This window comes from Ambystoma mexicanum, chromosome 4p (genome assembly GCF_040938575.1).
Source record: "Ambystoma mexicanum isolate Mex_15411 chromosome 4p, UKY_AmexF1_1, whole genome shotgun sequence".
Lineage (NCBI taxonomy): Eukaryota > Metazoa > Chordata > Amphibia > Caudata > Ambystomatidae > Ambystoma > Ambystoma mexicanum.
The window spans coordinates 89399578-89687935 of NC_090927.1; the positions used below are offsets into that span (position 1 = coordinate 89399578).

A 288358-nucleotide genomic window follows, 5' to 3' on the forward strand; every position below is an offset into this window, starting at 1 on the left:
GGAAATGACTTAGCTGATCAGCTGGCCAAAACCGGGGCCATCCAAGGGGATCTAATCGAAATAGAGTCCCTGTTGGGGGAAATCCAGGTCACTGCTATCACTAGGTCCCAGACAAATGCTCACAACTACCTTTCAATTGCACAATGGAGCAAGGAGACCCCTGATGCTGATTTGATTACAGCTCAGAAGGGGGATCCAATTATTGGTAAGTTTTACCAACACCTTGAGGACCCTGAGAACTTTCCCCTGACGGATACCGATTACATTGGGAAAGAGGACCTAAGAGTGTTGATGAAATGTCCAAAAATGTTCCGAATCCAAGACGGTTTGCTGGTAAGAAATCCAAAGCTGGCCACGATCAGTGGGTGGTTCCTACCTCATTCCGAAGCCTGATGTTAAGTCACGCCCATGATGCGGCCACCGCCGGTCATAGGGGGTTTCACACAACACTGGAAATCTTAAGAGAGGTTGCATACTGGCCACACATGGGGCAGGACATTGACCAATACTTGAAGGGGTGTCTTGTGTGTGCACAATTTCAGCCATCATCCCTTACGCACCGTGCACCCCTCCAAAAGAGGGGGATGACACTGCCATGGTCAGATTTGCAAATCGACTTTGTAGGCCCCGTGATTCGCTCTGCTAGGGGGAATAAGTACATGTTGACTGTGACATGCTTGTTTACCAAGTGGGTGGAATGTCTCCCAGCCCCAAATTGCAAGGCAGAAACTGCAGCTGCCCTGATGATTAACCACATCGTTTCCCGTTTTGGTCTACCTTAAAGGATTGAGTCAGACAGAGGTAGCCACTTCACCAGTGAAGTAATGACAAAGATGTGGGAGATACTGGGGGTCAAGAGAAAGCTACACATTGCTTACAGGCCAGCTTCTTCTGGGGCAGTAGAGAGATATAACCGAACCATTGTGAGCATACTAAAAAAGTTTGTGGCAGATTCTGGGCGAAGTTGGGATATCCGATTACCTCTGGTCCTAATGGCCATCAGATCTACCCCTTCATCTGCAACCAAAATGTCACCATTTGAGTTGATGACTGGGCGCAAGATGGTGCTCCCTCAGCATTTGCTCTACAGGACCCAAGAGCAGACACTGATAAATGCCTCCACAACTCATGAGCATGTGGAGAATTTAAGGAAACACCTTCAACATGCTTTTGCTTATACTCAGCGGAATCTAGAAAGATCAGCTGATAGCATGAAGACCCACTATGACCTGAAGACTTCCAGGAAGGAATATCAGGTGGGGGACCGGGTCTATCTATACAATTTCCAAAGGAACCAGGCCAAACAGCGAAAAGTTTTGCCTACATGGAAGGGACCCTTTGAGATTATAGACAAAATCTCCCCTGTGGCCTACAAGATCCGCATCCCCAAAGGCGGTTTGGCAGAGGGGGAAGACAAGTGGGTCCACATAAACCAGTTGAAGTGTTGCCATCCCAGGCACACTCTGCAACAACTGGAGGAATCCTTTGGAATCCTAGAGGGTACTGTCTCAGATTAATTCAGTTCTAACTTAAAATATCCTACATATCGCCTATCAAATTCTGAGTTTCTCAATGTGGGTGTTTTCGTTTTTTGAATGCAAAAAGAAATGTGCATGTTCATATGTTATGACTATAAATTTATATGCCACCCCACTATATCAATGGTGGGGGAAAAATGTCTATGAATAGGTATTGCCGCTCTTCCTTTGTCGTCCTAGGAGAAAGAAAACCTCGAGACTGGCCAAGGAGGACGATCCGGAGACCGGGAGCAGAGACGCGGGGGGCCCAGGGTACCGCCCAATATTCCCATCAGGACCGGCGAGGAGAACCGATCGATCAGTACTGGATGGAGGAAAAGATGCTGAACTGTGCCATTTGCAGAATTGGAAGAAGATTATGCGGACAGACCAGTGCGTGGGTCAAAACCCTTGTGCACCCGACTCCCCATCGACTCAAATTCAAAGGGCAGTCACGTGGGGGGATCTGTTGGGTGTCCTGACCCACGTTTGAGCTATCATGCTGCAACATTTGGTGCTGTGGGCTTAGAAAATCCAAGATGGCCAAAAAGCCCACAAGTGCGCCAGAATCCAGGAGAACCACGCAGTTTGTGCGCACACCAAAATGGTTACCTCACTTGCCACCCACACAGTAGCCTGAAACCATTGGGAATGGCAATGCTGATTGCCAAGAGAAACCTAGAATTGTGGGGAATTCATTTTCTTACATCCCAAAAATGGGTGCATTACCAGTACTCACCACTATCAGAAAGCCGGCGTTTTATAACAACACCAGACTTTTTTTGTGTAAAACTGAATAAATGAACCCAAAGCAGGCCAAAGAAAGACTTACTGAGAGGTGGATCCAACGTAAAGTTATATTCTGAAGTGACTTGAAGGTTTATAACAAGACTGGCTGAGCTGTGGATTTCAGCAGTTTAAGTAAATTTGGACTGAAAGACACTAAAAATCTAAATGTTTAAAAGAAATGAGTGACCTACTTTTGAGTGTCACATAGGTTGCAATTGTTTAAATGTCATAGTTTTAAACTTAGAATCAGCATTCTAGCTGCATATGTAAAAATGGTTAGTTTTATTTGAATGCAGAAAACTGGGTAACTAAAAGTGACATTAGCTGGGGCCTGGCTTAAGGAACTGGATTCTGCTTGACAACTTCCCCCCAATTGGAGTGAAACTGGATCCACAGCAGTTCCCAGGCCTAGCTGCCTTTTGCTGTTCCCACCAAAAGGGATATGACACTTCTCTGATTGAATTACCAAGGGACTGCTAGAGACTAAACATAGGACCCAGGCAGAGGGTTTATTGAAGTGGCCATAAATGGCTTCCTCTTGAACAATGGGCCTTCCAGGGCCCAGGCAGATGGTTTATTGCAGGGGTCATAAAAATGGCTTCCTCTTGGCAGAAACTGGGAGGGGGAGAAACTGGAGACAGAGGCTGAGCTTGAAGAAAGTGGAAAGACTGGTTTCTGTACCATGTGACCTGAAAAGACACACCCCTGTAGCCAGAATATGGTCTTAGAAAAAGATGAATAACTCATAGTACGGACTTGTCATAATTATTTAAATGATACCATAATTCTTGTGATTTTTCTGCCCACATTTTAAGAGGTTTTTAGAACCGGTGGCATGATCTGGGGGCAAACTAGCAGTTAAGAGGGTATTACTTCAAGTAATGTCCATACTCCTTGCGCACATGTGTATAAATTTGGGGTAATGTCCGATATTACGAAACCAGTTAAAAAGTGCAAATGTTGCCATTTCTGAATGCAAGCTCCCAGGAAGAGCAGATTTGGACAGGGTATACCTCCTGTGATATGTGATGGGTGCATGTAATTTTAAACAAATGTGTACCTGTGCAAATATGTCTTTTGGGTCAAAATATAGATTGTGTGTAAACTGACCAGGGGAAGATCCTCTGACCCATAAAACCTACAGCATCACTCTGACTCACAGTTCCTTCCCCAATCATGGGAGAGGGAAGAATTGGGCCAATGGGCAGTTGAGAGAGGGGCTGGCTAGTGATGCTGCACACACACCCACTTTCAAAACACATAAAAGCAGACAGTCAGGACAGATAGGGACCTTCAATTCCATTTGCTGCGGGACCTCTGCCGGGAAAATCCATACTTTACCTCCATCAACCTCCAGAGAGCCAACATAGAAACTTCAATCTATCCACCTTCAGAGACCAAGACTTTACTTCAGAATTTGTAGCAGAGAGGTCAACTACAAGCTAAATCCCTCTTTAGCAGGCCTCAAATCATTGCCATTATCACAGCCAGGCGAGCTGTTTGAATTCTTTGCAAGAACTCTTGCCATTTGCCAGAGAGCAGTGTTGTATCCAGAGAGAGACCAGCTGAACCGGAGACCGCTGTATCCGGACCCACAGACCTGATCAGAACCAGAGACCCAGACCAGACCAGCAGAGTAGAGCTGACCCCGACGCTGTGCGCAGAGACCGTCCATGGCGAGTGAAGAAAACCTGACCAGATCTGTGGCGAGGCCCATTTATTTCAAAAATATATTGTGAGTACCTAGCAGAACTGTGCAGAACCAATCTCTTAGTTAAAATAATATAATTCAATCTATTTTAATCTAAGTAGAACTGCCTCCTAACTCCTCTGAAAGCTGGGAATCTTGGCTTTTCAACGAACTTAGAACCGCATTCCTACCCCCTATACTATTGCCGCAATCGCGAAAAACGCACTCGCGAATTTTACCGCGATTTGCAAATTTCTCCACGTGTGAAAACAGCAGCTTCCTTGCTTTCCTTGCTAAAAATTCGTTTGCCTCTTAAGAACCATCCCTGAATCATTGCTAGAGTGAGCCTGGACTAATATTAACTTGATACCACTCACCCTGAACCTCTAGAGGGAATTAAAAGCATTTTAGCATATTTTTCACTTCATTGCCAGCACATATAAAAGTATTTTGGGCCTGTGTTTCAAACTTCTGTAGTCTAAGCTTGCTGGGGTGAACTGAATTACATTTGATTGCATTTCTGAGAACTGTGTGCTTTCCTTCCATTTCCTTGCATTGCATAAAAGGGGGGGTGAATTGTCCAAGAAAGTGATTACATTGTCTTTTGCTGAAATCCTATCAAGTTATTTTCTGTACTGCATTTAATTCCACATTGCATCCATTTGAAACCATCAAAGTATTGTTGCTATCTTATCCATCCTATAACCACTCATCATTGATTATAAAGAAGTGTGCTAGTGCCAGATTCTCCGTTGTTAATCTTTATCATATCAGATTAAGTGTGATATTCAATTATTAATTATTATAAAGTGTGAAATATATATCTATTGTTTAAATTATCAAATAAACCTTTTATACTTGCAAAACAGAACTACTTCTTGGCTCAGTGGGGTCAGGGGGATTCCAAGAGAGCGGTGTTATATAGGGGTAGTCATCCAGAATGCATGAACTGGACATAAGGATATATCAATAAGGGTTTTCATTCAGTATTCTAGACTAGGCGTTGACTTAGCTGTAGTGTTGAATTGAATCCTCTTACACACCATGGCTACCGCCCAACTCGGAATAACCCCCCATGACTGGGTTTCTATTAAAGGGGATCCTTCTAAAAACCATTTGTGTCCCGAAACGTCCTTCTTACTGCAGCTCCCAAATAACAAGATTTTGGTTTTCGCTGGGTTAATTTCTAGGCCATTCTCCCTCATGTACTCCAGCAGTGCATTCAAAGATCGTTGGAGTCCAATAGGGGTTTGGTCAAGAAGAACAAGATCGTCAGCGAATAGTAGTCTACCAATCTTGTGTACCTAATTTCGAGGGAAAAGCATTCACACCATCCAAAACGATGGGTAGGTCAGACAAAATCAGGTTAAAAAGGGTCGGGGCAAGTGGTTACCCTTGTTTCAATCTCTTTTTTGTGGCAATTGGGTCAGACAAGAGCCCTTGTGCATTAAGCCTGATTTTGACGTTAGTATCTGAGTTTAGCGCTCTAATAGCAGCTAACAGGTGCTCAGGACAGCTCCACTCCTCAATTTTTCTCCACAGCATTTCCGTGTCTACACTGTCGAATGCTGCCTTATTTGAGTCCCTTTTTCCATTGCTTTGTCCCTCAAGCTATTTAAGAGAAACAAGTTCAAATCTGTCCACATGCCCTTTGTAAATCCTGTTTGTCTAGGGTCAGCTCTGTCAGCAGTTGCTATGTATTTTTGTAATTGAGTTAGCAGAACCCCCAAAGATCTTCCCCAACACATCTAAAAGGGCGATAGAGGGGTAGTTTTCAGGATCCGCCCTGTCGCCTCCCTTGTGGATCGGGACAATCACTGCAGACTTCCATGATTCTGGAATGGTCTCAAACCTTGTGATATTTTAAAATAGGGGCTACATGAAGGCCGCCCATTCTTCAGGCGCTTCTTTTATCATCATGTTTGTGACGCCGTCCGGTACAGGAGCCCTGGATCTACTTGCCTTGTGGATAAGTGTCAGCAAGTTGCCCTCATCAAAGTTTAAGGACCAACCCCCCTTTTGTTTGTGGATAGCCAAGGGTGCCCCTTCCCTTTTTATCAAAGGATTTATCCTCCGTCACTGTGTTTGACACTGCCATCATTCTCCCGGTTCCCAATTTAGCTCTGTGGTCTTCTACCCAGTTCATGAATTTTGGCTTTCTCATTGCGATCGATTTGTTTATGACTTTCCCTTTCTTACGTTTCAAGGCTCCATGGAAAGAGAAACTGCCCACCCAAAGCACCATGTGCAGAGCATGAGGACGCAGCAAACACTATGCACGCGTATGTCGGTCATCAGGACCACCGCAACGTGCTCAATCTCAAACAGCTCAATAGCAACCACCGCAATCACACCCCAAGAAGAAGAAACAAGTGGGCACACAGCTAGTGGTGACTGGAGACAAGTACACCAAGGATGAATCGAGGGATGAACTCAACGGTGTAGTGACAGCAGTTGAGACAGGACACACTAGGAAGAAAGGCAAGATTCACCTTGTTTCGGTTTTAGAACAAGGCGGCAATATATCAAAGAAAAAGAGGAGACCCAAGTGTCTCATACACATACAAGGTCAGGAAATCGTGATGGCGGTCAATAACGGTGCATCCCTAAGTGAGGCGCCAGTCGAAACATTTAAGTGGATGCAACCTCAGCCGGCACTCAAACGCACAGAGACTTTCTTGTTCGCGTATGGGTGCAAAACACTGTTACCTGTTGTGGGACAGTTCCAAACAAAGCTAAGCAGAGGGGATAAAGTAATCAGGTCTAAGGTATACATTGTGAATGCAGGAGTCGAGTGCCTATTCATCTGGGAGTCAGCAGAAGAACTGTGACTAATCAAATTCGTCTGCGATGTCTCAGACTCCACAGACATTAGCGACTTACCTACAAAACTCTCTGGCTTCTTACAGGGCATTAGGTGCCTGAAAGGTAAACTTATCAAGATACACATTGACTCTACAGTGAGCAGTGCTGCACAGAGGACTCCGCTCCACATGCAAGATCGTGTTGCAAAGGAGTTACACGAACTGAAGAAGGCAGACATTCTAGAACCAGTACCAGGTCCAACCTCATGGGTGTCGACTATGGCCATCACTAAAAAGCCAAAGCAATCTGGGAAAGTGCGATTCTGCATTGACGTGCGACTACCTAATGCAGCCATTAGACGAGAATGGCACATTACCCCCACTTTGGACGAAATTGTGACAGACCTCACAGGGTCCCGATTCTTTTCGAAACAAGACCTCAATGTTGGATATCACCAGTTGAAGTGACACTGTGATTCAAGATACATCACAACATTTTCGACACATCTAGGCCTGAGACGGTATAAAAGATTGTGCTTCGGAATATCCTCTGCAGCAGAAGTATTGTAGCAAGTAATCCAAGAAGTTATCCAAGGGATACCCCGAGTACTGAACATCAGTGATGACATGGTACTCGACAGATTGGAAAGGGCTGGACTTACTGTTCACAGAAAAAGTGTGAATTCCTGAAGGAAGAAATTACCTATTTTGGATACTTATTCAACAGCAATGGTGTGGCCGCTCACCCTTTCAAGGTGGCAGATATTAGAGGAGCCTCTCCTCCCAGCACACCAGCGGAGGTGCGCAGCTTTCTAGGAATGGCGGCGTACTGCAGCAGATTTATCCAGAATCTAGCAACCATCCCAGAACCATTGATGCAGCTGACCAAGGCCAACACCACATGGGACTGGAACACCCGCTGTCAAGGCGCCTTCAGACAAATCAAGACATCACTATCGGCGTACACTACCATGGTGTACTATGATGCCACGCTACAAACAAAACTATTTGTGGACGCCAGCCCTGTCAGACTGGGAGCCATACTGGTCCAGCCGTCATACACAGGAGAGATCAGGCCAATCGCATATGCATCACAAGCTTTGACACCAACGGAACAGCAATACTCACACATAGAGACGGAGGCCATCACAGTCCTATGGGGCTGCAGACATTTTCACCTGTACCTATATGGGCGAAAATTCAAGGCGTACACTGATCACAAGCCTCTACTGCCCATATTCACGGGGTCTTCCCCGCACCGGCCTGCCAGAATCGGAAAATGGTTGCTGCACCTCCAACAATATGACTTTGAATTTTTGGATCAAGCGGGGGCAGGCAACCCAGCGCACTTCCTGTGCAGACGCCCAAGAGCAGCAACAACACGTGTGGTAAAGGAATCAAGGGAGACCGAGGAACACATTTGCCAAATTGTCAGCACAATGAAACCCAAGGCCGTCAGCATTGACGACATCCTAGATGCAACTCAAGACGAACCCTGCTATGACATTGTTAAGGACGCAGTACTGGCAGGAGAGTGGAAGTCATTTCTCTGAAACGGCCACAATCGCAGAGCTGCAGCCAGGGATTTCCTCACAGGGATATTCCCAGTTCGTCAAGAACTATCAGTTACAAATGAGGGGCTGATCCCAAGAGGCACACGCATCCTCATCCCCGCCAGCTTATTGGACTGCTTCGTCATGCAGGCACACAAAGGTCACCAGGGGATAGTCAGAACAAAGGCCAGGAAGGAACTGACCAAATACATGGACGACCTGCATATCCACCACTACCACATCACTCCTAGGTGGCCACAAGCCAATTGACACGTGGACCATTTTATGAGAACCATAAACAAGGTGTTACGCATATCAAAAACTCAGATCAGCCCTTCGAGAGCTGGTGTATGGGACAATGCTAAATTCGTCAATACCGCACCACCACAGTAGGATGTTGATGAAGCTGGACACGGAACAAACTCATTCTAAGCGGGTGGCAGCCAACGAACACATGAGCGCAAAGTGACAGGCAAAAGTAGCAATCTATATGCAGAAAGCAGAGTGTGACACACCCTACTAGACGGTCGCTCTCTCTCATGTACCTCTATAGAGGTTACTTATGGTTGGTGAAAAAAATGTTTTTATATGTTTAAGCAACTTGAAAAATAAAAGTAAATCCAAGTTCTGTGCTTTCTTTGCATGAAAGTAGTTATATCTTAAATCTGAAGCTGATATATAGTCCCAGTACTTCTTAAGTTTACTACTGCCTGGAAGATAGGAAACAACCCAACTAGGTTGATGTCGTAATGAGAGCTTTAATTATATGCCAATGCATTTTGGAGAACATCTCCTTCGTCAGGGCTGTGCAAGTCACAAGGTGAGGGACCATGTGTTGGTATTGAGAAATGCAACAAAGTTAAAGCTGTCGACCCGCTTTGACTTTACACCCTGGATAGTGGTCCGGAGAGAAGGAACTATGGTAACAACTAGCCAGGGACAGGAGACCATCTTGAGAAATGCTTTGCCTGACAACATCCAGGCACTATTTCTACCAGCCACTGCAAGCCAACTCGGCCAGAAGCTATTTATTTAAACAGTCTGGTTTTGAACAGTTTTCTAAAGGTCAGGTGGTGTTCCTACTTTCGAGGGGGGTCTGGGCAACTCGTTCCAAGCCCGGGCTGCCAGGACTGGGAAAGCACAACCTTTTCCTCTTGCTCTTCTTATACGGTCAACTTGTAGGTGTTCGGCCTTTGAAGATCTAAGATCCTTATTTGGTCAGTAAATGTTCCCCCTTTCCTTGAGGTACTTGTGGTTCAAGCGAGCCCCAAAGGACCTGTGGACAGAAGATCAGAACCAGCCACAAAGGGGGAGTGAAGATGCGCCATCTACCTCAAGGCAACATCACGAGAGTGAAGGTGAGTGTGGCCAGTCAGACGATGAGGAGACGCCCCCCAGCCCGAAGGGTGAGCAGGAAGAGGAAGAGACTGCAGAGCCCATGCCTCGCCAGCGCTACAGTGGGTATGACCTGAGGGTGAACTCGTGGGTCCCGGGTAAGTTGAGAGACTATGTATGCTAATGGAGACTCTGTCTGTTGGGACTAGAAAAAAGAAGATTAATGCAGGTAGTTTATAGTTAGCACAAGTTTTGTTATTTGGGAAAAAAGAGTAATGTTATGTATGCGTCACGTCACCGCGGAAGTCGGGATGTGACGTGTCAATAAAGAACCCGGGTAGCCAGAAACCCAGCAGTTCGGGGCTAACTGCACAACTGGTGTGATTCGTCTCATTAACACTGCACGACCAGGCACACGGCTTACAGCTATGGCGCAGTACAGTCCCACAAACAACAGGTGGCTCCTGCAGTAGAATACAACACATTTCATAATGATCACCTGAATTACTATTGCCCCAGCAACAGAGTCTGTGAAGCTGATGGGAAGTGTTGTGACTCACAAAGATGCAGCAGAAAATGTACACATGCACCGCAACACACCCTGACGCCCAACCCAAGCCGCGCTCACTGCACCTTAATTACAGCTCCTGTTGATCAGCTGTAATGTAGCCATGTTGTAACCTGCCCCTAGTGTGGGATCCTATTAAGCTCTGGTGTACAGCATTCTGCTGCTTCTCATAAACAGGTCAGCACTCCAGAAAAAGGTAATGAATGTGCAAACAGTGGCACATGACAGATTTCCCAGAGCACAGGGGAAGACCAGATGGGCTGCAAACCACCAAGGAATGTGCTGCCACCAAACCTGTGCAATATCCACTTGAATGCCAGCTTCAGAAGTAATTTTCAAACCCCATGGGGCAGGGTCACCAGCACCATGTGGCATCAGGACGCAGAGTGATCTGTAGACCTGCCCACAATCACTCACTCAAACTAATGACAGGCGGATCTTAGGCATTGAAAGTTCTTGGTGAGTGAGGCAGAGTGTGTGTGTGCGATGGCACATGGTTTGAAGGCAGTGAAATGAAAATGTCCAAACTAGAAGTTGCTACCCATGACGGTTCAGCAGTACCCTCCCATATAATCTTCACTATCAGGCAGATGCCCATGACGGTTCAGCAATACCCTCCCATATCATCTTCTCTATCAGACAGATGAATATGACGGCTCAGCAATACCCGCTCATATCACACTCACTATCAGGCAGATACCCATGATGATTCAGCAATACCCTCCCGTATCACACTCACTATCAGCAGATACCCATGATGGTTCAGCAATACCCTCCCATATCATTTTCACTATCAGGCAGATGCCCATGATGGTTCAGCAGTACCCTCCCATATCATCATCACTATCAGGTAGATGCCCATGACGGTTCAGCAATACTCTCCCATATCACACTCACTATCAGGCAGATACCCATGCCTGTTCAGCAATACCCTCCCATATCATCTTCTCTTTCAGGCAGATGCCCATGACGGTTCAGCAATACCTTCCCATGTCACCTTCACTATCAGGCAAATACCCACGACGGTTCAGCAATACCCTCCCATATCATCCGCATTATCCTGTCTCGGGAGGATAGCTAAGCTGCAACGTGCTTGCCTTGGAAGAAAGACGACACGGAACAACACAGGTTCGATCTGGGTCTGCGCTTAGAAACATCTGGGTATTAAGCGCATTATAAATAACCAATCATATCATATCATATCAGGCAGATGACGGTTCATCAATACCACCCCCATATCATCCTCACTATCAGGCAGGTGCCCATGATGGGTCAGCAATACCCCCTGTGATGAATCAGTAATGATTCCTCCCGGAAACCTGTCCTTCTTATGTGGATCTGCGTGATTTGTCTGTCACGCAAAAGTCTGCGACGGAAAAGATTGCATGAGAAATGTGTGAACCACAAAAGGTTTGCACATTTTCCATGCATACATGCATTCAAAACCCCTACATACCCACACCCCCACCCACACCCACAACATACCCCCAACATACCCACAACACTCCTCCACCCACACCCTCAACACACCCCCAACCACACCTCCAACATAAACAAACCCTACTTAACTTTTTTACACGCTGAGTCCCTGCGGCGCCAGTTCCCTTTCATTTCCGTGATCGGGAAGCAGCGCTGCAGGGTCATTTTCTTTTTTTCAGGAGCTGCAGGGGTGTCCCCTGCAACCCCTGCTCACTATACCACACAGTATAGTGAGTGGGGTGTTGCGGGGGACACACCCGCAGCCCCTGTTTTTTTTGTTGTTTTTTTTTCGTGTGTACTGTGGGGTTGTCCCGTGCAACACCCCGCTCACTATACCACACAGTATAGTGAGCAGTGTGTTGCTTTACTTTATACTTGCCTTCAATGCTACTACCAAAGGTTCAAACCTTTGGTGTTCAAACCTTTGGTGGTAGCATTTTTCTGACTTTTTGTACTGTCAGATCTTTTTTTCAGTCCGATCATATAATTCCTTCTTATGTGGCCAGAGAAAGGCAGACATTTCCTGATCCTGACCCTGGGGGTGATGTACTGAGGGAGGATCACATGGTGGGGGGAACAGGCCAGGAAGATTGGGAAACCCCCCTGTATAACTTTTCCCGCAATCTCACACTTTTGATGGCTGTTTGCCAAACAGCAGACGTTAAAAGAGCGAACTTTGTTGTTGAGGACTACATGTCCCATAATTCCATCAGTACGGGGATGAGGAAGAGGACTGAAGGGGTATGACGTAGCAGTAGTTCAGGCAATGAAGCCTAACAGCTCAGGCCTGAAGCAATCTGGGAGGCATAAAATGCATAAAAGGCCACCTCAAGTGCAGGCAATGAGAAGGAGATGGAACTGTGATCGGAGTGCGTGCAGTAGTAGCAGAGGCAGAAAGAAGAAGACACAATGGGCCTCATTACGACCCAGGCGGTAAGTTACCGCCTGGGCCGTGACTTTACCACCATGGCGTAAACTACGTTTACGCCATGGTGGTTGGCGGACTTACCGCCCCATTCCGAGGTCGGCGGGGCGGTAAGTCCCCAATCCCCATTTACCCTTCCCCATTCCCATTTTTGCCCCATAGGGCATAATGGGAGTGGGGAAGGCGTTAATTACGCCACCGTAAATTACGGTGGCGTAATTAACTCCATGGTCCCTTAGCGCCATGGATTTTAACACCTGCTAAAAGCAGGTGTTAAAAGCGCCATGGCGCTAAGGGACCTCGTAGTTGGCGGTAAGGGGTCGGCGCAGCTAACGCTGGCGTTAACCCCTTACCGCCAGGGTCGTAATGAGGCCCAATGTTGGCGATGCAGACAGATGTGGGAGAACCAAAGGGACGCCGGAGATTTGATACAGCAGATTTCACCAGCTTGTTCTGTGAGGGTCCTGTTCCCCCAAACTCTGAGTTGCAGAGGCTGCACAGTGGAAGGCTTGCAGGAAGGCTGCCCTTCCCAATGTGAGCCTGATTGTGAAGATTGCTGTGCCGGTAGAGTGTCGGAGACCGAGGCGCGAAGCTGTCGTAAAGCCATGGGTCTCTGGAATGAAAGGGGTTCCTTTGTCAAGTGGCCGGACCGGAGGCACCTTCGGCGAGGAAGGGTGGGGGTCCCTGTGAAGCCAGAAGCAGTAGAACTTGTACCTGAAGTTGTGGAAGTTGGGCAACCCGCAGAACAAGGATTACAGAAGCCAGTGAGTCAAACCTGACGTTGTGATTCCTTGCGCAAGCACTGCTGGCAAATGTATCCCATCCTATCTTCATTCGCATATAAACAGAAGAGAGCTGAAGTTGTTTGTTTAACACTTAACAATGGGGCAATGAGAAAGTAGCACTCCCGTACGATAAGTAATTTCTCTTTTCAATTCCGTGAAGAGCAAATGCTGCAGAAAGCCATTGTTGAATACTTTAAACATTGTAAAGGAAAGAGTGATCTTTATATCTTTATTCATGTGACCATTAAGTGCTTATAAAAGAAGAAAAGGTTTTAAACATTGTATGTACAGTTGAGGGAGAGCAAGCATTGCCCAAGCCAAGAGTGTTCCCCTATTAAGCTGGAAAGCAGCTTTCCTTAAAGCCAGAAAACCCTCCAAACAAGACTATAGGGGTCATTACGACCCTGGAGGTAGCCATGCCACTATTTGTGGCATGGATACCCCCATTCCGGGTACCGGGTACCGGGTCCGGGTTCCTGGAATGGGGAAATACTGGGCCATTCCGACTTTGGAGGGCCCGGTATTTCCCCATTCCAGGAACCCATCCCCATTCCCATTCGAGCCCCCATAGGGCTGAATGGGAATGGGGAGCATGCTAACAACGGGCCCGTTAATGACGGGCCCGTTTTTAGCATGCTGGTATGCTCGCGGGACCCGCTAAGGTCCCGCGAGCAAACCTCGTAATGCGGCAGTAGGGGGTTAACAGGGCTGGCAGCTATACCGACCCGTTAACCCCGAGCCGCCAGGGTCGTAATGACTCCCTATGAGCCCAATAGAAGTTTACCCTTGCCTGAGATACAAGTTTGCAAGCATTACCTGGAGCCAAGAGAGTGGCACCAAGGCTTCTGGGTAATTATTTGGGCTAACAGTTGGCGGAGAGATTAAGGCAAAGTTGGGGAAGGGAAACTTGCTGCTCATGAATATCATTTGAAGTTGACACAGTCTATATTGCCAAAGACTTCAAGTAACAGAGAGGAATGGGTCATACAGGCAAACTTAAGTTGTTGGTGTGGCAGACAGACAAGAGAGGTTTCTCTGCAGAAGGCCCAGCAGTATTGGGGTGGGATAATCAGCACAAATTGAGCATTCGACTGGAACCCAGCACCGATCACCAGGTATTATTGGTCTCAGAGGAGGAGCGTTAAACTTGTGAAAGGAATTTCCTGCCCGATTTTCCACTGTCCCAGGGAAGATAAAGAACTCTGTACCGTGACTGTCTCTGAAGCCCGACTGAGGTGTCCTCAAAATATGATTTTGCTTGAGAAAGCATTTAAATTGTGTGTATGCCGCATTATCCAAAATCTATAGGATAAATGGAACATTAGTGATAGGGAGGAAGCTATCTGTCACAAAAGTGTCAAAATTCTCCTCCTTCAGGAGGGGGGAAATCCAGGCATCCTTGAGTGGAGGGGGACCAGAGCCTTCAGAGAAGGAGAGATTAACAAGTTTCATAACCCAGGGGCACAATACATCAAAGCACTTAGTAAAAAGGCTAGATGGAGAAACGTCCCCCCGGCAAGAGGTAGGTTTCATGTGTGAGACCAACGGGGTGAAAAAGGTTTGGTACAGGGAGGGAATGCAAAGATGGGCGATTCAGTGATAGTCGATGAAGCCGATTCTCCAGGAACCACGGGAGAATATCTGGACTTAAGAGAGCTCCTTAACACATAATTGCATTTTGCTGCGCAATTATCTTGTTGGTGAAGGAGGTGGGAATCGATTGACACCAGTCATCAGTTTTAATAGGGCCATGTGCAAGACAAGGTTTGGTCTTAAATTCATCAAGTATAGCAAAAAGCTCCTTGGAGCTAGACTTGGCTTGACAGATCCTCGCATTGTGAGTTGCAGATTTAGCTTCTATAATGGCTGCCTAATATTGCATGGTAAGTGTAATGAAGATGCGACGGAGGCAGGTAAGCTTGAAATGTTGGTTTATTAAGTACATAAGTTAGAAAAGAAGACCCCACATCTCATGAGCTCACTTCCCTTCAGCCTTCCCTTCAGCTCTCTCTGAACCAACCGTCCCTCCTCGAACCATAACAAGAAACCTCACCAACATTCTATTACATCATAATGCATTGCTTTTAACATGTGAAGAACTCCTCCCTTAAGAGGAAACAACATAACACATCTTCCCCTTTCCCTTTTTTTTGTTTTTTTATATGTATCATCAGGTTAGTTCACTTTTCATAAAACTGGTTTTGGACAAACTGCCATGAATGCCTCAGTTACTATCTCCAGGATTCTCTCCTGGGTGTTGCCCACACATGACTCTCAAGTATGGCCTCTCTTCACCGAAGCAACTCTATTTTTATTCCACACTTGCCCACCAGTAACTCGCACTGCCCCTTTCATCACTGCCACCACTCTGACAGGATCAGAATAAAGAGGTTCACCTTTCCTCCTTATCACTCCTCTCTTTATCCTAACCCAGTCACCACATTCCACCCGCAACTCCTTCTTTCCTCTCTTCAAATTCTCACGTCTGACCCATTCTGATTTCTTCCTCACTAATGATCTTCTCACTTCGTCCACAACAAGATCGGTCTCCCTACATCTTCCTAGCCATGGCGGACAAGCTATAGAGTATGGCTTCCTTCCCCTCATGAGTTCAAACGGGCATAGACCCGTCGTAGAATGTGGTGCCATTCTCAAAGCCCACATCCTATTCTGTATCAATGCTACTTTATCTAAACCACATTCTTCTCCCATACGCACACTCTCCATCACACACCTATTCATCCTCTCAACCACACCATTTGACTCGGGATGATATAATGAGGTCCTTTTATGACCAACCCCACACTTCCTCAAATAGTTAGAAAATCTTTCTCCAATAAATTGGGGACCATTGTCAGTCAATACAGTTTCAGGCAAACCCTCACTCGCGAAAATCTCCTGTAGAACCTTTATCATACACTCACTCGGATCTCCCTCACTATCTTAAAGTCTACCCATCTGGAAAATAGATCCACCACCAAAACAATATATTTACCACGGGCATAACCAAGTTCCACGGGACCAAGTATGTCCATGGCAATATCACACCATATCCTGGACGGAAGACCGACGTCCACTAACGGTTGTTTTCTGGCCACCACTCCCTTTCCACTCTTAACACAAAACTGGCAACTTGCCAGGCAAGTCTCCACCTCCTTATCAAAACCCGGCCACCAATAATCTTCTCTTAGTACACCTTTGGTCTTGGTTATTCCTATATGACCGCTATGTGCCAGATCAATCACTTTCTTCCTTAATCCTTTCGGGACTACCGCCCTACCCCATCTGAACAAAATATTATCACTAACGGATAATTCATCCTTCACCTCCCAATATGGCTTCATTTCTTCCGCCAACTCCACTTTATTGGGCCAAGCTGTAGATTCAACATAAGTAATCACCCTCCTTATGATATTGTCTCTCTCCACTTCGTCCAACCACTCCTGCTTGGACACAATACCATCCGTGTTGACAAACACTAGCTCCATCTCCTCACTCTCCGTACTTTCGGTACCTGCCACTCTTATTCTAGATAAACTGTCCGCCAAAACATTCTCCCTACCGGGTATGACCTCCATCCTAAAACAATGTGTTTGCATCCTGGTAACCCAGCCTGCCACTCTCCGAGAAACTTTGTCCAGGCCTTTATTTTCAAAAATTGCTTTTAGGGGTTTATGATCAGTTCGTATCACAAACTCCACTCCCCACACAAAATTTTTGAATCGTTCCAGTGCCCAAAAACAAGCAAGTGCCTCCTTCTCTAAAACAGAATATCTCAACTCCGCTCCCTTGAGTCCCCTTGAAGCATGGGCAATCACCTCTTCGGAACCATCTTCCTGCTTCTGGGACAACACAGCTCCCAGTCCACTATCACTCGCGTCTACTGTGATTATGGTTAGCTTCCTAGTATCAAAACATCCTAATGGACTAGCCATGTTTATTTCTTCCTTTATCCTGTTAAACTCCATGTCACACTGGGAATTCCACACAAAATCGGCTCCCTTCTTAAGAATCTTTCTCATCTCTTGTACCTTATCAGCGTAGTTTATCACAAATTTGTGGTAAAATTCCGTCATCCCAAGGAAAGAGCGTAGCTCATTCTTGCTTTTCGGTTTCTCAATACTCTTAATAGAGTTCACCATATCTTCCTTGGGCTTAACTCCATCTCCCGACACTTCGTGTCCCAGATAATCCACTTTTGCCTCCGCAAACTTACACTTCTCACCTCTCAAAGTAACACCTCTTTCCTCAAATATCCTCAAAACCTTCCGTAGATTCCTGTCATGCTCTTCCATTGTGACACCACTCACCAACACATCATCCTGAAAACAGAACACTCCCTTGATACCCTTCAACAACCGATCCATGATCTTCTGAAACACAGATGAAGCGGACGCCAATCCAAACGGCATCCTTCTGAATTGAAAAACACCTTCATGCGTCACAAAAGCAGTAAATTTCCTGCATTCCTCCACCAATTCGACCTGATGATAAGCTGACGTCATGTCTAACTTAGAAAAATAACTTCTACCCCCCACCATGGTCAATAGTTCACTCATGTTCGGTAGTGGGTGTCTGTCCACTAGCACACACTTATTCAATTCGCGCATATCAATACACAACCTTATGTCCCCTGAACTTTTCTTCACAATTACCACCGGGGATACCCATTCAACTCCCCCAGCTCTCTCAATCACCCCTGACTCCAATAGCTTCTGCAGTTCCTTTTTCACATTCTCCCTTAAAGAAAAAGGCACTGGTCTGAGCTTTGCAACGACAGGTATACTGCCCTTTTTTAACGTTATTTGATGTTGAAACCCTCTTATCCTTCCCAACTTCTCATTGAACACTTTCCCAAAACATGACATATATCTGTTGTGACCCATAGACACCTCGGATATTTGCAATACTTGCTCTGGGTGATTGGGATCGAGTCTGATCCCTAAATTCTTTTGCTCTCTCCATCCTAATAGAGATTGCCCCTTCTTGGTAACATACACTTTGCCTTCACAACTACGCCCCTTAAACTCAAATTTACTCCATATATAACCTACTAAATCAATCCGATCTTGGTTATACCCTCCTGGATTTATATCAGGTTCTAACAACTCAGATACTACTCCTCTCATTTCGCACTCAAAGACAGCCCTGGATATTAACGTTATTTTTGACCCCGAATCAGCCATCATTGATACTTCACAACCATTCACTGTCACCACAGTATATGGTCGTTCACAATCATCAGGCTCCCCACCATTTGTAACTACATTAACAGTATTCACAATAACATTCTGTAATGGCAGCACAACTTCCTCTTCAGATGATCTCCCCTCTTCTTCCTCGTTCACATATAGTACTCTTCGTTGGCCTGACTGTCCAAATTGGTAGTTCTTGCAGCATGATGCTAAATGCCCTCTCCTTTTGCATTTTGAGCATGTACTTTTTCGCCCTGGACATACAACAGAGGACGCAAAGTGTGTTGCACTGGCACAACGATAACATAGCCTTTCCTCCTTCCTATATTCCTTTTTCTCATATCTCTGCATCGACTCTTGATTCTTCCTCTCTTCGGTATTACTCCTCCCTGTCACCCTGTTCTTTCCTCTCCTTTTGTTCTTCCCCTCGGCCACAGATAATACCTCCGGCTTATTTTCTTTGGGTTCCCCTCCTTCAGATTTGGAAAGTTTGGCCACACATGCTAAGGAATGCTCCACACGTTTTGCTAGATCCAATACTTCATCTAAACTCGGTTCATCCTTTAACCACAGTTCCTCTCTTATCTTATTTGACCGACAATGTGTCATGAATTGATCACGAATATGTTCATCGAAATTTCCTTGGAACTTGCATGTAAGAGCCAGATGACGCAACGCAGTTACATAATCCTCAACAGATTCACCTTGGGCTTGTGTGCGCATCCGGAAATTGTACCTCTCCAAGATCGTGCTCCTCTTTGGATTAAAATGCTTATCAAGTCTCACCAATGCAGACTCGAACTCATTTAATTCATCCCCACTTCCCTCATTTGGCAGTTGAGGTAAAGTTTCAAAAATTCTTTGGCCCTCGAAGCCCAAAAAATGCAACAACAATGCTACCTTCCTCTCAGCAGAATAGGCCGTTCCGCCAGCTGCTTTCATGTAGTGCAGAAAACCCTTGCGCCATTGTGGCCACGCAATCCTCGCCGTCCCTGGGGCAGACATAAAAATGGGAGGACCCGATATCCCTGGCAGAGCTGCCATGTCCACTGCCAACCGAAATGTCACTTGCTGTGCGCGTGTTCTATTTTACTTGCACCAGGCGCAACTGGCCACAGTTGGCTTTGAGCGCTTCCAATGTCCCTTTTAGGAGTCTCCCCTTTTATCCTTCCAGTTACTCTATTGATGCCTTGGCCCAGGATCAAGTTGTTCGGTAAACTGGTGCCTTTTTACAGTTTATTATGCTCTTCCATTTAGTGGAATACGGTAATCCTGTTTACCTTTCCCTCCATTAGGTATTATACGGTACTACGTTGAAAATTCGCTTCCTGCAACTTACTTCAAACTGCCGGCCCCAACCACGACACACCTTAGCTAGAGGCACCTACCAGAGTTCGGAAGAGTGGCCCCAGATGAGGGCTGGAGTAACCAAAGTACACTTACTTCTGTCTTGTTGGAGATCTCGACGTATCCCGAACTCCAAAGAGCGGCCACTTGACACCCCAAGAGAGCGGAGCAGCCAGCACACAGGCTTCCCCACGGGCCGCTCAACGCTGCGTAGTAGCAAAGCCGCCCTACCGGACTTGCTCCTGGTGCCGTAAGAGCTCTTCGCGGAGGGCCCCTGCACGGGTGGAAGCGCCTACACGGTGGCCTCTCGACGCTTCAGGAAAGCGGAGCGGCCAGCTCGTAGCCTCCCACTCGGGCCGCTCAACGCTGTCTGGAAGCGGAGCAGCCCTCCCACTTATCGTACGCCGAGGAATTCCGACGCTGCAGCCCCTGCACGAGTGGCGGCGTTCACGAGTCCCGCTGGCGTCCACAGTTACTCCCGACAGCTGGACACACTGACTCGCATGGGGCATCCAGCGAATTAAACGGTCCGGTCTTCTTCGCTCTTGTGTCGTGGATAGTGTTGCCTTCCGGAGCCGGAAATGAAAGGGCCAGTTCATAGGAGCCTGCTAAATGCTTGATCACGCGTACTTCAGCTGGGGTCTTCTCTTCACCTGCCATCCATGGCATTTCATCCCATCCTCGTCGCCATTGTAATGAAGATGCGACGGAGGCAGGTAAGCTTGAAATGTTGGTTTATCAAGTACATAAGTTAGAAAAGAAGACCCCACATCTCATGAGCTCACTTCCCTTCAGCCTTCCCTTCAGCTCTCTCTGAACCAACCGTCCCTCCTCGAACCATAACAAGAAACCTCACCAACATTCTATTACATCATAATGCATTGCTTTTAACATGTGAAGAACTCCTCCCTTAAGAGGAAACAACATAACAGTAAGGCCTTTATAATTAGCCAAAGTGAGAGGGGATGGGTTGGAATGCCATTGACGTTCAGCGGATCATTTCTCCTGTCGAAGAAGGAGAATATTCTCATTGAACCAATTTTTCTTAACAGTTTCACTTTGAACTTGGCGAGATCTGATAGGAGCGAGGGCGTTGATAGCACCTTCAAGTGTGGTAATGAGGTGGCTAGCCAGGTTAACATAAGATCTCAATATCGACAACGGTCAGAGAGTGGGATAAAACCCAAACAAGGGTATGGCCAGCAGAGTATGGGGGGGCCTGAAGAATGCTGCATAAAACCAATATCCCCAATTGTTAGGCAGTAGACATGTCAGTCGGGATGCCAGCCCAATAGTTAAAGTCACCTAAGACCAAAACAGGAGTGTTGCTCCTGGTAATTTTATTACGGATGCAAATGAACTACTATTCAAAGAGAGAAAGCACCCTGTGGGGATGATGAATAATAATGATGGTGACAGACGTCTTATCGGAAAAAGTAAGCTTCATGATGACGCATTCCAATCGTCTGGGGCTTCATGTGGAACTAGGTGACAGTGAAGAGTATTTCTGACAAAGACAGCTACTCCGCCCACAGGTCCATCATTTCGATCGGCGCGAAACAGAAGGCAGTTATCTGGAATAGCAAGAACAGCCTCAGAGGAAATGGCACCATTAAGCCAGGACTCAGTAATGACAAAAAATCTAGGGAGGAGACCATGATTAGATCTTCCACCTCCACTCCATGGGCTCAAAGGGAGCGCATGTTCAACAAGCCAAACTTTAGCAGAGGTGCAGGAGTGAACTTCACAAAACCAGCGGGAGTCTCTGTGAGAGTAGGGGGGCAGGCAAAGAAGGCACACTAATATTGTGAGTAAGAGCAGAAACATGGACTACACCATGAGCAGGAGATGAGATAATGGGGTGTACGTCAGGCAGGGAGGAAGTAGGTGGCGATATAAAATTATTCAAGGAGGGATGCAGCGCTGCCCAACATGGAGGAGTGGCACATATGGGAACAGTCACCATGTTGCACCTTTAAACTTTACGATTATTTTGGATACGCTTAACTAGGTCAGCATGAGACATGCTGCTCAATGTGAAAACAAGACAGGCGTACTTACAGCAAGAGGAAGCTATTCCTCTGCAATTTTGCAGATGACTTTCAGCTCACTTTGGAGATCAGTGGGGACCATGAAGAGGACCAGCTAATGCTGAACTCAGTGTATCAGGCCATTAAGTGCTGGATGTCAACCAATTGGCTCTGCCTGACTGCGACAAAGACCAAACTTATGCTGTTCGGTCCTCTGCAAGCCAGAGATAGATTGGGTCAGGTGTATGCTAGCTTTGAAATTGATGGAAGTCAGATTATGGTAGTACATAAGGTAAAGACCCTAGGTACCTATTTAGAAGACATCCTACACAGCGACGCCCATGTGGCAGCCATCACCAAAAGCACCAACTATCACCTCAAGGTGCTACATCAAGTTGCCCCATTAGTGTCGGTAGGAAATCGTGTTAGAGCGGTTTATCCTCCCTCGTTTAGACTATTGTAATGCCCTGTTGAGGGGCGCCAATAGGACAGATATTCAAGGACTGCAAAAGATTCAAAATGCTGCGATCCGTTTTATATACCAGATGAAGCGTTCAGAACCACCTTCGCCGGCACGGAAGAAACTGCACTGGCTGCCTGTATCGGCACGGATTCAGTTCAACATGCTATCCATTTGCCATAAATCCATCTTCGGAAATGTCCCAGTTTACCTGAAAGACAGATTAAATGTCTACCAACCTAGAAGAAACCTGCGATGATCCGAGGCCTGGCTGCTGGAAGTTAACCGCGTTAAGCGAGCCCGTTGGATACGGCCGCACGTTTCATGTGCAGGCAGCACAGGCATGGAACGCCCTGCCTTCACAGCTATGCAAAACGGAAAATCACCTTTCTTTTAGAAAGCAGCTGAAAACTGCCTTATTCCTGAACAATGAATGAAATTACTGTCCTATCTTAGGCTCCCTCTTCTTTATCTTATGGTGCCTGGATGCCCTCGGGCTTTGGCGCGTTATAAATATACTAACATAACATAGTAAATCTAGTGACTGAAGACTGCACAGACCCGCACCGGACCCAAACTGGCACAAACCTGGCTCGTTTGCACCAGACTCGGTCACGCCTGTGGCCAAATTAAGTAGTTCAAAGAACTATAGAGTACGCTGGGAACTGTGGTTCCTACGCGCTCAGTGCATGCAGAAGCTTACAGGAGCTCTGGTTTAAATCGCACTTAGGTATGAATAAAAGGAGGATCGATAAAACAAAGCTAAGTAAGCAAGTAGTTTTAAAAGCAGTAAAAAAAATAAAGACAAGCTGCAATAACAATTCAAGTAGCACACACACAATAAAATCAGGTAAAAACTAGGAGCACACAAGAGAAGCCAAAAGCATGCCATTGACGCATACACATTACATGCCGAACATCCCGACTCTGATATTACGCCACAGAATGGTGGAACATACACCAGCTGCTACGTGTATACCTGGACCACTCCGACTATGTCAACATAAACAACACAATACAAGACAGACACTGCAATCATAGGACAAACACATCACACCGCGACGCATACCAAGAGACAAACATACCGAATGCACACAGCGAACTGACAACACATGTGACAACATCAATACCTCATGGCTCCCCAATCAGCAAACAAGGTGACAGTCACAACACCTGCAAACTCACCCAACTGATCCAGTACACATGGAACACATGCGGAAAAAATTGTGGTCCTAGAGTATACACAAGTTGGACTGCAGCGTCTATTAACTGCTCTTTCTGAATATGCTATAATAAATGAGTTGAAAATAAATCCAAACAAATAAAAATCATTATATTTAAGCATCTGCTAAGAAAACTAAAACCTTTTTTATGGCAATTGGATAAATCACCTATTTTTATCTCCAAAGAATAAACCTATTTGGGGTAGTCAACTTTCTGCTTTTCCAACCAAAGCCCATCTGCTCTCAACCATTGATCTTAAAATCATGAATTTAGGCTCCCAAATGAAGAGGATCTACTTGCAATATTGCACGTTTTCCATTCTTTCTGTCATGAAATTTTATATCAGAAACATAGTCCCGATTATTATCTATGGTTTAGAATCTAACTTCCAGGCTTTCGAGATTGATTGGGAAAAAGTCAAAGCTAAAATCTGGCGAAGGACCCTTGCACTGCCCAATTGTTTGCCTATTGCCTGCATAAGATATGAGATGGGTATTATGTCATTGTTAGCATGGATGGAGTGGACGTACAGGTTAATTTTAGATCCTTCCAAATCATCTTTATATGAGGAGCTGAACGTTTCTATGTGTAATCCGAATAATTTGTTTCTCAGCAAATTGAGACTAAAATGTTATCATGACATGTTATCTGACGCAGATACCTCCATTGACATCCTGCTACAAAATCCTTTAAAAGTAAAGGAAGGAATGAAACATATGGATTGGATTAGGACAGTAGGGAAAATGAGAACAGCTAACCTATCTTCGTCTCTCACCCTAACAGACAAACCTAGGTCCTTCCTACCAATATACTAAAGAAATTCCATGACCCTTCTGTGCAGACACCTTAACTTGAGACTTAGATTAAACCTTCTACCAACACTGGATATCCAGCACATTAGAGATAAAGAAAAACACCCAAGGAATCTATGTGACAGGTGTGATGAAATGGAAATTTAGTCAGCCACTCATCTTTTGTCTGAATGTACAGGGACATTGAACCAGAGAGCTGAAAGATTTTTGAGATTTATACATGATGCTCAGTCATTGGACCCTCAAATATTTTGGCAAAGACTTTCATCGGGATTTCCTTACAGATGAGGTGGTAACTCTCCTCAAAGAACTGAATCTGATTGGAAAAGGGGAGATGGATCTGGGTGACATCTGAAAAGCAATGGAGACCTTTATTGATTGTTTTCTAGTGGTCTTCTCTTTTTTTTATCTATTTTGTTTTGTTTTGTTTTACTTTGTTTCTTTTTTCATTGGCTATATTTTCCCTTTTTCCCTGGCATTTTTTGCGTAACTTTCGCCATTCTAAACTCCTTCTTTTTCTGTGTAAGTTGTAAATTATTGTTTAATTAACTCTTTTTCTTGTAAATGCCCAGTTTTATGAATATGTGTAAACAGTGAAAGTTTTTTTAAATGTCTTTGGCTAGTACACAATAAAAAAGAAAAGTACACATGGAACACAGCACAACACAAAATGACGCACAGACCCCAATCAGTAAATTCCCTATACCTACACCTAGATTGTACTCAAGAAGAAATAAATACCATCACTCCTATGGGGTTGTGGTGTCCAGCAAGATGGAAGCTGCAAAGAAGCTCTGGTGCAAGTTGAACTTCAAAGCTCATCCAGAGCCACCAAACCTGCATGCCTGGACTGCGCACCACGCAGAGACAGTGACACTTACACTGGCTCACGGATGAAGTCAATACGTTGGCACCGATTAACGTACCTGGCAGGACATTTTTAAAAAGTGGGTGGATGGGAAGTGCAGGCTGAAACTGAAGTACAAGCAGTTCAATGTGGCCCAAGCTCTCGGAGGAGAACCACCAGGCCCTGTGCTACAACTGACTCCCAGGGAAGAGAAGACCCTGACAGGCCCCTGCAAGTGCCCAGTATGTGATCTCCGCCTCATCTGCCAATACGCCCTGTTCATGATTATTATGGCATGCCTATTGATCCGCCGGAGTGTGTGCCACATGCATGTTCTCACAACACCCGATGCAAGATAACGTTGTCTCACAACTCTGGCCCTCCATCCCACAGACCTATCAGATCTTCAGGAAAACTATTGATTGGGTGCAGGATGTTCCATTGGGGTTTCATTCAATAAGAATTAAGTTTTTGTATTTTATTTTATTTATATAGCCGCTAACGCCGAAGCGCTTCACAAGGTTTAAAGAGGTACAACAAATGACATGACCAATACACAAATCAGTTTGAGACCCGATACTCCTTCAGGCCTGCTGTACAAAGGGAAAGAGACGATAGAGACCCGATAGAAAGGGAGGGGCAGTTCAGTGCTTTGGGGAAAAAAGGAGCAGAAACAAGGGGCTGCACAGGATGGACGTGAGCCAACAAGGAGAAAGAGAGCCTGAGAGAGCAGAGGATGCGATGGAGAGTAGAAAGAAACCAAGGAGGAAGGATAAGGGGGTGCAAGACCATGGAGACATTTAAATACCAGTCATAGTAAGGAGAATAGGAGTCAGGGTTCAAAAGAGAGCCATCTAAGGGAGTTCAAAGCCGTGGAGATGGACACAATGGGAGAAAGGGTGAAAAGGACGCCAATAGAGGAGTGGTAGATCAAACGAAAGGTGCACAGTATTAGCCGGAAACCAGGCATTAGACCTGAACAGAAAAGAGATGAGAAAAGATTAAGCCGGAAACCAGGCATTAGACCTGAACAGAAAAGAGATGAGAAAAGATTAAGGACGAGATGAGGAGTTGGGAAGCATGGAAGGTTAGAAACTGGCCGGCTTTAGGGATGTTAAATTGATGATATCAGCAAGAATGAGAGATGGAGGGGATGTGAAACATAAATGAGAGGAAAGAGTACAACATGAATGAATGATTTATCTCAGGAATATTCATGTTGGTGACCCTGAAACCCTGTCCCGGTTGCGAACCTCGAGGACCAGAGTTGTATATCCTTGATTTTAAGAGATCATGAGGTCGGCCATCCTGGTGGTGCTGATCAGTTTCCAATAACATCACCCACAGGGATCTGTCATCATGCACTGAAGAAAGGGATCTCCATTGACTCTTCGACACCAACAGTCTATACTCCAACACCATCCCAGTAAGATAGCTCAGCGAGTGCAGAGCTCACTGCTGTGCCCTGTGTGTGACAGCATGTCACAGGTTCAATCCTGGCAACGCCAACTCAGCCTTCAATCCGTCGGAGGTTGCTAAACGAGTACCAGCTTGGGTTGGGTCATAAGAACTAGATACAAACTTTTTCTATGTACAGTGCTTTGGAGAAAATGCTATATAGACAACAAATTATTACTATCAACTCAGAGATCCAACTCAAAACGATCTTCTAACAAAGGAACAAGGTGGGGTCTACTCCGGCTCCCACCTTGAAACAGAGAATTAACTGTGAGCAATTATTTCTCAGAATTTCAATTTACAAAGTATTCTTGCTACCTATGCGATCTAATTCATTAATGTTATTCTATTTCGGTGTTTTGTACAGCGAAGATTACAGCAGAGAGCTGCTTCAGTGCTTTGTGGAGGTAAAGGGTTGTGGGCTAGGCATCCGGGGAGTAAGGACAGACAGTGGTAGGGTGCACTGAAGGGGTGTGGGCTAGGGATCCAGGGAGTAAGGGCAGGCAGTGGTAGGGTGCACTGTAAGGGTGTGGGCTAGGGAGCCGGGGAGTAAGGGCAGGCAGTGGTGGGGTGCACTGTAGGGGCGTGGGCTACGGGTCCGGGGAGTAAGGACAGGCAGTGGTAGGGTGCACTGTAGGGGCATGGGCTAGGGATCCTGGGAGTAAGGACAGGCAGTGGTAGGGTGCACTGTAGGGGTGTGGGCTAGGGATCTGGGGAGTAAGGGAAGGCAGTGGAAGGGTGCACTGTGGGGACTTGGGCTAGGGAGCCGGGGAGTAAGGGCAGGCAGTGGTAGGGTGCACTGTAGGGGCGAAGGCTAGGGATTCGGGGAGTAAGGGCAGGCAGTGGTAGGGTGCACTGTAAGGGCATGGCTAGGGATCCGGGGAGCAAGGACAGGCAGTGGTAGGGTGCACGGTAGGGGCACGGGCTAGGGATCCAGGGAGTAAGGGCAGGCAGTGATAGGGTGTACTGTAAGGGCGTGGGCTAGGGATCCGGAGAGAAGGGACAGGCAGTGGTAGGGTGAACTGTAGGGGCGTGGGCTAGAGATCCGGGGAGCAAGGACAGGCAGTGGTAGGGTGCACTGTAGGGGCGCGGTCTAGGGAGCCGGGGAGTAAGGGCAGGCAGTGGTAGGGTGCACTGTAGGGGCATGGGCGAGGGATCCAGGAAGTAGGGACAGGCAGTGGTAGGGTGCACTGCATTCACAGCAGGTCAGGGGCCACATCCTTGAACGCCCAGTAATGATTCTCCTAGTCATTGTAAATCAGTCTCAGCATGAGGTCAAGTTGGGAAAGATGTCAGGCACAGGAAGCCTGGAATTCTCCCTATTCAATGCAACGTTGTAGGATTTTTGTACTTTCTAAGATTAAAACAAATGCTTCTCCGTTTATATGATCACACAGCCGTTCCCTTCAAGCCTTACTTGCAGATATTTACAGGGCTTACACATGTACAATGATTCCAACATTTTCAGCTGTCAAGTGAGCAATTGCAGAATTTTGCATGTTTTTATGTATAAGTCAAGTCACTGTGCACAACGGGACGTGGCATGTCAATAAAGAGCACAGGAAGCCAGAAACCTTGCAGTTCGGCGCTAACTACGCAACTGGTGTGACGTGGCTCTTTTTCACTGCGTCACCATGCCAACGGCCTACAGCTATGGCGCAGCACAGTCGCACACACTGCAGGGGGCCCTGCAGTAGAATACAACTCTGGCAACAAGGTGCGACCTGAACCACACACGCAAGCACAGTTTTTCTATGTGTGAGGAATACATGCACATTTTTTGGCAAACACGCTGTATAGTGCAGCGTTCCAATGGCAGGAGCACATGCAGGCAGGTGCAATCAATCTGTTTTGAACCCTGAAAACCACCACATTCAAGCTGGGACATATCATCCAAGACTGGAACGCTCCCTTGGGACACAGCACTACCACAGATATCTACCAGGCGAGAGGGAGTGGCCCCATATAGTGCAGAGGGACACCATACCAGGGGATAAACACAAAGGAAAACATAACCACAGGCTTCTCAACACCCAGATCAGGTACACCAACAAGGATAGCAGCATCACTGACCTTTCCTGACCCAACACCATGCAATCATGGCAGTGCCACAGTAGCAATGGGACAGTTTGATCCCTACACAGACCCCTCATCGGTAGGACCGGGATTAATGATCTGGATACAGAAATTTGAAATGGCAATGGTATGTAAGGACATAATGACACAGAGGAAGATGAGGTCTCATCTACTACTAAGTGTGATGCCAGTCGAACACTCAAGCACACAGACAGTTTGTTGTTTGAGTATGGGTGCAAAACACTGTTACCTGTTGTGGGACAGTTCCGAACAATGCTGAACAGAGGGGACAAAGTAATCAGGTCTAAGGTATACATTGTGAATGCAGGAATCGAGTGCCTACTGATATGTGAGTCGGCAGAAGAATTGGGACTAATCAAATTCATCTGCTACGTCTCCGACTCCACAGACATCAGCGACTTACTTACAAAACACCCTGGCCGCTTACAGGGCATAGGGTGCTCAAAAGGTAAACTTATCAAGTTAAACATTGACTCTACAGTGTAACCGAGAGAAGTGTGGCACAGAAGGACACCGCTCAACCTCCACAAACTGGAGAAGGCAGAAATCATAGAACCAGTAGCGGGTCCAACCTCATGGGTGTCCCCCATGGTCTTCACTAAAAAGCCAAAACAACCTGGGAATGTGTGAATCTGCATTGACATGCGACTACCTAATGCAGCCATTAGAAGAGAACGGCACATTACCCCCACTTTGGATGAAATTGTGACAGACCTCACAGGGTCCTGATTCTTCTCGAAACAAGACCTCAATGCTGGATATCACCAGGTGAAGCTGCACTGTGATTTAAGGTACATCACAACATTTTCGAAACATCTAGGCCTGGGACAGTATAAAAGATTGTGCTTCGGAATATCCTCTGAAGCAGAAGTATTGTAGCAAGTAATCCAAGAAGTCATCCAAAGGATACCTGAAGTACTAAACGTCAGTGATGACATCCTCGTACATGCCAGCAAAAAAGAGGAACACCTACGCAGACTGGAAATGGTACTCGACAGGTTGGAAAGCGCTGGACTTACCATTCACGGAAAAAGTGTGAATTTATGAAGGAAGAAATTACCTATTTTGGATACTTATTCAACAGCAATCGTGTATCCGCTGACTCTCTCAAGGTGGCAGATAGCAAAGGAGCCTCTCCTCCCAACACACTGACGGAGGTGCGCTGCAGCTTCCTAGGAATGGTGACATACAGCGGCATATTTATAAACAATCTGGCAACCATCCAGGACCATTGATGCAGCTGATCAAGGCCAACACCAAGTGGGACTGGAACACCCGCTGTCAAGGCGTCTTTGAACAAATCAAGACATCACTATTGGCGTACACTACCATGATGTACTATGATGCCATGCTATAAACAAAACTATTTGTGGACACCAGCCCTTTCAGACTGGGAGCCATCCTGGTCCAGACATCATACACAGGAGAGATAAGGCCAATCACGTGTGCATCACGAGCTTTGACACCAATGGAACAGCCATACTCAAACATAGAGAAGGAGGCCATCGCAGTCCTATGGGGTTGCAGACATTTTCACATGTACCTATATGGGCGAATATTCAAGGCGTACACTGGTCACAAGCCTCTACTGCCCATATTCACAAGGTCTTCCCCGCACCCGCCAGGCCAAATCGGAAAATGGTTGCTGCACTTCCAACAATATGACTGTAAATTGGTGTCTCAAGCAAGGGCTGACAACCTGGCACACTCCCTGTACAGACACCCAAGAGCAGCAACACCACGCGAGGTAAAGGAATCAAGGGAGACTGAGGAACACATCTGCCAAATTGTCAGCACAATGAAACCGAAGCATTGACGACATCCTAGAGGCAACTCAAGATGACTCCTGCTGTGACATTGTAAAGAATGCAGTACTAGCAGGAGAGTGGAAGTCATTTCTCCGAAACGGCCACAATCGCACAGCTGCAGCCAGGGCTTTCCTCACAGGGATATTCCCAGTGCTTCAAGAACTATCAGTTACAAATGAGGGGCTGACCCCAAGAGGCACACACATCCTCATCCCCGCCAGCTTACAGGAACGCTTCGTCATGCTGGCACACGAAGGTCACCAGGGGATAGTCAGAACAAAGGCCAGAATACAACACAGGGTGTGGCTCCTCAAATTGACGAGAAAGTAGAAAGTACCATCTCCTCCATCCACCCATGCCAAGTGACCGGGGCAACCCCGAGACCGGAACCAATACGGTCCGCGAAAAGAGGCACAGCACAGTGGGAAGCAATAAGCATCATTTTCGGCACAGTACAAGAGGGTACATACCTGTTGGTGGCCATAGACAATTACTCAAGATACCATGAGGTGGAAATAATATCGTCAACAGCAGCAGACACAGTAATCCCAGCTCTGGTAAAGATGTTCGCCACAAATGGACTACCAAAATACATCAACAGCGACAATGGCCCGCCTTTCCAAGGGAAGGAACTGACCAAATACATGGATGACCTGCACATCCGCCACCACCACATCACTCCTAGGTAGACACAAGCAAATGGATACGTGGAACGTTTTATGAGAACCATACACCAGGTGTTACACATATCAAAAGCTCAGAACAGCCCTTGGAGAGTTGACCTATATCGGTTCCTTCAGAACTACCGGGTGGCCCCACACAGCTCAACAGAGCCGTTATACGAGACAATACTAAATTTATCAATACCGCACCACCACAGTAGGATGGTGATGGAAATGGACACGGAACACACTCATGCTAAGCGAGGGGCAGCCAACGAACACATGAGCGCAAAACGACAGGCAAAAGTATCAAGTCACAAGGTGGGGGACCATGTGCTGTATTGAGAAATGCAACAAAGTCAAAGCTGTCGACATGCTATGACCTCACACCCTGGAGAGTGGTCCGGAGAGAAGGAACCATGGTAACAGCTAGCTGGGGACAGGAGACCATCACGAGAAATGCTTTGTTATGTTATGTTAGAATATTTCGAAAGCACCAAAAGCCTGAAGGCTTCCAGGCGCTATTCTTACCAGCGACTGTAAGCCAACTCGGCCAGAAGCAATTTATTTAAACAGTCTGGTTTTCAACAGATTTCTAAAGGTCAGGTGGTATTCCTCCTTTCGAAGGGTCTCCGGCAACTCATCCCAAGCCCGGGCTGCCAGGACTGGGAAAGCGAAACCTTTTCCCTGTGCTCTTCTTATACGGTCAACTTGTAGGCAACCAGACTTTGAAGATCTAAGATTATGGGTTCTGACTGAATCCAAATCGATCTCAGGGATCAGCGTGTGGCATATGGGATACTTGGTATGTGCATGAGAGCCCAACCTCCCCAAAAATGCGCAATAGAAATAAGAGTCTGTCCTCTCTGCAATCCTGATTGCTATGCAGGGACTATGTGGTACATCACACCGTACTTTTGGGTGCAAATGCACTGCCACTGGGAAAAGGGGCAGCGGGCAACTCTATCTGGTCAAAGTCAGCATGGAGAGGATAGGTGCATGGACGCTGGGGTGTGTAAATGCCACCCTTGCTAATAAGCCTACAGCCACAGAGAGGGAATTCATGGGGAAATTGCTTTGTTGCAGGGTTATTGAAGTTTTTTCATAACAAAGTGGAAGGAGTGGTTATTTAAGTTTTCTTTTTCTTTTTCTGTGCTGTGTTTTCTTATGTTTCATGATGCACTCTGATGGCCTGAAGGACGAATAAAATGATTGATGATGCGAAAAACATTGTAGAGGTATCTTTTTCAGCATATTACATTTTCAAACTATTGCTGATCCGAAATAATATGTTGCTCTTCGAAGTATGCCATGTATAAATTGGCTATGTTGGGGGCGAAGCCTGCCCCCATCACGGTGTATTTGGTTTGTAGGTGCCAATTATTGCCAAACGTGAAGATGTTTTACCCACTGCTGTTCTAAGCAATTTGATGAGTGAATGAGTTGGTACTTCATGGGGTGGTATTAGATGGCTGAGCATCTGCTCTGTTACTTCCAGTGCCTGTTCTTGGGGGATGTTTGTGCAGAGAGCTGATAAGGTAAAGGATAATTAAGCAGCACACAGAGCACAGCACTACAGCTGCTAGCTCACATTACAACTGACACAATCTTCAAACAAAAACCATTTCAGGAGTGGAATTAAAGGATGACACAAGTGAAGACTACAGATTTACCATATCTTCCCCCTTAAATAAAAACAAAAAGAAACACGAAAATGTAAAGAAGAGCTGAAAGGAGAAAGGAGAAAAGAACCAAAAAGTAAGGAACAAAGGGAAAACAATAACAATAGTACATAACAATTGCAAAAATGGTGCATAATGATTGAAACAGAGCATTGTTAAGCAAAAATAGAATCAGGATTCTCCACCTCATCAACCTTGCACAAAATCCTACAAGTGACCCACCCGGAGGCCTTCTCAACCTTGTGCTTGTTCTGGTCACCCCACTTCCTCCTGTGCATGTTCTTGTCACGCCGCCCAACCCGGGTTTGTTCCAGCCCACTTAACTGATGTGGCGTGCCACGCCTTGGAGGGGTTACCCCCGCTTTCGCCTGGGGGGTACGGGGCGGTCCTGGGTACCGGTTGCTCCTGGATCTTCGGGATGCTTGGTCTCGCGCGTATGCGGTCGGCCGCTCCGGTTCCCGCGCTCTTCCGGGTTCCCGGGCGTGCTGTTCCGCGCATGCGCGACCGACCCCTTCCCGCTTTCCGCGCATGCGCGGTACACGATGCTCTCGGCTCCCGGCCGGTTTGCGGCCCAAGCCTCGCTTTGGGCCTCCCAGCACCTGGGAAACAGCACGGCTTGCGTTCCAAGCCTCCCGGGTGTGGGAGGCCCTACTTAAGGAGCCCGGCGGTTTGATCAAACCGCGTCTCATCGTGGTCTGACCGGATCGTTGTTTTGCTCCTGCCTTGACCTGAGTTCCGCTCTGTCCTGCCTGGTCTTTCCAGTCCCTTCTGTATAGACCTGCCCTTCCTTGCCCGGGTAGGGGGTCTCCCTGGTTCCCTTCTCCTTGCTCCCTTCCTGCTGGGGTGGTCCCCCCTTCTCAGTTGTTCTCTGTTCTTCCTCTGGGTTCTTGGTCCTCCTTGGTTCCCTTGCCTTCCCGCCTTCCCTTGCATTCTGCTGCCTCCTGGATTCCTGCTCCTGGATTCGACTCGCAACTCTTCTTGCTCCAGTTGTCTGCAGAGAACCTCTAGCCAAAGACTAGCAGGCTCCCCCTGTCAGTGCTTGCACTGTCCTGATGCCACATTAATCAGGGGTGAGCTAACCTGTGGCATCGGGAGCTGGTTCACCTCCAGTCCAGTATCCATTTGGACGGGTGTTGGGCTGGTTCCTTGTGTCACTCTCACATCACCACAGAACTTCTGGCATTCTGGCATCGTCTACTAAGCCAACTTCCGGACGAACAGGTACGCTGCGCCCTAGTGACGCCATCTTTAACAGATTGAGACGCCAGGCTTCAGGCTCTTCGGAATCGAAGATGGATGAGGACACCAGTCTTCGTGATGAGATGCAGGCCTTACGTGCTGAGATGATTGCACTCCGCCAGGAGAACCAAACCCTACGCCAGATGGTAACCCAGAGCTCAAATGTTGTTCCTCCACCTGAGAGCGCTATGGCACACACCACTCCCATCAAGTTCGATGGAGACCCCAGACGTGTGGGGGAATTCTGCAACCATTGCCGGATACATTTCCTGTATCGTTCAGCCCACTTCAATAACAATAAAGCCAAGATTGGATATATTTTGGGCAATTTGTCTGGCAACGCTCTTGCTTGGGTGACACCGCTTGTGGTTTCTAGCAGTCCCATTCTCGGCGATTTTGTGGCCTTTGAAAAGGCATTTCTGGAAGTATTTCAGTCCCCCAATCTGGCTTCAGCAGCACAGAACCAGTTAATGGATTTAAAACAAGCCAACACAGACATAATCTCTTATATAGGCCGTTTTCGCCAACTAGCAACTGATTCCCAATGGCCTGAGATAACACAGAAGACCTTGTTTCGCCGTGGGTTAAGAGAAGAGTACAAGGACGAGCTGTTACACATTCCTGAACCCGAAGATCTACAGAAGCTCATTGAACAGGTGCTAAAGATTGATCAGAGATTGGCTGAGAGAAGAGGCGAAAGGCGCCGTTTTGAGAAATCGGACCTCAGACCTCCAATTCCGCCTGCTGGGACACCAGTGTCCTCGAACACCACTCAGGAACCTATGCAGCTAGGCGCCGTAAGGGGCCCTTTGTCTGAGGAAGAAAAGAAGCGGAGGAGAAGCCAACGCCTATGTTTGTACTGCGGAGCCGCAGGTCATTTTCTGGGTACTTGTCCTCTACGACCAATCAAGAAAGGGGGAAACTAGGTGACCTGTCGTGCTCCGGAAAGGCCCCGACAGGTCTGATTAAACCACCAGTCCTTTCCTGCCCTGAATCTGTGTTTCCACCCATGTTGCCTGCAGTCCTAATGATTCTGAAGGTCAGTCTCAAGTGGCTGAATAAGACAGTCGAGATCCATGGGTTGTTGGATTGTGGGGCCTATGGGAACTAAATCGATGAGCGCTTTGCCATCAACAATGTCATACCATTGCTTACCAAAGAAGAAGCGATTCCAGTAGAAGTCATTGATGGAACCCCATTGGCTTCTGGCCCCATACGACTACATACTGTGGGTATGTTGTTACGCATCAAAGGACATGAAGAGAGAATCGCGCTGGATGTTATAAGGACACCTTCATATCAAGTGGTCTTGGGGCTACCTTGGCTTCAGCGACACAACCCCACAATAAACTGGGAGACACGTACTCTGGAGTCCACCTCCTCTTTTTGCCTTCAAGAATGCTGTAGCCCTAACACGTCCTCAGAGACGTCCGTCTCGACAGCCTTAGTCCCAGGTAGAGAATCATCTGGTTTGTGTTCCTTGTCTATGATACCGTCTGAATATGCTGACTTGATGTCAGTATTCTCCGAACCAAGGGACATCGCACTGCCGCCTCACAGGCCTTTTGACTGCTCCGTAGACTTGGTTTCCGGAGCCGTGATGCCACATGGAAAGGTGTATGCCCTCACCCAGTCTGAAAAACAGGTCCTCCAGGATTATCTCGATGATTCCATCAAGAAAGGATACATCGTTCCTTCCAAGTCACCTGCAGGTTTCCCATTGTTTTTTGTGAAGAAAAAGGAAGGCTCTTTACGGCCTTGTATTGACTACCGCCAACTGAACGACATCACCCTTAAAGACAGGTACCCGTTACCATTGATCCGGAATATCATGGAGTCCTTACGTTCAGCCAGGGTCTTTACTTAATTAGACCTCCGCGGAGCCTATCATCTCGTCAGAATCAAGGAGGGAGATGAATGGAAGACGGCTTTCAAGACACCTTTCGGGCACTATGAATACAGGGTAATGCCCTTCGGGCTGTGTAACGCCCCGGCTGTCTTCCAACGGTTTATGGACTATGTTTTCAGCGACTTAATTGGCATCTCTGTTTGGGTGTATTTAGATGACATCTTGATCTACTCCGACAACCGAGAGGAACACATCTCCCACGTTCGTGTAGTTCTCCAACGATTGTTACAACATCATCTGTTTGCCAAGGCTGAGAAATGTTCCTTTCATCGGGATGAGATGGAATTCCTGGGATATGTAATCACTGGTACAGGAATTAGCATGGATTCCGGTAAGGTCCGGGCTATTCAGAACTGGAAACAACCACAGGACGTGAGATCACTTCAGCGATTTCTGGGATTCGCAAACTTTTATCGGCGTTTCATTCCGCAATTTTCACGTCTCACAGCTCCATTGACGCGTCTGACCAGTGTGAAGATACCCTACCTCTGGGATACTGAGGCATCAGTGGCGTTCGATGACTTGAAGTCTGCATTCTGTACTGCACCTGTACTTTGTCACCCCAATGATGAGATGCCTTACATCGTCGAAGCCGATGCTTCCAGCTTTGCTGTTGGCACAGTCCTGTTGCAGAAACATCCCTCTACGGGTGACGAACATCCTGTGGCCTATTACTCACGCAAACTCTCTCCTTGCGAACAGAACTACTCAGTCATAGAAAGAGAGCTATTGGCAATCAAGACAGCATTTGAGGAATGGAGGCATCATTTGCTTGGTGGTCGCTTTTCAGTAGAAGTCCGCACCGACCACCGCAACCTGCAGTACTTGCGATCTTTGCAGTGTCATACTGCCCGTCAAGCTCAATGGGCCTTTTTTTTCTCCCACTACGATTTCAACATCACGTACATTCCTAGTGCCCGGAACTTAAAAGCTGATGCTTTATCCCGCTCCTTGGAAAGAGAGGTGGAGGAGGTCAACCAACCCATTCCATTGATTTCGCCCAAGCACTTTCTTCTCACGATCTCTCCCCATTTGCAGAAGATCTTCCAAGAGACTCAGACAGACCCAGACCGCACCAATCTACTGAAACGTCCACAAATCACAGAACGTGAAGGTTTTCTTTTCTTCCTACACCGGTTGTACATAGCATCGAGATCTCTTCGCTTGGACATTCTCCATGGGTTCCATGATTCGCAAGTAGGAGGTCATCGTGGCATCAAGGCGACCCAGGAGTTGATTGCCGGGCAGTTCTGGTGGCCGGGTTGGGCTAAGGAAACCAAACTATATGTGGAGAGCTGGCCAGTTTGCGCCCAGACCAAGACGCCCAGGAGAAGACCTTTGGGGTTGCTCAGACCCACTGAACTACCACCCTATCCCTGGCATACCATAGCCACTGATTTCATCGTCGAGCTTCCACCATCAGAGGGACAAACCTGCATCATGGTAGTGGCGGATTGTTTCACTAAGTCTGCGCATTTCATTCCCTTTTCCAGGATTCCTACTTCCTCTCAAATGGCTTTGGCTTTTCTGCATCACATCTACGTTTACATGGGTTACCAGAGAAGATCATTTTGGATCGTGGGTCTCAGTTCCTCTCCTCCTTTTGGCGTCAGTTGTGCAGCCACCTTGGAATACACAGAGCTCTGAGTTCGGGTTATCACCCGCAAACTAATGGGCAGACTGAAAGAACGAATCAGACCTTGGAGCAATACTTACGTTGCTACACTAACGCCACCCAATCCAACTGGATGAAGTACCTGGATTTGGCGGAAGTTTCCTACAACAATGCAACCCACGCGGCCACTGGTGTCAGTCCTTATATTTGCTCTACCGGACAGCATCCTAAGCTGTTTCCCTTTTGTCCTGTGCCACCCAGTGCCGTCCCATCGGCTGACCAGATGATCCACGTTATCCAGAAGCAGCATGATTTGGCTCGGAGTGCCCTGGCAGATGCTCAACAGCGCATGAGGGAGCAGGCTAACCGGGGAAGGACCATTGAACCCAGATTTCAGGTGGGAGATCAGGTTTGGTTGTCGTCCAAGAACTTACCTGTACGTAATCTGCCCACTAAACTGGCACCTCGGTTTTTTTGGGCCTTTCAAGATTTCCAAGTGCATATCTGCAGTAGCTTTTCGATTGGTATTGCCCCAATCTTGGTGGGTACACCCAGTCTTTCACGTTTCCCTGTTAAAACCCTTTGTGCAAGACACGTTTGGACGTTCCAGCCCACGTCCAGCCTCAATCCAGCTTCAGGGGGTTCCGGAATTCGAAGTGCAGGAGATATGTGACTCCCGGATTCGTCGAGGTGTGCTCCAGTTTCTGGTAGATTGGAAGGGTTATCCTGCTTGTGACCGTACCTGGGAACCGCACGGTTTCGTGCATGCACCTCGCCTTGTCCGTGACTTTTTTCTCCGGTTTCCTTGGAAGCCTGGGGCCCTGGGTCTTTCTGGGAGGGGGCATGGTGTCACGCCGCCCAACCCGGGCTTGTTCCAGCCCACTTACTTGATGCGGCGTGCCACGCCTTGGAGGGTTTACCCCCGCTTTCGCCTGGGGGGTACGGGGCGGTCCTGGGTACGGGTTGCTCCTGGATCTTCGGGACGCTTGGTCTCGCGCGTATGCGGTCGGCCGCTCCGGTTCCCGCGCTCTTCTGGGTTCCCGGGGCGTGCCGACCCCTTCCCACTTTCCGCGCATGCGCGGTACACGATGCTCTCGGCTCCCGGCCGGTTTGCGGCCCAAGCCTCGCTTTGGGCCTCCCAGCACCTGGGAAACAGCACGGCTTGCGTTCCAAGCCTCCCGGGTGTGGGAGGCCCTACTTAAGGAGCCCGGCGGTTTGATCAAGCCGCGTCTCATCGTGGTCTGACCGGATCGTTGTTTTGCTCCTGCCTTGACCTGAGTTCCGCTCTGTCCTGCCTGGTCTTTCCAGTCCCTTCTGTATAGACCTGCCCTTCCTTGCCCGGGTAGGGGGTCTCCCTGGTTCCCTTCTCCTTGCTCCCTTCCTGCTGGGGTGGTTCCCCCCTTCTCAGTTGTTCTCTGTTCTTCCTCTGGGTTCTTGGTCCTCCTTGGTTCCCTTGCCTTCCCGCCTTCCCTTGCATTCTGCTGCCTCCTGGATTCCTGCTCCTGGATTCGACTCACAACTCTTCTTGCTCCAGTTGTCTGCAGAGAACTTCTAGCCAAAGACTATAAGGCTCCCCCTGTCAGTGCTTCCACTGTCCTGATGCCACATTAATCAGGGGTGAGCTAACCTGTGGCATCGGGAGCTGGTTCACCTCCATTCCAGTTTCCATTTGGACGGGAGTTGCGCTGGTTCCTTGTGTCACTCTCACATCACCACAGAACTTCTGGCGTTCTGGCATCATCTACTAAGCCAACTTCCGGACGAACAGGTACGCTGTGCCCTAGTGACGCCATCTTTAACAGTTCTGGCCACACCACTTTCCCCAACATCGCTTCCCTCCACAACATCATTCCTCACAGTAATTCCTTTATAAGAAGCCAGTCTGCCCTTGGACCACACCTCTCCTCCTTTCACGATCGCTACTCCACCTATCACCGCAGTAATCTTTTTGGGGCCCAAAAACTTGCTTTCAAGTCACTTCAGTCCCAACCTGGATTATTTTTCTCCAATTTTAATAATCTTTATTGAATTTAAGCATGAAATAGCAATACATAGTAATGAATCAATTACACACTCATATGAAGAAACAACTGAATAATCTGTTGAACATAAGCGATTTGAGGCACTTTTTCGGACCAGGATGTCTGGATGTGGAATAAGATGGAGAGTGGTCGATAAATCGCCAAGAGGGGGGAATGTAGAGGAGGAGCCAAGTACCCCTACTCCACCTGCCCGCCTACTTTATCTGAGAAGTACGAACCAAAGTATGTGACATATACTACACCAATCAGAAGGCAAGAAGAAGAGCAACGACTCTGTGCAGTACCCATAAGAATGCCTATACCTAAGAGAATATGGGAAATAAAGTATCCATTAAGGAAGCCATACCTACATCCAAGACAATATGATGGTCATTTGAATGCGATTCCTGATGAAACAAAGATACTAAATGACCAGGATGAATGGTGACGTCATACGAAACCGAACTGATTGCAGAGATAGAAGATAATCAGACCTGGGAGGCAGACGATTCATGAAGAATGAAGTAGTACTAAGGATAAGTGACATTTTGGGATCAAGATGAAGACACTTATGCCACAAACGTGATAAAGAAATTAGTTAGTTTAAACGTGTACAGATGCAATGAAATGCAAGCCGCAAAGCAATCATGAAGCTAGCATAAAGCTTGTAGTAAATAAATCGCGGCAAGCGCCAACATATACATATATACCTCATAGATACATATGGATTGAATAAAGAATGAAGGTTCCACTATGTATATAGCAGTCTTAAACAACAAGGAAGGCTTCGAATTCAGTGTCGCAGTTACAAAAGCAATTGAATTAAACGGAATCCATTTCAGCTAAAGAGTTGGATGAGCCAAAGAGCCAAGGTTTTACCAGAACTAAAATTGGCTGACATTAGATACAATTAACTTGAAAGAAAAGAAGCTCCTGTTCAAGAAGGTCAAGTATAAACAAAGACGTCAAAAGACTATTGGAAAATACACTTAAATGCACGAGAAAGGCTCAATTCATGGTGTCCAGTCAAGAAAATTGGACGCATGAGGAGATCACACTTACACACAGAAGCCAGACAGTACCCATACTCCTTATAAAATCCCAGAGAACAGTACAAACTCAAGGCTAACATCCGACACTTATTGACACTGAAACGTTGAGGTGATGATGGAGTGTCCTTTAAATTGGTGGGAAGCTGGTATCAAGACAAGCTCACCCGCACCTGGTTGTTCAGTCTGCATGAGGCTCACGTAGGTGGAAAGTTATTTTCAGGGGTTAGTAGCCAGCCAATTGTAGAGGACCACGTAGTTGGGGGTCCCATAGTTGTGTAGCCAAGGGACGTCATACATTTAGTGACGTTCATAGTGGCCATTTTGAAGGGTGGCCTAGTTGCCCACCTTTTGTTGATTATCCAATTATTTCTCTGTTACTCTATACAGATATTACACCCATACTTAGTAGTTCACTTAGAGCCAATCCCATGTCCTGATAGGTTTTAGAAGTTTGCCACGTAGGATGACGTTGGTAATGATACAGGTCTACACATCAGTAGTGACACATTTGATCTATAAAAAAGATTTTTTTTCTTAAATGAGTTGAGAGTTGAGTATCGAGCGATTGCTGATGTTCGTTGTTCTCCCTGTTTTACTTACTTACATTAAAACAGACAAACCTTTTGCCAAGCTATTTGTGTCGTCTGAATTATTGATGTTTGATTAAAATCTGCATCCCCATCCATCTCAAGGGTATTGCTATTCATCCTAAAGGGTTGGAAGTCCCCAGTTCAAATGGGTAAGTATGTCATCTTTATTGGTTAAGCATATTCGTATAACAGTACTAAGACCCCAGAGGCGTTAGCAGAGCCAGCAGGAGGTGACAGTTTGTGCCAGCATAAGTGACAATTGATGACCATCATGCCACATTATGTCATAGCCTCGGGTACAGGAGGTGAGACAATGATGTTTGCCTCGCGCACGCGAGGCGCATGCTGAGGATACAACAGTTAATCATAAATGCCCGGAACATAGCTCATGTGAGGGCTGTTTCCTATAATGTTTTAATGTTGCAAGCAAAGTATAAAAGGTGCACACCTTTTCAACCTGAAAAGCTGTTAACTATTCCCTGCCGACTCCACACTCTCCTTCTCTCCTCACATATCGGACGTCTCTAAGAAGTCACAAATGCCATATCATATCATGATATCATATCATCATATCACAGGAGTACAGTCCTAAGAAATGTCTCTGGAATCCCTATCAAACTTTCCTGAGGTCTTGTGGGCAAGAGTTTTGCCCCTGGTTCTAAAGACGATAGTTCGGGTCCAGGTTTCACGCTCTGGCATCGTTTAAAGCTGTCTGAAAGCACTAAAATTATTGAAGGGTGCACATGGCTCCCCTACAACCCCCTGAAGGCTGAGATCCGGGGAAATCCGGCTCAATGCCAGGCCAGCACTGACTGTGAACATGTCCAAAGAGAGAGTAAGAGAGCCAGATACATTGGTGAATCTGTGCATTGAGAGAGAGCATGCTGGTGGGCAAAAGAAAGCTGGGGCGAGGGAGGGATCTAACTGTGCCCACAGTGGCACGTGGCATGCCTGTGCTCCCAAATTAAGGAAAAGGAAGAAAACCGGTTTCGAAAGAGGAACGTTTCCACAGTATTGCACCACCAGCTCAGAGGGCTGCAGGCTGTGTGTGCACGTGTGAAAGGCTGTTGGCTGCTGTACAGAGTGCTCATCTCTCTTGGGATATAAACAGGTGCGGAGGCACAGGCAGGCGTCCAGACGAAGCTCCAGACAGTGCCATGAAGACAGCAGGCAGCGCCCCTCTACACCTGACCCTCCTTGCCCTCTGCACAGGGCTGAGCCTGGCGGTGGCTGATTGTGGAGGTACTGGAAACAGCAGTTTCAGCCGCTTGGCTCTCCTCTTTTCATGACTTTTTGCAGTTTGCTCTTGTTCAGAAATGACGTGTGTGTAGTTTGCTGAGAGTAGGCGAGCATTGTGTAGTTTGCTGAAAGAGGGTGAGCCTGGTGTAGTTTGCTGAGAGGTGAGCCTTGTGTAGTTTACTGAGAGAGGGTGAGCCTTGTGTAGTTTGCTGAGAGGTGAGCCTTGTGTAGTTTGCTGAGAGAGGGTGAGCCTTGTGTAGTTTGCTGAGAGAGGGTGAGCCTTGTGTAGTTTGCTGAGAGGTGAGCCTTGTGTGGTTTGCTGAGAGGTGAGCCTTGTGTAGTTTGCTGAGAGATGGTGAGCCTTGTGTAGTTTGCTGAGAGAGGGTGAGCCTTGTGTACTTTGCTGAGAGGTGAGCCTTGTGTAGTTTGCTGAGAGAGGATGAGCCTTGTGTAGTTTGCTGAGAGAGGGTGAGCCTTGTGTAGTTTGCTGAGAGAAGGCGAGCTTGTGTAGTTTTCTGATAGAGGGTGAGCCTTGTGTAGTTTGCTGAGAGAAGGCGAGCTTGTGTAGTTTGCTGAGAGAGGGTGAACCTTGTGTAGTTTGCTGAGAGAGGGTGAGCCTTGTGTAGTTTGCTGAGAGAAGGCAAGCTTGTGTAGTTTGCTGAGAGAGGGTGAGCCTTGTGTAGTTTGCTGAGAGAGGGTGAGCTTTGTGTAGTTTGCTGAGAGAAGGCGAGCTTGTGTAGTTTGCTGAGAGAGGGTGAGCCTTGTGTAGTTTGCTGAGAGAGGGTGAGCCTTGTGTAGTTTGCTGAGAGAGGGTGAGCCTTGTGTAGTTTGCTCAGAGAAGGCGAGCTTGTGTAGTTTGCTGATAGAGGGTGAGCCTTGTGTAGTTTGCTGATAGAGGGTGAGCCTTGTGTAGTTTGCTGATAGAGGGTGAGCCTTGTGTAGTTTGCAGAGAGAGGGTGAGCCATGTGTAGTTTGCTGAGAGAAGGCGAGCTTGTGTAGTTTGTTGATAGAGGGTGAGCCTTGTGTAGTTTTCTGATAGAGTGTGAGCCTTGTGTAGTTTGCTGATAGAGGGTGAGCCTTGTGTAGTTTGCTGAGAGAGGGTAAGCCATGTGTAGTTTGCTGAGAGAAGGTGAGCTTGTGTAGTTTGCTGAGAGGGTGAGCCTTGTGTAGTTTGCTGATAGAGGGTGAGCCTTGTGTAGTGTGCTGATAGAAGGTGAGCCTTGTGTAGTTTGCTGAGAGAAGGCGAGCTTGTGTAGTTTGCTGATAGAGGGTGAGCCTTGTGTAGTTTGCTGATAGAGGGTGAGCCTTGTGTAGTTTGCTGAGAGAAGGCGAGCTTGTGTAGTTTGCTGATAGAGGGTGAGCCTTGTGTAGTTTGCTGATAGAGGGTGAGCCTTGTGTAGTTTGCAGAGAGAGGGTGAACCATGTGTAGTTTGCTGAGAGAAGGCGAGCTTGTGTAGTTTGCTGATAGAGGGTGAGCCTTGTGTAGTTTGCTGATAGAGGGTGAGCCTTGTGTAGTGTGCTGATAGAGGGTGAGCCTTGCGTAGTTTGCTGAGAGAGGGTGAGCCATGTGTAGTTTGCTGAGAGAAGGTGAGCTTGTGTAGTTTGCTGATAGAGGGTGAGCCTCGTGTAGTTTGCTGATAGAGGGTGAGCCTTGTGTAGTGTGCTGATAGAGGATGAGCCTTGTGTAGTTTGCTGAGAGAAGGCGAGCTTGTGTAGTTTGCTGATAGAGGGTGAGCCTTGTGTAGTTTGCTGATAGAGGGTGAGCCTTGTGTAGTGTGCTGATAGAGGGTGAGCCTTGCGTAGTTTGCTGAGAGAGGGTGAGCCATGTGTAGTTTGCTGAGAGAAGGTGAGCTTGTGTAGTTTGCTGATAGAGGGTGAGCCTCGTGTAGTTTGCTGATAGAGGGTGAGCCTTGTGTAGTGTGCTGATAGAGGGTGAGCCTTGTGTAGTTTGCTGAGAGAAGGCGAGCTTGTGTAGTTTGCTGATAGAGGGTGAGCCTTGTGTAGTTTGCTGATAGAGGGTGAGCCTTGTGTAGTTTGCTGATAGAGGGTGAGCCTTGTGTAGTTTGCTGAGAGAGGGTGAGCCATGTGTAGTTTGCTGAGAAAAGGCGAGCTTGTGTAGTTTGCTGATAGAGGGTGAGCCTTGTGTAGTTTGCTGAGAGAGGGTGAGCCATGTGTAGTTTGCTGAGAGAAGGCGAGCTTGTGTAGTTTGCTGAGAGAGGGTGAGCCTTGTGTAGTTTGCTGAGAGAGGGTGAGCCTTGTGTAGTTTGCTGAGAGAGGGTGAGCCTTGTGTAGTTTGCTCAGAGAAGGCGAGCTTGTGTAGTTTGCTGATAGAGGGTGAGCCTTGTGTAGTTTGCTGATAGAGGGTGAGCCTTGTGTAGTTTGCTGATAGAGGGTGAGCCTTGTGTAGTTTGCAGAGAGAGGGTGAGCCATGTGTAGTTTGCTGAGAGAAGGCGAGCTTGTGTAGTTTGCTGATAGAGGGTGAGCCTTGTGTAGTTTTCTGATAGAGTGTGAGCCTTGTGTAGTTTGCTGATAGAGGGTGAGCCTTGTGTAGTTTGCTGAGAGAGGGTGAGCCATGTGTAGTTTGCTGAGAGAAGGCGAGCTTGTGTAGTTTGCTTTGAGAGGGTGAGCCTTGTGTAGTTTGCTGATAGAGGGTGAGCCTTGTGTAGTGTGCTGATAGAAGGTGAGCCTTGTGTAGTTTGCTGAGAGAAGGCGAGCTTGTGTAGTTTGCTGATAGAGGGTGAGCCTTGTGTAGTTTGCTGATAGAGGGTGAGCCTTGTGTAGTTTGCTGAGAGAAGGCGAGCTTGTGTAGTTTGCTGATAGAGGGTGAGCCTTGTGTAGTTTGCTGATAGAGGGTGAGCCTTGTGTAGTTTGCAGAGAGAGGGTGAGCCATGTGTAGTTTGCTGAGAGAAGGCGAGCTTGTGTAGTTTGCTGATAGAGGGTGAGCCTTGTGTAGTTTGCTGATAGAGGGTGAGCCTTGTGTAGTGTGCTGATAGAGGGTGAGCCTTGCGTAGTTTGCTGAGAGAGGGTGAGACATGTGTAGTTTGCTGAGAGAAGGTGAGCTTGTGTAGTTTGCTGATAGAGGGTGAGCCTCGTGTAGTTTGCTGATAGAGGGTGAGCCTTGTGTAGTGTGCTGATAGAGGGTGAGCCTTGTGTAGTTTGCTGAGAGAAGGCGAGCTTGTGTAGTTTGCTGATAGAGGGTGAGCCTTGTGTAGTTTGCTGATAGAGGGTGAGCCTTGTGTAGTTTGCTGATAGAGGGTGAGCCTTGTGTAGTTTGCTGAGAGAGGGTGAGCCATGTGTAGTTTGCTGAGAAAAGGCGAGCTTGTGTAGTTTGCTGATAGAGGGTGAGCCTTGTGTAGTTTGCTGAGAGAGGGTGAGCCATGTGTAGTTTGCTGAGAGAAGGCGAGCTTGTGTAGTTTGCTGATAGAGGGTGAGCCTTGTGTAGTTTGCTGATAGAGGGTGAGCCTTGTGTAGTGTGCTGATAGAGGGTGAGCCTTGTGTAGTTTGCTGAGAGAAGGCGAGGTTGTGTAGTTTGCTGAGAGAAGGCGAGCTTGTGTAGTTTGCTGAGAGAGGCCTTGTTTAGTTTGCTGATAGAGGGCGAGCCTTGTGTAGTTTGCTGAGAGAGGGTGAGCCATGTGTAGTTTGCTGAGAGAAGGCGAGCTTGTGTAATTTGCTGATAGAGGGTGAGCCTTGTGTAGTTTGCTGATAGAGGGTGAGCCTTGTGTAGTTTGCTGATAGAGGGTGAGCCTTGTGTAGTTTGCTGAGAGAAGGCGAGCTTGTGTAGTTTGCTGAGAGAAGGCGAGCTTGTGTAGTTTGCTGATAGAAGAGGGTGAGCCTTGTGTAGTTTGCTGAGAGAAGGCGAGCTTGTGTAGTTTGCTGATAGAGGGTGAGCCTTGTGTAGTTTGCTGATAGAGGGTGAGCCTTGTGTAGTTTGCTGAGAGAAGGCGAGCTTGTGTAGTTTGCTGAGAGAAGGCGAGCCTTGTGTAGTTTTCAGGGCATGTCTGGCAGTTGCACTCACAGATCTCTCTTGACTTTCCATAGTGAAGTGATATAATATGCCATTTATAACGCGCCTACACAAACGTGTTTCAAGGCGTAAAAGTGGCATAGTTTATGGCGGGCAGAGCCCCTCTTCTTTGCCCTGGCTCTTTGTGCTTCAGGCCCTGGCAATTCAATAGGCAGCCATTGGCACCGGATGCTTTTAGAGAATTGGCCACACTTTACATGCCACGATTGATGGCAAATCATGTCTGCTTGGGCACGCTCTGGCAGAATATGCAGGCCAGGGCGCCTCATGGCGCTATATGAAACATTAAGACATGTTTTCACATTACATCTTTTACAGGAGGCTGCAACCTTTGGTACACCAGATGGACTACACATCTCATCAGCCTTAGCTAGCATACAGCGAGGCATCATGGGAGTCGTAGTCCAAAACTTCTGGTGAGCCACAGGATGCAGACCCTCTCTTAAAGTTCATGCACTGGAAATGTGGGAGCATGGGGGGGCCTTGAGGACAATGTAAGTTCACAGGTTCCCTTTGGGTCGCATACTGGTTCTGTAATGTAGTATTCTCCATTTTTTAGGGTCACCTAGGGTGCACTGGAAGAGCAGAGCACCAATGAGCTTCGCGGGGGCCTGCAGGTTGTTCGCTCTCACAGGTGGGCTGTCACATGACTTCTCGCTTGTAAATGGAACACGTATCATGCAGCTGCAATAGGTTATTACAGAGGTGGAGTGATAGCTCAATGCCCCCTCCCCCCACTGCTCTATCTTTTGCAATGACCTTGAGAGGTGGTTATTGCCTGAAAGAGGGGGACGAGCATTTTGTAACAAAGGAGGGCTAATGGGGAGCATGAAAAGAGGGAAGAATAATGTAACCAGCATTGGCAATGCCAATAGTTGTGGCCTTTGTGTTTTCCTTGGCAGAAGAGGGTAAGATAATAAAGGGCACCTGGTGTCCCAGTAACCCATTGAAGGCCCCCCCCCTGAAGCCTGGAAGCTGATTGCTAGTGTAGACGTGACGGGGATGGGGGGGGCACAGGCAACTTGGCATCAGTGCCACGCCTTCACACCTGCGGCAGCCAAGGGCAGAGGAACAGAACAGGATGCGCTGCAGTGCCGCTGGGCATGGCAAGATGGAACACGGCCAAGGCAAGGTCCTGCTGCTAAAACACACACTCGGTTCACACACCACCTGCCTGCATTATTCTCAAGCTATCGTGCGGAATTGGGCAGAACCAACACTGCAACTGAACTTCCTCCACCAAACCCGTTATCCGCTCACAGTCATCACGAAGATATGTCCCGCGGCGGCAGGGCCGGTCTTTGCATCAGGCCGTGCAGGCGGCTGGCTGACGAGCCAGGCTCTAGGGGGCGCCTGTCTGTCCAACTCCTCCAAAAGGGCTCCAACACCACCATCCTGCATGATGCTGCAGTGCTGCAGTGCTGCATCATTTCATTGCATTGTGCTAAAGTTAAGTACACTGCGTAACTACCTACAAAGTGCTACTCGAAAGCAGACTCAGTGTGAAAAGCCAGGCTAGCGGTGCAACTGGGTCTCCATGGCATTTGTATGATCCAAGTGAAAAGCAACACGTATGCGCTGCAGTCAGCGGGTGATTGTTTAGCTGGCTGGGCTTTCCAGTCAGATCATACTTCGACCGGACATTCTAAAGAGATTAGTCGCCATTGGGCTCGGAGGATCCAGGCCCAGGCACAGGAACACCAGGTCCAGTCAGGGCAGCACTCAGGAGGAGGCCAAGTCCGTCCAGTCAGGGCAGGACTCAGGAGGAGGCCAAGTCCGTCCAGTCAGGGCAGGACTCAGGAGGAGGCCAAGTCCGTCCAGTCAGGGCAGGACTCAGGAGGAGGCCAAGTACGTCCAGTCAGGGCAGGACTCAGGAGGAGGCCCTGACGTCCAGTCAGGGCCACACAGGCCGGCTCGACCAGTGAAGGCAGCAAACAGAAGAGGCAGGATACTAGGACACTCCAGGACTCCTGCCACGCAGGCTGGCTCAGCTTAAGAGCAAGAGCTCTGACCACAAGGCTGCCCTCTAAAGTCCTCTATTGTCAAAAGGATCCAAGACTCCTTCCAGAGGTGGCCAGCAGCCACTCTCCCCACTCCAGGTCTCTGCCTGAAGTAGGGAAACCAATGCCAGACTAATAAGGTGAGGAGGAGAGGACTTCCATGGATAGGTATGGGGGAAGGCAGAATCGCCACAAAGAGGGACAGGGATTGTAATTGAACAAGCAGGCAGGCAGGCAGGGAATGGGAACCCTGTATGCTTCTTGACTCCTTCGTTTAGGGTACACTGGAGTCAGGTGTCATGTTGCATGAGCCATGAGTGGCTTCTTGCCTTTTAAAATCCCTCCCCATATCATTGGTATCATCAGTCATATGTGCCACTGCTTTATGTTCCACCCATTCCCACACAGACCTAAGACATCCCTTCAGAGCGAAGATCAGAATCATGAACTGTCTATGAAATTTTCTGCTTCCCTTTCTGAGCAGAGCAAAGAAGCATGGCCCTTTGACTATCACTTGGAATCTGGAACTCTATACACAGTCATTTCATCTGGTATTGCCGTGTGCACTCTCACTGTGCCCTAAATCAAAGTGCCCACGAGGAGCAGGCTTTCATTGGATACTTCAGGAGTGTGAGACACACAGGATCACTACCCTCTGAGGAACTGAAGTAGCAGTACACTACGGGTGCTGCTGCAGAGTGGCGCGCCACCGGTGGGTCTTCTTATCATGGCCGGCAGGAGGGCTCCTTAGCAGGCCCTGCCGGTGCCCGCGACAGTCCCTTCTCTCCACCAGTCCCTCAGACTTCTCTGGTGCTCTCTCAGCCTTCTTTGTTGTCAGGACCTGTCTTCTGTGACCTGGCCTTACAGTTCCTCCTACTGCTGTGTAGACCCCACACTAATGATTAGAACAGCAAGGGCAAGGCCCGGGTTGTCCACTACCTTGGCTCAATATGGCCACGGGTTCCACTCTACATTATAGGAGCAACGTCATTATTTATTTAATTTATTTATTTTGACATTTGTATTGCGCACCTAACCCGGAGACATCTAGGCGCTTTTGCTTAAGGGGGATGGTTACAGTGGTAGCTTGCATTAATATTCAGTTGTAGAGGTATCTTGAATGAGTCACAGCCATTGGTTACATTCAGTTTCAGACACACATTAGACTAAGGTCATATGGGTTTGCGTGCATGCTTTGTAGAGCCACACCTCATGGTACAAGGTGCTACATCACATATGCAGTAACAGTAGGTAAAGAGCGACATACGTTGGGGTGGGTGCACAATTTGGAGAGCCACGCCTCATGTTATGGGGAGCTACACCAAATATGCAGTTACAGGTAGGTAAAGAGAGACATAGGTTGGGGTGCACAATTTTGGAAAGCCTTGCCTCATGTTATGGGGAGCTACATCATACATGCCGTTACAGGTGGGTAGGGAACAACATAATGCAATGGTAAGCTAAAATGGGAAGTTCAGCATTAAAGCAATCAGCACAGCCAGGCAAAAAGGCAAAAACGTGAGGTGCGTTTTCCCAAAGTACATACTTTCAAAGCGGCAGACAGGCAGGACTGAAAACGATTTTCGTACGACACCAGAGAGGCCATGGGAGTTGCATCATGGTGCTCCAGTAGATGGTGAAGTGTCATAATATTTCTTTGAGTCAGTGGGTAAAGTCAGACGACAGAGTCACAGTGGAGCATTGGGCCCTTCCAGGGTTGTCAGCTTAGTGGGTTGTGAGGAATGGAGTTCAAAAAGGGGCTGGGAAGGCCACAGCTCTCACCTGATAGTACGATCTGTGAACAGACAAACTGGCAGAGCGTATTTTGTAGAGAAATAAACTTTGTAGGCATATAGACTGAAGGGACCAAGAAGTGGAGCCCAGGGCACATCCAAGCATGGACAGGGACAGACAGGGCCTTAGAAAGTGGGCCTTTGAGGGGAGGACCAGCTACAGCCTGCAGGTCCACCATAGGCCAGATACACAGTGTAGTAGCCAGTGACAAGGTGGGTGGAGGTCCACAGGAGCCTCCTGTTGTAAGGAAAACACGGTGGCTATCATTCACTACCACAAGGCTGGCAAATCAACGGATCATTGCTGTGGCTCACCCCCACGGGCAGTGTGCTCGTGCAAAGGAGAGTGGATGCGTGGAAAAGATGAAACATAGAAGAATAAAAATAAACAGAATGCGGTTTCGTAGTTTTTTTTATCAATTTGAAGGGATTCGGTTTTCATTAACCCTTATTCTGTAATTGCTCTGATCCTCCCACCTTGTGTGTGGGGGGCGGGGTATGGGCATCACCTGCGCCATTCGGCGTCATGTCGGGACTCAGGCAATGGAGAGAGCCCCAGGGGCTCCAAGGAAGGAGGAAAACATTTGGTTGGAAAACATTTCTTAACGTGTTACTGATATATATGGCTCTTGCTCCCCTGCTTACCCCATAATGTGTGCACTTGTCCCATTTGCACCCGATGAGTCCAGTGAGTCCTGACATCACCTGCATTTCTAATGTTGGTGATGCAGGAATTCATACCATTTAGAAAAGGGACACTTTAGCTCATCTGAGGGACTCCCATTTGGGAGCTTTCCAGTGCTTTGTAAGGAAGGGTACTATGTTTTGTGAAACTCAAACGTGGCACGTCGCAGCATCTTCACATTAATTGCCCACCCCTTGACAGATGCTCCAACTCCCGGACCGCATTAAATGAAGACATGGCCATGCCCTGGTCACTCTGCATCCAGCCTGAGTTGCACACCCACCTCCTCCTTTGCCTTATAAGACCCCAATATCCGATGCTGCCCTTTTTTGAGACCCGCAACACGCTTTTGCCAATTTTCAACACTGGGTAGATGCCGGGCCTTCTCAAGTGTAGCCCCGGAGATATGGAACTCATCCGCTGCAGGTATTAGCTGTGCATTAAGGCACTCATCGACTGCACCCCACTGCAAGGATTCCTTTCTGGAAGACTCCTCCCCTTTCATAACTTCCAGGGTACAGTTTCTTTTAACACTTCCCTAATGTCTCTGTTGATGCTTGCATACAGCAACGCAACAACCACTTTACTGGGGTGTTTTTACTTAAAAAGTAATAATACATTTTTTAAATTCTTTAAATTTTTATTGGTATTTTCAAGATCGCAAACATCAAACAATCCCCCTTCCTTTGATCTAATTTTCAATAAAGTAACATACAAAGGTTCATTTGGGATGAGTAGGTATATTTGGGGGGCAGACTACATCTGTGGTCCACTCTGACAGATTTTCATTATTTTTAGGGTAAACCCAGAATTGGCAGAGGAATCTGGAAGGTTCCCATGCTGTCTTCTTTGAACAGTAGAAAGATATGCTTAGACCACATCGTTGCCCAGCCAGCTGTCATCAGTACTAAGGGCAACTGTGTGCAAACATGGCGGCCATCTTTGCAAAGAACACCTGTGGACTGAGACTGATTATTTCAGGGGAATTGTGCAGAGTGGACCCCTTGCTCCATGACCCGCCCATTTCCCCCGCCCCTAGAGCAGGAGTGTCCCACTCCAGGACTTGAGGGCGGGAATAATGTTGGATTTTCAGGATACCTGTCAGGTTCTCAATCTTGCGCAGGGGTAGCACGTACACCTACCTCCCCGTTGGGTCTTGGCACCTGGCTAGGTAGACAACACAGGCCACCGCGACCCGCCGGGGAAAGAGGGTTAGGATCTGTTGAATTGGATAGGTAGGGGGTAGTTAGGGCAACGGGGTAAAGGGGAGGAAGGGTAGGAAAGGGTTATGGATAAGAAGGGATTTAGGAAAGGTCCGCCTTGATGTGTTCCGCCTGGGGCTCCTGAGATCGACGGTACTCCGCCCATGCACGCTTCCACACTCCTAACTAACTTGCCCCAAAACACTGTGACATAAAAGCAAGGTTCACCAACAGCATTTAGGACTTAACACCATAGGAAAAACGTTATGGACACGCTACAGCTTCTGACATCGATTTGGTAGTTCATCACTACCAAACCACAAGGTTAGCATTATCATTAGCACCCAACACCTTTAGAAATAACCAAAGGAGCACTTAGCTTTGTTTGATGATACCGGGTTGCGTGCCATGCGACTGCCAGAGTTCTTGCCGTTAGACTACGGCGGCGCAGAGGGTTCAGGCTGCTGATACAGCGGGATGCCGCTACAAGGGAATCAGAAACAAGAATGAGCTCGGGTCGCGGACTGGGCCCATCACATTGCACACACACGCTGATGAGTTCCCCCAAGAATCAACAAGGGCCGTGTTGCTTCACACGGCAACGAAATGGTTTAAGATGGGTTACGATTCGCCCCAAGAATCTACAAAGACCGTGTTGCTTCACACAGCGACGAAATGGTTAAGCCGGAACTTTCCTCAGTCCGGCGCTCGCATTGGCTTAGAAAGTTGTGGGGGCTTTTCCCACAACGCTGCATGCACTACTGTCTTGTTCTGTGAACAAACGGTTTGCAAATAGCAAGGGAAATGCACTTATCTTGCCGGAGGCGTGGGGCCTGCAGAGATCACAGGCGGGGAATGGCCCCGCGGGTCGCAGCCTGCAGGAGCCCTCAGCCTACACATCCTCTCCAGTCCGTGTCTGTTAGCGCAAGCGAGGATCCGTGCGCTCGTCGCGGGCATGCGCGGACCGTCGGGCGTTGTCCTGTGTAGTTCTTCTGCTCGCGAGCACGCGAGCTTGCTGGGACTTGTAGTTCCGGCTACCGGATGGCGTTTTCTGCCATCCGCAGCCAGTGTTCTGCAACGTGGACACAACAGTGTTTTAAAATATGGTAGTTTATGGCTCCTACAAGACCCAATCCCCACACTGGACACAGCTGAGGCTGTGGTGGTTCTGACAGTACTCCCCCTCCCAACAGGTCCTGCTTTTGCAGGATTGTTTCTATGAAACAAGCGTACTAGTCGGGGTGCATGAACATTTAACGCTGGTTCCCACGAGCGTTCTTCGGGCCAATAACCCAACCAGTCCACCAGATAATACAATTGTCCCAGACGAAAGTGAATCTAAAATCGCCTTCACCTCGAACTCAGGAACCCCATTCACAGTTATCGGGGGAGGTCTTTTGGAACGTATGGACACCGGGGCGGGTTTGAGTAGTGCCACATGGAACACAGGGTGGATTTTCATTTGTGTTGGTAAGGTGAGACGGACTGCTAATGGATTAATGACTTTTTCTACAGGGAACGGGCCTACAAACCTGGGTTGGAACTTGCGTGGGCCTATCAAATGCAGGTTATGCGTGTTTAACCATACCTTGTCCCCGACCCTATATGTTGGAGCGGGTTCCCTGTGTATATCTGCATATTTCTTATAGGAAGCTTTAGCCATGTCCAGATTGATTACTATACCACGCCAGACATTCTCTAAATGTGTTTTGAGCTGGGTCACAGCAGGTACATCAATATTGGGCAAATGAGGCACCGGTTGGAAACGGGGATGAAAACCATAGGTCCCATAAAAAGGTGTCACCTTAGTTGAACTATGTTCAGCGTTATTATACGCTAGTTCCGCCAGCCAAAGAACATCCGCCCACGTGGATTCATTATTGTATGTCATGCAGCGGATGTACTGTCCTAAGGTCTGGTTCACCCTTTCTGTTTGCCCGTCTGTTTCAGGGTGATAACTTGTGGATAATTTCAACTGCATGCCAACAGTGGCACAAAAGGCCTGCCAGAAGCGTGAAGTGAACTGCGCTCCTTGATCCGAAACAACATGTAATGGTATGCCATGTAAGCGGACAATATTTTGAAGGAAAAGGTGAACCAAAGCCTGAGCCGTAGGGATTCCTTTGCAGGGTATGAAATGAGCCAATTTGGTCAAAGAATCCACTATTACTAGTATAGTGGTGTATCCTTGACTTAATGGCAGGTCCACTATGAAATCTAATGATATGGTGTGCCAGGGTACTGGTGGAGTGGGTAAAGGGTGTAAGTGTCCAGCTGGTTTTCGATGGTCTGCTTTGTTCCTCAAACAACATTCACATGTACGTATATATTGTTGAACATCTTGGTTGAGACCTGGCCACCAAAAATGTCGAGTTAACAATTCACTAGTTTTGGCATTGCCGGGGTGCCCCACAAAAGGAGAATCGTGACACCACTTGATGGCGTGTTGACGGATAACTGGTGTGGGTAGATATAAGGCTGTTCCAAAAAAGGGTAACCCATCCTTTACGGTTTTCTTCTTGCTTGGGTCGTTCCACTGGGCTAACTCTTGTGCGGTTAGTACTTTCCTGATTTCTGTGAACATGTCATCAACCACTAAAGTTCCAATTATGCGAGTTGGTGGTACAATAGGCTTTGGCTCCTCCGGTTGATCGGTTTTCGAGTCTGGTTCTGGGTAGCGAGACAAAACATCTGCCTTCCTGTTTTCCACTCCAGGGCGGAATGTAACTACAAAATCGAAGTCCGCGAAGTACATGGCCCATCGCAATTGTCGGGGACTAAGCGCCTTGGCGGATTTCAGGAATTGCAGATTTCTGTGATCAGTCAGGATTGTTATAGTGTGTTGGGCCCCCATCAGATAGTGACGCCACTCACTGAATGCCGCTTTAATGGCTAGTAGTTCTCTATCCGCTATGACATAATTACGTTCTGCTGGTAAGAGGGTGCGAGAGTAATACGCCACTGGGTGTAATTGGCCGGTGTTATCTCGTTGGGACAGAATAGCCCCAAGAGCGTAACTGGAAGCGTCGGTTTCGATGACATAGGGGCGAGTAGGGTCCGCATGTAATAACACTGGGGCTGTAGTGAATGCCTTCTTCAAAGCTTGAAAACTCATTTCTGCGGTCGTATCCCATTGGAACACTACTCCTTTCTTCAACAGGCGAGTAATTGGTTGTACTTTACTCGCAAACCCATCAATGAACCGGCGATAGAAATTTGCAAACCCCAGTACAGTCTGCACATCCTTAACTGATGCTGGTGACGGCCAATCAACTATAGCCCGTACTTTGTTTTGGTCCATGGTTACTCCTTCTGGTGAAAGGATGAATCCTAGGAATTCCACCGTTGTTTGATCAAAAACGCACTTCTCAAGTTTTGCATATAATTTGTGTTCCCTCAAGCGTTGTAGTACGGCTTTTACATGATCTTGATGCTCTTCCAGACTCCGGGAGTAGATGAGTATATCATCGATGTAGACGATAGCAAAGATGTCCAAATAACCCCGCAGAACCTCATCCAGGAAATGCTGAAAGGCGGCGGGTGCGTTACAGAGGCCGAATGACATGACCTGATATTCGTAGAGCCCATACTTGGTTCTAAAGGCAGTCTTCCATTCGTCCCCCTCACGCACTCGCACCAGGTGGTAAGCCCCTCTTAGGTCAAGCTTGGTATAAATCTTTGCATTCCTCACCTGGTCTAACAAGGTGGGAATTAAGGGCAAAGGGTACCGGTTCTTAATCGTTATTTTGTTGATTGCCCTATAGTCTATACAAGTCCTCAAGTCCCCGGTCTTTTTTGGGACGAAGAACAAGGGTGACGAAACCGGTGACATTGAGTGTCGTATAAACCCATTAGCCAGATTAGTCTTAATGTAATTCCGGAGGTGTTCGTTTTCAGCCTCCGTTAAAGCATAGATTCGACTACATGGCAACGCTGCTCCAGGCTCTAAATCAATCCTGCAGTCAAACGTCCGATGAGGCGGTAGGGTTTCTGCAGGGGCCTTACTGAAAACATCCCTGTAGGCTTGATAGACTATTGGTAGGGCTTCCATGCTCCCAACCACATGCCCTTGTTTTGACACAGGTTGGATTTCCGGGATTCCGGCGGAGGGTCGACAGCAATGTTCTGAACAATAACTGGATGTAAAACGCACGGAGCCCTGAGTCCAGTGCACTTCCGGATTATGAGTTCTTAACCAGGGTAATCCTAAAATCATTCCAAACTGTGGTGCTGCAATTACATCGAATCTTATGTCCTCATGATGTCCAGAGGTGCATTCTAAGTGTACCCACCTGGTCTGCTTGGTTATAAGACCTGACGTGAGCGGCGATCCGTCCATTGATTTGACTTCCTCCTGTCACTCCTTGTGAAAGGCAATAAAATCCGAGAAATCAGCTGAAGAACCTATGCAAATAGGAACAGTACGTGGACCTCTAACCAAAGAGGAAAAAGACAAGAGGCGCAGAGAAAAACTCTGCCTGCATTGCGGTAAGGGGGGACACTTCGTTAAAGAATGTCCAAACAAACCCAAGAAGGATATGCCGGGAAACGAGAGAGCTCGCCAGTGAGGGTGGCCCGGGCGAGCCAACTAGAAAACACCCCGAGACTTTTGGCAAATACCCATCATGTGCTGGTAACTCATGTGACACTTTCAGGTCAGGTTAGTTGGGCAAACCAACAAGTGCCCGTAACCTTAATGGTGGATTCCGGAGCGACAGGCAATTTTATTGATCAAGACTTAGCATCAGAATTACGAATACCTCTTTGCAACAAGGAGTGACAGGAGGAAGTCAAATCAATGGACGGATCGCCGCTCACGTCAGGTCTTATAACCAAGCAGACCAGGTGGGTACACTTAGAATTTAGGACTTAACACCATAGGAAAAACGTTATGGACACGCTACAGCTTCTGACATCGATTTGGTAGTTCATCACTACCAAACCACAAGGTTCGCATTATCATTAGCACCCAACAACTTTAGAAATAACCAAAGGAGCACTTAGCGTTGTTTGATGATACCGGGTTGCGTGCCAGGCGACTGCCAGAGTTCTTGCCGTTAGACTACGGCGGCGCAGCGGGTTCAGGCTGCTGATACAGCGGGATGCCGCTACAAGGGAATCAGAAACAAGAATGAGCTTGGGTCGCGGACTGGGCCCATCACATTGCACACACACGCTGATGAGTTCCCCCAAGAATCAACAAGGGCCGCGTTGCTTCACACGGCAACGAAATGGTTTAAGCTGGGTTAAGATTCACCCCAAGAATCTACAAAGACCGTGTTGCTTCACACAGCGACGAAATGGTTAAGCCGGAACTTTCCTCAGTCCGGCGCTCGCATTGGCTTAGAAAGTTGTGGGGGCTTTTCCCACAACGTTGCATGCACTACTGTCTTGTTCTGTGAACAAACGGTTTGCAAATAGCAAGGGCAATGCACTTATCTTGCCGGAGGCGCGGGGCCTGCAGAGATCACAGGCGGGGAATGGCCCCGCGGGTCGCAGCCTGCAGGAGCCCTCAGCCTACACGTCCTCTCCAGTCCGTGTCTGTTAGCGCAAGCGAGGATCCGTGCGCTTGTCGCGCGCATGCGCGGACCGTCGGGCGTTGTCCCGTGTAGTTCTTCTGCTCGCGAGCACGCGAGCTTGCTGGGACTTGTAGTTCCGGCTACCGGATGGCGTTTTCTGCCATCCGCAGCCAGTGTTCTGCAACGTGGACACAACAGTGTTTTAAAATATGGTAGTTTATGGCTCCTACAAGACCCAATCCCCACACTGGACACAGCTGAGGCTGTGGTGGTTCTGACAATACCTATCATTAATATTTATGACATAAATGTGCATACAATGATTCTAAATGCATGAACATTCTTTCTCATGAATATTAATGGAGGTTATCATGAAAACCCGTCATGGCCTGCAGTTGGAGAACCCTGATTTAGGGAATGTGTTTCATGTTGGCCGAAATGACTGGAAACTGGCGATGTGATAAGCATTTCTTCACCCGCCTGTACACAAGTGTTTCTAGACGCAAAGTGTTGTTATCCATCATGGTAGTTTTCCACTTGCAGTTACATCATTTTAACTAGCTATTTTGCCTTATAATTATTAGGTCATTTCCAGAGAGGAATCCCAACAGACTTTGCAGTCTAACACGGCAGATCAAATGATTCTCATCTGCCCATAGCGTCATGGTCGTCATGGGTTCTTAATATGAGGATTCTTAGGACCATAAAGCTTCATATTTGTATTTTATGTATAGATCGCTGTCGCCAAACCTCTTACGACCTCACATCTTGTGATCTTAAAAATGTCTCTTTTCTCCTTGGTACTTGAGGACCACTCCATGAGGTCTTCTCTGCGAATGCTTTTTGCCTGCAGTTGATACATTCAACATTTGAAACTGAGGCCACATGGATTGCAGCCATGGCTATTTAGCAACTATGCATGTTAGAAGATCACCCACTTGTTCCCACAAAAGAGGGTCTTGAAGTGGAAGCTTTTGCTAAGTTTGAGTCCTATAATTTCCTAATGAATAGAGTTTATTTCAAAGCTATTACACATTATGATCAATTAACTTGGATGACCATTTGTATGTACATTTATATTTCATGTATTTTAGTTTCACGGTGTGAAAAGTATAATGCTAACTGAAAAATTCAATTAAAAAAAAATCTTGCCCCTTGAATCTTTGCCACAGACTATGTATCATACATAGCTCAACGCATTGTGGATTTAGAAACTGGGTTGGACTGTTCCACGTGGCCTCAATATTGAGTTAACCCAGCACTTTCTTTGCCACTCATTGCAAATTTCTGTTTTAGTTTGGGCTATTAGGTGGATCTTGTGCACCACCTATAAGCCAAAACGAATGCATTGAGGAACAGGTAGAAGGGATATGGCATGTGAGAAGGCACACAAAGCTTTTGGGTGTTGTTTGGTTATTTACCCCCTCATTCACTGCCCAAGGCCAAACTAATCCCTATTGTAATTCCAACCCAATACCTGCCCCTCCACACCCAAATCACATCCTCTTGTGATCTCTTTGAGCAAGCTCTATCAAGCAATCACATCAACCACCAGCCTGCTACGGTTATTGCAAAGCAGCCTCCTGAGAGTTAATGGCTTAATGCCAGCCATAAATGCCTAATGGTGTAATAGAAATGGCTTAACCATGTGTGCCTGCGGACACTTGATCTAGATCACTACCATGCACTGAAGTTCTTTTAAAAACAAGTAAGGACAAAGCCAAGTTCTCTGTCTTGAGGTATTAGTTAGGCATTTGCCAGGTACTGCCATCATATCCCAAGGTGAACACTCAATTTTTCATCTGTTGCTATCGTATGCCAGGTAGTCTAATGATGTCATTGCCTACCGAATGCCATCCCATATCTGCACAAAACCCACATTGTTGGCTTTGCCAATGATTGGTTTCATTGTTTTTTTCTTTTTCTGCATGTGAAGTAAGCTGGCATGGTGTCCACTTGAGCAACAAGACTGCTTTTACACAACACCACAAGGGTACAACATGAATCAGAAAATGCAAGTTCAACAGCACATCCACATTAAGTGTGTGGTGACTTTCCTTTCACTGCTTATAATTACAGCACAGTGGTGCATACACCAATGTGCTGCCTACATGTTGCTCCGATGCTGTTATCTGCTTAATGCTGGCCCATCATCATATTGGACTGAGCTGATGCTCCAGCACTGGGGGGCAAGAGAAAGATACTACAGCTAGTGTATGATAACAGATGATCAATTTGGACACTACGGCCAACAGGTAGTAAAAGTGTAGATGCAAAAGCAGACATGTCATTTAGTCATTTACAGGATGAATGTACCAATGAAATGTGTAGTTGTGTCCTGAAGAGCCTAGGTAAGGCCAAAACTCTTAAACACTTCCCAAAATATAATGTAAAGTCAACTGTAAAAACACAATAAGCCTAGACATGAAGGACGCAGTGAGTCACACCGAGACTATGTATTGGCACTGCAGCTAGTACAAGATATGGGAGCCGACCGCAGGCCTTTTTACCACTAAACGATATAGCTCATTCCAAGACACCCAACGACCAGCTCTATGTTTACTGCTTGTCTGTCTTTTTCACAGACCTAGAACCTGAGGTCGAAGTAGGCGGGAGCGGTCGGGAACAGTGCTTCTATACTTTTTATTTTTAGGTTTCACTGTTCCTATACTTTTATTTTAAAAAGAAACTGTCCTGGAATGGTTTAATTTTAAAATAAAAGTGTAGTAAGAAGTTGAAGCTTGCACTTCAGTGCACTGCACTGAACCTTCCCTTAAATAGCAAGTGTGTTTGTTTGGGGGTTTGGATTGTGCATGGGAAGGGGTGTGGCGATGGGGATTGTGGAGAGCGGGGGCAGGCCAGCAGGGAACACAGTTCCACTACTTCTTTTTGTACACTTCGACCACTGCTTAGAACCACAGGGAGGCACACACCATTACATCTACACGCACCTCAATCTTCCCAATTAAAAACCATGTACCACCACGACTCATCTGGCTCATCTTTTCATCTGGGCATTTGAGCAAGATTACATTTAGCTCATCGCAGTCAGATCAGAACCAACAGAGAATCAAGCAACATCAGCGAACTGCACAAGCAGGAAGCCTAACACCAAAAACAATGTAATTACACAACCAACCCCGCCGTACAACACAAAGCCACAACAGCCCAACACATCAAGACCACAAACATGCCATGATACAAGAAGGACACAGAAACAAATGCAAAATAGAATAGACAGGAATGAAATCCCCCCCCAGTCAAACTGGAACTACCTACCAGAATTCGCAACTCCTCAAAATCCCAACAACCACCACTAAGCGGACTAAAGATACACACCAAGACAAGAACAAAAAAAACATATATCTCCCACTACATAACAACCTACAATCCTACCACAATGGAAAATGAACAACCCACAGCTAAGGACCCAATGAATCCTGGAGTGGACCCCAGCAGACTACCAAACCGCACACCACAAAACACAGAACCTAGCATTTTTGGAAAAACCCCAGCAAGAATCAGAGCTAAGCTAGAATCCCTAACCACCCACACCCCTTACATAACCAGAAACTGGAGAAAGACCAAACTGACAACCAAACACCTGACTACTACAAACAAGAATAAAGAAAACCATCACTCACCTTAATCAAACTCCTCAACAAAGGGATAGAGGCCCCAAACACACAACCAACAAATAACAGCCTCATCCAAGAGAGAATCAAAAATCTGACAGGTACCACCCCAACCAAGATACAAGTAATGGTATGCAACAGAGAACAAGGAAAAATGCACACTATACATCGCAGTCATATAGAAATGGGGTACTACCCTCTTTTTTGTTTACGGGGGGCCTGTCTCTTGTGGGTTAACTCTACATTGCAGTCTACTCAACGTCAGACCCATGGCTAAGCACAAAACAGAAATGTACGACTTCCTAAGCGAAGGCGGCTTCCTTACAGAAACATGGCTATCAGACACTCAGCCATGAAGCCATACACAACAACTTCCAACTAAAAAAGTCTAACAGAGAATACCAACGTGGAGGAGGCATCGTGCCAGGGCACAAAAAACAAGATTGCAAATCACTCCTTATCAACATCAAACTGAACAACCAATCCAGCCTACTGTCCCTCCTGATCTACAGATCGCCATCCTACAACCCCAGCTTTGCCATGAACCTCACTATTGACATTGCCAACCTCTCCACTTATCATGCCAACAAAATTGCTCTAGAGAACATCTAGTTATGAAAGAGAAAATTAAACCACAGCAAACTCCCTCAGTGCCATACTAGAAACCCTCCACTTCAAACAAATAGTAAACAGTCCCACAAAGAGTATTGGACACAGCTTAGATGCAATCTTCTGCAAAGAGGGACTCTTGACTGCTGCCCGACCACTACCAATCATATGGAGCGATCACCATTTGATCCCATTTACTCCCAAAATCCCAAACCGCATGAGGCCCACAGACATAAGACAAGGGGGTAGCTTGGGCGGTACTTTGCAGAGTAAGTGTATGCACCTGCCCTCCCAGATTTACATAATCTTGGCGGGTAGCCTGTAATTCCCCTTTTAAATCTCGCAAGGCCACTAGTACCTCCTCCATGGTGTCGTGCTACCCAGGCGCTTGACGATCCTTGGTCTTGCGCTACTGTCAGGTTCTCAATCTTGCGCAGGGGTAGCACGTACACCTACCTCCCCGTTGGGTCTTGGCACCTGGCTAGGTAGACAACACAGGCCGCCGCGACCCGCCGGGGAAAGAGGGTTAGGATCCGTTGAATTGGATAGGTAGGGGGTAGTTAGGGCATCCGGGTAAAGGGGAGGAAGGGTAGGAAAGGGTTATGGATAAGAAGGGATTTAGGAAAGGTCCGCCTTGATGTGTTCCGCCTGGGGCTCCTGAGATCAACGGTACTCCGCCCATGCACGCTTCCACACTCCTAACTAACTTGCCCCAAAACACTGTGACATAAAAGCAAGGTTAGGTTAGATCAGCAACCAAAGGCAATAAAATCCGAGAAATCAGCTGAAGAACCTATGCAAATAGGAACAGTATGTGGACCTCTAACCAAAGAGGAAAAAGACAAGAGGCGCAGAGAAAACCTCTGCCTGTATTGCGGTAAGGGGGGACACTTCGTTAAAGAATGTCCAAACAAACCCAAGAAGGATATGCCGGGAAACGAGAGAGCTCGCCAGTGAGGGTGGCCCGGGCGAGCCAACTAGAAAACACCCCGAGACTTTTGGCAAATACCCATCATGTGCTGGTAACTCATGTGACACTTTCAGGTCAGGTTAGTTGGCCAAACCAATAAGTGCCCGTAACCTTAATGGTGGATTCCGGAGCGACAGGCAATTTTATTGATCAAGACTTAGCATCAGAATTACGAATACCTCTTTGCAACAAGGAGTGACAGGAGGAAGTCAAATCAATGGACGGATCGCCGCTCACGTCAGGTCTTATAACCAAGCAGACCAGGTGGGTACACTTAGAATTTAGGACTTAACACCATAGGAAAAACGTTATGGACACGCTACAGCTTCTGACATCGATTTGGTAGTTCATCACTACCAAACCACAAGGTTCGCATTATCATTAGCACCCAACACCTTTAGAAATAACCAAAGGAGCACTTAGCTTTGTTTGATGATACCGGGTTGCGTGCCAGGCGACTGCCAGAGTTCTTGCCGTTAGACTACGGCGGCGCAGCGGGTTCAGGCTGCTGATACAGCGGGATGCCGCTACAAGGGAATCAGAAACAAGAATGAGCTTGGGTCGCGGACTGGGCCCATCACATTGCACACACACGCTGATGAGTTCCCCCAAGAATCAACAAGGGCCGCGTTGCTTCACACGGCAACGAAATGGTTTAAGCTGGGTTAAGATTCACCCCAAGAATCTACAAAGACCGTGTTGCTTCACACAGCGACGAAATGGTTAAGCCGGAACTTTCCTCAGTCCGGCGCTCGCATTGGCTTAGAAAGTTGTGGGGGCTTTTCCCACAACGTTGCATGCACTACTGTCTTGTTCTGTGAACAAACGGTTTGCAAATAGCAAGGGCAATGCACTTATCTTGCCGGAGGCGCGGGGCCTGCAGAGATCACAGGCGGGGAATGGCCCCGCGGGTCGCAGCCTGCAGGAGCCCTCAGCCTACACGTCCTCTCCAGTCCGTGTCTGTTAGCGCAAGCGAGGATCCGTGCGCTTGTCGCGCGCATGCGCGGACCGTCGGGCGTTGTCCCGTGTAGTTCTTCTGCTCGCGAGCACGCGAGCTTGCTGGGACTTGTAGTTCCGGCTACCGGATGGCGTTTTCTGCCATCCGCAGCCAGTGTTCTGCAACGTGGACACAACAGTGTTTTAAAATATGGTAGTTTATGGCTCCTACAAGACCCAATCCCCACACTGGACACAGCTGAGGCTGTGGTGGTTCTGACAATACCTATCATTAATATTTATGACATAAATGTGCATACAATGATTCTAAATGCATGAACATTCTTTCTCATGAATATTAATGGAGGTTATCATGAAAACCCGTCATGGCCTGCAGTTGGAGAACCCTGATTTAGGGAATGTGTTTCATGTTGGCCGAAATGACTGGAAACTGGCGATGTGATAAGCATTTCTTCACCCGCCTGTACACAAGTGTTTCTAGACGCAAAGTGTTGTTATCCATCATGGTAGTTTTCCACTTGCAGTTACATCATTTTAACTAGCTATTTTGCCTTATAATTATTAGGTCATTTCCAGAGAGGAATCCCAACAGACTTTGCAGTCTAACACGGCAGATCAAATGATTCTCATCTGCCCATAGCGTCATGGTCGTCATGGGTTCTTAATATGAGGATTCTTAGGACCATAAAGCTTCATATTTGTATTTTATGTATAGATCGCTGTCGCCAAACCTCTTACGACCTCACATCTTGTGATCTTAAAAATGTCTCTTTTCTCCTTGGTACTTGAGGACCACTCCATGAGGTCTTCTCTGCGAATGCTTTTTGCCTGCAGTTGATACATTCAACATTTGAAACTGAGGCCACATGGATTGCAGCCATGGCTATTTAGCAACTATGCATGTTAGAAGATCACCCACTTGTTCCCACAAAAGAGGGTCTTGAAGTGGAAGCTTTTGCTAAGTTTGAGTCCTATAATTTCCTAATGAATAGAGTTTATTTCAAAGCTATTACACATTATGATCAATTAACTTGGATGACCATTTGTATGTACATTTATATTTCATGTATTTTAGTTTCACGGTGTGAAAAGTATAATGCTAACTGAAAAATTCAATTAAAAAAAAATCTTGCCCCTTGAATCTTTGCCACAGACTATGTATCATACATAGCTCAACGCATTGTGGATTTAGAAACTGGGTTGGACTGTTCCACGTGGCCTCAATATTGAGTTAACCCAGCACTTTCTTTGCCACTCATTGCAAATTTCTGTTTTAGTTTGGGCTATTAGGTGGATCTTGTGCACCACCTATAAGCCAAAACGAATGCATTGAGGAACAGGTAGAAGGGATATGGCATGTGAGAAGGCACACAAAGCTTTTGGGTGTTGTTTGGTTATTTACCCCCTCATTCACTGCCCAAGGCCAAACTAATCCCTATTGTAATTCCAACCCAATACCTGCCCCTCCACACCCAAATCACATCCTCTTGTGATCTCTTTGAGCAAGCTCTATCAAGCAATCACATCAACCACCAGCCTGCTACGGTTATTGCAAAGCAGCCTCCTGAGAGTTAATGGCTTAATGCCAGCCATAAATGCCTAATGGTGTAATAGAAATGGCTTAACCATGTGTGCCTGCGGACACTTGATCTAGATCACTACCATGCACTGAAGTTCTTTTAAAAACAAGTAAGGACAAAGCCAAGTTCTCTGTCTTGAGTTATTAGTTAGGCATTTGCCAGGTACTGCCATCATATCCCAAGGTGAACACTCAATTTTTCATCTGTTGCTATCGTATGCCAGGTAGTCTAATGATGTCATTGCCTACCGAATGCCATCCCATATCTGCACAAAACCCACATTGTTGGCTTTGCCAATGATTGGTTTCATTGTTTTTTTCTTTTTCTGCATGTGAAGTAAGCTGGCATGGTGTCCACTTGAGCAACAAGACTACTTTTACACAACACCACAAGGGTACAACATGAATCAGAAAATGCAAGTTCAACAGCACATCCACATTAAGTGTGTGGTGACTTTCCTTTCACTGCTTATAATTACAGCACAGTGGTGCATACACCAATGTGCTGCCTACATGTTGCTCCGATGCTGTTATCTGCTTAATGCTGGCCCATCATCATATTGGACTGAGCTGATGCTCCAGCACTGGGGGGCAAGAGAAAGATACTACAGCTAGTGTATGATAACAGATGATCAATTTGGACACTACGGCCAACAGGTAGTAAAAGTGTAGATGCAAAAGCAGACATGTCATTTAGTCATTTACAGGATTAATGTACCAATGAAATGTGTAGTTGTGTCCTGAAGAGCCTAGGTAAGGCCAAAACTCTTAAACACTTCCCAAAATATAATGTAAAGTCAACTGTAAAAACACAATAAGCCTAGACATGAAGGACGCAGTGAGTCACACCGAGACTATGTATTGGCACTGCAGCTAGTACAAGATATGGGAGCCGACCGCAGGCCTTTTTACCACTAAACGATATAGCTCATTCCAAGACACCCAACGACCAGCTCTATGTTTACTGCTTGTCTGTCTTTTTCACAGACCTAGAACCTGAGGTCGAAGTAGGCGGGAGCGGTCGGGAACAGTGCTTCTATACTTTTTATTTTTAGGTTTCACTGTTCCTATACTTTTATTTTAAAAAGAAACTGTCCTGGAATGGTTTAATTTTAAAATAAAAGTGTAGTAAGAAGTTGAAGCTTGCACTTCAGTGCACTGCACTGAACCTTCCCTTAAATAGCAAGTGTGTTTGTTTGGGGGTTTGGATTGTGCATGGGAAGGGGTGTGGCGATGGGGATTGTGGAGAGCGGGGGCAGGCCAGCAGGGAACACAGTTCCACTACTTCTTTTTGTACACTTCGACCACTGCTTAGAACCACAGGGAGGCACACACCATTACATCTACACGCACCTCAATCTTCCCAATTAAAAACCATGTACCACCACGACTCATCTGGCTCATCTTTTCATCTGGGCATTTGAGCAAGATTACATTTAGCTCATCGCAGTCAGATCAGAACCAACAGAGAATCAAGCAACATCAGCGAACTGCACAAGCAGGAAGCCTAACACCAAAAACAATGTAATTACACAACCAACCCCGCCGTACAACACAAAGCCACAACAGCCCAACACATCAAGACCACAAACATGCCATGATACAAGAAGGACACAGAAACAAATGCAAAATAGAATAGACAGGAATGAAATCCCCCCCCAGTCAAACTGGAACTACCTACCAGAATTCGCAACTCCTCAAAATCCCAACAACCACCACTAAGCGGACTAAAGATACGCACCAAGACAAGAACAAAAAAAACATATATCTCCCACTACATAACAACCTACAATCCTACCACAATGGAAAATGAACAACCCACAGCTAAGGACCCAATGAATCCTGGAGTGGACCCCAGCAGACTACCAAACCGCACACCACAAAACACAGAACCTAGCATTTTTGGAAAAACCCCAGCAAGAATCAGAGCTAAGCTAGAATCCCTAACCACCCACACCCCTTACATAACCAGAAACTGGAGAAAGACCAAACTGACAACCAAACACCTGACTACTACAAACAAGAATAAAGAAAACCATCACTCACCTTAATCAAACTCCTCAACAAAGGGATAGAGGCCCCAAACACACAACCAACAAATAACAGCCTCATCCAAGAGAGAATCAAAAATCTGACAGGTACCACCCCAACCAAGATACAAGTAATGGTATGCAACAGAGAACAAGGAAAAATGCACACTATACATCGCAGTCATATAGAAATGGGGTACTACCCTCTTTTTTGTTTACGGGGGGCCTGTCTCTTGTGGGTTAACTCTACATTGCAGTCTACTCAACGTCAGACCCATGGCTAAGCACAAAACAGAAATGTACGACTTCCTAAGCGAAGGCGGCTTCCTTACAGAAACATGGCTATCAGACACTCAGCCATGAAGCCATACCCAACAACTTCCAACTAAAAAAGTCTAACAGAGAATACCAACGTGGAGGAGGCATCGTGCCAGGGCACAAAAAACAAGATTGCAAATCACTCCTTATCAACATCAAACTGAACAACCAATCCAGCCTACTGTCCCTCCTGATCTACAGATCGCCATCCTACAACCCCAGCTTTGCCATGAACCTCACTATTGACATTGCCAACCTCTCCACTTATCATGCCAACAAAATTGCTCTAGAGAACATCTAGTTATGAAAGAGAAAATTAAACCACAGCAAACTCCCTCAGTGCCATACTAGAAACCCTCCACTTCAAACAAATAGTAAACAGTCCCACAAAGAGTATTGGACACAGCTTAGATGCAATCTTCTGCAAAGAGGGACTCTTGACTGCTGCCCAACCACTACCAATCATATGGAGCGATCACCATTTGATCCCATTTACTCCCAAAATCCCAAACCGCATGAGGCCCACAGACATAAGCTCCCTGCAACAAATCAAAGGAATTGGAAGTACCTCGACTTGGAAACACTGACAGAGATACTGCAATCAACTAAAACAAACACCTCCCAAGTAAATAGAATGAACCCAGACTCAGAGAAAGAGAAACTTGTCACCTGGATAACAGACGCCCCAGACCAATTTGCACATGCAAAACTCTTCAAACCCGAACCAAAGAAAATTGCTGCAAGATGGTTCACAGAAGAACTGAGGGAACTCATAAAAACAAAACGCAAATTGGAAAAACAATGGAGAAATAACTACAACCAATCGGACAACACAAATACTAACGACATATCCGAATTTACAAATCAGCAGTACATAAAGCAAAAAAAGCCTATTACACTACCATCATAAACCCTATGTGACAACATCACAGCCCATCTAAGAGCTAAAACAGAAGCAATACAACAGACAATTGATGCACGCCGCCCTACCAAAAACCCTACCCCAGAACCGCCAGAAACCAGTGCGCCACCAAACACCTCAACACTCAATCATATTGAACCTATAAGCGAAGACACTTTTAACAGACTGATAAAAGACGCCAACCTCGCTGGATCCCCCAGTGACCCATGGCCACCGGCCACCTTAAAAAAACTCTTCATCCACGGAACGCCATCCTCATACTTCCGCCTACTAATGAACCCCAAACACAGGAATAGTCCCTAAAACTTTCATATCAGCATACATCAAGCCCCTCCTAATAAACAAAACAGGAAATGTGGTTAGCCCTACCAACTGCAGAACTATATTGAATCTACTGTCCCCAGAGAAAATCCTTGAGAACTACATCTACAAAGTACTACTCAACCATGTGAAAAACACGGAATACTTGAACTTTCCAAGTCCGTTTTAGACCTATGAGAGGAACAGAGTCAGCACATGTGGGACCACCTAAAAATAAATACCCCAGCACCCAATCGGCCCTCATACTACTAGACACACAACACTACACAACACTAATACAGAGACTGGATGAATATGGCATACACAACCCTGCATAAAATACTCTGCACTACAATGGTTGAAATCTTTCCTCACCAACTGAATGGAATGAACACACAACCATTTACATCTAACACTAAAAACATCACCTGCAGTGTATTACAAGTATCAAGCCTCTCCCCACTCCTCTTTAATATCTACATCTCCCCCCTAATGAAACTCAATCAAACCCATGGACTGACAGCCTACAACTATGCAGATGAGACCCAAACCATCTCCAAGACCAGAACAACACCCTCAACAAATCACCCTGGATGACAAACAACAATCTCAAGCTAAATCTGACCAAAATAGACATAATGATGTCTCACAAGAACACAATACAACACCGACATACCTGAGCTGGGCACCGTGAATGGGAACTCAACCGGACATTGTCAGTGATGAAAAAACATGGGACTCCTCGTGGACAGCAGAGTCTCTCTAGAGCCACAAGTCAACGCAATAGCAAAACAAATGCTTCCACCTCCTGCGACTTATACGAGGGCTACTCCCCTACCTCAACTTCCCCCAGAGAACCCTCAACATCTCAACTTCCACCAAAGAACCCTTAACATCACCTCCTTGATGTTAGAAAATATTTGTCTTTTAGAAACTTTCCCTCCATATTCTATGGACCCCCAAACATTGTGCTTTTGTTTTACACCTTGTCCTGACTTTTTACAGAGAGGTCACTCTATGGGGAAACAGACTGTCAGTACTGGCAAACTATGTTTCCAATAGTCTTTGACTTTTGCTATCTGTCTGAGTAACTTTTTCATATTGCACAAATCATCTTTAAATGCAGTGCAATGGGGATACTTTTGTATCATCCTAGACTTACATCAATTTGCCTAAAGACAAGCTGCAGTTACACTTTAATCAATTTACGGTATTTTTTGTTAGTTTATTTGCCTTTACCGCTTTTGGCTGCTAACTGTGGCAAGTGTCCAAAGATGGCCGTGCCATGAGATTGTTTGCTTGTTCTTTGGGAATGTGGTACTTTGGCCTTCTTCCTACCTTCACAGGTCAGGAATTCCCTTTTATGGTCATGCAGTTGCTGTGGAATGCTGCTGATTTCGCGGGACAGTGCAGACCATGTGTGTTGGAGCACAGGAAGTAGGTTGGGACTGTCTCGTTCCCAATCCACATGCTGGCACCAGTATTTCTGGTGTGCATGCGCATGAGTCAGCCCTACAGTGGTCCCTGATTGGACATCTTTTGGAGTGCATGTGTGCGGCCCATCTTCCAAGTGGAGGGCTGAGTTTGATCACTCACCTGAATTTAGAATAAGAAGAGGAGTCCTGCAGCCAAGTATCCACTGCAGCTGTGCAGATGACGGAAGACCAGAGGACGAATCATGAAAAGGCCTGGCGTCCATTCTTGCTGCTGTCCCGGGGAAGCCCTGCTGGACTACCTTATCTCAGAAGACCCTCGCTGGTGCTTCAACCCTTTCGACTGGTGGGACCAGTCAGTCTCGATATCTTCCGACAATCCTGTAGTCTGGATCCTTGGGAAGTGTTCGTCAAGTAGACTTCCCTATGGACTGACCAGCTTGGTTTTGGGCTACCTTGCCGGAAGCCTTGCTATTCTGTGTTTTCTCCCAGAACTTGTGTGGTCTTGAGCTAGTCTTGTGAGTTACCTTTCTGCAAAGTGTCAGCATCCCAGCATTGAAGAGTCCTGAACTAGAAGACTTCTTTCGACCCACATGGACCCAACCGGAACTTCGCTTGGGCCCGCAGCTCCTGGGCATCTTCGACCGGAACCAATGGTGGCAATACCTTGATCCCCATTCAACCTTCCACGACCTTGATAAAAATCGGAGTAAGGGCAGTGAGTAGTCGCAATACTTACAGGTGCCCCTATCTCCCCCAAGTTGGTGGAGAACTTTTACATGCATTGCTTTTGATACATCTGTTGAGAATTTCCTCAAAAAGCTAGGAAAAGCCCTTTTCTTATCACTAAAACCCTTTAGCCATCTTCTGGACCAATTGTTACTTCCACAGGAACACTTGCCTACCCTTTTCCCCACTTTCTAAGTACTTTGTGAACTTTGAGGCGCAAGACCCCATTCAATTTACGATTGACTTTTGAAGTTAGGGCTTGGATTTGTGGACTGTTGATGCAATTGTCTGATTACTTACCTTTCCTTTCAGGTATTGGGGGTGCATTGTAGCATTTGCACTGACTACTTGTGACTTTATATATGTTTTAAATATAGAGTATTGTGTGATAACACTATCTGCTTGATTCATTTTCCTAGAGTGCTTTGGGCCTATCACAAATATAGTATGTTTATACATACTGTCCAAGTATAATCATTTCGTGGACTCATTGTGGACCCTGACCCCACTCACATTTCATGAGACTTGGCCTTGACCACTCTCCAGGCTTACCTTGATTATGTTTGGCTAAGCTCCCAGGTTTCCCCTGTTCACTATAATTAGGGTGAACTCCTAAACCTCTGTCCACCAGGCCAGAGTTTAGAAATCCATTTTAAGCAATTGGTATACAGCGGTGGAATAAGGTCTTGGGTACCCCAGTGTTGTCCACTAGTATAGTATCTTGATTATTCTTACACAGAGCACTGTGAATTGAATTCTCTAGTCACCTACTCTAAGCTGACAAATGGAAACTGTCACTATGTCCACTTTGCATCTAAGGTAGATTACTTGAGAAAGTTGTGTGTAGAAAGAGGAATCCCATCCTATGGAAACAAGACTGAACTTATACAGAGGATAATCGATCAGCAGGAGAGTAGGATTGTTCCTCTTCCACTCAATGTGGAAGTAGGAGGTGCTGGGACTGCCCACAGCAGCAGTAATGGACTTACTGTGACTGCCACTGTTGAGAGGGAGGAGGAGGATGATTCTGCTAATGTTTCCATAACAACCTGAGGCTGAAGGTATGTGTGAGCTGAAGAAGGAGAAGCTCAAACCCAGACGTGAAGAGCTTGAGATTAACATGGCTATGTTAGAGTTTGAAAGGATTGCAAAACATAAGGTAGAGACCTCCTTCACGTGGCCACACTTAACGCCCGCTCAGCCAATAAACATTCCACCAACATCTGCCTCCTTCTTGAAGATATTGACCTCGACATTCCTGCTCTTACTGAGGCATGGTTCAATGCCAGTTCAGTCACTGCTTTTAACTCCTTTCTCCCCAATGGCTACAAGATCATTTCCAAGCCACAACCTTACCGTGCTGGTGGTGGGGTTGCCTTAATCTTCCTCCCTCACACCCACTCAGCCTTACTCCTCCTTTGAGAGCCTGGTTTACAAGTTGGTCATCTCTCCCTCCTCCTCTCTGACCATTGCCATGATCTACAGCCCCCAAGGTGCTACCACTCTGTTCCTCTCTGAATCAGTGGATTTCTGCTCCACTCTCCTCTCAACTTGCTCTAAACCTCTTCTCCACTTGGAGCCTGCTGTCAGAGCATCTCTTCTTTGACCACTGTACCTCACTCTTCCTCTCCATTCTCCCATCTGGTTCCACCCACATGGCAGGACACTCTTGACCCTTCATCCAGGTTTAACTCTCTTTGTCCCCTCACCAGTCACCTCTCTCTCCTGGTAAGACCATTCTCTCCTCTCCTCCCACCTGAGTCCCCTCGGCCTTCTGACCACATCTCCTCCAGCCCTGACAACCTCATTCAGGAGCATTCGTCCAATGAAACGTGTGTCAGCTGCTACCTTCACATCCACCTTTATCCCCCTTCTCCACCTACCTCTGACTCTGCCCTCAGTAACCTCCATCTGGCCATTACTAGCACTCTGGACATTCTTGCCCCAGTCATGAGGATTCACCTGAAACCTGCCTACATGCGTAATACCTTGTACAACTCCGAACTTGCAGCCCTGAAACGCAAGTGCAGAGCTGCGGAATGGAAGTGGCACACCTCAGGCTCTTCCTCTGACAAACTGACCTGCCGCCTGGTCCAAAGGCAATACAGACTCTCCATCCGTGCCAAGAAAAGGGTATCGAGTGCATCCGACAACACAGCTGAACTCTTTCAAATCTGCAGTTAGCCAACCCTTCCACAGTTGCCTCCTCCCCAATTCCATCCCAGGCCCTTTGCAATGCAATGGCCACACACTTCACCACTAAATCACTGGACATGATGAGCACCCTTGCTACCCTCACCCTCAACCCCTCACAAACCCCCTTGCCTCCTATGGCCTCCCACCCTCCCTCTGCCTCTCTCTCCTCCTTCACCCCTGTCACACCAGATGAGGTCACCAGAGTTGTCCGCTCTATGAAGGTCTCATCCAAACAGGTCTCCCTTGCGCCTCCAGAACCATCAACGACAATATTGGCTCTCTTGCTCCTGCACTCACTGATTTCTGCAACCACTCTTTTGCTACTGGTTCTTTCCCCTGCTCCTTTAAGCCCTACCTTGTGTGCCCCCTCCTGAAAATTCCTTCAATAGACCGCCCCCTGTCCTGCCCTCTACTGCACTATTACTATCACCCCTTTCCTTGGGAAACTCCTGGAGAAGTTGGCCTTCCCCCAACTTACTTCACACACTGAACTTGTTGGTGGTATCCACAACCATCCATCTGGATCCCGAGCATCCACAGGCACGGAAACTGCTCTTCCGAACACCTGTGAAGAACTGCTTGCATCTCTTGACTCTAACTCCCCAGCTGTCCTCATTCTACTCAATCTCTTCTCTGCCCTTGACACAGTCAACCACTCCATCCTCATAAAACGGCTCCATGAAGGTATCTTAGAGTGGGCACTGGATTGGCTGGTCTCCTTCCTTACTGACTGCTCGTCCCAGGTTATTCTGAGCACCTTCTCCTCACCTACCTCTTTCACCACCTGTGGGGTCCCCCAGGGTTCCCACCTCTCTCCATGGCTCTTTAACACTTAAGTTGCTCAGCTGGCACTCCCCATTTCTTCCTTCTCCCCCAACTTCCAGTGTTACGCTGATGACACACAACACTTTTTCAAACTTCCTGCAGACCCCCTTGCACCCTCCATCATCCCTGACTGCCTATCTGTCATCCAGTCCTGGTGCACTTCCAACGATCTCTGTCTCAATGCCAGCCAGACTGAGATCCTTCTAATTGGAATCCCATACTCTATCTTGCTTCCCCTCACTCTGGCCATCTTCTATGGGCTCTCCCCCTTCCCCTTTATCTGAAGTTAGAAACCTTGGAGTCATCCTTGACTCCTCTCTCTCCTTCCTCCCTCACATTCAGGACATTGCCAAGAAGTCCAACTTTCAACTCTTCCTTCTCAAGGTAGCTCTCCCCTTTCTGACTTTGCTGCAGAATCTCAATGTTACCAGAGCCCTGATTCTCTCTAGGTTAGACTACTGCAATAGCTTTCTCTTCAATCTACCTTCTTCCTCTCTACGGCCCCTCCAGCTAATCCAGAATAGGGCAGCAAGACTTATCCTTGGCCTCAGGCCTAAGCACCGCATCTCTCCTGCTCTAAAATCTTTCCACTTGCTCCCGGTTGCTGCAAGGATCAAGTTCAACTCCCCCTGCATCATCCACCAGGCTGCCTGGGGCCATGGACCACGCTATCTGCAACTTGCTCTTACTAAATACTCTCCCTCTAGACCGCTAGGTTCCTCTGGTACCAACTCTCTGTGTGTCAAGCATTTCGCTAAACAGAGAGCCGGAGGACGATCTCTTCCCTCAGCTGGCTCCCTCTTATGGAAATGCTTCTACTTTCCTCTTTGTCTTGAGCAGGACCTCCTCAAATTCCATAAGCTCCTCAAGACTTTTTCTTTTCACTCCCCTGCCTCTTCCTTCCTCTGCTAATCTCATGGCCCTTATGTCTCCTTTCAGCCCTAGCTTCCCGCAGCCCATCTTCAGCCTACATCTACACATAGCACTTGCCTTGGCACTTACCAGACTTCGCCACTGTAGGCCTGCACTTACCCATTTATTTTTATTTTTGACAGATGATAGTTTCCTAGCACCTCCTACTCTGAGCACTTACACGTGCTGCTCACTTATGAGCATAGTCACCCCATCACTTACCTCCCTCTCCCTCCTCCTCTCTCTGCACTTGCACGCTCTGATTGCTCACAAGGCCCAGTAGGTTCGTCTTTATCTTCCAGTGCATTCATTGTTTTCTATTGCATGTTCCCTCCCTGTTGCCCTGTGGGGGCTTTGAAAACCAATGTATTGTTTGTATAAGCGCCTAACCAAATAAATACAGATTGGAGATGAATGCACATTTTCTATGATATTCAAGTTCTAACCATTTCATTTCTCTTATGTTAGACTGCACATACTTTTTCTTTTCAGCAATGATCATATATTACATCTTATATGACTTTTGAGTACAATAAATCTTGGGTTTTTCGCCATCAACAGAATGATTATTTGTGTCATTAATAATCCCTCTGATTAATGTAGAATTAAGGAGGAAACAATCAAAATAATGCATATCATTTCTAAATCTATGATATAAATTATGAATCGATGTGGTATTACATTTATCCATATTAGTAACCTTCAGCTAAGTCGATTTCCCAGGACATTTCAGGTCACATTGTTCATTATATGTTCCCTATCATCAACCAACTTAAATTTCAATTTACATTGTAGAATAGCATGATCACTGAAATCATGAATAATTGTCTTAAACTCATCAATCCATGTCTCCAATTGCATAGAAATAAATATACAAGCAATGTAAGTATCAATCATACCCAGTTGTATGGAATTTCTCCCATTCAGGAAATTCTACAACCACGTTTTTGGTCACTGCACCCTTCATAGAGGAGAAAATACCCATTTGCATATCAGTCTTTGTCCCACCCACAAGGGCAGTCCAGACCGAAATACCAGGCAATTCTCCTCTGAACAAGAGTACCATCAGCAACCCCAGACACGTGTTTCGGCATAGTCTGGCCTCATCAGTGAGGTGCAGCCCAGCCTCTCTAAGGCACAGTGAGCAAGGGATCCATGTCTGGATTACCCTGGGTAACACATTAGACACAGGTATGGGAGCCCCTCTACCGAGAACCAAAATGTGTCAAATACCCTGTTGTATGGAATTTCTCCAACTCCGGAAGTTCTACAACCACGTTTTAGCTCACTGCGCCCTTTGCAGAAGAGAAATATTCATTTGCATATCAGTCTGTCCCCGCCCTTGCATCTCTGTGAAGGGTGCAGTCATCTTAAACATGGTTGGAGGCCCACCTGGGTGGAAGAAATTCCATAGAACAGGGTGTTTGACCCATGTTCATTCTCAGTAGAGGGGCTCCCACACTCCTTTGTAATTTGGTAAAACTTGGGGTTTCGCCTAAGTAATCCAAACATGGACCTAAAAATACCATGATGCAGATATTGACATCATGTTTATCTACCGTCCCCATGGGGTTGAGATAAAACATCCCATATCCTTCCAACAGCATAGACCATGTAGTGCCCCCTTGAGCTCAAAAAGCAGAACAAGCACCAGAATTATTAAAATAGCATCAAAATCAGCCATGACCATCAAAAGTCCATTTAGCCAGAATCAAGTCCAAGCATTTTACAATAGCAGAAGTAAGGTGGCCATCAGGAGTAACATAGATATTAACCACAAGAAAGTCAAATTTAGGCCTTTGTGACTGCAGCCTGAACATACTGATGGTAATATTCCGTAGCATATCCCTTCTGTGCAAACCTAGATTTAGCACCTAACATCCGTCCTCCAAAAGGTCTACCCAAAAATGTATTCAAGGCGTATCTCTGTAACCAGTGCTCCAGATAGAATTTTGGAGTGAGAGTATTTTGCTCCCTTTTCTTTTTAATTAGAGAGTAAAACCAGTTTTAAAAACTTTGTTCAAAACATTAGTGACAAAACAGCTGTATTTCAAAGTGGTTCTAAATGATTCATTGCACCTATGGAAAAAAATGTCCCCACACAAGAATCTATAGATGCATACTACCCAGCTTCATCTTCATGATACTCGCGCATAAACTCTGTTAAGAGCTACTACAAATGCAAGCTAGTTACATCAGGTGATTCATAAATCAAGTCCCTCACTCTACCTGCATCACTTCTCTGCCTCTCCGGCCTACCATTGCTGCCTGGCACTACTTGCTTGACAGCCACTCCATGTTTTTGCTCCATCTCTCCTTCTCTTTGCTACTTTGTTTCCCCTGTCTCTCACTTTCTGATGCTCTACCTCTCACCCTTAAGTGTTGTCATGCCACGTTCTGTGGTCTGTTTCTCTGTCACTTTGCCTCTCCCATCTCAGCATTCTAGTGTTGCTGTTTCCCTCCTATATCTCGCTGTATCGGTTGATATGACTCCTCTTCCTCTCTCATTTCATTACGCTGGCTACATCTGTTTTTTTAATTTTCTCGGTTGTGGTTGCTACTCCTTTTGATTATCTTTCTTGCACTGTCTCTTATGTTATTTGCCTGCCCTTCTCTAGTCTTTCTTTTCCTTTTCCATCTCTCCCCGCCTGCTGTTGATGTGTGTTTTATTTCACTGTCTCTAATTGTCTCTTTTTCTCAGCTTCTATCCCTCGGTCCTATTGTGTGTTTGTCTTATTATTAACTCTGTTTCCCTTCTCAGTTTCTTTGTTGGCCCATCATCTGGCTCATTGCTCTCTCTTCCTTTTGCTCGGATTCCTGTTTTGGATTGTCTAGTATGTTCTCTGTACCTTCACCCCCCGCCCTCCCCACACACACCTTTGTTCTCCTCTTTTGCGTAGGTTGAGTTGCTCTTCCTCTCCTGTTTTTCTGTTTACCTTTTAACATAGCACCGATAAATATCCCAAAAGCTGAAAATGCCTTTTCTATTGGAAAATCCAGTGCAGCTTTACCATTGGGTGCTCCTTTTTAGATGTGTGCAAACCCTCTTTTGGCCATTTGGGAGGGAATTGTAGAGTTAGAGGTTTGTCAGACCAGACGCAGCTTGTGCTTGAATGCAGATGCTTTACCAACACTATATGCCATTACAAGTACAGGAGCCCATATGAGCTGTGTGTTCTGAGTCATTACAAGGTATGGTAGCCCAACTGAGATGTGTCTGTTCTGAGCAACCAGAAGTATAGCAGCCCTGATTATTTGTGTGTTCTCATCCTTTACACGTAGAGCATTCCCGATGACATTTGTGTCTTTTCAATCATGGAACGTTTAGTTATCCTTTTGATAAGTCAACAGTTAACTCTGTTACAATTGAATGGTACCCGCATCTTACATGCACACCTCTAATGCAGACTCATCAACTCACCCATCAGCGGGCTTTGAACTAACAAGTTGCCTGATAATCTCTGAAGCAGGTTTATTGACCCACTGAGCTGTCTTTCCCAACAGGCTGTTGATACTAAAAGGCACACACGGTTAGTGACTTGGCAGTTCCATGTGAGGCTTGCTCGACATAAAAGGCTTGTCAAAAGCTCTAAGCCCGTTTGAAATATCCTACATGAGTCCGGAGATTCATAATGAGGCTTTGAAATGTGCAAGGAATTTGACAGCGGGACTCAGTAATCGGACACGGGAGAAGCAGAAGTTTTGAAAAGTGCAAGACCGAGTAGAAGGGATTGAAGTATATGACCGCAATGCCATCTTCTCACACTGTCTGCCAGTGTGCATTATGCCAGCTCAGGAGGCTGGTGGAAAAAGTTGAGACACTTTTCTTGCTCAGTACTTTTGCTTGCTGCAGAAAATGCCAACACATGTTTGCGCTTTGTCATTACAGCCGCTCTGTTAAGAAATTCAGGTACTGTCCCAAAACATAGCAGAAATGTGGGTATGATGCAATCGCCCATCTGTGAGAATTTGGCATTGTGCCATGACATGCGTATAGCCTGAATATATATCAGTCCTGTTGAGAGGTACCGGTACAATCTGAGCCACTGAAAATACATACAGCACTGTTTCTATCTGTAGCCATTATACCTGCTTGCGGTGGGTGGTCAGAAAGTCTAGTGCCCTTTCATGCACGCAAACATATGCAATCTTAAGACAAAAAAACACATCTTCATATAGAACACCCACAAAAAGTCCTTCTCACAAAAGCCAAAGAACTGCTTGCTGGGAGGCTCTTTTCAAACTTCAAGAGATCAAGAAGCCCAAGCCATTAAATGCAATTGATGTGCTTCTGTGATGAAAAGAAAGCAAAGTATGACATGCCCACGCTGCTGCAACTGCGCTGCCTCTATTAAAGCGGATTAAGAATGCAGCACTTGTTTAAGACAATTTTCATTTGACATAATATTACATGTGTACTAAAGCAAAGTGAAAACATGTTCATGATTCACGATGCTTTAATAACACTGTAACCTACAAAAGGCAGCTAGTTGAACAAAGTGAACAAAACATAAATTCCCTTTTACATTAATCAGAAGGTATTATCTTGATAGAATCTTTAACAGAGGAGATTGTTAAAAAATTAAACAGACCAGGACTCATCCCAGTTGCTGCTTTGGATTTATAAAGAGTGGATTTGCAAACTGCTGCTAGCCAGCTGTCAACAGTGAGTACCATGATTTATGTGGGTGCTGCCATAAACAGCCTGTGTAAGTGCTACGCAAGGAATAATTAAAAGGCCCATATTGACAAGATTTCTGTGCGTAAAAATTCGCTGATACCCATCTTATCTGGAGGTCTGTCTATAACACACATATCCATCAATCTTAATAGGATTCATAAGCCAAGTCTCTTGAAAAGCACAGCGATCTGACTCTAAAGTGACATTAAAACCATTCTTATTATTTAAGAACGAGTTAAAGCCTCTGGTATTTCCAGAGGAAATACTGAAAGGCAATAATGAATGTGCAAAACCACCACAATCAGAAACCTCAATACAATCCTGATCATTATGCAAATTTGATGATCTCTGCATTATTAAAATACCCTGCTGCGATGACCGAAGTTGCCCAAAGAACAGAACAGGGGCCCGGCAAAGGGAATCCTTCTGGCCTTGGGAGGCCTACTCACACTCCTCAGACAAAGAAACATTCTTAGGTTTATTTTAGTAGTGAGGGCAGTCAGAGGAGCAGCTATGGTTCCATAATCTGCCATACAGGTCCTGTAATACTCAGTGAGGTCCAGGAAAGCCCTCCCTTGGGGTTGGGTAGTGGGGTACCCACTGTACAGCCTGTACTCTACTGAGAAGATGCTGAATCTTGCCTCCATCAACCTCATGCCCCAGGTAGACCACTGAACCCTGACCACTCTGGCACTTGGTAGCCTCAATGGACAGTTGGGCCTTCAGAAGAGCATGCACCCGTCAACTCAACAAGTGCCTGGGTGTTGTCTGTACTGCATAGTTGGTATAGCAGACCCCCATGCTGTCCAGTAAGTTGAAAAATGGCATGGCATGGATGTTAAACAGCATGAGGGACAGGCGCGAGCCCTGTGGGATACCACAGGTAAGTTGAATCGATTGAGCCTCAGAATCACCAACTGCCACTCTAGCTCTCGGACTCAAAAAGAACTTCATCAATTTGTGGCTGACTCAGAGCATCGTCCCACATCAACCAGTCTGTTTATAAGCAGTGCATGATCTACCAGGTCAAAAGCGGCTGATAAATCGAGAAGCAGCAATTCAGCCGTTTGGCCATAATCAATAATGTCAAGACTATTCGGTTTTAGGTCCAGGAGAGCTGTCTCTGTACCACTGCCAGACCTAAAACAGATTGGAGAATTCCTAGAATCCCCTGATGTTCACAAAACTCTTTCATTTGGGCATATGCCACATTGTCCAAAAGCTTTAACAAAAAAGACACATTTGTAAAGGATGAAAGTTCTCTGCCATTGCTAGATTAAGACTGTTCTTTTTTTAAAGTGGGGTGATCCATGCCTCTTTCAACACACGGGGAACAGAGAATTCTATAAATGAGACATTAATAATCCTGAGAATCCAGAGATGAGCCACTGCGTCCTTAATAATACTTGCAGTACATACATGTCACAGGCACGAAGTAGCCTTTGTGCACTTTAAGATGGTAGACATTTCGGACTGGGTCACTTGATGGAAAGAGAATAATGAGGGATCCACAGAAAGTCCATCCACTGATGGAGTATCCGATGGTGCTTGTGGGATGCCTAGTTGCACATTAGAAGAATTTAATTTGTTTAAACATAAGGTGATGTTTTCTTGGTGTACCAATATATTTCTGGCAAATTCCTCCTGAATAGCCTGGCTCCAACCATCACTCATTACATTTCCGGCCTGGAATTTTTCCCTTCCACTTCCCAGAGAATATTAGAGCTCTCTTGTGAGCTTGATTTAGCGCCAAGAATTCTAGAATTATAATTAAGATGTTCAGCAGCAAAAATAGATTGTTTCTATGCTGAAATTGCCTTTTTATAATTCAATAAGATACTCGAACATGAGTGTTTCCTCCATGCTCGTTCTTTAGACCTCTTTACGTTCCTAAGGGAAATCAAGTCCTTATTAAACCGAGTGTTTTTTTTTTTTGCTATAGCTTTTTATATTTTTCTATCCTCACAGCAGCCAAGGAATCTACTGCCTTTGAAATATAGTTTGTTGGAATTGGGCAACTAGGTCATCGGCCAACATAGATAACGGCAGAGTCATGTAGGTAGGGGAGAGCAAAGATTCTAAGGCTTGGGGGGCATTGCTTTTAAGTTTCTAGTGAGATGAGGTACCACCCTGGCATTAATCAAAGGAAGAATAAGGTTGAACGCAATAAGATAGTGATCAGGCCATGGGCATGGAGAGACCTCCATGGAAGGGACCTCAATGTATTACCCGTTTAATACCTATAACATCAAGTGCATTAGTGAGGGCAATAGATTCACCATCTAGGGCATTTCCAGCCCACAGATTAAAATCCCCTGACACCATAAGAAGAGACAATGGCTTTGATATCTCATACAAAGTGCAAGAAATTGCTCTTCAAAGAGTGGCATCTTATAAAATGGCCAATATGAAATCAAAAGAGAGATGGTCGTAATAGGTTCAAGGCTAGGTTTCACAAGTAGAGCTTCACAGCAGTCTGGTGAAACTTTTTGAGTTGAGTGAATCTTCAACAAGTTTTTATAGAGGTGGGCTGCCGCTCCCCCTTTAGAAGACGCACGGTCAACCCTATAGTACTTATATCCTTAGGTGGCTTCAAGTAACATAGCATGTGTGGAGGCTTCATGCAACCACGTCTCTGTGATAGCAAGCAGATCGAATTTAAGTTCTACCAACAAATCAGCCAATTCGGCAGCATGTTGCACCATAGAGTGAGTATTCACTAAGGGCACTTTTAAGCACCCGAGGTGAGCTAAGGAGTGTTCAGAATAGTCATCCACATTCCCATGTGTAAGGTTAAAGTTATTCATCGAAACACTATTGGGGGATTTGGAATCCATAGAAGAATTTGATGTGGCACTTATGTGAAGAGGGATGGGGAAGTTTGCCTCCTCCTCCCCCTCCTATAAGACACATGACACGGAAGAAGGCCAGGAGACACCGTGATCGCCCATACTATTCTGGACCAATTTCCAGTGCTCCAATGGTTGATAAGTATGTCGAGAGGTATGCCTTCAGCCAGTCCTACAGGCCAGGTGCAGTACAAATCTACCCCAGAGTGGTTGAAGAGCCCCAGGATGCAACCAAAGACAACTCAATTGACAGTATTGAATAAAGCGCCAAGAAGCAATGTTGCTGACGTGGTTAGAGACACCACGACTTAGAAGCGTTAGATATGAAGCACACGTGCCATCCGCACTTTGGGACATAAACACGCATTCGAATACAAGAAGAACACAAGCGTACAGTTCCATAGCTAGAGGACAGATACACATACTGTCATAGCTTTTATTATTTTTACCATTAGCTAAATGCAGCACCGCAGAAACTGCAAGAAGCAAGATATCCAGAGTAAAGCTTGCAGAATCTTACATGCAAATAACCTTATGGAACTGCAGGAGCACTTAAGGGACCTGACAGAGCCAAGTGTGACTAATCTATGGAAAATATAGAATAGCACGAACATTGTAGGAACTGCATAATGGTTTAGGAAAAATACAGCAGGCCCCAGGCCTCTCAGCAAGAGCTGAGCTGAATTCAGACTGAACAGAGAGCAAACGTGTGAGACAGGACTCGCTGCCACAAGATATGGATGATATTCCATTCCCTGAACGACAGTAGCATCAGCTGCAGTAAATGCAAATGATGCTCCATAATTCAGAGCTGTACAGCTCCAAATCATGGTCTCCAAACACGTGACCCGGCCGACTCGGACAATGGACAGCAACCACTACTGGGAAGGGGAGCCGATCTCACGCCGCCAGCCAGAAGCTCCAACACCTGAAATGTGCTCTATTAAATGTTCGCTCACTCAACGCCCACGCATCAGAAGTCAATGATATTATTACCAGCCAAGACTTAGATATGTTAGCCTTAACAGAAACTTGGTTACATTCTGCATCTGGCCCTACTATCAGCCTAGCTGTACCGCCAGGATACTCAATCTTAAGACAGGACCGATCAGCTAAAACGAGAGGTGGGGTCGCACTAATTTTTAAAGATTCCCTAGCCTTAAAACAGACTCCCACCACCGGGGAAGACACTACTGACATCCTCTCGGCCAAACTCACCCTCTCTCCTAAAGATACAGTAAACATTCATGTCATATATAGACCTCCAGGCCCTGTCAATAACTTCACAGGCATAGTCAACCACCTCCTTGGAAAAAAACATCAAACAAACTTCCAAAACTCTGCTTCTAGGAGACCTAAACCTTGGATACAATGATAAACTTGACAAAGCATCTACCTCTCTCGCTAGAAACCTCACAGATCTAGGATTCACTCAGATAGTTATTGCCCCGACCCATAATAAAGGCCGTATCTTAGACTGGGTGGCAGATCACAACTGTGGCTCCACCCTCAACTCCAACACAGCCCTTCCATGGTCTGATCACAACTGCCTTCAATTCTGCATCCCCATTTCCTTATACTCCAAACCACTTATACCCGCACCGGCCAAGCTAGCCAGAAGTGCCAAAAAAACTTACAGCAGACAATATACGTCCCTTTCTCAACAACCCGTGCCTAGCACCTCCTTTCTCCTCTGACCCCAACATTCTAGCAGAGATCTTCAAAGACACACTCACTCATGCCATCAACACTGCAGCTCCTCTTGAAAGCAAAAAAGAAAAAAAATCATTTCACTCCAACTCATGGTTCACAGAGGACCTATTAAACCTACGCCAATGTAAGCGCCAAGCCCTCAAAACATGGCAGGCCAATCCCTGTGATGCCACCAAAGTAGACTTTCTTTATATTGCTAAAAAATACAAAAGTGCTGTATTTCAGGCTAAGTCTGAAACCAACAATAAACGTATCCTGGAAGCTAACTCCCACTCAAAAGAGCATTTCACCATCTTTAAAGAGCTCACCGTCCCCCAATCTGTACCGATGAGATTGTTAAGGATGAAGCCTGGTGCAATAGCATCCAAACAGCGATGTTAAATAAAATAGACCTTCTTCAAAATAAAATAGCAGAACATTTCAAGGCTCTGCACCCCCAACAGACCCCCGCCGCCAATACCGCTAACGACCAGCACCCCTCCAAATTTTATTTTTCTCCAATCACCGAAGCAGATGCTCTCCAAATCCTCAAACAGCTCAAACCATCTCAATGCAAAGGCGATATATGCCCCCCCAACATCATTAAAGAATGTGCAGCACCCCTCACACCGATCATCACAGCATTCATCAACGCCTCATTCAAGACGGGCATAGTCCCTGACAGCCTTAAAGAGGCCTGGGTGCGTCCGCTCTTAAAGAAACCAACCCTGGATCCTGCCCAACCTAACAATTACCGACCCATCACAACAGTCCCATTTCTTCTGAAAATCTTAGATAAAGCGGCACATATACAGATACAGTCCTTCCTGGAAAACAACTCTGTCCTAGGTAAAAGGCAGTCCGGATTTCGCAAAGGTCATGGCACTGAAACCGCTCTACTAGATCTGAAGAACCAAATCACCCTAATACTAGATAAAGGGAAATTGGCCCTTCTGCTCCTCCTAGACCTCTCGGCGGCATTTGATTTAGTCGATCATGCCATCCTCACGAACCATCTCACCCAGGCCGCACATTTCTCCAAACAAGCCACAAACTGGATCACCTCCTTCCTCGAAGGAAGAGTAATGAAAGTGTTCTCCAATATAGCTAATGCAGAGCCTACCACCATCAGGTATGGAGTCCCTCAGGGCTCATGCACGGCGCCTACCCTTTATAACCTGTTTACTAAACCTCTCTTTGATAAACTGGATGCACTTGGGATCAAATACACCAACTACGCTGACGATACCCAAGTACTCCTCCTGCTCACAGGACTCTACCATCAGGACGCAGCCATCCTCCAGAACATATACGCCACCATCCAAGCTTGGATGACCACAAACGGCCTATGTCTTAACGGAGACAAGACCGAAATTCTCATCCTTGGTCAAAAATCCACCCTCACAAACCTCGACCCACTCTACACCAACTTCTCCATATGCAATTGTATCATCCCAGTTCTACCTTCTGTAAAAACACTAGGAGTCCACATTGAGGCCTCACTCTCCATGGACAAACAAGTCAACTCCATTGTTTCTGCCTCCGCTCTGAGCACTAAGCTCATTAATGCCATCAAACCTTTCCTAACTTTGCCTTTCTATTGCCAGAGCCACCATTGGAGCCAAACTAGATTACTGTAATGCGCTACTGGCTGGCACCTCCAACTCCGATCTCAATAAACTCCATACAACACAGAATAATGCTCTAAGAGCAGCTCTCAATATACCAAAAAGGGACCACATTGCACAAGCCAGAAAGGCAGCACACTGGCTACCTGTCAAAGAGCGCATTACATTCAAAATACTCACCACCGCACACAAATGTATCAACTTGTCTGCACCTTCATACCTGCCTGACACACTAGTCAGATCTCTCTCCTCCAGACCAACTAGGCAATGCCACTCCAACCAGCTTAGGGTCCCACGCATCAAACCAGCTAGAGCAGGTGGAATAAGTTTCCCTTACATTCCCCCTAAGCTATGGAACGCTCTACCCAGCACGCTCAGAGCAGAAACCTCTCTCACTGCCTTCCGAAAACAGCTGAAAACCACCTTGTTTAACTAATTCCTCTTCCTCCATTTCGTTACGCTCTCCTCATCCTCTCCTCTCCTCTCTTCCTCTCCTGTAGCTACTTCTCTTCTCTTGCAACTAAGTAATGATTTCAATGTATGCACAACTAGCCATTTTTCATAGCTGCAATCTTCTCCTGCAACTAAGTAATGACTTCAATGTATGTACAACAAATCATATCTGTAACAAGCGCCACAATGCCCCCTGGGCTGCATGTGCGCTAAACAAATGCGAATAAATAAATAAATAAATAAACAAAGATGCTACAATGTGAGACAAGTGTTGCACTGAGCAAAAGAGCACTCTCATAGACTAAGGTGGTACATGCAAGCTACAATGCAGACACATATATGGGCCTCATTACGAGTTCGCCGGTCCGGAATGCAGTGATTCCGTGACGACGGTGATACAGTTTCCGCATCTGCAAGGTTGCAGAAAGAGTGGCCGATTACGGCCTGTTGGTCACGCGCACCACACTGACGTGGAAACACTGTCTCCATCGCCACGTTAGTGGCAGTGTTTCCATGTCCATGATACTCGTAATGCACACAGTGTTACGTATTGCCGCTAACTTGGGTTTTCCGTGCCGACGAAGTTTATGGGTGCCTTAACTCCGCAGTGGCGGTTTATGGTGGTGGTATTTCCGGATTCGTAAGTCAAAATGTGGCGATCGCGGAAACGGCGCTGGTTTGGCTATACCGGCAATGTTACGTCCGGACCGGCGGACTCGTAATGAGGCCCATAGTCATTCTTGTTACCTTGAGAAGGTAGACCAAGAGCTGCGAACCTATGCGGATCCCAGGCTTGGGAACGTCAGCTCTAGCCAATCACAGTTAGACCCTCACACTGTAACATTGTTATAGATAGTGATTCGGGGATGGACCAGGCCAGCCACCTGACATGCGAGAGTCAGTAGACTAACATGTATCGTGTCCACTATCGGTGGACTATTACTCAGTAGCCAATCCAGTGGTCCGGTAGGCTTCCTGGAGAAGGGCCTAGGTTGTAACATCATTCGGGTACAAAACTGGCCTGCAAGCCAGGAGAAGTTGAGATGTCCGTGGATTCCTTCTATCCCTGCACTTATCCCTGTTGGTTTTGGCGGTAATAAACTGCAGTTTGAACTTGCCATTTGACTGAGTCCTCCGTTTGTCCAGTGGAAGGTGTTGGGCCACCTAAGAGTACGGAAACTCCTAGTGGCCCTGGGAGTTTGCACCAACAGATGCAATCTTGTGAATCGGAAGCATTATGCTTAGAGGCTAGATTCGCAGCATACAGAGGACAATTGAGGTCCTCACTAAGAGCATCTAGAGCCGGTGAGAGTAATCTAGAGATCGAATCAGAAATGGGCAAAAAAAGCCTGCAATAGTTCATGCAGGATGACAGGCTTCATTGCCATACAAGATGGTAGCCATATTAGAATCCAGTTGAGGCATAGAACACACATTGTCTGGATCATGTACAGAAACTGAGGGTGTTTGGCTGGGCATGATAGATAGGCCGTAATCCATAGCCAAGTGTCATGCAAGGATTTATGCCGCACTCAGCAGCGTTATAAGCATTATAAGCAAAGAAGTGCAAACAATCAGAACCAACCAGAACTAATCAGAACAAATAGGCAGAAAGGCACACATTACGAAGACAGCCAAATGTGGCAAAATCATTCTTTATTCTTAAAATGCTTAAACCAATATCTCTGCCAGTACTCCCAGCATGCACCAGCACAAACCGGCAGCGCCTTACAGACGCACGGATGCCGACACGCCAATGGCCTAGTAAGTACTGGACAGGACTACAACGCTAACCAAGAAAAGTGAGGCGAGGGCTCCGTCCACACAGTCAATGCAAAATGATGGTTTTAAAGGGTATACTTCAGGAAGGTATCTACGGGTGGACTTGTCATAAGATGCCACCTCGCCGCTAGGTGAGGGCTCCAGCCAAGCAGACAAGCAAACTGAAGGGTATCAGGACAAGCCTCACAATGGATGTGCTGGTAGGGATACCACCTCACACTTCTAAAATAACAAACTAGATAAATATATATACAAAGAACGTATGCCATAAAAGAGTTCACTCATTCATTGATAGCCTTCACCCTTTAAATCCCCGTAACATTGTCTAACTCCCCACATTCACTCCAATTCTACCTTTACCAAAGCCCTAAAACCAAAGAAAAAACCCTCTTTTTCACTTATTTCCCCCTTGCTTTACCTCTAAAGGTGAACTCATGTGAACCTAAAGCACTCTGAAGAGGTGCTCCTTCAATTCACCCTCCACAACTGTACCAGGGTACCACGCCTCCGGGGAACAGACAGGTCTCTTAACCGATATGGTGCCTGTGGAACTCTTTGGTCCCCGCAAATAAGCACTGCAGCCAAGTTGTGTGGTCAGGAGACCCCCAACATCTCGGAAAGCCTGTGGCCCACCTAGGGACGCCAAATGTGCGAACTTAAGAAGCCTGTGCATATTTCTACGTAAAGAAAGTTCATTGTACATTCAGCCGGGAGGAGCTAGATGTAGAGTCAAACTAACCTGAGTCTTCCTGAAGCACACAAGTTGACACATTATATACACATTATATACATTTTTGCAACAGTTATATCTTATTCGAAACCACCCCACACATGATTGATCAAAACCTATACAAAAGAAATCAAATCTTTTCCAATACCCCCATTCTCATTGGCCGCAAATATCTTTACTATCATCTTCAGCTCATGTGTAGAGCGCATCCCCTTTTAGGAATTGTCAGTGGTAGGTTGTGACATCATCACATAGTTACATATTTAAACAAATGTTATTCAGTACGAGTTTCAGCTGGCCTGGGGCCTTCTAACCCCAAATGTAACTGCACATGTTTTGCATGAAAACTTGAAACAATATGGGGAGGGGACAAGAGTAAATAGGTAAGATGAACTGGTGAGAACTATCTCACCCACCCCGACTTACTGCCGTCCTTGGAATACTCTAATCTAAATGACTACCAATTCAACACTCATGGGCTTCAGACATCCTCTGAGAGAATAATTGAAGCCCATAAAGTATCTGTTAACACTGACCTCAGGCATTCCTTCAGTCCAGGTTTATTACTCAGCCGTGAACAGATGGCCAGACCTATCTGAACAATGAATAACATGCTCTCATGTACATCAAAGATTGTATCTCCTTTCTGCGATACTGCCATGCCATAACCCCCCTGCCCCGGCCCTGCATGTGTGTGTGACTATTTAATCATTGTCACAGCTGCCCTTCCTCTGTCCTTCAATCCTTGCCAAACCAGTTTTTTCAGTCACTCAGAATTCACTTTGCAACCCTGACTGCAGTTTGGTTAAACTATGAAAATAACACAGCACACAGAATTGTACATTTTCCCATGTATGTATGTCAGTGCATGAATGTTTAGAACTACTGTGTCCTCTTTATAGTGGTTACTTCATGAAAAATCTCCTTTCTCACATGTGCATTTATGAAGCTCCTTGTTGCCCAGCTTCTAGGTGCTTCGTGGCACACCATAACCAGATTGTATTTATATTTAATTTGTGATTTTGACATGTATCTTCCTGCACACGTGCAAATCTTAAATGTATCAGTGTAAACACAATGTAACACTTAAAGTAACATATATCCCTGTTAGGCAGAATCCTGTGCAGGGCCCTTAGGGACCACTACACACAATTAAGACTACAGGTGGTAATACAAGTTCACCTTTGGCACAAGGAATTCTCCAAGCTTGCTGAAAAAATAAAAGCTTTTGTTTTCTGCACAATTACGTCTCTGAGTGGCTTTCATTGAGTTATGGCTGCTAAAATCAGATGATTAAACCGGGATAAGTTGGATCAGGGACATCTTCAGGGTTCAGCTTTGGACTGGCCTCTTTCTGTGTTCTATGTGCGTATCTGTTCGTTTAAAGCGCCCTGATGCCCTTGGGCTACCGGCGCTATATAAAAATGAAATGAAATAAAAGTACTCTTCAACACAGAGCTGAGAGGACACAGGTGTTCATCCCTCCTCCCCATGCAAGTTGGATAGCTGGAGGAGAGGGGAGTACTATAATTGTGTGGGACCGGGCACAAGGCTGTCATTTGCTTTTAGCTGGATACAATGATAGAAGCTGCTCGGGTCATGCCAGCGACTTTATCCACAGGGCGATCTTATTTAACGCTGAGGAATGTAGTTTCAGGGGACCTTTGCTCTCTTCACCCTGATCTACAAGTCAGGCAATTAAAGGAACCCTGAAGAATGAAATATGACAAGGGATCAGAGAAACGTGATTCTTTGGTATCTTGTAGGAAAAAAGCAACAGGAGAACGCTGTATAAGAATAAGGCTACTATTATTTTGAGCATTGTAATGCATCAGTGAAAACTATGTTTACAGATCATGTCCTAGCAATGATCATGAGTTCATTATAAAACGTTTTTTTTTTCTTCAGAACAGTAAACACAGACTCAGTATCAATTAATAAACTGTGCATAGGTAAAGCAACATCAGGCATGTGCAGATGTCAGTAGTCGCACTACAGGCTCACACACGGCTCTGATTTCCTGGCGGCCATTTTCTTTTTCAGGTAATTTGAATTCCTGCCCCTCTTATGACAGAAGCATATGTGCACTTGCCTTTGTTGCTCCGGACGAGTGCCAGACCGACAGGAATTGTTCTGAGACTCAACACTGCTGTTGCTCTACCTGTAGGAGGGCCTGCACACCGAAAGGTAAGGACTTCTGGTGGCAATCAAGATCCGTATAGACCTCAAGGAGGATCAAATGTATCTGTTTAACATCTTAGCGCCAAGAAACCACACTCTTAACTTAGCCCGCGTCACATATAGATAGAAATTGAATGTTAGTATGTGCCACACTAAGATGTAATAGTGATCACTAGCCTGCCTCACATCTAGATAGGATAGTGAATGATAGCAAGAACCACACCTAGACTTAACTGCAAGGACAGCAATGCCAATGAACCGATCCACTAACAATTTCACCCCTCTGCATACACCTCTATAACTCTAACCAAACAAAACCACAAGCCTACAACACAACAATCCGCACAAACTTCACTACACTGCAACAGCAAAACAAACCACACATAGACTCGCACAACAGCACACAATGACTACCGACCGTAAAACACCCCAAGCCCAGTCAACGGACCCATTGGGCTGAGGCTGCAAACAGCACATCACTGCTCTCTTGCACTTTTCCAGCTTATTCCCTTTCTCAGAGCCTTTCTCGGAGCCGCCAGAGCGCCAGGGGACCAATCCGGTAGAGATAGTGCGCGGTACAAATTTCCTTTAACATTAACATAACTCTCATGTACGAGAGCGCAATAAAGCCAAATAATTTGAATTCCGACTAAACATGTGAGTTTTCCGACTAAACATGTGAGTTGAGAGAGACAAGCACCACAGCTGTGTCATTTGAGCACCTCTTGCCAGTAGACGTGGGAACTTACACGAACACGGCACACAAGGTGCATCTACTCTTCCGGCAAATGTGGCTTCACCCTGCCTGTAAAGCATTGAGCCTGTGCAGTGGCGATGCACCTTATCTAGCACATGTGATGGGCAGATACAGCTTGCATGTAAAGCACTTAGCCTGTACAATGGGACAGCCTGGGTATTGGGGGCACACCATATAAATCACTTATCCTGGGTAATAGGGACACACCCTGCATGTAAAGCACTTACTAGGGGTAATGAGGACACACCTTTCATGTAAAGCACATAACCTGTACAATGGGACAGCCTGGGTATTGGGGGCACACTATATAAAGCACACACCCTGCATGTAAAGCACTTTGCCTGGATAATGAGAACACACACTGCATGTAAAGCACGTAAGCTGGGCAATGAGGACACACCTGGTATGTAAAGCACTTAAGCTGGGTGATGGGGATACACCCTGCATGTAAAGTACTTACCGTGGGTAATGGGGGCTACACTGCGCATATACAGCACTTTGCCTGGGTACTGGGGATACCAAGGGCCCGATTCATGGAATTTGTAGCAGAGTGCAAAGTGACTTTCCACTGCAAAAATACACTTTGCACTGGCATTGCACAACAAAAATACACTTTGCATCGCTCCGTGAATCACAGTGTTTGTTGGCAGTTAAATTCGCTTTGTACCAGTGCAAAGTGTGCTAAAGATTCCATGAATCAGGCCCCATGTTAATGTTAATGTTAAAGGACATTTGTACCATGCACTATCACCACCGGAGTGGTCCCCTGGTGCTCTGGCGGCTCTGAAAGAGGGAGGGAGAGGTGGGTTCGTGGGTGGAGGCTGGAAAAGTGCAAGATTGCAGTGATGTGCTGTTGGCAGCCTCAGCCCGGTGGTTCCGTCGGCTGGGCCTGGGGTGTATGCGGCCGGGAGTCATCGTGTGCTGATGTGCAAGTCTATGTGTGTTTTTGTTTTGTTGTTGCAGTGTAGTGAAGTTTGTGTGGTTTGTTGTGCTGGAGGTTTGTGGTTGTGTTTGGTTTGGAGTTTGAGAGGTGTATGCAGAGAAGGAAATTGTTAGTGGTATTGGCTAGTTGGTATCTCTACCCTGGATTGACCAGTTGAATTTGTGTAATCATACACGACTGGGTGCTTGCGCACCTTGTGCCTCAGAAGGCTGTCCCCTCCATCAGCTCCCTCAGTAACTTTGCATGCTCCTCACCCCCACCCACATGACCAGCGCACCTGCTAGTGTTCATACTTCAGATTGTGTGGTGATTGGTGGTATCTCATCCATTCCACAGCCCCGTGGTACATAGTTCTCGAAGGTGGACCCCTGTGTTCAGTGCCAGCCCTACTAGTGCTCAGAGTACTTCTGTCAGTTCTAGGGGCTTGTAAATGTCCTTTCCTGTTGAGTCATTTGTCTTACTGTTGTTTCGGTTTTTAGTCTCTGGTGTTGAAGAGCCTGGTTTTTAGTAATTTTCTGAATTTAAGGTGATCTTTGGTGTTCCTTATTACTTTTGGGATGTTGTTCCAGGTTTTTGTGGCTAAGTGGTAGAAGGCGGTGCCTCCGAGTTTTTTCTTGATGTAAGGTTTTAGTCCCAGTCGGGTTTCGTTGGTTGACCTGAGCGGTCTCTTTGGTTTGTAGATTGTTATTTTCTTTTGTAGGAATTCTGCTCCTTGTCTGCAGATTGCCCTGTGCGTTATGTACATTGTTTTGAAGGTGATACAGTGTTTTACTGGGCACCAGTGTAGTGTTTTTAGGGCCGGGGTGATGTGGTCTCTTCTGGATAGTTTGAGGAGTAGTCTGGCTGCTGTGTTTTGGATCCGTTGTAGCTTCTTCAGTAGGTATTCCGGTATACCGAGGTACAGGCTGTTTGCATTGTCGATACTTGACATGATGAGGCCGACGATAGTGAGTGTTTTGTGTGTGAAGGAGAGGAAAGGTAGTATTTTTCTTGCCATGTCTGGAAAGCACTTAGCCTGGATAATGAGGACACACCCTGTCTGTAAAGCACTTAGCCTGGGTAATGGGGACACACCCTGTCTGTAAAGCACTTAGCCTGGATAATGGGACAGCCTGGGCATTGGGGGCACACTGTACATACAGCACTTAAGCTGGGTAATGAGGACACACCCTGCATGTAAAGCACTTAAGCTTGGTGATGGGGACACACCCTTCATGTAAAGCACATAACCTGTACAATGGGACAGCCTGGCTATTGGGGGCACACTATATAAAGCACTTACCCTGTGAGATGGGGATACCCTGCATGTAAAGCACTTAGCTGTCACAATGGGACCGCCTGGGCATTGGGGGCACACTGTACATACAGCACTTAAGCTGGGTAATGAGGACACACCCTGCATGTAAAGCACTTAAGCTGGGTGATGGGACACACCATTCATGTAAAGCACATAACCTGTACAATGGGACAGCCTGGGTATTGGGGGCACACTATATAAAGCACTTACCCTGGGTGATGGGGATATACCCTGTATGTAAAGCACTTAGCTGTCACAATGGGACAGCCTAGGCATTGGGGCACACTGTACATACAGCACTTAAGCTGGGTGATGAGGACACACCCTGCATGTTAAGCACTTAAGCTGGGTGATGGGGATACACCCTGCATGTAAAGGACTTACCCTGGGTAATGGGGGGGGGGGTACACTGTGCATATACAGCACTTTGCCTGGTTACTGGGGATACCAAGGGCCCGATTCATGGAATTTGTAGCACAGTGCAAAGTGACTTCGCACTGCAAAAAATACACTTTGCACTGGCATTGCACAACAAAAATACAATTTGCATCGCTCCGTGAATCACAGTGTTTGTTGGCAGTTAAAGTCACTTTGCACCAGTGCAAAGTGTGCTAAAGATTCCATGAATCAGGCCCCATGTCTGGAAAGCACTTAGCCTGGATAATGGGGACACACCCTGTCAGTAAAGCACTTAGCCTGGATAATGGGGACACACCCTGTCTGTAAAGCACTTAGCCTGGATAATGGGGACACACCCTGTCAGTAAAGCACTTAGCCTGGATAATGGGGACACACCCTGTCTGTAAAGCACTTAGCCTGGATAATGGGGACACACCCTGTCTGTAAAGCACTTAGCCTGGATAATGGGGACACACCCTTCATGTAAAGCACTTATCCTGGATAATGGGTACACACCCTGTCTGTAAAGCACTTAGCCTGGGTAATGGGGATACACCCTGTCTGTAAAACACTTAGCCTGGGTAATGGGTACACACCATGTCTGTAAAGCACTTAGCCTGGGTAATGGGGACACACCCCATCTGTAAAGCACTTAGCCTGGGTAATGGGGATACACCCTGTATGTAAAGCACTAAAGCCTGGATAATGGGGACACACCCTTCATGTTATGTTATGTTATGTTATGTTATGTTATGTTATGTTCTGTTAAAGGTACTTATATAGCGCACCGTCACCAATGGAATTGGTCCCCAGGCGCTCTGGCAGATCTGTAAACGAGAAGGTGGGATGGGTTAGTAAGGTGAAGAGGGAGTAGGATAGTGAGAGGGGTGGTACCACCAACTCGGTGGACACCGGGTGCTGATCTTTGGTGCAAGTATTGGATCGGTGTCAGTCCGCGTGTGCTGTTGGTGTAGCTTATGTGTTTTGGTGTGGTGAAGTGTGTGCGGCTTGTTGTGCGAGAGATGGTTGTGTGAGTTTTTCAGTGATATAAGTATGCAGAGAGTTTGAGCTTATATTGGTTAGTGGGTTATATGAGGTTTAACATGCTGACCTACATAGTTCCGTCTAAGTGTGGCTTCATGTAAAGCATTTAGCCTGGGTAATGGGGACATACCCTGTCAGTAAAGCACTTAGCCTGGATAATGGGGACACACCCTGTCAGTAAAGCACTTAGCCTGGATAATGGGGACACACCCTGTCAGTAAAGCACTTAGCCTGGATAATGGGGACACACTCTGTCAGTAAAGCTCTTAGCCTGGATAATGGGGACACAACCTTCATGTAAAGCACTTAGCCTGGGTAATGGGGGCACACCCGGACAGTAAAGCACTTAGCCTGGGTAATGATGGCACTCTGCTTGTGGCTCACTTTGCCAGTAGTGTCTCTGTCATCCGGCTCCAAATTTACCAATGGCTCACTTTTCTCTGCCACTGCACTTACAATCCTGCCTGTCCCGCCTCTCCGCTAGCTAAGTAAACCTCACTACCCACTGAATATGCAAGTTCCGCTGCAGACTTTTGAAATAAATAACACTTAGATATTTTGCGGAGAATGTGTGGAAATAATTATAGATGATTAAAAAGAATGTATTTTATGCTCCCTGTGATAGTAAAACCGGGTGCGTGTCCAGTTGCCAAGCTCCCCTGTACAGATAATCAGGAACCAGATAACTGCACAGATGACGGGGACTGCACAGGAAGAGCGAAGTGCTGCGAAGGCTGCAGAAAGCACAAGCGCTGCACGAACCCTGATCCAGGTACCTTTGTAATATATGTATAATATGTATCCAGTGCTTAAAGTGGCGTGGTCGAAAAGGGGTGGGGCGCCGCAATTAAGAGAACACTTGCCTTTGCTGAATGCAGCCTGTTATTTTGCAAAAGGGCTGTGGCCTAACAGGAGGTATTTAGGCAAGGCTTTTTTTCTAAAGCCCAAAGCTCTCACGTATACGTGGGAGCTTTGGGCTTTAGAAAAAGGCCTTGGGTTCTAGTGGGCTGGGGATAGGATAGCAGGGGACATTAGGGAGTCCCAGTACGGCCTTGCGTCGGACACAATTGTCAGAGCCTGCCGGGGCTCTGCTCTGGCTAGCCCCGCCCCACTTAAAGCCGTGCTGCCTCTCCCACTTAACGTAGTAAAACTGCATGCCCCTCAGCTCCTCCTGTGATTGCCTTTGAATGATACTAGTGGGTAAAGCAGCGTGTACCACAATATCTGGCATAATTCTTCTCTGTGTGGGTTTGAGGAAGATTAATTCCCACTATGGCCCCCACGAGGGTGATGGTAAAAAACTGGGGCGGTTTTTAATGCCTCCGCTATTAATTGCTCCGCATAACAATGGGCTGAGGTTGCATGACGTACATGGAGTGGAATGCATGGGTTAAACCTCCAATCAGTCCCGTCAAATGCAGCCCATGCAGTAAATAGTCCAGCCAATCCAAACTCCCCAAAAAAACACGTGGTATTCATAATGCAACCTCTTGTTTCCAGATACCACCAGATTCATGGCGAGGCCTCAGTGTGAACCTAAGCACATATTTACATAAAACAAGTCACGTGTCATGCTGGAGTCCAACCTCTAAGAGCAGGATTGGGTAAGAAGCAAGTCGCTTGGCATTGTCTTAGTTCCAAGACAAGCGCATAGCGCCTGAGCTATGCTCCTAGCTCAAGGTATGAACTAAGGGTTGGTCTGTTAAGGCGTCCAGTCATAATAGAAACACATCTTTTACTTAGGCAGCAAAGTCAGGATCTGCAGGCCATAACAGCGACAATGGCCTGCTGCTACATTGGTAGGACGAAGCACAGAGAGGGCCTTTAATGAGGGCTGCAAGCTGTTACCACATGGTATGACCCACAACTCCTGGCATTACTCTTGCAAAATGGCATAACTTCAAGTTTCTACATTTTAGTGTGGAAAAAAGGCTCGGTTCCTGCTATGAGAAACGTTTTTTTGCACAAGTAAAATGGCCATCAGGATAGTGGGGAAGGCAGTTCTCAGAAGAGCCCCTTTTCTATTTTTGTTGTGTCTGGTGGCCAACTTTACAAAATAGTTTTGCGGGACACTTTGGTAGCACATCAGATGTGGCCTGCAATGCACGAGGTTCCATATGTTGTCATTCCAAACAACCAAATGCCATCTCAACATTTTTGGCAACACTATTGGCAGATGGCATTTTAGCACATACACAGCTCAAGAAAATAAAAAAAAATAAAAAAAATGTAGGACATGCAGGACACTCACCTGTTAGAGCTCTGTCCATGCCCTACGGGGAAAAGTCATGAAAACCTCCTAATATGCAAATGCGTTCACAACCAGCAGAAGTGACTTCACAGAAAAGGGCATGGCAAGGCAAGGAGCATCATCAGTCTGCGATACTTGGAGTCACCAGGAGAAGTGATTTCACAGAAAAGGGCATGGCAAGGAGAGACATCAGTCTGCGATACTTGGAGTCACCGGGAGAAGTGGCTTCACAGAAAAGGGCATGGCAAGGAGCGTCATCAGCGTGCAATACTTGGATTCACCAGGAGAAGTGGCTTCACAGAAAAGGGCATGGCAAGGAGCGTCATCAGCGTGCAATACTTGGAGTCACCGGGAGAAGTGGCTTCAGAGAAAAGGGCATGGCAAGGAGCGTCATCAGTCTGCGATACTTGGTGTCACCGGGAGAAGTGACTTCACAGAAAAGGGCATGGCAAGGAGCGTCATCAGTCTGCGATACTTGGAGTTAACAGGAGATGCGAGTTCACAGAAAAGGGCATGGCAAGGAGCACCATCAGTCTGCGATACTTGGAGTCACCAGGAGAAGTGACTTCACAGAAAAAGTCATGGCAAGGAGCATCATCAGTCTGCGATACTTGGCGTCACCAGCAGAAGTGGCTTCACAGAAAAGGGCATGGCAAGGAGCATCATCAGTCTGCGATACTTGGAGTCACCAGGAGAAGTGACTACAAAGAAAAGGGCATGGCAAGGAGCGTCATCAGCGTGCGATACTTGGAGTCACCAGGAGAAGTGGCTTCAGAGAAAAGGGCATGGCAAGGAGCGTCATCAGTCTGCGATACCTGGTGTCACCGGGAGAAGTGACTTCACAGAAAAGGGCATGGCAAGGAGCGTCATCAGTCTGCGATACTTGGAGTCACCGGGAGAAGTGGTTTCACAGAAAAGGGCATGGCAAGGAGCGTCATCAGTCTGCGATACTTGGAGTCACTGGGAGAAGTGGCTTCACAGGAAAGGGCATGGCAAGGAGTCATCAGTCTGCGATACTTGGAGTCACCGGGAGAAGTGGTTTCACAGAAAAGGGCATGGCAAGGAGCGTCATCAGTCTGCGATACTTGGAGTCACTGGGAGAAGTGGCTTCACAGGAAAGGGCATGGCAAGGAGCGTCATCAGTCTGCGATACTTGGTGTCATCAGTCTGCGATACTTGGAGTCACCAGGAGAAGTGAGTTCTCAGAAAAGGGCATGGCAAGGAGCACCATCAGTCTGCGATACTTGGAGTCACCAGGAGAAGTGACTTCACAGAAAAAGGCATGGCAGGGAGCATCATCAGTCTGCGATACTTGGCGTCACCGGGAGAAGTGACTTCACAGAAAAGGGCATGGCAAGGAGCATCATCAGTCTGCGATACTTGGAGTCACCAGCAGAAGTGGCTTCACAGAAAAGGGCATGGCAAGGAGCGTCATCAGTCTGCGATACTTGGAGTCACCGGGAGAAGTGGTTTCACAGAAAAGGGCATGGCAAGGAGCGTCATCAGTCTGCGATACTTGGAGTCACTGGGAGAAGTGGCTTCACAGGAAAGGGCATGGCAAGGAGCGTCCTCAGTCTGCGATACTTGGTGTCACCAGGAGAAGTGACTTCACAGAAAAGGGCATGGCTAGGCGCGTCATCAGTCTGCGATACTTGGAGTCACCAGGAGAAGTCACTTCACAGAAAAGGGCATGGCAAGGAGCGTCATCAGTCTGCGATACTTGGAGTCACCAGGAGAAGTAGCTTCACAGAAAAGGGCATTGCAAGGAGTGTCATCAGTGAGAAGTGACATGGCAAGAAGGTATCATGAGTTAGCCGGGTGACAAACACATGAATTGCACTACAATTTTTATAGATGGAGCAACTCTGTAGTTAATTAACCATGTATGAGGCTTTTTATATATATTAAAATCAAAAAGCATATTGATATAACATATGAACTGAACCACTTACAGAGCATCCAGATAAAACACAGTGAAATATATGATTTGACCAGGATCCCACACTTTGGCTAAGTGGTGAAACTAGGATTTGGGCAGTTCAAGCACTTGACCACATACCTTCCCAGGTTTAGTTAATATACATATTTATTAAGGCTTTGGTTGAGTTTCATATGCTTAAATGCTACCTTGTTTACAGCAATACCTCGAAAAGAACACACATAAATTGTCACACAAACGTTGAGAAACATGAGTATGGCCTTAACTTTATTTTGCCCATCCTGCATGGAAGACCAGAGTTTTCATTTTTCACACAACATACATAATTATGCACCCTTATGCCACTCCAGAAGCAACCTGAGTACAGGATCCCTTTAAGTCAGGCGAAGCTTGCAATGCGTGCAGAGGAGGTATGAGGATCTGAACCACCATGACATTTTTTGGGATCTAAGCAAGCTGACAGGATATCTCATACGCAGTATGACCAGGTATCCCAGCTCACTGGATCAGTGCACGGATGAATTCATCTGCAACCTCAAATGTCTCAAACAAACACTCGTCCGACATCTGCAACCTCCTCTAACTCATGGATCTTCATGTGCTCGCCATCACAGAGATATGGTTCAAGGATAGCTCTGTCACAAGCTTTGATACACTCCTGCCTGAAGGCAACAAAACCTTCTCTGAGCCCAGGCCTAAGAAGACAGATTGGGCAGTGGCGCTTATCTTCCCAGAGTGGATACCTGTGTCCATCATCCCTACTCAGGCGGACTCCTCCTTTGAGTGTTTAGTTTGCGGACTCTCACTCTCCCCTAAATCATCTCTCATTATGGCCACCTTCTATCGGCCACCAGGTCAGTCCACGCTCTTCCTCTCGGAATGGGATGATCTGGTCTCCTCCCTACTCTCCTCCTCCTCGCAACTCCTCCTGGTGGGTGATCTGAGCATCCATCTGGACTCTCCTGACTCCTCAGGTCCTTTCTGTAGCCTTTGCAACTGTCTCTTCCGCTCTATCCTACACTCTGGCCCCACACACATCGCGGGCCACACCTTGGATGCTCTCATCTATACTGACATCCCCCCTCTATCCCTCTCACTACCTCCCTCTCCTGGACTGACCACTCTCTTCTCTCAACACACCTGAAGCTCTCCTCTCCTCTTGCAGCAATACATCCAGCAGAGCCACTGGGCTTCAGAGTTACCAGACCCATGAAAACAGTGACAGTGGCTGCCTTTGCCTCCACCTACTCTCCTCCACCCATTCCTTCGACTGACTCCCACCCTGACACAGCCCTCACTAACCTCAATCGCTCTATCTCCAACACTCTTGACACTCTTGCCCCTGTCACGAGGGTCCGACTGAAGCCTTCCAAAAAGTGCAACTCTTGGTATGACTCCGGCCTGGCTGCCCTTAAACGCAAGTGTAGGGCAGCTGAGCAGAAATGGAATGCGTAGGGCGACAAACTGGCCTGCCGCCTCCTTCAAAGGCAATATCGACGCTGCATTCGCTCCAAGAAAAGAGTCTTTATTCAAGCCTGCATCTCCTCAGCATCTCCTCAGCATCAAACAACACGGCCAAACTTTTCAAAGTCTGTAAGGAACTGGCCAATCCTGTAGCAGCCTCTTCTTCTGTCACACCCACCCAGGAACGTTGCTCGGCCCTGGCTGCACAGTTCACCTCAAAAACCCAAGACATCCTTTCAACCCTCTCTTCCACACCACAGCATACACCAACACCGGAGCCTCCCTTGGCCCCCCTGCACTTACCCACTCTTCCCTCTCACCCGTCACACCTGATGAGGTCACCAGACAAGTCCGATCTATAAAGGCTTCATCCAAACAGGTGGACCCTTACCCCTCTAAAACCTTTAAAGACAATATTGACTCCCTCGCCACATCCTTGGCTGATCTCTACAATCTCTCCTTTTTCACTGAGTTTTGCCAACTGCCTTTAAGCACTCCTTTGTGCACCATATTCTCAAAAAACCCTCTGCCGACCCCGCCTTTCCAGCAAACTACTGCCCTATCTCTATCACTCCTTTCCAGGGAAAACTCCTGGAGAAGTTGGCTATCTCCCAGCTTACTCTCCACACTGAATCTATTGGTTGCTTCCACGAAAATCAGTCTGGCTTCAGAGCATCCAGAGGCACGGAAACTGCTCTTCTGAACACCCGTTAAGACCTGCTCTCAAATATTGACACTAACACTCCCTCTGTCCTCATTCTCCTTGACCTCTCCTCTGCCTTTGACACGGTTAACCACAACATCCTAATCGCACGTCTCTGTGACACCCTGGGAGTCACAGGTCAGTCTCTGGCGTGGTTAACCTCCTTCCCCTCCGACCACCCATCCCAGGTGGAACTCTGAGCCTTTCTCTCGACTATAGCTCTCTCAACCTGTGGCATTCCCCAGGGATCTAACCTATTCTCCTGGTTCTTCAAGGTCTATATGGATGCCCTGGCTCAGGTGATTGCCACTTTCACCTCTAACTTCCAGTGTTATGCGGATGACACGCAACTATCTTTCAGGCTACCCTCGGCTGCCTCCTCCTCCTCCTTGCGCATAGCTGACTGTCCGCTATTGAGTCATGGTGTGCTGCAAACAACCTCTGCCTCAACGCCAGTAAGACTGAGATTGTTCGCATTGGGACCCCTGCTCCCGCTTTCCCATTTTCACTCTGGCCGGCCTCCCTTGGTCCTGCGCTCGCACCCACCTGCGAGGCAAGAAACCTTGGGGTCATTCTTTACTCCACTCTCTCCTTCTCCTCTCACATTTTGGACATCTCTAAAAAGTCTAACTATCAGCTACACCTCTTTGGAGGTACTCTACCTTTTCTCACTTTTCCCCAGCGACTCACTGTCTCCAGAGCCATGGTTTGCGCTAGGCTGGACTATTGCAACAGCCTCTTCCACAACCTCCCTTCTTCTGCCCTGTGCCCTCTGCAACTCATCCAGAACAGAACCACAAGACTTATCCTTGGCCTAAAGCCCAGGGACTGCATCTCTCCGGTGCTGAAATCTCTTCATTGGGTCCCTGTGGCTGCAAGGATCAAGTTCAAGACCCTCTGCATTGTTCGCAAGGCTTTCTCGGACCTGGAACCTATCTGTCTGCAACGCTGCCTAAACACTGTCCCTCACAAGCCCTCCGCTCATCTACCTCCAGCTTTCTGCGAGTGAGCCTGTTCTCCAAGCAGAGATTTGGAGGGAGATCCTTATCCTCAGCGGGTTCCTCCCTCTGGAGTAGCCTCCCTGCCACTCTCCAACTTGAGCCTGATCTTCTTAAGTACCGGAAACTCCCAAAGACCTTCCTCTTCTCCTCCTCCTTCTCTCTCCCTCTACCCTGCTTACCTAGTTCTCTGCTCTTTCCCTCTCTCCCTCCTTTTCCTTAAAGCTTGCTGACTGGCCGCCTGGTGTACCTCAGAGTCTCACAGTCTCAGAGGCACCCCCGCCAGTCCTCTCATCGCACTTGCCTCAGGGCCCTACACCCCACCCACACTCACTGCATTTGAGAAATAACCCAAGAGAGTGGCTCTCTCTTCACTTACCCTAGTCTCCACCGACCGGGTGCACTTGGGCCTCACCCTCCCTGCGACCGTCTGTGCACTTGCATGCACCGTACACACTGTGCCTGAAGATCGTCTGTCTGTTGTCCCTTGTCTTCACCCATTAATTGCACTGGTAATACTGCTGAATCGCTGTGCCCTATTTGCTGTATCTCAAACTGTTAAATGTATTTTACACACTTACTCTGCCTGTGCCAACTATTATCGTCTCAGCATTTCAAGGGCCTGACCGACTGTTGTTTGTTCCCCCATGTTTCCATACTCCTAGAGCGCTTTCAAACACTTGCCTGTGTATAGACGGTTTATCAATAAACAATACCATACCATATCCTGGCGTGCCCCTCTCAAACGTTGGTAAAATAAGTACGATGTTCCAGCCTGAGATGCTGCAAGCCGATGCGGCTCAACACTGTATCCTTGATACAAGGGGAGTAAACAGATGCAATATTGGGTGTCTGCAGACAAAAGAGTAGATGAACTGAAACTTTGCACCAGGGCAGACACACTGCTGTACTCTTACTGGCTGCTTTACTATTGTTAACCAGCCCTGATCATGTCTACATCCCTTTTCCCAGCTCTCGGTGTAATGGAAATGTGATCTAAGACAGTCAACTTTGACATCTCCCACAACCAGGCCTCAGTCTTCATTTAATGGCTCGAAGTCTAATTCCGAGAACTTATTTTCTTATCTGCAGAAATTGCTTTTTAGTTAATAGGATTTCATATCCACCCCCGGCTGACAAGAAAGGGAGAACATAAAAGAAGGCAAGAGATATTGGATTTGTCCCAAACATTTAATTGATTTTAAATTGGAATATAAACCCAAAAATCTCACACCGCAACCCAATCCAAAAGCATCTGAGTAGAGGAACATTGTGTAAATTTCATAATTCTGAAACTGGTCTTGACGACCGTAGGCTCAGCCAACGCCTTTCTAGAGGTGACCATTGCATCCACAGACACTATCTGTAGACAGAATCTCACGTTATATCAATAATATATACGGGCCAGTATGTGAATACACATTTTCCCCAGTACAATACATTTTATTAATTAATGAATCTTTTATAGCACGATTGATACCATAGACCTCTCGTGTATGTTGCAAGACTTCCTTGTTGAGGTTGAATTCCAAATATGATCAAACCAATCTGAGTAAATACACTTGATTGCCCAAGTGATGAGAGTCAAACAGAGGCTACACTTGATTGCCCAAGCGATGAGAGTCAAACAGAGACTACACTTGATTGCCCAAGAGATGAGAGTCAGAGACTACACTTGATTGCCCAAGCGATGAGAGTCAAACAGAGACTACAGCGATGAGAATTGCACATGAGACTGGGACTGGGACCATCCCAGATCCTAATTTCTAGAACACAGCCTTTGCACGGCGACACAATATCTCCGGGATGTGGCAGTGAATGTTCCTCTTTGTGGAATGCTGATAGTTACATTACTGAAGGGCAAAACTACCCATAGGCCATTAGTGGTGCAAATGACCTCTCATGGTACATCTGCGCCATAACACTTGGTATGTTGAAAATAGAATTGTGTTTTTTCACTATATCAAGCACCCTTCATATAAAAAAGCATGTATGCCATTATGTTAATTTGTTAGCAGTCAAATCCAGAGGGCGCTGGTGAACCTTTGGACGAGCGTCAATATTTCCCATTAAATTGTTTGTTTGTTTGTTTGTTTATTATTTATACTGCGCACCCCACCCTGAGGTATCTGGGACTGAGATTGTGCAAGCGACCGAGTGTAGTGAGGGAGCTCCACCCGAGCTAAGAGTGTACAGGGCGCGTTCAGTTTTTTGTGGCAATGCAAGAAAATACCCAGGAGGTGCCAGTGTAACAAAATTACTTCTTCTCTGCAGGAGTACATGGATGAGCAGTGGATAAAGTGGCAAACAGGCCCCACACTGCTACTAATCCAGTAGGGATCCCGATGGTAACAGTTAAACAGGAACAGCCAGACAGGTATATCGCCTTTGCCTCTTTTGGTAATAGGAGCCGAGAGCAGGCTACACTCTTCAGGAGGGGTATGATCTGATACAGAAGCAATCTAAGCAGCAACAGTAAAGTGGACTAAGGGTGCAGGGTGTTTCACTCTGTTGGGGGCCTGCAGCTTGATTCCCGTGGGATGCTGTAGCGCTGTAGCGCTAAGCCACCGCCCCCTTCTTTACTTACCCTGACCCAAGGCCTCTCAGGGCCAAAGCCCGCGGGACCATAGGCGCGGGGTGTTTCACTCCGTTGGGGGCCTGCAGCTTGATTCCCATGGGACGCCGTAGTGCTGGAGCACTAAGCCACCGCCCCTTTCTTTACTTACCCTGACCCAAGGCCTGTCAGGGCCAAAGCCCGCAGGACCAAGGGTGCAAGGTGTTTCACTCCGTTGGGGGCCTGAAGCTTGATTCCCGTGGGACGCCGTAGTGCTGGAGCGCTAAACCACTGCCCCCTTCTTGACTTACTGTGCCCCAAGGCCTGTCAGGGCCAAAGCCCGCAGGACCAAGGGTGCAAGGTGTTTCACTCCGTTGGGGGCCTGCAGCTTGATTCCCGTGGGACGCCGTAGTGCTGGAGCGCTAAACCACTGCCCCCTTCTTGACTTACTGTGCCCCAAGGCCTGTCAGGGCCAAAGCCGCGGGACCAAGGGTGCAAGGTGTTTCACTCCGTTGGGGGCCTGCAGCTTGATTCCCGTGGGACGCCGTAGTGCTGGAGCGCTAAACCACTGCCCCCTTCTTGACTTACTGTGCCCCAAGGCCCTGCCAGGGCCAAAGCCCGCAGGACCAAGTGAGCAGGGTGTTTCACTCCGTCGGGGGTGTTCCATGAACATTGGGGGTGTCCAAGAGATCACATCCACAAGTCGACTACGGGACCCTAAGTAGGAAGCTTAACATGGAAGTTTACCTGTGAGTTCTCCCTGAGGTTAGAGCGGGAGCTGCAAAGTTTGGCTGGGGCCTGTTATGATTGGCTGTGACTCCCCGCTCTTGTAAAACTGATATGTTGCATTCCCGCTTGCGGTATAAGAGTTATTGGAGGTGCCTCCACCCCATTTCCCACACTTCTCTTCTGCTCACAGTCCCCCTCCCCAGTCTATTGGGCAAGCTTATGTCGTTACAGATCCTAAATCCAAGCGGAAGATTCTAGCTGTGAGAAGTAATCGAGGGTCTCGCCTACTCCGACATGAGGGGGGCGCGTGTTACCGAAAAGGATTTTCCCCTGGGAAAAAGACAATAGCAACATCAATGTCACTGGAGAGACACATTTTCTGACCAAGGAGATTCATGAGTTTTTGGGGGCTACCCAACTCGCCCTAGGAAGGGTATTAACAGCCGAACTAGGAGACGTTCGTGGAGGTGAAACGACCAACAATCTGGGTGGATTGACAGCCCTCCACTCCGAAGAAGATTATGTGGCCAAAGACCGAGAAGACTCTTTCACTCATGAAGGTCCGCTGACCACCACAGGAGTTTTGTCTGTGCTGCTACCCCCTGCCACTCCTGTAATGGGCATGATCACACATTTCTAACTCCAGCTGAAACTTTTGCGCCTTGTAAATTGCTGCCCCCCCCCCCTTGGCTCCCTCAGCGCCCACCCAATGTCACCCCCTCGATTAGGCAAATCTCAGGGCAGTGCAACAATTAGCACCAGTGGCTGAAGGTGTTACTCTAGCCCCCCATTTCCCTGACAGGTCTCAAGGGGAGGGGGAGGGACTGACATCCAATTTCCCACAATGAATAACTCCTTGGCTACTGAGTCCCTGCCCTAGCCAGAACCCACCGACGTTCCTACCCTGTCCATCTGTGGAGCAGGTCCCTTGGATCTAATGGACATGGACCAAGAGATTGACGACATGATGGATAATAAACACTCCCCTAGTTTCACAAGCAGCTCCTGGGGAGAGATCATGGCTAACACGCGATCAGGCTCTAGCTCCTTTCTCCGCCTGACTCCATTTGGGGCCCCTAAGCTTACCAAGGCAGCCATTTGATCAATCCCCGATCCACCTGTCACAGAGGCCCATACTACCCATGGATGCAAGCGTAATCAGGTGCTCTTCCAACTTGCAGCTATCAAGGCACTACTCCTGGTCTTGGTAGAGGCTCATGGGAGGGCCGAAGGGGGACTCATGGGGGAGATCATTAATGGGTCAACTGTTGTAAAGGAGCCTGGCAATCTACATCAGATCATCCCCTAAACCAAGCTACACAGGGCGGATTGACCATTGAAGAAAGGGCCAGCTGCAACAACCTTGTTCCTGGGTACAAATCATTGGCCACTAGTTCTGGTGAGCTCAATGTGCACATCTGTACGTTACAGCCTTCTGTCGACAAATCTGCCCAGCCGTAAACGCCCAAGGCACCCCTCTTGACCCCTACCTCTAAACCAAAGCCTGTAGTATTGAAGGCCCGTGATTTAAGGCCAATGGCAAACTTGGACTCGAGAGCTAAGGCAATTAGAGCACCCAGAGCATTCAGACCCAGTTTTAGGGGAAATATATCTCGCCGTTGTGACCAGGGGAGGCCAAGAAGTGTCGCAACATTCCTTCACGGGGTGCCAAGACTGATTGATAACAAGCAAGGACCAAAGGATTCACTCTTAAAGAAATGTTTTACTGGCTTCGTACCACAGGGGGTTGTCCCTTTGTGACCAGAGTTGCCATAGCAAGCTGTAGTGGTATTGCTAGCGATGGTGAGAATCAGTGTGACTCTGTAAGGGAAGAATTTTGGGACAAGAAGGTGGCCAAAGGCATTCTGGATAGAGCGGGGTTACGGCCGGTCAAGCAACAGTGGAATTGCAATTAGCCTGTACCCCTTCCCATGATCTGTTGGCCCAAAAGGATCAGCCCCACTTAATAATGTTCTATCTGGGGTGAACCTTACCACCCTGGGGAAAAGGGTACATGTGAACGAAAGCGGCTTTGAGCTTGTGGAGCTTGACCTGTGGTCGGACCACAGAGTAGGGGGGCTCTCTCCCCATCTGAACTTTGGTGCCCTTTTGTTCGTTTGATGTATTATGATAACTTAAGCAAATGTTGATGTGCTACGATGTACTTTGATGGCCTGACGGCCGAATAAAGTTATTTTGATGAGTAATGTGGGACCAAAACAAAAGAATGTCCAACCAAGGCTCAATAAAAATAGGAGCTTTAATTAAACTAACACAATGAACACATCAAATAAAAACACTACTAGTCCACCCCTGTGAGTGAGAGAAAACACAGAGAAAGCAGACTTTTAGAACAAAGGAGCACCCTGTGTTTGTCACAGTGGTGCTCAGGCAAAGATTTCGGCAGCAAAATATTAACTTTTATGAAACTGTCTTTCAAAAGATAGAGAAGGTGCACTTAAAAGTCACTGTGGTCCTTTAAGGCAGTCCAGGGGGTTACAGCCTCTTCAAATACTGTATGTTCTTATCTCTGGAGCACAACAGGATCGAGCTAGTGTAGGAGGGGGTCTACTACACACCTTGTTGGGACACAGGCGTAGGCGGGCCCACAATATCCTTCTTATATAACTTTACTGAATAATTGACCTGCTTCTTATGTCTCTACAGTCCCCACTTACCTAGGTCCAAGATCGCCCATCCCGTTGTGACGTGGACGAGGAATGAGCAACGATCAGGGCAGGATTTTCCGCAAATATCCCTAAGGAAAAAGATACTAGGTTAAAGTAACTGGCACAAACAACGAAAGGCGTACAAAGGAATGCTGGTGTACGGTTCTTTTAGTTGTTGCTTGCTTACCTATACTTTTCTCCTCCGGTACACCAGTAGGGTTTTGAGAGGTATTTTACAAAAAGAGGAAATCACAAGGGTGACAAATCAACTTCCGGGGAACCAGTGGTCCGCAGATGAATATCGGTTTCTAAACCATCAATCAGCCCCACACTGCTAGTACACCAGAAGAGATCTGAAAAGACTGAAAACATAAGTAAATTATAATCCTCCTTGTCCAATTTTGGTAACGTCTACAAAACGGCAGGCTTATTTCCACAAGGTCGTAGACCGTTGGTTAGTTGCAACACAGCAAAATACAATTATTACCCAATGATAAAAGGGACTGTCCAGTCAAGGTTGTGTAAAAATATCTACTTTATTATTATTACAATATACAGTTCTAGCACACTAGAAAATACAACCCACCCTGTAAAGGAACACAGAGGACAGACAGGTTCATGTAGGAAAGAGAAGCACTCTGGATACTGACAGGAGGGGAGTCGGTAAAGCAATTAGTCTTAACTGTTCCAGGTTATGTGGTTTCAGAACCAAGGGAGCAAAGTGACTTAAATGTCACCAGGGGCCTTCGGTAGAGGACCGGGGGACAGAACCACAATGTACCTGGTGCTTGGGATGATCTTGATGCTCGACAGCGTCAAGTCGGGTCCAGGACGCTTTGCAGCTCTTGTGACAGAGTTTAAAACGGGGGTATCAGGTGGCAGCCAGTTTGGCAATCGAGGCTGGACGGACGGCTGCAGGCTGGCCTACACAGCAGCTCAGGGTCAAGAATCATTGTCTCCGTGCTGTTTGGCGGATCTGGAACGCTGGTCGAGGTGTGTCGGACGACTTCAGTGACTGCAACATGACAACAGACAGTGGTGCAGCCGGTCATGGTTCGAGGGCTCGATTGCCTAAAAAATGCCCTTAAAAGATGGACGGGACGCTGGGTGATGTTTGTCATGGCACCCTCCTATCATCTTCGCAGGGCGTGTGTCGTTCTTTAAGGCGGACGGCGCAAAGCTTGTCCTTTATTCAGAGACTCTCTGGCACTTCCAGCCTAGGAAGCTTGCTGGCAGAATATAGCAGGGCACCGTGTGTATGCTGACTGGGTACTGGTTCTGGAGCTGCTGGATGGGTAACTTAGTGATCCACGCCTGGGTCCCCACCAACAATCCTCTCTTATGCTTGAGGTCATAACCAGAGTGCTTTGCAACAGGAAAGGTAAGGCGTGACAACAAGTATTTGTTTATTTATTGTTCGCTTGTTAGGCGCTCATACAGAAGATACATTCTGTTCCAAAGCGCCCGCAGGGCAACAGTGAGGGGACAAAGGGATGAGAAGCATTAATAAACATAAAAAAATAAAAATAAAGACGACCCTACTATGTCTTGTGAGTGTGTAGAACATTCAAGTGCAGAAGGGAGGGGGGAATGCAGAATCTTGCCCCAGTATTGAGATCTCCACAGAGCTCCCACAATGCGTCTCTATCCTGCACTTCACCACACACAGATATGTAAGTACTGATTGCTGTGATGAGCTCTTGGAATGCACCATTATCCTTACCCGTGCCAGAATTTCACCCCAGTATTGAGTTGTCTGCAGAGCTCCCACAATGTGTCTCTATCCTGCACTTCACCACACACAGTTATCTAAGTAGTGAGCCCAGTGCAGAGCCCCACCATTGCACCTCTTCCTGTCTTGTAATGTAAGGTGCCTATTCTTAAGGGCCATAAACAGGTCAAGAGTCAAGATTGTTAACCTGAATAGTGATGAGCCGAGTCTGCATCCAATAGATTCAAATGGTAACTGATTTGCATATTGAAGGGTTAACCTGAAAACCCAGTGCCTCTAAAGGCTCGAGCACCCCTGGAAAGCACCAGCAGAGCTCTCGCAATTATCCGCAATCCTGGCTTGCAGTGTCCCCTGGTAGCTCAATACAGAGACCTGCACATCCTCCCCAACCCCCGGCTCATTGTGAATATGGTGGTTTCTGGGTGGTAAATCCAGTAAGATACCACCAAACGGAATTACCGTTAATGCCACTTGGTCCGTCGGTATTACCACCGGATTACAAGTGGTGGTAGACAGTGTTAGTCTCCATAAATTAGAGTCCATAGGGCTCCATGGGGGATTTCAGTGGTATTACTGCTAGCGGTAATACCATAATTTTGGGTGGTAAAGTGGAGGAATTACGTCCAGCTTCTTGCTGGAGGTTTTTCCCCCACCTTAGCTGCAAACTTATAGTTGGTTGGTACAGTAATGCGGCGGTATACAGTAATACTGCCATATTTTACCCACACTGTTAAACTCATAATGAGGCCCTATAAATATGAGAAGTTAAAGAGCATCTTCATTAAGAAGAAAATGGTGAATGCACCGGCTGCAGGTACAAGGGCAACCTGCAAGTTTAATTCCTGAATCGGTCGAGGAGGCGTTACAGCCATCCAAGGTTGATAAAATAAGTAGCTTATTTTGGCAAATAATCACACCTCTTATGCACTGCCTGGAAGTAGTTCCGTTAAAAGGTTCTCTGCAATGTGAGTCTATTTCTTATGCATACTTAATATTTATTGAAGCACTGTAAATAATGGCTAATATGGCCTCCAGCCGCAGACAAGCATTGACAAAGCCAACAGATCTGACTTTTGTGTTGGCATTGGATAGGCATTTGGCAGGCACTGCCATTTATTTATTTTTGCATTTATAAGTAGCGCACTAAGCCCTTAAGCCTCTAGGCCCAGTTCCATAGCTGAGATAGCAATGTGTGATGGCACATTCAGGTGAAGACAGTTTAGGTAATAAAGTCCTTACGTGAAAAGCAATATTTTTAGATCCTTTCTAAAGGTCCAGTCTGAGGGTTCACTTCTGATTGACAGAGGGAAGTTGTTCCATAGTTTGGCGGCAGTGACTCGGAAGCTGTTACCACCATCTCTCAATCGTTTGAAGGTGGGCACTTTGATGAGGTGAGCGCTACATGAGCGTGTAAAATGAGAAGGGTGGTATCTTTCGAAGCGCTGAGAGAGGTAGGGCAGTGCAGTGTTAGTGAGCAAGGCGGTGAATGAGGGACAGGGTTGTGAATTTGATCCCTTTGTGTATTGGTAACCAGGGAACCTTTCTTCTGGCATCAGAGATATATGCTTGTATTTGGACATCCCTAAGGTGGCTCACAAGCGTTGTTTTGGACGGTTTGGAGCTTGCATCGATTGTGTTTGGATGTGCCTGCCTGCAGAGCGTTACAATAGTCGAGTTTAGCTCCGATCATTGCTCTAGCTATGGTGAGGCCATTGCCGACGGGGAGGAAAGGTCTGCTGGCATGTGCAAGTTCGGTAGTGTCGGCGGCCCAGGGTTTTGGCAGAGGTTGAGCTGGGAATTGGGGTTCCTTTGATGGTGAAGCCCTTGTATGCAAGGTCAAGTTTGCAAAGTGAGGCACGTGTGCCAATAAGGCCAGTTTCTGTTTTGCCGTTGTTGGGAGAAAGGAGGTGTGATGCCATCCAATCTTGAATGATGTCGTAGGGAGAGTTGATGTTGCTGCATCTTGTTGGTAGTTGCCTGAGACTGGGAGGAGATTTGGATGTCATTGGCATAGTTAATGCATGAGATGCCCAGGGTGTCGAGGTGGTCAAAGAGGGGTTTGTATATATGTTGTAGAGGGTAGGCGATATACAGGATCCTTGTGGGATGATACAGGTTACAGGAGTAGAGGAGGCAGTGTGGTCGTCAATGAAAACACGGGTGGATTTTCTGAATAAGAAGGAGGCGACCCACTTAGTGGCAGCTGGGGAGAGGTTGGCAGTTGTGGTGAGGTGTTTGGCAAAGGGTTTGGTGGTCAGTGAGGTCAAAGTCTTTGTCAATGGATAGGGGGGACCTGGTGGTCGGTAGACAAGATACAATGTGATAGTGTCAGTGGGAGATAAAGAGATTTTAAAGGGGAGGTGCTCACAGTTAGGTAGTAAGCATGTGTTGGATATTCTGATGGCAATTGTGTGTTTGTGGATTATGGCTACTCCGCCTCCTTTGTTGTGATTTCTGTTGTTGTATTGGATGGAATGCCCTGGTGGGATAGCGCTTGTCAGGGCAGGACCGGCTGCTGGGTGATTCCAGGTATCTGTGATAGCCGGTAGGTCAAGATTAATGGTAGTGATTAGGTCAAGGATGTCAGGTGCATGTGCTGGGACGGATCTTGTACTGATAAGGGTGCATTTGAATGGTGGTCTTGTGGCAGGGTGTTATGTTTTGTAGAGGTTTGTAGCTGCGGGGGTATGAGAAGATTCTTGGAATGAGGTGTAATGTTGCGAGCACAGATAGGTTCTTGGGAGGTGGTTGGAGTGGTGTAGGTCCATGTTTTCAGCATGGGGGGGCTGGTGTGGTGCTGGTAATGTGTGGTGGGTCTTGGTGGCAGTAGCAGGATGGGCTTGGTTTCAAGTGAGGTGTGAGGCTTGCATGGAGGTGGAGACTTGCTATGATGAGTTTTACTCTGTGGCTCAAATTACTGACTTGGCTGGTGAGGAAGGGGGTTGGGTACACTGGGCGAGAGATTGTGCAAATGTGTGGGCAGGTAAGAAAGTATGGTTGAGTGGTGGGGCATGTGTTGAGGGAGGGGGTAGGAGGCAGCAGTTGGATATGGTGACCTGGTTTTATGATGAGCGTTGGAGTTGAGACAAAGAGGGACCAGTCGCATGGGCTGCATTGCTAGATTGTTAAGTGTGGGTAACAGTTGTGTATGTTGGCTTTGCGGGAGTAGTGGGATTGTATGTGTAGGGCAAATGGGGAGGCTAATGAGACCAGGTAGGCTAGATGCGATGGGGAATGCATGTAGCACATGCTGCTTCTTGCTAGGGTGACACTGCGCTTACCTGTAGCTTGAAGTTGCAGGAAGAAGCTGTTGTCCTTAAAGGGCAGACAAGATGTGTGGAGGGTACCGGAACCCGGCCAGGGCCCCCAAGGGGTTTGGTCCTAGGTAGGGTATGCTTTGGTGGGTAGTGGATGGGATGGCATGGTCACATAGGCTGATTTTGGGGCACCTTCCATGCCCCGATAGGCCCGGACAGGTATAGGCCTTAGATGGGGGGCCTTGTGTGCCTGCTGGCATATTTCTGGCTACCCATTAGGCTTAGATGTGTGCCAATCAGGTGGCAGGGCTCTGTATGGGGCTGGAGCGCTCTCACATTGTTCGAGTGCATCAGCAATGATGCATTTAGTAGAAGAGATGGCGGCAGCCATCATTAAGCAGGTACTACTTGGCTATAAGATGGTAGCAGCTGGGCAATGGTGTGATGATCTGTGTTAGGCAGAAACCTGTGCCGTTCCCTTAGGGACCACTGCAAAAAGTTTAAGACTACAGGAGTAAGCAGTAAACCCAATTGGTAGCAGTCTGCACCACCCAGATTTACCTGGTAGCTGTGGCTGAGCAGTCAGACTTCTCTCAAGAAGAGTAGGGCAGTATATAGAGCATACACAATAGGGCTAACAATACAGTAGAACAAGCAAACACTGACCAGAGCTTTGGTATTAAAAGTATATAATTAGTTATTTAAAACACACTTTATGAAAATACACTTGCACTAATATATCAAGCAAGTTCAAACACAGTCACTATAAGTATATACACCTCCCTAGTTAATTATTCGACAAGTCTAGGTTAAGACACCACTTATTAGCAAAACAGAGGTGAGCTCGTAACCTTAGATGGCACTCCAATAATTTGTTAAAAAGGGAGAGAAAAGGCAGAGTATGGAAAGAACACAGTACCAACACTTTTAAGAAACCACAGCAAGTCAAGAAAGGCAGGGTCTACTGTAGAACCAAAAGTTCATAGGCCAGGTCCACACTTAGAGAAAGCAAGGCTGAATGTGCCCAAGATCACACAGTGGAAATGCACTCGAAGTCTATGCAGAAAATGTCAAAAGAGGTTGGATCAGTTCAGAAAGATAAAGTTAGAAGGTTTGGAGGCCAACCCAGTTGGAAAGTTAAGGATTTACGGGACACCTTGGACAGTCAGTTGCAAGGGAGGCCAGGCGGGACTCAGTACCTGAAATGGTGAGAAAGCTCCAGTGGGGGCAGTTGTTCCTGGCAGCGGGTGTAAGTCATGGCTTCGACCAGAGGAAGAGATGATCTCAACGAGGAAGAAAGCTGGAGGTTGTTGCACTGCCAGGGAAGAAACCAGCCATGGAGTTCCCGATTAAAAGGTACGACACTTTTATTTGCGGTCAGTGGTGAAGCGTGGCTATCCGGCCGCCAGGGTGCTTTGCACGGGCGATTCGACCACGAGACATCCTGGAAGGCGTAAAAGACGAACTGGTTGGTCCCACCAGCTCAAAGGGAAGGAGACTCTCCTGGAAGAAGATCTCCTCTGTCATCGGGGAAGTGGTGAGTTCGTACAGCAGGGCTCCACCGGTGGTGTCATCATTGTAGATGGCTCAGCTTCTCCCCTCTTTGGATTCTTTAGGTCCTGTGACGACTTCTGAAGTTCAAGTCCGCATAGCCCTGCTTTTATGCAGAAAAACCCCCATTCAACAGCCTAGCTGTCACTCAAATATGCTAAGTGGTGAGCCGGGTGGCTCACCACTGGGCCAATCACACAAGAGTGCGACTTGGGTTGCCGAGGCAACTCAGTCCAGGGTGCCTAATCCCCTTCCCACACATCCTGTAGACCCCAGACAGAGTGGCACCATTTGGAGGGCTTCTGTGCAGAAGCCCGCCAAAAAGTGGAACAAAGGGCTCGACTTGGGTAAGAGTTTCAGAGGCGAACACAAACGCCATTTTAAAACTGAGTCCTGGCAAAAAGACCCAACCGGGGAATTAATATTAAATAAATAACCCAGCGGTATCTTTAACATTGCACCAAAAAGTGGTGCGTTTAAAATGAATGGGAAGATCCCATAGGGAATATTCCGGTGGGAATATTTTGCGTGGTAACCAATACCACCAGCCAGAAACTCGATAAGGGGGAACTGGATAGTGCCCCCTTGAAAACAGACCCAGGGGCAATCTAATTAACCCCATCCATTACTTCCACAATATGATGGTTTGTACTGGTTCTGTTCACAATTTGAGACTAGTAAAGCCAATGGTGACTTTACATGCCCTGAGAGACAGTAGTCAGTCCCAGGGTACGGAGTCTATACTGGGGAGTCACTATGACACCCCTGTGTTACTGCACTGAGGGTGCTGTGTAACACACATGCCAAAACACATGAAGCCCTATGGAGTAAAAGACCCCATAGCCCATAAAACACATACAAAGTCAAAGAACATTCTCAAATCATGCCTAAGAGTGGGAGAAAAAGAGTCTCACTCTTAGTAGGAGAAAAATATAAACCCCAAAAATCCAGCAAAGCTGCTGGGGGACTCACTAGGTTTGGGAAGTTAGCCTTAAAAGAGAATTCTCCCTAACACTCTGTGCATGCGGTGCCAAGAAAATACCTATTAAATACCTAACCCAAAGCAAAACTGTTGGCTTTGCCAGCATTCAGCAGACGTGACGTGTAAAGGAAAGGAAGAGGCACACCAAGCCTCCTCAGGGTGCGCTTTCTTCTTGCAGCATTCTTCTCTGCCCACACCTGATTCCTACCTCCCCCACCATGTCCAGCCCTCCCTGTCTGACCCCTCCACACTCTGTTCCGCTGTCAGGGCCTCTCCTCAACCCCCTCCACCAACCTAACTACTTTTATTTCATCCCCACCCTTCTCAAACCCTCCACGCCCCTACATTTCCCTCTACCCCAAAAATGCACTTCGCAGCTCTGTCGCTTCCTTATTTGGATCCCGTTGTGCACCTTGCAAGTGGTGGGGGCTGGACCGTACAGCCCACTGTGACCAGGGTGCTGTGTGAGGCAGTGCAGCAAACCCAGGATCGCCACAGCGTGCAAGACTTGCTCTGGAGCCGGAGTTGGGAGGCAGCTGGCGAGCGGGAAGCCGCTCGCCTACTTTTATTCATTATCTCCACGTGACTTGGCACGCTATCTTGTGGTGATGTGCTGTAGTCTCAACATCCCATGCCAAGGGTAATGACACAATAATGATGACATAAATGATCACTGAGTCCACTTTAAGCAGTATGGAAAAGTAGGCAGGATCACAGTTTCAAACACCCATCATTGTTCATTGTTCCTTTATGATCATTAGGACATACACTATTTAGTGTCCACTATATTAGTTCATCCCTTGTGGTTGGATGACCCTTGCCTTCTCTGTGTGCGTGAAGCGATGTCAAGTCTTGTGGCGAGCAAACTCCCCTTGAGCTCAGTGCTGCCAGAAGCCAGGGGATACCTGGCATGGTTGTTGGGCCAAGTCAGAAGGCTGGATGCGTTCCACAGCATATAAGGCCACAAGGTGTGGCCCTTCATTCAGCAAGGCCGCACAAGCCCCCTCTTGACTGAGGGCTGCAGCCACATTCAGCCAGGCCGCACAAGCCCCCTCTTGACTGAAGGCTTCAGCCACATTCAGCCAGCCGCACAAGCCCCCTCTTAACTGAGGGCTGCAGCCACATTCAGCCAGGCCGCACAAGCCCCCTCTTGTCTGAAGGCTTCCGCCACATTCAGCCAGGCCGCACAAGCCCCCTCTTGACTGAGGGATGCAGCCACATTCAGCCAGCCGCACAAGCCCCCTCTTGACTGAGGGCTGCAGCCGCATTCAGCCAGCCGCACAAGCCCCCTCTTGACTGAGGGCTGCAGCCGCATTCAGCCAGCCGCACAAGCCCCCTCTTGACTGAGGGCTGCAGCCGCATTCAGCCAGGCTGCACAAGCCCCCTCTTGACTGAGGGATGCAGCCACATTCAGCCAGGCCGCACAAGCCCCCTCTTGACTGAGGGCTGCAGCCACATCCAGACAGGCTGCACAAGCCCCCTCTTGACTGAGGGCTGCGGCCAGGGAGGATGCCGGCAGGGGTACTGGGGCTACTCTTTTTCCAGAGCTCATCTGTACTCCTCCCCTCACAGGCAGGCAGGGCTGTATGTGTGTCAGAGAGGCTGGCGATGTGTGTGTGGCATTTGTATTTGTATTTATTTTATTTGGATAGCGCACTAGGCCCGAGGGCAACCAGGCGCATATCTTGAGGGACAGGTACAGTTACATACAGTTACAGAGTATAATCACATGTACATACATTTAAGGCACAATGGTACAGAATTGACAGACTACCGGAGCAGACAGAGAGCAGTAAGTTAACAGTCAGGTAGTGCAAAAGTGGTGGAGCAGGTAGCTTAGGCTGGTAGCGAGTGAGGTGTAGAGGATAGCCATTGCTAGGCTTTATGTTTGAAGAGCGTGGCGGACGTGAGAGTTCTGATGGAGAGTGGCACAGTGTTCCAGAGTTTGGTGGGAGGCACCAGGCCAGTGGAGTGTGCACCAAGGAGGCTGGCTGTGTCTGTCCACTGGAGTGCGCTCCAGGAAGACCGGCTGTGTCTTTCCATGATGGGAGGCACCCGGTGAAGTGAGTTATATAAATACAGGTGGCAGCGGGAGCAGACCATGGCAAGCATCGATGGGCTGACACTGTGAGTCACGTCAAGGCCAACGGTGGTGACAGCTCCATTGCCCTGGGGGCCGTGCTCCAACTCACTGTTGGGGGTCTCTCCATGACCCGTTTGGCGGTTCCCGTGAGCCCCCAACCCCATAGACACAGGCACACACGTCTCTTCAGCTCGGGCTCCCCGGTCGCACTATCGCGGCCGGAACGCCCCCTTTATTTATAATGCACGCGGCGGCATGCCGCCGTGTGCGCGTCCCTCAAGGGGGCAGCACCACACTCCTCCTTTTCCATGGGGACAAACAACAATACTTTAACAGTATTTAACACCAAACAATAACATCAAAACAATATAATCATAAACTCCCCACACACCCCTTTATTCACAACCACCCTGGATCCCCATAACTATCACAAGAGGCCCACAGGCCACCTATGAAACATGTCCCAGCACGTAATCATTGAGGTAAGCGGGTTTCCCTTGCCCAGCCCTCTGAGGGTACCTCCCGCTTACCTCCGGCACGGGCAGTCCATCTGGTGGCACTCCCCGGGCTGGGGATGCGGGCATGGAGGAGTGGCCTCCACCCTCGTCTGGTACTTCCATCCAGTCAGGTTCAAGAGGAGGCTCGGTCCTGGGGTCCCCTAGCTTCTTAAAGAAGCTCACATTCCGGGTGACAGCCGGCCTCCCGTCCGAGGCCGTCCCCATGGACCCCTTGACGGCCACTACAACAAGTGATTCAGGTTCATATGGGAGAGAGATCTTTCCGTGGGGATACCTGTTCCTTATGAGCACCTCATCTCCCGGTTCCAGTCATTGCGGGCGGTGTCCTCTCCTCGCGTTCTCTTATTCCGTCCGCAGTGGCGATCCAGCTCCACCTGCTGATCATCGATCACTCCGGGCTCCTTATCCCCCACCTCGGGAAGCAGCCTACGGGGGCACCGTTTGACCAGGGCCTCGGCTGCTGCGACCCCCGTGGAGGCATGGGGTAGTGCAATAGACTCGTAAGAACTGGTAGAGAGCCCTCTGAAGGCACTGCCCCTGGCCTTGCGCTATCCGGAAAGTCTTATTCAACTTTCTCATCAGCCTCTCCGCCGCCCCATTGGCCCGCGGCAAAGAGCGGGGTGATCTTCCGATGTTGGACCCCATACCCCTCCATTAGTTCTGAGAAGCGCTTGCTCTGAAACGGCGCCCCGTTGTCTGAGCACAGGGTGTGGGGGAAACCGTGGGAGGAAAACGTTCTCAATGGCCACCACCATGTGCTCAAAAGCCACCGAGTCCACGAATTCGACCTCCGGATAGCGGGAGTACTCGTCCACGATCACCCGAAAATGTATGCCCAGTGTGGTGGATCCAAAGTCTGCATGCACCACCTCCCATGGCCGCGTCCCCCAGGGCATTGCTTCGATCACTGGCTCTCTTTGCAGCAGGGACGCCACCTGGCACCAGACACAGGCAGCAACAAAGTCATCAACCCTCCGTTCCAGCTCAGGGAACCACACCTTGAGGCGTAGCCGGGCCTTGGTCTTGGTGGTGCCTTGGTGTCCCTGGTGGGCCAGGGTGATCACCTCCTTGATTTTGGCTTGTGGCACGACTATCCGTTCACCCCTTAGAGGCCAGATGCCGTGAACGATAGCTCTTCCCTCACCTTCCACAGTTGTTCTAGCCCCATCTTGGCTTCTTGCGTGCGCCCGGCCAGGGACTCCAGCACAGTCTTCCATGAGCCCTGTTGCATCGCGTGTTTCAGTATTTAGAAACACTCATCCTGAGCTGCGGCCGCCTCCAGATCTTCGAGGTGCATGGCATTGGGGGTTGCCGCTTCCACTACCATACAAACGTGATCGTCTGCTTCCTCGTCACACGTGTCCAGCTCCTCTCTACTGTCCAGGGCAGATAGTCCGCTGCATTGTTCACACCAGGCCTGTACACTAGGGTGACGCTAGGGTGACACCATATTCGAGGAGGGCAAGCATCCATCGTTCGATCCTCGCCAGTGGTTTGGACGAGGACCCCGCCAATGTGGGCAGCAGGGGTTTTATGGTCCGTCACGACAGTCACCGGGCGGCCCAGGACGTAGAGCCAGGACGTAGAGCCGGAAGTGCCTGCACCCCCAAAGCATTGCTAGGGCCTCGCGTTCTATCTGCGATGCGTTCGGTGTCGGACAGCGCCTTGCTGGCGTAGGCCACGGGGCGGACACCGCCATACCGATCAACCTGCATCAACACGGCCCCTAGGCCAAACGGGCTAGCGTCCACGATGATTTCCGACGGCAGGGCAGGGTCGAAGAACGCCATGGTGTCCTCAGTCATGAGGGCCCTCTTAATGTCCTCGAAACGCCGCCTGTTCGAGAGGGCCCCAGTGCCAGGTTGTTTCCTTCTTCGTGAGGGCCCTCAGGGGCTCAGATCTTGATGCAAGGTTTTGTATGAATCGACCACAGTACGTTACCATACCGAGAAATCTCCTCACATCCCACACCGACTCAGGTGGTTGGGCCTTCTTAATGTCCTGCACTTTCCTCGGATCTGGCGACACACCTCCAGCCTTGGACACAAATCCAAAGAATTCGATGGTTGGGCGTAAAAACTCACAATTCTCCCTGTGGAGCGTAAGGCCCAGTGATTGCAGTCTCTCAAAAGTCCTGGCCAACTTGCGCAGATGGTCTACCTCAGTCTTGGCAAACACTAGGATGTCGTCACTAATGTTTAGGACGCCACCCAGGTCAGCGAGGGCACCTCTGATTATGTTTTGAAACACCTCCACTGCCGATTACACGCCAACACTGAGTCTCTTGTACCTGTAGAGTCCACGATGAGTGGTGAATGTGGTTATGTATCTTGACTCCGGGTGCAGGACAACTTGGTGATAGCCGGCCCAGAGGTCCAGCTTCGAAAAGAAGCAAGCACCTTGTACCTCTGCATGATATCGTCGATGGCTGGGGTCAAGTGCCTCTCCCTTTTGATGGCCTTGTTGGGTAGCCTCATGTCGACGCATATGCGGACGGAGTCAGGTTGCTTCAGGTTCCTTGCCACCACGATTGGTGAGACCCAAGGTGTAGGACCCTCCACCTTCTCGATGATATGTAGACTCACTAGATTGTCCAATTCCTTGTCCACCTGCTCCCGGAGATGGAATGGCACCCTCCGATGTTTCAGGGCTATAGGCTGCACAGACTCATCAATGTGCAGCCTCACTGGGTCACCGACCATTTGGCCAATTCCGTGGAACAAAGCGGAATATTTATCCAGCAAATCATGTATGTCCTCGAGATATACAGAGTAGGCAAAGCTGATGATGCCTAGGGCCTCCGCCGCAGCACAACTCAGGAAGGTATTTGTGCTCACCGGTGTGACGTAGAAGCGGGCCATGATCTGTGAGCCATCATGCTCCACCTTTGCCACAAAAGCACTGGCCAAAGGAATGGGTTCCGACCCACCGAAAGCAAAGATGCGGGCCTTCGGACTGTCCAGTCTGGGAGGTGTGTCCATTGCATCATAGTGTCCACGGGCCATCACATTGACCTATGTCCCATGTCCATGAGCACTGGCACAGGCGACCTGTTCACTTCTACCACACACCTCAGTTGGCGTCTGTTCTTTGACTTGAGGGCCCCCACACTGCACACAAAAAAAATGTTCTCTTCCTCTTCCTCTTCCTCTTCTTATGCAGGGGCACCCTCCTCGCCCTGGTCTACCTGGGCCACGTTCGGGGGGGCGATTTTGATGGAGGAACCCTGACCGAACCGATCCTCTGGACACCATCACTGGCAGGGCCTCCTTACACATGCGGGAATAGTGATCTACGAGACTACACCATCCGCAAGTTCTCCCCACCGCAGGGCACTCAGCAGGGTGGGGTAAGTGATATCAACACTTTTGGCACGACTCACCAGCTCTCCCACCCCTGTCACGGAGGCAGGTTCCTGGTCTTCTGACACCTCTGCCACCACCCCACATGGCACATACCTCCTCTGTCTTTACCGGGCGCGATCCGGCATCCATCCTGGACGCCCAGGCCTCCGACACTTCATGGCAATGCCCCATTCAAGGATGCGGGCAAGTGTAGTGCCTGGTTCTCTCAGCACCTGCCGTCTCAGTTTTCCTGACGAACAGGCCTGAATGAGCATAGTCCTGATCATGTTCTCTGCATCACCCCAGGTACATGCCAATGACAGGCATCTGAAGTGACCATAGAAGGTGTCCAGCGTCTCGTCCTCCTTCTGGCGTGCTGACAGCATTACGAACCTCTCATAATCAGCATTGGCGAGAGGCAAGAAGTGATCTTGAAGAGCAGTCTTTGCCGCTGCATAGGAGGCATTAGCTGTTTGGAGGGACTCAAAGATCTCTTACACTGCAGGTCCAGCCGCATACAGCAGTGTCGCAAGCTTGCTGTCATCATCCGTCTCCATAGTGGCCCTGAAGTACATGTCCAAACGGTCCACCCACCTCTTCCACCTGGGCCCCAGGCTGGATGGCGGGCCTGAGACATCAAATTCTGGAATAGGCTGCAGTGCCGCCGGGGCCCGCATCTGCGCCATGACTGGAGGGGGCTGCTGCATGACCGTTTGCACCACAGGCAGAGCTTGAGGCGGTGGCTGGGCTTGAGGCTGTGCCACAGGCTGGGGCTGAGCCTGAGGCTGTGACTGGGCTTGAGGCTGCTGCAGGTCCGCGGGCTGCCCACCGTCCTGGTCGTCAGGCGCATTCATGGGTTAGAGCGCACAGGCACCACCAGCGTGAACTGGGGGCAGCAACGGACCCCACCAACACAGTCCAGTCCCCACCAGGGGCCTTGAATTACACCAGTCCAGACACACACAGGAAACACAAGTCCATACCTGATGATGATGAGGATGATGATGGGTGGCAGAACTCCAGACCAGCAGTGTGCCTCACACACATACACTGCAGCTGGGCATGATGATGAGGGTGACAATGGAAATGTAAGTCCTCAGCTGCAAGATGCTGTGACCCAGCATGGATGTCCCAAAAATTGAGCCAGGGATGTATAAGGGCTAAGCAGGCCTTGGCATCTTTCCCCCTTTCCTAGCCTTCACTCGACGTAATTCGCCCCCAAAAAATAATAAATTCAAAATTTGGGCATGTGTGGGCAGGTACAGCTGCCTGCTACGATATGCTCCAAGAATTAGGCATGGATGCCCTGCATGAGCCCTACCGGAGCCTCGTGAGTATCCCCTGCCTGGGATTCAAAATGGCCACTCGCCGCGTGGCATCTGCCCGGCCTCCAGTGTGGAATGAATGTCATGCAGTAATCCGATCCGGATCAAAAATTGAAAATCACATCACCGCTGGGCCCGGGACATGCACCGACCTCGTTGCCACTATTGGGGGTCTCTCCATGACCCGTTCAGCGGTTTCTGTGAGCCCCTAACCCCGCAGACACAGGCACACATGTCTGTTCAGCTCGGGCTCCCCGATCGCATTAACGTGGCCGGGAATGCCCCCTTTATTTATAATGTATGTGGTGACGTGCAACCTCACGACGCCGCATGCACTATCCTCAAGGGGGCAGCACCACACTCACCATGTGGGAGCAAGCTTTGTTGCACACCAGGCGGGCAGGGGCAGGTTGTGCCCCATGTGACCGGGATCGGCATAAGGCCTGTTTTTAGGGGGCAGCCTTTCTGGCACACTGTGACCAGGGTGCTCTGGGAGGCAGAATGACAGCCCCAGGATTGCAGTGATCGCAGCATGCAAGACATGCTCTGGAGCCAGAATTGGGAGGAAGCCGCTCGTCTCTTTGTATTCATTATCTCCACGCGACTAGGCACGACCCTCATGGTGAGGTGATGTAGTCAGAACAGCCAGCGCTCCTCTGACAGCGTGGTCTTCTCAGTCACTTCCTTGTTCCGGTCCTTTTGTACACCTCGCCAGCACTGACAGCATGGTCTTCTCAGTCACTTCCATGTTCCGGTCCTTTTGTACACCTCACCAGCACTGACAGGGTGGTCTTCTCAGTCGCTTCCCTTTTTCAGGTCCTTTTGTCCTCCTCGCCAGCACTCCTCTGACAGCACGGTCTTCTTTTGCACTTTTTCCGGACGGTCTCTTTAAGACCGTACACCCATCAAACAAGCGGTATGTGAAGGGAGTGCGGGACATTTAGAGTTGCTGTGAACACAGCATTTCATTTATTGCTACATATGGTCATGTCTGCTGTGTTTTTGTGTTCTTTCTGGCTCGGCTATAAGCCCTGTTTATGTGGGTCTTCTTCACCATTCTCATTGGAAAGGCAGGAGTTTGTAATGCCCAGATGCCACAGATTTGTTTGATAAGAATGATGGTCCGATTTACTGCCATGATGCACAAACCTTTCAAGCTGAAGTTTTGATGTATGTTAATATGAACATGTGCAATATTCTTTATGGTACTTTCTGACTCATGGCACACACTTAGGCCCTTAGCCATCTGCTTTGAGGGTCAGTTTTAATTTCAGTTGCTAATTCGACCACATCTGCAGTGGTACCAAAGTGAGTAGAACTTTGCATTACCTACAATGTGTATGAACTATACTTTGCACATGAATTTAGAAAGATGTCTTATTGATCTTGTCTACTTTTAACACGTTTACTTCACCTGCAAAATCCATGTAATTGCTCACACGATCCTACGGGCTTCATCCAATCAAATCAATGCATTGAATCAATTAATGGATTTAATATACCTGTGTATTTTGTGTCTGCCAGTTGGGACACCTCGCTCACAGCGCTCATGATTGTCTCTGTTCCAGTGAAACCGGGGGCTTGTCCGGATATAAAAGCCAGTTGCCTGCTCCCCCTGCCAAAGGCAGAGTGTAAAGATGACCTGGACTGCGGAGGGCTGAAGAAGTGCTGCAAGCTGTGTGGGAACCAATGCATGAACCCGGCTTCAGGTACCCCCTTTGTGTACAGCGTAACAGAATTAATGTATGCGCCGCAAGGCCCCCAATAGTGGCAGAAGGGTGTTATACAAAAGCACTTACATTACATGACATTGCATTGCTCTGGGGTTCTGTTCAGCCAGACACACCACACACAGCCGCAGGCCTTCAGAGAAGTGTGAATGAGGGGCAGGAAGAATTGTCGGAATGAGGCTTACATGGCAAATCCTCAGGAAGCTTCGCGGCTTGCAGGGCAAATCCTCAGGAAGCTTCGAGGTGTATTCTCCAAAAGACATAGGAGCCTTTGGGTTAATTATTCTGGCATGTAATTAATTTAAATAAGTATTTATAACTCGCCTAATTACCGGAGACCAGCCTCTAAGTGCGGGATGTCTTACTTCCAAGGGGAGGAAGGATAGCTCAGGGGCCACACTTTTGTCTTGGAAGCAAGACAACAGTAGTCAACGCAAGTATTTAGCGCATTAAAATGAACAATACAATAAACAAGACAAACACGTTGCCCCTAAGCTATCCCCCCCTCCCAATCCCCTTTTGTCCAGTCACATTAAGTGATGTGATAATGTTTTATCCGTCCTTGATAGGGTGTCTGGGTTGTAATCTGACTGGTGCACAGAGGACAGGGCACACTAACCAAATGTTGTCTTTAATTAAGCAATAAGCCTCGAGCCTGTGGACGTATTACTGCATCAAGTAATGACCCAGGGACCATAGTTACAGGCCCTGGGGCATTATCTGACACAATAAACCCCCCTCCCAGGCTCGGTGTTTATTGCTATTAGTACTCTGGCCCATTGGACCGTTGGACCGTGGTACTAATTGTGTCTTTATTCGGTTGCGAGACGCTTCATCTTTCAGCAACCGAAAAAAAGAAAATATCCGCCTTTCTCACTTTCCATGCAGCCATTGAAAAGAGCAAAAAAACTGAAAACAAAGAAGATGGGCGTCAATGAAGGGGAGAAAGGATTACATGTAGTCCCTTCACCATTTCCTTCGCGGCCACTTGCGGAAGGACCACAGAGCAGCAGCAGTAACCGGAGCCTTGTCAGGCTGGTAACGACCCGGCGAGGGCCAATCGGATTGTTTGTAACAATCTGTTTGTGCCAGGTACTAATACGGAGTGTGGAAAGCATTTAAATATATATGAATTGGTCCTGCGGCTGCCTCTGTTTAAGGAGGAAGGCAGGTGCCTTGAATACATTTAGCCTGTTATTCTCAGACACTGACTGATTTATTTCTTGTATTCATTTCTATGTTTTACTGATAGTTTGTATAGTGCATAGGCTGTTCAGCAGTACTTTTTGGTGTGGGGGGGGGGGGTATTGAGGGAAATAGGCACACCGACAAACCTTGTGCGGTTTACAATGGATTATAAAAGCCAAGCTGCAAAAACCTATGTAAAGCGGATCAAGCAATGGGCCCAGATAAAGCGCTATGGCTAGAGCATGCAGCTGGGACCGGAGATGTACTAGGTTAGTCATGCTTCAGGTCTAGATCATGTCTGCTAGTAACATCGGACTATGTGCTCGGACAATGAGCCCAGATAAAGCGCTATGGCTAGAGTGTGCAGCTGGGACCGGAGATGTACTAGGTTAGTAATGCTTCAGGTCTAGATCATGTCTGCTAGTAACATTGGACTATGTGCTCAGACAATGAGCCCAGATAAAGCGCTATGGCAAGAGTGTGCAGCTGGGACCGGAGATGTACTAGGTTAGTCATGCTTCAGGTCTAGATCATGTCTGCTAGTAACATCGGACTATGAGCTCAGACAATGAGCACAGATAAAGTGCTATGGCAAGAGTGTGCCACTGGGCCTGGGCATGTGCTAGGTTAGTCATGCTTGAGGCCTAGATCATGTGGCCAGCTGTACTAGCTCCGATGCTGCCCATCCAAGGAATTGTTTTAGGGTTGATGTCGATTTAGGAAGGTCAGTCTTTGAACTAAAGTGTAGAATTTCAAACCCATGTAGAGAGATCAGACAATTCATTAAAACTAGAACTTTTCTTTATAAACTTAGGTTACTCAGCCACAGTCAAAAGATTATAAATGGCAGGAACAGAATCTGTGCTTAATAATATGAAGCCACACAGGGAGAAAGGGAAGATGGGGAGGGCGGCACTAGCATGAACACTGTGAACCTCCAGTCCTCGAGGACAGACCATCGATCACCCCAGGGTGCACAGGCTTTACTTTCATCACTTTCCTTTACCTCATACTCGCAGCTCTTCCAGCAGCTGGGCGCCCGCCAAAAGTGGAGGACCTCGTTTTCGGTTGCTGTTTGTGAGTCTGTGATCCCGCGATGCTGTGGCTGCAGGAGTGCTTTTTTCGATCCAGAAAGACGAAGAGTGGCGATGTTGGGGCGATTTCCAGTGAAGGAGTGGATGGTGTTCCAGCAAGGAGATTTCCAGTGAAGGAGTGGATGGTGTTCCAGCAAGGAGATTTCCAGTGAAGGAGTGGATGGTGTTCCAGCAAGGAGATTTCCAGTGAAGGAGTGGATGGTGTTCCAGCTAGGAGTATGCGTCGGGTAAGGAGCGGGGTGGATATAGCGCCATATATGCGCTGTTGTCGCTTCAGAAGTAGCTGGGCGCGCTCTCCGGGTCGGCGATCGAGGTTAGGTGGGTTGCTGCAGGGGTTTAAGTTTTAGCGCTTTTGAAGCGGCGGCGGGCGCATATGGGGTTAATTCCGTGACGATCGGTCTCCTCAGTTCATAACCCCTGTGCTACTGAGATAAATCAAAAAAGTGTTCCTGTGTTCAGAGGAAAAGGGCTGGAATTTTAGAAACGTTTGGCAATGGTAAAATCCACTCGAGAAGAAACCGTCGTAAAGTATCTGTTTCAAGTCGCACAGTGAGTAGAGCCTCGCTTTGACATCAGTGCAGAGTCTGCTAACGCAGGTTCGAATCCCGGCGGGGCCAAACTCAGCCTTTCATCCTTCCGAGGGCGATAAATGAGCACCACACACCATGGGTAATAATAAGAAGCGCTCAGATACCTGAGGGTTCGTAGCGCTATATAAGTGCCAAATTATTGTTTTCTTCGCGGGCACATAGAGCAGAAGCAGGCTGCCCTCATTACTCGAGTTACCCGTTGTTATGTTTCCAGGTGCAGCGTCAGCGGTTTGGATGGCCTCTTTATTAGGTGGGTTCTAGTGGGGTCGTGTGGCGGCGAGCCCGATTGATTTTTTGGTGCTGCAACACAGCAAACCTAAATGTTACTCGGGCTTGGTTTTGGGTCATGACATCTCCGCGCTGGGTCTACGTCACTCCGGGGTGTCTGTCCCCTCGGGGTACGCGCTCGTATTAAACGACAATAAGGGAGCTGGTCGGCGGTCGATCTTATGGGAATTGCCGCAGGGGTTTAAGGTTTTAGGTGCTTTTGATGCAGGGTGTCCAGTCCAACAGCTCAGTCGGGCGAAGCTGCGTTGGGGCAATCGTTGTGGAACTAAGTAGGAGTATACAACTAAGGAATAATTGTGGGAGTAGTGGTCCGATTTCGCACATTAATAAGCGCTGCAGCAAAACTTGCGGAGTAAATTACATATGGCACCTTAGGGGTCGGACGTGGGTACCGATCTAATGCCCACCCAGGTGACACATTTTAGGAAAGTTGGAGTTGCGAGCTGAGGTTGTCCGCAACATGCAGATCAGGCGGGTGGTTTCTGTTAACACAGCACTGGGTGTGTTGTCACACACGAGTGGTCCCTGTGGCCTAATGGATAAGAAACTGTTCTCCTAAACCGGCGGTGGTTCGGGGCAATTTGGTTTTAAGGCGGCATTCTTACTTTATAAGGAGGAGGATAGCTCAAGGGGTAACGTGCTCACCTTGGGAGCATGACGGTACAAAGCACTCCAGGTTCGTTCCGTGCATAGAAGCCCCTGGGTATTAAACACGGTATGAGTAACCTAACATAGTTCATACACAATTATTAAGAGGTTCTAGAAAGGCGGGCATGAATTCTTCCATTGCGGTTGTGCGGGCAGTAGTAGTTGTGGTCAACTGGTTTAGTATTGCAGGCACGGGAGGGGCGTCACGAAAGTGACAATGCGTAGAAGCTACTATGGTGTGTTACTTCACTGTGCGCCTAGCAGTTTTGACCAGTTACTGTACGGTAGTCGTTAAATTGCACAATTTACGACACATGTTACTGTCAAACGCCTCCTTGGGAACTATTTAAACTGTCGGTACGAAAAGGAAAGATCTGACGTTTGCAACGGCGGGACAAGCAGATACGACTCTTCCCAAGGGATGGGGGAGGCCTCTGGGCAGGGACTACAAAAGGGCACTATAAACAGTATTGAATGACGCCTTACATTATGTATGGGAGCGCCACGAGGCAGGTAGCACCCAGTTGCGCTGCAAGGATTATGGCATGCCTCTTTCCAACGTTAGGGGGTGCATCACGAGGCAGTGGGGACAAAATGTTGCTATTAAGCATTATGGCTGGACTCTGGTGTCGGGTGTCGGAGCACCACGAGGCAAGATGGTAGGACTGAGTTGCATGATGGTGCGACATGGGCACAAATGGGGGCTAAGAAGTATAGCAGGGACGTAATAGCAAAGTGCGGGGAATTTTATGATAGGCCAGTTGTAACGCACCGGTACGCTAGTGTTTTTAAGGCGCGATTTTGCGTTTAGGGGTGGCCTCTCCCCCCATGTTTCTGTAGCTCAGGGGATCAACAAAGATATTGGGGTTGTAATATAACTGGTCAGTTCGCTACTTACAGCGGTATAAGCAGGTGTAATGTGCATTTGGGATGAAACAGGGCGAGCTTTTCACTTACGAGGGTTCGCTTAGGGTCAATGGGCAATGCACAGTATGGTATAGGCGCAGTGTTCGCTGGTATGGTTGGAGGCCGTGATTGCATAAGGAACGGATAACCCCTAAGGTTGGTGTGGCAATGTTGTGCCTTTACAAGTGAGGTCCAGGTACGGGCACAGCTTTAAAGAACTGCTGCAATACTTGCGGGCTGAAATGAAATGGGGTCAGTGGCCGTGTTTAGGAGTTTGCGTTTAAAGTTTTGAGCCCATTTTGGTGCATTATGGGAATGGTAGTTGGGCACAGGATTGGTATCAGATTGGCTTTTATTCGGTAAATTAATTTATGCCAGACGCAGTCATGCCCCTGGCCGGGGTTTAGCGCCCTGTATACCTGCAAGGCAAAGTCCCAGAATGCGTTTAGGCATTTGCCATGTGCATTTCTAAGTAAGGCGGATTGCATGCAGCTGCTACGCATTGGTCAATGTGCTCTCTATGGTTTTGGAAATGGAAAAATGGCGGCTTTGCAGTGAAGACATTTTCTTTCATTACACAGGCATGGGATTGGTTTTTCCAAAAAACAAAAGTAATCAGAGTTGGTTTCCAGTAATGTCCACACGAATAATAGGGAATACTTGCTACGAATAGGGATTTTCTGACCATTGATGTTAGTAGGTGCAAACATGGTGTAAGTGCATGGCCACGGGATATGGTTGCCCGTGGTATTACTGTACATTGTTGGTAACAGGGTACGCACAAGGCCATGGAATATTGGGGTATTTACTAGCCATCGATGGTAGCAGGTGCAAGAAGGGTGCATGGCCAGGGGATTGTGGCTGGCGTATCCCTTAGGCGTATACACAGCCCACAACTGTTGGGTTTGAGAGATGGGTGCGGGTATATCTCCTGGATTGATCGGCTTGGCTTTACGGCAGGGGGGCATATGGCCAGGCAATTGGGGGGACAGCCCCGGGTACTGTTGCGTGGGGGGGGCACTGCTGCGCGTAGTGAGTCACTGGTCCCTCCCACGGGAGGTGAATAGTTAAGTACACTTTCCATAGCACAGCAACGTGCGGAACTCGCGTGTCTGGACTTTTATGCAACATCCAAGAAAAATGTTAGGGTGCATCTGGACCGAGTAAAGGTTTCTTAAAGTGGGTTTCTACGTCTTTAGGGCAGGATAGCGTGCCACGGGACTTAACATTCTTTTAAGAGGCACAATTACTGAAAGATTAGCGGAAACATGGCGGGTGGATAATAAAATTATGGCTAATAGTATAGGTTGTATGGATACAAATAAGCCCCACTTCTGGATAACGAGACTACAAATACCAGAATGCAATTCGGCAGAAGGCTGTAGCATGGCCTGAAGTTGTTTAGATATGGGAGTACTTAGTAGTTATGAGGAAGGTCGAGGGATAATAGGCTGGTTGGTTTTCAGGAGCCATTCGAAAGGGTTTTCCGGGAGGCATTCCTTGGGGGAGATGATCCATACGGACAGGTAGCGATTGCACCAACCAAGATTTCCCTGAGATGACAGGGTGGTGAATTATTCACTCAGCTGACAAAGGCATTTATGTATGAGGGAAGGTACCTATCCACGAGGCAATGCTTTTGGGACACAGCCTACAAGTGTCCACAGTATGCCTCATGTCTGCATTGGGTGGATAACAAATTGTTTTCTGTTCAAATACAGGCAGGGGTGTCTGGTGTGGCAACGAGGGCTCCGCTTCCTCGAACAAATGGTGTTCTCTCAGCCCAAAAACATCTGCGGGGGCAAGGTGGTATCAGGCACGGAGGGTTGAGAGAGTCGTGTCTACGAAGGAGATGGTTGGACAAGGCAAGGAACGGAGTCGGACCAGCCCCCCTGGGGAGCCTGAAAGAACAGGGGCGTTTGGTGGTGGCAACGAGGGCTCCTCTTCCTCGAGCAAATGGCACCCTCTCAGCCCAAAAACATCTGCAGGGGCAAGGTGGTATCAGGCACGGAGGGTGCAGGGAATTGTGTCCACGAAGGAGACGGTTGGGCAAGGAACGGAGTCGGACCGGGGCCTCTTGGGAGCCTAAAACGGCAGGGGCGTCTGGTGGGGGCAGCGAGGGCTCCGCTTCCTCGAGAAAATTGCGCTCTCTCAGTCCAAAACACCTGCAGGGGCAGGTGGGTATCAGGCATGGAAGGTTGAGAGAGCGGTGTCTACAAAGGAGGTGGTTGGACTATGCAAGAAACGGAGTAGGGCCAGAGCCTCTTGGGAGCCTAAAACGGCAGGGGCGTCTGGTGGTGGCAACGAGGGCTCCGCTTCTTCGAACAAATGGCTCTCTCTCGGCCCAGAATCACCTGCAGGGGCAGGGGGATAGCAGGCATGGAGGGTTGAGAAAGTTGGGGCTACCAAGGGATGGTTTGAGGAAAGGGGAGGCAGTTGGCCTCAAAGTGGTGGTCAAACCGGGAGCCGGTTGTGCAAGAGCAGGTCAAGGTATGACGGAAAGAGGGAGGGGACTGAAGTATCCCGAGATCAGGCACAACGGGCAAAGGTGAAATCCCTGGTCAAAGGAGGATAGACGGAGTTGCACCGGGCAGCAAGGTGTACTCAGAACTGCTAGAACTACAAAATAGGAAAAGGGGGAGCCACGGTGGGCGGTAACCCACCTTTGGCGTGGCGGGTTGTGGCAACCTATGATAAGACAAAGACTCCGAATGAGCCATTGCTAAACCGGAAGGGGCTTCGCCCATTCTAGACAGCGCCTCCTGGGAGCCTAAACGGCGGGGGTGTCTGGCGGTAGCAATTGGGGCTCAACTTCCCCCCAACAAACGGCGCTCCCCCAGTCCGCAAAGACCTGCAGGGGCAGGCGATTTCTCAGACTTGAAGGCCTTGGGGGAGTTGTGCCTGCAAACAATATGGAGGTAAAGGGGGAAGCAGGACGAGGAGCAGTCGCCACACCTTTTGGAACTAATTTTTAATACCTGTTTACAGTGGTTATGTATATGTAAAAATAAATCTGCGGCCTTGTTATGCCAAATCAAAGGAAATGTCTCATGCAGCACCTTACTGGAGGGGAAACGAAAGGGGCTGACAAAATGGGTAATGTTGGATACAACGGCATAGCTATTGGACAAATGCCCAGGTTATGAAGGTGACGAACGGCGAGCGCAGCAAGTGGAGGAGGCACCCCGATAACCGGGGCAGGGGCCTTCCTCCTGGACGCTCTCTCGCCCCTCCCCCCCAGGGGCAGGGGAGAGGGCGGCAAAGGAGCCAGAGGAGAGGGTGACAAGAGCCCGGGAAAGCCCGCGAAGGGCAACAAAGGAAGGAGGCGGGGCTTGGGACATAAAAGCGGCGGGCGCCCGGCGCAGGGGCACTTGCAGCCAAAGGTTTTAGACTTAAAATGCAGGTATGGCCGGGAATGACATGGGATGAAGTAGACGTGGGGGGTCGCATAGATACGAAATCGGTCCCAGCCAGGCCGGTGGATGAGAGCGTGGCAAGCGAAAGAACAGCACATAGCAGGGGCAGGGGGTCCTATGCGAAAGGGAGGGGGTCCTTTCGTGGGAACTCCTCTTGGACCAACCGGCCCAGTTACCAAGGGGAGTTGCCAGAATGTTGGTTGTTCGCCGAAGGGAGGTGCACGTATGGTAATGCGTGCAGGTTCAAACACACAAAGGCAGCGAGCGCGGGGAGACACAGCCCCACCAGCCGAGAGGGCAAGTCAAGGGGCAGCGCGAAGGGCAAAGAGAAAAGCAAGCATGATTGAAACAGAGCTGCCCACACCCATACGTTTACAGGCCATGATTCCTTTCTTGAATGCATACAGCGAGAGGGGTGACGCAAAACTGTTATGGGAGGGTTTCAGGTGGGGATTTAAGATTCCCTTCCAGGGGCAGTTAGGAACTAAGGAGGCTTGCAATTTAAAATCAGCGCTAGCTATGCCCGAAATATTGGCGCAAAAAGTGGGGAAAGAGGTACAATTGGGGAGGGTGGCTGGCCCCTTCCGCACTCCTCCACTGGGAAACCTGGTGGTTTCACCATTGGGCTTGGTACCTAAAAAGGATAAGGGGCAGTACAGACTGATCCAACACTTGTCCTTCCCCGAAGGGGAGTCGGTGAACGATGGCATTTCGGGGGAAGAATGCAGGGTGCATTATGCAACATTTGAAGATGCAGTGGACTTGGTAAAGGCAGCGGGGGTGGGGGCCCTCATGGGGAAGGCGGACATTGAATCAGCCTTCCGGTTGCTACCAATTCACAAAGACAGCCATCATTTGCTGGGGTTCAAGGTGTTGCAGGATTACTTCTACGACAAATGTTTACCGATGGGGTGTGCAATTTCATGTGCGTATTTTGAAAGGTTTAGCAGATTCCTGGAATTTGCAGTCAGGCGAAGAAGCAAGGTTGGGGGGATGGTGCATTACCTTGATGATTTCATGTTTGTGGGGGGCCAAGGGACTCAGGATTGCAAGAACCTCATGGCGGTATTTCAGGGGTTAATGAAAGAATTTGGTGTACCTCTGGCGGAGGAAAAAACGATGGGTCCGGTGACATCACTTGTGTTTTTGGGGATTGAAATTGATTCTGTAGCAGGGGTGTGCAGGCTTCCGGGTGACAAGGTACTGAGGTTGAAGGAAGTGATTGCGGGATTGTTGGGCAAGGAGAAAGCCACTTTGAAAGAGCTCCAGTCCTTAGCAGGCAGCTTAAATTTTGCAGGCAAAGTGATCCCCCCAGGTAAAGCATTCGCTAGAAGCATAGAGTTGAAGACAGTGGGCTTGAAGCACGCAGGCCAACACGTGCGCCTAGGGAGAGAGGTTAAGAAAGATCTAGAAATGTGGGACACCTTTCTGGATCATTTTAACGGGGTATTGGTGTGGAAGGAACCCCTGGGGAAGGGAGATGGACCGAACCTGATTACCGATTCATCAGGGGCCCTAGGTTTTGGTGCTATCTTGGGCCCTAGGTGGTGCGGGCAGGCTTGGCCGGCGGAATGGCGGTCCAGGGAGATCGCCAGGGACATTACGGTACTGGAGTTGTTCCCGATAGTGGTGGCATTCAAGCTCTGGCCAGGGCAGATGCAAGACAAGAAGGTGCTAGTTTGGTCAGACAATCTGGCAGTGGTCCAGATTATCAACCAGGGAACAAGCAAGAACGGGAGGGCACTGGGGCTGCTCAGGGAATTGACTAGGTGCTTGCTGCAACTAAATGCAGAAGTCAGGGTACGTCATATACCCGGGGTTAAGAATGTGGCCGCTGATTCTCTTTCTCGTTTGCAGTGGGGAAAGTTCCGGGAACACCATCCGGAGGCGAGCGCACGGATGACACCCTTCCAGTCACAGTGGTGGGGACTGGTTGGGGAGATCTGAGCGCACTGATCAACACGGCTCTCGCACCAGGCACCATGCGGAGATACAAGGCATGCTGGGAACGGTTCAGGGCCTTTCAGAGTAATATTCTGCCCGAGAGCGAAAAGGGCCGGCCGGTGCGCGCCTTTGTGGGTTGGTCCTGGAGCCAAGGACGGTCCAGGGCGTGGGTGGCATATCACTTGGCGGCGATTGCTCAATTCTACAAATTAAGGGGCATGCCTGATCCCATGAGGGAGCATTATATTGTCATGGCAATGAAAGGTTGGGCCAAACAGGTATTGGCAAAGCCCGACGAAAGACGGCCCATAGATGTGGGAAAATTGCACAAACTGATCAGGAACTTGGGGGTGGTGTGCAGGGACGAGTACGAGATAAGATTGTTCGCGGCAGCCTTCTCTCTCGCATTTTTTGGGGCGTTGAGGGTAAGCGAGCTGGTGCCTGCCAACAAAAAGGGGAAAGGTTCGAGTTTCTTGAGGAGCTGTGATGTAAGGGTACAGGGGGAGCAGTTATGCTTATATCTGAGGAGGTCCAAGACCGATCAGATGGGAAAAGGCAGAATGATCACATTGGGGAGGGGGCAAGACAGTCCGGTCTGCCCAGTAGGATGCGTGAGCAGGTACCTGAGCCACAGGTGCCTCACGGGGGAAGAGGCCCCCTTCCTGGTGCACAACGATGGAACAGCACTAAGCCTGTTTCAGTTCAAAAGGGTGTTGGACAGATCTCTGGGGGAGGCAGGGTTCTCCAGTGGGAGTTTCGGGACACACTCCTTTAGGATTGGGGCCGCCACAACCGCGGCTGGGATGGGCCTGGGTGCGGAAACAATCAAACAGATTGGGGGCTGGAGGTCAGGCTGTTTTAAGCGGTATGTCAGGCCTGAAAAAATGCAAGACTAACAGTTCCTCCCTCCTGTCTCCCCGCAGTAGCACCAAGGCTGGGAAGGCGGCGGTCCGCCTGGGTGGTGGGCCATTCGTTTGTGACAAGGGCCAAGGGAAGCTGGTCAGCCAAGCAGGAGGTGCTGACCGCCGGGGAGTACCGGGTGCAGTGGCACGGAGTGCCGGGCATGAAATGGGCACAGCTGCGAGGGCACATACGCAGTCTCCTGAGGCGCCATCGGAGGCCTGACGTATTGGTGGTACACCTCGGCGGCAATGATTTGGCTGAGTTGGGGAGGGGGATCTTGCTCAGAGAAATGATGCCATCATTGCAGGAACTGGCGGCGCAATTGGGGGACACGGAAATCATATGGTCTGAAATCATCTCGAGGCGCGAATGGAGGGGCGCCGAGAGTCAGGCAGCCGTGGAAAACTCAAGGAGGAAGTTGAACTGGGCCATGGCTAAGTTCTGCAAAGGGAGAGGCCTGCAACACATCAGGCACGGTCTGATCAATCTTAAAAACACGGAGTACTACTTAAAGGACGGTGTGCATTTGTCGGAGCAGGGAATGGATTTGTTTTTCTGGAACATCTGCACAAAACTACTGGAGTTATAAGCTAAGAAAGGGGGGAGCCACGGTGGGCGAGAACCCACCTTTGGCGTGGCGGGCTGTGGCAACCCAGGATAAGACTAAGACTCCGAATGAGCCATTGCTAAACCAGAAGGGGCTTCGCCCATTCTAGACAGCGCCTCCTGGGAGCCTAAACGGCGGGGGTGTCTGGCGGTAGCAATTGGGGCTCAACTTCCCCCCAACAAACGGCGCTCTCCCAGTCCGCAAAGACCTGCAGGGGCAGGCGGTTTCTCAGACTCGAAGGCCTTGGGGGAGTTATGCCTGCAATCGGTATGGAGAAAAAGGGGGAAGCAGGACGAGGAGCAGTCGCCACACCTATTGGATCAAAAGTTTAATACCTGTTTGCAGTGGTTTTTGTATATGTAAAAAATAAATCTGCGGCCTTGTTATGCCAAACAAAGGAAATGTCTCATGCAGCACCTTACTAGAGGGGAAACGGAAGGGGCTGATAAAATGAGTAATGTTGGAAACAAATGGCATAACTATTGGACAAATGCCCAGGTTATGAAGGTGACGAGGGGGAGTGCAGCGAGTGGAGGAGGCACCCCGATAACCGCGGCAGGGGCCTTACTCCTTTTCGCGCTCTTGCCCCTCCCCCCCGAGAGGAGGGCGAAAGAGCAGAGGAAAGGGCGCCAAGAGCCCCGAAAAGCCCGCGAAGGGCAACAAAGAAAGAGGGCGTGGCTTGGCGCTTAAGTACAGCGGGCGCCCGGCTTGGGAGCACTTGCAGCTCTTCCAGCAGCCGGGCGCCCGCCAAGAGAGGAGGACTTCGTTTCCCACCCTCCCACACTACAGCTATGGCAGAGCCTGGACGTCGTTGTCGCAGGATGGACAGGCGGGCTGTGGCAACCCAGGATAAGACTAAGACTCCGAATGAGCCATTGCTAAACCAGAAGGGGCTTCGCCCATTCTAGACAGCGCCTCCTGGGAGCCTAAACGGCGGGGGTGTCTGGCGGTAGCAATTGGGGCTCAACTTCCCCCCAACAAACGGCGCTCTCCCAGTCCGCAAAGACCTGCAGGGGCAGGCGGTTTCTCAGACTCGAAGGCCTTGGGGGAGTTATGCCTGCAATCGGTATGGAGAAAAAGGGGGAAGCAGGACGAGGAGCAGTCGCCACACCTATTGGATCAAAAGTTTAATACCTGTTTGCAGTGGTTTTTGTATATGTAAAAAATAAATCTGCGGCCTTGTTATGCCAGGTTCGAATCCCGGCGGGGCCAAACTCAGCCTTTCATCCTTCCGAGGTCGATAAATGAGCACCACACACCGTGGGTAATAATAAGCAGCGCTCAGATACCTGAGGGTTTGTAGCGCTATATAAAAGCCTAATTATTATTATTATTATTATGAACCCTTCAGAAAATAAGGCACTATATGCACCCCCATCATGAATTATAATACAGAGGCTGCAATAAGGAGGTTCTGCATAATCCCCACCACCAGTGTGGAGACCTGTGCTAGCGCTGCAATCCAGGAGACGAAATGACCAGGAAACACCCATTGAGGTTCTCTCAGAGCACACTGGATTGCACACTTATGAAAGAGACAGAAGACTGGTGGAGCAGCCCAAGCACAACATATAAACAGACAATCTACACACTGCTTACTCCAGGGACCTGGTGGATACTCCGAAGTGGGCAAAGATGACACTCTCCTTATGACCCCAACCACATCATCCTGAGCACCCGCGGGGTGCTACTGAGGAGATAGGCAAGGGTAATACTAAGAGGGATCAGCTCACCCCCACTACCCCCGAGCATTTACATCAAATACCTGATCTACCACTTGGTGTTTACTGGAAACAGGCAAATAAGGGGCAGAACACAGGCCTGTCAATTGGCAGCTTTGGGGGATGCGGCAGCCGAACAGCATCAGCAGAAGATGGAGTGTTAAGTATTGACCCAGCCACACAGCAATCTGGGGAGGGGAAAGTAACAGGGGTGCGAGGGAGGTATTGAGTATTGTGGAGTTTTTTTTTTTTTTTATTATTTTTTTTTATTGTTTTGGTAGTAAATTTGCTTTACACCTTTACAAAATTTGAACATCATAAAAATACATTTAAAATCAATTATGTACATAAAACGAATACAACCATTTTGCATCACCTCACCCAAATTTAATTTCCTCTAAAAGGACCTTGAGGGAGAACCCTTCGAGTATACAGGGACGCTGTATGCACAGCCATAATACACCTACAGTCACTGAAGGCGTATACATCATAACAAACTACCCTCCACCTAAAAGCTCCCTTACGAATAATAGCGCAAAGGCAAAAAGGAAAGAAGAAAAAAAAGGAAAAAAAAGCACAACAAGTAAACAATCAAGGTTCAGCAGCACAGCAAAACAGAGGAATATACAGCAATAAGCCCAGATACAAAACTAGTTATTGCGCCCAACTCCCTTATTAACTATGCGGGTAGGCCAAACCCATCCTATTAAAAATTGCACAATTCATTGGTAACAGCTGTTCTTCAATCAATGAAACAAGTCTGACAGTTGCTAAAATAATAGCATTCGAGGAGCCTTGCATACATCTTAACCATACTAAATTGGCTTCAAAACTCGAATAAGAAAAAAACACAGAATCCAAGCAGCATAACCTTTGTTTCGCAAAAAATTCACAGTAAATAAAAAGATGTTCCAGCGTTTCATTTTCAGACCTATTCAAACAAAATCGACAATCATGCTCCCTTTCCAACTCCCTATACCCGGCCCAAGACCGAATACGTGCTCCCGTGTGGATAAGATCCAAACGGAAGCGTATATAAATCTGTCTGGCCCTTTTTTCAGGAAAACATAGGATATAGGGCAACCTTGGAGTAACTGCATGTCTAAACATAGCATAGGTCGAAAAGGAGGAATAACCCCCAACCTTGTCAGAGTTTTGAGCCCAGGAATTGCGAAAGAAGCGAGTTTTAACTTTAGTTGGGGTATTAGTCAAATCTGTCAGAGTCATATTAAGCGAGGTTAAAGTCTCCATTATTTCCTCCATCGCTTCGAGAACCGAAGCCGGACAATTTTTATCCAACATTATCTGAAACTCCTCATAGAGTGAATTTGGAGGAGGCAAAAGAAATTTACAAAAAGCATTTACCTTCCTCCAAAGATATTTGTCAGCTAGAGAATAGAGCCCCAACTCATGTATTATGATGGAATTTGGTACATAGCCTGGTAACCCTAATATTTTCTTCCAGAGTAGCCCTTGGATCTGATTTAACAAGGGCCCCATCTTCAACAAACATATATCGAGCATATAAAGCAAAATGGGCTCTATTTTCATCGTGTAAAATTGGATAAGGGGCAAGAGAGAAAAGCTGCAGTATTTAGCATAAATTATTCGCATTTGACCCATTACAGGGCTAAGCTTCGCGTTCAGCAAAGTCCGCCATCCATCAATTGAGTTCCCATTCGACAAATGATAACCCAGGTACATAATCGCGTCCTTCCTAACAATAGGCTGCCGATTGATAGTAAAAGTAAATCTCGGCAGTTTTTTTTTTGCAGTGAAAATCATAATATGGGATTTCGCCGGGTTAACGGTCATGTTGTTCTGCAGACAATATTCATAGAATGTATTTAATTTGTTCTGAAGACCGAATGGCACTCTGTCGAATAGGATAATATCATCAGCAAAAGCCAACCAATGCAAACTCATAGTGCCCAATATTACGGGAAATGAATTAGTCTCTTTCCAGAGATTCTCGATATCTGCGAGACATAGATTGAATAAGACCGCAGCTAGATTGCATCCCTGTTTGACCCCTATCCTCGTAGGAATATTAGCAGAGAGAAGCCCCTTAGCATTGATCCGAATCTGACACGAGGTATTCGTGTGTAGGGCAGCAATTAGAGCCACCAAGGTGGAAGGAATGCCATAAGCCAACATCTTCTTCCAAAGACGAGCTCGAAGGACATTGTCGAAGGCACATGTGAGATCCACGGCAGCCATATAAATGGCGCCCTTTGATTCTCTATGCACAGATCTCCTTAAGTGTGCTAAAATTGAGGCATTTAATTGAGTGCCCATAGCCCTACGAAAACCTACCTGAGCTTTGGACAAAATATTAAGGGTCCTTATATGAGTTTCTAGGTCAACCAAAATAAGTCGTGTAAATATTTTCGCTGCTGTGTCAATCAGAGCAATCGGTCTGAAATTTGCAGGATTGCTTAACACCCCCTTTTTGTGTATGGGAATAATAATGGCTATTAGCCATGAAGCCGGAATGATCCCGGTATGATAAATCGACTGATAACAAGGAAGTAAGTACCTGGCCCAAAAGTGGGGATCGGACTTAAACACACAAGGGGGCAGCCCATCAGGGCCGGCAGCTTTAGATGGATTCAATTGCTCAATTGCCCATATGATATCCTTTACTTCCCATGGACAGATCACCGGAAGTGACAAGTTCACGGGAATGCTCTTTGACTCGATATACCTATCAGGTAGAGCAAATTTCACACTAAAGAACCTCTCCCATTCAGGGCCTAAAATAACAGCCACCATGCGATGATCGACTTTTCCTGTTGGATTTCTTAAAATGGCCCATATGTCCCGGACTTTTTTTTTACACAACAGACCAATCATATATTGGTTGGCTAGAATATGGGCTGCCCGACGCAACAGTCTTATTTGGTGCTTATAACGCGCCTCAATCATGTTTTTTTGGCGATTGTATCCAAACTGACAAATAATGCGCTTCCTTAATAGCCGAAGATCACAGTTTCTTTGCTTTTTTAAGCATGCTACCTGGGAAGCATTGACCTGGGCAACCCCGCTTTTATCCTTCCCCAAGGGATCTTTCGCAACACCTACCAGGTGCATATGGATCATTTTAGCATTTATTTCATTAATTTTGGTCTCATTTTCTGTAGAAGTCATAGCGTCCCAGCTCACTAAGATATCCCTATTTACCAAAAATGTTACCTTCCTGCACACGGCAGGATGCCAATTTACAGATATATTGTTTCTGTCACATGCCACTAGGGCTGCAGGGGCAGAAGCTGCATAACATTCACCCCCCATGTGCAAACGAGAATACAGCATATGATGATCACTCATACCCAGATCTAATATCAGTATGGGTTCAAGCAGCCCAGAGGATGCTTTAGAAGCAAATAAATAATCAATAAGTGAGGTGGCTAAGCCTCGCTGCCAGGAGAACTGAATAGAGTGTGAAGCCAATTGAATTGGGTCTATCCCCTATGAATGGAAAAAAAATAATAATTTCTGCCCTCTGTCCTTGGCCTGTTGCGTGTAGGCTGAACAGCAAGAAAAGGGGCGTATAGCGCTCCTTAGATATAGATAGCAATTCAAATCGCCTCCGATCATGATTTCATAATCGGGGCAAACCCTAGCCGCATAGGTTAGAATCCGTTCCAGATCCTCCACTAACAGATCCAGCGGAACAACTTTAGGGTTCCAATATATGGACAGTAAGAGCAGATTCAAATCTTTGCAGCCTTTAAGCGTCAATTTTGCTGTCACACAAGAGGCCGATAAATCCACTATAGAAGCTGTGGCTTTCAGTCTGTTATTTATAAGAACTGCTATACCTCCTGAGGGGCGACCTGTGGTAAATCTTTCAGCCACCATGGAGAAGCAAGAGAAGCCATCTAGGCTAAAGGCATTTAGTGACATAGTTTCTTGAAGAAACAAAATATCGGGCCTCTTGTCAGGCTCAACTTGCTTATGCCATGCTGTGAGATTTCCTAACCCACAACAATTCCAAGAGGCCACATTCAAGTATGGAAGTTATGAGCCAGGATTGGGCTCTATGTTGACGGCAGTCGCTTTTATCAAAGGTTCTAACCAGGCTAAACCACTTAAGGCTTGGGAAAGTGACGCCAATTGGATAGATAGTTTGTTAACTTGTGAATCAGGCAGGTCACCAACCAAAGCATTAGAACATATTGAGGGGGGGGGGGTTGGACCCATTCAAGGAATGCCCATGCAGATTCCATATCATAGAACAATCTAGGAGTAAGACCAATGGAATAAAAGTCTTCAGCAAATTCAAATAGCATTTTGGTAATAATTTGCGACTGAACTCTGCAGAGTACTCTGTTGTTATTGTGGGCCGCTAATTTGACCCAATCCAGATCGTTGGATGAAAGGTTTCTTAATGCTGGAATTTGGAAAAATGAATTCATTAAAAAGGATCTATTTATACGTGTAAGCCCATTTATCTCTGGATTACTAGTCCAGCCTAATATTAGTTTCATATCCTTTGGCGTTTGCACAAAAGATGGCCCCTCCAGATCAGACCCTCCGGGAGCTACTAAGGGAGGGGGCTCAACTTCAACACAAGGAGCACACGCCGGAGACACAGAAGCTGAAGTAATAAGTGTTGCCCTAGCGGAACTGCTCGACTCTACAAGGGGTCCCTCCTGTAAGGCAGCGGGGCCCAGGATCCCCTGGACATCCGGCTTAACCGTAATGGATATCTCCTGGATAGCAGGGGGACTTTGTAGAGGCGCAATTGCTGCTTCTAGCTTAACAACTGACGACCCTGTGGCCACTTTCTTAGAGACAGTGTTCGGGAAGAAGCAGTGCATCTTAGGTTGTAGCTTATCAGGGCCTGCCCTTACCGGGGGGCAAGGCACAATCTGGGTGTTTCCGCTCTTCATGGCAGCAATCTGGAGATGCCGCCTACTTTCATCGTCTAGATCATACAATGCCATTCCCAAGTCATCGTGACAGGTACCATTATTGAGACATGGCCTCATCTCCGTCACCAAAGCATTGCCAGGGCCGGAGGTAGCCGTGTCAACTTTCTTTAGTCGCGCTTTGGTCTGTTTCAGTCGCTTCTGAGCTCTTAGGAAAGATTTCCTAGCTTTCCGTGAAACAAAGTTCCTACCCTCGTGTTCAACGGGGTCGTCCTCGAGATCCGAGGGCGGTATAGCGGCCATATCAGAGGGCCTAGACTGAGCATTAACAAAATCCACCAAAATGGAGGGGCTGTCAGGCGGGGAAACTTGCCTATCACCAGCCAAAACAGCCTCTCCTTCGCCACCTTGAAGGTCAGGCATACTCTGTACGTCAACAAGCTTATATACAAGCTGCTCCATCTGCAACAGACGCACATGTTGGAGTTTCAAAGCCTCTACCAAGTTGATGTCATCAGCCCCCACTTGTTCCACTCTATCACCCTTTCCTCCACTCACCACCTGGGAATAAGATCTCTGGGGAGCTTCTATAGCAAAGACAACCCTGTCTGTTTGAGTACTTTGGGAGAAGGTCATGACTCCAACTGGAGGCTGGATGTGGGATACTGCTATCCTTTCCAAAAGTGTTTCTACTTGGGCCAGATAGGACGATCTAGATCGTTCCTCCGCCATAATAAAGCCTTCCACTTTTGCCATTTTGTCTTTCATTACGGAAAGCGAACCCTGCATCTCCCTAATGGAATAATGCGTGAGCTCGTGACCTCTATCCAGTAAGTTAAGTAAACTTGAAATTACGGGAAAATTAACTGGATCAGTGTTTTGGGCTGGTAGCCGTAACTCCTCCGGGGTTGAAGCCAAGCCACCCTCTCCCTTTGGAGCAGCGGTATCAGAACCCTCTGATCCCGAATCGAAAGGGCTAACACCGGCTGGCTGCGTAAAACCCGTAGGCGAAACTACCCCATCCTTGTAGTCCTCATAAAAGCAAGCGGCCCCCCCGGCAACATCTCTACATGGCGTCAACACCAGATTACTCATGTTGCCTCCAGATTTTGCACAGCTATATAATGGAGGCTGGTGTAGATGTACTTGTTCGCGAAATGGGAAGGAGGAAGCGGCTGGAGACGAAGGGCCCAGAGAGAGCCGCATTCTTCGACCCAATTCGTTAACAATCGTGGGGGCCAAAATCAAAGTATCCGAGTTGCAAGGAAACCCTTGCTGAACTTGAGGATGAGAGCAATTTGCAAGCTGACCAGAGCAAACCCCAAGCCCCCCCTCCCCTACAATGTCATTCGCCTCCTGTAAGGAAAAGGAAGACCTCAGTGTGGCCGAGACCTTTCCAGCCATAGGAGGAGGCTTGGGCGAGCAGAGAGTAGCTTCATTTTCGTATTCAAGTTTCCCCTCGCACATTGCCCCTTCCACCATTTCCTCCTGTAAGTCACTCATGAGCAATGGAGTATTATTGAAAGGGGGCGACAGAGGGAGCAGCGCATTATCTAGGATAATGGACGATTGCGGGGCAGTTTCTTTAGAGGCAGAACCGGATTTCCCACTTCTTAGAATGGGACCCATTTCCCACCGTTAGTCACACAACCAAACCAGCTGCGAATCCAGCTCTCCCTTGGCTAGAACCACTTTTAAAGACCAAAAGAGAGCACGTTGTTCACACCATGCCCGAGGCCACACCCAGTGCCTTTTAACTCTGGAGCGTCACACTGCGTATAGTGAGACAGCCAAGGCTGCGGCCCGTTCAGCAACAGAAAGAAAAAACACAAAACAATTAATGCTAGGCCAATGCTCTGAGGATAGCCACGGCCATCCTTTTAAGACAGCAGCGTAACCGCTGCAAGAGCTAAGGGTGGAAAGCTGAGACTTTATCCCCCACACCGCGCACCCCGCAAACCGCTAACAGCCAACAGTACTTTGCATGTACTTGGCTAGTTGCGCGGCGCGGGTGCGACAGGGGCTGAGCCTTTATCCTGGCTTCCTGGGCGTCGCGCAGCACAGGGGGGGCGGAGCCACCAGTAGGGAGGAAACCTAGAGGGAGCAAGGTTACATATAATCAGGGTTACACCACATTGAGATAGGTGTGGGCTGACACACAAAGCCTACCTAAAGTAAAGTAACACAAGCCCCTAAACACTAAGTGTAGTCTAATACACAAACCCTACATAACGTAGCACAAGCCCCTAAACACAGGGCAAGTGAGAAAGAAAGATGGGTGGGGGAAAAAGTCACCTCCGGCAGCAAGTGCGTGGGTCAGGCAATCCGTGTGCTTCTCAAAAGGACTTCCTCCTCCAGACTGCGTGAAACGTTCGTAGGAGAGCAGAGCTCTCAAAAGCAAAAAGTCAATTTCAGCGCTAGAAGAAATCTAGGCGGCCGGTCAATCCCATCCACAGCCAACAGTACTTTGCATGTACTTGGCTAGGTGCGCGGCGCGGGTGCGCCGGGGGCTGAGCCTTTATCCTGGCTTCCTGGGCGTCGCGCAGCACAGGGGGGGCGGAGCCACCAGTAGGGAGGAAACCTAGAGGGAGCAAGGTTACATATAATCAGGGTTACACCACATTGAGATAGGTGTGGGCTGAAACACAAAGCCTACCTAAAGTAAAGTAACACAAGCCCCTAAACACTAAGTGTAGTCTAATACACAAACCCTACATAACGTAGCACAAGCCCCTAAACACAGGGCAAGTGAGAAAGAAAGATGGGCGGGGGAAAAAGTCACCTCCGGCAGCAAGTGCGTGGGTCAGGCAATCCGTGTGCTTCTCAAAAGGACTTCCTCCTCCAGACTGCGTGAAACGTTCGTAGGAGAGCAGAGCTCTCAAAAGCAAAAAGTCAATTTCAGCGCTAGAAGAAATCTAGGCGGCCGGTCAATCCCATCCACAGCCAACAGTACTTTGCATGTACTTGGCTAGGTGCGCGGAGTATTGCTACCCCAACAATATCTTTACACATAACTTGTTGGGTTACTGGGGTAGCCTCCATTTGTAACGAGTCATGAGACACTGTTTAGATTCTACGTGAAAATGTCCCCTAGGAAAATGTAGTCATGTGAAAAGTAGTCAGCAAAGAGTCATTTTCAAAAATGTAGTCATTCAATACAAGCAATGCAAAGTGCGAAAATGTTGCCAGTAGTAAAGTCATCCAAAAAAGGCAATTTTTAAATATACAAAAAATAAGGCTGTAAACCTAACAATGACCCAAACTTCTAATAAAACCTCCAGTCACCCTGACTCCAGGCCTAAACCTTAACCTATCTCTAATTACAACCCGCGCTCCTCCCTGAACCGTTACTAACCACTAACCCGTCAGTGAGCTAAAGCATTGCATCTGCATATGACCCAATACAAAACATACATGACAACTGGGTAATGTTTATAAGTAAGTGGTCCAGAAATTCCTTGTTAAGTATAAAGGAAATTGAGCAGCAATAACAACTCTGGATGGAAAATCCTCAGCCACAAACGGTCACCTGGTGTGAGATCAGTAACATGGAGTCCTAGTTCTTCCTTATAGGTCTGCTACAGGGAGTCACACTCTATCTTTGACATACATGTAACGCAAGTGTGTACAATAACACAATTCACAAACATATTTAATCATGCATTGACGCTCAAATGTTTTCCAACACGTATTTCTTAAAAAAAAAATTTATTGGGTGCCTGGTTATAATAAAACCATTTAAACCATACCGAACATGACATAACATAAACTCAACCTGAACAATATTGACCATTCATCATGCTATTAGCCATATACAATCAGACATATACAGTATCAACTGTTAAAAGCAATATTTTTTTCTAGTTCAGTTCAAAAATAAAATGCTGCAATTATCATAAGTGACACATTTGCAGAAAATAATGATGCCCAAAATTGATCGGTTTGGATATTAACACTATTATTTACAAATATACCATAGCCTTTCCGATACATACTTAAAAAAAACATACATGAGGTTAAAAGACGCTGAGAACTTTCTGTCTCCAGGGAACGCCATCTACATGTCCTGAGACCATAAGGAGTTTTAGTTCATGCACCCAAGCGAACATTGGATGGCAATTGATTAAAACGAAGCATTGCAATAAAACGTCTAATTCTTGCATTTTTCGTTTTAATAATATTACTAAAATGGCAACCAACAGGGACACTCTGTACAACATGTTCCTGAAGAGTTGATTTAGTTGACAATCTATGACTACTATTAATCCTGTCCAAAATAATGGCCTTTTTTCATCTGTTTGAGCATAATGGCAAAATTCAATGGAAAATCCACAGTAAAGCCAATCTTACATGGACTGTTTTAATGGCTTTAAACACCTGCACAGGGGGAGCAACCAATCAGGTTGCTTGGATCACGGGCTGAATCCTACGATCCATGCCCGCATTCCAAGCAACCTGACGGCTGCTTCCCCCACCCCGCCATCTTCCCTCCAGCCTCCCCTCCCTTTCAATTTCTCCCTCAATCCCTCTGCAGCCCCACTTACCTAATTGCAGCCACCACTGTTGCCATTCCCTCTCCCTGCTGCTGGCTGCCATGAAAATGGAAGAGGGTTTCCGCACCGCGAAGGCCATCCTGTGTAAGTATTTACTTTCAATTAATTGGATGAGGCGTCCCGTTAATTGAAACTAAAATCTTTAATCTTAGCACCCCCGGTTTCCGGATTGGAAAGTCGGGGTGCTAATAGCAATAATCACCCATTCCACAGGCTAGAACGCGTGGTAGCAGCACCAGTGACCCTCGTTAAGGGTATTAACTGGAGTCCCGGGCCATTAGCACATGTTTCAGCCTGTGGAATGGGTAATTATTGCTATATTAAAAAATCTCTAAAAACATCCAAAGGAGAGTCACCTACCTATATTTCCACAAAATATAATTATTATGAGTCTTTCTGACATACCTTCTAAGAAGAGGGAACTATGAGCAATTTCCCTTCATGCAATTAAAGAAGTAAGGCCCAGCTCTAAAGAAATAGCCTCAACAGGTGTAGAATTAAATAGCCCTAAAGCAGAACTTGCCTTCCAAAATGTTAAGCCATTGAACCTCTTTTTCAAAAAAGTACCTCAAGGCCATATAAAGCACTAGGAATAGTGCTTGATTTATAAATCTTCAATACGCCCTCAAACGAGTACCCTGCACTAGTTGTTATAAATGTTTAAATAGCTCTGAATTGTTTTAATGTCTTTGCGCTAATCACACTGCCAAGAGAGACAGTATTTAAAGAATTATACATTGGAACACTAAAAAAGTATATTTATTAACAATCCCTAATGGAGTATTATCAATTTTCCATAAGATTAATTGTCAATTTGTTGCTTAAAGAATACTGGTGCAGGGCATAAAGCCTATGCTGCAGTCAAATCGTGGTGCGATTCATAATAACAGTATTGTCCGCATACAAGAGCCAAGTGATGGATTGTTGGCCAATGCAGGGGGGAACATTTTGGCATTTTTTTGGAGCACAGTTTCCAGATCTGAAACATAAAGATTGGAAAGAAAAGTTGCCAAAACAGACCCCTGTTTGAGGCCATGATTAATAGCAATTGGAGAAGTGAGTAACCAAGCCTGGTTTAATTTTAATAATGATGAAGTGTTAGAGTAAAAAGATGAATGAATTGTAAAATAGATGGATCACAGCCCCAGTCTTCGAGCTTATGCCATAATGTACTGCGTTCGACAGTGTCGAAGGCTCCCACGTAGTCCACAAGAAAGATGTAAAGTTTTAAACCTTCATAATCAAGGTAGAAGATATTAAATAAAACAGACACCAAAGATTAGTCCTGTTTGAAACACCTTTAAGAAAACCAATTTGGGGGTTCCTAATCAACTTCTCCTGGCTAAATCAAAAATACATTTTCCCAAGCAATAAATGAGAAAACATTTCTAAAAATGTATCAACTGTGGCCAGGAGACGATAATTAGAAGGGACATTATGCAGCCCTTTCTTAAAAACTGGATTAAGAATAGATTTCTTCCACCTATCGGGAACAATTCCAGTTATCAAAACCCGGGAAAATATTTCATATACTACACCAGCCCAAAATAGTTGGGTTTCTTAATAACAATGTTGGCCCCTCCATCAGTGCCAGGGGCCCGGGAGGGTTTAGGCTTATTAATGATAGTTAAAATGTCTTCAATAGTCAAATTAAGACAACCATCATTATACGTTTTCATAGGACCAGGCATTTCCTCTTCTGTGCCCATTTCCTTATAATATAACTTGTGTACATAGATTTTCCAAACAGATGCAGGAATAGGGTTTATCTCATTTTTAAGCGCTCTATCACTCTTATGCTTATTATAAATTGTCCAAAATGTATGTATGTCCTACGAACAAAAGGCTTTCAAAAATATTATGCAGTGGAAGCAGAGCCCTTATGGATTTCTATCCAATTTTCATAACACGTTTTTAATTTAGATGACAACACTTGCGCTTCAGTCAAGCTTTGTGTCTGCTTCTTAATTGATCTCAGATTAGCTTGAAGTTCCTTTTTCTTGGCAGCTTTTACTTCATCTTAAATAAAGAAAGTCTGGCCATGGCTGCATGTCTGGCTACATAGAGCTCAGGCTAGAGGTTGAGAATGCAGAAACCATGTGACCTGACTGCAGGCAACACCAATGGCCATGGCTGCATGCCTGGCTACATAGAGCTCAGGCTAGAGGCAGAGAATGCAGAAACCATGTGACCTGACTGCAGGCAACACCACTGGCCATGGCTGCAAGTCTGGCTACATAGAGCTCAGGGCTAGAGGTAGAGAATGCAGAAACCATGTGACCTGACTGCAGGCAACACCAATGGCCATGGCTGCATGTCTGGCTACATAGAGCTCAGGCTAGAGGTTGAGAATGCAGAAACCATGTGACCTGACTGCAGGCAACACCAATGGCCATGGCTGCATGTCTGGCTACATAGAGCTCAGGCTAGAGGCAGAGAATGCAGAAACCATGTGACCTGACTGCAGGCAACACCACTGGCCATGGCTGCAAGTCTGGCTACATAGAGCTCAGGGCTAGAGGTAGAGAATGCAGAAACCATGTGACCTGACTGCAGGCAACACCAGTGGCCATGGCTGCATGTCTGACTACATAGAGCTGAGGGCTAGAGGTAGAGAATGCAGAAACCATGTGACCTGACTGCAGACAACACCACTGGCCATGGCTGCATGTATGACTACATAGAGCTCAGGGCTAGAGGCAGAGAATGAAGAAATCATGTGACCTGACTGCAGGCAACACCAATGGCCATGGCTGCATGTCTGGCTACATAGAGCTCAGGCTAGAGGCAGAGAATGCAGAAATCATGTGACCTGACTGCAGGCAACACCAAAGAACATGGCTGCATGTCTGGCTACATAGAGATCATGGCTAGAGGCAGAGAATGCAGAAACCATGTGACCTGACTGCAGGCAACACCACTGGCCATGGCTGCATGTCTGGCTACATTGAGCTCAGGCTAGAGGCAGAGAATGCATAAACCATGTGACCTGACTGCAGCCAACACCACCGGCCATGGCTGCATGTCTGGCTACACAGAGATCAGGCTAGAGGCAGAGAATGCAGAAACCATGTGACCTGACTGCAGGCAACACAAATGGACATGGCTGCATGTCTGGCTACATAGGGCTCAGGCTAGAGGTTGAGAATGCAGAAACCATGTGACCTGACTGCAGACAACACCACTGGCCATGGCTGCATGTCTGGCTACATAGAGCTCAGGCTAGAGGCGGAGAATGCAGAAGTCATGTGACCTGACTGCAGGCAACACCATGAGGCAGAGAATGCAGAAACCATGTGACCTGACTGCAGGCAACACCACTGGCCATGGCTGCATGTCTGGCTACATAGAGCTCAGGCTTGAGGTAGAGAATGGAGAAGGTGGTCCATATAGAAGAGGGGAATGCACAGAGGAAGGGGCTGCCCCCTAGTCCCACTTGTGCACACTCTGCCCTGTGATCTATCTACACAGTACAGGATGAACATCTGTATATGCCATTTGCACTATCGCACCACCATGTTGTTTACCAAATGGTTAGTACGTGCAGAAATGTGTATGTGGCCCAGAGTAGAAGATACTAATGTGTTAAAGGTGACATGTCTTGACATCACTGCTCTTACAACTGCATGTTTTTCAATGTGTCCATTTAGAGCATTGCATTTGCTTTTGTTTCACTTTTTTTCTGTGAGCAAGTGGTATAGGGTTAATAAAGGGTAAGCGGCAAAGTTTAGAAAAGGGGGGGAAGGTTTGTGGCCTTGCCCCATATTTATAAAACACAAATGAAACACATGCATTGATATAAATGCACCAAATTAAAGACATACATGTAAGTGCAGTGATGGAAGGACATGCAGCCATATTGGAATGAGGTAACTGGAGATTTTACGTATGACTGAGGGTGCCTCTGGTTAAACACCCATTCACTCTTCTAGGATCAGGTCCTCCATGGAATGCCCTCATTAACCTCACCATTTTTTCTCTTTAAGATGTAAACCCATCTCTGAACTTTCGACATGGCATGAGACCAGGAAAACAGGCTCAGGGGTTTTAATCTCTGTCCTCGAAAGCTTGATTTGCCAATTCGAACTGTGCCCAGCAGGGTACATAACGGGGCGCAAAGCATTATTTGTGACCTTGAGCAAAGGAACGGTTCTAAAGAGAGGCAGGGGACCCTTCTGGCTCAAGAGTCAGAAGCTAAACAAAAGTTGTGATGGCTGGAAGGTTTAGAATTAATCTTAACCTCTGGCATTGCTCTGGGCAACCCTCCAGACCATCGTTCCTCACCTGCCAAACCATTACAGAAAGGGGAAAGACAATATGCAAATCACGCTTGGGACCATTGCAAAAGGGGCCGTCCAGCCTAAACTGCTTGCTCACATCCCTTCTGCATGAGACCGCAAGCATCCATAAACATGTCTTGGCCGTGTAGGGCATCATCAGTGAGGAGTAGCTTGGGTCTTTAGGCCCAGCAGGCACAGGACCCACGTGTGGGCATACCTGTCCCTTTTGGGATGACAAAGCAAGACAAAAGAGGTGATGGCTGGAAGCTTTAGAATGAATCTTAACCTCTGGCATTGCTCTGGGCAACCCTGCAGACCATCATTCATCGCCTGCCAAACCATTTCAAAAGGGGAAAGACCATATTCAAATCAGGCTTGGTCCCACCCTAAAAGGGGCAGTCCAGCACAAACTGCTAGATCACATCACTTCTGCACGAGACCACAAGCATCCTCAAACATGTTTCAGTCTTGTTGGGCATCATCAGTGAGGAGTAGCTTGGGTCTCCAGGCCCAGCAGGCACGAGACCCACATCGGGGCATACCCGTCCCACTCGGAGTGACTTTAGGAAAACAAAAGGTGTGATGGCTGGAAGGTTTTGAATTAATCATAACCACGGGCATAGCTCTGGGCAATCCCCCAGACCATCTTTTTTCGCTTGCCAAACCATTACAAAAGGGGAAAGACCATCTGCAAACCAAGAGTCGGAAGACCTGCCTGAGGAAGTGAGATCAGAGACAAATTGAGATCAACATAACTTTCGGATGCATTGCGGGAAGGAAGGGGTCATGCAGAAAAAAGAGCTTGTTCGTACCAGAATTATCCAATGTATTGCAAACTGTCCAACAGCCCGCCCTAATAAAGGTCGAGAGTGTAGGTAACTAACATCTCGGTCCACCCCAAAGCTGCTCCCTGTGAAGATGGCACCCTCCCATCCCCCATCATGGAATAACTAATCGATAAAGCCCTTATAACACTCAACAATATTCACAACAGGTTGCTAACCTGAGGGACCCAACTTGTTGTATTCAGAGCTGGATAGATTCTTACTCTGATCAGGAATCCCGCACTCTAAATTGACAACCTCACCATCTGAAGACCAGTCACCCATCTACCTGTCATTGGAAAGGTCATCGAGAAAGATGGTGTCATACAATTAGAGAAGATGATCAAGAAACCTGACCTCCAACAGAGGGGTGTTGCTAGGTCTGGAAAAGACCCGGGGCTACGCTATTGTCAGAAATGTCAGGACTGGGGGCTAGCTAGCCTTTTGGTTGTAGCATCTGAGATTCCATCCGGGGCTACAACCAAAAGACCAGGGGCTATAGCCCCCTTACCCCCTCCCCCCCCTAGCAACGCCTCTGCTCCAACATGAATATAATTCCCGGTGCAGAGCACAATGCAGCACTGAGACAGAGCCCATCCAAAGTATTGATGACGCTACCTCGCCTTGGACAATGGAGACTCTACCTGCAAGAAACCTGACATCCGGCATGAATATAATTCCCGGTGCAGAGCACAATGCAGCACTCAGACAGTCACCAACCAAGGTATTGATGACGCTACTTTGCCTTGGACAAGGGAGACCCCTGCCTGCAAGATTCCTGACCTCCAACATGAATATAATTCCCAGTGCAGAGCACAATGCAGCACTGAGACAGAGCCCATCCAAGGTATTGATGGCGCTACCTTGCCTTGGACAAGGGAGACCCTACCTGCAAGAAACCTGACCTCCAACATGAATATAATTCCCAGTGCAGAGCACAATGCAGCACTGAGACAGTCACTATCCAAGGTATTGATGACGCTACCTCACCTTGGACAAGGACACCCCCTGTCTGCAAGAAACCTGACCTCCAACATGAATATAATTCCCGGTGCAGAGCACAATGCAGCACTGAGACAGAGACCATCCAAGGTATTGATGACGCTACCTCGCCGTGGACAAGGGAGACCCTACCTGCAAGAAACCCGACCTCCAACATGAATATAATTCCCGGTGCAGAGCACAATACAGAACTGAGACAGAGACCATCCAAGATATTGATGACGCTACCTCTCCTTGGACAAGGGAGACCCTGCCTGCAAGAAACCTGACCTCCGGCATGAATATAATTCCCGGGGCAGAGCACAATGCAGCACAGAGACAGAGCCAATCCAAGGTACTGATGACGCTACCTCACCTTGCACAAGAGAGACCCTACCTGCAAGAAACCTGACCTTTGACATGAATATAATTCCCGGTGCAGAGCACAATGCAGCACTGAGACAGTCATCAACCAAGGTATTGATGACGCTACTTCGCCTTGGATAAGGGAGACCCCTGCCTGCAAGATCCCTGACCTCCGACATGAATATAATTCCCGGTGCAGAGCGCAATGCAGCACTGAGACAGTCACCATCCAAGGTATTGATGACGCTACCTCACCTTGGACAAGAGAGACCCTGCCTGCAAGAAGCCTGACCTCCGGCATGAATATAATTCCCGGTTCAGATCACGATGCAGCACTGAGACAGTCACCAACCAAGGTATTGATGACGCTACTTCGCCTTGGACAAGGGAGACCCCTGCCTGCAAGATCCCTGACCTCCGACATGAATATAATTCCCGGTGCAGAGCGCAATGCAGCACTGAGACAGTCACCATCCAAGGTATTGATGACGCTACCTCACCTTGGACAAGGGAGACCCTCTCTGCAACTTTCTTGACCTCTCAACAGCATTTAACAAAGTTGCAGACAGTAAGATGATCAGCATTAAGATGATCAGCATTAGGATGATTAGCATTAAGATGATCAGCATTAAGATGATCAGCATTAGGATGATCAGCATTAAGATGATCAGCATTAGGATGATCAGCATTAGGATGATCAGCATTAAGATGATCAGCATTAGGATGATCAGCATTAAGATGATCAGCATTAGGATGATCAGCATTAAGATGGTCAGCATTAAGATGATCAGCATTAGGATGATCAGCATTAGGATGATCAGCATTAAGATGATCAGCATTAGGATGATCAGCATTAAGATGATCAGCATTAGGATGATCAGCATTAAGATGATCAGCATTAGGATGATCAGCATTAAGATGGTCAGCATTAAGATGATCAGCATTAGGATGATCAGCATTAGGATGATCAGCATTAAGATGATCAGCATTATACGTTCATGTCTGGGCTTCCACCGGCCTTCCTGACGGGTGTATATCATACCAATTGGTGCAAGCTCATCCAAATGAATGCCAAAAAAAACTCAACTCCACATCTGCCACTTGCTCCCTTTGGGGCCACTTAACGTTTGTGCTGTAATCCTCTACCAACCATGTACTCGCCGCCTTTTCTCTTTGCTTCCTGGTTAGAGCCCGAATCTAGTTAAATACAACAGCTCTGACCAGTGACATGTGCTGTCCATCATGGATGCATCCTCCCACCTGCCATCTTCACTCTCTATGTGAAGTCACTTGGGAAACTAATCGACAGCAGAGACATTGAGAGCCACCACTGTGCTGACAGCTGTGGTGGAAATATGAAAGGCAGTACATGTGACAGGGTGATATGTGCTGCTTTAGAAGGAAGAAATGTAGTGCTGCTTCATGAGTCAAACCAATATGAACACTGCTAGAAGTAGTTAGGCCAGGCCAATATAATCCCTCGATGGCCTGGATAGATGTGCGACTCCATTTTGGCTGTGAGACGCTGGCACACGCATAAGTGTTTCCACTTGGCACTCACAAGCAAGAATTCTTCTGGCTGCATTACTCATGCCCAGCATGGTGAGGCTATTTCTATGAACTCTAATGATTTTAAGTGTACCGGTTGAGTCTGGATGACTCTGCCTTGTAGTCAAAGCTAGCTCAAATTGCTATATATATTTATTAAAGAGAATGCAAAATACTGTGTGGGCCTCCCTGCAGGCGAGAATTAAGATGTCCCTTTTAAAGTTAGCAAGATGAGCAGGAAACCCAAAGGTACTCCCTAGGATTGTTTTAATGAGTAGTGCGATGTGTATCCTTCTCACTGGTGTCAATGTGCTCAGAAGAGTAAAAGCCGTGCTGTGTTTTGGGAAGGGCATATTCAGATTGGATTTATTGATGGTGACCTGTCCCGTTGATGTATGAGCTCCACTTTGCTATGCTACTATTAAAGGCGTTTACCATCTTACCTCATTTGGAGTGCGCCAATGGATTTTCCGTGTTTCAAAAAATCAGGAGATCACATCATCATTGTACGACGTACACAGCAGAAGACATTCCTAACCCTAATCTAAAATTGGATGTCAACAGTATACCTAAAAATCAACCCAAAAGAGGAACAATTAGTTCTCTTTGGCCAAAACATGAAAAAGCACAGATACAGAGCTGGATCAAATTTATGAACTTTGACTGCTTCACTCCACCAACCTCACAAAATCAGTAGGTTTCTTTGCTGACAGTGGCATGTCCTTCAACACTCGAATCAACATAAACAGTAAGCATGGTGCTAATTCTCATCTCTGCAAAATAAAGCCCTACTTTTCTGTTGCAGAGTTCAGTGTGGCCATCCAAGGACTAGCCATCTCTCACTTGGATGGTGGAAACACCCTCCTTGCCAGTGACCTTGACACCACCCTGGCTCTCCTCAAGTGCATTCTGCAGGCAGCAGCCTGTAACATCAGAGAACCACCAAAGTATGATTGCATGGCCTTGACACTAGGGAACTACTCTGATGGCCACTGCACACCCACATTAACCTCAAGTAAGCGGGTATCTCCTACAAGGCACTAACCACTTATGTCCCCACTATTCTCACAATCTCTAGAAGCCAACACAACACCAGATGCCTGGACATTGCTAGATTGCAAACCAAGAACTGCAAAATGCCGAAGACCCGGAAACAAGTTTTTTCACACTCAACATGCACAATACACACTCAAGAGCTACAGACAAAGGCTATTTTCTTTTTTTCTCATCCAAGATACGAGGTGATCCAAGACGAGGGAAAGAAGAACAGCTGATGCACGGGGGCACAAAGACTACCAAAGAATCACAAGAGATGCTGAATGATGCAGTGTCAAGTAATATGAGGGGCATTACTGCTCCAGCCAAGGACTGCCAGCTGGCTCACAATGGACAACCAGAGAGCTAGTCACTAGAGCTGGATCTTGAATCATTCAGTGACCTGGACATAACTCATTGACCTGAAATTGAAGATATTTGCCATGGAAACAGTTAATTGATCTGGAAGAAAATGTCAGTGTAAATAAGCAGTGCTGGTAATTCAAGGCTCATAGATTCAAGATGATTGTCTGTTTACGGGTTTTAAGCAGTGGTCGAAGTGAGCGGGAGCGGATGGGAGCAGTGCTCCTATACTTTTTTAAATTAAGTTTTACAGCTCCTATACTTTTATTTTAAAAAGAAACCGTTCCGGAACTGTTTTGTTTTAAAATAACAGTGTAGGAAGAGGTTGAAACTTGCACTTTCAGTGCACTGCACTGAACATTCCATCAAACTGCAGGCAAATGTGGTTGGGGGTTTGTATTGTGTGTGAGAGGGGACAGGGCGATGGGGTTTGTGAGGGGTGGGTCAGGCTAGCAGGAAACATAGTTCCACTACTTTTTTTCTTACACTTCGACCACTGGTTTTAAGTGAATAAAGCATGCTATCCAATCGTTCCTGTAACCCACTGGTATGGTCACTAGGTGTTGCCTGCTCTCTGTGTCTCAAGTCAGCAGTTTGCAAGGGAGGTGGTTTGGAGAGGTTTTTCACACCCAGCAGGTGGAAGTTGGGGATTTGTCATTCTCACCCGGGACGGGTTAAACATGAAGATACCGGCCCAGCTTTAACAAGACCTTCTCCTCTGAGGGAAAAGCCGGGCTCTGCAGTGTTTACATGACGCTCCAGGAAGACTATAGCTCCCCACGTGAAAACCCTAGCGCAGTCATATATATTTTGTTCATCATTAGTATACGATTGTGGGCGTAAATAAACCATCCAACACTTAAAATGGATCATGGGTGTTCATTTTCTAAGTCCAGCCAATCCTAAAATGTGGCGATAAAAGTTTGAATACACTTTTGCCACTACTCTTTCCGATTGACTGGATTTGAAATAATTTGACAGGCAGATTTGGAAGACGAACTGGACTTAAAATGATTCCACCTTTTCTAGTAAACCTTTACTGGTCCCCCTGGTTTCCCGCCCGTGTGCCACCTTCGTGCCAGTTGGACACCCAATGGATTTCTCAGGAATCTGCCTGGCTTGTTCACCTGGTAAAAGCATGCAGATTCCCAGGAACCCCCTGTAAATTCCTCTCCCCATCACTGATTGTGCGAGGCATTTGCGCTCTTCTAACACGCTCTGGAAAGGTATGGCGTAAAGGGGATTTTGCTTGTGCTTTACGCTTCACTTACCCCGGTGTGATTGCAATGAGTAGAATTGCTGGTAGAGAAACTTTCCCATGGAAGTGGTCCCCACTGTGCAATGTACTCCCTAAAGGTTTAATTTAGAGGGGCACAATCACTTCTAAGAGTCAATTCTGATCTGATATAATCAAATGTCATGTAACTGCGCCTATAAAGGTTATCCATTTCCTGATGTTATGGTAAGTGATGCAGAACGTGAGGTTTAGGATTTATTATGAGATCTACTTAGTAGGTGCCAATTGAAATATATGTACTCAACACAGGTGGCATAAAATGGATCATGTAACAAATGGGGTTCTTTTTGGAGAAGTTGAGAATAGTTTGATATCCTAAAGGGAGATAATGCCGTCGTGAGATGTGTTTGAAGATGTACATATCTAGGGATGTGGTAAGTGCTGCCCTGCCTGCTCCTAACTCTTGATTCCTAACCAAACTCGCTTTGCCACTTTTGTGTTGCAGTGAGGCCAGGATTTTGCCCCGTCGACTTGATGCTGGAACAGCAATGTGCCCGTGTTTTAAGAAATAACTGCACCAACGATGGCGACTGCGGTGTTGGCGAGAAGTGCTGCTTGTTCGGCTGCGGGATGCAGTGCGTGATGGCCCTAGATGGTAAAAAGGAAGGCAGTGTTTCTGAGAACCTTGATACGGTGGCAGGAACTGGGCTTACATGAGGGCTACCCCACCCCCATGCTGCTGCTGCTGCTATCTGGGAGAGACCAATATTCAGTTAAAGTGAATGCGGCCACTCAGTCCTCTGACGTCATAATCTTTTCTAGAGCATGACATCATGAGAGGCGAAAGGCCTCAGTGCAAAAATGGTGGTAGGGCTATTGGTAGCGATAAAGAGAAATTACAGTTTGAAGTAAAATATTGCCATACACAGAAGGGCAAAATACCTCTTGTCTGACATCTCCACTCTGACAGTTTACCATAAGTGGTAACGTGACTGCTAGTGCTAGATTCATTAACGACAGCAAAATCCATTACAGAAAATGATGACATCTTGAAGCAGTGGTAAATTACCACTGGAAATGAGAACAACCCGCAGCTAAGGAGTAATATCTGTAAGCATCCGTCGACAAGTGTGTATTGCTTCTTCGCTCTCAACACTCAAGTAATCATAGAGGCGTTTGTTTCTGCAAGTACCGACACCACATGCCTGATATAACCTATGTGATTGTGGCGCAAGACTTTACCATCACATTAACACCCGGTGGAGCATTAATTACTGTGGAGAAATCATTTACCACTCATAGGGCCTCATTACAACTCCCCCGGTATGGAAACAACGGTGGTGGGAAACCCGCCGGCACCGTTGTTCCCATACCGGGTGATCACGACTCCTGCAGGTGGAGGTGTCAATCCTGCCAGGTCTGACCTGGCGGGTTTAACACTGCCTGCCTGCAGACGGACGAGAAAACACCGCCACCATCACGAGATGGTGCCGGTGTTTCCATGATCCCCATTCCCATTGAGTCCTATGGGACTCAATGGGAATGGGGATTTACACCATTCCGCCTCCGGAATTTCGGGGTCACCGGGGTTGTAATGATCCGGTAATTCCGGGAATCACGGAGGCGGAATGGTAAGATGAGTCTGGCGGTAACAGAGCCGGAAAAACTGTCAGGTTACCGCCGGACTCGTAATGAGGCCCATAGTATTTTTGGTGAATGAGGCCCTAGGAGTCTTAGCTGAAGACTGGAATGATTACTTGAAGATGTATTTGTATGATCTCCAGCACTAATGGAAGCAGAAAGACTAATTCTGAAGCTGGCAAGATGTTGTGGGCGTAGATATTGGAGAACTTGGGAAGAGTAATGTGCGAGTACACGGATAGTGAAAAAGGACGGATGAAGGAGGGTCAAAGTGATAGCACATATTTTCGAGGCTGATAAGAAAAAGATAAAGTGAGGAGAGAGACAGAACAAAGGTTCAGAGAAAGAACAGAGGAAAAACAGAAGTAGAGGAGAAGGGTGGTGGGAAAAGAGAAACAAAGGGAAGAGATAGGAGAGGCAAGGGGAAAGCAAAGCAAACACAGGAGAGTTATTAGATGCAGAATCAAGAGAGAAAGATCATAGAGTTATGTTACATGCTTGCGTGAATCAGGAATACCTGTTTATTAGGTAAGGTGTCATGGGCCCACAGGAGGGCATGTCATCAATGAGGAAGGGGGTCCAACACTGGAATCCGGGGTGTAGAATGTTTGGAGTTGAAAAGCCGGAATGTTCAGGTAGAAGGGGAGAGAGCTCGAAGGAGAAAAGTGAGTCAGGAGATGGTGGAGACTGAGGGCCCATTACCCCTGCACTAAAGATGAACTACTTATGTGAATGAAGACACTGTGGGCCCCCTTTATCAGGTTAGAGGGAAGAGCAGCAGAGAGAACAGAGGAGAGGAATATGTAGAACAGAGAGGCAGAGATACATCAAGGGGCGAGCAGGGAGAGAAGAGGGCATTTGAGAAGGAGGAGATTTAGAGAAAAGATAAACAAAGAGAAGATGAAAATAAAAGTGGCATAACAGAGAGAAAGAGGGAGTTGGTACAGAGAGAACAAGTAATAAAAAGAGCCGTCACACAGAAAAGGCAAAGCGAGAATAGAAGCAAAGAGATCTGAGAGGCCGGCGCAAGATAGGAAAAGTGGAGAGAGAAAGAAAGATAAGAGATAAGAAAGAGTTAGAGTGGATTCTGACTGAGATCAAAGGAGCATGATAGACATACAGAGTGAAGAGAGAAATAAACAAAGGGGAGCATTATATGGAAGAGTGGCAGCAGGAAGGAAGAAAGAGAGGAGGGAAGAGAAGCCGAGAAATGCTAAGACATATGGTATTTCCCACTAAACAGGACTTAATCAGCTTCCACCTAATGTTGGGCGATATTCCATTAATAACGCCAGACATCTGAGGTATGATAGCCAGATATCCAGGCCAAGTGCATCAAAAGCAGTGATGCATTATTGCATCTGCTCGCCCGAACTTTGGGGGCAGAGGGCACAAGAGGAAGTTGCCTATCGGGGGATGAATTTGAAGCCCCAGTTGAATCTTCATTACTCCTAGTCCAACACTTCATCTTAATTATTATTATTATTCGTAGGGTATTTATTCCACAAGTCCATCGATTCGGGAAGCATCCAAGCACTTTCCAAGCCATAGAGGGAAGTACACAATGAGGGAAGCAGATCACAAGGGATCAATAGGTGAGCAGGGAGCTAATAACAAGGGAGGGGTTGAGTGGGCAATTTGGCATCAAGCAATCTACATGTAACCAGGGGCGGGAACAGGGAGGAGGAGATCGTCCAGTCTGAGGTTAGGTGGGGAGTGAAGGGGGTGTGGACATAAGTGCTAAGGAGGAGCCATTCTACGAAGAGGAGGTTCTTGAGCTTCTTCTGGGGGAGGTGGGTCTGGAGTCTGACGACATAGACAAAGAAGGCCTGTCTCCCTGTTCTTTCCTTCCTGCACTGGTGGAGTTCAAGTCTGCACATCTACACATGTCCTGACTTCTGGTGAATCGGAGGCCTCACCTTCCGGCCCGATCGCTATTGCGATGGCCAGTGAGCCAGGTCTACAACCAAGGCGCATATCCCCTTGCAATTAAATGATCAGCTCCCACCACCCATGGGCGATGTCCCTGTTGATTTATGTTGCACCCTGGGCGACCACTACCTCATAATATTACAAAATGATCAACTTGGTGTTTCAGCCTACATTTTGAAAAGCATTTTTAGGAGTCTCCCTTTGTTCTTGCGTACATTTTGCCATGAAATTGCCAATAAATCACTACGTTTTCACTGTGAATGCGCTCAGATTCATTAACAAACCAAGATGGTGGGTTTCATTTACCAGTGAATGGGAAAATCCTCGACAATTTAAAGTCTTGCAATCCCCAGTGCAACTCTCCATGTGTCCACTCCTCCTTTTGTCTTCCGCTCCCTGACCCTTCCCATTGCCCGCGGATAAGATGAGAATTGTCTGCAGTCCACACCTAACTCTGTCACTTCGCATGTCACCCTCTTCCCCCTCACAACCTCTTCCCTAATATAAATCCACTCTGTTCATTTTGAGCACTTTTCTTTTTCTGCTTCCCTAGGGATCACCGCTTGCATCAACAAAATAAAATGGCAGCTTTTAATTTCAGAATGGCTTCAGTAATGCAATGCACCATGGGAGAAACATCAATGAATTCTGCTCCTGGTGGCACCTACTTCTCCATGAACTGCAAGGGGGAGAAATAGTGCACAGGCAGCCATGTATCTGTAGTAAAAACATCATTACCAAAAACCTGCATTCCATTAAGTTAATGAGAACCCAACCAATTCTACCCCTGAACAACCACCTTGTAAAACAGCAAGAGTCATTTTTTGTTATCATAGAATGAGTTTTAGAACAGACATTATTGTATATCATAACCCAGTGGAAACTTTGATGTCCATGTTATAAGCCGTTTCATGCAAGCTGAGAGACCACCGCCAGTATACATCTCCCTAGCTGTCTCATTTCAAGGGGTAACCCAACATGCCAGTGGCTCCCTCCAATGAGACACTGGGTTCCTTTCTCCCCTTACACCACTGTTTCGATCTCCCCAAGCACTCCTTGCTCTGGTTTCCATCAACAGCCATGTTATGCTCTCCCCCAATACTCCTAGCTTTGGCCTACCCCATCTGCCCTGTTTCTATCTCCCCAAGCACTCCTTGCTCTGGTTTCCATCAACAGCCATGTTATGCTCTCCCCCAATACTCCTAGCTTTGGCCTACCCCATCAGCCCTGTTTCTATCTTCCTCAGCACTCTTAGATCTTGTCTCCTTCTACTGCCACTTTCCTATCTCACTCATCACCCCTAGTTCTGATCTCCGTCAAGAGGCCTATTCCTATGTTCCCCATGGGACGAATCAAGCAAACTCATCACTGTTTCGCAGACGGAAACTTCCCTCTCATGTGGCCCGGGAAAGGCAGAAGCTACTTGACTCTGACCCTGGGGATGGCTACCTGTGGGAGGACCAGGTGGGGGAGGACAACCCTTGGGAAGCGAACTAAGACCAAGGGATCAAAACTAGTCTTTACCTATATTTCTGGGTAGCCCCTATTCACATTGTCCCATGCTTGTATGGCCTACTGTAATGTGGATAGAGAACCTCCACTAATTGTTGATCATCAATCTTATGCCTGTTCTTCTCGCTTTTATAACATTGACACAACCAGCACTGAGCCTTACGTGTCCCCCTCCCTTCCAACACTGAGACAAGGAAGAGGGACGGGGTACTGAAGATCACCATGAGCAGCAAACCAACGCTGCGTCCTAGTTATTGGAAGTTGTTCATAGGTGCCTGGACATTCAAAAGCAGAACACCACCTGAGCACAATGGGAGATTTGAGACTCCCAATGCTGGTTGGGACGTGGGAGGAAGTGAAGCAGTTCAAGAAAAGGAGACGAGAGAAGACGGGAGAAGACGGCATCCAGAGAGGTCGGGCCAAGAAGTGTTGACCATGCTGCCAGGAGGAGCAGCAGGAACCGTCGAGCAAAGCAAAAGGCAATGCGGACACCAAAAGGCAGACGAGACACACTCCCAGTCAGCAGATGAACCGCAGAGAAACCTGAGGGACGCCATAGCTGCCAAAATCCACCGGTAACACAACGATGGCCAAATGGGACACCATGGCACTTTCGTCTGAATGCTGCATATCAATAACAACAAACAGGAGCCCTTACAAGGGAATTGGGACAATAAGATTAACTCGAGAAGGGTCGGTGGCCCGAAATATAAGAAGTATAATTACCTGGATACAAAAACTAGAAACTGCCAATGAAGAAAGTGAACCTGCATGCAAATATTAAGAAGACTTAAAATGCCCTGGTAGGAGAGTAAACCAGGCGCCCAGCAAGTCTGGGACTCGCACCCAAGTCAAGTAGCAGAAAGACCTGTCGGAAGGACAAATCAGGGACCCACACCCAAATCGAAAAGTACAAACCCTGGCAGGAGACTAAAACAGGGATTGGAGAACTGGGGCAGGACCCCTCCGTCCCCCAGAAATTGTGGAAAGCTGAGAGAACAGGCGAAGAGACCCCCCCAACACTTTGTTTTGTGGATCACAAGGCAAGAGTCATACCCCTTTTCTGTAAAAAGATATCAGGGGTCCAAAGAAAGAACTGTGAAATAGTTGTGTGAATGGAGGAGATTCAAGGGAAGAACCATTCTCCTTGGGGATTGTGAAGTATATATAGTGCCATTGCGAATAGGCCAAAAGACTCTAGGGTAAGGGAAGGACCCTTCTCTGCTGGAATTTTGTTTACTTTTCTTTTCTTCACTTTCAGGATGTTATGTTTGGAATTTTGGAGGGAAGCTGTTGGTGTACAGCTCAAAGATATTCCCCTGTCACGCTATATTGGGTTTAGTGTGTGAGCGTCAGCTTAGGATTTTGGACACAGGATGGAGAACTCATTTGATTTAAACATCCTGACACAGAATTTCAGGAATTTGATAGGGATAGGCACAGACATTAAGGAGTTTAGTTGAGGCAGGGTAGCCCCTCATAGAGATAGGGATAGGCACAGACATTCAGGAGTTTTGTTGAGGCAGGGTAACCCCTCATAGAGATAGGGATAGGCACAGACATTCAGGAGTTTTGTTGAGGCAGGGTAACCCCTCATAGAGATAGGGATAGGCAGAGACATTCAGGAGTTTTGTTGAGGCAGGGTAACCCCTCATAGAGATAGGGATAGGCACAGACATTCTGGAGTTTTGTTGAGGCAGGGTACCCCCTCATAGAGATAGGGATAGGCACAGACATTCAGGAGTTTTGCTGAGGCTGGGTAAACCCTCATAGAGATAGGGATAGGCACAGACATTCAGGAGTTTTGTTGAGGCAGGGTAACCCCTCATAGAGATAGGCACAGACATTCAGGAGTTTTGTTGAGGCAGGGTAACCCCTCATAAAGATAGGGATAGGCACAGACATTCAGGAGTTTTGTTGAGGCAGGGTAACCCCTCATAGAGATAGGGATAGGCACAGACATTCTGGAGTTTTGTTGAGGCAGGGTAACCCCTCATAGAGATAGGGATAGGCACAGACATTCAGGAGTTTTGTTGAAGCTGGGTAAACCCTCATAGAGATAGGGATAGGCACAGACATTCAGGGATTTTGTTGAGGCAGGGTGACCCCTCATAGAGATAGGGATAGGCACAGACACTCAGGAGTTTTGTTGAGGCAGGGTAACCCCTCATAGAGATAGGGATAGGCACAGACATTCAGGAGTTTTGTTGTGGCTGGGTAGCCCCTCATAGAGATAGGGATAGGCACAGACATTCAGGGGTTTTGTTGAGGCAGGGTAACCCCTCATAGAGATAGGGATAGGCACAGACGTTCTGGAGTTTTGTTGAGGCAGGGTAACCCCTCATAGAGATAGGGATAGGCACAGACATTCTGGAGTTTTGTTGAGGCAGGGTAACCCCTCATAGAGATAGGGATAGGCACAGACATTCAGGAGTTTTGTTGAAGCTGGGTAAACCCTCATAGAGATAGGGATAGGCACAGACATTCAGGGATTTTGTTGAGGCAGGGTGACCCCTCATAGAGATAGGGATAGGCACAGACACTCAGGAGTTTTGTTGAGGCAGGGTAACCCCTCATAGAGATAGGGATAGGCACAGACATTCAGGAGTTTTGTTGAGGCTGGGTAGCCCCTCATAGAGATAGGGATAGGCACAGACATTCAGGGGTTTTGTTGAGGCAGGGTAACCCCTCATAGAGATAGGGATAGGCACAGACGTTCTGGAGTTTTGTTGAGGCAGGGTAACCCCTCATAGAGATAGGGATAGGCACGGACATTCAGGAGTTTTGTTGAGGCTGGGTAAACCCTCATAGAGATAGGGATAGGCACGGACATTCAGGAGTTTTGTTGAGGCAGGGTAGCCCCTCATAGAGATAGGGATAGGCACGGACATTCAGGAGTTTTGTTGAGGCAGGGTAACCCCTCATAGAGATAGGGATAGGCACAGACATTCAGGTGTTTTGTTGAGGCAGGATAACCCCTCATAGAGATAGGGATAGGCACAGACATTCAGGAGTTTTGTTGAGGCAGGGTAACCCCTCATAGAGATAGGGGTAGGTAGGATTTCCCCAACCCCTCTTTTTTCTTTTGATAATAAATGTCTTTGATAATCACCAAAAATGCCACTGTGTCCAGCTCTTACTCTTGATCCCTCATCACATCCATCATGCCTAGTATTGGTGTACCCAAACAGTCCTACTTCTATCCCCACAAACACACTGTTCCTGTCTCTCACTGCACCCCCGTTTTTATGCAGCCCAACATATGTAGTTCCTTTCCTCCGCTACAGAGCTGTTCCTATCTCCCTCAACAATCTGTGTCCTGATCTGCATCAACAGCCCTAGTTCCTGTCTCTCTTTACAGCCCATTGTCTACCAACACCTCTAGCTCCTGTCTCCCTCTACAGCCCATTTCCTACCTCCCCAACACGTCTAGCTGCTATCTCCCTCTACAGCCCTTTCCTACTTCCCCGACACTTCTGGCTACTGTCTCCCTCTACAGCCACTTTCCACTCTCCTCATTAATCCTAGTTCTGGTCCTATCAACAGCCCTGTTCTAATCTCTGCCCATACCCCCAGTTTTTCTCTACCCAAACAGCCCTGTTTTTATCTCATCCAACACTTCTTATTCCCGTCTCTCACTGAACCCCTGTTTCTTCTCCCACCAACACTCCTAGTTCCAGTCTCCCGCTACAGCCCTTTTCTACCTCCCCTAACACTCCTAGTTCCAGTCTCCTGCTACAGCCCTTTTCTATCTCCCCTAACACTCCTAGTTCCAGTCTCCTGCTACAGCCCTTTTCTACCTCCCTTAATATTCTTAGTTCCAGTCTCCCGCTACAGCCCTTTTCTCTCTCCCCTAACACTCCTCGTTCCAGTCTCCTGTACAGCCCTTTTCTACCTCCCCTAACACTCTTAGTTCCTGTCTCCCGCTACAGCCCTTTTCTCTCTCTCCTAACACTCCTAGTTCCAGTCTCCCGCTACAGCCCTTTTCTACCTCCCCTAACACTCCTAGTTCCTGTCTCCCGCTACTGCCCTTTTCTCTCTCCCCCAACACTCCTAGTTCCTGTCTCCCGCTACAGCCCTTTTCTCTGTTCTCTAACACTCCGAGGTCCCATCTCCCACTATAGCCCTTTTCTCTCTCCCCTAACACTCCTAGTTCCAGTCTTCCACTACAGCCCTTTTCTATCTCCCCTAACACACCTAGTTCCAGTCTCCCGCTAGAGCCCTTTTCTCTCTCTGCTAACACTGCTAGGTCCCATCTCCCACTACATCCCTTTTCTCTCTCCCCTAACACTCCAAAGTCCCACCTCCGGTTACAGCCCTTTTCTACCTCCCCTAACATTCCTAGTTCCAGTCTCCCGCTACAGCCATTTTCTCTCTCCCCTAACACTCCTAGGTCCCATCTCCCGCTAAAGCCATTTTCTATCTCCTCTAACACTCCTAGTTCCAGTCTCCCGCTACAGCCCTTTTCTACCACCCCTAACACTTTTAGTTCCAATCTCCTGGTACAGCCCTTTTCTATCTCCCCGAAAACTCCTAGTTCCAGTCTCCCGCTACAGCCCTTTTCTCTCTCTGCTAACACTCCTAGATCCCATCTCCTGCTACATCCTTTTCTCTCTCCCCTAACACTCCGAGGTCCAACCTCCCGCTACAGCCCTTTTCTACCTCCCGTAACACTCCTAGTTCCAGTCTCCTGCTACAGCCCTTTTCTATCTCCCCTAACACTCCTAGTTCCAGTCTCCTGCTACAGCCCTTTTCTACCTCCCCTAATACTCTTAGTTCCAGTCTCCCGCTACAGCCCTTTTCTCTCTCCCCTAACACTCCTAGTTCCAGTCTCCTGCTACAGCCCTTTTCTACCTCCCCTAACACTCTTAGTTCCTGTCTCCAGCTACAGCCCTTTTCTCTCTCTCCTAACACTCCTAGTTCCAGTCTCCTGCTACAGCCCTTTTCTACCTCTCCTAACACTCCTAGTTCCTGTCTCCTGCTACAGCCCTTTTCTCTCTCCCCTAACACTTCTAGTTCCTGTCTCCCGCTACAGCCCTTTTCTCTCTCCCCCAACACTCCTAGTTCCTGTCTCCCGCTACAGCCCTTTTCTCTGTCCCCTAACACTCCGAGGTCCCATCTCCTGCTACAGCCCTTTTCTCTCTCCCCTAACACTCCTAGTTCCAGTCTTCCGCTACAGCCCTTTTCTATCTCCCCTAACACACCTAGTTCCAGTCTCCCGCTACAGCCCTTTTCTACCTCCCCTAACACTCCTAGTTTCAGTCTCCCGCTAGAGCCCTTTTCTCTCTCTACTAACACTCCTAGGTCCCATCTCCCGCTACATCCCTTTTCTCTCTCCCCTAACACTCCGAAGTCCCACCTCCCGTTACAGCCCTTTTCTACCTCCCCTAACATTCCTAGTTCCAGTCTCCCGCTACAGCCATTTTCTCTCTCCCCTAACACTCCTAGGTCCCATCTCCCGCTAAAGCCCTTTTCTATCTCCTCTAACACTCCTAGTTCCAGTCTCCTGCTACAGCCCTTTTCGCCCACCCCTAACACTCTTAGTTCCAATCTCCCGGTACAGCCCTTTTCTATCTCCCCGAACACTCCTAGTTCCAGTCTCCTGGAACAGCCCTATTCTCTCTCTCCCCTAACACTCCTAGCTCTAGTCTCCCGCTATAGCCCTTTTCTACCTCCCCTAACACTCCTAGTTCCAGTCTCCCGCTAGAGCCCTTTTCTCTCTCTGCTAACACTCCTAGGTCCCACCTCCCGCTACAGGCCTTTTCTACCTCCCCGAACACTCTTAGTTCCAGTCTCCCGGAACAGCCCTATTCTCTCTCTCCCCTAACACTCCTAGTTCTAGTCTCCCGCTACAGCCCTTTTCTACCTCCCCTAACACTCCTAGTTCCAGTCTCCCGCTAGAGCCCTTTTCTCTCTCTGCTAACACTCCTAGGTCCCACCTCCCGCTACAGCCCTTTTCTACCTCCCCTAACACTCTTAGTTCCAGTCTCCGGCTAGAGCCCTTTCTCTCTCTGCTAACACTCCTAGGTCTCCTTTCCCGCTACATCCCTTTTCTGTATCCCCTAACACTCCGAGGTCCAACCTCCCGCCACAGCCCTTTTCTACCTCCCCTAACACTCCTAGTTCCAGTCTCCTGCTACAGCCCTTTTCTATCTCCCCTAACACTCCTAGTTCCAGTCTCCTGCTACAGCCCTTTTCTCTCTCCCCTAACACTCCTAGTTCCAGTCTCCTGCTACAGCCCTTTTCTACCTCCCCTAACACTCCTAGTTCCTGTCTCCCGCTACAGCCCTTTTCTCTCTCCCCAACACTGCTAGTTCCTGTCTCCCGCTACAGCCCTTTTCTCTCTCCCCTAACACTCCGAGGTCCCATCTCCCGCCACAGCCCTTTCCTCTCCCCTAACACTCCTAGTTCCAGTCTTCCGCAACAGCCCTTTTCTATCTCCCCTAACACACCTAGTTCCAGTCTCCCGCTATAGCCCTTTTCTACCTCCCCTAACACTCTTAGTTCCTGTCTCCAACTACAGCCCTTTTCTCTCTCTCCTAACACTCCTAGTTCCAGTCTCCTGCTACAGCCCTTTTCTACCTCCCCTAACACTCCTAGTTCCTGTCTCCTGCTACAGCCCTTTTCTCTCTCCCCTAACACTCCTAGTTCCTGTCTCCCGCTACAGCCCTTTTCTCTCTCCCCCAACACTCCTAGTTCCTGTCTCCCGCTACATTCCTTTTCTCTCTCCCCTAACACTCCGAAGTCCCACCTCCCGTTACAGCCCTTTTCTACATCCCCTAACATTCCTAGTTCCAGTCTCCCGCTACAGCCATTTTCTCTCTCCCCTAACACTCCTAGGTCCCATCTCCTGCTAAAGCCCTTTTCTATCTCCTCTAACACTCCTAGTTCCAGTCTCCCGCTTTTCTACCACCCCTAACACTCTTAGTTCCAATCTCCCGATACAGCCCTTTTCTATCTCCCCGAACACTCCTAGTTCCAGTCTCCTGGAAAAGCCCTATTCTCTCTCTCCCCTAACACTCCTAGCTCTAGTCTCCCGCTACAGCCCTTTTCTACCTCCTCTAACACTCCTAGTTCCAGTCTCCCGCTAGAGCCCTTTTCTCTCTCTGCTAACACTCCTAGGTCCCACCTCCCGCTTCAGCCCTTTTCTACGTCCCCTAACACTCTTAGTTCCAGTCTCCCGGAACAGCCCTGTTCTCTCTCTTCCCTAACACACCTAGTTCTAGTCTCCCGCTATAGCCCTTTTCTACCTCCCCTAACACTCCTAGTTCCAGTCTCCCGCTAGAGCCCTTTTCTCTCTCTGCTAACACTCCTAGGTCCCACCTCCCGCTACAGGCCTTTTCTACCTCCCCGAACACTCTTAGTTCCAGTCTCCCGGAACAGTCCTATTCTCTCTCTCCCCTAACACTCCTAGTTCTAGTCTCCCGCTACAGCCCTTTTCTACCTCCCCTAACACTCCTAGTTCCAGTCTCCCGCTAGAGCCCTTTTCTCTCTCTGCTAACACTCCTAGGTCCCACCTCCCGCTACAGCCCTTTTCTACCTCCCCTAACACTCTTAGTTCCAGTCTCCCGCTAGAGCCCTTTCTCTCTCTGCTAACACTCCTAGGTGCGCTTTCCCGCTACATCCCTTTTCTGTATCCCCTAACACTCCGAGGTCCAACCTCCCGCTACAGCCCTTTTCTACCTCCCCTAACACTCCTAGTTCCAGTCTCCTGCTACAGCCCTTTTCTATCTCCCCTAACACTCCTAGTTCCAGTCTCCCGCTACAGCCCTTTTCTCTCTCCCCTAACACTCCTAGTTCCAGTCTCCTGCTACAGCCCTTTTCTACCTCCCCTAACACTCTTAGTTCCTGTCTCCAGCTACAGCCCTTTTCTCTCTCTCCTAACACTCCTAGTTCCAGTCTCCTGCTACAGCCCTTTTCTACCTCCCCTAACACTCCTAGTTCCTGTCTCCTGCTACAGCCCTTTTCTCTCTCCCCTAACACTCCGAGGTCCCATCTCCCGCTACAGCCCTTTTCTCTCTCCCCTAACACTCCTAGTTCCAGTCTTCCGCTACAGCTCTTTTCTATCTCCCCTAACACACCTAGTTCCAGTCTCTCGCTACAGCCCTTTTCTACGTCCCCTAACACTCCTAGTTTCAGTCTCCCACTAGAGCCATTTTCTCTCTCTACTAACACTCCTAGGCCCCATCTCCCGCTACATCCCTTTTCTCTCGCCCCTAACACGCCGAAGTCCCACCTCCCGTTACAGCCCTTTTCCTAGTTCCAGTCTCCCGCTACAGCCATTTTCTCTCTCCCCTAACACTCCTAGGTCCCATCTCCCGCTAAAGCCCTTTTCTATCTCCTCTAACACGCCTAGTTCCAGTCTCCCGCTACAGCCCTTTTCTACCACCCCTAACACTCTTAGTTCCAATCTCCCGGTACAGCCCTTTTCTATCTCCCCGAACACTCCTAGTTCCAGTCTCCCTGAAAAGCCCTATTCTCTCTCTCCCCTAACACTCCTAGTTCTAGTCTCCCGCTACAGCCCTTTTCTACCTCCCCTAACACTCCTAGTTCCAGTCTCCCGCTAGAGCCCTTTTCTCTCTCTGCTAACACTCCTAGGTCCCACCTCCCGCTACAGCCCTTTTCTACCTCCCCTAACACTCTTAGTGCCAGTCTCCCGCTACAGCCATTTTCTCTCTCCCCTAACACTCCTAGGTCCCATCTCCCGCTAAAGCCATTTTCTATCTCCTCTAACACTCCTAGTTCCAGTCTCCTGCTACAGCCCTTTTCTACCACCCCTAACACTCTTAGTTCCAATCTCCCGGAACAGCCCTTTTCTATCTCCCCGAACACTCCTAGTTCCAGTCTCCCGCTACAGCCCTTTTCTCTCTCTGCTAACACTCCTAGATCCCATCTCCTGCTACATCCCTTTTCTCTCTCCCCTAACACTCCGAGGTCCAACCTCCCGCTACAGCCCTTTTCTACCTCCGCTAACACTCTTAGTTCCAGTCTCCCGCTAGAGCCCTTTCCTCTCTCTTCTAACACTCCTAGGTCCCATCTCCCGCTACACCCCTTTTCTGTCTCCCCTAACACTCTTAGTTCCAGTCTCCCGCTACAGCCCTTTTCTACCTCCCCTAACACTCCTAGTTCCAGTCTCGCGCTGCAGCCCTTTTCTACCTCCCCTAACACTCCTAGTTCCAGTCTCCCGCTACAGCCCTTTTCTACCTCCCCTAACACTCCTAGTTCCAGTCTCCCGCTACAGCCCTTTTCTACCACCTCTAACACTCTTAGTTCCAATCTCCCGGTACAGCCCTTTTCTATCTCCCCGAACACTCCTAGTTCCAGTCTCCCGCTACAGCCCTTTTCTCTCTCTGCTAACACTCCTAGGTCCCATCTCCCGCTACATCCCTTTTCTGTCTCCCCTAACACTCCTAGTTCCAGTCTCCCGCTACAGCCCTTTTCTACCTCCCCTAACACTCCTAGTTCCAGTCTCCCACTACAGCCCTTTTCTACCACCTCTAACACTCCTAGTTGCAGTCTTCCGTTAAAGCCCTTTTCCCCTCCCCTAACACTCCCAGTTGCAGTCTCCCACTACAGCCCTTTTCTACCACCTCTAACACTCCCAGTTGCAGTCTTCAGTTAAAGCCCTTTTCTACCTCCCCTAGCCCCTATTCACATTGTCCCCATGCTTGTATGGCCTACTGTAATGTGGATAGAGAACCTCCACTAATTGTTGATCATCAATCTTATGCCTGTTCTCCTCGCTTTTATAACATTGACACAACCAGCACTGAGCCTTACGTGTCCCCCTCCCTTCCAACACTGAGACAAGGAAGAGGGACGGGGTACTGAAGATCACCATGAGCAGCAAACCAACGCCGCGTTCTAGTTATTGGAAGTTGTTAATAGGTGCCTGGACATTCAAAAGCAGAACACCTGAGCACAATGGGAGATTTGAGACTCCCAATGCTGGTTGGGACGTGGGAGGAAGTGAAGCAGTTCAAGAAAAGGAGACGAGAGAAGACAGCATCCAAAGAGGTCGGGCCAAGAAGTGTTGACCATGCTGCCAGGAACCGCCGAGCAAAGCAAAAGGCAATGCGGACACCAAAAGGCAGACGAGACACACTCCCAGTCAGCAGATGAACCGCAGAGGAACCAGAGAAACCTGAGGGACGCCAAAGCTGCCAAAAGCCACCGGTAACACCAGGGTGGCCAAATGGGACACCATGGCACTTCCGTCTGAATGCTGCATATCATTAACAACAAACAGGAGCCCTTACAAGGGAATTGGGACAATAAGATTAACTCGAGAAGGGTCAGTGGCCCGAAATGAATGAAGTATAATTACCTGGATACAAAAACTAGAAACTGCCAATAAAGAAAGTGAACCTGCATGCAAATATTAAGAAGACTTAAAATGCCCTGGCAGGAGAGTAAACCAGGCGCCCAGCAAGTCTGGGACTCGCACCCAAGTCAAGTAGCAGAAAGACCTGTCGGAAGGGCAAATCAGGGACCCACACCCAAATCGAAAAGTACAAACCCTGGCAGGAGACTAAAACAGGGATTGGAGAACTGGGGCAGGACCCCTCTGTCCCCCAGAAATTGTGGAAAGTTGAGAGAACATGGGAAGAGACCCCCCCACACTTTGTTTTGTGGATCACAAGGCAGGAGTCATACCCCTTTTCTGTAAAAAGATATCAGGGGTCCAAAGAAAGAACTGTGAAATAGTTGTGTGAATGGAGGAGACTCAATGGAAGAACCATTCTCCTTGGGGATTGTGAAGTATATATAGTGCCATTGCGAATAAGCCAAAAGACTCTAGGGTAAGGGAAGGACCCTTCTCTGCTGGAACTTTGTTTACTTTTCTTTTCTTCACTTTCGGGACGTTATGTTTGGAATTTTGGGGGGAAGCTGTTGGTGTACAGCTCAAAGACATTCCCGTCAAGCTATATTGAGTTTAGTGTGTGAGCGTCTGCTTAGGATTTTGGACACAGGACGGAGAACCCATTTGATTTCAACTTCCTGACACAGACATTCAGGAGTTTTGTTGAGGCAGGGTAACCCCTCATAGAGATAGGGATAGGCACAGACATTCAGGAGTTTTGTTGAGGCAGGATAACCCCTCATAGAGATAGGGGTAGGTAGGATTTCCCCAACCCCTCTTTTTTCTTTTGATAATAAATGTCTTTGATAATCACCGAAAATGCCACTGTGTCCAGCTCTTACTATCCCTATATCTATGAGGGTTTACCCTGCCTCAACAAAACTCCTGAATGTCTGTCTCCCTCTACAGCCCATGTTCTACCTCCCCAACACGTCTAGCTGCTATCTCCCTCTACAGCCCTTTCCTACTTCACCAACACTTCTGGCTACTGTCTCCCTCTACAGCCACTTTCCACTCTCCCCATTAATCCTAGTTCTGATCCTATCAACAGCCCTGTTCTAATCTCTGCCAATACCCCCAGTTTTCTCTACCCAAACAGCCCTGTTTTTATCTCATCCAACACTTCTTATACCCGTCTCTCACTGAACCCCTGTTTCTTCTCCCACCAACACTCCTAGTTCCAGTCTCCCGCTACAGCCCTTTTCTACCTCCCCTAACACTCCTAGTTCCAGTCTCCAACTACAGCCCTTTTCTCTCTCCCCTAACACTCTTAGTTCCTGTCTCCAGCTACAGCCCTTTTCTCTCTCCCCTAACACTCCAAGTTCCAGTCTTCCGCTAAATCCCTTTTCACCTCCCCTAACACTTCTAGTTCCCGTCTCCCGCTACAGCCCTTTTCTGCCTCCCCTAACACTCCTAGTTCCAGTCTCCCGCTATAGCCCTTTTCTCTCTCTGCTGACACACCTAGTTCCAGTCTCCCGCTACAGCCCTTTTCTACCTTCCCTAACACTCCTAGTTCCTGTCTCCCGGTAAAGCCCTTTTCTCTCTTCCCTAACACTCCTAGTTCCAGTCTCCTGCTACAGCCCTTTTCTACCTCCCCTAACACTCTTAGATCCAGTCTCCAGCTACAGCCCTTTTCTCTCTCCCCTAACACTCCCAGTTCCAGTCTCTTGCTACAGCCCTTTGCTACCTCCCCTAACACTCCTAGTTCCCGTCTCCCGCTACAGCCCTTTTCTGCCTCCCCTAACACTCCTAGTTCCAGTCTCCCGCTATAGCCCTTTTCTCTCTCTGCTGACACACCTAGTTCCAGTCTCCCGCTACAGCCCTTTTCTATCTCCCCTAACACACCTAGTTCCAGTCTCCCGCTACAGCCCTTTTCTACCTCCCCTAACACTCCTAGTTCCAGTCTCCCGCTACAGCCCTTTTCCCCTCCCCTAGCACTCCTAGTTCCAGTCTCCCACTACATCCCTTTTCCCCTCCCCTAGCACTCCTAGTTCCAGTCTCCCACTACAGCCCTTTTCTACCACCTCTAACACTCCTAGGTCCCATCTCTCACTACAGCCCTTTTCTACCACCTCTAACACTCCTAGTTGCAGTCTTCCGCTAAAGCCCTTTTCCCCTCCCCCAGCACTCCTAGTTCCAGTCTCCCACTATAGCCCTTTTCTACCACCTCTAACACTCCTAGTTCCAGTCTCCCGCTACATCCCTTTTCTGTCTCCCCTAACACTCCTAGGTCCCATCTCCCGTTACAGCCCTTTTCTACCTCCCCTAACACTCCTAGTTCCAGTCTCCCGCTACAGCCCTTTGCTACCTCCCCTAACACTCTTAGTTCATTTCTCCAGCTACAGCCCTTTTCTCTCTCCCCTAACACTCCAAGTTCCAGTCTTCCGCTAAAGCCCTTTTCACCTCCCCTAACACTCCTAGTTCCAGTCTCCCACTACAGCCCTTTTCTACCTCCCCTAACACTCCTAGTTCCAGTCTCCCACTACAGCCCTTTTCTACCTCCCCTAACACTCCTAGTTCCAGTCTCCTGCTACAGCCCTTTTCTACCACCTCTAACACTCCTAGTTCCAGTCTCCCACTACAGCCCTTTTCTACCTCCCCTAACACTCCTAGTTGCAGTCTTCCGTTAAAGCCCTTTTCTGTCCCCTCTAACACTCCTAGGTCCCATCTCCCGCTACATCCCTTTTCTGACTCCCCTAACACTCCTAGGTCCCATCTCCCACTACATCCCTTTTCTCTCTCCCCTAAAATTCCGAGGTTCCACCTGCCGCTACAGCCCTTTTCTACCTTCCCTAACACTCCTAGTTGCAGTCTTCCGTTAAAGCCCTTTTCCCCTCCCCTAGCACTCCTAGTTCCCATCTTCTGTTAACGCTGCTTTCCGATCTCCCTATACGTCCCTACACGTGACTGCACATAGGTGTCACATATATGAACATGGTTTGATGACTTCTAGCCTTTAAACTATTGTATCAATTCTTCCATCAAATCATGTTATGCTGAGGTCATCATTCTGTGCCCTAATTTGCATATGCCTACGAAGCATTTGAAAAAAGTAATCAAAGCTAACAACAGATTTAGCAAAGGAAGCAATAACATTCCCTGTGTTGGGTCTCTCTATAACAGTGGCCCCAGGCTCGTGTCCAGGAATGAAGGCCAAGTGCGACCCTGAAAAGCTTGCCACCAGATGCAAGGCTGACGACGACTGCGACCCGAAGGAGAAATGCTGCGAGTTATGTGGAAAGCAATGTTTACCTGCTGTGTCAGGTACCAGTATCAACTCAAGGGAAAGAGCTGAATCTGCAGCGTGCTAGGGATCCCGCCTGCTGGCTGTACGTGCCTGTTTGCGTGGTGTGTGAGTGTTTGCGTGCGTGCTTGCGCGCGTGCGTCCGTGCGTTATGCGTGTGCTTATCACGTTATTACGTGGACATTTGCTCAGTGTAGGCCAGTGGGCGCAAGTGATGAAAGAGAGCAGGCTTCCGTAAGAAGGGTGTGACAAGTCCAGCACGCCTGGTTTCAAGAGTTCATGCAATTTCAGATGTGATAGTGCTTTCAAATCAGTTGTCAATGTATTCCATGGGCTGGAAGTCTGCTTCCATTTCCACCACTAAAAGCATTCTGGGATCCACAAGGTTCATCGCCTCTGCATTATGTGTGGCCAGTCACTGGCTCTTCATATTGCGAATAATCAGACCTACCTCAAAGCTCTGTAGCTGAAAAGCAAGAGAAAAAGGCTAGCACAGGCTAAATGTTCTTATTACATAGACACCAAACATGAACACAATCTAATTATGACATTTGATATTGGTCTCAAGATGTTAGTTTCTACTTTTTCATGTTGGGTGGTCATTTGGTCTTCTTACGTACACTAATGTTTAAGATGAAGGCCCCCCCTTCAAACCCTTAACACATTTTGCCATGGCTTATCTTCACTGCTCCAGCTTACCACAACACCCAGGTATTCCATTGCCGATACTTGTGGAAGAGGCTCTTGCATGGGTTCTTCTGTCTTCCTCTCCGATGGTTCAGGATCATGATGGTTGATTTACTCTCATTGATTTGGAGACCATTATTCACTACATACTCCTGGCGGCTGGTGATGAGCCTATGTAGGCCAATCAGTGTCTGCTCAACAAGGACCCAGGCATCCGCATATAAGGCCCAAGGGATTGCAGTCCCTTTTATTTTCGAGGGGAAAGCTCTGATTTTATTTAGTTCCTCACCTAAACCTGCCATAAAGTATTTGAATAGAGATGGAGCTAAGGGGCAGCCTTGTTTTGGGCCTCTGCATGTTCGAATTTCCCTGTTGGCATGCCTTCCGTGCTCATTCCTATCTGGACTCTGGTTTCTGAGTATACCGCTTTTATTGGGTTTAGAATGGTTGTCGGGCATTTCCACTTTGCCAGTTTTTTCCATAAGCAATCTCTTTCTACGGTATCAAAGTCCTTTTTGAGATCGATGAAGGCCAGGTAGATATTCATCCCAGTCTCAATGGCTTTTGTTTTTAGTAAGTTTATTAGGAATAGGTTAACATGAGTTCCCACGCCTTTTGTGACTCCCGTTTGCCTTTGGTCATTTATTTGTGCTCCTTGTGCCCATTCTAGCCAGCGTCTGAGTATAATGGCAGCAAACATCTTTCCCAGAGCGTCCACTAATGCAATGGGTCTATAGTTGTTGGGGTCCATTCTCTTGCCCTTTTTGTAGATCAGGATTGTAATAGCTTTCCTCCAGGTTCCTGTCACTTCCTGTTTTTTTAGCATGTCTTTGAATAGTTGAGCGATGGAAGGTATCCATGCCTCGGGATCTGCCTAATTGTACGTCTTGGGTCACTTTCACTCTCAGCACGGCTTTGTTGTTTCTCACTTCTGTTCCACGTGTCTGGCACTTGAAAGTGATCTTTAGTGGCTGAAAGAATCTCCCATCCAATTTTAAGTCTTCTTTTCTTCCATCATCATCTGTGTAATCTTAATTTCCTGATTTTATTTTCACCTGGTCTTTCCTTTTCCCATCGCTTTTTTGGATGCTTATTTCTTTATTTTCGGGTATTCACTCTGCATCGCTCCCTTCCAATAGCTCAAATCCCAGTGGGAGTAAGAGATCAGCAGTTTCCATCAATGCTGTTTTAACTCCCATTGGATGTAGATGGAGGATTACCTTATCTGTTATTTCTTCCTTTGGGAATTCAACCGTTTTGATGCCATCCAAATTCATGATACGGTATGCCCGAACGTGATGTAGTAGTTTAATGACATTGGGAATCGTTACAAGTGTGCCGGTCCAGTAACGACGGTGCCAGTAAGAATTCTGGGCCCGTTGTTACCGGACCGGAACACTATGAGTCTGCTGGCGGGTGCCGTCTCTCCCGCCAGGGTCAGACCTGGCGGGCGGAATGGCACCCGCTCGCAGACGTTCACAGAAGCACCGGCACCATTATTAACGGTGCTGGTGCGTCCGTCATCCTCATTCCCATTGAGTCCTGGGACTCAATGGGAACGGGGAATACACATTTTCCGGCGCCTGACTTCACGGCTCTAATGGCCTGGTGTTTCCATGAAGGTAGGCGTGGGGAAAAAGGCACAAGTCCAGCGGCAGCCTGCCGGTTTTACCGGCACGGCTACCGCCAGACTTGTAACGAGGCCCATTGTATCGGTTTAAGATCAAGCCGGCCTAACAGCTTAGGATGCGATTCCGGTGGAGGCAGCGGCTCCCTGCCTCTAAGCCTCTGGTATTGAATATGGGCTTTCTGTTTTCATACCTCAGGAATGATAGTTGGATCCCCTGCTTTCTATCGTAGTTGGCAGGAGACTTTCCCTTTTGGGATATTTATTTGTACCTGTGGTTTGCTTCTTTTTGACGATCTTTCCTTTCAGGTCTGAATTTATTTTGGCCTGTTCTTTCTTTTCGTTCTCTCTCGTTCCTTTTTTCCTTGCCTCCTGACTGGTCTTCAACCTTGAACACCATATTGAGCTCTTCTTCTGTGTCCTTTGCCTTCCCTTCTTTACTTCTCTGATAATGCCTCTTGACCTCTGGAGGAGTGTTGGTGAATCCGCTTGAAGAGTCTCCAGATCATTGTGATCTCCTTCTGTCATCCATGTTTCTTTGGTCAGCATCATTTCTTTGCCTCTTTCACTTGTAGATGGTGAGGCTTCTGCATCTTCCAATGAGTATGTTGAAAGCTTTGTTAAATCTATCTCCTCCATTGAGCATTCTTTCCTATCCAGGTTTAACCAGCTTGTCGGTTGTTTGCTTTCCGGCATTTGTGAGGGAGTTTTACCATCAAACCCCCCTCTTGTGTATGGTTTCAGTCTGTGTTTCTCTTCTCTAGTTTTTAATACATTTCTTCCCTTGTTTTGGCGGGAATACGATGTTCTGAAAAAATCACCTTGCTCCATTTGACTTTCATTTTGTCTTTTGTCTTCCTTTTTTCCTGGGTTAGAGACCAAGTCCCTTTGCTCTTTTTTCTTTTGGCTTTATTTTTCTCTGAAATCCTGGGTAGTGGTGATGGGAGTTCCCTTCCTGTGGTAGGTTTTGGGCGGCGATAGGGCAATTTTTACAACTGTCCCTTAGTATTTCGTGTCTCTTTTGGGTTTCATTTGCTTCCTCTACCTCTACGCTACTCATATTTTCAGTGAGGATTTCCATTTGTAGATCTTCATTTTCCTTTATGGTTTGTTTCCTCGGGGCTGGGGCCAAGATTTCTTGGCCGTTCCTTTCCTTATCTGGTTTCCCATCTCCTTACACGGTCCTAATATCAATTGGGGCCTGATTTGATGCTGTTTTCCTTTGTTTTTTCTCCTGGGAGTAGGCTTCTCTTTCTTTCAGTATTTCCAGCATTGTGTTCAGCAACATTTCTTATTCCTCTCTCTCTCTACATCAAGGGTTTCTTGCATTGTCTTTGCATATCTGCTGCACTTGCTGCTTCCTGGTCTACTCGTGATTGCAGCTCAGTAATGAATTGCTCCACAAACACTATTTTTCTATGAATCATTGCTGTTAGTGTTGCTTGGTCCTTGTAGTTTTCGTTCATTACTTTGTACATTTTTCAGAATGGGGCCAGTGATATGGTAATTGCCGCCATTATGTTGCACTGTGTCTTAAAGGGGGTCGAGTTCCTTGGATTGCGACTGGGATTCCTATTCCACAGGGAGAAGACCGAGTCATCAGGTGAGATGGAAGCTAAAGCAGATCCCCTTGGATCTTTACATGAGACAACAAGAAAAACAGGAAGAGATTAGAGGGTCTGAAAGTATCCAACAGAAAAAATATCGCTTGGGAGTCTCACATTTATATGAGTTATTTCATAGGGACAAGTAAAATGAGCCATCTAAGCCAATGAGGCGCACACAACACAGCCCACCTAGGGGCCTTTCCTGGAAGTTCACCTCCTGATCAGAGCCACACAGCAAGGCATCATGGGTATTTTCAACTACTTTGCACTCACAAGAAGCATTGGTGTGTGGCCCTGATCTGAAGGTGAACTTTCAGTGATGGCTACTATATGCTGCTGTCTTGTGTATGTGGCTGATTGGCTGACCTAGCATTTTCTACTCTCATAGTAAAGGTGAAGGGGACTTTATTCTTGCCTTATTTTAAACCCACCAGCGTCACGTCTGATTAAAATAAAACCTCTTCTATTGCCACTGCTACCAAGCTGACCATGTTCTGTGACAATATGTGTGATTTTGTGGAGTATACCGCCACTTACATTGTGTAAATCTCATTCAAAATGTGGGTGGTTTATTGCGTACCAATTTCTAAAGTTGACAAATAGACTCTAGGGGGTCATTGTTGGCTTGTTGGTGACAGTAGAATCATCCTGCTCAGTGTACACATTTACTATATATGGTATGCAATAAAAAATACTGCATGCATTAAAAACTGCCTGTTTATGTTTTCAGATATTACCTAAAAATTCCACAACCGCAAATGGTAGAGGTAATGGGATTCCCCTCCACCCCCCAACCTACTTAAAACACCTTTTCTGCCGCCTAAGTGATGTGTTGAGCATCCCTGTCACTTACGCTCTTGAAGCAGGCCAGGGTGTCACAAAGCATGCACCTGCTCCATGTGCACCAGTGTCCATAATTGTTCTTTATTCTATCTAATGTCTACATTCAATCGCATGGCTTCCAGTGCTATACATATGCCGACGATACGCAGATTGTGGTACGTCTTGATCTTGCTCATTCTAAGACTGCAGCCAGTCTTCGCTTTTGTCTTGAGTCCGTTGGCAATTGAATGAGCTCAAAACTTAATGGCGACAAGACCAAGGCTCGTGTGGTCGGCCCTTCCTTTGCCTCTTCTCCTGGGAGCACCACTTTCTGGCCTTCTTCTCTGGGTTCTGTAGAGTAACCCTTCAGCGCACACACCAGATAAAATACAACCCACTTGGGATAAAGGCCCAGCACACCTCTTGCAAGGAGAACAAGGTTTAGTCTCACAAAAATACAAGTATGTGCCAGCAAAGAACTCTGTTGCCACAGAACGCTCTGGCAAAAACAGCCTAGGGTGTGGGTTTTAAAGATACACAACATCACAAGCGACGTACATCACATAGGTTACAAATCTGTATAGCTGGTTGGTGCCATCTATACACATATAGCCTGCTTCATATGGGATGCCAGGCAGTTGGTCCCAGCATCTTCTGTCCATCTCCTTACACGTGGGGATCTTCTTCTATCATCGGGTACAAAGACTCTAATTGGCAATTTAGTTTCACAGTTCATTATTTCATAGCCCCACGGTGCACCTGGTACCAAGGACATGAGTGAGGCAGATACTTTCAAATTTGTCATAACTTCTCAGAACTACATCAAACCCTGCTCCATCCCAGACACGCCGGTGCCTCCACAACTTTCCCACCCGCAGCCTAAATTAGTTACCTTCTTCCCTGGCACCTCGCAGCACAAATCACATGTACCGAGGGTGGGGGCAGCCCGTCACTGCTCTGTGATGTTCCTGATCGATTGGCCAATTTACAGCTTTATGGCCTTGGTCTTGGGCTGGTCAGTGCACTGAAATACCTATGGAGTTGGCTCGGGGGGTCCCTGGCCACTATAACTTAAAGATATGGACTGGCCAAGGCCTAAAGCCCTCGCCCCCCATCTAGTGGGATAGCTCTCCAAAGATCAATTCCGACCCCCCCTTGGCCCTGCAGGGCAGAGTCCTTCTGGGTTACATGCTCTAATGATAAGACACAATGGAGAACTGTGTGTCTTCAGTGAATTAACATTCTGCAGGTCTGTCAGGTCTGCGAGCAGAAGACGCTAACCCTCGGGACGGGATTAGGAATACTGACATAGCTATGGCAATAGGCCTCAATTTCAAGATGGCACCTAACTTCTAAAATGGAGACTCATTACACATGTGATAATAATACCAGGATTCACTATATTTCCACTACAGTTCAGCTTCTATGGGTGACCACCCTGCCCCCTCCATTCTCCCAACTCCCCTACAACATCTCCTTCTATAATCGCCTCGCCCTAAATCGCTGGGTGGTCTGGGACTTCCACCCTGCCCCCCAACAATCCCCTTTTGTTAATTCTATGAACTCCCTTGCCATCCTCTCAGCCCCCTCATACTTCCCTGCCCCTTTCTTGGTCACCCACCTGCAAACTTTCTCTCACCTGAGCATACTGCTCTGGGGTGCAAGTAAGATACATACAGCCTGGTTTCTGGCTCCTCTTATCGTGAGCACATTTCTACCATTCTACGTGGACTGCACTGGCTCCCAGTCATCAGCAGAAAGAAATTCAAAGCATTGTGCATTGTCCACCATGCCCTTTATGGCAACTGAATGCCTCCAGGACAAATTCTGTCTGTATTTCTCAGTGAGATTTGTTCACTCTGCCAGTGCACTTTCTATCCAGGTTATTCAGGGTTGTCACTCCAGAGCTAGTGGTTGCATGACACTTGTGTATGTGTGCAATAGAAATAAAATATCAATCAATCAAAAAAGTTGCCACGCTCTTGACAACCGCTTTATGTGTTCTCATCATTTGAAACTTGTCGTACTTTCTGTGACTGTTCCCCTCGAGTGCCATGAAGCCCTCAGGTGGTAGATGTGCTTTATAAGTAATTTTAACATAACATAATGACTGCAGCATGCATTGCTGTATCCATATGGCAAGAACAGTGTAAACCACTGCGGTTCCGCATGCAGTACCACACCACACATGGCATATTCCTGAAATACTGAAGGTGTGGAATAGTATTACTGCCCTTACATACATGGCCCAGATAGACCCGGCAGGAAGCGGCATGTTTGAATGGTATACAGGAACTCCCGCAAAAGCATTCTGAGGCTTGAAGCCAAAAGATTAACTACTAAGTGAGCCAGTGTCAATGGCATTTTAGTGGAAACAATTGCCAAACTCCTAATTTAGGGCAACTTTGCAAAGTCTACGCTAATACCGCCATTTCTGAAAACAGTGCACTACCAACTCTATTTACACGGTTGTCAACCATGGGTTTTAATGGCCTACAGTCCATAGTAATAGTCTAAGAATTTGATCTTGTACAAAGAGTTATAATGGACGCTCCACTTAAGTTGGTCTGAACTGGTGTAGGCCAATGGCAGCCATTCTCAACCAGATCTTGCATGAAATGCATGCAGCCAAAACTGATGCGGTGTGCTGGTCTTGGATCCTCATGGATGATGCCTTAGGTTTCTATCATTTGAAGAATCTCCATGCCCTGCTTAGGTTTTATGGTAATGGCAATTGGACTTTACTTGAATGTTGCTTGGTAATGCTGAGCTCTCTGAAGCCTGAAGTAATGTTCAAATGTTAGAATGTACCCAGCCCTGCCAGAGTGAGGTGCCGTGATGATTGCTTTCTCTTATTGAGGCTGAGAGTGTTATGCACAGGCTGCATGTACACATGCATGTTCGGGCCTTGCATCCAGACGTGTGCCAGGCACACTGCAGCACACTAGGCATAACGATATAATGCATCATGTTTAGAACATGCATGCCCGGCATGAAGAGCCAGCATGCTGTCAACAGCCCATTGTGCGCCAGAATACAAAGGTTGCAGCAATACAACTGTGGCCGCATGAAAAGCCAGTTGCGGAAGCGGCCCCAAGCTCGGGTCATACTAGTTGCCATTCATAGAGGCATGGCCAAGGCTGGCGAAGACCGAAAATGCCTGCCGTAGCTTCTTAAAGGACATTAGTACCTTCCCAGTAGAGGGTTCCTGCTTCCAAGGGGACAGGGTGTCTGGAAGTCAACACATGAGGGACATCATGTTTAGGAAAATCATGGACTTTAGGTGCGCAGATAGAAACTCACAAGGGGGTAGGTGGAGACCTGCATTTTAGTGAAACAGGGAGTACACAAAGCTGGAGAAAGGGCCAGACTGGCAAGAGAAAGAGGCTCACATGGCCTCATGCCGGCATATAGTCCAGCTTGGCCAACATCGACCCTACCATCTTTGGCCAGCATCCCAGCTAAGGGCTGCTCTTTCCTTGCTGCATTGATGTCTCAGTGGGACAGCTGTGAAAGGCATCTCCCTTGTACACTCACTGAAGGGGGGGAATTAGCTGTTTTACAATCCATGCCATTTTTTTATTTCTCTGTTTTCGTGTGTTGTGCTAGTGGACATTCACTGGGAACGTCCTTCATGATTGAATATTCATGGGTATGCACCTATAGGTGGGCTCACTATACCCTGGGGTTAGTTGATGAGCTACTTTAGGGTACCAATATCGGCCTGCACAACCATGACCACTCTGCACTCTGGATACTAACAGGAGGGTAGTAGGTATTGTTAATGACCACAACAGTTTGTTAAGGTTTCTTGGCTTTAGCACAAAGGGAGCAATGGGTCTTAAAACGTCTGTAGGGGCCTTCTAGGAAGGACCAGGGGGACAGAAACACAATGTACCTTGTGCTGTAGATTTTCTTGGTGCTCGACAGGGTCGAGTTGGCTTCAGGGCTCTTTGCAGGCTTCTGTGACAGAGTTCAACATGGGAGTCAGCTGCGGGTATCAAGCGGCTAGACGGTTCAGCAAGCAAAGCTTAACGAACAGCTGCAGGCTGACCTACATGACGCCTTGGGCTCAGGAATCTTTGTCTAGGTGGTGATCGGCAATTCTGAAGCACTGGTCGGGATGTCTCGGATGCCGTTAAGCAACAGCGGCTTGACAACTGTCAGCATTGCCACCGGTTGCGGATCGAGGAACTTGACTGGCTCAAAAATATCCTTTAAGGCAGACGCCAGTAGAGGCTTGTAGAGGCACATCTCACAGCTTCTTCAACGGGCTTGTGTCGTCATTTAAGGCAGACTGCCCACAGCTGTGAAGTGTGTTGCAGGCAGCTGCCTTGTCCGTGGTTGTAGATTCAGAGACCTTCTGACACTTCCTACCTAGGAAGCTTGCTGCAGAGCCTAGCAGGGCACACTGTGTGCTGGCAGGGTACTAGTTCTGAAGCGGCTGGATGGCCCTCTGGGTTCTGGATCGCCCTCTGTTCCCTAGGAGATGTTCAGAGGACTGATCTTTCTTCCCTTTTTTTGGAAATCCTGGCCTTCTTTCACTGGCGGAAGATGTAAGGCAGACTCTACCTTCAGCCAGGTTCAAAGGTTCCATTTTTCTTTGTTACTTTGATGAAGTCGTCAACTGATCTGCTAAAAGAGAAGCACAGTCCTCTTTTGAAGCCAAGTGGGCCACAGAGATTGGTGTAGGCTAAGCCTACCTTTATGAACCAATCTGGGGACCCTACCAACAATCTCCTGTATGCATAAGGTCATAACCGAGGTGCTTTACGACAGGAAAGGTAAAGGGGTGAAAACTTGTGATACTAAGTCCTACTCATCTTCCTGTCTGATGTTAATCAAAGAGTCTCTCTGATTGATGGATCTCTCTCGGCTTCCTGATTAAAGCGGCAGGTCTCTCTTGAAGCTGTGGCTCCTGCAAACCACATTATTGTACCTTATAAATGGGGTACCCCTACCGGGATAGCCTACTGTAAACACATAGCCCCAGACATGATAGCTCACTGTCATTGATACCGAGGGCAGGAGCTTTCTTCAGGTTGACAAAGTTACATATGAAAGGTTATTCTGTTTCATGTCTCCTTTGTTAAACTCTGTGGCCAGGCCTCATGTGGGCCTGTTTGAAGTAATCTCGAATTGGTTTGTTAAACGCTGCCACCAGATGCCTGACGAAAGAGCAGGGCGAATCCATGGAGCCTTTGTTATTTAATCAGGCTGGCCGTGGCAGGGAAAAGCTTGGTCCTCCCCCTTCCTGGAGATCACATAGGGTACTCCTGGCTGTCACATTCCAACTACAAATGACATATGTAGGTTGTGTCCACCCAGAGTACACAGGTCTATGCATTTGTCATGGTGTGAGCATAGAAAACTGTGTGTGGATTAGCCCAACACATTTTCCTGATGTTGATCTACCATCATTCTATTTAATTAAACATTTCAAAACATTTCAAAAATCCCAGGCAAACGCACACCCACTATGCGGATCGTCGATTTCCTGACACCAGTACTTCATTGCACTCATGCTTGAGTAATGTAGGTCTTCCCCACTTTCTGTTCATGCAGTGGGACCTGTTTCTATGTACACAACAGCCAGCTAACCATGTGCTTGAGGCTTGGATCCCTGAGACAGTGCATTCATTCACCCAGCCCCTTTTACCCCTCTTAGGGTAACACCAAGCTCGGGTGAGTCCTGTGTGAGGAGTCAGAGATGTGAGACAGACACAAAAGTAGAGTCTTCCCACAAGATGCCATTCTATTCCATTTTTTTAAAAACTTTATTGCGCATTTGTTAGGCACCTATACAACAGAATTGTGTTTCAAGGCGCCACACAGCTAATTGATGAGGGAACAGGGCAGTAGATAACAGTAGCAAAACCAGAAAATATGCCATTGAAGTCCTATTAGGCCTTGTGGCATTCGGACATGCAAGTCTAGTTAGAGAAGTGCGGAAGATAGGTACTGGGGTGTGGTGGGGGAGGTAGCAGGGTAAGGGCAAGTTCTGGTGGGAGCCCGGGGGGGGGGTTACAGGGGGAGCCAGGGAGGAGGCCACTGGCGAAGTGCTAGGGCAGAGGAATCCCTCTGCTTTGCTTGTTATAGATATGCCTACTATCTGATTGACGCATCTGATTTTTTTATCTACTTAGCCCTGCTTGGGGATTGCCCCATGCCTGAACTGGCTTTTGTAACCTGATCCTGACCCACCTTAGCACGCCCTTTAATTTAGCATTTATATAGCGCTACGAACCCTCAGGTATCTGAGTGCTGCTTATTTCCCACGGTGTGTGGTGCTCATTTATCGACCTCGGAAGGATAAAAGGCTGAGTTTGGCCCTGCCAGGTTTTGAAACTGCATCAGCAGGCTCTGCATAGATGTGAAGGCTAGCGCTCTACTCGCTGTGCTATCGGACCAGCTTTGACACACCTTCGACCTATATCATGTGTTAATCTTCACCTTTCTATAGTAGCAGTTACTATGTTTTCATACCTGTGAAGCCATATTAGCAATCTATTGTCAAAACTCCACCTAGCCTATATGCTAGCTTTTTCTCGTTGGGTACTGATGCCCTGCTTCATACTGTTTATTGCTTAATTGACAAACTGGTCAAATTGCCAGTTATGTCTGTATAGTTACATCTGCCTGCTTAAACATGCGCCATTATGCATTAGACTAACGCGCATCGCTATTAGGATTTTATCTAGACTGCATCCTTTGTGACTTTAATTACCCCCATCTCTGCTGACTGTCCTACTACCGTCCCAAGCTGGGCCCCCTCTATCACAACCATGTATACCGTCACCTTCTTTCTTGTAAGATTTCTGTTAGCTCTTTCTGATGGTAGCACCTATCCTCTATCCGCTAACTTCTTTCATCTAGAGAATTCTCTCTCATCCCTCCAGCTGTGAGCTCTATCTAAAACCCTACAGCCTACCATGACCTCCTCTACTGCTCTACACCATTGGGTAATGCCAACCACATTTCTGCCACCCCTCAAGCTGATGCCTCCTCCTACAACTATCATACCAACCAAATTCCTGCCCCAGTTAAATCTTGAAACTAAGTATTCAAATACAGGTGTCTCCCCTTCTGTTGGAGCTCACTGTAACTTAACTCCCAATCAATGGATTCAGGGCTTTGTTATCAGACCTCAAACGGACTTACCATGTTCCACTTCAGTAAGAAACGACAGGCTTGGTTCTAGATTTATTAAAACCTACCCACTGTCTACTAGCCCTGTCCACAAACCCAATCAAAAAATTCCTTACCAGAAGAGTGACAAAGTAAAGATTAACACAACGAAAAGAAAATGTTGGTCAGAGGAACGCACTTCCCGACTCTAACGTCTCTAGCAACAGATTCCTGCAGATTAAAGGTGCTCTGATCAATGCGAGATCCATGGTTGCCCATGCTGTAGACATAGCTGAACTGAGCATTTCTAAACAAGGTAGACTTCCTAACAATAACAGAGACGTAGCTCCATGCAGCTGCTGGTCCTTCACTCTTACCTGCCATCCTGGATAATTATACTATCCTAAGATTAGATAGAGAATCTTCCTGAGGCGGCGGCATTGCCATCATTGCCAAGTCTAGCCTGGGACTCAGAGTATCCACACATCCCCCTGTCATGTCATGTCATGTGAACTGCTGACAGTGAAACTTCGTCTCACTAACTCTCACACCTTGACTATGCACCTGATATATAGACCTCCCGGCCCTATTGGCTCATTTGAGGAAGACATTACTACCACACTCTCTGTTTATACCAAACCCACCTCGCAAATTCTAATTCTAGGAGATTTCAATCTTGGTCTCAACGACCCGAATGATCAGCATGCCCTGGCACTGACTAACTCCCTTACGGAATTAGGCTTCACGCAAAGGGTCAACCAGCCTGCTCGTGCAAAGGTAGATCCCTAGACAGCAATAACGTGCATTGAACCTTACGCTTGGACAGACCGCCATTTACTGACCGTCACTATCCAAAATAGCCTACCTATCAGGACCAACCTTCGAGCCCCTCACCAGGAGTAAACGTGACATCACAGTGGACAAGCTAAGGCCATGATTCATGAATATCTCCAGTATGCCTCACTTAGGACTTATCTGATGAATTGACTGCCTGTAGCTACGTAAATTGCACGTTATATTAACCTTATGTATAATACTATTTATCTCTTTGTGCAAATAATGTAACCTTGACCTGTAATTACTGTAATTACTCTACTATGTACCTGTTCCTATATGTAACTTGTAAACTGAAATTTACCTGAAAAGTGCCCTGTTACCTTCGGGTTTGGAGTGCTATATAAATAAATAAACAAACAAACAAACAGTGGGACATTCTTGAATCCTCATGTTATGGTGATTGCTGATGCAAGTAAGACATCATCAAACAATAGCACATTCTGAAATCCTCATTTTTGGTGATTGTTGATCATACAATAATGATCTCAAACAAATATACTCTCTGGAATCCTCATTGCTGGTGATGCAGAGATATCATCATGAAAGAAAGGAGCCTCCCCAACCGTCATAGGTGGTGATGGTTAATGATGCAGCGATGGGTAAAGAGAACAGGTTTGTTTCTTTTTCACTAGAAATGCCCCTTAAGTTTTTCTGGCCATCATTTTATTATGGAGGGATTACATTTCTATGTTTAACTTCAATTTTAAAATATTGTGTTCCTAAGATGTATTTAGGGGGGGATGAGACAGCCTTAAGGGTGCTCTTGCAGTGGTGAGTGGGGTGGCTCATTCCAATGGCACACGGCTGCATTTATTTATGGGAATACTTTTGGGGGAACACTGGAACTATTGGAATATACAAAACACTAATAAACTGGATTCATTGATATGATTTTGGAGTGTCAGTTTGGATGTATCGTTTGAAGAGATGCCTTCTGTTGTTGCCAAATTTGCACCACCTGGAGCTGGAGTGCTCATGTTTTTCCTTGTTTTGTTGCAGATCACTCTGGTTTCTGTCCAGTGTCGCGATTCCGTATCGGGATTGTTTGTACTCCTAATATTACCGAAGTTAACTGCACCACTGACTTGGACTGCCCCCCGGATCAGAAATGCTGCACCGCTCTCTGCAAAGCGGGCTGTGTGAAACCTTTGCAAGGTACAGTACCAGCATAGGGGGTGACTTTCGAACACTGTAATCAAATGATAAATGTTAAGAGGTACTTAAACATGATTGTAACATGAACCGATTGTATTATATAGACATTAATTGTTCTTATCATAATAATGCTGTATGTTAGTTGTTACGGTATCTTAATGTGTTCCTTTTATGGTTTTTTGTCAAAATAAAGCTGAGACTGAATGAATGGATTTATGAATAATTTGAGCAGATCCCCATGGTCTCCACGGGATCCAGTTCAGCCTACGTGCTTGTAGATTGTTCAGCTTTGAATCTGTTGTCTGTTTCTCCTTCCATGATGTCAACCTCACAGGATCCACATGTGTGTTTGGTCTAACCTTTGGTCTGGGTAGAGCCAAATTGATCGCCTTCAGCATCAGCGTCTTCACTGGTTTCCAACTAGCCTTCTGATGATCTCATGGCATCGGTAGCTGGAGAAGCTTCTGGACATTGAGCCTTCGAAGGATCTTCTTCTGGCCTTTCAGCAAGGAGTCGCTACTGTCTTGTTATCGGCCCTCTGGCCGGTTCTTCCTTAATCACCTCTGTGTCAGTTCAACCTTATCCCCGACTGGGAGCAGGTGGTTCTGGTGCAAGACCTTGATATTCCTTGGCCGTCCTTCCTCTTGGAGTCAGCAGACAGGGAGCTCTCCCAGCTGATGTCCTACGATGATAGGCAGAGAATCCCACTTGTCCCATACCTTATTTCATCGTCTCTTTCCCAGGCTGTGGATCAACACATGATCGCCGATTTGGAGAGCATGAAACGTGACCTTTGCGTCGTACCAGCATTTCTTCCCTTCTACCCTCTTCTCCGCAGCAGCCTGGGTGAGCTGATTTGACTGGTGCAGTTGACGCTTGAGCTGTGGACTCTCCAAAATACAGATCTAAGGCAGCTGAGTGTCTCTTCCAAACATTAAAAAGTACAGTGTAACCCAGTGGCGTCAGTCTTCGTACAGTTGTACACATGGATCAGGGTAGCCACATGTTGACTCCATCTGTTCTTCTGCTCTGGCCTCAGGGGGCCCAGCATTGCCAAGTAGGTTCAATTAAACCTCTCCACTTGGGCATCCTCTGAGGATGATACAGAGTTTTACAGGTCTTCTTGATGCCAATCAGCTCTAGCATCTGCTTGATGCACGTTCAATCAAAATCTGGTCCCTGGTCGGTATGAATCCTGATCGGCCAACCATTGTGCAAAAAGTATTTTTCCCGCAACACTTGGGCAACGGTGCTGGCACGCTGATCTTTGGTGGGAATCTCCTGCATGTACCAAGTGAAGTTGCCTGTCACCACCAGGATGTTCTGTACTCCTCGCTTGTTCATTTTCAGCATGAGGAAGTCAATGCAGATGAGGTCCATGGGCCCGGGAACTAACTCTGCAGATGGTGAGGATAGACTGCAGGATGAGCCGCGGTTTCCCTGGTGACACACCTGTCGCAGTGCTGTCAATAATACTCAACATCTGCTGCTAGTCTGGGGCAGAATAACCTTGGATAGACCAACTTAAAGGTTCTGTCGCTGCCAAGATGTCCATGCTGGTCGTGGAGTGCATACAGTGCAGCTTGGCAGAATCTCTGTGGCAAAACCAGGCGCTATCGTAGACGGTCTCCAACTTTGCTTTTCTTGTACAGGATTACATCTTCCTGCACGAGTGTCTTACTCTCCTTCAGCATCGCAGCCTGCTCGGGGTCATGCGAGATGTCTCTGGAAAACATCAGTTCCCGTGGTCTTGGCTTTCAGGAACTGATCAATGCCAGGAACCACTTGCTGTGACATACAGATCTCATCTCAGGTCAGACATGGTAGCTCAGATGATCCCAGACTGGTGATTTTGTTGTAGATGGTGGGTACTCCCTCAGCTGAGGATCCCAAGCAATCCATGCTCCTGGCTCTGCCAGACCCCTGTTGACTTGCAGGCTGGCAGATAGCTCTGCCACCTGCTGAAGACATCTCCTCCTTCCACGAGGTGGATCATGGTTTATCAGCCAGCTGAGCATGAGGCCTCTGAGAGAGGGCATTGATGTTAGTGCTCCCAGGACTGTATTTTAGACTGAAATTGTATGTGGACAGTGTTGCAAGCAATCAGTGTCTGGTAGCATCCAACTTCGCCGACTTCAAAACATACTTAAGGGGGTTGTTGTTAAGGTGGCGCTGTAGAGGTAATCCTGGGACTTATCTGTAATGGCCCACTTCAATGGCAAATATTCTAACATGTGGACTGGATAGTAATTTTCTGCCCCATGCATGCCTCAGCTAACGAAAGTGACTGGTCTCATTTCTGGTAGAGAACAGCTCCCAATCCCTCTATACTCGTGTCCATGTGCAGTATGTAAGGAAACTGCGGATCCATGTAGGCCAGGACTGGTGCTGTGGTGATGGTCCGCTTGAGCTCTTAGAAGGCCTGCTAACACAGGTTTCATCACGGCTCTCCAAAGTGCTCCCATGGATGATATAGATAATCTGCTGAGTTGGCAGTATTCCTCCAGCTCCTCTAGGTAGGGGTATATCTTTTGGAGAGGTCCACAAGTGGTTGGGCGATGTTGCCATATCCCGTGACAAACCTCCTGTAGTAATTACAGAATACCAGCAAACACTGTAACTTCTGAGGTCTTGGCCAGGTGGGGAGGGTGTCCATCTTTGCTCGATCCACGGCGATGCGATACACAGAGACGATGTGTCTGATATACTTGACACTTGTCAGAGCAAAACTGGCACTTCTCCACACCAACCTTTAGCCCTTGCTCCTGCAGGCCATTCAGCGATTTAATGAGCCTCCTGTTGTTTTCTTCAAGGGTCCTCCCAATGGTCTCATCCAGGTACATCAGTACCTCCAGGAGGTTCATGTCACCAACAGTCTTTTCCATGAGGTGCTGGAAAGTTGCCGGCACACCGGAGATGATCTGAGGCATCCTGACAAACTCGTAAAATCCTAACAGACATATGAAAGCTGTCTCTTCAAGATCTGCCGGAGGTACCAGGATCTGGTAATAGCCACCCTGCAAGTCCAGGCCCGAAAACCACATACTTGCAGTCAGGCACTCCATTGCCTCATCTACGCGAGGTATGGTGTACTGGTCCGGAATAGTGCAGGTGTTAAATCAACGGTAGTCGATGCACAGCCAGACATCCACATTTTTCTTCAGGGCGACGACGATGGTAGAAGCTTAGGAGCTCTGGGACTCCTTGATAATCTCTGCCTGCAGAGGATTATCCAGATGGCAACGTACTTCCTCCACGTCTAGTGGGGCCAGGCGTTGCAACCTCTCCCAGCCAAATGCCACATTTCTCCATGACTCCCAGATCTTTTTTCCCTTTCTCCACTTTTTCTGATCAGCTTCATTCCGCTTTTTCTGACTGTCTTGCTGCCATTAAACCATGGATGCTCACTCATTCCCTTCTTCTTAATCCTATCAAAACTGACGTTATTTACTTTCCCGCTCCACCCGCACACACATTTTCTCCTGTCTTTTTTTACTCATCACTCTCTTTCTCCACTCTCACTTGCCCATTCCTGTCATTTTCACCTCTATAACATTCACAGAGTCTTCTCTTTTCTCACCTTTGTAGTTACATTTTTTTTCTCACTATTGTCTTCCCCCATCTCTTCTACTGGGCCTCGCTGCTTCTGCTTTGACCCAACTTCAGTCTGTTATTTTTTTTAATAGACTTCGTTGTCTGCTCCCTTCATCTCTCCTTCTCTTGTGTCTTTGTTGCTCATACACTGTATTCTAATGTTTTCATGGTCTTGCCTCCTGCTATCTTCCTTCTCTTGTGTCTGTCTGCATCTTTCTTCTTCCTCCTTCTGCCCTGCACATTGCATTGCCATTTGATCCTGCATGTCACATGTGCATTGATTCGATGATTGTTAAAGCTATTATTATTATTATTTAATTTTATTGCTACATGTATTTTTTCTACTTTTATAATGAATCCATAGAAAAAAGTCGTACTGACTTTAATGTCTATATTGACAATAAAAGATGACTATTCATCTGGCACCTCTGACGTCTCTGTTTGTAAATGCATGCAGGGTGCAAAGGTAATCAGCTAGAGATGGCTGGGATTTGATATTTGCGATTTATTGAAATCTCTTCCTAGCAATTCCTTAATGTTGCACAGTGATAAATGTCAAGTCACAGAGCATTGCTGCTTGTTTTTTGTTGCCATTTTTGCAATGCTAAGTGGCCTGTTATTACATCTGGCCGCTGATTATTTGCTGCAATTGAAGGCTGTTTTTTCAGTCCTTCGCAAACTTCAAAAATAACGCTCCGGGGGTTCACCCTGAACTGACTTAGGAAAAACATTTTGCTGGCCTGTTATGCACAAATGGAGAAGAAGGTATTTGCCCGAAGCAAAATGTCCTTATTTGATTCAATTCAAAAAGTAAAAAGTCACAGACAATATGGCAAAGAAAAACTATTATTCGTACTTGATACAACTGCTCGTAATCTGCATCAGGATGTCCTACAAAACTCTGAACGAATTAACATGTCTACCACTTTTCAAAGAGCCGTTCCGGGCTCATAAGAACTCTGTGAAATGTGTCATTGTTTTTACTAAGTCTAGACAAACTGTCCTCCAGGGGATGCTCTTGATCTCTCTCCTCTGTTCTTTCCTCAGGGCTCCTACTTCTCTGTCATCTATTTCTACCTTCAAATGTCTTGTGAATGCTTAGATGAGTGGCAGACTTGATGACATAGAAGACAACCTTGAAAGACATATTATAGCAACGCTTTATTTTGAAGCATGTTTAGTGTAGTCTTGCTGACCAATGTCTTTGCAGTTGACCCACTCCTATGTAATATATGTTGTGCCTTCTGTGCTCATCTTGCAGCAGCTTTGTTAAGGTGTCTGTTTCTCAGTTGCTTGAGGAGTAAGGGACTCCTAAATCCAGTAGACAATACATTTTCACTCAGCAAATGGGTTCTTCCACTTCCCTCTGGAAGTTGGCCTTGGTATTCCGTCATGCAACATTATCACACAATGAATGTTTTCTCAGTTCACTCTGGGAGTTTAGGGCCCAGGTTCCCAGCATGCACTGTGTCCCCATCCTCTTCTCTAGGTGGCAGAGTGGTATCTTGTGCTGAACTGTATCACTTATTGCCAGCCTTGAACATTATTTAAAATCCTGTATACATTTATGGTGTCAGACCTTCTACCCTTATGTCATGTCCAAGTCCTCCGGGCAAGGTGCCCCAGACTTCTATTGCAGGATGGCAAGGCTGCCTAAACCTTCTTTCCTCGGGGCTATGGGTATATCCATAGATCCGGTCTGATGGCATCCGCCCTCCCAGTAACGTTCTACAATGAGAGCTTTTAAATGTGTCAAACTTAATGAGAGGTAGACTCGGCAGATAAAACCAGAACTTTATTTCGAACCCGTATTGAGATGCTCCGGGTCACCCTTTACCTTCCGAATGAAATCTTCAACAGCTGTGTTTGGATTTCGTGTGTTTGACTGAAATGCTTTAAGGGTTTGAGAGCCTGAATCCAACATCCAGCGGGTAAGCTGTATGCTAAAGGTCCTTGTTCGAGATGTTTGAAACGCCTATCCCCAGTATCCACGCTGTTTGTGAATGGTTGCTCTGACCAGCATTTAAGGAGCATGGGACATATCCTGTGAAGGCACGCCCACAATTTGCCTTACTCTAAAGCGCCTAGAAGGGTGGGAGAGGTTCATTTCCTTCCCAACACCTATCTGCAGAGTGTGATGGGTTCATAAGGTTTCTCTTTCTCTCTTTGGCCTGGGAATTTAAGGCAATGAATCCCAGCATTCCATGTTTACCTGTAATGATTATTTACTCAGCTCATTCCCGAATTTAGGAATTGGAATCCTATTGTGTATTGATGCTCAGAGTGCTGGCTTTCACACACTTGGAAATTAAGAGTCAGTATTCAATTATACAGCATTCCTCACTGTGCTATCTCGCTGGGAAACACTCTTCAAATTAATACGCAGCATCTGAATGTGTTGCGTTTCCCAGTGACATGTGTTTCACGGTTTCTTTTAGGAACAAGGACTCAATGGGCCTCATTATGAGGTCGGCATAGAACCTGCTGGTAGATGGCAGGCTACCTCTGACCCCCTAACACTGTTTCCACCACCCTAGATCCTGATGCCACCAGGATATCATGAGTGGTGGTGTAACGGTAAATCCCCATTCCCGTGGAGTCCCATAGGAGTCCATGGGAATGGTGTCACTGAATCAATGGCAATGTTGCAAGTGGTGGCAGTGCTTCAGTGAAAACACTGCTCGTAGGGGCCTGAAATCCTGGCAGGTCAGGCCAGGATTTCAGGCCCCTGGAGTACCGTGCCCCTGCTGGCAGACTTGTAATTGGCGGTCCAGAAAGGGTGCCGGTACGTTACCCTTATTTCCAGACCGCCAAAATTGTAATGATGCCCAGTAACTCAGTATACACAGTTTTACTCTGCGTGGCCTTTCTCGGAGTGCTCCGGTAATTAGGGCTCAGTATCCCAGTAGACAGTGTTTCACCCTGTGTGGATTTTCCCAGATTGCTCAGGGAATTAGGACTCAGTATCTCAGTAGACAGTGTTTCACACTGTGTGGATTTTCTCAGATTGCTCTGGGAATTAGGACTCGGTATCCCAGTATAGACAGTGTTTCACCCATTGTGGCCTTTCTCACTTTGCTCCAGACATTAGGACTCAGCATTCCAGTATGCAGCACTTCACTCTGTGTGGCCTTTCTCACTTTGCTATCGACATTAGGACCCAGCATTCCAGTATGCAGTGTTTTACCCAGAGTGGCTTTCCCAGATTTCTCCAAACATTAGGACTCAATAACCCATCATGCAGCAGGTGACCCTGTGTGGCCTTTCTCAGGTTGCTCCAGGCATTAGGGCTCAGTATCCCTGCATGCAGTGTTTTACACTGTATTATCCTTCTCTGTTTGCTCTGGGCATTACAACTCAGCATGCCAGTATGCAGTGTTTTACACTGTATTATCCTTCTCTGTTTGCTCTGGGCATTAGGACTCAGCATGCCAGTATGTAGAGTATCATCCTGTGTGTAGTTTCACTGTTTGCTATGAGCATTACGGCTCAGTATCCCAAACTTCAGTGTTTCACCCAGTGTGGCATTTTTCTGTCTGTTCTGGGCATTAGAGCTCAGTATGCCATTATGCAGTGTTTCCCCAAGTGTGGCCTTCCTCTGTTTGCTCTGGGCATTAGGGCTCAGTATGCCATTATGCAGTGTTTCCCCAGCGTGCCCTTTCTCGGTTTGTTCTGGGCATGGGGGCTCAGCATTCTTACACCTTGTGTTTCCTTTCTCTGGAATTGGGATGCAGTGTTTTTACATTGTGTTGCCTTTCTTAGATTGCTCTGGGCATTAGGGCTCAGTATGACATTATGCAGTGTTTCCACCAGTGTGGCCTTTCTCTGTTTGCTCTGGGCATTAGGGCTTAGTATGCCTCTGTTTGCTCTGGGCATTAGGGCTCAGTATGCCATTATGTAGTGTGTCCCCCGGTGTGGCCTTCCTGTGTTTGCTCTGGGCATTAGGGCTCAGTATGCCATTATGCAGTGTTTCCCCTAGTGTGGCCTTCCTCTGTTTGCTCTGGGCATTAGGGCTCAGTATGACATTATGCAGTGTTTCCCCCAGTGTGGCCTTTCTCTGTTTGCTCTGGGCATTAGGGTTTAGTATGCCTCTGTTTGCTCTGGGCATTAGGGCTCAGTATGCCATTATGCAGTGTTTCCCCTAGTGTGGCCTTCCTTTGTTTGCTCCGGGCATTAGGGCTCAGTATGCCATCATGCAGTATTTCCCCTAGTGTGGCCTCCCTCTGTTTGCTCTGGGCATTAGGGCTCAGTATGCCATTATGCAGTGTTTCCCCTAGTGTGGCCTCCCTCTGTTTGCTCTGGGCATTCGGGCTCAGTATGCCATTATGCAGTGTTTCGCCAGCGTGCCCTTTCTCTGTTTGTTCTGGGCATTAGGGCTCAGTATGCCATTATGCAGTGTTTCCCGCGGTGTGGCCTTTCTCAGATTGCTCTGGACATTAGGGCTCAGTATGCCATTATGCAGTGTTCCGCCAGCGTTCCCTTTCTCGGTTTGTTCTGGGCATGGGGTCCCAGCATCCTTACACCTTGTGTTTCTTTTCTCTGGAATTGGGATGCAGTGTTTTTACATTGTGTTGCCTTTCTCAGATTACTCTTTCACACTGTTACTCTTCTCAGTTCATTCCGTGAATTAGGACTCAGCATCACAGTATGAGGCGGTTCCCATTGGGTTGTGTTTCTCAGTGTGCTCGTGGAATTAGAACTGCTATTCCAGTATGCAGCTCCTCGCACTGTATTGCTTTCTGATTTTGTTTCTATTACAAGATCCGTTGGCCTCCCAAACCAGACCTTATTCCTTAGATTCACAGAGAGTTGGTCTTCTCTGCATGTTTATCTTCCAAGTTGCTCCAGGCCTCCCACTCCAGGTCCTGCTATCCAGGTTTAGTCCTTACGCCCCGACTTCAGGTGACGTGTCACAAGTAGGGATGTCACAGTATTGATTTTTTGACGGTATGATAACCTTCATGTAAAATGACGGTATACCGTGGTTATCACAGTACAGCACACACGTGTGTTTCACCATTATCTTAAGTAATACTTTTGCCAGGAAACGTCACACATTGTCACCAAGACACACAACGCAAACAAGAGACGCCACAAAGAAGTTACCTTAGTTCTTCTTAACATACATTTATTTTAGTCAAACTCAGTAAAGAGGTAACCTGGTGGTCCAATTTAACTGTCCATTGTCGCAAACAATTATACAACCTTTATTAAAGTCTTATAGAATGGTTAGAGAAATAGGAAGTCCTGGCCCCTTGCAGACCACAGCACTTTGCAGTTTGCAAGTGCAAGCAAGGCTATCAGTGGGGCAGGGGATTGCTAAAGCATCGGGCCTGGCTGCAGTCAATTAACTGATTTTAAATTTCATTTCATGCTTTCATTGAAAAGAAATACGGTGCTTGCCATCAGCATTTCTCCTCCATCTCTGTAATGCAAAAATGCGCATTAATATGATCTTCTTTGTGCAATAAACACCTCGTTTTACACAATTCACACAGCTACAATAAAACATTTTCAGACGCAAATCGCCCATGAGTGCGAATTGTGTAAAACAAGGTGTTTATTGCGCAAAGCAGATCATAATAATGCGCATTTTCGCACTCTTGCAATTGATTGCAAGCACTGTACCCTAATAAGTATAGGCCACACACCAGCAAGCATTCACATACCTGCTTAGATAATCCAGGAGACCAAAAGGGAAACAATGGTGTCAGAGTGGAAATGCTTGAGATAGCCTTTGCACAATACATTAGGGAAATCGCTTTGAAGGGGAGAATGTCTGCTGGATTGACCTGTAAACTTGCTGTTAGCCAAAGGAGATCATGACAGATAGTTTTTCGAGGTGAAGTTATAACATGTCCAAAACGGCCAAACACCATTTAAAGTTTCTTTTTAATTGAGTGGCATAGGCATATCTATGCACAAATGGAGCTTTCACTAAAGCGCTCTGTTGGGCGCTTTAGTGAAATTACAAGTGACATTTGGGGTGGCTCTCTTCCAAACAAACGTCTTCTTTTTATTTTGACTAAGGATTGACTCCAGGACCTTGATCGTCAGTGACTGCAGATGCGGTATGAAATACATATTTCACTTTTTCAGACATAAATCGCACATGATTACTGCAACGCGAATTGAGTTTGAAAAAGTGTTATTGTAGTTGTGCGAATAGTGTAAAAAGAGGTGTTTATCTACTCTAAATAGAAGATATCCGCTCGCAATGCCTACAGGCAGGCAGAGTCACCAGGAGGATTAACGGTGCTTGAATGGAGGACTACTGCATATCCATGATTGGCTTTACAAAAAAAAAAAAATCTTCTTGGCATAGGAGCCTTTTTCTTCATTTCTGTAACCTTTGTTGTACATGTAAAATGACATACCGTGATGGCTCAGGCTCCCCAGTCCCCACTTATGGGTAGTACTACTGGCTGGCAGTGGGCAGGGCACACTGGTGGGGCAGGACTGGGCACTTTAATTAAAATGGGCTCTACGGAGCGCTGCTGCCTACACGTGTAACTGTCTCTCTGACAGTTTGACTACTCCTCCAACGTGCGCTGGGGCTGTGGGGCATGGCAGCCCAGGCAGACTCTGCCTCCACAACCAGGCTCAGCCTCCGAGATGACAGAATCCAGTGTGGCTGCCCGTGCCCCCTGCAATGCACTCTGCGCATTGTGAACAGAGACTGCAGTGCTCAGAACACTGTAGGCATGCCGCACATCTATTAAAAGGAAGGCTTCAGTTCAGTCTCAATTCTTATTTAATTACTGTTAATTCATTTGCAAAGGTTTACAAAATCGGTAAACCTTTGAAAACGAAATAACGGTAATTAAATAAGAATGCCATTGAGCACGGTATTAATACCGGTATACCGTCAAACCGTTTCATGCCTAGTCACAAGGGTTTGTCCTTCTCTGCCGTTTCGTTTACACAGTGCTCTGGGATTCCCACTCCAGGTCCTGACATCGAACTTTACTCCTTGACCTCTGGTTTTAATTTATATAAGATTCCCCGGCAGGAGTTTAGTATCCTCCTGCCTCACTTACTGACTTCACACCTTCCACTCCCTCTGGATTCAGGTGCAAGTCTGTGCATCTTGCCTTCGTTTTGACTCTGGTAGGATCTTCTCTCCCACTCTTTCTCCTGTGTTGCCCTCTGGATTAGATCACCGTAAAAAAGTGTCCCTCTGTCTTCTTGATCCACTCTTCCAAGCTTCAGCATTCTCCTGACCTCTTCCAAGCTCTTCGGCTCTGTGTTGAACATGAAGATGCCAATTTACAACTGGCCCTGCCATAGATATTCCCGAGTTCTTCTCGAACAGGAAGACATTGCCTGGATCTCCCTTCCTTCGGCGGATGGTGCACCTCGGGCATCTGCCATGCAGAGCATCTAAAGACAGGAGACTTACCCTGGGCTCTTCTCCCACTGGGGACCTAGCATTGGCCACAGTGCCACGGATCGATCCACATGGTCCTAGAAAGAGAAAGCCTACACATGTGGTCTCCCTGGCCACTTTGTGAATGACAGTTCATCACACGATTAATATTAAGCTTGTGCCGAGGGCAAACGTAGCAGATGTTATCACGCCCACCCCAGGCCACCACGCCATATGAAAAACAGCAACTGTATATTTCAATATGTCCGTTGCAATTACTGCCCAATGTGGTCACCAGGTGTAAAGATTTGAGACTGCTAGGATCTCTATGGGCAGAATAGGGAAATCGCTGGTATGAAGATCAGTGAGATTGGCCTCAGCTGGTTCAAATTCTACCTTGTGAATGTCCACAGTTTTTAACCAAATGGATTACACCAGATCACCAACTCTACCCATCACCTGTGAAGTCCTGCAAGGATCCATTCTCCCCCCCGTGATCTTTAATCTTTACATGGAACCACTTGGAACCATGCTCACACCACACAAAATTCTCATCTACCAATATGATGCAGTTCTACCTCAAGATACCCTCCAATGAAGGCCTCCACAGGCTCCAGACCTGCCTCACACCTATCCATTCATGGATGCCAAGTACTTACCTGATGCTCAACCCCTCCATGACCGAGTTCCTACTGCTGTCCAACAACAACGAACACCCTGACATCCAGACCTGACTCTCTGCTATGACCTTGAGTGCTTCGCACCTCAGCTGGCCAACTGTGTCAAGTCCCTTGGATTCAACATCGACAGACACCTCACTTTCAAACAGCACACAGCAAGGAAGACACACATGGCTTGATACCAACTTTGTCTCCTGTTGAAAATTCAAGCTCTTCATCCCAGAAAACAGCTTCTGATCTGCTGTCCAAACTATGCTCCTCTCCTACTTGGATGGTGACAATGCCCTTTTATAAGGCCTTCCAGTCTCTACCCTGGCACACCTTAAATGTGTCATGCAAGCTACAGCATAACTCATCAAAGGACGCCACAAATCCAACCACATCGATTCACACCGATCTTCAACAAACAGCATTGGCTCCTGTTGCAAGCCCATATCATCTTCAAATCCTGCTGCATCATCTTCAAGGCTGTCACCATGAAGTCCCCAAACTACCTCACTGGGAAACTCAGCATCTCCAGGGGCCTAGAATGCACCAAAAGTAAGGACATTTATAGACTTGAACCCCCGCTGGTGCAGGAAGGAAAGAATCTTATGCCCCAAGACTGTGGAACCCTCTAGCCATCAACATCAGACTAACCCCCTCACTTCTACAGTACAGGAAGGAGTTCAGGACCCAACTCTTCAAGGAATGGCTCCTCCCTAACGCCGAGATCTACTTACCCTCTACTATCATTCCTACCTGAGACTGGCTGATCCGCTCCCCACTGTTTCCTCCCCTGGTTGTTTTTCTCGATCCCTTGCTGCCAAACTGCCTCCCTCCGACTCCCCTGTTGTCAGCTCTGCACCCCCTTGTTTCTCCTTCACCGTATTCGTCCCCTATGAGTGAAAAGTGCCCTGTTGCCTCCGAAGCTAGGTCAGTGATAAGTAAATACTCTAGTAATGATACTATTAATAATAATAAGGGGACAGTGGCACACATGGGCTTCAGGGTTTTTGTTAGTAAGAATCATTTAACTACTTTCTGAACTCTCTCTATTTTTAAATCCGTTCATTGCAGTATTTGTCATTTTATCACATATGAATATAGCCCTTATTTTGAAGTCGCAATTGTACAATATAACAAGACTGAAGATAAAGCACCTTTGCTATGCTCGAGATAATGTGGCAAAGTCGGGGGCAGGTGGAAACTACTTAAATATTCTCATTTTCTTTCTCTGTTTCAGAGAAAATGGGTGCCTGTCCAGCGGCAAAGCCAGACCAGCCTTCTGCAAATGAACCGTCAGACATCTGCAACAAATGCAATGATGACAAGGACTGCAGAGGAGATTTGAAATGCTGCCCGGGCTCCGAAGGGAAGGAATGCATGTCGCCAAAGAGGATAGGTTGTAAGCCTTTGCCAGAATAATGCCTCGGGATAAGGACACATCCACCCGATACAAATGGCCGAGTGCCTCAAGCCCCTTCAGGGAAACTCATGGGCTCATTGTTCAAGTTCTGCATCAACATCCATGGTGTATTTGTTTGTAGTCTCTATTGGGTGTTACACCCACTTTCCCTCCTCCTCAGAGCACTCAGGAAAAGGGAATGGTGAAATATGGGTAGAGGGTGTACAGTACCAATAGAATAAGGAAGGGTTTGGAGAGCTTTACAAGAGGCGAGGCAGGGATCGCTGTGCTGATCCTAAGTGAATATAGGGACCCTGCTGCCAGTGATGGGGTTCTTGGGAGACAGCGCAGTGCCATCTCAAACGTGGGTTAGACAGAGATGGGCAAGAACCTAGGTCACACAGGTGCTGGATCAGTGGGTATATCTATCGGATAGTGTTATCAGTTCTGAAAGAAATTCAGTAAAGTATTGACGGTTAGTATCATGGTGATTTTAGCTGCACAGTTCAATAAAATGAGCGGTTTCAGCGATCTTTCGATGATCGCCCAGACCAATAATTTTATTGCAGATGCCCTCCAGGCCTGACAGGTTGTAAACCAACACGAGCAATCTATCCAGAGCTCACTGCCCAGATCAATGCATCCTATTGTCTAACAGGCCTTGAAAAAGACCCAGGAGGGTTGAAACACATATCGGCTGAACTGTGTAATTAAAATCACCACAATACTAACCATCAAGACTGTGCTCACGCTAGGTGGGATGAAAAGGGCCCTTGAAACTGGATGTGGGTGGAATGTTAAAACTCTGAGTGAAGGTTGCATAATGCCTACATCTTGTGCTTTGTCCTTAAACAGAAAGGACAGCAGTCCAGCTGCTTTCTTCCAAGCAACAGAACCAGCAGTAAATCTGCTCATATTATCCACAATTCTATGGGACTCATTTCTGAATCTTTGGAAGTGGCAAAAGAAGTGTACAAATCAGGGGTAAAAGGGCTACACCTGTGCGAACACTCCAGGAGTTTTCAATGTTTTGACAGACAGCACTGGACCACAGAATGGCATTGCAATGTCCTACCGTCTTTCACGCTTTGAAACAAGCATTTACCCAGTGGGCACCAAGAGCATGGAACACCCTACCACATCACATGCGCATTGCACCCTCCATCACCACTTTCAGAATGAGCCTCAAAACACACCTTTTTCCCCACACGTAATTCAGCCCATCCACCTGCCCTGATACCACTTGGCTATCCTAATCTTTCTATCCTATCCTAAAAACGTTTTTGTAACTTCAGTTTCACCTCCCACCTTTGAACCTTGCACAGAGCTCAGAGATCCTCTGTGTAGGGCCAGCTCTGAACACACATTCAAATAAAATAAATAAATATCGCTTTCTGCCCGGCCTCCATTTTGGTAACTCATGTGTGTGTGGTTAGGTCGTACACAGTGCCCCAAAACTGGTGGCCCAGTCATGTCCTCAAACGCAGAAAGGGTACATAAAAATGCTTTGCTTCTCTGTGTGTTTTGTGCTTCTGGAAAATCCAAGACTTTTATGCACAAGGTTGGCAATAGATGGTCCCATTTCCTGATTACCCAGAAATGAGAACTTAATGCCCAAGTAATGGGAAACACTTAAGTTGTATCACACTCCCTTTTCATGGATCTCACGGTCCCCATGCAATGTGTAGCCATTCTTCACGCATACACTGATCCCCATTGCTGCTGCGAAGGAATATCCATCTACCTGGAAAAAGCACACGATCCCCAGACCGCAGTGGCATAGACATGGCTTGCAAAAAGGGGCAAGGTTTACTCTCTTTTGCACAGAAGAGCAGGTACTCACTCAGTACCGTAACACAAAATGTGGGGGCCCCCCTGCGAGCAATGCTGAGCCCCCCCAACTTGCGAACAAATCATGGGTCATGCCACACTGTGGAAAATTGCCTATAAAGCCACAGTGTTTGCAATTGTTTTGTAGGGTAACACCAATCCAATACATGCAAGCCACCAACAGTGCACAGGAACATTAATACTTTGCTATTAAAAATGCCATGCCACAAGGCAAACATGTCCAACTGGCTGCAAAATGTAGACCAGTGTAGACACGTAATAATATTACAGTAAAACATGTCAGGCCACATTTAGACATACCTAAACTGGTTGCACCAAAATGCCAGTCGAAGTAAGAGAGCACACATTGAAGCCTGTGTCTCCACGGCCTCTAACAACACGGCCAAACTCTTTAAAATCTGCAAGGAACTGGTCAATTCTGTTGCGGTCTAACCCTCTCCTGTTCCCTCACAGGCCCGCTGTACAGCTCTGGCCTCTCACATCTCTGCTAAATCTCAGGATATCCTGTCCTCTATCTCCTCTTCTTCTCTCAGCCCTCCTTTGGCCATCTCTGCCTCTCCTCCTTTTTCTTCTTTCTCTCTGACAACACCTGACAAGGTTTCTAGACAAGTCTGATCTATGAAAGTGTCTTCCAAACAGGTGCTCCCCTGCTCCTCGAGAACCATCAAGGACCATATTAACACCCTCGCTCCAGCCTTGGCCGATTTCTGTAATCACTCTTTCACCACTGAAACGTTCCCCTCTCCCTTTAAGGACTCCCTTGTGCACCCACTCCTCAAGAAGCCGTCTGCCGATCCTTCCTGTCTGGCAAACAATCACCCAATATCCTTCATCCCTTTCCTGAGCAAACTCTTGGAAAAGCTTGCCATCTACCAGCTTACTCTCCACACTGAATCTGTTGGTTGTCTCCATGACCATCAGTCTGGCTTTAGAGCTGCCAGAAGCATGGAAACTGCTCTCCTGAACAACCATGAAGATCTTCTCTCTACTAACCTTGATTGCAGCATTCTTTCTATCCTCATCCTCTTCGATCTTTCCTCTGCTTTCGACATGGTCAACCACGCCATCTTGATTAATCGACTCTATGAGAACCTGGGCATCACGGATGAGGCCCTGGAGTGACTGACCTCCTTCTTCTTGGACCGCCCCTCCCAGGTCCAATTTGGTCCCTTTCTCTCTGCCACCTCTCTCTACCTGTGGTGTTCCCTAGGGCTCTATCCTCTCACCCTGGTTTTTCAACCTCTACTTGGCCTCTTTGGCCCACTGGATCTCTACCTTCGCCTCTAACTTTCAGTGTTATGCGAATGACTCAGCTTTCCTTCAGGTTCTCTTCAATCTTCTCTTGCTCATACCTGACTGTCTATGCGAGATTCAGAGTTGATGCGTCTCCAACGCTCTCTGCCTTAATGCCAGTAAAACAGAGATCCTTCTCATTGGGACCCCTGACCGCCGATTTCCCTCTCTCACTCTGGCCACCCGCCTTGTGCCCTCTTCCTTCGGCTTCCTGCAAGGCAAAAAACCTTGGTGTCATCTTCGACTCCACTCTCTCTTCCTCTCCTCACATCTCGGACGTCTCCAAGAAGTCCCCCTACCAGCTGCTCCTCCTAAAGGGACTCTTCCCTTTCTCACTTTTCACCAGAAGCTCACTGTCTCCAAAGCCCTGGTTCTCTCTATGCTTGACTACTGCAACAGCCTTCTTTCTCACTATACCTTCCTCTACTCTCTGCCATCTGTAACTAATCCAGAACAGGACTGCAAGACTTATCCTTGGTCTCAAGCCCAGGGATCGAATCTCTCCAGCCCTGAAATCTCTTTACTGACTGCAAGGATCAAGTTCAAGACCCTTTGCATTAGGCTTTCTGGGGCGGGGGCCCCGCACTATATCCAACGCTCTCTTCCAAAATAGCTTCCTTCTTGAGCCCTTTGCTCAGTTACCTCCAAGTCTCTAAGGGTTAGACTCTTCTCCAGGCAGAGGTTGGGGGGATAGATTTCTCTCCTCTGCAGGTGCCTCCTTCTGAAAAAGCCTCTCTACCCCTCTCAAACTTGTGCCAAACCATCTGAAGTTTCGGAAGCAGCTCAATACTTTCCTCTTCTCCCTTGCTTTCTCTCTCTTCCTCCCCTGCTGACCTACCTGTCTGCTGTACCGACTGGTTGCTTGGCTACCCTCAGAGTCTCTCTGAGTCCAGGCACTTTCTTGATCGGTCACCCTTGCACTGCCTCCGGGTCTACCATGCACTTAGGGGCTGTAACTGTAACCCTGCAGTCCCTTGTTCTCCTTGCACTACCCAGAGCTACGCTGCCCTTACTCAGAGCATTGCTGCCCTGTTTTCCCCTCCCCTCTCCCTTGCACCCCCCCTCCCTTTCCCCTTGCTCTTCTCTTTCTCGCACTTGCATGATCCGAATGATACAAGGCCTTGTAAGATAATTTGTCTTGTCCTTCCTCTATCTTCTCTCCCTTGTCGAGCCTAGAAACACTTGGATACAGGTGCGTTCTAAATGACTTATATCATATATCATATCATTTTATCACAGATGCCCAGAAAAATATACAATGCCGCAGTAAGAAATGGCTAGACTGGCAGCACCCAAATGCCAATCTAGCCAGGTAATTCCACTTAGCACGACTGCTTTCTCAGAAATGCCCAGTTAAAAGAAAGTCATACCAAACTGAGGAATGACTAGACTGGCTGCACCAAAATGCCTCTATAGCCAATAATACCACATATCATGCCTGCTTAGCCTGGATATGGACAAGCAGTATGCTTTATTGAAAAATCCCGGCCCCCTCCCTCACCCCCACAAACACCCTCTCCCTTCCACCCCCTACCCAAACCTCCAAAATCAGCCCCTTGCCGAGAAGTAACTCCACGTCCCTCTTCCTTGTCCCAGAGCTTACGTATGAGGCTCATTGCCTCATACGTAAATACGTTTTTCAACAGTACACAAGAACTGCCTCATACATAAGTACTGGGACGAGGAAGAACAGGGCTAGGAGTAATGCAGGCTACCAATAAGTAATCAAGGCATTAAATACAAGTAGTGGCGCAACACCATTGAGTTGACTGGGCTTCAGCACTCACCCCCAGGCATTTTGGGCTATGTTGACTCAACCTGGCTGACCTTTAGAGCACTTGCCGGACAGAACAGGACACAGAGGTTAAACGTCGACTGGGTTCCCTGTTAACAACGGGCCAGCAATTACTAACATAAAGGATTTCACTGTTAGTACCTGCATTCAAATGCCACATTTTTTAGGCAATTGAAATCATGATGTAGGTTTAGTACTTGCATGCCAGGGGAGTGATTGGAAGGGTGGGGAGGGAACAGGAGAAAGCTCATTCTCACAGCAGTCCATAAGTGGGTGCTTTCAGACTTAAAGGAGAGAGTTAACTACCTGTAACATTGAAGCTGCACTAGAAAAGTCTCATTAAAATGCGTAAAGAAGTTAGATACCCCCACAAAAATAAGTTTGCCCCTCCCCATCGCCCATGAAGTTAGCGCCTCTGCCAACATTTGGAGGGTTCGCCCCCCAAAATGTAGGTTTTGTTGTGCCCTGAAACCAGGCACACATACCATTCACCATATACACACGCACACCCAGCCACCCATACATTTAAGTGCGCACTCTTTCACCGTACACGCACACATGCACACCCATCCCCTCATACATTTGTCTGCAACCTTTCACCATACACTCACACAGGCAGTCATTTATACATTTAAGTGTGCACCCTTTCACATTACACTTGCACACGTCATGGGTTTGAGGGGAGCCCTATTACTTAAAAAAGAAATTGTTTCTTTTTGAAGTCACTCAGACTTCATTAAGAAATTATTTCCGATAAGGACCGAACCCTAATGGAAATCATTTCTTTATGAAGGCAGAGTGACTGCAAAAATAAACTATATCTTTTGAAATCATAGGCAGTGAGAGAAGTGTGCGAAAAGAAGTAGTGGAACTATGTTCCCTCCTGGCCTGCCCCCGCACTCCACAAACCTCATTGCCATGCCGCCGCCCACGGCCAATACGAACACCCAAACAAACACACCTGCTGTTTAAGGCAGTGTTCAGTGCAGCACACTGAAGTGTACGTTTAAACTTCTTCCTACACTTTTATTTTAAAAGTAAACTATTCTGGAACAGTTTCGTTTTAAAATAAAAGTATAGAAACGGCAAAACGTAAAAATAAAAATGAGAGGAGCACCGCTCCCACCCACTTCGACCATTGGTCATAGGGCTCACCCCAGCCAATGACATGGAGGCCTCCAGCCTAGGATCTTCCATGTCATGTGGTAGTGGAGCCCTCCGACTTCAAAAAGAAAGTTTCTTTTTGTAGTCACTGTGCCTTCATAAAGACATGATTTAAAAAAGACCCTTTTTTTTCTTTTGCATTTTTTTTTTCTCCAAGTGCGGGCCCCTCCCAGGACAGGTTCTGGTGTGGCCCTGGTACCGTGGAGGCAGCGGGGGCCCCGTTACACCAGTGTGCTCACTATCCCAGACTACCTGCTTTCTATTGAGAAGTGCCAGTTCTCCTCCATTAATAATATTGAATTCCTGCTCAGAGGTGCCAGTGCTCTGTCTTTCAAAGAAAGTGCTGGTACTCAGTACCGGCAATGTCCTGCCTATTTAAGGCACTGGCATGGCCCAGCCAGCCTCCTGGGCAGGCGGGAGCATAGTAATCAGGGATTCCGGCCATAGGCCCTGGTGTACGCGCTGCAGGCTCCACCCTGGCATAATTTCCTCACTGCACCACTGCTAGCCTGCCCGCCCCAGCACTTGCTATTCTCAGGCTTCCCACGTGACTCACACAGATAACGGAGTGAATCGAGACACTCATTCCGGCTCAGCAGGTTTGCTAATGGCTCAGATGCTGATTTTTCCAAATCTCCCTCAAAGCATAAAAGGGCTTGTAATTGGGCCCTGTCGGGAACTTGGCTCACTCGGTAACTCCTAATGTGTCCTTTGCAAAATCATGTTGCCTTTTGGCCTCTATGTAAGTGGCTGAATAATGGAAATAAAAAACAGACTTGCTCACCCAGATGTCCTATTTCTCATATTCTCTATTTCCTGTTGCAGTCATTGTGAAAGTTGCTCACCTTTGAATGGAAAGTCCCTCCACTGTAGCTTGTGTCATGCTTCCCACTGGTTGGAGGATGCGTGTTCTCCAGAACATGTTCAATTTCAGACTTTTTCATTATCTAAGCTCTGGAACTTGTTAGATGAGGCCTCCCAGCGTCAACCCCCCCCCCTCCGGCCTTCAATCCCCCTCCCAGGGTGGGGATATGGGCACAGACACGTTCAGGCCCCCCCTTTAACTCAAGTAATTAAGGGATCCAGAGTCTCTGGTCACACAACAAGCAATGGGGCTCCCTGAAAGTCCCCTTGCGCTCTTCATTCTTATTGGAATCCAATTAAAAAACACGTGGCATTTTAAGAGCAACATTAGCAGTTCACGGCCGGGGTACTTGTTTTATAGGGTTTCACAGGTTTGTATTGTGGCACCTTTCTCTGAGGCTATTCTAACTGTGTTGTTCCCCCCTCTACAACTAAATAGAACCCCCCCAATGTCCTTTCTCACCCCCTGTACCGTGACGCACCCGGATTTGGTGAGCATTTTTTGGCATGTGGTTCCCTCGCCAAACCCTCCATGTAATCCGCCACCACACAAACACCCGAGCTGGGGTGGTGACGCCCCATGTGGTCGCCCGGCTGCCCCCCCCTAAGGCCAGCTATGCCCCCAACACACCCAACCCACACCACCCTGACCCCTACCCCCCATGCCCCTCTGGCACAATTTATTTGAAATTTGGGAGTTTGAACCCCAGCAACCCCGTCCCTCTGCCCCCCCCACCTTCCTTCCCTCCCAAGACTCAACCAACTCAAACATACACAAACATACAATACACACACAAACACACACTTACCCGGTCGCCCTCGACAGCGGTTCCAGGTGCTGGCGTGACAGTTCCATTTAGGAAGGCAGCTCTGTGCGGTCACGGAGTGGTCTTTCTAAAATAAAGGTCTCTTGACCTAATACCATAAAAACACAATGGTTAAAATAGCTGCAGCGAAACTTGACCATGATTAAAACATAGTAACTGGTTTTATCGCATAGGCGCAGATACAGGGCAATTATTAACAATACATATCAGAAGCTGTATCAGAAAGGAAGACATCCCCCAACGTAGACACAGAACTATTAGCCGCCTCACAGAATATAAAAACGCAGAAGCATGGGTGCTGGTGACGGTTTGGAAGCAATGGGAAAGGTACACATACCATAGCATAGAGCGAGGATACAGATAAGACGCTACCAGCAAGGTGCACATATCTGGATTCAGATCTAGTGAACGAAGACACACATGCTTTGAGATGTGTGATATATCAATGGCCACTATTATTACATGTGAAGACACACTATAGCCAGTTAACCTATGAGTGAGACTTTTGTAAGAGAACCCTGATAACTAAGTTAGCCTTAGGGGCTGACAATTCTGAAATATTTAGCGACTGGCAAATTTGACAGGTTCATTGACTTTCCCAGGATCACACACTTTAATTAAGAGGTGAAGCTGCGATTTGAAAAGAGTGCCAATTCTGCACTTGACCAAACTAGTTTCCATTTGTATCATACAGCAAGATGCAAATAATGATGAATGTTTGACTTTCATGGGCTAAAGCAATGCACTGTTTGTAGACATGACTTTGAAAGTACACAAATCACATGAAACCCAACATAGAAAGACCTGATGGAATAACTTTATACTAAAGGTTAATGATTTAGCTTAACTTTCTCCATCAGCGAATAAAGTCTACAAGTAATGGAAGACTACTTGATACAAGCCTAAAAAATGTCATCTATTGTTTTGTTTCCATTGCATTGTAAAGATTTAAATACACCAGACACAGAATTGTGTATGGTTATTCATGATGTGCAGAAGAACATTTGAAATTGTCCAAAAAGTAAACCGCTTTTGTGATTAATAAGCAGACCTGAAAATAAGATGGTCACAGGCCCGAGATATTGGGTCGGCTCTTTCTTGTCTGGGACCCCTTCCAGTCAATTAGCCTATGTGAAAGAAAAGAGCGAGCAACGGCCTAAACGAGTACATGTTCACAGGAGCCCCCACGGGGAAGCAAAATGATAAGAGGTGATTTGTCCAGGATCACAAGCCGGACGTGTGGCTTGCCCCTTTCATTCCCCTGGCTTGAATGTGGCTACCTAATCGCCTCTCCTGACACATGCTTCATGCGCTTCATTTTGCGTAGCACAACCCTCGTCAGGAGGAACAGAACTTCAGAAGGGCACCATTCTGCAGTTATGTTCATGTTCTATAGCTCAGAGAATCTAGTTCCAGCATATTGGTATGTAGCACCATAGGTGTTACTACCCTCACACTATATATGTATATATATATATATATATATATATATATATATATATATATATATATATATATATAGAACTTTATCAGCCTGAGACATAGGCAAGGGAGAATCAGCCTTCATAGAATTCAGTACAGTGCGTAACAGACTGAGCTATCAACTAATATCCTGTATTATTTTTATTTTATTTTTTTAAATGGCATGACATCTCAGCACCAAGTAGTCATGTGGGGGTGCCCCTCAGGGTGTGGCTAAGAGTATATGCCTCTTTTGCCCTCCCATAAAGACGTATCTGCCCCGCCCACTGGTGGTACCCATAATTAGAAGATGCCCATGAAGAGTCCTGCTGCCTCTCATTGAACCTGTTTTATATTCATGTCTCATTTCATTGCCTCACTCTCTCCATCTTGATCCTTTTTTGCAGGATTCCCAGTCCTTCCTGGCAGCGAATTCTTCAGGAACCTCGAGCGCAGGATTCCTGGAGGACGGACCTGAATGCGTCTTATGCAGCCTACTTGGGGGTTTCTACCTGAATCTAACGGTCACGCAATTCTTTAGTAACTTAAGTAGTCCGTTTGAGTTTGGATTAAAGTCAGAAAAGCCGCAATGTAAAATTGTAGAGGATCACAATAGCATAAGTCTTCAGTGAATTCTGATTGGCCGAGAGTGGTCTGCATTGCTTATATTTTCAATGTGTAGCCAATCGCCGTGCAGCATACAGTAGGCTCTGCCCACCTTGGGCTTTGATAATCCAAAACCTGTATTAATCAAATAATAAAACCATACCTACTGCTTTGCAATGATTTTGTGGTCCTTTGTAAGGTTGTCCAGTAGACCTGATACTCAGGAGAGTGCATTCTTCGTAATGGCTGCCAATGGCAATGGCTTTGCGTGTACTGACTGTGTAATTTTAGGGACACGTGCTTGGTGTGCATTAATTTCTTCTTGCACTGTAATCCCCAGCCCCCACTGCCACCACCGTCATTCTGGGGCATTTAATATTGAAGAATTTACAGGCAAAATGGCTTGCCCCAGATATGTTCCCCCATCGGCTATTCCATGTATTATGGCATATATACCGTGACACCACGCATATGTGCATTCACCACACGCATATGGTTACACGGCATGTGGCAGTGCATGCTGTTTCAGAGATTGTTGGTTTTTGCCCTGTGTTGCTGTATCGACGAAAACCAAACACAGTTTGACAAATGGTATTGCCGATTGGGACACAGGTCATGATAGTGGAACAAAGGTTGCGATAGTGGCATACACCTTTGCACGTTTACAGCTCATGGGATTGTGCATGTATGCGGCTGCTCCTTCGAACATCTCTTTTCACTGTGGATTGTATCCGGAATGTCCCACAAATAAGCCCCACATCCTGAGGTTGTGTTGCTCTTGCTATTGCTATAGCTTCTTGTAACGCGCTAACGGCAGACGTATTAAAGCGCATACTCACTAGTATGGTGGAAATCATTAGCAAAATTAGATGATTAGATTAAAAGAAGGGTTTTTAAGACCTGGGCCACCTAAAGGGATATGCTGGGCAGGTAGTCTGGTATTTACCCCCGAGAGAGCTTAGACTTTACATGAAACAATTCCCCTCAGCCAAGCTTAGAGACTGCTACCTCAAATTTAGATTGGATTGTCTGCCGACCCTTGAATTGGTAGGGCCTAAATTGGGGATTCCGCTGGAGCTTAGACTCTGCAGACTGTGTGATGGGGAACTGGAGTTGCTGCAACGCAACATCTGGTGGTGTATTGTCCCAGGGTAGTGAAGGAGAGAATTGCTTCAATTAACCCCCTTCATTAACTCCCCGACAGGGCTCATAGCATCTGATTTATGGCATAGACTTAAAACCACCGCCCACCGGTCCCTTACTCTGGCACTGGTAAAGGTCTTGATCCTTACCTTCTCCAGCCTGGAGGAGGTGATGGAAAGGGCCCTCTTAGAGGCAGAGGCACCGCCGGTCCCTTACTCTGGCACTGGTAAAGGTCTTGATCCTTACCTTCTCCAGCCTGGAGGAGGTGATGGGAGGTGTCCTCTTAGAGGCAGAGGCACCGCCCACCGGTTCCTTACTCTGACACTGGTAAAGTCTCGATCCTTACCTTCTCCAGCCTATAGGAGGTGATGTAAGTGGCCCTCTTAGAGGGAGAGGCACAGTTGGGCGTGGGATCGGCCCTTACACACCTGGAGAGTTATGCCCTTGGTTCCGGGGCGGGACTGTGGAAGTGGAAGGTTGTGGAGTGCATTTCCCAAGGTGAGCGAGAATAGCATTAGCGAGCGACACAAAGACAAACATGAGATTATGTGTGTGGTGAGGGAGAATCTAGAGATGCTGATTTATGTGTATTTTCTTCTTTTCATTATATTAATAATGAATTATATTAGTATGTCTCTCACGTTGAGAATGAGAATATTTTGTAAAAGTACCTTGCGTACTGAAAACATTTCTCTTTTTAATAAAAAAAGAAGGGTTTTTAATTGCTTCCTGAAGGACATAAAGTTGAGACTAGTATGTAAATCGGGAGGAAGGGCGTTCCAGTGCTTCGGCACCTGGACGCAGAACTAGCTCCCCAGGGCACTGGACCGTTTGAAACATTGAACCGCTAACGAGGAGGCATGTGATGAAGGTAGATAATGAACAGGAGAGAGAGCACCTCTGAAATGAGTTCCATAGATAACCACATCTTTGAAAACAAGAGGGAGGGGCTTGAGTCTAATTCTGTTTGCAACAGACAACCAGTGAAGAGAGCAGGCAGAATGTGGGATCTGTGGGGTAGTCCCAGAACAGTGCGTGCCCCAGTATTCCGTGTTACCTTTGTCTACCACATTTCCACAAATGGTGATAGTTTAACATTCGCTTTGTCAAGCAGAAGCTACTTGTTGGGGTATGTAAACGTACCAGATACAAATGGATTAGGGCAAACTGAGCCAATTCTGATCCATCCATTCTTCAATGAAATCCAGTGAATAATTCATATTGACATGTACCGAGACACTGTTTTGTGGGGAAATGCCGAAGATGTGCGCGGTGTCATCGGCATAGTTCTGAAAGGTGATATCGTTATGCTGAAGCCAGTCAAGCAGTGGCTTTAAATAGGTGCTAGAAAGCAGAAGGGATAAACACACTCCTTGCGGCACTCCACAGTTTAGCTTAACAGTTTAAGATTCAGTCTGATTGATCCTGACAGAGGCCGTTCAGTCGGTTAAGAATGAAGAAACCCAACATAAAGCATATATACTGATATATTGGCAGCGGCTTTTCACCTCTCTAACAGGGTGGAATGATTCAGGGTATCAAAGCCGATAAATCAAGCACAAGCGAAAGCATGGATGAACCCGGATCCATGATGTTTAAAATATGATCTTCTACATAAAGTACTGACGCTTCAGTACTACGACTGGGTCTGAAGCCTGAATGGAAATTGACTAGTAGGGAATTGTTCTTGAAGCTCATTGGAGACTACTTTGTTGATGATTTTAAGCAGAATGGGAAAGTTGGGAATGGCTCTATAATTCTCAACTTCACGTGGGTCTAGGGATTTGTTTTTGAGCAGTGCAGCAACCCTGGTGTGTTTTTTAGGTCTTTAGGTATGGCTCAGTCAGATATCGATTCATTGATAAGGTGCGTAATGAAAGGAGTAGCGATAGGGCTGCACATTTCATTACTACTGGACGGGCAGGGATCGCCAGGACAGGTGGTTGAGTTTATTGAAGAGAAGCTGCCACCAGTTTGTTCTCAACGGGTTTATAGGTGAACAGGGGGATTGAGCTCACATTACAACATTTACCACAGGAAGCATTACCCAAGATTGCGGAATCAGATCTGAGTTCGAGGGCAATGACCTTGCGAATATTTGATGTTTTTATTTTGAAAAGCAAGGGCCAAGGAGTCACACCATCGAGAAGAGTCAGGAGTCGCCTTTATGCATGCTTTGTGGTTACACAGTTGTTGTAAAATCTTAAATTACTTTTTAGGTGCATTGGAGGAGCTCTCAATTTGCTCTCTATAAAATGGATGAATGGCCATAATAAAAAGGCGGGTTTATATTGAGTCCACCTGTTCTTTAAGACGAGATTAGCCGGGGAAGGACCTCCCGACCATGCCTGATCAAATGCTGAGATGGTGGTTTTGATTGATATTAGATGGGGGCGGGTCATACCATTTTTATAGGTATCATTTGTGAGCAACACCCAGTCTAAGGTGCGACCTTTGTTGTGCGCGGCACTGTTCACAGTTTGGATGAAGTGAAGGCATTCAGTCATTGAAACTAGGTCGCTGCATGTTATGTCACAGGGGTCCTTAAATCCCACATTGAAATCCCCCATTATGATAATTTGACCTTCGATTGTGGTTCTGGAAAGAATAAGATCAAACAGCTGTGAAAATAAATCAGATGGTGTTGATGGAGGCCTGTTTAGAATTAAGCAGTGCAATGCTTGCGTGTTATCCATAAAAATGTTAATGCTGAGGATTTTACAACCACTCATTTTCAGCCAGCCAATGAGTTGAATTTTAAGACAGGATCTATAAATGAGGACAACATCCCCGCCCCTGGCTTCAGGTTGATCTGCATGCAATATGTGAAATCTGCTGGGGTGGCCAGGTCAACTGCGGGGCGGGAATGTTCTTGTAGCGAAGGTTCGGTAACAGCTAACAAGTCCAATTTACTGGAGAAAATGGTGCTGACGATTTCTAATGCATGCGCTGGAAGCAAGCAAACATTTAAAAGTATGCATATTAAGTGATTCGTTTTCCGCGAATATTGGGTTCTGTTACCTTAGGACCATTGAGCACATTCACTGCCCGTTCCTTTTGTCAATTGGATTATATCCAAGGAATTATTTATGACGTTCAGAAGCATCCTTATGGCACTTGGGATCCTCTGAGGAACAATGCAAGCGGTTAAAAGGGTTTATTGGGGAGGGGGTGGAGAGTTAAAGCCGTAGGGGAGTCAGGTTCCCTTTGGCTCCAGAAGGCGAGGGAAGAGATTGATGAACAGCTGAACTTGATGGGCGGTTGTTACACCTTGAAGGGGAACAAGGCTTGACCATCTTGGCAAGCAGTCGGAGACCCTGGACACCAGAATCGGTAAGGGAGCCTTTCAAAACTGGATGAGTGGCATCATTGTGTTGGGAAGGAAGTGAACCTATCCCACCCCCCAAGGCGCTTTAGAGTGAGGTGAATCCCATGAGGAAACCTGTGATGAGCCAGGGGGAGGGGAGCGTACCAAGAGACCCTGCACAAACATAATATTATGCAAATTGTAGGTGTGCGTGCATATAAACAGGTGTCATTTTGTAGCATTGGCAGAAACATAGGTCCTGCATGGCAGCGCGTTGGAGACAGGCCGCAAACCTGATGAAGAAACCTGAATAGGCCGAAGCGCTCATGAGAGAGAGCAACCTGCGCTGTTGATTTCCAAAGAAACCCTCCTTCTTTCTAAAACTGTTGCAATATGTTTATCCTGAGAAAGAATGTATCCTGCAAGGCAATGAGACGGTGCTAGGTGCCTCCCTGTACGTGTTATCACAACCAGGCCAGAGCAAGCCTCCAACCCCACCCAGCCAACTACAAGTTATAGCCCCTACAACTATCCGAGTCCAAAGACCCCTGAATTCAAGATACCAGCTGACCCCAGGCCACTGACCATAAACCAGGCAACCATAAAATATCTAAGGGAATGGTCACTCTATTTGTACTTTACAATGGCATGATTTGTAATGCGAGGTGCAGAGAGGGATGAATCATAGTCCAAAAGCGAGGGTGGAAGCCTTGGAAGCTAGACAAAGCCATTGGGACGAGTGAAATGTGTGTGGGTCACTGTGACCTCAAACCTCCCCCTGTACCAGTCCATGATGATGCCAGATGCCCTGTGCGGTAACAGAGTATCACTGATAGAACAATATATGTAATTGTCTTTTTGCCCTTAATTCCCTGGAGACGATGAACCCAGCTGACCCCACCAATGGCATGGCATCTCCTATGGAGTAAACTGACCAGGCATATGGTGGCTCCCACCAGCCGCGTTAGTGTATATTAATGATGCTGTGCTCCTTTTTAAGCTCTTGCTTGATCCCTTTTTGCTCAGAAGGTTCCTGTGCAGCAGAGTTCTTTACTGGCTTACCCCAGATATGTTCCCCCATCGGCTATTCCATGTATTATGGCATATATACCGTGACACCACACGTATGTGCATTCACCACACGGATATGGTTACACGGCATGTGGTAATGCATGCAATATTTTTGTATAATTAAAAATGTTTATCCTTGCAAGTATCTCTTGGCCTTTTTTCCCTAGTGGGTTGTATTTTTTCTGGTTTGAGCATTTCGGGGCAGGCCTACAATTGCCATCCTGTTTGGTTAGTAAAACATATTTACTTAAGACGGATTGTACTCTTTGTACTCAAATCTGATTTGAAGTTGCGCCAAAAGATATTGCCAATCAGGTACTCAAAACAGAAACTGATCGACCACAATAAGATGTAAGAATAAAATATAATTGCCTCAAAGGACTCTGCATGGTATTCAAAGCCATCTGCCTCGAAGCTCCATATAACTTTCATGACAAACTGAAACCGATCACTCACACAAACACCATCCAAGTCAGCCAACATCATCTGCATATTCCACTCTGCAAACTCACAGGCACACAACACCAAGCATTTACCCACTGGGTACCCACAGGGCACCCACAGGGCACCCATAGCATGGAGCACCCTACCTCTCCACATACGCACTACATTCTCCATCATCACTTTCAGAAAGAGCCTCAATACCTGTTTCCCCACACATTACCATGCCCACCTCCGCTGCTGTCACTTGTCCATCTTAATCTTCCTATGCTTTCCTAAAACATTTAGTAACTTCTTTTTTAACACAACCCAAGACTCACACCAACTCACTCTCACAGGAACGGCAACAGAACTAGCTACCAAACAACCTCTTTGAAAAGCAACCAGCACAATCCCAATCCCAATGTGCTGGCCAGGCAAATCACCAACCAACATGCCATCAGCACCAAGACCCGAAAGCCCCGCTGGCAAAATGGAAACAGTCGCCAACTGACCAACCAAACAGTACTCAACCCAGAAAATAAGGGAATAGCAAAAGGAAGAAAATCAACATATACTGATGAGGGTCGACAAACACTTTAAAACCATCAAACCATGACCGTAAAAACCATTTATATTTGGGCCTCATCAACACCAAACCGAGATGATACCACACCTGTTGTGCAATACATTCCCTGAATGGAGCCTGCCCTGCCAGGAATAAAGTTATAACCTCGCGTATACATCACAACAACTCCCTGCAATGCATGTAACACAACACCAAAAAACTGAAAAACACCAGTTAACTCCAAGAACTAGAAGATACTCGGGAACTCCAAAAGCTCCAAAGTAAAAGGCCAAAACTTTAACTCCTAGAATATGGGTTAACGTGTGCTGGAGGAGGGCGTCCACAGCCTATCCACAGCAGAAAACAACTGCGATGCAGGAAGCGTCCTCCCCACATCACTCCAAACTCCAAAACATCCTCTTCACACTGAGAATGAACTTGCACTTTAATGAGCTAAAACAGTGTCATTCACCACAGCATATGCACTGAAAACCATTCCCCACAGGCAACAGTACTCTCACCCTTACCACAGTGGGCATTCTCCTTGAACAGCTCTCCACATAACTCACATTCTGTAAATATCTCTCCATGCTCACCACCATTTCAACTCCTCACCATGGATGGAAGTTCTCCAGTGAACAAAGTCAGTACACACAACTCCTATAAGACTGCCATCCACCTACAGCATGCTGATGACTTATAACAATGCTACACAATTCAACAATGGATGAAATCAGCTACTGTCCATGTCGCGAACAGTTTAACCTGTAATTCCTCAAAGGGTTACATTAAATACATTTCAAAATTGCATATCAGTCCCATTTGACCAGGCATACAAAACGGCAGTTCATGGGTGGCTTAAACCTGCAAATCCCATCCTCGTCGCCATTGATAAGGTGGGTCCTGGCCACGCATGACACTGACACTGGATAGGAACAGGAAACATCTTTACTGAGTTCCAGCTACTGGTACAGGGTACAGGAATACATTTAGGCTACATTGGATAAGTTACTTGGACAGACATCCACCAGCATCCTCTCTCAGTCAACCCATCTTCTCAAATGACATTCACAGAACCATTCAGAACATAACATTCTCACTCACAACATTCCATGCATACAGGGCAGGGTGCAGGGAAAGACAAGACACAACATATCTTCCCCCTTAAACAACACAAGGCACCCTCGCTCCTGCACCTGCATCAAGGCATCCAGCGACCACACGTAGGGTGAGAGTCCACAACCCCTGCCCCGTGCATCCGGCACAGCAGCATCTTTGTTTTGCCTCCAGCATTGTTCTGTGCCCAAAAAGACGTGTCCTTGCCTGCCTGACTTTGGCCCATACTTCCGCCTGGCCCTCTAATGCCGGGCACAGCGCGGCACGAAAGTGAGGCTCCAGCCTCAATGGCTGATTGCTAGTCAACCCGATCCCTTTTCAGGGAATAACATCTGCTGGCAGGCGGAAATGCCGGCCAGAAGACAAAGGCCAAAGAAAAAGGCCTTGTTTGCCATTGTGGGTCCCCAATCAAGTCGTGACCACCTGAGGGAGAGGGCAGGAGCCCTAACCCGCATCACGTAAATATACAGGAGCTGCCACTGAGAGCAGCCCCTCACTCCTGCACCTGCATCAAGGTATCCAGCGACCACACGTAGGGTGAGAATCCACAACCCCTGCCCCGTGCATCCGGCACAGCAGCATCTTTGTTTTGCCTCCAGCATTGTTCTGTGCCTGAGCCGACGCATCCCTGCCTGCCTGACTTTGGCCCATACTTCCGCCTGGCCCTGTAATGCCGGGTGCGGCGCGGCAGGAAAGTGAGGCTCCAGCCTCAATGCCTGATTTCTAGGCAACCCGATCCCTTTTCAGGGAATGACATCCGCCAGCAGGCGGAAATGCCAGCCAGAAGACGAAGGCCAAAGAAAAAGGCCTTGTTTGCCGTTTTTCGCCGGTGAGCGCCGCTCGCCGCAGAACACTGGACCCTTATATGACTATATATGCTCCAGACTTGGTGTACTGACTCAACAACCTTCAGGTAGGAGGTTGCGGTATTTGTAATTGCACAATTTCATAATTAGCCACTGCATACTGCTACTCCTGTCTAAATGACGGCAACACCTTTAATTGTCTTTCACTCTTACATAGTCAAGGGAGCTACTCTCTATATATGTCCTCTGGCATTGGACCTATAGAAAGACCCCAACAATCTTATGCTTCTGCGCCACCCCTGCTCACGTGCTCCAGACACCAACGCTACCATATTTATTGTGCACAGCGCCACCCCACTTCCCCGCTGACTCAATTCTATTGCATAATTTGCTTGGTCGTGTTGGTTATCTGTCTGCTCAAACTGAATCCGCTGCTACTTAACCTGTCGACCTACCCAATTGATTCATATGCAGCTATGCTGTATCTAATCAACTGCAATTGTGCGACCGTCTGTTAAAAGTCTAATCTATATGTAGCACATACTTTGTTGAAATATATTTTCCTTCCTACACCTAACTGTGACCCACCTGACAGGACCCACTCTTCAGATGATAGTTATCAGAGTACTAGCAAGTTTATCCTAAATTAGCCTACCTTCCCTACAGTATGCAGGTGTTGTTAACTTTAATTATGTTCCCCTTCTGCATTGTACCCTCTGCCACCCCCTGGACCAAAGGTCAGTACATCAAGATTGGTGAAGGGCTAGGCAGATTGAGATGCCCCTGCCACTACCCCATGCCCTGCCCCACACCATTCCTCCCCTCACCACCACCTTTTCCCATACTAACGATACCTAAACTATATCCAGGCCCTATCTTGAGCACTACACAGGATAAATTGACACCTCTACCAATAGTCTCATCCACCTCCCCTCCGGACATCTCCAACCGTAACTGGAGACTAGCCAGCAGGCTACCGTCCATCAGGCACTCAGTACCTAAATACACCCATAAGCCCACATGCCTAGATCGCCCTGAATCCACCTACATCAATCCTAGGCAAAAAACACAAGGCACACAGCCGTAAAGAAAAATTCAGATGACACTAGTTCCAGTTCACCATTGAAGAGCTCGCAGACACAGCCTACCAACGGAGCACTCCTGAATGTCAGGTCTCTTGTAGCTCATGCAACAGAGATTGCTGACCTCATTGTGAACCATAAGCTCGACTTCCTTGTAATGACAGAAAACTGGCTGCACGAGGCAGCAGGCCCCTCTATTGCCCTAGCTGTCCCAGACAATTACTCCATTCTCCGAGTAGACAGACCCACTGCCCACGGAGGAGGAATAGCCATTTTCTTTAAATCCACTCTTAATATAAGACTAGCCACCCCCACCTTACTGGCATCGTGTGAACTCCTCTCAGTCAAATTCCAAACATCACCGTACAACACTATCCCACTACATATTATGTACAGACCCCCAGGACCTCCTGGATCCTTCAAAGAAGACATCTCCTCCCTAGCAGCTGACATCACCAAACCTATGGTGCAAAACATTATTCTAGGAGACTTTAACCTTGGTTATAATGACACTAGTGATCCATATGCCATCTCTCCAGCCTCTGCACTATCAGAACAAGGCTATACCCAAATTAGCACCAAACCCACCCATGCAACGGGTAGGATACTTGATTGGGTAGCGGCTCTTAATTGCAACATCACCCTATTAGATTCTACTCCTCTAGTATGGTCAGACCACCACCTTATCACCATTTAAATGAACATGAACAACCTGGAAAAGAAAAAGCCTATTTTTGCTCCCCCCTGCCTCACAAGGAACAAATGTAAACAGTAGAAACCCTAATTCCTATGATAGTCCCCTTACTCAATGCCCTACCAGACACCATTGATCCCAACACACTGATTACCACTTATAATGAGACTATGACCAAAGCCATTGATGCTATTGCCCCACTAAGATTACGTAAAAGTAAACCCAAAGCCCACCTTAACTTGTGGTTTACTCCACAACTAAAATTACTCTGTACTGAAAAAAGAAAAATGGAATCTCGCTGGAAATCCCCCACACCTGAAAATAAAACAAACCTTGCCATCATCACTTCCACATACAAAAACAAGAAACCTCAGACTAAAAAAGAAACCTACAATGACAGAATTGCCCAAGCCAGCTCCAGCACTAAAGAATGATTCAACATCCGAAGAGAACTAGAGAACCCCAACCCCCGCCAGACACATGCACCAAGGATAAGGCCTGGTGCACCAGTATACAAAATGCCCTATCCAACAAAATGAATGGACTTCAGACCAAAATAGCTGACAAAGGGTCACAACTTGCAGTCAACACTCCTGCACCACCCTCTACCGCACACATTAATTCAGGCTTCATGTTTAAAGAAGTCACCATACCGGAAGTTCAAAAAATCATTGCCTCTCTTAAACCCTCTAATTGTAAGGGCGATAGCTGTCCGGCTCAGATTCTAAAAGACGCAGCTAGAGACCTAGCCCCGTTCATCACTAAACCCATAAACTCCTCCTTCTCTAGTAACTCTGCCCCAAGCAACCTAAAACAGTCCTGGGTTCTACCGCTACTAAAGAAACAGACCCTCGACAAGACTATACCCACTAACTGTAGACCTATTACAACAGTCCCCTGTTTATTGAAAATCTTGGATAGAATTGCCTATCTGCAAATTCAAGACTATCTTGAAACTCACAAATTACTCGGTATCTGGCAATCTGGCTTCAGACCTCAGCATGGCACAGAAACCACCCTTGTTGACCTTAAAAGCCAGATCGATGAACTGAAAGATAATGGCAACATGGCCATCCTACTCCTACTGGACCTCTCAGCGGCTTTTGATCTGGTGGACCATACAATACTTTGCGAACACTTATCATCAGCAGCTCATTTCTCCAGCTCTGCAGTTACATGGATCCAATCTTTCCTTGCAAACAGAACAATGCGTGTATTCTCACCCTCAGCAGCTGCCGATCCCATTCCCATCACCTGCGGAGTCCCTCAAGGATCCTGCATTTTGCCCACTTTGTACAACATTTTTTTTTTTATTTTTTTTATTTTATTGGTTTAAAACACAAACCTTTAAAACGTTTCACGAATGACAAATCACAAATCTCCAATCCACATACCACACGTTCTTTACCACACCACCCCATCTTCTTAGGCCGATTCATTTAAACGACCCTGGTCATTCTACTTACGACTCAGTCTCACTTTCTATTTTTCTTGCCAGGCCTTTAGCTTTTCTTCAATACGTGCTAAGAAAGATGTCAAGGGCAATATTAGCTTCGTATCGGTGCCATTCCACATTCGCCCCCAACAGTCGTCCGCATCCAGCGCCGGATGGTCTTCATTCCAGCGTGCCAAGTGGACAGTTCGCTCATCCCTCAATTTTGGGCAAAACAAAACCAGATGTTTAAGCGATTCCGATCCGCTCTTACAGAATCTGCACCAGAGATTTATGTCTGCATTACACGCCCACTGACTGGACTGATCCTTGGTTTGTAGAGCGTTTAAACGAAACAACAGAAACAGTCTCCGCGCTCCAGGATTCGGAAATCGCTGCTGGTAATTTTGCAGCACATTAAATCCTCTAGACTCAACCGGGGAATTTCGCATAGCTCTGGCGGCAGATCTCTCATTACTTGTTACTTCCCAATCTGTTCGCCAAATCTTGGTTTTTGCAGCTAAGGGGTTTGTTTGGAGTGTTTCCACACTGATATCATATTCCAGCAGTAGATCTTTACAACGTTTTACCCACAAGGAAGCAATATCACTTCCATCGGATGGTATGTTGTATAATACAGGAAATTGCAAAATTCCCTCTTCAGGTCTGGTTTTTCGATATAGTGCCAGTAAATTCCAACTAATCCGTGCGTGCAAAGAGATCAAAGCCAGTTCATATCTTATACACGCAGTTGAAATACCTGGAGGAAGACTTAAGGCTTTGGTCCAGAACACATGTTCTAACGAAGACCAATGGTTAGATGAACATCCCAACGCATTCTCTGCACCCAATGTTAGTATTGGTGCAACTTTCAGTTCATAAAAATTTCTCAAGGGTTGCAAGGCGAATTTACCAAACCTTTTATGCAGAATTAGTGCCTGGTTTGCAAGTTGACCGCATTTCCTTTTTGAATCATGCACCCAGGGTGGCGTCGCAAATGCTGGCATTTAATGTCATACCCAGATACTTTACACTATTTGTAATGCGAAGCGTCTCGGGACCCAACCTCCATGCGAACTTCAGACCTTTTGCCTTTTGTTTGTTCCTCATGTTGTGCATCACCAGAATTTCGCTCTTAGCTACGTTGATTTTCAGGTTGTTCATAGCCACATACTCCTGGACTGCTTCCAATTTTCTTTGTAACCCAATCAGGGTTACGTCTAAAATACCTAAGTCATCAGCGTATAGAATCCAACTTATCTTGGAAAGGTGAAGTTTAGGTGGAAAAGACCGCACCGCGTTTATCGACTCGCCGATGTCTGAGATAAATAAACTGAATATTGCTGCAGCCAACGGGCATCCCTGTTTCACCGCCTTATGTGTCAGAATCTGCGACGACAGGGTACCCATTTCATCCAGGCGGATAGAGATTGACGTATCTGTATGTAGCTCTTTGATAGCCTGCAGCAACCCAACAGGGCAGCCCCACGATCTTAACTTATTCCATAGCAACTCTCTATCAACCATGTCAAAAGCGCAAGAGAAGTCCACAAAGGCAAGATAAACTGCAGTGTTCGTTCATAGCGCTTCCATCTTTAGCAGGTTTAAAATAAGTAGGTTCAAGGAACAGCCCACATATTTTACAAAACCTGCCTGTCTTTCGTCAATTCTGTTTGCAGAATGGGCCCAGGTAATTAGTTTTTTTTGTAGGACTGAAGCATAGATCTTGCCTAAGACGTCTAGCAGGGCTATTGGCTGGTAGTTTTTGGGAGATGTTCTGTTACCTTTCTTAAAAATTGGGACAATTATCCCTGTTTTCCAAGACGCTGGTGTTTGCTGCTGCAAATTGATTTTCTCAAACAAGTCAAGGCACAAGTCTGCCCAGAGATCTGGGAGTTGCTTAATTGTGAAATTCTAGTTTTTTGCTTTCACAATAATTTCATGAATTTCCTCTTTTGAGAAGTGCAACTCCCATGATGAAGACTTCACCACCTTTAAGGGTTCATTGGTCGAGTTTTTGTTATATAGGGTCGTAAAGTGTTTAACCCACTCTACCTCGGAGACCAAGCATCTTTGTAGAGCTTCTTGTGATGTTTCCAATCTGTTAATTTGGCGCCAAAACTCACTGCTGTTCTTGTTCGAGAGGGTTTTCATCATAGCCTCAGCATCATTTTGGTGAAGTTGGTATTTATGACTTTTTAACCAGTTCTTATAGGCTTGCTTGGTAGCTCTATTTTTCGGCTTCCTTTCCATCACCGGGCCTTGGTTATTTTGTCGTATCTCGGCACGCATCAAACGCTTACGTTGCATCACTGATAGATCAAAGGGTGAGTCTTCTGGAACGACAATTGTTTCAGACCAATGTTTTTAGCCTTAAATTGTTGCAGTAATGAGGCGTATTCTAACTCCTCCGGCAGGCCCTTAAATTGATTATAGAGCGTTAACACCTCATGTTCCTGCAGTCTTAATCTTAGGCGATTTGATTGAACCAACACCTTGGGTACCCACTTGCAAGCTTGGTCAGTGTCAGCGACTTGAAGTTTTAACTGCAACATATCGTGGTCACTGGTTTTCATGGGTACAATATTGAAAGAGGTTATCCTGGCATGCAGGTCATTAGTTGTAAAAATGTAGCCAATAGTTGACGCTTGACCTTCTCGGTGCCACGTTGCTCTCGCTGGGATATCGCCTTGCGTGTTTCCATTCAACATTGTAAAACCTCTTGCATTTAGCTCTTCCAACCAATCTTCCGCAAGTTGGTCTTTCTCCGGGTTAACAGACTTGGTGAAATCAATATTTAGGTTGCCACAAACAATGATTCCACCTCTTTTATTCAAGCCCAGCAAGTTGTCGATGATCGTCGTTAGTTGGTCGATGAAGGGATAGGTTCCCGTACGTTGATGGTTCCAGTACAGATTGATCACTTGAATTACTTCTGTCTCCCTCCCTATGTAGTTCTTTTTGCCAATCTCCGAAACTTGAATATAAGAAGTAAAGTTAGTTGATTTTAACAGGCGGTAACCTGATGACCGTTTAATCATGGTTAACAAGCCGGCCATCGGGCGCCCCTTCACTGCCTTGATTGCTGGATTTAAGGCACATTCATACTCCGAGGTGAATGGCATCTCACTCATCCATGTTTCTTGGAGGCAGACCAGATGTAAATCTTGCAGCCAATCAGTGTTTAACAAATGAAGAAAGCCTTGAGTGTTCCATGACGCAAACGTGCACATTTGTGAATTACCACTCAGTGGATGTTAGCTTTGAGCTTTTTCATTCAATGATTTGGCCAGCCATTTCCAATCCTGTGTGTTTTCAGATCCCCCGGGGCACCTCCTGAACTAGGCACACTTTCGTCCAGGCGGCTTCCATTATTACATGTAATTTGAATTTTGTCGAGGGGCCTCAGTTTGACACTCACTTCTTGATCAGACTCCAATCTCTTGTTAGCCTCGCCACATGGTTGTACCCTCTTGGGACCTAAGTCCATTCTACTATTTTGCACTGACGAGATTGATCTTCTACTCTCTGTTTGCTGCTTCCTCGTTGTTGTGTACTGGAAGTCCTCTTGTGGTATTAACCTGGTTCCTATGGCACCAATGTTTTCGCATTTTTTCTCAAGGACCTTTTCCATTATTTTGTAAATGTCAAAGCCCATGGACAGAAGGTCTTCCCCTGCCTCTAAGACTGCGTTGGCGATAATATTGGATTCAATGTGTAGAATAACCTTGTCTTAGCACAATTCATCGGGGAATTCCACAATTTGTATGTCCTTAGATCCTACTGAACATAAACGCAGGATATGATGGAGCAATCTTTACAACGTTGGTACGATTCAAGATTAGTTTATCTCGTGACTCCACTCTCTCCAACATCAATTTAATCGTTAAGGCGTGGGGCATAGAGTGCACAGCTGCTTGCCCTTTAGTGCAGATCATTCTTTCTTCCAACACTAATGGCTGAGCTGGGGCACCATTACTCAGACCTCGACTGGCTGCAGACCGAGGGCTTGAATTAGACTTAAAACTGTCCTTTTCCACTGGTGCATTCTTCATTGAAGGGTGACTTTGTAGAACACTGGATAACTTCTCTTTTTCCTGTAAGGTGTAAAACACCGGACTCAGACAAACAGTCTGGTCCTCCTTTATCCCCACCACTTCAGGCAAGATTATAATGCAGCTTCTTCCATGCTCCACTCCAGGTACTTCGCTCGACTGGTCAGGTCTCTCTGATGGATTGCACGAGGTTGGATTCATCATAGCCACATCTACGTTCTGTCCCTTCAGCGCCACCTTCTGATTATAAGGGACAGTAATCCCACTCGGCGCCGAGCAGCCTACAATGTCTTCGCCATCTTCGTAGACCGACAAATTCATCAACTCGTCCTGGACCACCTTCTCATCTTCAGTCATCTGGCTGACACCTTCTTCCGAAGAGCTGGGCCTCGATTCTGGGCATACGTTGCTGCCTTGATCCCTATTTGCCACAGGATTCAGGCGAGTGGAAATGGCTTCATCCACTATCTGCAGCACATTAATATTGCGTAGAAATTTGCGGGCACCTCTTTGTTTGTACAATTTACGACTCGGCATGTTTTTTTGCTTCTTGGCTTGTCGGGGTTTAGCTCTCTTACTTTCCACATTTACTTGAGGGGCAGCATCAGTACTGCCAAAGATGGGAAACAAGGCCACAGATTTTGGCCCCTCGGCAGCATCTCTTGTAAGACCTGTACACACTTCAGACACAGGCAGCGGCAAACTTGACCCTGATGCACTTTGGCAGCCTGTTTGACCCAAATTTGCCGCGCTTCTTGCTTGTAAGAACGCAGAGTGAAAAGAGGTCACTAGCGTGCTATCAGGTTCGCTCCCTTCATTGACCTGGGCACCATCTGTCCATGGCTCAACTACCTCGCTTACCACCTGTTGGTGAATCCCCTTGTCTACTATTTCAGGGGGCTCACTCGACCACTTGAGTGAATTTTTTGTACTTACGATCTTTGCATCCTGGATCAGATCGTGCTGGCTAGTTTGCCTTTCAGATGCTACTAACTCTGCAGCTGAAACACTCTCTTGCGGTAAGTCAAGGGCCGCCGACTGCTCTGACCGTGGCATCGGCAGAACTGCACAGCCTCCTGGTGGGTAGCCACCTATTTTGCTATGTGGCTTGTGAAAGAGAGCAAGCGCTTCCCTTGCTACTTCTGCAAATAATTTCTTATCAATCATGTCGTTGTGTTTTGCTTCCTTGACTGCAGTGAGGCCAATCAACAGTTTCTGGTTGACGTTTTCTTGCACATTTCTCTGACCATTATGCAAAGCTTCTAATTGCAATACCTTTGAGTTCATGAGTGCAATTAGTGTTGACAGATCTTTCACGTTGTCGTTTATTGCTTCATACAATTTGGTAAACGGCGTTAGTGATATTGCCATGGCAGCGGTCAGTGATGAAAATAACTCGTTAGTGGGGACATGCACACAAGGTGCTGCCTCGCTCCCATTGTCTTTTGACCTTGACTCCTGTGCAGCATACCTTGAGGCATAACGCTTCTGTCGGATTTTAGGAAACGGACGTTCCACAAGAGAAGAGTCTTCTGATGAAGAGTCATCTGTTGAATCCTCACTATGTGATTTATGCGGCTGCTGGTTTGGCCGACTCAACCTTATACCCTGGTCTTCATTGGGAGGGTTAGCCAGCCTTTTCTGGGATTCAGCCACTTTTCCCACAGAAGACTGGGAGGACTCCTCAGATGTCTCAGCCTCTGCTGTTATAGCATGCTTGTAGAAACCAACACCCCAAGAATCACAGTTTGCGTCTGTTAACTCATGCCACTGTCTCTTCTGAGGTATTTTATGCGCCCCTCTTAGTTCCGGAATGGAATCTGGCATTAGTTTATCAGCACGAGCTTTGTTCAGCTCAATTAGGTTTTGCAGGACAGATGAGACCACCTCTAAGGAGTTCCTTCGCTCAGCATAATATCCCCCTCCTGAAATCATCTGTACACCTACACCACATGGCTGATCTGAAGTGTACTCCGGCACCACCATTTCAAGAGACACTACTGGTCTATCCTCTGTGCTAACCACGGTGTGCTCTCTACCTGCATTCACCGAAGGGCACAGCGGTGAACACCTCATCCTCAACATGCCCGGAGTCGCCTGTCTCATGGCGATCCGGAACCTCCAAAGTTGCTTGCAAATCACTGGAGCTTACCTGGCTTTCATGCGTTCGCCCATTTACGCATTCTTCATTTGCTGTTTCACTGACGGCACAGAATGAAGGCCTGCATGCAGACCCTGCTGGACGGTGGGCAACTCCAAGCAGCTGTCGCAGCGCGGTTCCGCCAAGCTCTGCGAGGAGCCTTCCTCCTCGACTGGGGCTGCAGCCTCCCCCTTCGAGGACTTCTCCGCCACGTCATCACGCGGCACCACACAGGTGACTGGCTCCACCCCACACTCTCAGGCCGCTCTGACGGCGGGGAGACCAAAGCAGCCGCTCCATCCTCACGCTGCGGCGAACACTCCGGAATCACCTCCCCCACCGGGGAACACCCCTCGGCTCCCACTTCGGCAGTAAATACAATGTTGCAGCCACTGATTTCCAGGTGTTCCATACCTCTCGGGAGCGCCGCATCACTCCCATCCCTAACCTCCTGCAAAGCCACGAGTGCACTCGATCGCACATCGCCGATCGCACATCCCGAGACCTCATCAACAATAACAGCCTGGGGGTCACATGCGCTACACTCCATACTTAAATCCAGTACGGAGCTACACGAGGTATAGTGGCTCACCAGAATTTGTCTTTTACGTTTTGTTTGAGTCTCCCCTTGCTTACCCAAGCGTTTTAATTGCGCTCTTGTCCTTGATGTTTGCTGTGGACCATCCATTTGAATGGATTCCTTTGGGCTGCAGTATGGAAATCTGGAAATAGATCAACTAGACCACGTCGCCCACTCGCCAAACAGTGAGATTACAGCCCTTTGCACCTCAGGGCTTAGCGCTACACGGGCGTGGAAGGCGGCCTTAAGTACCAGGTGTGCAGTCAGGTGACTAGATGACCAGCACAGAAAGTTAAAGGTACAGGCACACGCACCTCCAAGCTCTCAGTCCACTGCCTTTTCTCCTACAAAAAGATGTTCCTCGTAGGTCAGTTCCCCTCGCCACAGCCAAACAGTGAGATTACAGCCCTTTGCACCTCAGGGCTTAGCAACATTTTTACAAAGCCACTATTTGACAAACTGGACTGTCTGGGTGTCACCTACACAAACTATGCAGATAACACCCAGATACTCATACCCCTATCAGGAACTTATGATATAGACGTCGCTCGGATCGATGAAGTCTACATCATCATTCAGGCATGGATGGCCACACATGGCCTCTGCCTGAATGATGATAAGATAGCATTGCTCCTAGTTGGCTCACCTAACAACCTTCTTAAACTAAGTCCTCGCTACACAAGCATCCTTATCGAAGGGAATAGTATACCCGTAGCCAAACATGTAAAAACATTAGGTTTTTACTTCGATGCCCAGTCTAATTTAACCAAACAGGTGAACATGACCTCATCTGCCACTGCCTACACCGGCAAGCTGATCAGAGCCTGCAGATCTCTACTATCTCCCACCAGTTGCCTTACATTGGCGAGAGCGCTCATACAATCCAAACTGGATTACTGTAACAGTCTCTACCTAGGTGCCAATAAAGCCATCTTAAATATATTGCAGATCATGCAAAACAATGCACTTAGAGCAGCGCTAAATATTTCCAAAAGAGAGCACATATCAGAAACCAGAAGGCAACACAAGTGGCTCTCTCTGATCTAAAAACCATCTGCCTCACTCACAAAGCACTCAACTTTCAAGCCCCTCCATATCCCAAGACAGGTTTTCATGGAAAGTGTCCAACAGAATCACCAACTCTCCCTCAGAACATTCAATCTATTCAAGTATTTGACAAATTCAGAAGCCATGTTATCACATGGTTACTCATCAAAACATAAACGCCACAGCTATTAGCCACCATCGACCCTATGGTGGGACTGCATAATTTGCTCATACATCCCCTGTACTATTACTATGACCCAATGCTATGACTGTATAATATGTATATATCTCCTGTTGTAACCTCACCTTAACTGTTTATATGCCATATAACCATTAATGTTTTACCAGCACCCAATTACCTTTGGGTCAGGTGTGCGTTATAAATAAAATAAACAAACAAACACCCAAGAAGAAAGAGACATGCATACACACTCAACCACCTGTACATATCGCAGCTTCCAAAACAATTCCTTCCAACAACGCTCCTGCACAAACCAAGTAAACGTCCTCAGCCAGTGGGACAATCTGCATAATAAAATGCCACTACCTTTACTCTACCACAAAGTGATAGACAACAGCCACTGAACAAAGGCTACCACAACTAAACTATCCAACAACCTCCGGCTTCCAGCCCCAAACCACACAACTGAGGCAAAGCCATGCCATACTAGCATGAAAAGTGTGCCCTGCAAGGCACGATGTCACGCCACTTACCTGACATCCTGCGCAGCCTCTGGGGGCTCGCAGGATCACGTGCAGGTGCCTGTACCCACGTTGGCTATATTCCTGCTCCGGTACCCCACAGGGTTCCGTTCACCTGGGCGCCACCATTGTCCCGAGGCTGTGCATGTGCTGAAAGCAGTGTTCAATGTTTCATGCATGGGCAGTCCTGAGGGCTACGCGGTTGCTTCAGCTTGCCCTCCACGCTTCGCTTTTGCCCCACAGCTCTATTTCTGGTTTTTGAACCCCACTTTGCTTGTAAAAAAATGTTTAGGGTGTATTTTTTCAGAGAGCATCATATGTGATGCTTGCGCCCTCCAACGGATTTTTTTGATGATAGATGGAAAATCATAAACACATACTGGCCCAAAGCCTAACATGATTCTGAGCAAAAGAAAACCTTAATCTGGTGAAAATAAAATGCAAAATCACTTTTATACAAAATTCACATTCTTTTTCACTTTTTTCAGTAAATTCATACGTTTGATGATTTTTACAAAAAGGTCTCATTTAGAAGCACTAGACCTGAGGCCAGAGAAACAATAATGCTAGTGAGTTCACAGATGAATTTTCAGCATTCTAAGTGTTTCCTTCGCCAAGAAAAACAACGTCATGGAACTCTGTGTCTCACCTGCCCCACCACATGACGCCCGCAGCGCTGGGTTCCACTCCTCACTCCCAGCATGCATCTCTAGGACAGCCTCACCTGCCCCACCACATGATGCCAGCAGCGCTGGGTCCCTCTCCTCACTCCATGCACGCATCTTTAGTACAGCCTCACCTGCCCCGCCACATGACGCCAGCAGCGCTGGGTTCCACTCCTCACTCCCTGCACGCATCTCTAGAATAGTCTCATCTGCCCCACCACATGACGCCCCCAGTGCTGGGTTCCACTCCTCACTCCCTGCACGCATCTCTAGGACAGTCTCCTCTGCTCCCCCACATGACGCCCGCAGCGCTGGGTTCCACTCCTCACTCCCTGCACGCATCTCTAGTACAGCCTCACCTGCCCCGCCACATGACGCCAGCAGCGCTGGGTTCCACTCCTCACTCCCTGCACGCATCTCTAGAATAGTCTCATCTGCCCCACCACATGACGCCCTCAGTGCTGGGTTCCACTCCTCACTCCCTAAACGCATCTCTAGGACAGTCTCCTCTGCTCCCCCACATGACGCCCGCAGCGCTGGGTTCCACTCCTCACTCCCTGCACGCATCTCTAGGACAGTCTCATCTGCCCCACCACATGACGCCCCCAGTGCTGGGTTCCACTACTCACTCCCTGCACGCATCTCTAGGACAGTCTCCTCTGCTCCCCCACATGACGCCCGCAGCGCTGGGTTCCACTCCTCACTCCCTGCACGCATCTCTAGGACAGTCTCACCTGCCCCACCACATGACGCCCGCAGCGCTGGGTTCCTCTCCTCACTCCCTGCAGGCATCTATAGGACAGCCTCACCTGCCCCGCCACATGACGCCAGCAGCGCTGGGTTCCACTCCTCACTCCCTGCACGCATCTCTAGAATAGTCTCATCTGCCCCACCACATGACGCCCCCAGTGCTGGGTTCCACTCCTCACTCCCTGCACGCATCTCTAGGACAGTCTCCTCTGCTCTCCCACATGACGCCCGCAGCGCTGGGTTCCACTCCTCACTCCCTGCACGCATCTCTAGGACAGCCTCACCTGCCCCACCACATGATGCCAGCAGCGCTGGGTTCCACTCCTCACTCCCTGCACGCATCTTTAGTACAGCCTCACATGCCCCACCACATGACGCCTCACCTGCCCCACCAAAGACGCCCACAGTGCTGGGCTCCACTCCTCACTCCCTGCACATATCTCTAGGACAGCCTCCTCTGCTCCACCACTTGACGCCCGCAGCACTGGGTTCCACTCCTCACTCCATGCAGGCATCTCTAGGACAGCCTCATCTGCCCCGCCACATGACGCCAGCAGCGCTGGGTTCCACTCCTCACTCCCTGCATTCATCTCTAGGACAGTCTCACCTGCCCCGCCACATGACGCCAGCAGCGCTGGGTTCCACTCCTCACTCCCTGCATTCATCTCTAGGACAGCCTCACCTGCCCCACAACATGACGCCCACGGCGCTGGGTTCCACTCCTCACTCCCTGCATTCATCTCTAGAACAGCCTCACCTGCCCCACAACATGACGCCAGCAGCGCTGGGTTCCACTCCTCACTTCCTGCAGGCATCTATAGGACAGCCTCATCTGCCCCAACACATGACGCCCACGGCACTGGGTTCCACTCCTCACTCCCTGCATTCATCTCTAGGACAGCCTCACCTGCCCCACCACATGATGCCAGCAGCGCTGGGTTCCACTCCTCACTCCCTGCACGCATCTTTAGTACAGCCTCACATGCCCCACCACATGACGCCTCACCTGCCCCACCAAAGACGCCCACAGTGCTGGGCTCCACTCCTCACTCCCTGCACACATCTCTAGGACAGCCTCCTCTGCTCCACCACTTGACGCCCGCAGCACTGGATTCCAACTCCTCACTCCATGCAGGCATCTCTAGGACAGCCTCATCTGCCCCGCCACATGACGCCAGCAGCGCTGGGTTCCACTCCTCACTCCCTGCATTCATCTCTAGGACAGTCTCACCTGCCCCGCCACATGACGCCAGCAGCGCTGGGTTCCACTCCTCACTCCCTGCATTCATCTCTAGGACAGCCTCACCTGCCCCACAACATGACGCCCACGGCGCTGGGTTCCACTCCTCACTCCCTGCATTCATCTCTAGAACAGCCTCACCGCCCCACAACATGACGCCAGCAGCGCTGGGTTCCACTCCTCACTCCCTGCAGGCATCTATAGGACAGCCTCATCTGCCCCAACACATGACGCCCACGGCACTGGGTTCCACTCCTCACTCCCTGCATTCATCTCTAGGACAGTCTCACCTGGCCCGCCACATGACGCGCGCAGCGCTGGGTTCCACTCCTCACTCCCTGCATGCATCTCTAGGACAGCCTCACCTGCCCCACCACATGACGCCCGCAGCGCTGGGTTCCACTCCTCACTCCCTGCAGGCATCTCTAGGACAGCCTCACCTGCCCCACCACATGGCGCCCGCAGCGCTGGGTTACACTCCTCACTCCCTGCAGGCATCTCTAGGACAGCCTCACCTGCCCCATCACATGACGCCCGCAGCGCTGGGTTCCACTCCTCACTCCCTGCAGGCATCTCTAGGACAGCCTCACCTGCCCCACCACATGACGCCCGCAGCGCTGGGTTCCACTCCTCACTCCCTGCAGTAATGGGTGTGGGAATATCCTAGGCCCTGTGCAATTGCTGTAATGGGTGAGGATGGGGGCGACAATCGTCTGTACCAGGCAAGTTGGACAACACAGTACGCCGGCCCATCTGATATGGAATGTTTCGGGGGCGCTCACATATTTTGTACACGCTACGGACTGGGGCTGCCTCTTCGCGCTAAACATTGTAGCACACGAACGAAACACTAAGCAACTATTGGTCAAAGAACTGCATTTTCAGTCGCGATCCGAACCTTGAGGATCAAAATAGGTTGAATTCCATCTGTGTGTGGGTGAGGGGCATGGCCCCTGCTCGCAGTAGCCCACCTGCTCGGCTAAAACCAACCAAAGTAAAGGCAGCCTGTTTCCAGGCACTATAGGAGGTAATACCGCGCTCCTCGACGGGGCTGTGCACCTTTTTACTCATTAGAGAGCTACCCCGAGAAAACATACGTCCTGTCACCAGGTAGTCTAGAGACACGTTTCTATACCAAGAGCCTTCAGCAGGTACACGCGTGGATGTCACGCTCGCCGGCAGACCCCCTATGATGGAGGCCTGGTTTAGGCAAGGGAGCCCAGCTCAGAAGGCAAAAGGAGACGTACTACCTTGAAGGATCGATAACGGAGCTTCCCATCAGCACATCAACCCGACTGCCTCATGTCTAAAGTAGCTATTTCCCCCATGTGTGATCTTTTCGGGAATAAAAGATGTGCACCTTTCAATCTTAGCAGCCCCAGATGCCAAACTGGGGGGTTCTAGCTGGAGGCTTTTTCAATGATGAATACTGGAATAGAATTGTGATATCTGGGATGTTAAATGCAGCAGCCCCGCCCCCTTCCGCCCTGGTTCACTGAAAAATAGTCATTGTAAAAATGGTAGGTCTCAATGACCGCTGGCTGAAAAATGGGCACACCTGCCGTCAGCCCAAAAAAAACCTCTGGGGCATCAGAACCTCCCAGGCCCCATCTCACGACACCAACTGGGGGCCTTGCTTTGGGAATGATACTCTCAGTATATTGCTGTTTGGCGAAAGACTTCTAACCACTCCGGTGAACATACGTTATGTTGTATACCGCCACTGCTACCACCCAAAGGCAGTCTCCAGGCGCTGTAATGTTTGATTGCTTAACAAATCTGCTCTTGCCGCTACGCTGATGGATGTCCACGTAACGTGGCACTCTTCTGTGTAAAGTTTCCTGGACTGCCTTTACAATGTAGGACTTAAAGCGTAATTGCCCTTTCGTCCGGGTTCTGGCTTAAATGGGAAGGACTGCGTATGAGGGATGGCCGGGACGTAATGCCGATTGGGGGTAAATACTCAGGCCATTGCGTTGGTCCTGCTCCCTGGAATAGAACGCTTGCTGCATTCGGCGGGTGCTTAAACGGTGCCCATCGTTTCCCCATTCAGGGCATTGTACGTTATGCGCCAAAAGCAGAAGCACCTGCCTTTGGCAATCTGCAACGCGATTGCTCAGAGCCAGTAGAGCGCCCCCCTGCGTCCAGCAATGTCCCAAAGCATTAGACTGGCAGTGCGAGGGCCTTGCTTTCTGTGTGGGGGTTTCTGGCACAGAGCAGAGTCCCATCCCGGCTTTTCCTGACTACAAGGGAGGGTGGAGGAAGGAGTGATTCCAGCCCCCCCCCCCCCAGCTCTGCGGCCACAAACGCCCTTTCTTGCCCAGGGCTCTAGGGCTGCCGGTCCCTGCCATCCCCTCCCGATACTGGGCGAAGTTTACAGCGCTGGCTCACAGGCTCCGGGCGTCAAGGCGCACCGCTTTCTCCCCTCACGCGGAACGTGCAGTCCAAGTCCATGCGCCTTATTTCAGAAACATGCGCCAAGAGGTTTGAGCAAGCCAGCTGCGAAGGGTCTTCCTGCCTCCTCCTGTGCTGGTGTTGTGAGCCTTCATCCCGGGGACCGCTCACAAACACATCTGCAGAATTGTCCATTTGTCGGACTCCCTCCCCTCCCGCCAAAACATACCGGCAGTGAAAGGTTCCCGCGCCGAACTGGCCGCGCCAATGCGTCCTGCTCCGTGTTTTTGGTGCAGCTGCGCCAAATCATCCTGGCACCGCACCTAAGGAGTGCTGGCGATTTGCTCAGGGTTTTCTCCAGCAAATGCCACACGTTCACAGGCTGCTAGCAGCAAATGAGCGCATAGACCTGCTATATATGTACAGAACATGCAATGTAGCTGTAGTCAGCCGCTTAAAACATCTGGAAGCGGTGACATTGGAACCAGGGTCTCCTATCTTCAGGGCCTGGCACTGAAGCCACACGGCTAAACAATGTTTAGTGGTTGTGCACAACTTTTTGAAATCTTGCTCATCATTCTTAATCTATTTGCCTTTTGTTCTCATGTTCCCTTGCCTGCTCTCTTGGCGCTTGGAAACACGCTTTCTTGCCTTACAAATAAACGCACGATGAAATAAAATAAATAAATATGTCCTGCACCGGCGTTGCTGCAGAAAGACTCGCGAGGACTCGTCCTGCCGCTGCTTCAGTCAGAAGGGAAAGGGCTGGGGTTTGAAGCTCGTATGAAGTGTCTGGGAAGCAGCTTCCGGGAGGGGGCGTCACTCCATTGCCAAGGAAAGGAAGGCTCTTTGCTTGGGCAGGGCACGTGGCTTTGGATCTGGGGGGGGGTGGGGGTGGGGGTGGGCAGAGGAGCTTGCGTTGCGTCCGGAGGTAGGGAGCAGCTTTCTACTCTATACGGAAAGGACGGCCATGCATGCAGCGCACACGTGAAAGAATGGGCCGAGACATGACCTGTCTGCACGTGTAGACATCATCACAGACAGTAGCTTGAAGGCTGGGGGAGGGGCAGTAGACACAGCAATTAGACACGACGCATGACACGACGCGCCCCTACCTGTGAGCATCGCATACAGTCTGCATGATGGTTCTGGCGCGTTAACAGCTTGATCCACCCAAAGAGGGCCCATCAAGAGACCCGCCCCCACCCCCAACGGTGGCACAGCAGGCATAAGACTGTGCACGCAGGAGGCGTGGAGGAGAGAACACGAGTCTTCCTCCCTGCACCATGGGGAAATGTATTCATAACGAATGGTGTGTGGAAACTAAGCGCCTCTAGGTCCCTGTGCCCTGCTAGCTGCTGCCAACAGGGGTGCAGACTGGGGACCTGTGGCAAAAGAGCCGTGCCAGAGCGCCAGGCGCCGGGCGGCTCGCGCCTAAATGCTCGAATGCCAGGACTTCCATTCGCAATAAAAGGTAGCTTCCTTTTATTCTCCGAAAAAAGTCGTCTCGCGCTGAGCCAATGGTTAGATAATAATCTATGGCGGTTCCAAATAACGCAAGGTTGAGCTAATCGACCCCTTTTCAAGCATCACTGCAGCCCCACTGTGATCAAATGCCTGTAATGGACTGACCTATGAGCGCTTGTTCTTCTTCTAGCTGATAGATTTTTATCCATCAGCAGTGATTTTGGACACCGAGGCTTGAGCCTCATTACTCAATCTTCTCGGCGAGAGAATGTAGTTGTGGGTTTGTATTCTTGGTCTGTGTGGTCTTGTCACAGTAGAGCTGGTTTCACAGGGTCTACGCAGTGATGGGCCGCGGGTAGCGGTCGAAGGGGTTTGCAGTGGTGGCAGTGAGTCTTCTGATCAGAGGGTCCGGGTTCTGATCCAGTCCTTGGCAGAAGTTCTTACTCAGCTTCGCTAGATGTTCATCCAACATCTCGATGTCCAGGTCTCTGTGAAGGTCTGCTATCCGTGTGAAGATTGGAGCTCCAGACAATATCCGCAGGGCCTTGTTCTGGACTATCTGAAGACTCTTCCGGTGTCGCTCATGGCAGGTCATCCATGCTGGGGAGGCATACGTCAGGGTTGGTCTGATGACTGCCTTGTAGACGTTGATCTTTGTCCAGAGGGGCATGGACTTGCTCTTCAGAAGTGGGTACAGCGCTGCCATCTTTCCTGTTGCCTTCTGCTGAGTATTCTCGATGTGGCTTTCCCAGTTGAGTTTGCCGTCCAGGGTCACACCGAGGTAGCGGCTGCTGCTTTCCCATTTGATGGTCTCCCCGTTGAGGCTGATGTGTGGGTGCTCCTTGATCTTCTTTCTGGTGAACAGCGTTGCGGTTGTCTTGCTTGTGTTGAGTTCTATCCGCCAGTCGCTGTACCACTTCGCAATGGTATCCAATGAAGCTTGCAGGTTCTTTGCCACTTCCTTTTCGCTGAATGACTGGGAGATGACCGCAACATCGTCTGCATACAGCGCCAGGTCGGTTTTGTGGAGATCTGTCGGGATGTCGTTGGTGAAGAGGTTGAACAGGAAGGGTCCGAGGTTCGATCCCTGTGGCACGCCTGCTCGGATGGGATGTGATGGGGACATCTCAGACCGCAAGGCGGCATGGAAGCTGCAGCCTCCCAGGTAGCTTGCTATCGTCTTCACCAGGTAGTTCGGAAATCCCAGGTCAATCATCTTGTGCAGCAGTCCCTTGTGCCAGACTCGGTCGAATGCTTTGGCGACATCCAGGAAGACTATTCCTGTGGACTTCTTGATGTTGAATCCGTGGCTGATGGTGTCCACCACTCTCAGTAGCTGATGAGTCGTTGCATGCTCCTTTCGAAATCCAAACTGTTCCTTTGCTAGTAGATTTCTTTCGGAGGTGAAGTCGCTGAGTCGAGCGAGGAGGACCTTCTCCAGGAGCTTTGATAATCCAGAGAGCAGGCTGATGGGGCGGTAGTTCGCTGGATCCCTCAGAGGTTTGCAGGCCTTTGGGAAAGTGATGACCCTTGCTTCTTTCCAGGAACTCGGAAGTGCTGGAGCCTCATGCATGCATTGAAGACCTCTGTGAGGTGTTCCATTGATGCTGGTGGGAGGTTCTTGATTGCCAGGTTGGTTATTCCGTCGCTCTCTGGTGCCTTGCCGTTCGACAGCTTTTCTGCAAGTCCTGCTACCTCAGAGCTTGTGCACTCCTTGATGTCTTCTGCTCCCAGCCCGGTTCGGTTTTCTGCAAGATACTTCTCAACTGCTTCCTCCACTCTATCTAAGAGCCTACTTACCTTGTTCGGGGTGAACGAAGCCTCCAGTGTCTCGGCAAGGACCTCTGCCTTGTCCTTCTTGCTGCATGCAAGGTGGGTTCGTCCCTGGATTGGTGGGCTTGGCTCCATCTTCCCAGTCAGGCGACGAGTCATTCTCCACACTGAGTTGTCCGCCTCCTTCAGCTTGGCTGTTGCAGCCTCCCACTTCTCTCCACGGTGCTGTCGGATATGTTCCCGCAGGAGTCTTGTGAGCGTGTTGTACTTCTGCAGGAGGTCAGGTGTGCAGAACTTCTGCCACTGGCATCGGGCCCGATTCTTGTCAGTGATTGGCTGCTGGATGACTCTCGGTAGGTCGTAGATGGAACATCTGGTTGTCTTCTGCTTCGGAACGCTGCTCTTGATTGCCTCCTGGACTACTGTCGTGAAGTCTTCCACAGCCCTGTCAATATCTTCCTTGGTGCTCAGTGGGGTTAGTGTGACCTTGCTGTTCAGCTCTTCCTTGAAGCGGCTCCAGTCAGCTCTTCTGAAGTTGTACTTCTTGGCCTGCTGGTAGGGTTCCATCTCATCTCCCACAGTGATTGCTACTGGGTTGTGGTCCGACGTCACCTCCACCAGTGTTTCCAGCTCCACAGAGTGTTGCAGGTTCTTCAGTAGCACGATGTCCAGCACATCTGGGTTGTGACTTGCTACACCTGGGTAGTGCGTGGGCTCAGTCGGGCCTGCTACCACACAATCGTTCTTCCTGGAATACGCCAGCAGTGTCCGTCCCCTCGGGTTGGCAGTCCTGGAGTTCCAGCATCAGTGTTTTGCGTTGAGGTCTCAGCCGAAGATTGTTGGACCCGTCGAAATCCAGCAAGGCATCCAGGTCTCGGAGATCCAGCTTTGCTTTCGGGGGGCAGTAGGTTGCTAGCAGTCGGACTGGTCCTGTTGCAGTCTTGACTTGCACTCCAGTGGCTTCAATGCTTCTGAGGGGTGGGAGTGCAATCTCATGGTGGTTGATCGTCGTCTTCACTATCACTGCTGTTCCCCCCTCCTTTGGCTCCTGTAGGTCGGTAGGTCCGGTGCACTCTGTGGTTCGCCAGGCTCAGCTTCTGGTTTCCTTGCAGGTGGGTTTCTGAAAGCAAAGCAGCACTCACCTTTCTCGTTTACATCAGGTGAAGGAGTTTGTCTGTCTTCTTCTGAATACCGTTGGCATTCCACATCACGATGGCTCAGCTTGGTTTAGATGGCATGTTGATTCGTCTTTTCGCCCTGGAATAGGCTCAGGATGAGCTGTGCCACCGTCGTCATGGCGGGTCGATGTTAAACCCTGCAACAAAAGCTGCAATCTTCACGATGATGTTCTTCCAGTCGATGGAGCTCGCTCTTACCTCTTCCTGCGCTGAGGTGGCAGCTTGCAGAGTGTTGGGTGGTGGACTTAGGACTCCAGCGTAACTCAGCCCGGATGTAGTGGACTGACCTATGACCTATGCCCAGTGCTTTAAGTGGGGTAAGAAATTGAGGGGGGCCCTCATTTGGGGGCGTGGCATCCATTGTGGGCGTGGCCTAAAAAGTGCACAAATCATAGTAAGGTGTGCAAACAAATATATAAATGTATGTGAGCATTTATATATTTGTATGCGTACTACTATGGTATGTGTATTTTTCAAGCCTTCTTTTATAAACATAGCAATGTTACATATTTCTATGTTTATAAAAGGTGGCTTGAAAGTGCACAAACCATAGTAAGTTAAGCACACTTGTGTGCTTACCTTACTATGGTTTGTGTACTTTTCAAGCTACCTTTAATAAACATAGACATTTGTAACATGTTTCTATGTTCATAAAAGATGGCTTGAAACGTACACAATTCAAGCCATCTTTTATAAAGCGTTGAGAACGGACAAAACCCAAGGTGGCTTTGTTCGTCGACAAAGCTTTATAAAAGATGCCTTGAATTGTGTACGTTTCAAGCCGTCTGTTATAAACATAGAAATATTTCTACGTTTATAACAGATGGCTTGAAACGTACACAATTCAAGGCATCTTTTACAAAGATTTGCCAAAGGAGAAAGGCGCCTCGGGCTCGGTAATCTCTAGATCACAGAGCCCAAGGCATCTTTCACCCTCTGCGTACCCGTGGGCTCTGTGATCTAATCTGCATATTAGATCATGGAGCCCGCGGGTTCGCTGAGGGTCAGTGACCTGGCGAGGGCAAACAAAGGAACTGTAACTTCTCTGATGACCCCTCAGATGAGCGGTCATCAGAGGAAATTACAGTGACTGACAGAAGTGCCAGCCAGCCTCAGCGACGCTGTGGCTGGCTGGCACTTCTGTCTGCTTGCCTAACATGGAGGGCGCATCTCCCGTCGCGGCTGCGGCCGTGGCGGGATAATGCGTCCTGCCATGGCGTGGTGGGACCAGGGGCCCTGGCAGGGCCCGGCTCAGCCCCACTTTTTGGAGACTGCCAGGGTCCAGCCCCAGCAAGCCCCGACCCACTTAAAGCACTGCCTATGCCCGGCATCGCAGCAGCTTCTGCAAAGACGTACTCACGCTTTCATGGTGCCTCTTCCTCAAAAGCCCACTGCTTAAATATTAAACCCAATTTAAGTGGCAGCACCTATAACAAGCACTGGCAATGCCAACAGTTTGGACTTGTGTGTAGGCATGGGAAAGGCTTTTGCCAGGCACTGTCATAGTGCTATTATCTGCCCATTGATAGTAGCGGGTGAAAAATGGTGTCAGTACCTGGGCATCTAATAGCAGTGCCTGGCAAATGCCTAAAACCTATACACAAGCCAAAACGGTTGACTTTGCCAATGCTTGTTTTTAACAGGACTTCAGTGAAGGACAAGTGTAGGGCTTATAAATCGAGTGGCTGAAGGCACACCTGCTTAAGACATTTGTATTACACCAGTAGAGGGTTCGCAATTCAAAGTAAGTCATTAACACTCAGAAGAATGCTTTGAAAAAACACTGTCAAGCACTTTGAGTGCAATGTTTGATAGTATGGGTTTATTAAAGCGAGCACAAAGAGTTTCCATGAGGAGGTGTTTTGGGCAGGGAGGTGCAGGAATTGGATGGGAATGTCCATAGGGATCGGCATGGCCTTGGGCAGGTAATGGGTAGGCAAATAAACAAACAGCACCTACCAGCCTTGTGTCCCTACCAGCCTTGTGTCCCTGCTCATGTGTCATTTCTCCCTATCTGTACTGCAGTGCAATAGTTTCTGCAAGGGACAGCTACCGGCCTTGTGTCCCTCCTCGTGTGTCATTTCTCCCCATCTGTACTGCAGTGCAATAGTTTCTGCAAGGGACAGCTACCGGCCTTGTGTCCCTCCTCGTGTGTCATTTCTCCCCATCTGTACTGCAGTGCAATAGTTTCTGCAAGCGAAAGCTACCGGCCTTGTGTCCCTCCTCGTGTGTCATTTCTCCCCATCTGTACTGCAGTGCAATAGTTTCTGCAAGCCCAGCTACCGGCCTTGTGTCCCTCCTCGTGTGTCATTTCTCCCCATCTGTACTGCAGTGCAATAGTTTCTGCAAGCACAGCTACCGGCCTTGTGTCCCTGCTCGTGTTTCATTTCTCCCCATCTGTACTGCAGTGCCATAGTTTCTGCAAGCGACAGCTAACGGCCTTGTGTCCCTGCTCGTGTGTCATTTCTCCCCATCTGTACTGCAGTGCAATAGTTTCTGCAAGCGACAGCTACCGGCCTTGTGTCCCTCCTCGTGTGTCATTTCTCCCCATCTGTACTGCAGTGCAATAGTTTCTGCAAGCGACAGCTACCGGCCTTGTGTCCCTCCTCGTGTGTCATTTCCCCCCATCTGTACTGCAGTGCAATAGTTTCTGCAAGCGACAGCTACCGGCCTTGTGTCCCTCCTCGTGTGTCATTTCTCCCCATCTGTACTGCAGTGCAATAGTTTCTGCAAGCGACAGCTACCGGCCTTGTGTCCCTCCTCGTGTGTCATTTCTCCCCATCTGTACTGCAGTGCAATAGTTTCTGCAAGCGACAGCTACCGGCCTTGTGTCCCTCCTCGTGTGTCATTTCTCCCCATCTGTACTGCAGTGCAATAGTTTCTGCAAGCGACAGCTACCGGCCTTGTGTCCCTCCTCGTGTGTCATTTCTCCCCTTCTGTACTGCAGTGCAATAGTGTCTGCAAGCGACAGCTACCGGCCTTGTGTCCCTCCTCGTGTGTCATTTCTCCCCATCTGTACTGCAGTGCAATAGTTTCTGCAAGCGCCAGCTACCGGCCTTGTGTCCCTCCTCGTGTGTCATTTCTCCCCATCTGTACTGCAGTGCAATAGTTTCTGCAAGCGACAGCTACCGGCCTTGTGTCCCTCCTCGTGTGTCATTTCTCCCCCTCTGTACTGCAGTGCAATAGTTTCTGCAAGCGACAGCTACCGGCCTTGTGTCCCTCCTCGTGTGTCATTTCTCCCCCTCTGTACTGCAGTGCAATACTCTCTGGAAGCGACAGCTACCGGCCTTGTGTCCCTCCTCGTGTGTCATTTCTCCCCCTCTGTACTGCAGTGCAATACTTTCTGCAAGCGACAGCTACCGGCCTTGTGTCCCTCCTCGTGTGTCATTTCTCCCCCTCTGTACTGCAGTGCAATACTTTCTGCAAGCGACAGCTACCGGCCTTGTGTCCCTCCTCGTGTGTCATTTCTCCCCCTCTGTACTGCAGTGCAATACTTTCTGCAAGCGACAGCTACCGGCCTTGTGTCCCTCCTCGTGTGTCATTTCTCCCCCTCTGTACTGCAGTGCAATACTTTCTGCAAGCGACAGCTACCGGCCTTGTGTCCCTCCTCGTGTGTCATTTCTCCCCCTCTGTACTGCAGTGCAATACTTTCTGCAAGCGACAGCTACCGGCCTTGTGTCCCTCCTCGTGTGTCATTTCTCCCCCTCTGTACTGCAGTGCAATACTTTCTGCAAGCGACAGCTACCGGCCTTGTGTCCCTCCTCGTGTGTCATTTCTCCCCCTCTGTACTGCAGTGCAATTCTTTCTGCAAGCGACAGCTACCGGCCTTGTGTCCCTCCTCGTGTGTCATTTCTCCCCCTCTGTACTGCAGTGCAATAGTTTCTGCAAGCGACAGCTACCGGCCTTGTGTCCCTCCTCGTGTGTCATTTCTCCCCATCTGTACTGCAGTGCAATACTTTCTGCAAGCGACAGCTACCGGCCTTGTGTCCCTCCTCGTGTGTCATTTCTCCCCATCTGTACTGCAGTGCAATACTTTCTGCAAGCGACAGCTACCGGCCTTGTGTCCCTCCTCGTGTGTCATTTCTCCCCATCTGTACTGCAGTGCAATAGTTTCTGCAAGCGACAGCTACCGGCCTTGTGTCCCTCCTCGTGTGTCATTTCTCCCCATCTGTACTGCAGTGCAATAGTTTCTGCAAGCGACAGCTACCGGCCTTGTGTCCCTCCTCGTGTGTCATTTCTCCCCATCTGTACTGCAGTGCAATAGTTTCTGCAAGCGACAGCTACCGGCCTTGTGTCCCTCCTCGTGTGTCATTTCTCCCCATCTGTACTGCAGTGCAATAGTTTCTGCAAGCGACAGCTACCGGCCTTGTGTCCCTCCTCGTGTGTCATTTCTCCCCATCTGTACTGCAGTGCAATAGTTTCTGCAAGCGACAGCTACCGGCCTTGTGTCCCTCCTCGTGTGTCATTTCTCCCCATCTGTACTGCAGTGCAATAGTTTCTGCAAGCGACAGCTACCGGCCTTGTGTCCCTCCTCGTGTGTCATTTCTCCCCATCTGTACTGCAGTGCAATAGTTTCTGCAAGCGACAGCTACCGGCCTTGTGTCCCTCCTCGTGTGTCATTTCTCCCCATCTGTACTGCAGTGCAATAGTTTCTGCAAGCGACAGCTACCGGCCTTGTGTCCCTCCTCGTGTGTCATTTCTCCCCATCTGTACTGCAGTGCAATAGTTTCTGCAAGCGACAGCTACCGGCCTTGTGTCCCTCCTCGTGTGTCATTTCTCCTCTTCTGTACTGCAGTGCAATAGTTTCTGCAAGCGACAGCTACCGGCCTTGTGTCCCTCCTCGTGTGTCATTTCTCCCCATCTGTACTGCAGTGCAATACTTTCTGCAAGCGACAGCTACCGGCCTTGTGTCCCTCCTCGTGTGTCATTTCTCCTCCTCTGTACTGCAGTGCAATACTTTCTGGAAGCGACAGCTACCGGCCTTGTGTCCCTCCTCGTGTGTCATTTCTCCCGCTCTGTACTGCAGTGCAATACTTTCTGCAAGCGACAGCTACCGGCCTTGTGTCCCTCCTCGTGTGTCATTTCTCCCGCTCTGTACTGCAGTGCAATACTTTCTGCAAGCGACAGCTACCGGCCTTGTGTCCCTCCTCCTGTGTCATTTCTCCCCCTCTGTACTGCAGTGCAATACTTTCTGCAAGCGACAGCTACCGGCCTTGTGTCCCTCCTCGTGTGTCATTTCTCCCCATCTGTACTGCAGTGCAATAGTTACTGCAAGCGACAGCTACCGGCCTTTTGTCCCTCCTCGTGTGTCATTTCTCCCCATCTGTACTGCAGTGCAATGGTTTCTGCAAGCGACAGCTACAGGCCTTGTGTCCCTCCTCGTGTGTCATTTCTCCCCTTCTGTACTGCAGTGCAATGGTTTCTGCAACGACAGCTACCGGCCTTGTGTCCCTCCTCGGGTGTCATTTCTCCCCTTCTGTACTGCAGTGCAATGGTTTCTGCAAGCGACAGCTACCGGCCTTGTGTCCCTCCTCGTGTGTCATTTCTCCCCATCTGTACTGCAGTGCAATGGTTTCTGAAAGCGACAGCTACCGACCTTGAGACCCTCCTCGGGTGTCATTTCTCCCCATCTGTACTGCAGTGCAATAGTTTCTGGAAGCGACAGATCCGGTCTTGTGTCCCTCCTCGTGTGTCATTTCCCCCCATCTGTACTGCAGTGCAATAGTTTCTGCAAGCGACAGCTACCGGCCTTGTGTCCCTCCTCGTGTGTCATTTCTCCCCATCTGTACTGCAGTGCAATAGTTTCTGCAAGCGACAGCTACCGGCCTTGTGTCCCTCCTCGTGTGTCATTTCTCCCCATCTGTACTGCAGTGCAATAGTTTCTGCAAGCGACAGCTACCGGCCTTGTGTCCCTCCTCGTGTGTCATTTCTCCCCATCTGTACTGCAGTGCAATACTTTCTGCAAGCGACAGCTACCGGCCTTGTGTCCCTCCTCGTGTGTCATTTCTCCCCATCTGTACTGCAGTGCAATAGTTTCTGCAAGCGACAGCTACCGGCCTTGTGTCCCTCCTCGTGTGTCATTTCTCCCCATCTGTACTGCAGTGCAATAGTTTCTGCAAGCGACAGCTACCGGCCTTGTGTCCCTCCTCGTGTGTCATTTCTCCCCATCTGTACTGCAGTGCAATAGTTTCTGCAAGCGACAGCTACCGGCCTTGTGTCCCTCCTCGTGTGTCATTTCTCCCCATCTGTACTGCAGTGCAATAGTTTCTGCAAGCGACAGCTACCGGCCTTGTGTCCCTCCTCGTGTGTCATTTCTCCCCATCTGTACTGCAGTGCAATAGTTTCTGCAAGCGACAGCTACCGGCCTTGTGTCCCTCCTCGTGTGTCATTTCTCCCCATCTGTACTGCAGTGCAATAGTTTCTGCAAGCGACAGCTACCGGCCTTGTGTCCCTCCTCGTGTGTCATTTCTCCCCATCTGTACTGCAGTGCAATAGTTTCTGCAAGCGACAGCTACCGGCCTTGTGTCCCTCCTCGTGTGTCATTTCTCCCCTTCTGTACTGCAGTGCAATAGTTTCTGCAAGCGACAGCTACCGGCCTTGTGTCCCTCCTCGTGTGTCATTTCTCCCCATCTGTACTGCAGTGCAATACTTTCTGCAAGCGACAGCTACCGGCCTTGTGTCCCTCCTCGTGTGTCATTTCTCCTCCTCTGTACTGCAGTGCAATACTTTCTGGAAGCGACAGCTACCGGCCTTGTGTCCCTCCTCGTGTGTCATTTCTCCCCCTCTGTACTGCAGTGCAATACTTTCTGCAAGCGACAGCTACCGGCCTTGTGTCCCTCCTCGTGTGTCATTTCTCCCCCTCTGTACTGCAGTGCAATACTTTCTGCAAGCGACAGCTACCGGCCTTGTGTCCCTCCTCGTGTGTCATTTCTCCCCCTCTGTACTGCAGTGCAATACTTTCTGCAAGCGACAGCTACCGGCCTTGTGTCCCTCCTCGTGTGTCATTTCTCCCCTCTGTACTGCAGTGCAATACTTTCTGCAAGCGACAGCTACCGGCCTTGTGTCCCTCCTCGTGTGTCATTTCTCCCCCTCTGTACTGCAGTGCAATACTTTCTGCAAGCGACAGCTACCGGCCTTGTGTCCCTCCTCGTGCGTCATTTCTCCCCCTCTGTACTGCAGTGCAATAGTTTCTGCAAGCGACACCTACCGGCCTTGTGTCCCTCCTCGTGTGTCATTTCTCCTCCTCTGTACTGCAGTGCAATACTTTCTGCAAGCGACAGCTACCGGCCTTGTGTCCCCCCTCGTGTGTCATTTCTCCCCCTCTGTACTGCAGTGCAATAGTTTCTGCAAGCGACAGCTACCGGTCTTGTGTCCCTCCTCGTGTGTCATTTCTCCCCCTCTGTACTGCAGTGCAATACTTTCTGCAAGCGACAGCTACCGGCCTTGTGTCCCTCCTCGTGTGTCATTTCTCCCCATCTGTACTGCAGTGCAATAGTTTCTTCAAGCGACAGCTACCGGCCTTGTGTCCCTCCTCGTGTGTCATTTCTACCCATCTGTACTGCAGTGTAAAAGTTTCTGCAAGCGACAGCTACCGGCCTTGTGTCCCTCCTCGTGTGTCATTTCTCCCCATCTGTACTGCAGTGCAATAGTTTCTGCAAGCGACAGCTACCGGCCTTGTGTCCCTCCTAGTGTGTCATTTCTACCCCTCTGTACTGCAGATCAATAGTTTCTGCAAGCGACAGCTACCGGCCTTGTGTCCCTCCTCGTGTGTCATTTCTCCCCTTCTGTACTGCAGTGCAATAGTTTCTGCAAGCGACAGCTACCGGCCTTGTGTCCCTCCTCGTGTGTCATTTCTTCACATCTGTACTGCAGTGCAATAGTTTCTGCAAGCGACAGCTACCGGCCTTGTGTCCCTCCTCGTGTGTCATTTCTTCACATCTGTACTGCAGTGCAATAGTTTCTGCAAGCGACAGCTACCGGCCTTGTGTCCCTCTTTGTGTGTCATTTCTCCCCTTCTGTACTGCAGTGCAATAGTTTCTGCAACGACAGCTACCGGCCTTGTGTCCCTCCTCGTGTGTCATTTCTCCCCATCTGTACTGCAGTGCAATAGTTTCTGCAAGCGACAGCTACCGGCCTTGTGTCCCTCCTCGTGTGTCAGTTCTCCCCATCTGTACTGCAGTGCAATAGTTACTGCAAGCGACAGCTACCGGCCTTATGTCCCTCCTCGTGTGTCATTTCTCCCCATCTGTACTGCAGTGCAATAGTTTCTGCAAACGACAGCTACCGGCCTTGTGTCCCTCCTCGTGTGTCATTTCTCCCCATCTGTACTGCAGTGCAATAGTTTCTGCAATCGACAGCTACCTGCCTTGTGTCCCTGCTCGTGTGTCAGTTCTCCCAATCTGTACTGCAGTGCAATAGTTACTGCAAGCGACAGCTACCGGCCTTGTGTCCCTCCTCGTGTGTCATTTCTCCCCATCTGTACTGCAGTGCAATAGTTTCTGCAAGCGACAGCTACCGGCCTTGTGTCCCTCCTCGTGTGTCATTTCTCCCCATCTGTACTGCAGTGCAAAAGTTTCTGCAAGCGACAGCTACCGGCCTTGTGTCCCTCCTCGTGTGTCATTTCTCCCCATCTGTACTGCAGTGCAATAGTTTCTGCAAGCGACAGCTACCGGCCTTGTGTCCCTGCTCGTGTGTCATTTCTCCCCATCTGTACTGCAGTGCAATAGTTTCTGCAAGCGGCAGCTAGCAGCCTTGTGTACCTCCTCATGTCATTTCTCCCCATCTGTACTGCAGTGCAATAGTTTCTGCAAGCGACAGCTAGCAGCCTTGTGTCCGTCCTCATGTGTCATTTCTCCCCATCTGTACTGCAGTGCAATAGTTTCTGCAAGCGACACCTACCAACTTGTGTCCCTCCTCATGTGTCATTTCTCCCCATCTGTACTGCAATGCAATAGTTTCTGCAAGCGACAGCTACCAGCCTTGTGTACCTCCTCATGTCATTTCTCCCCATCTGTACTGCAATGCAATAGTTTCTGCAAGCGGCAGCTAGCAGCCTTGTGTCCGTCCTTATGTGTCATTTCTCCCCATCTGTACTGCAGTGCAATAGTTTCTGCAAGCGACACCTACCAACTTGTGTCCCTCCTCATGTGTCATTTCACCCCATCTGTACTGCAGTGCAATAGTTTCTGCTAGGGACACCTACCAACTTGTGTGCCTCCTCATGTGTCATTTCTCCCCATCTGTACTGCAATGCAATAGTTTCTGCAGGCGACAGCTACCAACCTTGTGTCCCTCCTCATGTGTCATTTCTGCCCATCTGTACTGCAATGCAATAGTTTCTACAAGCGACAGCTACCAGCCTTGTGTCCCTCCTCGTGTCATTTCTGACAATCTGTACTGCAATGCAATAGTTTCTGCAAGCAACCCCTAACAGCCCAAACTAAAAAAGTGCTTCTCTCATCTGGAGAGAGCAAAACCTTCCCATTGAACGTCTCTCAACCTACAAAACGTAAAGTAAATCCAAATAAGAAACCCATACAAAACCAAAGCTATACGGCAGCTCAGTATGTTAGCCGGCATTCAAGCAGACGACTCAAATGGGTAATGCGCCTGCTGCAGGGATGTATGTGTACCTGGCAGGAAAAAAGTTCAATTTGCATTCACATAGCTCAGGGGGTCAAAGCATCTGCTGAACTGAAGCATTGCCTGCACATAGTTAATCTTTGGGGGATGGGATGGAGAAAAGAGTGACCTATGGTTTGGAACCAAATACCTAAGCTTTTACAGCTCCCCAAAGTCTTTCTTTCTGACTACCGTGTGTCAGATATATTCTCTGTGACCCTATTGTAAGCCCCTGTGTGTAGGATCTGTATTCACTTGCAGAGGGTCCTTAATCCTTTTGTTTTTAGCGCTGACTTTATCTGTTGATTTTGTGTCAATAAGTGTCCAGGACAGCAGGCTTCTACCTTCTGTGCTGAGAGGCCTATGTGTGAATGGGCGCCGGCTAAAGCAAGTAGCAGCCCCTCTGGGCCCAGTGCTCCCAGTCCAGGCAGCAGCATCAGCAGCAGCCCCTCTGGGCCCTGGGCTCCCAGTCCAGGCATCAACATCAGCAGCAGCCACTCTGGGCCCAGTGCTTCCAGTCCAGGCAGCAGTGCTCTCAGTCCAGGCAGCAGCATCAGCAGCAGCCCCTCTGGGCCCAGTGCTTCCAGTCCAGGCAGCAGTGCTCCCAGTTCAGAGGCAGCAGCATCAGCAGCAGCCCCTCTGGGCCCAGTGCTTCCAGTCCCGGCAGCAGCATCAGCAGCAGCCCCTCTGGGCCCAGTACCTACAGTCCAGGCAGCAGCAGCCCCTCTGGGCCCAGTGCTCCCAGTCCCAGCAGCAGCATCAGCAGCAGCCCCTCTGGGCCCAGTGCTTCCAGTCCAGGCAGCAGCATCAGCAGCAGCCACTCTGGGCCCAGTGCTTCCAGTCCAGGCAGCAGCATCAGCAGCAGCCCCTCTCGGCCCAGTACTTACAGTCCAGGCAGCAGCAGCCCCTCTGGGCCCAGTGCTCCCAGTCCCGGCAGCAGCATCAGCAGCAGCCCCTCTGGGCCCAGTGCTTCCAGTCCCGGCAGCAGCATCAGCAGCAGCCCCTCTGGGCCCAGTGCTTCCAATCCCGGCAGCAGCATCAGCAGCAGCCCCTCTGGGCCCTGTGCTTCCAATCCCAGCAGCAGCATCAGCAGCAGCCCCGCTGGGCCCAGTGCTTCCAGTCCAGGCAGCAGCATCAGCAGCAGCCACTCTGGGCCCAGTGCTTCCAATCCCGGCAGCAGCATCAGCAGCAGCCACTCTGGGCCCAGTGCTTCCAGTCCCAGCAGCAGCATCAACAGCAGCCCCTCTGGTCCCAGTGCTTCCAGTCCAGGCAGCAGCATCAACAGCAGCACCTCTGGTCCCAGTGCTTCCAGTCCAGGCAGCAGCATCAGCAGCAGCCCCTCTGGGCCCAGTGCTTCCAGTCCAGGCAGCAGCATCAGCAGTAGCCCCTCTGGGCCCAGTGCTTCCAGTCCCGATAGCAGCATCAGCAGCAGCCCCTCTGGGCCCAGTGCTTCCAGTCCAGGCAGCAGCATCAGCAGCAGCCCCTCTGGGCCCAGTGCTTCCAGTCCTGGCAGCAGCATCAGCAGCAGCCACTCTGGGCCCAGTGCTCCCAGTCCCGGCAGCAGCATCAGCAGCAGCCCCTCTGGGCCCAGTGCTTCCAGTCCAGGCAGCAGCATCAGCAGCAGCCCCTCTGGGCCCAGTGCTTCCAGTCCTGGCAGCAGCATCAGCAGCAGCCCCTCTGGGCCCAGTGCTTCCAGTTCAGGCAGCAGCATCAGCAGCCCCCCCTCTGGGCCCAGTGCTTCCAGTTCAGGCAGCAGCATCAGCAGTAGCCCCTCTGGGCCCTGGGCTCCCAGTCCAGGCAGCAGCATCAGCAGCAGCCCCTCTGGGCCCAGTGATTCCAGTCCAGGCAGCAGCATCAGCAGCAGCCCCTCTGGGCCCAGTGCTTCCAGTCCAGGAAGTAGCATCAGCAGTAGCCCCTCTGGGCCCTGGGCTCCCAGTCCAGGCAGCAGTGCTCCCAGTCCAGGCAGCAGCATCAGCAGCAGCCCCTCTGGGCCCAGTGCTTCCAGTCCCGGCAGCAGCAGCAGCCCCTCTGGGCCCAGTGATTCCATTCCAGGCAGCAGCATCAGCAGCAGCCACTCTGGGCCCAGTGCTTCCAGTCCCGGCAGCAGCATCAGCAGCAGCCCCCCTGGGCCCAGTGCTCCCAGTCACAGCAGCAGCATCAGCAGCAGCCCCTCTGGGCCCAGTGCTTCCAGTCCAGGCAGCAGCAGTAGCCCCTCTGGGCCCAGTGCTTCCAGTCCCGATAGCAGCATCAGCAGCAGCCCCTCTGGGCCCAGTGCTTCCAGTCCTGGCAGCAGCATCAGCAGCAGCCCCTCTGGGCCCAGTGCTTCCAGTTCAGGCAGCAGCATCAGCAGCCCCCCCTCTGGGCCCAGTGCTTCCAGTTCAGGCAGCAGCATCAGCAGTAGCCCCTCTGGGCCCTGGGCTCCCAGTCCAGGCAGCAGCATCAGCAGCAGCCCCTCTGGGCCCAGTGCTTCCAGTCCAGGCAGCAGTGCTCCCAGTCCAGGCAGCAGCATCAGCAGCAGCCACTCTGGGCCCAGTGCTTCCAGTCCCGGCAGCAGCATCAGCAGCAGCCCCTCTGAGCCCAGTGCTTCCAGTCCAGGCAGCAGCATCAGCAGCAGCCCCTCTCGGCCCAGTACTTACAGTCCAGGCAGCAGCAGCCCCTCTGGGCCCAGTGCTCCCAGTCCCAGCAGCAGCATCAGCAGCAGCCCCTCTGGGCCCAGTGCTTCCAGTCCAAGCAGTAGCATCAGCAGTAGCCCCTCTGGGCCCTGGGCTCCCAGTCCAGGCAGCAGTGCTCCCAGTCCAGGCAGCAGCATCAGCAGCAGCCCCTCTGGGCCCAGTGCTTCCAGTCCCGGCAGCAGGAGCAGCCCCTCTGGGCCCAGTGCTCCCAGTCCCAGCAGCAGCATCAGCAGCAGCCCCTCTGGGCCCAGTGCTTCCAGTCCAAGCAGTAGCATCAGCAGTAGCCCCTCTGGGCCCTGGGCTCCCAGTCCAGGCAGCAGTGCTCCCAGTCCAGGCAGCAGCATCAGCCACTCTGGGCCCAGTGCTTCCAGTCCCGGCATCAGCAGCAGCCCCTCTAGGCCCAGTACTTACAGTCCAGGAAGCAGCAGCCCCTCTGGGCCCAGTGCTCCCAGTCCCAGCAGCAGCATCAGCAGCAGCCCCTCTGGGCCCAGTGATTCCATTCCAGGCAGCAGCATCAGCAGCAGCCCCTCTGGGCCCAGTGCTTCCAGTCCTGGCAGCAGCATCAGCAGCAGCCCCTCTGGGCCCAGTGCTTCCAATCCCGGCAGCGGCATCAGCAGTAGCCCCTCTGGGCCCAGTGCTTCCAATCCCGGCAGCAGCATCAGCAGCAGCCACTCTGGGCCCAGTACTTCCAGTCCCAGCAGCAGCATCAACAACAGCCCCTCTGGGCCCAGTGCTTCCAGTCCAGGCAGCAGCATCAGCAGCAGCCCCTCTGGGCCCAGTGCTTCCAGTCCCGGCAGCAGCAGCATCAGCAGCAGCCCCTCTGGTCCCAGTGCTTCCAGTCCAGGCAGCAGCATCAGCAGTAGCCCCTCTGGGCCCAGTGCTTCCAGTCCCGATAGCAGCATCAGCAGCAGCCCCTCTGGGCCCAGTGCTTCCAGTCCAGGCAGCAGCATCAGCAGCAGCCCCTCTGGGCCCAGTGCTTCCAGTCCTGGCAGCAGCATCAGCAGCAGCCCCTCTGGGCCCAGTGCTTCCAGTTCAGGCAGCAGCATCAGCAGCCCCCCTCTGGGCCCAGTGCTTCCAGTTCAGGCAGCAGCATCAGCAGTAGCCCCTCTGGGCCCTGGGCTCCAGGTCCAGGCAGCAGCATCAGCAGCAGCCCCTCTGGGCCCAGTGCTTCCAGTCCAGGCAGCAGCATCAGCAGCAGCCCCTCTGGGCCCAGTGCTTCCAGTCCAGGCAGCAGCATCAGCAGTAGCCCCTCTGGGCCCTGGGCTCCCAGTCCGGGCAGCAGTGCTCCCAGTCCAGGCAGCAGCATCAGCAGCAGCCCCTCTGGGCCCAGTGCTTCCAGTCCAGGCAGCAGCATCATCAGCAGCCCCTCTGGGCCCAGTGCTTCCAGTCCCGGCAGCAGCATCAGCAGCAGCCACTCTGGGCCCAGTGCTTCCAGTCCCGGCAGCAGCATCAGCAGAAGCCCCTCTGGGCCCAGTGCTCCCAGTCCAGGCAGCAGCAGCATCATCAGCAGCAGCCCCTCTGGGCCCAGTGCTTCCAGTCCAGTCCAGGCATCAGCAGCAGCCCCTCTGGGCCCAGTGCTTCCAGTCCCGGCAGCAGCATCAGCAGCCCCTCTGGGCCCAGTGCTTCCAGTCCAGGCAGCAGCATCAGCAGCAGCCCCTCTGGGCCCAGTGCTTCCAGTCCAGGCAGCAGCATCAGCAGCAGCCCCTCTGGGCCCAGTGCTCCCAGTCCCAGCAGCAGCATCAGCAGCAGCCCCTCTGGGCCCAGTGCTTCCAGTCCCGGCAGCAGCAGCCACTCTGGGCCCAGTGCTTCCAGTCCCGGCAGCAGCATCAGCAGCAGCCCCTCTGGGCCCAGTGCTTCCAGTCCAGGCAGCAGTGCTCCCAGTCCAGGCAGCAGCATCAGCAGTAGCCCCTCTGGGCCCAGTGCTTCCAGTCCAGGCAGCAGCATCAGCAGCAGCCCCTCTGGGCCCAGTGCTTCGAGTCCCAATAGCAGCATCAGCAGCAGCCCCTCTGGGCCCAGTGCTTCCAGTCCAGGCAGAAGCAGCAGCAGCAGCCCCTCTGGGCCCAGAGCTTCCAGTCCCAATAGCAGCATCAGCAGCAGCCCCTCTGGGCCCAGTGCTTCCAGTCCCAATAGCAGCATCAGCAGCAGCCCCTCTGGGCCCAGTGATTCCAGTCTAGGCAGCAGCAGCAGCATCAGCAGCAGCCCCTCTGGGCCCAGTGATTCCAGTCCAGGCAGCAGCAGCAGCAGCAGCCCCTCTGGGCCCAGTGCTTCCAATCCCGGCAGCAGCATCAGCAGCCCCCCCTCTGGGCCCAGTGCTTCCAGTCCCGATAGCAGCATCAGTAGCAGCCCCTCTGGGCCCTGTGCTTCCAGTCCCGGCAGCAGCATCAGTAGCAGCCCCTCTGGGCCCAGTGCTTCCAGTCCAGGCAGCAGCATCAGCAGTAGCCCCTCTGGGCCCAGTGCTTCAAGTCCCGGCAGCAGCAGCAGCCCCTCTGGGCCCTGTGATTCCAGTCCAGGCAGCAGCAGCAGCAGCCCCTCTGGGCCCAGTGCTTCCAGTCCAGGCAGCAGCATCAGCAGCAGCCCCTCTGGGCCCAGTGCTTCCAGTCCAGGCAGCAGCAGCCCCTCTGGGCCCAGTGCTCCCAGTCCCAGCAGCAGCATCAGCAGCAGCCCCTCTGGGCCCAGTGCTCCCAGTCCAGGCAGCAGCATCAGCAGCAGCCCCTCTGGGCCCAGTGCTTCCAGTCCAGGCAGCAGCATCAGCAGCAGCCCCTCTGGGCCCAGTGCTTCCAGTCCAGGCAGCAGCATCAGCAGTAGCTCCTCTGGTCCCAGTGCTTCCAGTCCCGGCAGCAGCAGCAGCCCCTCTGGGCCCAGTGCTTCCAGTCCAGGCAGCAGCATCAGCAGCAGCCCCTCTGGGCCCAGTGCTTCCAGTCCAGGCAGCAGCATCAGCAGTAGCCCCTCTGGGCCCAGTGCTTCCAGTCCCGGCAGCAGCAGCAGCCCCTCTGGGCCCAGTGCTTCCAGTCCTGGCAGCAGCATCAGCAGCAGCCCCTCTGGGCCCAGTGCTTCCAGTCCAGGCAGCAGCATCAGCAGCAGCCCCTCTGAGCCCAGTGCTCCCAGTCCAGGCAGCAGTGCTCCCAGTCCAGGCAGCAGCATCAGCAGCAGCCCCTCTGTCCCAGTGCTTCCAGTCCCGGCAGCAGCAGCAGCAGCAGCCCCTCTGGGCCCAGTGCTTCCAGTTCAGGCAGCAGCATCAGCAGCAGCCCCTCTGGGCCCAGTGCTTCCAATCCCGGCAGCAGCATCAGCAACCCCCCTCTGGGCCCAGTGCTTCCAGTCCCGATAGCAGCATCAGTAGCAGCCCCTCTGGGCCCTGTGCTCCCAGTCCCGATAGCAGCATCAGTAGCAGCCCCTCTGGGCCCAGTGCTTCCAGTCCAGGCAGCAGCATCAGCAGTAGCCCCTCTGGGCCCAGTGCTTCCAGTCCCGGCAGCAGCAGCAGCCCCTCTGGGCCCAGTGCTTCCAGTCCAGGCAGCAGCATCAGCAGCAGCCCCTCTGGGCCCAGTGCTTCCAGTCCAGGCAGCAGCATCAGCAGTAGCCCCTCTGGTCCCAGTGCTTCCAGTCCCGGCAGCAGCAGCAGCCCCTCTGGGCCCAGTGCTTCCAGTCCAGGCAGCAGCATCAGCAGCAGCCCCTCTGGGCCCAGTGCTTCCAGTCCAGGCAGCAGCATCAGCAGTAGCCCCTCTGGGCCCAGTGCTTCCAGTCCAGGCAGCCGCATCAGCAGCAGCCCCTCTGGGCCCAGTGCTTCCAGTCCCGGCAGCAGCAGCAGCAGCCCCTCTGGGCCCAGTGCTTCCAGTTCAGGCAGCAGCATCAGCAGCAGCCCCTCTGGGCCCAGTGCTTCCAGTCCAGGCAGCAGCATCAGCAGCAGCCCCTCTGGGCCCAGTGCTTCCAGTCCCGGCAGCAGCAGCAGCAGCAGCCCCTCTGGGCCCAGTACTTCCAGTCCAGGCAGCAGCAGCCCCTCTGGGCCCAGTGCTCCCAGTCCCGGCAGCAGCATCAGCAGCAGCCCCTCTGGGCCCAGTGCTTCCAGTCCAGGCAGCAGCATCAGCAGCAGCCCCTCTGGGTCCTCGGCTCCCAGTCCTGGCAGCAGCATCAGCAGCAGCCCCTCTGGGCCCAGTGCTCCCAGTCCAGGCAGCAGCATCAGCAGCAGCCCGGCAGTTTTGGTGGAGTTTTTTCGGAGGTTCGGTAGACGTACTATATTTGGAAGGCCAGTCTGGTCTGAGTGGAAGGCGCAGGGGGCGCCTGCCTTTGCCACGTGGCACGGGTCCCTGGCATTTCCTCCAGGGCACGGCACCAGCAGATGGTGCGCAGTGCTGGCGTGCTGCAGCCCTCATCTTGGGCAGGTGATTGCGCTTGGCGTGTTGCCTGGGGGAGTTGTGTTTGCAGAATCCATTGGTGCTTTTGCGGCTGTAATTTGAGGAAGGGGAGTGTGTCTATTACTGAGGGGCTCGAGAGAAGTAAAGACCCCACTCCGTGGAGGAAGTCTTGCTTTTATAGTATTTTCAATCGACCTTTACTGTAGTTTAATGAGCACCACTTACGGCCGACATTTGTAGGAGCAAATCTTTATAAGATTTTCTACGTGCAGAGCAGCCGTTTCGAATGCACACTGGGGTGACGTCTATTAGCGTCATAGGTCCATATATGCGTAGGCTTTGGAAGTAATCTTCCCTTTTGGAGTGATCTATTTTTGTGTGATAGTTTCTAGGAAAATCCTTTTCTCGAAAAAGTTAATTGGTCTCCGTCAGCTTGTTAAGCCTCTATGGGTCGTGTCTGGGGGTAAAGGATAGAGCGGGAGACAGTGTTGATATGAGGCTTCATCTGAGGGAGGAGCAGGCCATGCACTCCTTCTCCATTTATGCCCTCATTGAGGATGCACCCCAATCATCGGTCAAACAAACTTCAATGGAGTCCAGCTCGTTTGCCATTCATGCCTCTATTCATGTGCCCCCACCCCCACTGTTCCCACTGACTTCCATAGTGCCCTGCTCCTTCTCCTTTAATGCCCTCTGCAAGTGACACCACATTATCCATCACACTGATTTCGTGGGAGTTTCACTCCTTTGCCATTCATGCCCCCATTGTGTTTTGAGGAATGCATCTGAACGTCCTTTGCAAATGTAACATCACACTGTTGAGAGCATCTGTGCGTAACAGGTCACTTATGTTCATCTTTTTAATTAAGTAGGGAAATGCAATGGGCCTTCATTCCAAAGTCTCTTCTTTTTCAGGGATACATCTTGAGGGTTTGCTTTGATAGATGCATTTTTCAGGTCCGACAGGACCCAGCCCACTTAAAGCTCTGCCGCACAACCAGTAAATGCACAAAATGTTGCGATGACCCAAGCTGATGGCGTATTTTAACAGCTAATGGTGGCAGTATCACTTAGCCCATGCAGGAACATATTGTCACGCTCACCTAATTCCCACGGAGGCGCAGGTCTGGCTTCGAGTGCTGATGCTTCTTCTATGGTGAAGCGCAGGACTCTGAAGATGGACTCATTGGCTCGCAGGAATATTCCCCTGTGCGTGAAAAGGGAGTATTACCTACTGACGGAATAATGCTCAAGCCTCCCACTCCCTTCCAACCCTCCACGATACCCTTCCTCGATTCCCTGTGAAGTCTCACCTTAGGGTTTGGAAGGACGAGTTCTCCATCCTGCTTCTGACGCAGGGGCGCGTTGAACCCAGTTACTTCACTGGATTGAGGTTTGATGGGAGTTCAAATAAGCTTGACTATTCAGGTAAGGCGCTGTAAGAGTTCTGTAGAAAGTTCAAAAGTTCAAGCTTAATAATAATGTTCATTGTCTTATTGCAGCAAGCGCTAACGCTTATGTCTTTTTCCCCTTAGGGGCCGGGGTTCGGAATGCCGGAGATATGGCGCCGACCCGAAGTGAAACGTGCAGTTCCAGTAAATGACAGGTAAGTTCTGGATGAGCGTTCGGGTAATGTCTTTGCATTCGCTCATTCAATGTCTTTGTCTTTTTTCCCCATAGGGGCCGGGGTCCGGAATGCCAGGAAGCGGCAGGACCCGAAATGAAATGGGAATGACCCAACAGGTAAGTCTAAGAAGGAAACTGAGCTTTTCCTATTCCCTTCCTTCTCTCACCTTGTGTTCTTGTCTTTTTCTCTCTAGGCTCTGGGAAGTGGCTGCGGATCCGGATGATCGCTGCTGAAGATGGAGGCGTCCAGGATAGGTGAGTGAAATGCAGCGCTGCAGCGATCGTAGCGAAATGCTTTTAAAGATGATGTCTTCCCTTTCAGGATCGTCGGTGTGAAGTCTCGGTGATGCAGCTTTAGCAGGTAAGGTCTTCTTTCTCTCCAATTCTCTCTTAGCAGGTGACCCAGGATGCTGACAGGCGTGGCTGAAGTCCAGATGCAGGAGCTGACACGGTGAGCGTCCAGCTGCGAGGAGCAGAACAACGCGAAGCGTGAGTTGCTGATCGGGCGGGGTTTAAATAGCTTTGGAAGAAGTTCCAGGTATGTATCCTTCCACCGATCAGGTATGTATCCTTCCCTGACCACACCCAGGGGAAAGTAGTTCCACAGGTAAAGTAGTTCCATTCAGGCCTCAAGAGGGCCTGGATGTAGCAGCATGGTCTGCATCAGGTAAGTGCACCTTAAAACACTTGAACACATGTCTAGCTTTATGAGCCTGGCGCCTAAGGCGCCAGGACAGGGGTCCAACATGAGCCTGGCGCCTAAGGCGCCAGGACTGTGTCCAAAGGGCCCCAGCTTGGGCCTGCTGGCACTTCCCTGGGGGAAATGATGCCTGCCTCTGGGGTTGCTGGGTCGGACCTGGCTCCTTGGAGGTAGGCATCATGACACATATTTAGGATGTTGTCCTGGTGAATTCATACAATCCAATGTCTGGCTGGCCTGAACATACTGTTGCAAAAGCCGTGTGAACCCCTTTTGTTGGTTCAGTGGAAAAGCACATTCAGGTGCTTCTTGAGGAGGGTTTCAGGGTTGCAGTGGGAGTGTACATTGTAGTCAGTGTTCGATTGACCTACTAGAAAGATGGAATATTTCCCAGTGAGCTTCTGCACCAAGGGCCTCTTGGGATTGTTTATAGTGTATGGGCCACTTTGAACACAAATTCCAAGGCCTCTTTTGCTTCCCAGTCCACTCCTCAGCTTCGGTTTGCAAAACTGGACCTCCGCATGGATGGTCCAGTTCTAGAGTGGGCGCCTCTTAGACATATTGGGAAAACCCTAATGTCTCATGGTCAAAAACAGTTTTTTTAGGGTCACCCACTTTGCTTCTAGAACATATTTGGCATGTTCCTACAGGTCATCTTTGATGGTTCGTAAACATACTAAGGAGGATTTTAGTAGAGCTAGACATGTGAGCAGCATCTCCCAAATGACGTGACATATGTTGCTTTGCATGGCAGAGCTTGTAATCTTTTGTAGGAGGCACCATGAAGGAAATCCCTTTCCAACAACAATCCAAAACAGCCCTGAGACCTGGTCAAGCTCAGGAGCTCAGCAGAAGCTGGGCTCAGATGTGTGACTTGGGAGCAGCCCTATCTAGGCCCTGGGCCCAGCGGGTAAGGGGGAAGCTGTGATGTCACAATGCCTGCCCAGCCTGAGGGTTCCGTTGGCATGGCGATGGCAGCATGCAAGCCCTGGCAGGGGCATGGGAAGGTCAGGAACCCTAGAAGCAGGACCTGGGGGAGAGGAGGTGACTCGCTAGAGCCCTGCGGGCAGAGGCGGCTCCACACAGGCCTCCTGCTGCTGCCAGAAGCACTCAAGCCTGCTATTGCTGGAGGAAGTACTCAGGCCTAAAAGGAAAATTAAATTCTCTCCCCTTCTAGTAGAAAATATTACTTCTAGCTGCTCCAAAATATTTGCATGCATGGATTCATTTTCAGTATCCTATCCAAGTTCTGCTTCGCCTGCACTTCTTTTAGATGCTGTGCAATTAATTTAAGCCCAATTTTGTGTTTCTGAAGTTAGTTTTTTTCCTGGAATATTACATTCTTGGCCACTGAAAACAAATTTCTGTAGACAAACCATTTGAAATGTCTTGCTACACCCCCCAATAAATTGCAAAAGAGCAGAATTTCATTTTGGAAAAAAGCCTAAAAAGGTCAATTTAGCTCCGGGGGTGAAACAGGCTTGGTCAGTGAATTTTGCCCTGAGTTTGTGATATTTTTTGCAGAGCCAAGTCGGACAATTACACCCGCCGTGTCAAGGCCATACTCACTGTAAGACTTCAATGGGAAGCTACACAAATCAAACATTCATCAACCTTGAAACACAGTCTCTATTTGCATTGACTTCAATGGGATCGCTGTGGCTGGGCCAAATCAGCCCTTTATCGTTATGTTACAGATAAATTGACTGCCTAACGCAGCGTATTCTGTTACAGCTTTCCCGGCCATGTCCATGTGTTGCGTGTGGGACAGCGCTTGCCTCTGACATGAGGGGCAGTCTGCACTTGGCAAGGTGCAATCTCAGAACAATAGGAATATAAACCTTGTTTTTACCCCATTGTGAGTTTTCCCTGTGCTAGGAGGTGCAAGTCAAATCATACATTGCATCTTTGATACAACAGAAGTGGACAAAGTAATTTGTTGGCAACCTTTCCTCGGGGCATCCTGGGTTCAAAGTGTGGTTTCCTTGGAAAGTCAAGTGATACCGTGATTTCTCATGGCTTTTGGCATTTGCTTGTCCATAGCCCTTCGGAACTGTGAATGCCTGCTCCCTCTCATGCAAATTAGGGGAAAAAGATGGTGCTCGTGGCTTTATAAATTTGAGCTGGGGTGCAGCTGCAATCGCTCAGAGTAATTGGGGACAACGCTTGCCTCTGAAGTGGTGGCCAGTCTGCACTTGGCAAGGTGTAATCAAAGAAAAATAGAAAATAATCCTAGTGTTTGCCCCACTGTGATTCATACCCTGCATTGGTCACAGTTTTCCAGACTCCAGTCACTCTCCTATCCCCATTAATCGTCTCATATAGTTCATTAGAGTTGCTGACCTCCCCCATCACTGGTCACATTGAGTTCAATGGAGTCTCCCCAATACACCATAATTTGTCTCATTCATGTCAATGAAGTCCCTCTTTCCCCATTATGGTCTCACACATCTTCAGTAGAGTTACAGTCCCTACTCTTTGACTTCAACGGAGTCACTCTCCTACCCTATAATCAGTCTCGTACACTTCAATAACGTTGCACTCCTTACTTATCATTGGTCACATTGACTTCAATGGAGTCCCACTCCTTCCCCTTTAATGCCCTCCTTCAAGTTGCAACCCCTTAATGGTCACCCAGATTTTGTGGCAGTCCCACTAACGGTCAAATGCCGTGGCTGGGACACATCAGCATGTTATCTTTCCACAGAGGATACATGGACTGCTTTGAAACAACTTAACGCAGCATATTCTGTTACTGCCTTCCCGGTACTAGTCAATTTGCATTGAGGCATTCCCTATCGAGAGTTGTGTTGTGTTTTATAAGTGCGAGATAGAAAAAAATATATCTTTTTTTAAATGTCTTTGTTTCCATTTGCAAGTTACAAGAAATGGCTTCTAGGTGGGCAGCAGTAAAGTCACCCAATTCTGCTATTAGGCTGTCCCTCGTTGCACATTCGCAACTCTACATCTTCTGCTACTGGCTTCCCTGTCCAGGTCATCTCACACTGATGCATTTGTATAGAGTAATGTGTTGGGTGTTATAAGTGTGATATAGGAAAATCTTTTTTTATTACCACATATATTGTTGTCCTGCATCTCCGCTGAATGGAAATAACCCAACGGCCAGGTTTTCCATCTGCAGGTCATACCAGATCGCCAGCAGGTGGAGTGCCAGGGACTTTCCTCATTATCAGGAATGGCCACCAGAGGGAGATGCAGAGAATCCTCAAAAGTAAAAGGTAAGCTGCCAATTTTTTTTGTTGTTTACCTTTTTGTATTTTTCTACTCCTTTATTTAAACAGTGAACCATAATCAGATGTTTAAACTGGTTGTTTTTTGTTTACGAGGAAACCTTTCCAAATAGTCAGTTGTATACATATAGCGAAGCAGAGATTTTCAAGAAAAAGGGAAGCCTATCCTTGGTCACCTTGAAGGCCTCTGCACATCTCTCTGGACAGAAGTGTCAAAGGCTTTGACTGTGTACATTTAAAGGGATGTGAAATGCATTTTGCCCTACAGCATACATGTTTGCATCCAAGGTGAGCAAACCCTCTCTGCACTCCTTCCTTGTAAGATGAAGTGAGTTCCATTGAGCTGAGACATAAGAACCACCAAGGGGATACGTTTAAGTGTAAGAGTCAAATGGAATATTGCATCTTTGGTACAACAAATGCTGACAAAGTAATTTGTTGGCAACCTTTCACCGGGGTATTCTGGATACTATGTGTGATTTCCTGGGAAAGTCAAGAGATACTCTGGTTTCTCATAGCTTTGCCACTTGCTTGTCCAGAGCCCGCCATAACCGTGAATGCCTGCTTCCTCTCGAGCAAATTAGGGAAGAAAGATGGTGCTTGTGACTTTATAAAGGTGAAGTTGGGGTGGAGGCAATTCCTCTGAGTTACGGGGGACAGCGCTCGCATAAGGCATGGGTGACAGTCTGCCCTTGGCAAGGTGTAATTACGGAACAATAGGAAAATAGTCCTAGCTTTTAACCCATTGTGATTCTTACCCTGCGCTGGTAAGTGAAAGATTCAAATCATACATTGTATCTTTGGTACAACAGCTGCACACAAGGTAATTTGTTGGCAACCTTTCACCAGGGCATTCTGGATTCAAAGTGTGGTTTCCTAGGTAATTCAAGAGATATTGTGATTTCTCATGATTTTGGCCCTTGCTCTACCAAAATCGCTGTAACGGTGAATGCCTGCTCCCTCTCGAGCAAATTAGGGGAGAAAGATGTTGCTTGTGACTTTATAAAAGGTGAGGTTGGGGGGCAGCATCAATCGCTCTGAGTTAGGGAGGTCAGTGCACGCCTCTGACATGGGTACCAGTCTGCACATGGCAAGGTGTAATCAGAGAGCAATAGGAAAATGATCCAATTGTTACCCCACTGTGATTCCTAACCTGCGCTGGTAAATGCAAGAGTCAAATCGTACATTGCATCTTTGGTACAACAGATACAGACAAAGTAATTATTTGGCAACCTAATACCAGGGCATTCTGCGTTCAAGGTGTGGTTTCCTAAGAAAGTCATGTGATACTGTGATTTCTCATAGCTTTAGCAGTTGCTTGTCCCGTTTCCCCCGGAACAGTCAATACCTGCTCCCTCTCGTGCAAATTAGGGTTGTAAGATGGCGCTTGTGACTTTAAAAATGTGAGGGGTGCGGCGGCAGCAATTTCTATGAGCTAGGGGGGAGAGCGCTCGCCTCTGACATGGGGCCCAAACCACCCAACTCCCAAAACAACCCCTAACCCTAACCCAACTCAAACCCTAAACCTAATTCTTACCCTTGCCCTACACCTTAACCTACCCCTAATTCTAACCCTTGCCCTACCCCATACCTTAACCCTAAATGTAATGCTTGCCCTACCCCTTACACTAACGCTAACCCTAAATCTACCCCTTACCCTAACACTTACCATTGCCCCCCATACTCTAACCCTAATTTTACATTTTTTAAAAATCCATTGAATTTCTATCAAATTACATACAATGAAAAGGCATTTCGATTACCCAAGCACATATGGGTAATAACATGTGGCATCGGCACATGAGAAAGGTGGCAGAGAGAACATCTAAGGAGAGTTGCTACATATGTGCTCTTGTACCCTATGCCATGAATATAGTACAAACTTTAATTTCAAGAGAAGTCCCAGAACACAATGCCAGATGCCTCGTTCACCTTGCAGAATGCCTGAGTAGAGGACAATTTCAGGGACGTTGGGCCACTTTGCGATGGAGATGGAAATGGTCATTTCCATTCCAGGATGATTATATCAAGACATCACAGATGAAAAAGCAACCAGGATGGGAGAGCAAGATGCTTGCGTATCCTACAAGTGGACAGGAAGAGGTGGCAGTGAAAGATATGAAAAGGATGGAATGCCCAGATATAACAGAAACAGCTGGATCACCTGGATGTTGGGAGTGAACACAAGTCTTAGTCTGTGGACAAGTGAAATCCAGGAAGGGATGGGAGGGAGGACTGATGTCTTGTGCAACTCATCTGCTGAAGCCAAAATATGTGCAAGGTACAGAGAGTAAACAATGGGTGTTTGAAAGTCATGGGTCAAACATGCCAAGCTGCTGACGTGGGTCAAAGATGAATCAGGTCCAATGATTGTGGTTCCATTGGTGAGTGTGACATTGTGTTTCCGAAGAGAAGGAAGGAAACATGGGAGATATACTACAGTTGACATTACCAGAATGTGAGCAGGGACAGCTGTCCTGATGGATCGATATTTGGCTTGTGGGCCCAGGGACTACATGAAGCTTCCCAAGGATTGGGGAAGGACATGTTCCTTGGTGCTCATCTATGTTCCAGCATTAGTAGTTGAACATTGTAGAATTTGAAATGTTGGATGCCCATTTGAGGAAGAGAAGATTGCTTCAATTTCTTAGTCTAACCAGAAGGGAGAATTACTTCTCAGCTAAATCAATAGATGCATATGAGGCTATTCCGTATGACCATAGGTCGTTCAGCAAGACTTCTTCAATCTTCATGACTATCTTCATGCCTGTGATCCAGATGATGGCCAATGCTAAATGGTTACAAATTACCAGATGGGAGCTTTTGCAGACAATCAACACCACCATAAAGGGATTCAATGCTTTCAAAGAAGAATTAAGGGCCATACAATTGATGACCATGCCAAACAGATATGTCCTTCACATGATCACTGCGATGGAAGGAGTTTGTGCCAAAATCGGACCATCCTGTTGCACATTTACACCTTCTCACGATGATGAGAATGGGACCTTGACAGAGGCCACCACGCTGGTGACGAACCTGCATACCAAGATGGAAGATGAGACTGAGGACATAGCAGATAACAGTTGGTTTGCCTCTATCTTCTCATGTATTCCACAGTGGATGGTGAACATATTCAAGTTTCTTGGAGCAGTATTAGTGATCGTGATGTCTGGATTCTGTGTGATTAGGATAATAATTACACAGTGCAAGAAGACCATAAAGAAAGCAGCGGTGCTGAATATCATGAGCAATGTCGAATCAGGGTTTGGCCCCAGGAATTGACTGATGATGATTTCAGAAAATATATAGAGGCCAGCAACATAGCACCTGAAGGAACAAAGTTCCTGCATCTGAAAAATCACATGAGGTACATAGGATGAGGGGTCTATTGTAATCCGAATGGACAGTACAGTTACATGACCTGGAGTGTGGATGAACATGTTAAATCAGCCGGTTCCCTGAAGATCTGGACTACGAAGAAGCGCTTCTTCAACAGAAGGTATCAAGATGTGGAGACCGTTGAAGGTGTGGCCAATGACTCGACCAGTGGGGGGAGTGTAGGAAGTCCCACCCCCCTACCACCTGTATGTGGGAAGCCTGAGATTGTGCCATACTTGACTCCAGCAGTTGTGACCATTCCACAACTAATATTCAAGAAAAGGGATCCACTAAGAAAAGCTTATCAGATGTACTTGTGAAGAGATGAGCATCTCATGGTGTTAGGACTGTTAGGGGTCGGTGGTCTCTCTGACACCATTGGCGCAATTAGACTCATTTGCCATGCACTTGCGCGTTCTCAATGTCACTGGGCCAAGTAAGATCGCTGTTTTGTTTTCCCCTGTTCCCCTCCCTTGCCTTGTCGCACTTTGAAACACTTGTGTACGAGCACGATAGAAATAAAATATCAATCAATCAATCAATCAATCAATGTGAGGCCTGTCTTCTACAATCCCTCCAAGATGGCGCCGATGAATGCCAGTAGTGTGCTAGTTTCTAGGGGCTTCCCAAGTTCGACTCCTCCCATGGTCTCTCACAGAAACACTTATCAAGGCTAGGATCCTTGCGTCACTTCTCCCCATAGAAGACGCTTTGTAAGTTACCCGTCTACTAGGTATTGTTTCTATTCTCAATCTGCATGTTCATCATTCACGATCTCTATCGGATCTTTCTCTTTCAGAACACTAACAATAGCAGTCTCAGCTTCCTCTCTGAAACCTCGTTACAGCTCTTGCTTCTGGGAACGCGACCACATTGCTTAGCAACAGTACGAAATTACTACTTTTCATTGTTACTCCTACACACTATTATATCTCAGAAATACTTACAGATCTGTCATCTTGCAGAATATCGCTGCCTTCATGTCCTCCGACCCTCCTCTTCAGACGGAAGAGATCTCACGTGTCAGTTCAATCGTTTTCCGCAAAGACAGGACACACACGCTTGCCTTGCCTAGCGACAAAGATTCTTTGAGGACATTTCAAATCCTAGTTACGGTAGCAACTCTTTTTTTGCACTCTTTACTAACCCACACAAGCTGTTCCAAACATTTATATTCTATTTATACCATAATATAGGAGACCAAGCTCTCAACCCTGTATGCTGATCCCAAGTTACCGGCGCCCTGCTAAAGAACAACAGTTCCATTATCTTGGTACTTAACTTCCTTTCTTGATAAATCATCCATGTCCAAACCCCACACATTCCTAAACCCTTCATGTTCATTAATCCTTTAGATCACCACCATTTCAGGAAACTCTTCATGATAACGGGGTACAAGTTCCTGAAGATCAGCGGTTAACCAGTCTTGTGTATTCCTATATTCTCCAGCCATCTGCCGACTTCCTCGACCAGGATTTCCTTCCTCAGAGGGTTTCCCTGAGGGTTATGAGTCTTCTCATGCTGTGTTACAGTGGAGGAGTCGTAGGCCCTTCAGGGGAGTTCTCACTTGCTTCTGTTTGCGGTCTGATCCAGGTTAGTGCATTAAGCTTTATTGAACATAGTTTACATCTGGGAATTATAAGATATAACAGATGGAGGAAATCCCCTGCTCACTATTCTTAGAGAGGCACATCTCCACCCTACTGATGAGGTCCAACCAGACCAAACACGTGTCTGGGGTTGCTGTTGGTAGTCTTGCAGAGATACGAGAGGGTTGAGTCAAAGGCTTCCCAAGCCGATAGCTTGGTAGGAGGTTACTGGAACCTTGCAAAAAGAGCTAGATTATTACTAGCTCAGAACACAAAAAATCACCGTAGAGGAACAATACAATGTAAATTTATTTAACAAAAAGACATTTTTTGAGTTTTTTGTGCCACTATGTGGCATATATGCATACAATAGATCTGCATTATAGTGGGTTAGTAAAACGTAGTGACAGTCTATTTTCTGTGTTGTTTACTTTCACAACACATTAACTTTGTCGACACTTGAGTATGTGTTTCTGGTTCGGTAGATAGGTGAAAAGAGGCAGTGGCTGATAGAATTGGAGCAGCGCTGCACAGGATACCGAACTGTCTTCAGGACTTGGAGGTCGATTTCAGACTGGGTGAATAAGTAGGGCGTCATCCTAGTGTAAAAGAGGCTATGTTAAAACGGTGAACCTAGATTACGTACATTGGTGAGAAAAAGCAAGGCAAGGGACCTACCATATGACTGTTGATTAGCGCCATGGCTGTGGTCTGAGTAAAAAGCAGCTGCTGGAATTGCGGCTGTAGGGGTCGATCTGCAGATGTCAGAGGCCCTGATCTAAGTCACAAGGGAGTCGAAATTGACTGGTAAGAATTAATCTATGTAGGAGCCGTGACTGTACAAATGGTTTTATCGAGCTAGTGTACAGTGGGCGGCCAAGACTAGGTGTCTAAAGTGAAGAAACATTCGTGACTGATTCTCCAAAGTTAAAATGAGGCAAGCGGTGGATTGATACAAAAAAGCAATAATTGCGAGTCCGTTATATAGTGTTGTTTTTAAATATGCCGGAAGTCGGTTATGAGTGATCCGGAGATCTAGACAACAAGGGTGAATTTAAGGCGGAACCTACGGTAATTGCGAAAGGTGGTGCACACAATGCGAGGGGAGAGAGCTGTGCCAAGAGACTTACCCGTGTCCCAGTCGGGAAAAGAGCTGTGTCACTGTCGTCGGGTATGCCTGACTGACTATGCATGTCAGTAGTTAAAACGAGGCCGTAGTGCTTTCAGGCACTGCGCATGCGTCTGGGAGTAGTGTACGTGGTGGGCGCGGTCGTAATCAGTGCGTAATTTCGCGCATGCTTGTTGGTCATGTTTGGTAGTGGACACAATTGAAACATGGAAATGCATAATCTTTTTTTCTCCTTGAAACATCAAACAAGGAGATCGAGTTACCTACATGCAAGCAGAATTATTTATAACAATAGAGTCAATAAGTACTTGTATTGTTATGATGCCGACAGTGTAGGGTTTTGTATCTAGGCATATGTTACAGTGTAAAGCAGAGAAACATTACGGCACTCTATAACATAGTGCCTCCGAATGCATTTACAGATATAAACAGTATGCTATTGCTGTGTCTTTTCTTTGTAGACAGGTGACCTTGAAAAATGCTCTGTTATATTAAACTTCGTAAATATTTTGGGCAGCTGAAGGGAGCGTACTCTACTGGATAGAGGAGACAAGTGGGTGTATGGGTAATCATGGCGTGGTTAGAGCTCAATGAAGGGAGCAATGGGATGTGACTTCACTTATTGAAGAACAAGTTCCATTCAATGGAAATATTCAGACCCTGTCTCACAGAATCCAGGCGATAAATCCATTTTTGCTCAAGTTTACGTAGGGCAAGGTCCCTGTTGCCTCCGCGGGAAGGGTTGCCTACTGTTTGCAATATTGCCCAGAAGATGTCGTTATGGGTGTGATTCATCATCTTGAAGTGTGCCACTAGTGGTTTATCTTCTATTCGGTTTCGCACACAGGAACGGTGTTCGCAGATCCTTTGTCGAATTTCTCTCTTGGATTTGCCTATGTAGATAAGGTCACAGGGGCATTTGATGATGTATACGCACCATTTTGTTTTACAGTTGGTGAACGAGTTGAAGGTCCACTGGTTTCCTTTCAGATCGATGGTCTTGAGGTTGGCCGTGAGGTTACAGACGGAGCAATTGCCGCATTTGAAATGGCCTATCTTGGTTTTTCTGGTTTAAAAGATTCTGTCTGTAGTAAGTTGGTTACCCTATGGCCAATTCTTACGTATCAGACGTAACTGCTCCACACTAACGGAATACGAATCCAAGAGCAACGAACTTGCTACCCGTCTAAAAGAACGGGGATATCCTAGCCATATCATCCGTCAGGCCAGAAAAAGAGTCAAATACACCAATCGGGAGACTTGCCTCACTCCCACCACCAGAGATCAATCCAACTCTAAAATGACCTGCGTCACCACTTTTACCCCCTTGAGTAACTCAATCAAAAAGGCAGTCCTAAAAAACTGGGACATACTACAGACAGAATCTTTTAAACCAGAAAAACCAAGATTCGCCTTCAAACGGAGTCGCAACCTGAAAGACCGACTTGTACACACGTACACAGAAGTGGATGCTCCCAACAGTACTCAAACCACACTGTGGAACCTCCCGCCTGTGATAGGCCATTTCAAATGCGGCAATTGCTCCGTCTGTAACCTCACGGCCAACCTCAAGACCATCGATCTGAAAGGAAACCAGTGGACCTTCAACTCGTTCACCAACTGTAAAACAAAATGGTGCGTATACATCATCAAATGCCCCTGTGACCTTATCTACATAGGCAAATCCAAGAGAGAAATTCGACAAAGGATCTGCGAACACCGTTCCTGTGTGCGAAACCGAATAGAAGATAAACCACTAGTGGCACACTTCAAGATGATGAATCACACCCATAACGACATCTTCTGGGCAATATTGCAAACAGTAGGCAACCCTTCCCGCGGAGGCAACAGGGACCTTGCCCTACGTAAACTTGAGCAAAAATGGATTTATCGCCTGGATTCTGTGAGACAGGGTCTGAATATTTCCATTGAATGGAACTTGTTCTTCAATAAGTGAAGTCACATCCCATTGCTCCCTTCATTGAGCTCTAACCACGCCATGATTACCCATACACCCACTTGTCTCCTCTATCCAGTAGAGTACGCTCCCTTCAGCTGCCCAAAATATTTACTGTTTATATCTGTAAATGCATTCGGAGGCACTATGTTATAGAGTGCCGTAATGTTTCTCTGCTTTACACTGTAACATATGCCTAGATACAAAACCCTACACTTTCGGCATCATAACAATACAAGTACTTATTGACTCTATTGTTATAAATAATTCTGCTTGCATGTAGGTAACTCGATCTCCTTGTTTGATGTTTCAAGGAGAAAAAAAGATTATGCATTTCCATGTTTCAATTGTGTCCACTACCAAACATGACCAACAAGCATGCGCGAAATTACGCACTGATTACGACCGCGCCCACCACGTACACTACTCACAGACGCATGCGCAGTGCCTGAAAGCACTACGGCCTCGTTTTAACTACTGACATGCGTAGTCAGTCAGGCATACCCGACGACAGTGACACAGCTCTTTTCCCGACTGGGACACGGGTAAGTCTCTTGGCACAGCTCTCTCCCCTCGCATTGTGTGCACCACCTTTCGCAATTACCGTAGGTTCCGCCTTAAATTCACCCTTGTTGTCTAGATCTCCGGATCACTCATAACCGACTTCCGGCATATTTAAAAACAACACTATATAACGGACTCGCAATTATTGCTTTTTTGTATCAATCCACCGCTTGCCTCATTTTAACTTTGGAGAATCAGTCACGAATGTTTCTTCACTTTAGACACCTAGTCTTGGCCGCCCACTGTACACTAGCTCGATAAAACCATTTGTACAGTCACGGCTCCTACATAGATTAATTCTTACCAGTCAATTTCGACTCCCTTGTGACTTAGATCAGGGCCTCTGACATCTGCAGATCGACCCCTACAGCCGCAATTCCAGCAGCTGCTTTTTACTCAGACCACAGCCATGGCGCTAATCAACAGTCATATGGTAGGTCCCTTGCCTTGCTTTTTCTCACCAATGTACGTAATCTAGGTTCACCGTTTTAACATAGCCTCTTTTACACTAGGATGACGCCCTACTTATTCACCCAGTCTGAAATCGACCTCCAAGTCCTGAAGACAGTTTGGTATCCTGTGCAGCGCTGCTCCAATTCTATCAGCCACTGCCTCTTTTCACCTATCTACCGAACCAGAAACACATACTCAAGTGTCGACAAAGTTAATGTGTTGTGAAAGTAAACAACACAGAAAATAGACTGTCACTACGTTTTACTAACCCACTATAATGCAGATCTATTGTATGCATATATGCCACATAGTGGCACAAAAAACTCAAAAAATGTCTTTTTGTTAAATAAATTTACATTGTATTGTTCCTCTATGGTGATTTTTTGTGTTCTGAGCTAGTAATAATCTAGCTCTTTTTGCAAGGTTCCAGTAACCTCCTACCAAGCTATCGGCTTGGGAAGCCTTTGACTCAACCCTCTCGTATCTCTGCACTTCTCTACCCTCTTGAGTCAGGCCCCCTAAAAAAGAGGGTTCGCCCATTTTTGTTCCTTTTCTGTTGGTAGTCTTGGTCAGAGGAGAATTGCCTAACATATCGGTGATGGACTGCCCCAGGGAAGGACAAAGACTGATATGATTTGGATATTTCTCCTCTGTGAAAGATAGTGAGCTAAAATCTCTGGGTGAGGCTCTCGTAACCAGGACTAATGTCTGGCAGAGGTACTCCCAGGACCACCCTTGTTATTTGCATATTTTAAGTAACTTTGCTTCTCACCCTCAGTTACTAGTGAGCTCACAAATGAATGTTCAGCACTCTAACTGTTTCCTTCACCAAGAAAAACACATGTTTATCTCTGTGTCAAAGGGCTTTTTTGGTCTGATGCCATGGAACTCTGTGTTGGGTACAATTTTGGGTTTGTCCCCCTTGGAGCCTCAAAAGTGTATTTCATGTTTGCTGAATTTAAATCAATGGCATGTTAGAGATGAGTTTTCAGCACTCCAAGTGCATCCCTCACAGAAAGAAACATAATTTTCTCTCTGTGTCACTAATGATGCAAAGTGCGGAAATGTTCAAAATATTTGTGAGAAATGCATTAAATGCAAAAAAGACTGTATTCAGTGGCTTTAGAACAAGCTGCATTGAATGTATATCTCCAAATGTTTAAAAAATGCACAGAAATAATCTTTTTTTTTTTTGCATATATGCATCAGCTCATTCCGGGAAACCGTCACATATGCATCATCAATGTCATACATGCAACCCAAACTACACATATGTATGAAAGGTCAATGGTACTAGAGAGCTCACACATTTTGCAGGTATACTGCATTTGTGCCCCTCTCACCCCTGACGCCTGCTGCAGTGAAACTGGCCTGATCCATCCATCAGGAGCTGAGAAATTGCCACAGTCCCATTTGGGCATCATCGCTGTTTCTTTGTCGCTGAAAGCCGCAGAGCTGCCAAATTGCCGCACTTGAACCTGCAACTGAAGTAGACTTGACTGCCGAAGTTTGGTCCGGTGTGCACCAGGGGTTGGTGAGTAATCGCAACCCTAACCAGTGGCCCCTAGCGCCTCCATCCATTTTTACACATGAGTGGCCCCTGGGGGCCCTCTCCTTTCCACTGCTAGTGCAAACTAGCAAACTATTCCCAACTCTTTGAATCGACTCTGCCCTCAAGTGGAGACCCTCCTCAAATAGTGGGAACCTATTCTTCATCGCCTCACCACCATCCTGAGTTGCTACAGAGCCTTGAAGAGACCCCGTCTCGCCCATTTAAACTACCGTGTGCTCTGGCATTGCATGTACATTTGAGCATTAGGCTCCACTCTTCTTAGGAATTAGACTGCCTCTTAGGTAGGAGTGTGTTGGATGCAGAAGAGCCTACAGACTATTTGCACTGCCTGTTTCCTTCCCCTTTTAGGTTGTGGGCCCATTTTGTGCATTAACTCTTTAGAACCCAACTGTCTTGTATATATGTATTTAGATAGGATTGTGTTGGCTTAATAGTATTACTGTGATTTGATTTGTGTGAGAAAACTCAAAGGCCTTGAAATAAATGTATTTGTATTTTTAATATATCTACACCAGACTGGGAGTGATTTGTAAGTGTCCTTTACTCTGTGTGCTCATTGTGGTCTTTCAGTCACCCACACCCCTCCTGAGACCTAGTCTTAACCGCCGGCCACCTACCTTGATTGGTCTGGCTTGTCCAGAGGTTACCTGTTCCAAGATACTAGGTTGGCCTCCTGAACCTGTGCCCACCAGATCAGAGTTCAGAAATCCATCTTAACACTTAACTTCATGCTAACCACCTCTCTGCTGTCCTGTATTTAAGCATGGATTCTTCACTGGGGAAAGACTATACATCAGTGTCACTGCTATGATGTATTTGTGTAAGCTATAACCAAACAAGAACTAAGTAATGCACTATTTTTAAAAAATAGATTGGAGCAGAAACATTCCAGATGTTGAAGATATTTTTTTTATTTGATTTAGTTGATACACAACTTCTCAAATATATACAAAAATACACAATTATACAAAAGCAGCAAAAAGAAGAAAAGAAAAGAAAATACCAACGGTACAAGAGATAAACATATTATACACAAGCAATGAATAAGAACAAAACACTTTACATCTCTTATACCTTGCAGATGATTTGAATACAATATCAAAAGAGAAAAAAGAAGAAAAAATAATAAGGGATAAAATGACCGAACAAAACGCCTCTTATGAACCAACGGGAACCCATACAAATCCATTCTTAAGTATTGGACAATAGCGATCTGTACTTTTTCTCTTGAGGTAGAAAACATAATTTGCCATTTGATGTTGAAGATATAATAAAGAGCTGTACACCAATGAAAGAAAGAAAATGGAACATATCTGATGAAGAGATTGCATCATTAGTGGAACAACAGAACTGGCATGGGGTTCATGTTGCCAGTGATGCCAGTGATTGCAACCAGAAGATTACAGAAAGGAACAATTATTTGTGAGTACCATGTGATGGTAATACCAGCTGAGCAAGGATAAGATTAATGAAAGACATGCACAGTGATGAGATGGGGTACTTATTTTTCTTTCAGGATCCATCTGGCAAAAGATGGTGTGTTGATGTAAAGATCTTACCTTTTGCTTGCCATCCAACATTCGAAACATTTGGACGATTGATTAAATGTTCAAAGACAAACCCAAACATCAAACCAAATCAAGTTTTGCTACAGATATTTGGGACTTTGCAGCTTGTGATCGTGTTCACAGCATTGAGGAACATTGATGTAGAGGAAGAGATCTTATTTGATTATGGTGTGCCTACAAAATCATTTGGAAAGGGTGCAAAACTCCAGTGGTTAAACACTTGAAAAATATATCCATGTTTTAACAAACTCACTATATATTTAGCACTTGGGATATTGTGAACAAGATTTGACAAGCAAGGAAGCTTTTTGAAACAAAATGACTTCTTGGTCCAATCACAGACCAAGAAGTAACTCACTTTCATGTCAAGGCAAAATGCAGTTTTTGTGTTTCTGACGGCGTTAGTACAACTCAGAACCCACCACTGGTGTTGATGGAGTGTCCCCCATATGTATCTAACTTATTTATACAACTTTTCTTTTTTTGTTGAAAACTTATCATTTCCAGTCTGAGGCTTTATTGCTCGGTTCACTTTTGGAGACTGATTTGGACACTGACATCTGTTGACACCAGCACACCTTAACTTTGCATATCTGCAGCTTAACCGAGTATGCTAGCCAATATATTTATCACTTGGGATCTTGTGAAGAAGATTTGACAGGCAAGGCAGCTTTTTATAAAAGTGACATTAGGCCTCATTACGACCCTGGCAGTAGGGGGTTAACACGGCCGGTAGAGCTGATGGCCCAGTTATCCCCCTGTCACCTCATTACGAGGTCTGCTGGTTGGACCCGCTAAGGACGCCTGGTTTACCAGGCGTCCTTAGCGGGACTCGCTAGCAGACCGAGCCCGTTGTTTGCCTCCTCCCCATTCCCATTGAGCCCTATGGGGGCTCAAATGGGAATCGGGATGTACCCGGCCCAGGTTCCTTGAATCAGGGAACCCGTACCCGGTACTCGGTATGGGGGTAGCCATGCCGCAAATAGTGGCATGGCTACCTCCATAGTCATAATGAGGCCCATTGACAGCCTTACCGCCTCAAAACTGTATTTCATGGTAAGTGAATTTAAACTAAACGGCCGCAATGGCATGGTAATAGTGAACTCACAGATAAGATTTTCAGCATTCTAAGTGTTTTCTTCGCCAAGAAAAACACATTTTAATTTCCTTGTCAGCAGTGACAAAAAGTGTGAAAATGGTCAAAATTGTTATGAGAAATTCAAAAAAAGACTGCATTCAGGGGAATTAGAACAAGTTGCATTGAATGTATACCTACAAATGTAAAAAGATTACACAGGAAATACAATATCAACTTTTTGTGTCAAAGGGCTTTTTCGGTCTGATGCCATGGAACTCTGTGTAGGGTAAAATGTTTGGTTCGTCTGCCTTGGATCCTCAGAATCTTATTTCAGGGTAAGTGAAGTAGACAGTTACAATGGTATGGTAATAGTGAACTCACAGGTTAATTTTCAGCACTCTTAGTGTTTCCTTCGCCAAGAAAAACACATTTTAATTTCTGCGTTAGCAATGACAAAAAGTGTGAAAATGTTCAAAATTGTTATGAGAAACACAAAAAAAGACTGTATTCAGTGGAATTAGAACAAGCTGCATTGAATGTATATCTACAAATGTTTAAAATGTGCAGATGAAAATAATATCAACTTTTTGTGTCAAAGGGCTTTTTCGTTCCAAAGACCTGGAACTCTGTTTCAGGTAAAATGTTGGGTTTGTCCCCCTTGGAGCCTCAAAATTTAATTTCATAGTAAGTAAATTTAAATTAGACGGTTGCAATGGCATGGTAATAGTGAGCTCACAGGTGAATTTTCAGCACTCTTAGTGTTTCCTTTGCCAAGTAAAACACACAAGGCAGCTTTTTGAAACAGAATGACTTTTGGGCAAAAGCGCCATATATGGAGCTTTTGCCAAAAAGTAAATCACGTTCATGTCAACGCAAAGTACAGTTTTTGTGTATCTGATGGCACTAGTACAGCTCAGAACCCACCACTGGTGTTGGAGTGTCCTGCATATGTATCTAACGTATTTATACAACTTTTTTTGTTTTGTTGAAAACTTGAAATTTCCAGTCTGAGGCCTTATTGCTCGGTTCACTGTTGGAGACTGATTCTGACACCGACATCTGTTGACACCAGTAGACCTTAACTTTGCATATCTGCAGCTTAACCGAGCATGCTAGCCAATATATTTATCACTTGGGATCTTGTACAGAAGATTTGACAGGTAAGCCAGCTTTTTAAAAAAAAGAGACATTGTCGGCATTACAGCCTCAAACTTTTGTTTCATGGTAAGTTAATTTAAATTAGGAGGTTGCAATGGCATGGTAATAGTGAGCTCACAGGTGAATGTTCAGTACTCCTAGTGTTTCCTTTGCCAAGAAAAACACATTTTAATTTTGGTGTCAGCAGTGACAAAAACTGTGAAAATGATCAAAATTGTTATGAGAAACTCAAAAAAAGACTGTAGTCAGGATAATCAGAACAAGCTGCATTGAATGTATATCTACAAATGTTAAAAATGTGCAGAGGAAAAAAAACTTTTTATGTGGAAGGGCTTATTTGATACGATGCCATGGAACTCTGTGTCAGGAAAAATTTTGGGTTCGTCAACTTTGGAGCCTCAAAATTTGATTTCATGGTAAGTGAATTTAAACTAGAAGGTTGCAACGGGATGGTAATAGTGAGCTCACAGGTGAATTTTCAGTACTCTTATTGTTTCCTTCGCCAAGAAAAACACGCAAGGCAGCTTTTTGAAACAGAATGGGCCTCATTACGAGTCAGGCGTTAAGGGTTTTACAGCGCCGTAAACGGCGCCGACCCTTAACGCCTGATTACAAGGTCCCTTTGCGGGATGGTGATTTTAACGCTTGCTTTTTGCAGGCGTTAAAAACCATGCCGCAAAGGGACCTTGGTGCTAAGTACGGTACCGCAATTTGCGGCACCGCACTTAGCGCCTTCCCCATTCCCATTATGCCCTATGGGGCAAAAATGGGAATGGGGAAGGGCCATGGCGGAAGGGGGAATTACCACTCCGCCAACCTCGGAATGGGGTGGTAATTCCCCATTCCGCCATGGCGGAGTCGGAGAGTTACCGGCATGGACCATGCTGCTATTAGCACCATGGTCCATTCGCCAGGGTCGTAATGAGGCCCCATGACTTTTTGGCAAAGCGCCATATATGGCGCTTTTGCCAAGAAGCAAATTACTTTCATGTCAAGGCAAAATACAGTTTTTGTGTTTCTGGTGGCGTTAGTACAACTCAGAACCCACCACTGGTGTTGATGGAGAGTCCCGCATATGTATCTAACCTATTTATACAACTATTTTTGGGGGAAAACCTGACATTTCCAGTCTGAGGCCTTATTGCTCAGTCCACTGTTGTAGACAGATTCAGACACCGACATCTGTTGACACCAGTAGACTTTAACTTTGCATATCTGCAGCTTAACCAAGCATGCTAGCCAATATAATTATCACTTGGGATCTTGTACAGAAGATTTGACAGGCAAGACAGCTTTTTTTTAAAAGTGACATTGTCAGCCTTACCGCCTCAAAATGTAATTTCATGGTAAGTGAATTTAAACTAGATGGCTGCAATGGCATGGTAATAGTGAGCTCAAAGGTGGATTTTCTGCATTTTAAGTGTTCCCTTCGCCAAGAAATCACATTTTAATTTCTGTGTAAGCAGTTACAAAAAGTGTGAAAATGTTTAAAATTGTTATGAGAAACACAAAAAAGACTGTATTCAGGGGAATTAGAACAAACTGCATTGATTGTATATCTACAAATGTTAAAAATGTGCAGAGGTAAAAAAAATCTACTTTTTGCGTCGAAGGGCTTTTTCGGCTTGATGCCATGGAACTCTGTGTCGGGTAAAATTTTGGGTTCGTCCCCCTTGGAGCCTCAACATTTTATTTCATGGTATGTGAATTTAAATTGGAAGGTTGCAATGGTACGGAAATAGTGAGCTCACAGGGGAATTTTCAGTACTCTTAGTGTTTACTTCGCCAAGAAAAACATGCATGGCAGCTTTTTGAACAGAATGACTTTTTGGCAAAGCGCCATATATGGCGCTTTGGCCAAGAAGTAACTCACTTTCAAGTCAAGGCAAAATGCAGTTTTTGTGTTTCTGAAGGTGTTAGTACAACTCAGAACCCACCACTGATGTTGATGGAGTGTCCCGCATATGTATCTAACATATTTATACAACTTTTGTTTTTTTAGAAAACTTGAAATTTCCAGTCTGAGGCCTTATTGCTCCGTCCAGTGTTGTAGACAGATTCTGACACTGACATCTGTTGGCACCAGTACACCTTAACTTTGCATATCTGCAGTTTAACCGAGCATGCTAGCCAATATATTTATCACTTGGGATCTTGTGAAGAAGATTTGACAGGCAAGCCAGCTTTTTTTTAAAAGTGACATTGTCGGCCTTACAGCCTCAAACTATTGTTTCATGGTAAGTTAATTTAAATTAGGAGGTTGCAATGGCATGGTAATAGTGAGCTCACATGTGAATGTTCAGTGCTCTTAGTTTTTCCTTCGCCAAGAAAAACACGCATGGTAACTTTTTGAACAGAATGACTTTTTGGCAAAGTGCCATATATGGTGCTTTTGCCAAGAAGTAACTCACTTTCATGTCAAGGCAAAATGCAGTTTTTGTGTTTCTGATGGTGTTAGTACAACTCCAATACGACATCCTCATCATCTGTTGAATAGGTAGAAAATTCACATATGTCAATTGAGGATATTAAGTTTTTGTGTTCTAGTTCTTCAAATTCAACCCTCAATCTTTTGTTTGGGTTACTTATCCTAAGGACAGCCGCCTCTCCTGATTGACTGGCCGCATGTATATTGCCCTGGCCCACTGCTTTTACTTGTCGGTGAAATAGCCCAATTCGAGGTGGTATTGTCAAGTTTCTGATACATTTTATTGAATTATTAGAACAAGACTTTTGTACTGCGGCTGTTTTCTCCAATATTGTTTTTTGGGCTCTCTTTCCATGGCCCTGCACAAGTGGCTTAATAGTAGCCATTAAAGTTTTTGCTGTGCCAGTGAAAATTCATTGTGATGATTTCTGAGTATTATTTGGCAGACTGCTTGAATTTTGAGAACAGCTTTAACTTGCTGTTGAGGAGTTTATCTCCACCGTGAGACTTGTTGTAGGTGCAACAGCACTTTGATTCGCCTTCTTTGCATAACTGTTCATTGTTGTTGTCGCAGATTTTGGAATTAAGTATGGCAGTATTTGGTCTTGCGTGCTTTTTGCAAGCGTCACTCCGACACCATTTGTCTGAGCAGTTACTACCACATTTGATGGCGTCGCCTAGTTGACTACTTCAGCTTCTGCCTGATTATTATCTTTTTGCAATTTTTTCTTTACTGTCTTGATTCCATTCTGTGTGTTACCACCCATAAGAGGCAGAGTATTGCTATGGCAGTTTCCCAAGCAACACTGCGATTGTTCCTCTTTATCACTCTTAACATTATGCCTCATCCATTTAGTACACTCAAGTACTGCGTCAATCAAGTCCAATTTTTCCGTGCATTAGTTTCTCGCTAGATCACTCAAGCGAGATTGCCATTTTAATTAAGTTTCTGCTTCGTGATCAAGTCTCTGGTGCAGCTGCATTGTAAAGCTTTCTAGATTTTGCAGTTTAGCGTTTAGATTTCCCAACAAGGACCCTTGATCTTTTAAGGAGTCATTGAGGAACTCATATAACTTTACGAATGGGACCAGGGTGATTGATGTTGCAGAAAGCACGTTGTTGTGGAGTTGTATGCCCGCCACTATTGATAGGTTTCCTTTTATATTTACATCGTTCTCAGGTTCCGCTTGCTTAGTCGTGGATAGATTGCCAATTATTTTACACCCTTATCAGACACATGTTTGTTGATCTTCTTCTTGGATGTTGTTTGGGTCTTGATTCGTTGACCGTACTGATTTATTGTGTGTCAGGTTAATTTTAACATCAGGCATCAATGAGATTGCAGCTTTGACATGCAGCGTACTCGTCATCTTTTTTAGGGAATTTACGCTGTCGATGTTGTTCTTCTGATACTTCTTCAGATCATCTGTGTTGCGATGCGCAGGTCTCCCTGCGGAACTGCTGACCCTCTCAGTGTAACTCTCAATTAACCGATCACAGATCAATAGAAAATCCATTTTTAAATGCTCGGTTAAACGAGCTTCACGTGCTACCTCGTCGTAGGTGGATAATGAATTTGAAATCCGTTTCTGTACCGCGGTTGTTAATATCCTTAAAGGTACATTTTCAACGCTAATTGCAGTAGTCTCTTCGCTATTCTTTTCACCTGACATAGATTTGACAGCTTGTCGTATGCCCCCTTCAACATAAGAAAGCTCGGGCATGCCAGCAAACCCTCTAGCCCCATTGAGCAATAATGTGGACTTACTATTTTGCCATCCAAAGACTCTGTGCCTCATTCCGAGTACGGCGCTAACCAATGGCGCTATTAACGCCTTGGTTGATGCCGTACCCGGACCGGCAGCGCCTTGGTGGATGGCGGAATCACCGCCCCATTCCAAGGTTGGCGGGGCGGTAATTCCCCATTCACCAAGGCTCTTCCCCATTCCCAAATGAGCCCCCATAGGGCTCAATGGGAATGGGGAAGATGCAAATAACGGTGACCGTTCATTACGGTCACCGTTATTGGCTTGGAGGCCCCTTTGCGCCCTCGACTTTAACACCTGCTCAAAGCAGGCGTTAAGGGCGAGGGCGCAGAGGGAACTCGGAGTATGGCGGTAAGGGAATACCGCCACCGGTCTCGTTACCGGTGGCCGCTATCCCTTACCGCCATACTCGGAATGAGGCCCTCTGACTGAGATCAATTTGGTGAGAAAGTTGTTAATGGACTGTCCCAATGGATCTGATGATGTTTCAGTATGGTTTCATTTTACGCAATTTGGGGACGCTTAGGAAATAAAAATGCTGCTGGTTTACATGTCGAGTGATTGTCAGTTATTGTACTGTTCAATACACATTTACTTGGCACGCCACTGGCTTTCTCAGGAATCGACTGCAAGACGAGCGGAAGCCGTATTTCAAGCAAGTCAGTGGGGGTCATTACGACTTTGGAGGCAGCCATGGTGCTATAAGCACCATGGCTGCCTCCAAAGTCGTGTCTGGGTAGTCGGAATGGGGATTTACCGGGTCATTCTAACCTTGGAGGACCCGGTAAATTCCCATTCTGAAAACCATTCCCCATTCCCATTCAAGCCCCCATAGGGCTCAATGGGAGTGGGGAAGGAGTTATTTACGGCCCCACAAATAGCGGGCCTGTAATTAGCTCCCTGGTCCGCTAGCGGCTCCCGCTAAGGGCGGCTGGTAAAACCAGCCAGCCTTAGTGGGACCCGCTAAGGGACCTCGGAATGTGGCGGTAGGGGGTTAACGGCACTGGCATCCTTACTGGTGCCGTTAACCCCTTACCGCCGGCCTCGTAATGAGGCCAAGTATTTGTTATATCAAACAGAGAACTAAATATCTCTACGTTGCTTAGTGCTCCTGTCTCCAGCTCTGGTTTTCCTAGAGAGTGATGTTCATCGGCAAGTGTTGCATATGACAGAACGGTGTTTAAGTACGATACTTGCAGAAGGCATACCTGCATCAACTGTTGCGTTCGTCCCTGCCAATTGAGCAGAAGCCAACATTGAAAGTGACAAAACCAGCCACACGGGCATCTCATTGTTCGTACATTTCGTGTCTTTCATATTGCTCACCACTGAAAGGGAATCCTGCTGGTTGTCAGTTACCAGCCGCCGTCAGTGTTGTAACAGTTTTTGCGACGTTAGAGGACCTGAAGTCCCCGCCATTAGTCGTTAGCACTCGTCTACTTCGTGTACTGAAGCGGTTCGCGCGGCACTTCACACCCGGAATCAGTTTAAGTAGGTGGAGCTCCCACTTAAATTAAAGACACAGCATATTAGTCGTAGAACAAAGTTGCTGCAGCTCCTCTCACACCAAGCACAAGGAACAGACTGGGGCAGACTGGCCTCTGCAAAGGACTCTCTATTGTTGGTAGCAATGGATGAGCAATCAAGGCTTAGCTCTCAGAAGGTGATGTGGGCTGGATCTTAAGTACAGTGTAGTCCCCATGCACCCACAAAGGAATGTCCACACACTGTATTAGTGAAAACACAGTCTTTATATAATTAATGTTGAAGGTTATATACACAATCACAATAACTCACTTTGTGTTCAGTTAATTTCCAGTTCTACACGGTACCACCATTACTATCAGATTTTATTAAAGTGCATCAAATGTACAGTGGTCAAATGTCACACAAATCATTTAATAAAGGGAACCAACAATAGACATACGAGGAAAGCAGGTTGGTTGAAACAATTGGCAGAATACTGGCCCATTAACTAGACACTGTTCTGTGTGGAGATTCCTCCACTTGGGCAACCTGTAAAATAAAGATATACTACAAGCCCAGTCCATATATTGTTCACACGGGTCTTATTTCCTTCACAATAGTTCTACAACCCTAATGTACCTGGAATAGCAGAGTTTGACATCGGGTCGATGACGGATCCTTCTTGAGCGGCTCCCTTTAAGGCAGGAGCCACGGATCGTCGAGATCCCATGAAGTAAAGGGTCAACAACGGTGGCGAGGCAGCAGCTTCGTTTCTGGTGGTGCTCATCGACGAACGGCCTTGGATGTCCTGCGAAGAAGAGGCATGTGGGGCACCTCAGCGACGATAGTTCGGGACCGCAAAGGGTCTATGAAGAACTTTGACCCAGCAAGGGCGTTGGGTCATCGGCGGCTCTGCAGTCTTCAAGTGGCGGGAAACCCACCAGAAGATCCTCCTCAGTGCGTCGGTGGCCTCGACTTTCTCCGGCAGGACAAAGCAGTCGACGGTGCAGGCGAGAACGTCCTTGGATCAAATGTTCTTAGGCAAAGGGAGCACTGCGGCTCCGGTCGGCGATGGCGGTCGGCAACGGTGATGGACTTCAATCTCTGGTCGCTTCTCTTCGTGATTCCGCTGCGATCCTCATCTTTGGTCGGCATCCTTTCGTAGGTCTGTCTACCAGGGAGCCTTGGCAAAGATCAGCTGGTGCACAATGGTCCCTCGTAGCTCGTGGAGAGCCAGGTCCTCTCTCAGATCAGTTCTTGGAGACACAACAGCTTTCAGATCGACGAAGTAGAGCAACAGAAATTCTTCTCTTCCAGCAGGGCTTCAAGAATAAGCTTCAGTTTCAATGTCAGTTTCAAATACAGTTTCACTTCAGCTTCTGAACGATTTCTAGCAGTGAGAGGCCACCAGATATACTAGTTGGTCTCTCATTCATTCTACTGGGTCACACTCGGGCAACCAATCACTCAGAAGGGCATTCAGGCAGTCAGGCAGCCAATCAGGCGCACAGTGCTTTCAGGCCATTCTCCTCCTTCTCAGACACTCACAACAAGCAATGTGTATTGGGACAAGTACCCAGCCATTCAACACTACACACTGCATTCGTACCAGTTTCGGGCAGGGCTGTCTCAGTCTTTGTGTCACATACCAGAAACTAGACATCCACAGCAAGAAGTGCATGTTGGTCACACACTCCATTCACCCAGTTCCCACCCCAAGGGCGTACCCACAACATACGGTTGTGAAGGCTCCAGGCAATCTGGTTGGTATTTCCCCACACTACCATATATGGAACTTCCACCCAACAGCCAGTCAGGGGGAAGGGACATAGTCAGGGCTTCCCAAGACTTCAGGAAAACAAGGTAACAGGCGATGGATGGCAAAAGGCCACGGGGGACATCTTGTCTCCATCAGGAATTCACTGATTCCAATGACAGGGCCTGGGCATCC

General features: G+C 47.8%; 1 protein-coding gene across 2 annotated transcripts; it reads left to right on the top strand.

Moving 5' to 3' along the window:
- The first annotated feature begins 42575 nt into the window (after positions 1-42575).
- Positions 42576-214627, top strand: LOC138452547 (uncharacterized). 2 transcript variants are annotated; one of them, XM_069604993.1, is made up of 9 exons: positions 42576-42735; positions 91229-91372; positions 96432-96578; positions 125474-125614; positions 159510-159659; positions 177576-177716; positions 191404-191559; positions 204428-204589; positions 214252-214627. In XM_069604993.1, coding segments are annotated over exons 1-9 (1128 nt in total). In that variant the 5' UTR covers positions 42576-42650; the 3' UTR covers positions 214254-214627. The 2 variants fall into 2 exon arrangements, with proteins under 2 accessions (XP_069461094.1, XP_069461093.1); XM_069604992.1 differs by having other exon boundaries at positions 204428-204586.
- The last annotated feature ends 73731 nt before the right edge of the window (positions 214628-288358 follow it).

Excerpts from the sequence above, each read along its gene's own strand:
- LOC138452547 (XM_069604992.1), top strand. The coding sequence starts at position 42,651 with ATGAAGACAGCAGGCAGCGCCCCTCTACACCTGACCCTCCTTGCCCTC. Across the intron at positions 42,736-91,228 it reads GGCGGTGGCTGATTGTGGAG|GTAATTTGAATTCCTGCCCC; the intron begins GTACTGGAAACA and ends TTTCTTTTTCAG. Across the intron at positions 191,560-204,427 it reads CTGTGTGAAACCTTTGCAAG|AGAAAATGGGTGCCTGTCCA; the intron begins GTACAGTACCAG and ends TCTCTGTTTCAG.